The sequence below is a fragment of the Trichosurus vulpecula genome, chromosome 1 (genome assembly GCF_011100635.1).
Source record: "Trichosurus vulpecula isolate mTriVul1 chromosome 1, mTriVul1.pri, whole genome shotgun sequence".
Lineage (NCBI taxonomy): Eukaryota > Metazoa > Chordata > Mammalia > Diprotodontia > Phalangeridae > Trichosurus > Trichosurus vulpecula.
In genome coordinates this window covers 532075964-532322508 of record NC_050573.1, presented here as the reverse complement: position 1 = coordinate 532322508, position 246545 = coordinate 532075964, and the positions used below count along the sequence as shown (strand labels likewise).

Here is a 246545-nt window from a genome sequence, read left to right as displayed (position 1 = left end):
TATGTTCCAGACAAACAAGATCACTAACCATTCTCCCATCTTATCCTACTCTGTAACCTTGAAATCCTTCCTTTCAATGTCCATTTCAAATGCCACTTCCTCTCTGAGGCCTTCCCTGATCCCCCATACCTGTAAATGACCTTTTCTTCTTCAAATCTTTCATGCTGCTTTGATCTTTCCTATGCAATAATTATATTCTTAGTGTTTTAGTGAATTGTGCCCCTTCTTTTAGCTTCTAAATACCTTGGATATTGGAGGGCTGCATTGAGACTGAATAGCACCTAGGTTTTGAGCTTCGGTGACTGAGAGGATGGTGGTGCCTTGACAGTAATAGGGAAGTCTAGAAGGGGGAATGTTTTGAGGAAAAGATAATGAGCTCAGTTTGGGGTATGTCTGGTGGAGGATGTCTACAGGGCATCTAGTTCAAGTTATGCTATGAGTGGTTGAAGATGTGAGACTGGAAGTCAGAGGAGAGGTTAGGGCTATATCAGTAGATTTAAGAATCAACATAGAGATGGTAGTTAAACCTTGGCAACTGATGAGATCACCAAATGGAATCATATAGAGGGAAAAGAGGAGAGGGCCCAGGACAGAGCTCTATGGGACACCTATGGTTAGCAGGCATGACCTAAATGAAGATATAGCAAGAAGACTCAGGAGTGATCAGATATTCATTCATTTAATTAAACATTAAGTGCCTACTATATTCCAGGCACTGCGCTAAGCACTGGCAGTCCCTCAAGGAGTTTACAGTCTAATGGGGAGAGAACATGTAAACAAATGCAAAGCAAGCTATACAGGATAAATAGGAAATAATTAAAAGAGGAAAAGCACTGGAATTCAGAGGGGTTGGGCAAGGCTTCCTGTAGAAGAGTTTTTAGTTTGGACTTAAAGGAGCCAGGAAGGTCAGTCATTAGCATGGAGGAAGGAGAGTGTTCCGAGCATGGGGGACAGTTAGCTAGAGAAAATGCCTAGAGCTCAGAGATGGAGTGTCTTTGTGAACAGGAGGCCAGAGTCACTAGATTACAGAGTACCTGATGGGGAGTAAGATGTAAGGAAGACTGGAAAGGTAAACGAAGATATGTATATATATGTATGTATACGTATATATATATATATACACACACATATATATATATATGGCTTGTTTGTACAGTCACGTACATGTTGTCTCCGCTGTCATGTTGTGAACTCTGAGAGCAGACTGTCTTTTACCTTTGTATCCCCATCACTGAGCACAGTGCCTCAATATAGTAGGCACTTAATAAATGTTTGGCTGACTGAACCCTGGTAGAACATTGTAATTTTTCATCCTTATATCCGTAACAACTTGTGCTTTGCACATAGCAGGTATTAATAAATATAATTGAATTGAGTTTCAAAAGGAGGAATTATGAAATGGAATAGGGAGTGACAACAACATTCCTGGAATTACTTACCACTTAACAGCCAAGCTTAACCCCCTTGCTCCTTGTGTGACCTTGGGCCACTCATGGCTTCTCTGTCTTACTTTCTTGCTTATCAAAAAAGAAGTTGGACTCGATGTTCTTTCTCCTCTTTTCCGGCATGTGTGACTTAATCATGCCCTGGGCTAAGCTGAATACTTCAAATCATGGTTTCGTACGCACTGGGAACGGTTCTTCAGCATTCCCTTGGCATTACACAGATGAGCAGACGTGAGCAAATAAAGTCATCATAGGAGAAGAGAAATTTGGGAACAGCCCAGGAGCGAGGGTTTTACCTAGAAGGTGGCAGCTGGCACATTAGCCGAGGCAAATGGCAATACATAAAGTGGCGGGGTGGGGAGAATCAGCCTGGTGGAGCCGGGGAATTGGTAATCACAAAGACTTCCAACACTTGCCAGCCGTATGCTCCTGGGCAAATCGTTTAACTTGGCTGAACCCCCACTTCCTCATTATAAAATGGGGTCTATCACCTACCTCCCAGGGCTGCTGTGAGGATTAAATGAATTATGTATGTGAAGACTTTGGCAAATCTTAAAGCGTTCTATAACGTCTGCTATGATTATTACTGTTTGGAGGCTGCCCTGAGGTGGGGGGTAGGGGTGGAGAGTATTTCCGTTTCAAAATATGGACATACAAAATACTAGTCTAATTCCAAAGAAAAGAGTATAGTGACTAGGATACCAGTTATTCGATTAAGTTTCATATGAAGATGGGAAAAGCACTAGTCCTGAAATCAGAGAAGCTGGGATGGAGTATTGGCAACTGGGTAGTACAGTAGCTAGAGCTCCAAGCCTGGAATCAGGAAGGTCTAAGCTCAATCCAGCCTCAGACACTTACTAGCTGTGCCACCCTGGGCAAGTTACTTAACCCTGTTTGCCTCAGTTTCTTCACCTGTAAAATGTGCTGCAGAAGGAAAGAGCAAACCATTCCAGTATCTTTGCCAAGAAAATCCCAAATGGAGTCATGAAAGTCAGACACAACTGAAATGACTGAACAGCAATGTATACTAGCTAAGTGGTCTTAAGCTATTGATTTCACTACTCTGAGTCTCAATTTCACCTATAAAAGTCAGGAGATTTGGCTAGAGCAGGGGTGGGGAACCTATGGCCTCGAAATCATACTAGGTCCTCAAGTGCAGCCCTTTTACTGAATCCATACTTCATGAAACAAATCCCCTTAAAGAATTTGTTCTGTAAAACTTGGGTTCAGTCAAAAGGTCCCACCCAAGGACCTGAAGGCCACATGTGCCTTCGAAGCCATAGGCTCCCCATCCCTGGGCTAGAGAAAGGCAGAATCTCTTCTTGTATTGTGGACCCCTTTGGCAGTCTGGGGAAGCCTCTGGAGGGATCTCTTCTCAGAACAATGTTTTAATGAAAGGAATGCCAATTTTCATTTAGAGGTTACTGAAAATACAGATGTAATATTTTCCCCCATCCAAGTTCATGGATGTCCTGGAAATCTATTCACAGGTGCCATGGCATCTATCTGTGGACCCAGATTAAGAACCCCTGGGCTAATTACTGGGCCTATTTCTCAAAGAAATTTTTTTTAAAAAAAGGAAAGGAAAAGTATCTATATGTACAAAAATATAGCAGCTCTTTTGTGGTGGCAAGAATTGAAAATTGAGGAGATGTCCCATCAACTGGGGAATGCCTGAACAACTTGTGGTATATGATTATGATGGAATACTATTGTTCTATAAAAATGATGAGCAGAACGGTTTTAGAAAAACCTGGGAAGACTTATATGAACTAGATGTTCAAAATAAAGTTGAGCAGAACCAGAACCAGAACAGTAACAGCAACATTGTGCAATCATCAGCTCTTCTCAGCAATACAGTGATCTAAGACAATTCCAAAGGACCCACAATGAAAAATGCTATCCATTTTCAAAGAAAGATTTGATGGAGTCTGAATGCAGATTGAAGGATATTTTTTTCACTTTTTAATTTTTCTTGCTTTTTTTGCAACATGGGCTAATATGGAAATACATTTTACATGCTTTTACATGTATAACTGATATCACGTTTCTTGCCTTCACAATATGGGGGGGGTGGGGATAGTAAGGAGGGAGAAAATTCAGAAATAAAAAAAAATTTTAAGTGTTAAAAAAATGTAAAAACAAAACCAACAGTCCTGAGCAAGATAATCTCTAAAGTCCCTTCCAGCTCTGAATGTTATCACCTTGGCTTTCTTTTCATGCTGATGGGAAGGACAAGAAGAGAAGAGCCTCTACCCTGAGGCTTTAGAAGACACATCCTAGGATCTGAGAATTTAGAGCTGGTGAAAGGGACTTCATCAAATAGAGTCCCCAAGAGTTTTTTATTGTAACTACAATCCCCATCACCAATGTAGAGCACCTGAAGCCAAAGAAAATAGATATCAAATGCCTGAGTCATGAATACCCTTCATGGGCTTTATTTATTAATTTTTTACAATGAATAATCAAAGAATTGCACAAGTATATTTACAGTATGTTTCAGATCATGTGAGAATTCCTGACCCCAGATCTGCATGCCTCTCTCTGTGCTCCACAACCTTTCCAAGGCTGCACAGTCTGACAATGATTACCACCACCACCCCCCCCCAAGAACAATGACAAGGCCACCCACCAGCCTCTAAGGCTATCAAGAGGAAGAGGTGTATTCTGTAGGGGATATATACAGGCACTGCTGGGGAGTAGTCTGTAGAATCTAGTCCAGAATCACTAGGATCAGATTTTTTCTCCCATGAAATACTATCTTTCCATCAAATCTCAGCAGCAGGAAAGAACAGCATTTCTGAGTTCAAATGAAGAGCATACACTCCTCATCCGGTTGCAGGGAGGGACGTATGCCTGTGGATAAAGTGCGGACAAGTTTTGAAATGGAAAACCTGGCTGGGGTCCTATAGGGAACCCATCCCAAGTGTGTGATCTGGCATAATCACAGTTCTGGGCCATGAGGAGAGGAAGGGTCTTGGGGAATTTAAAGCCTTTAACGGTTGTTAGGACAGTTGCAGCGTCTGCTGTCTGGTTTGGAAAGGGAGGATTATTCCTGAGCTGCTACAGACAGGGAGACCTTCTAGCAGCTGCATGATGTGATTCATGGAAGATGCCATGCATCTCCACGTTAGGCTCTTTTGTTACACACACATACCAACACACACATACACGCATACATTTGCACTTTGGGACATAGTAAGCAAGGACTGGCAGTCTTCTAGTCCTAGGCACAAGTTTCTGGGATCTCAAATCCATTTGATGGAGAAGGACCGACTGAGGTTCAAATTAAGGCCACTCATGCTGAGAACCTGTGGGATAGGAGAGTTATTTCAGAGAGTCACATTTTCCAGTAAGTCTCCCTTTTTGACCATCCCCTGACCCCCATGGCAAGGTACAACTGATACGACACTGGATTCAGCAATAGTAAGCTATGGTCCTCCTTGGTCTTGTTGAGTAGTAATATCAGCTACCCACAACTACGGGATCTGTGGAGGATGCAGGGTATCAAAGGCACCAAGGAATGAATCTGGGAGATGGCACTTGGCTACTTTCTGTCCAACAATAAACATTTATTAAGCAACTACTATGTGCCAGGCACTGTGCTAAGTGCTAGGGATACAAAAAAAAAGTCAAAAGACAGTCCTTACCCCCAGGGAGCTACAATCTAATGCAGGAGACAACATACAATATTTAAAAAGCAAGCTATGTATAGGAAAAGTAGGAATAATTAATAGTGAAAGCACTGGAATTAAGAAGCGTTGGTAAAGGCTTCCTGTAGAGATAAGTAGTTGGATTTATAGGAAACCAGAAAGGTCAGTGGTCAGAACAGAAGAGGGAAAGCATCCCAGGGATGCGGGACAGTCAGAGTAAACATAGGAGCATTTACTTTGCACATATTTTGTATTAGATGTATAAATGTTATTTCTTCCAATATAGGCTGTCTCCTGAAAAACAGTGACTGTTTCATTTTTCTAATCAAGTCAAGAAACATTTATTAAGTGATTAATATGTGCCAGAATTGTACTTAGCGACAGGGAGACAAAGAAAGGCAAAAAAACAGTCCTTCACCCCAAAGAGCTTACAATCTAATGAAACCAACCATTTATATACATATATATGATCTACACAGAATACAGTTTTTGTGTCTGTATCCCCAGCACCTTGCACATAGAAGATAATAATGCATATTGAATGAGTGAATCAATGCTCTTTGCAGCACTAAGTTTTAAGACCAGAAATATGGCCCAATTCCCTAAACAGAAAGACAACTGATCTTCTTGAAGGGAAAAAAAAGCCAGGGGAGAAGAAACTCAGATCATGTAACAGTTGTTGTAACCCAGAAATAGTTTAGGTGATCAAGAAGCCGAAGGACTCCTGCGGGTGAGTTGGGAATATGTGTGCCCAGGATCAGAGCAGGAAAAGGGGAGGAAGGGGTACAAGGGTGAAAGGGATGGGGGAGCTAGGGGTGAGAAACTGACAGGACTATAAGAAAGAAAATTGGGATGAGTCAAGGAATAGATCTTACCTGGTTCTCCAGGTAGGAGAGAAAGGGATTTCTTGGCCATTGACGGTGACCACCTGAGGCTGTTTATGCACTCCGTAGACTGTCAGCCCATCCACAGCAAGGTAAATAGCTTCCAAATTACAGTGTAGGACCGTGGATGTGAAAACATTCTGTGAATGACAAGTGGCCGGACACTGAAACAAACATACCAGAGAGCTGAGGGGAGTGCCCACATTCTCTCCCTCTCATGTTGGAGGGCATGATGTGCCTAATTCTCTGTTTTACCACCCTTCCCTGCCTTGGATTGACAGCTTCCCTAGGGATGATGATTCCTGAGTGTCCAAAGATATTGGCCACTGTGGCTAGGACCTTTGCTTGGAACTTTTAATCAGGATATTTTCCAATATACCTTATTCTCTCCTCCTCCAATCCCTATCTTATAATTGTTTCAAGAAATTGAGCATAGGGTGCAGCTAGGTGGCGCAGTGAATAGGGCACCAGCCCCGGAGTCAGGAGTACCTGAGTTCGAATTTGACCTCAGACACTTGACACACCAGCTGTGTGACCTTGGGCAAGTCACTTAATCCCGATTGCCCTGCCCTCCCCCTGTAAAAAAAAAAATGAGCAAAAATACCACCTCATGAAGGCCTTCATGAGGCCTTCCTGATCATGCAGGTTGCAGATGCCTCCTTTCTTCCTGAATTATATCTTTTAAATAGATTTAATATATATTTATTTTGTACAGAAACACACAGATACATATTGTTTCCCAATATAGAATGCCAGCTCCCTGAGGAACAGTTTCATGTTGTCTTGGTATTTTTTGTATTTTCACAATATCAGGCACATCATAGGCATTTAATAAATGTTTGTTTTTAATTGATTAGTTAATTGAAGTCTCATCTTCTTGATAAAACCTCCCTTCTCTTTCTTTTCCTTTTCCCCTTCTCCAATTTTTATTGCCCAACTAAACAGAACAAAGACTTTGTTTCTTGTTCTAGATAATCAATATTTTTAGCACAAGGACTGTCTTTTACCAGCCATACAGTAGGTATTTTAAAAGTGATTTAATTTGACACTACCTGTGAGAACGTTAAACACCACATAGGAATAGTTGCCTCTCTCAAAGGTATCCAGGCTTCTCCCCATCGTCCCAGAAAAGTCCCCCCAGGCCAAGCCCTCCCTGAGACAGAGCAGCCACCAGAAGACAAAGGGTTTCCACTGCTCATCCAACTGGTGATATCTGGTTTCTGAGATTGACAAAGGGGGAAAGAAATCAACCTAGGGGACGTGTGCTGGGGTCCCCTAATTCTCAGGGCAGGATGAACATTAAGGTAATACTGCTCCTACATGAGCTGAGAATGTAGGAGGCTGATGATAATGGCTCTGCCACTTACAGCCTGTCTGACTTTAGGTGAGTAACTTAACCTTTCTGACCTTCATGATCCTCACCCATAAAATGAGAGGAGTGGACTAGATCAGTGGTGTCAGATTCAAATAGAAATGGAGGCCACTAAGCTGTCCAGCAAGGACCTCTACAGACTGCATAACTTAGTTTTAAAATGTAATGTTATTTATGTTTTATTGAATTTTATTTATTTTTGTTAAATATTTTTCCAGTACATTTTAATCTGGTTTGGGCAGCTCTTGAGAGTGTTGTGGCCCAAGTGTTTGATGTCTCTGAATTTGATAACCTATAAATTTCTTTCAGAAGGTATAAAATTCTCTGACTCTGATATGGAGACCACAGAAGGGGTGTAATACCTATGAGAGCAAGATTAGAGATCTGTGTATTAAGGAAAAGGTTGGATGAGTCTGAAAATTAATGTAGAGTTCTTATAAAAGGAAAGGGCCAGGTATTTTCATCTCTACTGATACAGATAGGGAAGGAAATGTATGTATAGCACAAATGAATACAAGCTAGAAAATAAGGAAGAATTTCTTGACTGTAAGAGATAATAAAATTACCGTGGAAGTCATGGAATCTCCTTCTCAGACTTTTATATGGAATAGATTTGTCATCTGTCCAGGACAAATCAAAGCAAGAAAAGGGACACAATGAACTGTCATGTTCCTGTCACTCAGGAGTGATGATAGGCGTTCTATCCCACAGGTGTCCATAACTCTGGAGGGGTGGGGGTAGGGAGGCAGGGAAGAGAATCTTAGGACTTCTCCAAGGTACCAGAAGCCTCCTGGTGGGGAGAACAGCACCTTCACGAATGTGTACATTATAGGGTTAAGAGGAGCTGCCAACTTCACTTTTTCTCCTTGGCTTTGCAGAGATGAGCCCTGAGCGGATACAGACAGAAATAGCTCCTTGAGGTATAACTGAGGATTTTTCAAAAGGGACCTCTCATAGGTTTCTCTGTCTCCCTCCGGATAATGCTCTCTCTCTCTCTCTCTCTCTCTCTCTCTCTCTCTCTCTCTCTCTCTCTCTCTCTCTCTCCCTCCTCTTCTCTCTCTCTCTCTCCTCTCTCTCTCTCTCTCTTCTCTCTCTCTCTTCCCTCCCTCTCTTTCTCTCCTCTCCTCCCTCTCTCTCTCTCTCTCTCTCTCTCTCTCTCGCCTCTCTCTCTTCTCTCTCTCTCTCTCTCTCCTCTCTCCTCTCTCTTCTCTCTCTCCCCTCTTTCTCCCCCCTTGTCTCTCTTTCTTTCTCTTCTCTGTCTCTCGTCTCTGTCTGTCTGTCTCTCTCTGTCCTCTCTATTTCTCTCTCCCCCCCTTCTCTCCTTTTTCTATCTCTCTCCCCTTCTATCTCTCTCTCCCCTTATCTCTGTTGATCTGTCTGTCTCTTATGTGTGACCACAAATATATGTTTGGAAAGAGGAATTTGTATATGTGTGGTTATATGAGGAAACCACTTTATAACTGTTTAGAAACCGTTCTGTTTTGGTTCTGCATTCTCCTGTATCCAACTCATTCCTCAAACAGCTGCCAGATTAATCTTAATTTAGTCACAGACACAGTCAAATTACTCTTGTGCTCCACACACTTCAGTGGTTCCCTATTGCCTACCTGGCACTCAAGGCCCTTCAGCAGGCCCTTTGCAACTCTGTCTTCGCAGTCTTATTTCACGACTCCCCTCCATTTGAGCTATACTCTAGTTAAAGCATACTACTAGCTGTCTCCCATCTCTGGGCCTTTGCCCATGTCATCGTCTATGCTTGGAATGTCTTTCCTCCCCACTTCCAGCTGACCTCTTCTATTGAAAGTCCACCTGTCTTTTAAGTAACAGATCAAATGCTATTCCCTCCCTGATCTTGCCAGTGAGTAATAATCCTCCTTCTCTCCTAGGACCCAATAATTGCACTTGGTTTGTATCTTTCTCATGTACTTCCTCATGTATTATTTTGCAATGCAGTTATTTGCATACGCATTGTGTCTCCCTGCCATATTGTGGGCAGGGACGACGTCTTCTTTAATCTTTCTATCTCCCACCATGGCCCAGCGTAGTGTTCTTCATGATGGGCCCTTAATTCATCTGCTGAAGTCGTTCAGTAACCAACACGTAAGTGAGCGAAGGTCCCTCCTTAAAAGAGAGCTAGGTAGCGTAGGAGATGGAGCACCATACTTGGATTTAGGAAGACTTGAGTTTGAATCCTGCCTCAGACACCTCCTAGATGGTGACCCTGAGCAAGTCACTTAATCTTTGTCACCCTCAGTTTCCAAATCTCTAGAATGGAGACAGTAATAGCCCCTATCTCACAGTATGTTAAGAGATCAAGTAAGATAATCTACACAAAGCCCTTCGCAAACCTTAATGCTCCATAGAAATGTTAGTCATTACTAATATTAATAAAGGCAAAATTAGGAATACCAATTAAGAAATAATTGAAGTTTAGGAAAGTATCACACCGTAGCAAATTATTTACATGTGCTTATGTCTTGTCATATTAAATATCCTTTTAAAATTATGTAATATGTAGTTAGTGAAACACTAAGTATTTACTTTATTTAATAGTAGGTATACTTTATTTAAAAAAAAACACAAGTAACTATCATCCCTTTAACTCTACTCTCGGTGTTTCTTGCCTGAAAACAGTCTAGGCAGCTTACCCACATTGTTACAGCCCCAAGATACACCCTACTTGTAGGTATTCAAATTGAAGGCAAATGAATGAATGAATAAATGAATGAATGACAAATTTAAGGCATGGCATCTTAGGAGGAAACAATCAGCCTCTACAAGGATGGATTTATAAACTCACACAGACTACAAAGTGACAGGAAATACCACTGTATGTGAGCCCATCTGCCATTTAATGACAATTATGAAACATTTGTGTGATACTCCACCATGTTGGTTTGAGGCCCTCTCTACCACTGAGAGCAAGTGAGACTATTAAGGCAGGAAGGGATACTAAACTTTCACTGTATCCTCTATTCATAAGTCTACTGTCCCCCTGATGGATGTCTGGGGAAGGGGCCTCTGAGTCCTGTGGAAAGTCTATTTCACACCAGCCTGGCTTGCCAGCCCCTTGGCCAAAGATTTAAATGCCTATCCAAGTCTTTCCATTTCAGCCACCACCATCTAACCCTGCTACTTACCGTATAATAGTCATACCACACCCCACTGGGGAAGTAGCCAACCACTGTATCTACACCTGGCTCCAGTACAGGGGTCACCAAGAGATTTCGTCCCCATAAGAACTGCTGATCCAGGGCGTAGGTGTTTGTGTCTTGTGGAAATCTGAAGGAAAAGTCATGCCCCCACATACCATATTATTTATTTATATGAACATATAATATTTATATAGATTTTTCTATGTACACACAAATGTGTATACATACACATACGTGCGTGTACAAATATGCATTTATGTCTTATATGTATATGTTACACATAGACACTTACTATGTATACTCTTGAAAGGATGATTTTCATACCTCAGCTGCCCTGCTGTCCTCCCCGCTAACTAATTCCTGTCAAGTACACGTTCCCATTATCTGTGAACAACAATAGTATTCCTCCCACACACCCCAACTCTAACCCACTTAAGTCACTTGAAAGTCCCAGAGACCATAAACCACCAGCATGCTGTCTTTGTACATCTTAGCCCTATCCTCACTCAAAGAAGAGAGGCCTGGCCACGGTGTCTCCCCCACGGTGGGCATGGTGAAAGAGGGTATAGAGGTAGGGCAGCAGGGCATATCGGGTCATTAGTGCTTCCTTCATTGCTGTTCGGGCCGGAGGGCTGAATACAGCTGGATCCTGGGCCTAAGGAAATAGAAGCAAAAAGATAGGCAGAAAGCCAGTTCAGCAGGACTGGCCCCACTTAGAAGTACACAGTTAAACTTTCGGGTTTCAACCTGACCATTCCTTCCTTCTTTCATTGATCTGTGACATGAACTCTGCTCTGCTTGAGCCTATCCACTTGCCACACCCCACAAATGACGTGGGCATTCCTACTTCTCCACCTTACTGGGCCCACAAGGGACACTCAGGGAAGGTCATCCATGCCCCGGATGATGCTGGAAGAGGTAAAGATACCAACAGATACAGGGGCAGCTCTGACCTCAATCAAGAGAATGATAATGGTTCAAATTTTTTTCTTCCTTTATACCTGCCATTCTCCTACCCCCACTCCTCTCCCTCAGGTCATATGGTAGAGTGAGGTGGTATCTGGTGGTGTCAGTACCTATGTGTAGGCACCAGATGGGGCAGAAGCTGTGGACCACAGCCAACAGAGACCTACCCTTGACTCTCAGTATACCTGGATAGGAGTAGGCATGCCATAAAACCATGGGAGAAAATTGAAATTGGAAAGGACCTTCGAGGCCGTTAAGTCTAAATTCTCATCTTATAGAAAAGGAAACTGAGGCCCAATAATGTTTACTTAGTAACTGAGGGAGGATTTGAAACCAGGTCTTCCTGCCCGCATGCTTCATTCATTACTCCATGCTGTTCAAAACCCAGCTCAAAACTCACCTCCTCCAGGAAGTCCACCCTGACAGTCCTGTACAACTCTGAACCTTCCTGTATGTCCCTTCCCCTATACACCTATATATTCAACAGGGTCAAAGCTAGCCACAATTTTAAAGCAAAAGTTAGTTCCTCCAAAACCACTCCCTTTCCCTTTCACCCATCCTCACCCCACAACAAAGCAGAAATGAATTAAGGAAAGGATCTAAAACTTACCATGGAATGACTAATAAGACTAAATGCATCACCTTTTCCAGGAGAGTTTCCATTTAAACAGAGAACAAAGCCCCAAGAGAAAGGAATGAATCAGTAACAGCAGAGTTTTCAGGCACCCGCAAGCTGGTATGGGGGTGGAAACCTTCTTAGTGACCCTGAAGTTGTACCTCCTCTGCCTACTGATCATGCTAGACCTGGTACTCAAAGTATTACTTGCTTCTTGGGCCTTTTCCTTGTTTACATCCAGTGCTCCTGTGCTCTCCATCTCTTCTGCTTCTACTCTAAGGTACCTCCTATAGGACTGGGCACACAATGGCCACTCGGAGCGTCACACTCATCCCCATCTGATTCTTGAACGAGGACCTAGGAGCCACTCAGGCCTCAATCAAGAAGGTCAAGGGGCTCAAAAATTTAGGGAAAAAATCTGAGGTCTAGTTCTAGTTCAGTCTCACTGACTTTTTTGTTGTTGTTTTGTTTAGAGGTAGCTAGGTGTTACAGTGAATAGAAAGCTGGGCCTGGAGTCAGGAAGATCTGAGTTCAAAACCAGCCTTAAATATGTATTAGCTGTATGACTCGGAGGAAGTTATCTAACTTCTGTCTGCCTTAGTTTCCTCAGCTATAAAATGGGGGTAATGATAGCATCTATCTCCTCCCGGTGTTGTGAGGATCATGAGATGATATTTATAAAGCACATAGTGCCTGGCACATAGTAAGTGTTTAATAAATAAATAGGTGCACATAGTAGGTGCACCTTTCTCCTCCCAGTACTGTTGTGAGGATTGTGAGATGATATTTATAAAGCACATAGTGCTTGGCACATAGTAAGCGTTTAAGAAATAAATAGGTGCACATAGTAGGTGCACCTATCCCTCCCAGTGTTGTTGTGAGGCTTGAGATGATATTTATAAAGCACATAGTGCCTGGCACATAGTAAGTGTTTAATAAATAAATAGGTGCACATAGTAGGTGGACCTATCCCCTCCCAGTGTTGTTGTGAGGATTGTGAGATGATATTTATAAAGCACATAGTGCTTGGCACATAGTAAGTGTTTAAGAAATAAATAGGTGCACATAGTAGGTGCACCTATCCCTTCCCAGTGTTGTTGTGAGGATTGTGAGATGATATTTATAAAGCACATAGTGCCTGGCACATAGTAAGTGTTTAAGAAATAAATAGGTGCACATAGTAGGTGCACTTATCTCCTCCCAGTGTTGTTGTGAGGATTGTGAGATGATATTTATAAAGCACATAGTGCCTGGTACGTAGTAGGTGCTTAATAAATGTTTATTTCCTTTCTTTTGTTTTGGTTTATATTCATTGACTTTATTTCCTCTCCTGTCTTTGACAATCTGCCTTACGACTTCATCAATCAAATGAACTTCCACCTTCAGCAATGAGCTCTTAATTATTAAGTACACTTGCCTTTTCCCAATGCTTATCTTTCTTGACCTCTCTGCAGGATTTAACAGTGGACACTGCTGACCATGCACTTCTCCTGGATGCTCCTTCCTCTCTGGGTTTTCATCTCTTGGTTCTCCCCCTACCTGTCTAACTCCTCTTTCTCAGCCTCCTTTGTTGGTTTATCATCCACCACAAACTCCCTTACTGTGGGTTGACCCTGAGGCTCTTGTCCTGGGCCTTCTTCTCCTGCTACACTCTTTCTTGGTGCTCACATAGGTTTAAGTATCATCTTTATTCTAATGACTTCCAGATCTATATTTCTAGCCTTATTCTCTCTCCTGAACTCTGGGCTTGTGTCCTACTAGATGTTTCAAGCCAGATGTCACATAGACATTTCAAACTCAACATATCCAAATTCGAACTCATTATCTTTCCCCATCAAACCCATCCATTCTTTCAAATTCTCTCGTTTCCATCAAAGGTGCCACCATTCTTCTGGTCACCTACATTTGCCCCTTCTGTGTCTTCCTTGATTCTTCATTCTCACTCCCATCCATATCCAACCAGTTATTGATGTGAGAAATGACTATTTCTCTCTTGCATTATTAACTAATTATTCAATCAGAACCAAAGTTTTTCCCCTTTTCCACTTCCTCATCCAGAAATCAACCAGTGTGGGAAATCTCTAAGACTTAACCAGCCAGATGGCTAAGATCTAATCAGAGAGTAAAGGAATTCTAAATTAGGCTAATGGGTGCAAGTCCTACCCATTGTGTTTGCTCAGACAGGTCTGTGAAATTTAGGTCCTCCCTTTTGTCAGACAGGTGATATGGAAAATTTATAAGTCTCTTTGACCAAGATTTGGGTGATCCAAGTCATGTACCCCAAGGCCCTCATTGTAATATAGTCCAGCCTCTCATTGTAATATTCATTCCATCATTAATTGTTAACCAATCAGAGTTGATTGCCATCCAAGGGCATAAAAACTGTGAGCCCGCTGCCATGAGAGGTCTTTGGTCTAAGAGAGACAGCCAAATAACCATCCTTTATCAAAACATGCTGGCATTACTAATAAATGATTAAATTGACCAGAAACTGTGTGTCTCAAATTTTTTAAATGCCACACCAAATCATGTTGTTTCTACTTCTACATCATCTCTTATATCACCCCCCTTCTCTCTACTCACACTATGGTTCAGGCTCTCTTCACCTTTCAATCGAACCATTGTAATAGACTTCCAATTAGATGCCTTTCCTCAAGTCTCTCTCCTCTCCAGCCCACCCCCTTACAGCTGCCAAAGTGATTTTTTTTCCCCTAAAGTGTGCGTCTCACCATGCCTCTCCCTCACTCAATAAATTCCCGTGGCTCCCTATTGCTTCTAGTATCAAGTATAATCTCCACTATTTGTCTTTTGAAATCCTTCATAACCTGGCTCCAATCTACTTTTCCAACTTTGTCATGTTACTCTCCCCTTCCGATACTCTACAGACCTGTGAAAATGTGCTTCGTGATGTTCCCCAGACATGACATTCCATCTCCGATCTCTGTTTCATGGGCTGTCCCTCATGCCCAGAATACACTCTTACACTCTCTCACTCTCTCCTCACCTCTTCTTCTTAGAATGCCTTCTTTCCTTCAATTTCCTTCAAAACTCTGCTCAAGAGCATCCTTCTACATTAAGCCTTTCTTGATTCCTCCAGTGACTCCCCTTCAAATCACCTCGTATCTATTTTAATTATATCTTACATATACCTGTTTCCCCTTGACAATAACACTGTACCTATTTTGTTTATATCTTGTCTGCACCTAAATATGTACCTATTGTCTTCCTTAGATAGACTATAAGTTCCTTGAGGGCAGGAGCTATTTTTGTTTTTGTCTTCAGATACTCAATACCTAGCACGTAGAGGGCACTTAATAAGTGCTTGCTGATTGATTAGTAGGGGCTCAATAAATACTTTTTTGTTGTTGATTGACTGAGAGGGTGTGAGGTATTAGAAAGAGTCATTCAAGCATTCCCTCTGAAATGCTATTTGTCAACCCTGAGCCCTTCCCAGAGTCACCTTCACATCTTTGGTATTGTGGTTTCGGGCAAAAGGATAAAAGGATCCAAGCTGCATCCATCGAGTACATAGTTCCTCAGTTGTAGTCCCAGAAAACCCACAGATATCGGCCCCAACCAGGGGAATCCCAAAGAGATTGAAGTTCAGCAGACCTGGGAATGCAGAGAATACGATAACACAGAGTCAAGACTAATGAAAACATCATTAGTATTTGGGTGGCTAGAGGGAAAAAATGAGAACTTTAATTATTTGGGACTCAGAAAACACTAGATTTGAATCTCACCTTGCTCTTACTGTATGACTCAGAGCAAATCACTGCTCCTTTCTGGGTCTCATTTTCCTCTTCAGTAAAACAGAGTATAAAGCTAGCTTCCCTTTTTCTCAGGAGCAGCAAGTAAAAATGAATGAGAAGCCCTTGGCATGTATTAGTCACAAAGAAACAGCTGCTTGGATTGTAGAGAAAGGAGAAAATCAAGGTGATTTCCAAGAGCAGCTCACAGACCTAGACACTGCTCTCCCTCTTGCTGTAATGAGAATTGGACGTGGTACTTTTAGTCATTCTGGGGAAGGATTTGTAGAACATAGAATGTCAGGGCTGGAAGAGGCCTGAAGTTCAAGGGCTCTGGAGTTGGCTGGATAGACTCTCGAGTGAGTCTTACCTGGGATTGACCAGTACATGTCCTTCCACTCACTTCTATTGTCCCCCAGCCAGTGCCCAGAGTAGCGGCCCTGACTGGGAAAGGTGGATCGGGAAATGACAAACGGGCGCTTCCCACGGATAGCAATCAAGGCACTGAAAGACAAGAAAGAGCCAGTCCACAAGCTGAGGTACTCAGAAATTTCAGGGACTGGAGAGTAACAGGAGGATCTATGTGTACCTAAACCCAGCACACTGTTCAGTCATAAAGATGAGTCAACTCAACATGCACCTACTGTGTGCCAGGCACTGTGGTAAGTGCAAGAAATAGAAAGAAAGGAAAAATCAGTCTATGCCCTCCAAAGGCTCACAATCTAAATGGGGGAGACAACGTGTAAACAATTATGTATGAGCAAGATACATATCTAAAGAAGGAATTAGCATTGAGATTGGTGGTGGGGATTAGGAAAGGCTTCTTGTAGAAAATAAAAAAAAAATTAAGGAATGATGTAGTCTTTTAGGAAGACATTGCAGCTTTGTTCCCTATGAACCCTCCTCTCCTCCCAAGACCTATAGGTCTTTTTTCTTAAAGAAGTGGTACCTGGGTAAACATAGGAAATGAGATGATTATGTGGAAATAGCCTTTGTACTAGTAATTTTATAGAAAGAATAGTGGCAGATTTCATCAAAAGAGCTAGCCTGCATTGGTTAGATCAGAAAAGAACTCTCCTGGGCACGTGGGGAAGACTATGTGGAAGGTAGGGATGGAGTCTCTGGGCCAGGGACACTGCACAACAGATGGTAACACCACTGGCTGGGAGGATGCATGTGGATGATGGTTAGGAGACATACCATCACAGAGGGAGTCTGTCTACAGCATACTCTAGTATCTATTGTAAGCAACCTTGGAACCCTCAAGAGAAGGTGAGAACAAGCAGGCTGAATCCAAACTTCACAGAACAAATCCCCATAAAAAAAGGATTTGCTCTGTAAAACTTGGACTCAAAGGGCCACACTTGAGGACCTAGAGGGCCACATGTGGCCTCGAGGCTGCAGGTTCCCCATCCTTGGCCTAGGAGAAAAAAGGTAATGTTATAGGATCACTGGAAGTCCTTTAGGGACTTGAGCTGTGGATACCTACAAGTGGCTAATAGGAGGAACCTTCCAAATTCCCAGTTCAGGCTTTGAAATAAAAAGAAAAAAATAAGTGTAATGGATAGGGCACTGGTCTTAGAATCAGAGAGCCCTGGGTTCAAATCCTGACTTAGATACTTAAAGCTGGGTGAGCCTAGCAATTTACTTAACCTCTCAGTTTCCTCATCCGTTAAAGGAAGGGGTTGGATTCAATGTCTCTAAGCTCCCAGGGGCCATTAGCTCTGAAGACACCTTTCCTACTCTACTGATGTTCTCTCTACCTTACAAACCACTCCTCCAGAGACCATGCCCTGGGGCAGCCAATCCACTCAGCTCTGAACTCCATGGGACCATGCTTGCTCATTCCAGCCACCCTCTACCCTTCCCCCCCACGCCCTTCTACCTCTTCTTAAAGACCCAGAACAAAATCAACACCACCATTGCCTCTGGAAGGGGGATTTCATCTGGCATTCTTATTGTTTGACCCCCAATCTCTGAGACTTCTGGATAAAAACACCCCCCCTAATAATAGTGATAATAATAGCTAGCATTTACATAGTCCTTTAAGGTTACCAAAGCACTTTGCAAATATTATCTCATTTTAGGAGTCATTGTTCTCCTGTGTTGCCTCTCTCATTAGATTCTAAGCTCCTCGAGAAAAAAAAAGGCTATTTCACTTTTGTATTTGTATATCCAGGGCTTAGCACAGTACCTGGCAAATAGCAAATATTAATAAATGATTTTTCATTCCTCCATTCGATAAGGGTTACATGAAACAGTAAAAGATTAAAAAACTAGATGGTCACTAAGGATCTTCCCACTTGTAAATTTTTTATGGAGGGCAGAGACCACCTATAGTTTCCTCTTTAGGGTCCTCACCTCAGTGCCAATGACAGGCTTAACAACATCGTGTAATATTGATGCTGATGAAGATGATAAGAATAATGACAATGATGTGTAATGGCAAGTAAAGTGGGACTTTTTGTTGTCTTTTGCTCTGAAGTGCTTCTCAGCACTAGGGCAATCAAGTGCCTTTGAGTCTTGCCTTTGTTTCAATCGAGAGTCTTTGATTGAATCAGGGGTCTTTGATGACCTGCTTAAGTCTTAGGTCACATGGGTTTGAGTCACATGGTTGTGACGCCCTCTGACCCTAACATACTCTGAGGTTAAGCATTTTGCTTCGGACTCACTCATTGGAAGACTGTTCCTGTGATTTGGCCAGACGAGACTCTGGGTAGCCGTTAAGGAGCCGCCCCCTCGGCTTTGAAAAACCCAGATGTTAGTGCTTCTCTCTCTGGTAACTATGCATGTAATGTCTTGGTCAGACAGCTAGAAGCCTGTCTGTTGATTTGTGTTATTTCACTCTGTTTTTATAATTTATGTTTGTGTTTTCTCTGAAGTTCAGGGTGTTGACTTTTTCCCCTGAACTAAGTGAATGATATATGTATATTTAGTGAAAGTAAGATAATTAACCCCTTAAAGTTGCTTTCCTTAGAAAAGCAAATCAAGGACCCTGTGCTCGTAGCCCTCCTGTGTGCTGGTGTTATTGGCCTTACACAGTCATAGTAAAGGCAAGTAGCATTGTTGTTACATGATGCTAGACCCACATGTGAGATAATTAAAAGGAGGATGTAACAGTGTTCATAATAACATCTTCCTAGTCTCCACTGCCATCATAACACCCCTTGCCTCTACCACAAAAAAAAAGCCAACCTAAAGTAAAACAACTGAAACTCCAAAGTTCTCACTTCTCTCTCTATCTCCAGGATACTTGTTTCCAGTTTATATTACTTGTTATCAACGATGTGAAAGAACAGGTTTCAATCAGTTGACAACCCCAGAGCCAATAGCTATACCACCATATCCCATCACCAGAGCACCATTTGATTGTCTCACCTGGCAGTGGCTTTAGCCTCCATCAGCCCATAGAGGTTGTGAAGGTTATAGTGGGAGGAGAGACTTTGCTTTGCAGAGGCACAGATTGTCTTGGAAAATAAAGATCCTCCCAGCACCGCTGCCAGAGAAACAGAAAAATAAAAATTGTTCACCAGCAAGAGACTTCTCAGCCAACCAAGGGCACTGCCCTGGAAAGGGCTGGAGAGGGAAGAGGAACTGGGCTCGTGAGTGGAAGTTCATGAGGGATAATGATCCCTCCCTCCCATCCCACCCTTACCAGGTTTGTAGGGTGGATTATCCAATTCTCCAGAGGTACAACCATCTACTGAACCATCCTTGAAGTTAGACGGTTCATTCATGTCCTAGACACAGAGATAGGCATTATGGACTCATAGGAAAGGCTACCCCAGCCTACCTAGGCAGGACTCTGGTAGCAGAGCCCAAATGGGAAGGTATCTTATACCCTGTCCTCAGAGCTCAGCCCGCAGGTGTATTCCTGCAACTCAGCTTTAGTTACACAGTTAGCTTCGCTCTCCAAGTGATCTTCTAGTATGCTCCTTTGACTTTGACCTCTTGAGGCTCTTTCTCAATGAAGAACATAGAGATGCTTGCAGCCAAGAAGGTATAAGGATATAAAGGTACAAAAACGTACAAGGCAAAAAGCTCTATAAACTGGTTACATCCTAGAAATTCAAAGCCACAGAGTGGCTATTATAAGGAGATTTTATTCATTTATTTTTAGATGAAGGATTTCAAGTTAGACAAGCAAAGGGCAAACAAACAGTATAAATCTTCCAAATTATTTGAGATATGCTCTTCCTCTGGCAGAAACACTGTTATTTAATAGTAACGAAGCATTAATAGCCTACCAGAGTCTGTGCAGTGTAGGGAAGAAGTCAGAATCCCTGCCCTATAACTCTTCTTTAGTCTTTAGGCCCTTACAGAGGGAAAAAAACTTACAATCCAGAGTCCATCAAAGGGAACTCTTGCATGGAATATATTCAGGTTCTCTAGCCACCACTGATGTGTCTCTGGGTTGGAGAAGTCAGGGAATGCAGTAAGACCGGGCCACACCTACCATATAGTCCAGGAAAGCAAGAGTAAATATCTTCTCCCAAACACCCACAGACCTCTACTCTTTAACCCACTTCCTCTTCTTTCCCAAGGCAGGGGTACTTAAGATGGGGTCTACGAACTTGTTTTTTAAAAATACTTTGATAATTGTATTTCAATATAATTGGTTACCTTTGCAATCCCATATATTTTATTTTATGCATTTAAAAAATTTCTTCTGAGAAGGGGTCCACAGATTTCACCAGGCTGCCCAAGGGGTCCATGACACAAAAACGATTAAAAACTCTTTGCTAGGCAGGGGTGGGGCATACTCTTTTGGTCTTGGAGAGCTTTGGGTGCCTTTAGGACATCTTATTCCACCAAACTTAGAACCCCAGAAGTAGAAAGGGGAAGAAGTATGGACGTTAAATTAGTTGCTATTATTTTGAGGGAAACAGCACCAAACCAGTCAAGGTTAATAGTGAAATCCTGATATCTAGGGCAGCTAAGTTTTATCCCCAACCTTTAGCCAATTTCTGGAGTGTTTTTAAGGTCACTGATCTCTTCTCTACCACTGGAGCCACACTCCAGGGCTCCACATAAATAGGATAGAGATGACAGAGAGTGACCACTTCATGGCCTCTGCATCTAAAGAAAAGGACTACAGAGTAATCCCACTGGAAACACTTATTTCCCTAATCGTGCCCAGAATGCTCCAGGTGTTTCCCATCAGTCTAGGGCTAGCCCATCCCTTGAGTGTTTAAATTAGTGTTCTGTACTGATCCAATGTAGCTTTTCTCTCACCTCTCCAATCAATGTCTGTCCGTGGGTGTTGTTAATGAAGATGCCTTTTTGCAAACCTTCATCATAAGGTGCATAAGTACCAGTAGCCTGAGTGCTGCTGATGGCAGGGTCCTGAAAAGACATTTGGGAACCATCAGTTACAATTTGGGGCAACATTTGGCAGAAATCTTGTCCCTAAAAAGAAATGTTATAATCAGTCTGGAAGTTATAGAGAGTCCACTGGCTAACTCTCCTTACCTAGAAAAGTACACAGCTCCCCAGATTTAGAAGAAGAATGAATTAAGTGGGGAACATTACATATGATATCTGCATTTTTCAATGTATTGTTTGGCCTTACTGCATTTTTTTTATTCTCTTGTTACTCTTTTTCCTTTTAAAATTCTTTTTTAAAAGGTATGGCCCTCTGGGAAGAGGTATGGAGTCAGGGGGGGGAAATAAAAAATATAAATAAAAACTTAGTTAAAAAAGAATGCAATTACTTAAGTGTCTTTATGACACTTAAAGATAGCTTTAAATATCTTTATCTGGACATTAAAGATATCTTTGTGTTTAAGCACTCCCTCCCACGAGGCTCATGGTGGAGGGGGATGCTGTGGAGCAATAGGAAAAATCCCTAGTTGCCCAAAGGGACTGAAGCAGAAGAGAATTCTAATCTAGAAATGGCCTACTTTAAATCAACTATGAGTTTCCAGCCCACGAATCCACTTAACACTGGGGTCATGAGAGCTGAGGGCTTGACCAGCTCATGGTTCCTTGTTTGGTGTTTGCTTCCTGTTACATGAGCCATTTAAGGCTTGGCTGGAACTCCAGTTGTGCAAGAGGAATATTGAGTGTTTTCCTTTTGGAAAGTAGCATGCTGGGGAAATCCCTAAACCACCCAAGCTAGCCTCAAGGGTGGAGCTTTGAGAGGAGGTGATCACAGGGGAAATGGAAAAGCAAGGAATGTGCTGTACTTCCCTTGGGCAAACCCATAAAAAGAAGCTGGTTACATCCTAGAGATTCAAATCCCAGGAGTGGCTGTATCTTAAGAGGATTTTACTTATTTATAATTGAAGGATTTCAAATTAGATAAGCAGAGGCTTGAAAAGAACCATGGAATTCAAGAGATAGAAAAGACCTTTGACATGTCTGTGCTATTTCCATTTACAAAAAAGTTAAGTGAATTTTCCCAAGATCACACAGCTAATTAGTGACAAAGCCTCTTGACTCTATGATCCCATGAAGCCAAGGACAATGCTACTTATATTTCTATCATGAAAGTGGGAGGGAGGGTGACTATTTCTACTTGTGGGTGACTGAGTTCTCTGAAGGTCAATTAAAGCTCCCCTTCACAAGAGAAATTTCCATGTGGCATTAAGACTGCCACAGTTGCTATTGGGAGTTATTATTGGGAGGTATCATGGTACAATTCTGGGGTCAGGAGATCTGATTATCAATGATGCCTATAACACTACTTGTATGGCCTCGGGTGAGTCATTTCTCCTTCCTGGGCCTCAGTATTCCTCATCTGTAAAATGAGAATGTTGGATGAAATGATCTCTCAGACCCTTTTAGTCAAGTAGTATAGTGGTTCTCATTTAGGTTCCTTATGGGTTCATGACAATGGTCTAAGATGTTTGTGCTAAGAATTCTTTAACTGTGTCTTAAGCAGTAAATAATAGCCCAATTTTGTTATAAATATATTTTTCCTCTGTGCCAATAAACATTTGCATGTTTGAAATATTATAGGTTTGTTTGTGCAGTGATTTGAAACCATCCTTATTATGGGCACAATTATTTTGGTATTCATACAATGGTTACATCAAACTCTAACTCAGACCACTTCTGATTAAGGGCAACAAGTTCTTGCAGTTTCTCAACCTGTCATCAAATTGTTTCCAAATCATCAGAAGGATTTAACATTGGAGTGCAAACTGATTCCCAACAGAGGGTCAAATGCCTGTGCATTCTATGAACTGTACCAGAGCAGCTCCCTCATACCTTTGTGTAAATGTGATCAACACATTATGAACATTTGCCTTCTTGAAGTGAAACTCTCAGGCTGTTTTAAAGACATGATCACTGGACATACACATTACAAGCCATTTCGAAAGTCATGGACCATCACAAATGTTCTGCAGAAATAAACCTTATATGGCTTTTCATTGCAATATTAAGGCTGTTGTTTTCCAAGTTAAAATCATTCTCCACTATTTGACTATTCTTCTATCTGATGAACTTTCAAATGAATTGGGTGGCAACACTTGTCAGTCATCTGACAGAGTTTCTGTGAGAGTGTAGCTGCTATGCCAGTAGTAAAAAAAAAAGATGAAAATCATGCCTGAAGAGATTTGTTCCTTACAAAGGCTAGTTTATACATAAACATTGTTTAAAAATGAAATAATTTATACAATTGGACTTTAGGCACATTTTAACATAGCACTTGTCATTAGCCATAAGAAAAATAAATATTTCATTTCATAACTAGCTATTCATTTTCAATCAGTTCTTCAGGTGCCTAAAATTTAAAAATGAATTTCCATGTCTCAACAAGTGTTTGTACGATTCTCCTGCCATCCACCACCTACTTATGTGAGCAAGCATTTTCACTTTATTTTAGTTTTAAATCAAAACAAATAAATTCAATGTGGACCCAGATTTAAGAATTTGTTTGCCTGGTTTTAACCCAAGCACTGCAAACCTTTGTTCAAATAAAAAAGCCCAAACAAAATCAAATTTACAAGTTGTAACTTATTTCATTAAAATGTTATTTACATTATAAAATAAAGATATTTAATAAAGTCTTGCAGGTAATAGTAAGCATTTTAAGGTCCTACTTGATTACTTCTTTTAATTCTTGCAAAATGTCCCACATAAAATATCTATAATTATTTTATAATTAGAGTTCTATAATTTTACAAGTTATCATAATTAAGGGTGGAATAAAATTTTATTTTCTATTATATAATACAAATTTTAATTTGGAGATTTTGAAGGCAAAAGTTATTGCTATATTTATTGGAAGCACTTAATGAATAAATCTAAAAGATTATGAGTAATACAATAAATTACCCTCAGATTTCATAACTTTTTTTAATGAAGTGTTCATGGAACAAAGAAAGTTGGGAAATATTTATTAATCACCTACTCTGTGCCAAGCACAGCTATAAGTCTATGATCCTATGATCCCTTTGAGCTCACAGTTAGGGAATTGATTTTGGCTTCATCCAAGAGTAGATGTGAACATGTTTCTTCCCTTAGCGCCAATGGCATTATGTTATTTTTCTCACAAGGCAGGAGTAGCCTCACTTCTCTTCTGACTCAAGCCCCCTGAGCTCCCTGGAGGGGGAGCAGCCCTAACCCTGCACAGAAGGTCAGAAGTCACCTTACCAGAATTAGGACATAGTATTGCCCATGCTTGTGAAGGTCCATCACTAGCTGGGGGAGTGTGCCAAAACGCTTTGGGTCAACTGTGAAATCCCGAGATCCTTCCATGTAGTCAATGTCATTCCACTGAGCATCCTGCCAGAAAAAAAGGATATGTTAGTAGACTGCAAACAAACCCACACCTGCTCCCCTTGGTCCCTCTTTGGATTGGATAAACCATCGTACTTCACCAGGGTATTTCTGAGCAGCTAGGTGGCAGAAGGGTTCCGGGCCTGGCATCAGGAAGACCTGAGTTCAAATCTGCACACAGACACTTACTAGCTGTGTGACCCTGGGCAAGTCACTTAAGCCTGTTTGCTTCATTTTCTTCATCAGCAAAATGAGCTGGAGAAGGAGATGGCAAACCACTCCAGTCTCTTTGCCAAGAAAACCCTAAATGGGGTCACAAACAATTGGATATGACTCCAAAACAGGGTATTCATTTTAAAAAATGATTTTATTTGTCCATACTCCTTGTTTATATAGTTGAGGAAATTAAGGCCCTGGGAGGATAAATGACTTATGAAAAGTTCCAGAGATCTTAAGCGACAGGGATGGAATCTGACGCCATGTCCTCTGTGTCCAGAGCCAGTTCCTTTCTGAATCTTCTGTCACATGAGTGATTGCTTTTGGCATGGTGGTAGGGGATGGAGCACATGAGCATTGGGACAAAGTGCCAAAAATGACACACAGAGAGTATGGGAAACATAAGAGTAATAAAATTAATATTGTAGTCAGAGTGATACTTGGCATCATTCCAAGTTTCCAACCTGGATAAACATATCCCTAGAGGATAAAGGAAATGTGATAAGGAACTAATGTAGAATATTTGATGGTCAACTATATTACCCTGTTGAAATAAGCAAAAGTTGTAGTAATACTAAAAATTTTATGAAACAAATAAAGTATTATTTATTAAAAAATAATTTTATTTCAATTAACAAGGCTTAATTTTCTATCCCTCCTAGCTCCCCTCCTAGCCCCCCCCCAAAAGAAAGAAAGAAAAAACCCATTAGGGCAGAGGCATCAAGGGGCCCCCTGTTCTACTTGTGTTTCACAGCACTGCACTAAGATATTCTTTTTTGGGGGGGGGAGGCAGGGCAATTGGGGTTAAGTGACTTGCCCAAGGTTACACAGCTAGTAAATGTCTAGTGTTTGAGGCTGGATTTGAACTCAGGCCCTCCTGAGTCCAGGGCTGGTGCTCTGCCACCTAGCTGCCCCTGCACTAGGATATTCTTGAAAAACATCCAGGTATATAGAAGGACCACCAACTCAGGTTTGTATAGAATGAAAATCATACCAACAATAACTTTGTCTTGATACAGGCTCTATGTCATAAAACCCTCAACACCAATTTTCCCACTTCTTCCCTTTTAGCAGGTGAACTCATCTCAAGCTTTACAGAACAAGAGGCCATCTGATATGAGAAGTTGACAGTGTGGTACCATAGAGAGAGCACTGGGCTGGGCAGGGTGGCATATGCCTATAGTCCTCGATACAGAGGATGGTATGGCTGGTGGATGCTTGAGTTCAGTTTTGAGCTGCAGAAAGGCTAAAGCCAATTGGCAGTCTGTATTAAGTCTGAGCAGTGAGGTGGCACAGTGGACAGAGCACCAGGGCCAGAGGCAGGAAGACTCATGTTCCTGAGTCCAAATCTGGCCTCAGACACTTACAAGCTGCATGACCCTGAACAAGTCACTTAACCCTGTTTGTCTCAGTGCCTCATCTGTAGGTTGAGCTGGAATGGCAAACCACTCCAGTATCTTTGCCAAGAAAACCCCACAAAATGGGGTCACAAGCAGTCAGACATGACTGAATAAAACAACTCAGTGACAACAACACTAGGTCTGGCATCAATATGGTGAGCCCTGTGTCAGGAATGGAAGGCCTCTAGGCTGCCTAGGGAGATGACCAGCCCAGGTCAGACAAAGGCACAGATAAAATCTTCCACATCAATCAGAATTGGGTTTGGGCCTGTTAATTGCCACTGGTCTTTCCATCCATGAGATCATAGGACCCAGTCTTGAAACAAAACAAAACACCAAAAACTGGCTCTGGAGTCAGAGTTCAAACAGAGTTTAAACACAACCTCTGATGCCTACGATGTGTTTGACCTTTGCTAAGTCACTTTACACCCCTCCCCCCTGCCTCAGTTTCTTCACCTGTAAAATGATGGGTTTGGATTAGATATCCTTGGGTTTTTTTCTGACTCTAGATCTATGATATTAATTTTCTTTCACTGTTCTAAACCTTCCAATGTCCTCATCCTTCGTTTTTCTTCCTTTCTTCCAGTCTTAGCTAAATTTATTCCTTCATCTGTAGTTGTGAGTCCATTGCCTCCATAACCTCACTCTGTTAATCACCCCCTCCTTCATGCATTTGAACCACTAAATCCAGGGGCCTTTTATAAGTCTTCATACTCCCTGACATCTATGCCACTTTCTGACATTGTGAGCCAATACAGTACAATAAAGAGACAGAGATAGATCCTGGACTTAGAGTCAGCGATCTTGGCTTGAATCCTGGCTTGGCTATTTACTACCTGGGCAACCTTGAGCAAATCATTTTCACTTTTCTGTGCCTCAGTTTCCTCATCTGTAAAATGAAGGAGAATGACTGACCAGATGACCCTGCTCTTTCTTGGTTCTCCTCCTACCTGTCCTCAAGGGATTTACATTCTATGAGGAAGGATACAACATATACATAGAGAAGTAAATACAGGATAATTTGATGAGAAAGAGTATTAACAACTAAGGGGATAAGGAAAGGCCCCATGGAGAAGGTGGTACAATGGATGAGTGTTGGGCATGGAGTCAGGAAGAGCTGGGCTCAAATCCATCCTCAGACACTCACTAGCAGCATGACCCTGGAGGAAAAGTCACTTAACTTCGGTCTGCCTCAAATTCCTCAAATGTAAAGCGGGACTAATAGTAGTACCTACTTCCCAGGGTCTTTGTGAGAAGTAAATGACATGATATTTGTAAAGGACTTAGCACAGTGCCTGGCACATCAGAGGCCCTTAATAAATCTTATTTTCCTTCTGTTGGGTCAATATTCATTTCCCACCCACTAAGCTTATTCCAAGGCTCTGACCTGGCCCCTCTTCTTTTCTCTTCTCTTCTCTCTCTCTCTTATGCTGTATCCCATTCTAAGGAGATGACGCTCAAATCTACATATCAGCCCTAATCTCCCACATGAACTCTAGTTTCATATCATCAACTGCTGCTTGGATATCTCCACATGGGCATCCCATTTATCTGCATCTCAAACTCAACCAGTCCGAAACGGAACAGATCATCTTTCCCACTAAATACACCTCCCTTTCACATTTCCTGGTTTCTGTTGGGTAATACCGTGATTTGTAGCTTCAGGGTCATCCCTGATTGCTCCCTTCCCCTCACTGACCTACATCCAATCAGTTGCTAGGTTATATAAATTCTACCTCCAGAAGAGCTCTTATTCTCCCTTCTCTCTTATCACCGGGCCATGATCCTGATGAATAGCACCTCATCTCCCTCACCCAGACAAGTGCAATAACCTCCCTGCCTTAAGTCTCTTTCTTCTTCTAAGTATCCCCCATGGGAGTCATCCTGGTGAATATCTAGCCTGGCTCTGGAGGAGAAAGTGAGGCTGGTCACCTTGCACAGCCACTGCAAGTCGTGTCATCATTTCCCTGATGTCATGGTCCTCTTCAAGAACAAAGGACAAACGCAACAATCCCCCATGGAGCTACCATAATGATTTTCCTAAAGTCCGACCATGTCACTTCTTTCTTCAATAAACTCTAGTGACCTTCTGTTGCTTCTAGGAGTCAATGTAAGTTCTGGTGTTTGGCTTTTAAAGCCATTTACAACCAGGCATATCTTTTCAATACAATATCATGCAATACTCCATTACTGAACTCTATCATCCAGTCTTTTGGCCTTCTTGCTCTTCCTCACGCACGACACATCTTCCACCTCTGAACCTTTGTACTGGCTGTCCTACATTCCTGAAATGAAATTCCCCATTACCTCTGCCTCTAAACATCTCTTTTTCCTTTAAAACTCTGCTCAAGACCCACTGTCTACATGAAGGTCCCTTCAGCTATTAATGATATCCCCTTGTATTTATTTTATATATACTTATATTTGTAGATATTATCTCTCCTAGTAGAATATAGTCTCCTTGAAGTCAGGGACTGTTTAGACTTTATCTTTGTAACCCCAGTGTCTATTATAGTCCCTGATACATAGTAGGTGCTTAAAAATATTTGTTAATCAATTAATTTTTATATATAATATATGCTTAATTAATATTTGCTTAATTGAAAGTTCTTGTTGCTGGCAAAAATAAATGACATCAGTACTAGATGTGAACTCATGGACGAATAGCACTTGTCCGCTAGTTAACTTTTGTTTATCAACAGGGGCAAAGGCCGTGCTAATGCACATTAATCACTGTTTGATGAAGGTAAGCAGCAACCAAGGCGAAACTTTAGAGAGACATGACTGAGTGACATTTGGGGAGAAAAAAGGGAAGAGTGACTTTTTTTCAGCATCATGGGAATGGAAGAAGAGTGAAATATGACAATGAATATAATTCCCTGAGTTCAGATGTTAAGGAAAACATGCAGCATTCGTAAAGGATGGGCTAATTACTTCCACCCTTTAGCTGGAACTGTGTAGGCTTAATAAAGTAATTAGATAAATCCAGGTTAAGTCTAAGTTAGGGAAGGATGATCAGGAGCTATTACTCCTGCCCCTTAAATGTAGGCATCCCCCCCAAGGACTTCTTCTCTTTTCACTCTCTGGTCTCTTCCTTGGTGATTTCATCCACCTCCTGTACTTTAATTAAAATTGCTAGGCAAATGAATTCCAAATTTAGAGCTCTACTCTCAACTTTTCTCCAGAGGTCCAAACCTATATTTCTTTTTTTAATAGGTTTTTTTATTTATAGTTTTTGTTTTTGCAATGCCTACGTTTCTCCCTCTATCTCGTCGCCTTCCTTTTCTCCATCCAGACAATTATCTTTTGTAAAAATGAATTTTTTTAAAAAGAAGAAAAGAAATTCAACAAAGCTATTCAACGCGTTAGGGGAAGAAGCCTGACGTTATGTGCTATGTTCCACACCTATGACCCCCCCCCCACTTCTACAAAGGAGTAGGGGAGGTGTCTTCTCATACCTCTTCTTTGGGGCCAAGCCTGGTCTCACAATTTTGCAGTACTGAGTTTTGTTCTGTAGTTGTTTGCCTGGCTTTGCTAACTTCATTTTTTATCACTCATATATTTCTCTCCATGCCAGTGCTGTATTTTAGCTGCCTATTGGGTATCTCCATTTGGATGCCCTGCCAGCACCTTAAGCTTAAAGTGAATTCACCATCTTTGCCCCAATTCTGTCCTCTCTTTCTAACTTGAATCCTAGAATTTTAGAGCCGTACAGTACATCAGCCGCCATCAAGTCCAACCCATTCCCAAAAGGATTTCTTACCATAACATACTTGACAAGTGGTTATCCTCTTCTTCAAGACCTACAAAGAAGATGATCCCACCACCTCCTGACGCAGTCCATTCTACTTTTGAACCACTCTCATTATTAGGAAGTTTTCCTTGACATCAAGCCTATATTTATTTTTCTGCTCCTGGTTCATCCCTCTTCTATATGGAGGCCTTTCAAATGCCTGAACATAGCTATTGTGGCCCCTTGAGTCTTCTCCAAACTAAACAGCCCTAGTCTCTTCAATTAATCCTCTTATGACAGGGACTCAAGGCCCTTACCCATCCTGGTTGTCCTCTTCTGGACACTTCTTATCAACAAACATATCAAGGGCTTATAAATGTCCTTGTTTTGATCGCACATGTATAACCTATATCTGATTGCTAGTACTGTCTTAGGGAGAGGGGAGGGGATGGAGAGATGGAATTTGGAACTCAAAACTTTTTTTAAAATGTTAAAAAAACTTGTTTAAATGTGTAATGGGGGGGAATAAAATATATATAAAATTATTAAAAATTAATGTCCTTGTTAAATTGAGATGCCCAGAGGTGACCAAAATATCCAGAGACGGTCTGGCCAGGACAGAGTACAGAGTATCTCCTTATACCTGAATGTTATGTCTTCCTTAGTGTAGCAAAAGGCTGCATTAGCTTTTTTTTGATTACCACATCATGATACTCATTGTGAGTTTGCAGCCTGCTAAAACCCCTATATATTTTTCAAGCAAATTGCTGTTTAAATATGCCTCTACATATACCTCTGATTTGTTTTTTACTCTAAATGTAAGACTTTACCTTCATCCCTACTTAATTTCATCTTATTCCATTCAGCCAAGTGCTCCAACTGTCAAGGCCTTTTGGATTCTGACTCTGCTATCCAACACATTACTTACATCTCTCAACTTTATATGCAGATTTGATAAGAGTGTCATCTGTTCTTTTATCTGGGTCATCGATAAAATGTTCCAGTTCCAAAACCATAAAGCTACATCACTGTCCCATCCACATCTCTCCATGTTTTCCATAATAAGAGTGTGGCATTCTCTCCCAAATCCTTTGCTAAAATATCTACAATCCTCTCATGACTTACTATTTTTAAATAGGATTAGGGACTAGACCTGTAATCTCGCTGGAATAGAAAACTCCCAGATGTGGGAATTTACTCTGCCAGGACAACTTATAATATTTACAACTTACTCTACAGTACAATATTTGTAATACTTACAACTTACTCTGCCAGTACATTCTCTGCAACTTATAGGCTTAGAGAGCTGCTACCTAGGTCAGGGCTGTCCAAAGTGCAGCCCACTGCAGTTTCTACTATGGGCTTGGAGATTGACATAAATGCTTTAACTAAAGCATTTTGTGTTGCTTTCTGTGATTGTAGTGGACACAGGCGGGCCGCGTGGGGGCGCACGGCCCGTGTTTTGGACAGCCCTGACCTAGGGCATTGGGAGGTTAATTGGCTTGACCCAAGATCATGCAGGCAGTATGTCTCAAAGGCAATACTAGAACTCAGTTCTTCCTGGCTGCTAGGCCAGCTCTCTATTCCTCCATGCCATGCTGCCTCTCGCCACTTTAGCAACTTTACCCAAAAAGGAACTGTGTTTATTCTGGCATGTCTCGTTCTTGACGAAGCCATGCTGGCTTTTTGTAAGCCCTGTTTCCTTTTTTAGAAGTTCACTAACCATCTTTTTAATGACCCATTCTCAAATTTTCCTTGGAACTGAAGTCCGGCTTCCTGGCCTATAGTTTGTAGGTTTTGCTCTATTCCCTTTTTTGAAAATTAGAACAGCATATGCCCTTCTCCAGTCCTGTGGTACCTCTCCATTTTCCAACATCTTTCAACAACCACTCACCAGGGCTTTATAATCACATTCGCCAGTTAGTTCATCACCTAAAAATTTAGTTCATATGGGCCAAGGGGCTAGCAACTGGGTGCTTTCTCACTATCTCCTTACTTAGGTCTCAACTTCTATTTAGCCCTTTTTTAGGTGTCATTTCCATTGCAAAGGATATCCTCATTAGCATAGCAAAATAAAAATTAAGCAGCTCCCCCTTCACACCAAATAGCCATCCTATCCACTCTTTCATCCTCTTCTTACCCTAATATAACTAAAATGAAGTTTTTTTTTTGTCATCTCTAGCCCCCCTTGCCAGCCTTAACTCATTCTGGGCTTTGGACTCCCAACATTCTTTCAACAGTACCATGAGATGTTCACATTCATCTTCTGTTGTCCACCTTGCTTCCAACTTCTGTACATACATTTTAAAAAATCTAAATTTGTTACTAAGTTCCCTATTTTTCCTCCTCGTTGGAATTATATTCCTTCATGCCTTCAGAATTTCATTCTCAAACATTCCCATTCTTCCTGAGCTGATTTCCCCTGTAGAAGTTTAATCTAAGTCAAAGTTCTTAACCTAGGATCCACAGACAGATTTTTTTTGGTGGGGGGAGAGTGTCTGTGAACTTGAATGAAAAAAAAATACATCTTTACTTTTACTATCCTCTTACCGAAATTTAGCACTTCCTTTTATTATTTAAAAACTTTATTCCAAGAAGATATCCATAGGCTTTGCCAGGCTGCCAAAAGGGCCCATGACATAAAAGGGTTACTTGGGACCTGATATTTTTCCCCGAACCTTTTGAAACCCACTTTTCCAAAATCTAAGACATATCCGTGACCATGCCTAGTTTCTATCTCCAGTGCAAGAAACTTCATCTCCCAACCCCAGGCATTTTCTCTGGCTGTCCCTTATGCCTAGAATTCCCTCTCTTTATTGCCACCTCCTGGCTTCCCTGGCTTCTCTTGAGGTCCAGCTAAAATCCCATCTTCTATGAGAAGCCTTTCCTGACCCCCCTTAATGCTAGTGCCTTCCCTCTGCTGACTATCACCAATTAGTCCCATCTCTATCTTGTTTATACATATTGTTTGCATGTAACCTCCCCCATTAGGCTGTGAGCTCCTTGAGAACAGGGGCTGTCTTTTGCCTTTTTTGTATCATCAGTGCATGGCACAGTGCCTGGCACCTACATCCTTACTGACTGACTGACTTTTCTCTTGCAAATTCTAGGAAAGAGTGGTCACTTCTCCACTGTGTTCCCATTATTTTTATCCCAGCACTCAGTTCCTCCTTGTTAGTAAGAATATGATTCAGTCCAGTAGTTTCCCCTTCTTGGTTCTTCTACCTTCTGAGGGATGAAAAAATATCATTAAGGCAAGTCAAAAAGTTAGTACTTATTATATAGTGTGTTCTCCGTTCATTCTGGTTTTGGACCAACAGAGAGTTTCAGCAAAGGTCTGGATAGTGGAATTTTCCCGTCAATGCCAGATTTGTGATCTGTTTCCCAAACATTTCATCTCGTTCCTCTTTCTGTCCTGGTATAACAGATGAGTCAATCTCAAATAGAAATAGTTCCCTGAAGCCACATATTGACACAGAAAACCACAAATCAACGTTATCTATGTTGTAGTATATTTTTATTTGTTTTGTTAAACATTTTCCAATTACATTTTAATCTGACTGCACCTTACTTTGGAGTTTTGTGGCCACATGGGTTTGACATTGCTGGTGTATACTCTAATGACAAAATTGTTACTGTTTTCACACCCACTGACTTTAACCTCAATTCTCTTCACTTTCATCCCCATTCTGGTTCCTAGATTTCCTCATATGAGTAAACTTTCACCCCCCACCACCCTTCCCTTTTATCTAGTCTAGCTCTTCTAAATAAAGTATACCAATCCAAAACCATATTTCAGTGATGAGCTCCATCCCACAGAGAGGGCTCAGTACTCCCTATGTTGCTTCCTTGTAGAAGGACCTTTCTTGCTAGTTACTGTACTTGAATGTCTCTGTTTCTGCTAATAGCATCACCACCCTCCCCAGTTATCCAGGCTCATTACTTTGGAACTATCTCTAATCTTTCCCTTTTTGCCGCCCTCCACACATCTAATCAGTTTGCCACTTCTTGTCATACATATCTCATAAAATCTCTTGGATCTAGTCCCTCTTTTCTACTACTACATAACTAACCCACTTCAGGCACTCATCTCTACTTGCCCAGACTATTGGAACAGCCTCCTAACTGGTCTCTTGTTGGCAATCTCTCTCTCACTGCAATCCAGTCTTCACCTTATTGCCTGAGCAACCTTTCTAATAGTCTGTTATGGGCATGTCACCCCTCTTCTCAAAAACCTTTTGTGGCTTCCCATTTTTTGCCGAACAAAATATAAAATCCTGATCCTGACATCCAAGGCCCTCTTCAATCTCCTTCCATCCTACCTGTCCAGTTTTTACTCATACTATTTTTATTTATATTATACTATTTATACTGTTTATTTCATACTATATCTCTCTTACTGTACCTTTTATTTAAGCCAAACTGGACTATCCTGTTTCTTGTTCTCACCCTGCCCGTGCTTTTGCATAGAACTCCCTCATGTCTGGAAAAGATTCTTCTTCAAATAATCAAGAAGCATTTATTAAGCGCCTACTATGTGCCATGCACTGTGTGAGTACAAGAGAGACACTGAGGATGCAAAGACAAAAATTAAACAGTCCCTGCATTCAAGGAACTTGCACTGTGTCAGAGAAGACAATATGTTCATACAAGATATATAACCAATAGAAATTAAGAATTGGGGGGAGGACCATAAGCAGCTGGGAAAATGAAATGTATCATGTAGCAAGTATTGCCTGAGCAAGGTTATAAAAGAAACAAGGGATTCTAAGTGGTTGAGGTAAGTAAGGTAAGAGTGCATTCTAGGCATGGGAGTTAGCCAGTGCAAAGAGACAGAAGACGCCTGAAGAGCAGCTTGGCTGGATTGTAGAGTACAGGGAGGGGAATCGCTTAGAATAAGATTGGAAAAGTATGCCGGAAACGAGCTAAAAGGGCTTTAAAAGCTAAACAAACAGAAAGACCAGCTACAACAACCTCCACCACTGGTGTGCTGGCAAATGTTTAACAACTGGCAGAATGAGGCATGTTCAAGTTTAATTTGCATTTATTCACATTTTCTCGATCACCTTCTTAAGCAGAGAGACAATCTGTGAGGTATAAATGCTCACACTAAAATTTTAACACTAGGCTCTCCTCTTGGAGCTGGCTCCAGCACACCCCTGATAACAACAAAAACTAAATGATATACAATTATATTAATCGGAATAGATAAGAGGAGCAAAAAAGGGTATCTCCCTCTCTTCTTTGCAGAAGTGGAGGACCACGGGCAAGAAATAAACTTCATAGACTGTCACCCTCAGCTGATTAGTCTCACTGACCTGTTTCTCTCACTCATTTCTCTCTTTCTTTTTCCTGTCTCTCTTTTTTTGCTCTCTTCTTGCTCCTGTTTCTTGTTCCTCTCTCTCCCTCTTTCTCTTTTGTTCCTCTCTCTCATTCTTCTCTCTTTCTTGTTCTCTCTTTTGCTCTCTTTCTAGTTTCTCTCTCTTTTCTCTCTCTTGTTCCTCTCTCACTCTCTTGTTCCCTCTCCCTCTCTTTTTTTCTTTCTTGTTCCTCTTTTCTCTCTCTCGTTCCTCCCTCAATCACTCTCTTGTTCCTTTCTCCCTCTCTCTAGTTCTCTCTCTTGTTACTTTCTCTCTCTCATTCTCTCTTTTTCTCTTTCTTGTTTCTCTCTCCCTCTCTTTTTCTTTCTCTTGTTCTCCCCTCTCTCATTCTCTTGTTCCCCTCACCCCCTCTTTTTCTCTCTCTTGTTCCTCTCTCTCATGTTCTCTCTTTCTCCTTTTCTCTTTCTTATCCATCTCTCTCCCTCTCTTTTCTCTCTTGTTCCTCTCATTCACTCTTTTGTTCTTCTCTCTTCCTCTCTATTTATCTCTTCCTTGTTCCTCTCTCTCTCTCTCCTTCTCTCTCTCTCACTCTCTCTCTCATTCTTCTTTCTTGTTCTCTCTTTTGCCCTCTTTCTAGTTCCTCTCTCTCTTTTCTCTCTCTTGTTCCTCTCTCACTCTCTTGTTCTCTCTCCCTCCTTTTTCTTTCTTGTTCCTCTCCCTCTTTTTTCTCTCTTGCTCCTCTCTCAATCACTCTCTTGTTCCTCTCTGCCTCTCTTTTTCTTTCTCTTGTTCTCCCCTGTCATTCCCTTTCTTGTTCCTCTCACCCCTTCTTTTTCTCTCTTGTTCTTCTCGCTCACATTCTCTCCTCCTTTTCTCTTTCTTATTCGTCTCTCTCCCTCTCTTTTCTCTCTTGTTCTTCTCTCATTCACTCTCTTGTTCTTCCCTCTTCCTCTGTATTTATCTCTTCCTTGTTCCTCTCTCACCTCCTCTTTTTCTCTCTCTTGTTCCTCTCTCTCCCTCTTTCTAGCTCTCTCTCTCATTACTTTTTCTCTCGTTCTCTCTTTTTCTCTTTCTTGTTCCACTTTCCCTCTCTTTTTCTTTCTCTTGTTTCCCCTCTCATTCTCTTTCTTGTTCTTCTCTCTCTCTTATTCTCTTTTCTTCTTCTTCTTCTTCTTCTTCTTCTTCTTCTTCTTCTTCTTCTTCTTCTTCTTCTTCTTCTTTTCTCTCTCTCTCTCTCTCTCTCTCTCTCTCTCTCTCTCTCTCTCTCTCTCTCCCTGTTACAAAGGATGATTCTCTCCTAGGTAGGGAATGGGGAAAGGATACTTTGGTAAATAAAAAATGATACTAAATCAATAAAGTTTTAAGGAATTAAATTTTTTAACATTTTAAAGCATCAGTAGGTCTCTACAGTTTGTTTTGCCTACAACAATCTGATCCCTTTGCTATCTCACCCTTCCCTACCCAATCCAAGATCAAATTCTTTGACTCTACATGTTACCGTTCTTTCCCTGCCCCCTTTCATTTACCTTCCTTTTTCTCAGCACAGATGACTAAAGTTCAGAATTCTACCCATCTTCCTCTCCTTACCTCATCCTTAACTTTGAATGAGATTCATCTGAAAATTCCTTTTACTAGAAATATCAATTACCTTTCCTACAACTACAATTGGAAGGATCCAATCTGAGTCTTGGGCTTTGTACATAAATGCTCTCTCTTTGTTCTCAATGACTCTCAAACAAAGTAAGCAATCAATAGCCTCGTTATTTCTTTACTCGGCACACTTAGAAATATGATTCCATATTTCCATCCTCCCTCATTCCTCCCTCCCCATCTATTTGTTTGTCTCCCCTATCTGTCAATGCCCTTCTTATCCTTTCCAAACCAACTCAGATGCTATGTCTTTCATGAAGCCTTCTCTGATTCCCCATCTCACCCAACAGGCAAAAGTGAGCTCTACTTCCTGAAATTTTTCATAGCATAGTTCCTGGATCTCCCTCACTTAATTTATCTTGTTTGTACTATGGTTATTCCTAAATGTGTTCTTTCTCCATTAGTTTGTCAGCTCCTTGAGGGCAGGACATGTATAACATCAATCTTGGTACCTTCGATAAACTAGCACAGTGAATTGCATATAGTAAGGACTTACTCTCTTCCTCTTTTTTAATTATGGACTCAATTCACTGTCCATACACAGTGTCTATCCAAGATAATGTGTACTTATGGATAGTTCTATGGCTAATACATGACACATCAGAATCTAGACAGTAGGCCTCTTCATCCACTTTGTTTTTCTTATGTGGATAGTTAGGCTAAATTCTTTTGAGGGATTATAGATCTCATTTGGGAAACTCTACAATGATCTGGAGCTTGATGCAATAAGCACAATGTTATCCACAAACAGATGCATATAGAGGACCTTACTATCTATACACAAGAATAAATTTCCAGGTATGTATGAAATTGGAGTAGAAAAATACATCTTTATTTTCACGAACCTGTAGCTGAAATTTAGCATTTCCTTCAACTATGAGTTTTAAAAAAAACCAACTTTCTGAGAGGGCATCCATAGGCATCACCAGACTTGGAGGAGTTAATGACGTAAAAAAGGTTAAGTACCACTGATTTGTAAGGAATCTCTCTTCCATTGGCCTCTTTATGGCATCCTTCATGATAGTGACAAATCCTTTTGCAAGCATACGCCTTCCTGTTTTCTGCTCCATTTGATCTTAGTGAAGCATCATATAAAGTTACTTTTGTTGCTACATCCTTTAAGGAGGTCTTATATGAGTATAATTGAATGGAAGAAATTTTATTTAGAGAAGAATCTTTAAGGTTGCATTTTTTTTGGCCAAATAAACAAGTACAGGGGGAATCTCAAATTTTCTGAACCTTTTAGGTCAATTGTTCTGATTGTTAAGATGTGGGCATATTTACAAAACATGCAAAGGGAGGTTATTTTAAGTAGTTGTTACTGCAAATATGATTAAAAATAAATTCAACTAACTAATAGCATGTCACTTTAGTTCTGTAATTTTAGGTCCTTTGTTCTTTCCTGAAGACAGCATATGAATTATAAAGCAGCACATAATGCAGAGACAGAAACAAAGAGGTTTACAAATTTTTCATATTTCTAGCTATTTTGACAAATATGTTAGAGTATTGAGGTCACCTCTGATGGCAAAATCAAAGCCAGCTATTAAATACCCAAAAAGCTACACATTGGGTGTGCTTGCCAAGGACCACCCTAGCTAAGTACAAACCAGTATGGCTGCTTCATGATGAATTCTTTGGCCATAACAATCCATAAAACAAAGAAAAAAATTTTTTTAAGTTCTTAGTGCTTTGTAGTCCTCTTCCACTTTTTCATAAACAATGGAAGACGTTTAGAAAAGAGTGCAAAGGATGCCAAGATTCACATAGGTTTTAGATAGACTGTCTATGTTTTTAAGGTAAGTTTTTATTAATATCTTTTGTTTTTGCATCACTATAATTTTCTAGAGAGCCATTCCATACAATACTATTTTTAAAGATGAGAGAGAAAAAGAAGGAAGGGAAAAAAGCAGCATAACTAACTGATCGATACATCAAAAAAAAATCTGAAAGCATGTGCAATATACAATGTTTATGGACCTCCCCCCTCTGCTAAGGCACAGTATCTTCTCATATCTCTTCAATAGGTTATCTATAAATATTGGCTTGGACTGCTGGCACTTTAAATATGAGATCTTTGTCCACAGCCAATGAATATACATGCTACTACAGGAATTGGATCACACCAATCCTGGCATTCTCACTATAATTAAAACCAGAACGCAAAGGGAAATTGCAACTCAATACAAGAATGGCTTACTGGAGAAGCAAATATAGGATTTGGAAGAGTTGCTTTTATCATACATCCAGAATCAACAAAAAAAACATTTCATGGAAAACTTGGGCCATTTTGTACCTCTTTGCTCATGATAAACATTTACCAAAAGAAAAAAGAAAAAACAAAACCACACCACACCACGAAGACGACTACAGTTTATGAACCTACATAATATTATTGGATCACTGAACATTTAATCAAGACCCTTCGCTTCAGAGTTGAGGAAACTGAGACCCAGGGAGCTTAAGCGATATACTTGAGCCCATAATGTGTTGATGAGAAATTCCACAGAGTGCAATAAGTTCCTCAAAATTAAATCAACATAAGTGGTCAGTTTTCAAGGGAAGAAATTCAAGCTATCAACAGCCATATTTTTAAAAATGTTCTAAATCACTAATAATTAGTGATATCCAAGTTAAAATAATTCTAAGGTACCACTTCACACCCATCATATTGGTTAAGATGACAGAAAAAGAAAATGATGAACTCTGGAGGGACTGTGGGAAAACAGGTACTTTAACTCAGTGTTGGTGGAGCTATGCACTGGTCCAACCATTCTGGAAAGAAATTTGGAACTAGGCCCCCAAAGCTATTAAATGGTGCATACCCTTTGACTCAGAAGTACCACTAATAGGTCTATAGCCCCAAAGAAACAAAAGAGAGAGGAAAAGGATCCATATGGAGAAAAATATTTATAGCAGCTTTTTTTGTGTAGATGGTAGAAAAGAATTGGAAACTGAAGGTATTTCTGTCAGCTGGGAAATGACTGAACGAGTTATAGTATATGAATGTGATGGAATACTAACACTATAGGAAATGATAAAAAAGATGGTTTTAGAAAAACCTGGAAAGATTTGTACAAAGACATGTAAAGTAAATTAAGCAGAACCAGAAGAAAAAATGATGTAACAATAATACTGTAAAATAGCCAACTGCGAAAGAATTAACTCTGATTAACACAATGTAACTCTGATTAACACAATGGGCAACCACAATTCCAAAGAACTCAGGATGAAACATGCTTTCTGCCTCCTGCTGATCAATTTAGATTGCAGATTGAAACATATTTTCTTCCCTTTCTTTTCCTTTTCTTTCTTTTTTTTTGATGATTAATGTAGGAATTTGTTTTTTGTGAGTATAGGTATTCATAATGGGTTTAAGGTTGCTTAGTGGGTGGGAAAGGGGAAGGGGAGAGAATTGAGAATTAAAAATAAAATAAAATTTTTTTAAATAAATAAATAAAAACAAAATTCAGTCAACAAATACTTTAATATTCTGAGATTCTACACAGAGGTGAATATAGAAGATAGCAGAGAATATATTAGAAAACATGTTTCAGGAATAAGAAACAAGAAGGGCTAAAGGCTTGTGAAAAATACAGAAGTCTCACACCTATGTATCATGAATACTTCCTGCAAGCAAACAGTTGGGAGGTGATGAACATTGAGAGCATCGAAGAACATCACAAAAAACGTAGCTTCATTATATTTTAACAGATCAGAAATGAGGCGGTGGCCATTTCCAAATCAGCTACCTGTGTACAGTCAGACCACTGACATGTAAGATCACGGATCAAAGCCAATACCAAATTAGGACAAGGAATAAAATGAAGAAATATGGTAAGATGATGAGCCAACTCCAGCCCTACTCTGACCCTCAGATCCTCCTCTGAACTCATAGGTTTTGCCTTTTATATGCTTGGCATTTACCATAAATTGCCTAATGCCCTCTCTTATATTGTATACACTTTTTATCTTATACACTTTTCACGTATATACCTCTTTCTTCACTAGTGTCCCACTCATCCATGAAATCTTCGTCATGGTATAGAAGTGAGCCTGGGTTATCAGAAGCTCTAGCATAGAGCCAGCAATAAAACATAGAACAATAGCTAACATTTATGTAGAGCCTTAAGGTTGCAACAGGCATTTCTCTCATTTCATTCTCATAGCAGTCCTGGGAGGTAGCTGCTATTTAACAGATGAAGAAGTGGAAGCAAACAGAGGTAAAGTGACTCGCTCCAGATCACACAGCTAGTAAATATCTGAGGCTAGATTTGAACTCAGATCTCCCTTACTCCAAGCCTAGCATTCTTTCCTATTCATACCACCTATAGATACCTGTTGTTCACATGCCAGACTAGCTACGTTTGTGAGATTCATCAATAAAAGCTTGGCACCAGCTCTAACACCCTGGCCTCACTTTCGAGCTGCTTTATAGTTCATGACCTCAATGTCCATTCCACTTTGGCCACTTTTTAGCGAGTCACCTCCAAGATCTCCAATTCTGAGTTTCCCCTCTTTGATCCCAATTTCCCCAGTCTTTCAGACTTCCCAGTCCCTCCGGCCTGCCAATCATTCCATTAGTCAGTAGGTATTTATTAAGTGTTTACAATGTGCTAGGCACTTTGTGAGGCACTTCAGATGCAAGAACAAAAATTAGCGAGATATTGCCTTCAAGGAGCTTACATTTTACCTCCTGGACTTGTTCTTCAATCTCACCATTACCACTGGTCCTTTTACTTCCACCCTGTTCTCTCGTTCTGCCATCTCTCCCTTCCTCTCTACTACTATTTCCTTTCTGGCTCCATTTTTTACTTCCTCCCTAGCCTATGCCCTACAGTTAATCATCTCAATGATGCCCTCATCACACCCTGGAAATCTGGCCAATGCTGGTTCCTGGATAACCCTCATCATCAACATTCCCCTTCTCCCAATTTTTTTAATATTCCTGGAGAAAGGTACAAACCATGTTGAGTGGTACACTCAGCCCTCGCTGTTGCTGTGACATCCTTCCCTTCATTTTTTGTTGACTTTCTAATATGTTCCCTGCACATAGAACCTACTCAAAAGCATGCCTGTACATTCCTAGTCCCCAACACTATGTTACCCAAACTGGACTAATCCCCATACACATGCTGTACCTTCAAGCCTCCATAATTTTGCTCACACTAGTCCCTACATCTGGAATGGACCTTGCCACTATCCCTGCCCATTGAAAAACCATCCATCCTTTAAGAATTAATATGAAACATATTAAGCATACCACTTCAATGAAGTCTCCCCTAATTCTCCTGCCCAGAAATGTTCCCTCCCTCTTTTGTACTCTTACAGCATTTGTTTCTACCTACCCCAAACAGTGATCATATCTTACTTTGTTTTCTACTTATCTGTATACATATTTTATCTGACCTATTACTATAGATGGTATCCAATGCAAATCCTAAGCTCCTTGAAGGGACAAACCATTTCTTATTTATCGTCACATCTGGTTTAACACTGTTACAGTGACTTACACATAGCAAATTCCCAATAAAAATATTCTCTGAAGGAAATTTATAGCTATCTCCATTTTATAGGTGGAGAAATGAAAGCTAGAGATTCCCCTAGATTTGGCTACAGTCACATACCTGGGAGAGCATCCATTTAATTCTCAGGCAGTTGTCAAATTGAAATATTATTACTGTTCATCTTAAGATGAGTATTTCTTGATTTTTCTCCTCCCTGTTCTTTCTTCCCCACAGAAGTACTGTGCATAGAACCTTGCCTGATTTGTTTGGATGCCTACTTGTTCTGCTCTGGCTATGTTGTGAACTTGGATTTACTACTCCTTCCGTCCCTTCCTTATTTCCTCATTCTATTTCTCTACCTCCATCTCTTCCCTGGGACCTTGAGACTAATTCCTTGTCCTTCCAACGTGGGTTTTAAACCAGGCTGAACTCTGGCAGTCTATACTCATGAGGCATCCAGCTTTCTTGGTGGAGTGAACTGAGTGATCTCCTGAGAAGGCAAATAACTTTGTTTTCATTCAGGTCAAGGAAGAAATTCTGGCTTCCATTCTCCATCACTAATGCAGGTCCCTTACATGGAAATTTTACTGCAGAGAAGTGAGACAGCATCCAGAGCTAGAAAGAGAGTAGAGGAATTGCACAGAATACCAGAAACCTTTTTGGAGTCACTGGGGATCAAAGATTTAGAGGTGACGGGGATCTTAGATGCCAACTAGACCAGCCCTGTCATTTTACAGATGAGAAAACTGAGGATTACAAAGGGTACGTGACTTGCCCAAGGTCACATAGGTAGTAGGGCTAAAATACAAACTCAGATCTTTCAACTCCAAATCCAGGCTGGAGGTCAGAAGCTTTACATTTACAATCACAGTGTGCTACAACTAAAAAGGGGATAGTTAGGTGGTGCAGTGGATAGAGCAGCAGGTCTGGAGTCAAGAAGACTTATCTTCCTGAATTCAAATCTAGCCTCAGACACTTACTAGCTGTGTGACCCTGGGCAAGTCGCTTCACCCTGTTAACCTCAGTTTCCTCATCTGTGAAATGGGCTGGAGAAGAAAATAGTAAACCACTTTGGTATCTCTGCCAAGAAAACCCCAAATGGGGTCCCAAAGAGTTGGACAGGACTGTTATGACTCGACAACAACAACAACAGAGCACTGGGGCGACCCCCTCCTCTTAAAGATAAGGAAACAGATCACAGCTAGACCCGAGGTCTCCTTACTCTCAGGCCAGTGTTTGCTTTCCATTAAACCATATCACTTTTTGAGACTGTCTGGTTTGTTCTTTCTGTTTCCTACTTGGCCGTCCTGTGGTAAAACCTCATTTCCACTAAGCCCTGGGAGCCCAGACTGGAGGGTCCCATGAAGCAGAACCAATTCACAGGGCTGACCTTACCTGTGGGATGAGATAGTTCCTCATGTCTTTCACCGTCTGCCATGTCTGGTTACTGCTACCATAACCCCAGCGGCAAAGATGGAAACCAAGTCCCCAGAAAGGTGGCATGGCGGGGAAGCCTGAAATGATGGCACTTTGTCAGTATGGTGAGGATGGCAACTAGAAGGGCTCCTGATGGAAGGGGAATAAAAATGTGACTCTGTGGTTCAAACCTTCCCTTAGTAAAATGGGCAGGTGAGCTCCCTTACGTACACCAATATAGTTATGTCAGCCCTTTTTGTGGGAGCAAAGAACCAGAAGCAAATTGGTATGGGAAGGTAATGGAAAATTGCTGTGTGTTGTAAGAAATGACTATGATGAATATGGAGAAGCATAGGAAGACTTATATGAACTGATATGAAGCAAAGTAAACAGAACCAGGAAAACGATATAAACAACTACAATGATCTACATGGAAAGAATAGCAACAACGAAACAATAAACTGGATATTCTCAGAAGACACTGACCAGACTTGTGCCCAAAGAAGAGACATAAGAAGGCACCTCCTCTCTGTGCTCCTCTCACCCCAGCTAGATTCCTCGCAGAGTAGGGGAACTATGGATCAGGAACACCAAATATAATGTCAAATTCTTTCTATATTTTTTTTGTTTTGCCGAACTATTTTCCCCCCTTTTTATCCTTTGATATAAGGGATTGTTCAGGGAGAGGAGGGGGAGGGAAGGATACATGAGAAATATAAATACAAAATAGCAATAAAATTTTATTTTAAAAAAACAGTCAGTCAATTGACATTGACTAAACACCTACTATGTGCCAGGTACTGTGCTATGCACTGGAGATACAAATACGAAAAAGAGAACCCTTCTCCCCAAGTATCTTACAATCTAATGAGGAAGGAAAAATACACAAAAGAAAGCTGAAAGGAAGAAGGAGAATGATGAAGAAGTGAAAGAAATCCCAAAGGAGCGCTGTCCCATGAGAAATGAGGAGACGGCCATCCAGGACCTCCTCCTTAATGGAAGCTTAGGAGTTCAAGTACCTTCCAACCAGAGGGGAAGAGGAGATGGAGGAGATGTGAGGACCAAGGCTGATGGGATCTATAAGGATGATGAGGTTCCCCAACGATGAGGTTCTTGGGGACATGGTGGAGAAATCAAAGAGGTCCAAAGGAATGGCAGCTAGAACTTTCCTGTCTTTGGGAGTTAGGGAGAATGAGATGTTATAAACAAACAGTAGATATTTTTTTTTTCTGAAAAAAATGGAAGGGAGGAAAATGGCCTTGGGAAATAGCAGCAGTCACATGACTAGGGTTAAGCCTTCCAATAGGTCTTCCCATCTAAGAGATCACCTGTTCCAGTGTTCCTACCTTCTCTCCTAGAGAGTGGAAGATTCCCTTCCACAATAAGAGGAAAGCAGTAAGAGCACACCTGAGAACAAGACTTCTCAGGGGAATACTCCAAAATGCTAGTGTTCCAGATTCCCTTTCAATTCCTGGGGCACATTAACTATGCAAGTGTCCTATTGGTTAAATTCTGCCTATGGAGCTTGCTAAGGGAGACAACATGGTACAGACAAAAGAGTGCTAGATCGAGAGTCATAGGATCTGGGTTCAAATCATGCCTATGTGACCTTGGACAAGTCATTTTGATTTCTCTGGGTCTCATTATTACAACTAGAAAATTAGGGAGTTGAGCTAGATAAACTTAGAGCTTTAAATCAATGACACAACACCAAGCTGCCCCACACTATACTGGCTCCTTGACCCTCATCATTCAGTCTCACCATCTCCAGACAGCATGTCCACACTGTCTCCTTCTCAGCCCTCCTTTCTCTTCTAATCACTACTATCCTAATCCTTTCTAGGCCTACTCCTATTCAGTTTATCTACTTCATAGATCATTATATCATAACCCCTGGAATTCCTGTTCTAATCTCAACAAATTGTTGTTCAGTTGTTTCAGTCACATCCAACGCTTCATGACCCCATTTGGGATTTTCTTCACAGACGTGCTGGAGTGGTTTGCCATTTCCTTCTCCAGCTCATTTTACAGAAGAGGAAACTGAGGCAAACAAGGTGAAGTGACTTGCCCAGGGTCACACAGCTAGTAAGTACCTGAGGCTGGATTTGAACTCAGGAAGATGAGTCTTCCTGACCTTAGGCCTGGCACTCTATCTACTAGGCCACCTAGGAGCCAATTCTTAACTAACTCCCTTATATCCTTGAACTTTTCAAGCAGTGTTTCCTCTATTTACTTGCTTTCACTCAAACCTGACAGCACACCTTCTCTTGGAAATCTCTTCATTGAAAACTGCTCTTCCTCACTCATAGGGCCAGGCCTTATCCTTGCTCTCTACTGAACATTCAGACCATTTTTCTACCACCATCTTTCAATGACTTTACATTTCTTGAGATTCATACAATGCACATGTACCACCTATCCCAATCCCTGTTTCTGTCCTCTTCTAATATTCAAGTCATTTGATTTTCCTCATTTCTTTCATGACCTACATGACGGGTCACAGTCTTCCTTTGTACCGTATGCCTTGGCATCATCTCAAGGACTTAAAAATCTTGAGTTAAAAAAAAATCTGCTACATAAGTGGAAGATAGTATATAGCTAGACAAAATGTTTGAAAGGAAAAGATCTGGGGATTTAACTAAAAGCAAGATCAACATGAGTCAGTTGTATGACATAGAAGACAAAAAAACAAAACAAAAAAAACTTTGGACCTAGATGGCATCAGGAGGGGCATAGTGTCATTTCACATAATAGCCTGTCCGTTTCTAGAGTACCATGTTCAGTTCTAGGTGCCACCATTTAAAAGGACATTCACAATCTGGACTGCATCCAGAGTAGGCCGGTAAGGATGGCAAAAAGATTCACGACATCGAAGGATTGGTAGAAAGAACCTGAGATGTTTAATCTGAAAAAGAAAAGATTTTCAGGGCATACGAGAGCTGTCCTCAGGTATGGCAATGCAGAAGGGAGATTACACACGTTTTGCTAGATCCCAATGAGCAGTTAGGAACAGTGTGTAGAAGTTATAAACAGACAGATTTCAGCTCAAAACTTCCTAAGAATTAGAACTGTCTAAAAGTGGAACGGACTGCCTTAGGAAGAAGCTGCCAGAAGAGTCAGCACAGCACGGTGTAGAGCGAGATGATCTTAGTTAGCAACACAAGGACCTGGCATAAAATGCAACCTTGATATACACTGGCTGGGTCATCCTTGGCAAGTTAGTCAACCTCTCAATGTCCCAGGTGCCGGTAGAAGAAATTTCCTCACTGTGAGTTCCCTACACCCATGAAATCATAGGTCCCATCTCATTCCATCTCATCCCATATTAGAGTTATAAAACAAAGTACTAAGTGAACCAGTGGGTAAAGTTCATTGTTGTGGTTGTTCAGCTGTTTTCAGTAATGTCTGACTCTTCATGGCCACATTTGGGGTCTTCTTGGCAAAGATATTGGAATGGTTTGCCATTTCCTTCTCCAGCTCATTTTACAGATGTGAAAACTGAGGCAAACAGGATTATGTGACTTGCCCAGGGTCACATAGTAAGTTTCTAAGGCCAGATTTAAATTCAAAAGGTGTGTCTTCCTGACTTGAAGCTGGGCACTCTATCCACTTCACAACCTAGCTGCCCATTACTGATCAGGTATGAAGGGGAAGGAAGAAAGGAGAGGAAAGATTGAGGAAGACTTCATGGAGGAGGCAGGATTCTAGATGGGCCTTGAAGGATGGCTAGGAACCCAGACAAAGACTCAAAGGATGGGTGAAGGCACACAGGAGGGCACAATGGTACATCTGGGGAACATGGAGACCATGTGGAGAGCAGTACTATGAGATGGGGTGGGAATGGTGTAGTGCCACCAAACTAAGGAGGATCCTGACAGCCGAGTTAAGTAACTAAAACCTAATTGTGTGCACTAGTGAGCCACAGCAGGTTTCTGGAAGAGAAATGCTGTGAACAGACCGATACATAATAAAGATTATTCCAGTGGCATGCGATGAGGAATAGCTAGGAAGGAAGAATGACTGGAGGCAAAAAAAGACTTGCTAAAGAACTGAGAATGCAACAACTGTGCTGCCCCCACTGAAAGGCAGTGGAATCTGGGTGCAGAAATAGACTCTCTCTATCTCTAGCTCCCCCTCACCCCCATACATACACACACATATATTATATATATGAATATGTGTATATATACTTTTATACACACACATGCATATGTATGTATTAGGCTCTATATTTGTGACTATTTGTGACCCCATTTTAGGATTTTCTTGGCAATGATACTGGAGTGGTTTGCCATTTCCTTCTCCAGCTCATTTCACAGAGAAGGAAACTGAGGCAGAGTTAAGTGACTTGCCCAGAGTCACACTGCTAGGAAGTATCTAGGACTGCATTTGAACTCGGGAAGATGAGTCTTCCTGATTTCAAGCCCAGTGCTCTATCCACTGCACCAACCTAGCTGGCCAAATGGCTATGTGCGTGTGTGCATGTGTGCGTGTGTACATATGTGAGTATGTAGAAATTTATTTTGCTTGACTATGCATATTTGTTAGAGCTGTTGTTATTGTTTTCCCAGAGGGGAGAGATGTGGGAGTGAGGAAAAAATAGATTTTTGTTACCTAAAATTTGCATTTCCCTTAACATCTACTATAATGTTCTAACAAATATTTGCTTAGCAGATGAATGATTGAATGGCTCCTCAGCTTCTCGTATCCCTCTATAACAGGGCAAAAGCTTATGTTGGGCAGAGGGAAGGCTGAGAGAACATTTTCACACAGGACTGTCCAAGGACACGCTCTCCAGACTCCCTATGCCCATCGCTGGGATTTGTCTTCCACGTAGAAAATCTGAGCCAAAGATGCCAGTCAGCCAGCTGTCATGCACTGCTCAAAGGGGTAGCCAAGGCATCCTCTAGCTGCCCTCAAGAAATAGGGAGGGAGGTGCTCTCTTTGGTAGCACACGTACTAAAATTGGAACAAATCCAAGAAGATTAGCACGGCCCCTGAGCAAGGATGACAGGCAAATTCTTGAAGTGGTCCATATAAAAAAAAAAAAACAAAAAGGAAAAGGGGGGAGGCTAGACTCATTGAAGGTCAGCCTTGTCGGAAAAGGGAATTGTGTTATTTACCTGAATCTCTCCTATATCTTCGATTCTCTTTTCCAATATGGCTGACCTTCAATGAGTCCATATGGAGTGTGACTGGTCCTTGGACAAGAGGGTAGTAGACAGAGAAGACTGGGTAAATATCCAAGAGGCCAGGCCACTGGGGAGCATTTCCAGAGCCACTGCCGCTACCTCACCTTGGAAAAGTTCAGAAAATATTGAGGCCACCGAGCAAATGCCAAATTTCCTTTTAAGATAGAAACAAAAGTTTATAAGGTGCTCCAAGGGTACTTTTTAAGCCCAGATCAGTGGGACAGACTTCTGTCCTTAAGGACTCATGAGAGATCCCTGCTAGCTTCTTTCCATGCACAATCTGAAAACTCGTCTGTAATCCACTTATTTACTGAAAGATAACTGAATTGCCTGCCCTCCCCTCTCATGCCTCCTGTCTTCACTATGGATTCCAGCCAGCTTGGCACTTCTACAGCAACAACCACCTTGACAGGGACAGGGAAGAGAGCAAGCAATAACAACTGTCTCACTGACGGAGAAAGATGAGGCAGCAGTGATGACTAGGAGAGAATGTGAGGAGGTGACTGCGTCATGATGGGTGGGACTGAGGGCAGACACCAAGGTCACTCACTCCAGGTGGGATTTTATGAAAAGCTGATGCCGAAGACCAGAGCAAAAGGGAGAAGTGGAGGAGAAACAGGTGGGGATACTCACCGATGACCTGCTGGTATTGCTGGACAACAGAGCTTGGATCTGGCCCCAAGAAGATGTAAAAATCCAGAATCCCCCCCACGGTCCTCCATGTCAGGGCGGGAGCAGGCTGCAGAACCACCTCTTGGGAAAGAAATAGAGAACAGAAGTTAGTATCATCCTACTGTGGTTCAGCTAGGTGGTACAGTAGATAGAGCTTGAGTCAGGAAGCCCTAAGTTCAAATCCAGCCATGGACACTTCTTAGCTGTGTGGCCCTGGCAAGTCACTTAACTCTGTTTGCCTCAGTTTCCTCATCTGTAAAATGAGCTGGAGAAGGAAATGGCAAACCACTCCTGTATCTTTGCCAAGAAAACCCCAAAGGGGGTCTCGAAGGATCAGTCACAACTGAACAACACTGAGATTCAGATGCCTTGAAAGTGTGGTGTTCCCTTCACCAAGGAAGGGGACTGGACCTATGTTTTCATTTGTATATGGAACTCTCTGGCTAGAAAATGCTTTCCACCCATGCAAGTTGGCACATTTTCTGCCACATATAGTCTAAATGGGTTTCCTAGAACATTGAGGGGTTAATTGATTTGGCCAGGGTCACACCACTAGTATGTGAAAGAGGTGACACTCGAATCCAGGTCTTCTCTCCACCAGGCCATGCCAACTGTCATCTCAAGGAGAGAAGCAATCAATCGATGATGGCTTTTGGGAAGGAAGCTGGAAGCTGCTGATGCTGCTGATTGGAGCAAGGTCATAGCAGTCATCCCTAGCAACTGCAGCCATGGGAGGAGAGGAGGCGGGAGAGGGGAGGGAGGGCCTTGAGTCCTTTTGCAGATCGACTGAAGGAACTGGGGAGGGTCCACTTAAGGGGATACAGGAGCAGCCTTCCAGCATCTGAAGGGTTACCACGTGGAAGAGAGATATAACTTGTTTGGTTTGGCCCCAGAGGACAGACCAGGAGCTCCTGTGGAAGCTTCAAAGAAGGAAACTTGGGCCTGATATCAGAACATCCTGTCAAGAAACAGGACTAGCCTCTGCCTTATCTATCAATTGTTATGTGACACAGTTAGAGAGAGACAATCAGTGGAAAAAGAACTGGCTTCGGAGTTAAAAGTTGGGTCCCTCAGCCAGTAGTCCTGGGTCCTGGCGTCTACTTCACCATACTCCCTTATTCGTCATCCAGAAGTCACTTAGTTTCTCCGGGCCTATCTATGAAATGGGAATAATAAGCCTTGCCTTTCTCACTCAAGAGGCCAATTCTGAGGATACTTAGGGTCCCCTAAGGAGCCAGGAGATCCAGGCTCAAATTCTGGCCCAGTCCTGAGCCAGAACCATACGATATGAGCACGTTACTTTCATCTCACTAAACCTGTTTCTTCACCTGTAAAATTGGTCTATTAACATTTGTATTCCCTATCTCGCAGGGTTATTACGAGGATCAGATGAGCTAGTGCAAGCAAAGCACTTTGTGCATCTTAACTGAATGTCAGCTGTTAACACGCCGTGTGTTTGTGGACCATACTTTTTTACTGGGTATGAGAGAGCCAGAGAACGTCAGAGTTGAGAAGGACATCAGATGTGGCGACCTTTTCACTCATAATAATGAACGACGGTGACAACTGACATTTACGTGGCACTTTGAAGTTTGCCGAGCGCTTTACAAATATCACTTCATTTGATCCTCATGACGACCTTTGAGGGGAGGGCTATTACTACACCCATTTTACAGGTAAGGAAACTGAGGCTGAGTGAGGTTAACTGACTTGCCCAGGGACACACAGCTAGGAAGTGTCTGAGGCAGAATCTGAACGCGGGTCTTCCCGACTCCAACTCTAGCACTGTGTCCACTGCCCCAACTAGCTGCTTAAATGCATTTATTCACTCAGCAAATATTTATTCAGAGACTTCTAAATGACAGGCACCATAGAGACGCAAGGACCAAAAATAAAAGAGTCCCTCCCCTCCAGGAGCTAATTGAGGGAAACTACATTTTACAGACATGGAGACTAGGACCCAGGGAGGTAAAGAGATTTGCCCAGTCACACAGCACATTAATAGAAACCTGGGCCTTCCACCTGTATATATAAATTTGGATAATAATAAGCTGTGTTGTTACAAGATTGATAGTCATTGTTAGATGGCTCCCCACCCACTGGTCAAGTCTTAGGTCAGGAGATCAGCAGCTCCTGCTCTGGGGTAGGCGGGGGCGCCATATTTCCCCTCCCAAAGGAAGAGGGGAGGCAAGAGGAAACTCACTCCCCTGGCCAGCAGTTAGACTGTTAGTTAGCTCATGAGAAAGCCTCAGGAGGGCCCAGCTGTGTGCAGAGCACATTGTGGGTTTCTATCTCCAAACCAGAAGCTGCCCTCTGAGGATACCGAGGCAGTGGGGGAAGGGGTTGGAGAGGTGCAGGGAGCCAGAGGAAGGGCACAAGGGAAAGTGGAATTTTAAGCAAATGATTCAGCAACTGTGTGTGTGTGTGGTTAAACTGCTCGAAAATTGCTAAAGAACCAGGCCCAAGTCAGGAAACAGATGTCTCACTCAGTTCTCAGGGCAGCCAGGCAGCCACCTTCTGGTCTTGGGCTATTTCTTTTGCCCCAAATTAGCCCTGAAAAATTGGCCCCTTCTCTGGTTATATCCAAGGCCAGAAGGCTTCTGCAATAAAGATCCCAGACCCTCTACATTCATCTAACCGAATCAAAAAGAAAGCTTTGGTTGTAACAACTAACCAACCTTTCTTTGGCATCCCCTACGAAGAATGTTCTCCCTCCTTTCTTTCCTGGATTCATTCATTCGATAAGCATTCTAATTGATTTTGCCTTTGTAACATCTCTCACATATAACCCTTCTCTCCTCTGACGCTGCCACCAACTTGGCACAAGCCCGCATCGTCTCGAGCTTGGACTGTTGCAATAGCCTGCTGGTGGGTCTCCACACCTCAAGTCTCTCCCCACTCCAGCCCACCTTTCCTCAGCTGTTAAATTAATCTTCCCAAAGTACTCATCTGACCATGTCACTCCAATACAAATGCCTCTGGTATTCAAAACCCTTTGCGAACTGGCCCCCTCCTGCCTTTCTAGTCTTCTCACACTTTAGACTCCCACAGACTCTTCAAACCAGTAACACCGGCCTCCCTCCTGCTCCTCAGATAAGACACTCCATCTCCAGACTCCAGGCAATTTTACTGGCTGTGCTCCATACATGGAAGACTCTCCTTTCTCATGTATCCCTCCTGGTTTCTTTCAAGCCCCAACTAAAATCATACCTTCTCTGAGAAGCTTTTCCCAATCCCCCTTAATTCTAGTACCTTCCCTCTGATATTAACTCCAAATTATCCGGAATTGATGGGCAGCTAGGTGGTGAAGCAGGTCTGGAGCAAGGAAGACCTGAGTTCAAATTCAGCCTCACACCCTAGCTATGTGACCCTGGGCAAGTCATTTAACCTTATTTACCTCAGTTTCCTCATCTGTAAATGAGCTGGAGAAGGAAACAGCAAACCACTCCAGTATCTTTGCCAAGAAAATCCCAAATGGGGTCACAGAGTCGGACGCGACTGAACAACAGCAACAAAATCCTGTTTTATCTCGTTTGTACGTAATTGTTTGCATGTTCTCTCCCCCATTAGGCTGTGAATTCCTTGAGAGCAGGGATTATCTTTTACCTCTTTGTATATCTATTGCTTAGGAAGGTGCCTGGCACACAGTAGGTGCTTAATAAATGCTTATGGATGAATTAGCAAAACGAGTCTAACCTCTGCCGTGTGATTCAATTTCTCTTCCATATGATCTAATCTCTCTTTCACATACGTCATCTTTTACTGCTGTTTCGCTTTCCAGTCATGTATACCTTAGCTCCATTGTCCAACTGTAAGCCTCTTGGGAGAAAGGAATCTGTTTTAGTCATTTTTGTATCGCCTGTGGCACCCAGCACAGGGCCTTGGACATAGCAGGCATACAGTAGATGCTCGCTGATCATTCTAATGGCATGGGAGCTGTTACGTCCTGAGGACTTCACCCAAGGAGATGCCCTAGAGCAGCAGAAGTCCCCACTTACCCATGGCATTGCTATTCAGGAGGAAAACACCGTGAGCAGATCCTGCCTCCTCCATATTCAGGTAGAAAGGGTGTACCCCATAAAGATTGTATGACTCCTGTGGATGAAATAAATGTGGTGAGAACACCTGCTTGCTTTTCCTTTACCAGGTCCCCAAAGTGATTAAAGGGCTTGGGAAGGAAAGTGGTAGGCCAAGAGCAAACAGAAGCATGCCCCTCAAAGCTCATTCCAGGCCCAGTTAGCCCAAATAGAGCTCCCATTTAAGATCTCTGACTCTACCACTGGACAGCAGGCAAAGGGAGAACATAGTTCAGTCCTGGGGCTAGTGATCGGAATAATTTCTCCCACAGGGAGGGGACATGGACGTAGAATTGCTTTCAGGACTTAGATTACAAAAAAGAGGATTACATTTAAAGGAGAGGAAGGCAATGGAAAGAAAAGGGTATAGGAATGGAGAAGGGAGGGAGCAGGGAGAAAAAGAAAAGCACTGGAGGAAAGTAGATATCCTGGATCTCAGGGAAGGAGTGTGGCTTCAACAACACATCCCTAACTCCCTGGGGGATGTTCCTTTATCTGGGCCTCAGGTTTTCTCATCCGTAAAATGAAGTTTGTTGTTCAATCATGTTTGACTCTTCATGACCCCATTTGGGGTTTTCTTGGCAAAGACACTGGAGTGGTTGGCCATTTCCTTCTCCAGCTCATTGTACAGATGTGAGGAAACTGAGGCAAACAAGGTGAAGTGACTTGCCCAGGGTCCACAGCTAGGAAGTATCTGAGGCTAGATTTGAACTCAGGAAGATGAATCTTCCTGACTCCAGACCTGGCACTCTACCCACTGCACCACCCAGCTGCCCCTATGAAGAGGGTATACTAAACAATTGCTAAGATTCCTTCCGGCTCCAAAATCCTGTGTCTGCATCAATGGGGAATATCAGATAATATCGTATGCGCAGAGATATTCTGATAAGCTTTTCCTATAATACTAATAACAGAACTACATAACTCTAAGGAATAGGACATGGGCCTGGAGAGGTAGGGATGTTAGCAAAGTATTCAAACTAGAAATCTCTAGAACCCAGGAAGGTTCTAGTATTGTACTTCTGACTGGAGTACCAGATGCCCTGGCTTTTAAAGGCTCAAGAGACTTTATTAGGGAAACCAGAAAGTTATTTACCAGAGGCTCCCCTCAGCTCCATTAGGCCACTAGAAAAAGGTACCCTCATCTTAGCTGTGAATTTCAGATGCTGAGTACACCCAAAGTACTCATTAAAAATAATTCCATCCACCAAGAGGTTAAGGGCTTAGCCATCTGATGGCTCTCTAGAAGGATGTGGGGAAGAGCCTCATAGACGGAATATATAACCCAAGGGAGGTGAGGGTGGGAGGTTAGGGGGAATGGAACAGGTATGAGGGTAGAAAATGGAAAATGGCTACCGTGGGTGGAACATCCCGGGCCCAAAAACTCAGGGTGGTCCAGTCGAAGTGGTGAAGAAGCCCACTGCGGTGCTCCCCCAGCCCATAGAGGAACTCAGATGGAAGAAGGGTGGAAATCTGGAGAAACTGGTCAGCAAAGATTAATGGAGCCACAGTTGTGTTCAACCTGGAGAAGAAAGGTATGAAAGGGTAGAGAAGGATGGAGAAGTGGGATGTGGAAGAGTGAAGTGAAGGAATGAGAAAGGGAGATAATGAAAAGGTAGAGAGGGAAAAGCAACAGATAGAATGTTGGGGAAAGGGTTTTGGAAAATAAAAAAATGTGGGAAGCACAGAAGGGAGATCATGGGGGGGAATGTGTGATGGATGGGGAGGAGGCGGAGGAAAGGAAAATGTGAATTTATCACTCCATAACACAGTATCTCAGTAAGCCTACTACATTTTCTGAAAGAAGAGTTGCCACATGTCTTTTACCAAAGTGTTTCACCAATGGCTGAATGCTAACTATATTTAGTAAACACTTCACCAACCACTGAAAAACCAGCAGCCATCACTACTGGGTTTCCAAACCATGACTCAGCAATGCTGGTAAGGTTTGGACTTTCATCTTTAGCTGATGGTAGGGTGGAGAAAGAAGTGTGTGTGTGTGTGTGTGTGTGTGTGTGTGTGTGTGTGTGTGTGTGTGTGCAGGTGGGGGTGGGTAGGTGGGCAGGTTTAACAAGGGTTGAGTATCAAGAAGGAAGAATGGGGTTGACCCTAAAGGTAGAAAGACTCAGTCCTAATCTCAAGTGGAGGTGTCAATTGTTTCCTCTGCTAATTAAAGTTTCTATGGAGGTGGTTTTTAGTTGGAACTGGGATAGCAGGAATGCCATTCTAATGAAGCTACGGGACACTCAGAGGGAAAGATGAGAAAGGGGAGAGGTGGGGCAAGGTGGGAAGAGACTTTCAGCTAGTCAAAGCAAAAGGAAATTAAGCATAGAAACTAGAGGGAGAAAAGTCAAGGGTTTTGTCTTCTGGGCTGATATTTCTGGCTCTATTGATGTGGTATGTTTCTGACTGGGAGCACAACTTCTCTTCAGACCCCGGCTCCTCTACCAGATGAGATGTTGCCCAAAATCTATCTTCTCAGGCAGTGGACTTGGTTGGGATGAAGGAATTTTGGCCCCAAGTTAGCTTCCTGGAGAGAAGGCATTCAGAGAGGGTATTCCCTTGCTTAAACGCTACTGGAAGTAGTGTAGCAGAGGGGAAAGACCATTGGACTGGAAGTCAGCAGACTTGGCTCCAAGAACAGCTCTCCACTGATCAGCTGGGTTGATCAGCTTGAGCAAGCCATCTAATTTCTCTGGGTTTCAATTTCTTCTTTTGTAAAGTTAGGGGGTGGGACTACATAGCCCGTAAGTTCCTTCTAGCTCAAACAGTCTATGATTTTTTGATCTCTAAGGTCTCTTTCTGCTGAGATTAATAATAAATAATAGCTAACATCTCTACAATTTTTTAAGGTTTGCAAAGTACATTACTTATATTATCTCATTTGATCATTTGATCCTCAGAACAACTCTGTGAGCTCGGTGCTTTGTTATTCCCAATTTATAGATGAGAAACTCTTATAGGTTAAATGACTTGCCCAGAGTCACACAGCTAGTATGCGTCTGAGGTAGGATTTCAACTCAGATTTTCCTGATTCCAAGTCCAATACTCAATCTACTACACCACTTGGCTGCCTCTCTCCAAGGTATAACATCTCTCCAAAATTGTAGGAAAGCAATTAGCCCTCAAGATAGTAAAAGGCCTGCAGTGAACTCAGTCCATTGACTGCAAACAAAAGAAATCTTCCACAAGTAAACAAAGGTCAAGGAGAAATGGTGAGAGACATCTTCTCTAATCCAAGGTTCTAGATGTCTCTAACCTTACAGGTCATTCAGTACTCTAGAGCAATGGTGTCATATTTGAATAGAAACAGATCCCCGCAGGCTGCATGGTGACTTAGAAAACCACAGATTAACATTATCTATGTCTTATTGTATTTTTACTTATTTTTGTTAAACATTTTCCACTTGCATTTTAATATGATTCGAATTTGCACCTAAAATTCTCTAGCACTCTAGACTGCTCTAGAGTGCAGCATGCTAGCTGGACCAACGTAAGGCTGGGCCTTAAAATGAGTCAAAGTCTGATGATAAACTAACCCACTCCTTTCAGAGGCATCTTCAGGAAACGGCAGATCAGGGCTGCAGGCCTTTATGAAAATGGTGGAAGGAGAACATATGCAAACACTCTCAAATGGAGAAAGAGAAAAAACAGAGGGAAGTCTCACAGTACAACTCCTGACCCCCGACGTTTCACCAAAATCCCAAAGGGATCCCTGGAGAAATCAAGGCTGTAGAGGGGATGCTCTGCTTTTTTCATGGCTGGTGGAACTTCCAGAGGTACCTCGTATCTGGAGTTGTTGGGATCAGTCAGCTGTGACAAAGAGAATGATGGCAGAAGTGACCATGTGGCATTTGGACAGGACACGCATCCCCACGTGCAGAAGGTAGAAAAGGGGCCCAGTGAGAGGCTGCTTGCGGTGGAGCAGGGGGGTAGGGAGAGAAGGGAATCTGTTGAGTCTCCCTGTGAGGCAAACAGATGACTTGCCACCCCACCCCCACCTTTTCCCTTTTCCCTACACCACCATCTCATTTCTCCTATCTCTCAGGAACAGTCTTCCTGACCTCCTCATCTGAAAGTTGCCAGTCACACTGGCACAGTGAAGTGGGAGGTAGCTGAGACCAAGAGAAAATTGTCAAAGGCATATATTCTGGGCAAAAGCTTGGAGACAGGCTAATTTCCAATTTCAGGTCCCACCTTTGACACACACTGGCTGTATGGGCACAGGCGAATAAGTCACTGAACCCTGCGATAACCCCAGACAGCTACCTCTAAGAGGACAAGACCAGTGGCTGATCAACATAAGGGAGGCACATTTCTAGACTAGGTGTTCCCTACCCTGATGATATCATGGATCAAGACCTTTGTAGTTGGCTTCCTCATGAGGAAGGCTTGGGTTCAAGCTGCCTCTGACACACACTGGCTGTATGAGACCCTGGGCAAGTCAGGGTATCTCAGTGCCACCAGGCAACACTTCAAGACCATAATTTGTATAAGTTGACAAGCTTGCTAGAGGGAATTTCCACAGTTGGAGCTCCTTGTTGTTATTCAGTCATATCTGACTCTTCGTGACCTCATGGACCATACTGTCCATGGGGTTTTCTTGGCAAAAGAAGTGGTTCGCCATTTCCTTTTCCAGTGGATTAAGACAAACAGAGGTTAAGTGACTTGTCCAGGTTGCCACAGCTAGTAAACATCTAAGGCCAGATTTGAACTTAGGTCTTTCTGACTCTAGGCTCAGTGCTTTACTCACTGAGCTACCTAGCTACCTCCTTACAGCAGGAAAATTATAGGTCCATACCACAGTCCCCTCCATTTCTGGGTTGAGGGTCGAAAGAGGGAGAAAAGAAACTAGGAAAGATGGAGGCAGATTTCTATGCATTTTTATATCAAACCTAAAGTTAAACTTATTTTGAAGTAAGGAACACTTCCTGTAATAGATCTGCAAAGAAGCTCCAGGTGACGCCAGGGTCACACAGTGGAAAGAACTGGACTTGGAGTGAAGAGGACCAAGGTTCAAATCTTTGCTCTGCTGCTTCGTGACCTGTGTGACTTTGTTGTTGTTCAGTCATGTCCAACTCCTTGTGGCCCCATTTGGGGTTTTCTTGGCAGAGATATGGGAGTGGTTTGCCACTTCCTTCTCTAGCTCATTTTACAGATGAGGAAACTGAGGCAAATGGGGTTGAGTAACTTGCCCATAAGTGTCTGAGGCTGGATTTGAACTCAGGAAGGTAACTCTAGGCCTGGCACTCTATCCACTGTGCCCCCTCGCTACACATGTGTGTTCTTGAGAAAGTCATTTAATCTTGCTAGGCCTCAGTTTCCACATTTTTAAGATGAGGGACTAGACTGAAATCCCTGGGCTGCCTTCTAGCCCTAAATCTATGATTCTACTATACTAGGAAGAAGAGAAGGACGTAATTCTCCCACCTTGATGTGTAGCCGGGTATCTGTCTCCAAATCCACCTGCAGCTGCAACTCTAGCACATCGTGAGGGTAATAGGTCTTCACTGACCTGGTCAGCACACCCAGGAAGCCTAGCTCAGTCCTGTTCAATGTCTTCAAGGTATAGCTGGGGAAATCAGGGGGGTAGAAGCACCAGGGTGGCCTTCCCTGGCTGCTGCTCTGAAGGAAGCAACAACCTCTCTTCTGGCAGAGTTCTGGGGTCACCACTGTGTCCCGTTCAGGGTAGCAGTCAAATCTCTGGGACTCAGGAACAGAGATACACTTCCCCGGAGGCTCCACAGGAAGTCTCCGCACACTAATGGCCCAGAAGGTGCCCCCCAACAGGCCAGCTCCCACTATCACAACAACCCCCAGCCACCGCCACCTGAGGAACAGGGTCTTCTTGGCAGCAGGGGAGCCAGGCTCATTTCCCTCCTCTTCCTCTTCTTCTTCCTCCTCACCATAAGGACCAGGGGCATGAGTCACACGGGTAGGCAACTTGCGGTATGATTTCATTGTCAGTTCTGAGGATGGAGAAGAAGCCTGGGGAGCAGGGAAATTGGGAAAAAACATAAAAGGAAAATATCTTAACTTCACAGAAGTGCAATCAACAGAAATAGAAAACCATGATTGTTTGGGGACACTGTGTATTTCCTGTTGGTGACCCAAAAGAATGCTACCCTTAAAAAACAGGAGCAGGGCTCTCTCAGGATTAGAGCACAGATTTGCCTGGAATCTAAATGCTCTGTTTCTCAATCTCCAGTCCTGGGACTCTCCTCTTCATAAAAGGCTAAAAAGTGCAATAGGCTCAAAGTATAAATGTATAGCCAGGAATAGCAAACCAGGGAAATCTGTTGTTATGTGTCCTGCAGACCCAAAACGCTGCACCTGGGATGGAGATAATCTAACTCCTTGCTATTATTGGGAATGTGGGAGAAGGGTAGGATGAAATTCATGGATTTCTAGCTAACCTAGAAAAATTCACTTTTAGCTGGAGTTTTGGACTTCTCCCTAATCAACAAATCTGGGCCAGGACAGGCTAGGCTGATAGTGGCTGGCCTATAACTTGGGCGGCTAGGTGGTACAGCACGCAGAGCACCAGCCCTGGAGTCTTTCTAACTGACTCAAATATGGCCTCAGACACTTACTAGCTGTGTGACCCTGGGCAAATCACGTAATCCTGTCTGCCTCAGTTTCTTTACCTGTAGGCGCCATATTATCCATGTCAAGAACTGATTTTTGAGACCCCCACTTTAGGGCAGTAGGATAAAGCTCTGGGCCTGGAGTCAGGAAGACTCATCTTCATGAGTTCAGATCTGACCTCAGACACTTACTAGCTGTGTGACCTTGGGTAAGTCATTTCACCCTGTTTGCCTCAGTTCCTCATCTATAAAATGACCTGGAGAAGGAAATGGCAAATCTCTGCCAAGAAAGCCTCCAATGGGATCATGAAGAATCATACAACTAAATACAGAATTCAACTAAATGACAAGGGCTATAACTTGGGGAAGACTTAGTTTTCTGATAAGCTGGTGAGACAGATCTGAGTCTTATATATGACTCCCATCCACCTCCATACTTTTCCAAGGCAAAAGGGCGGGCTTACTCATATATTTCCATGCATTCAATTCAGTGTAATCCAATTCCACAAATATTTATTAAGCAACTGCTGTGTCTAGGCACTGTCCTAAGTGCCAGAGACATGAAGCCAAAAAAACAAAAAAGAAATAATCCAGGGACTCACACCTAAGACAGCCCCTTTGTCATTTCCTTTTCCCCTTCAAGACTGCCTTTGATGTTTATTTGAACCTGGTTTTTCCTGAATAAAAATGGAGGATGGTTGGTGGGTGAGGAGAGAATATGTTGTGATTTGCACCAGGCTCCCACTGTTTGAAGGCTGCTTTATAGGGTGGAAAGAATATTCACTGTGGAGTCAGAAGATTTAGGTTCAAATTCTACCTCCAATAGTGCTTATGTAACCCAGGGAAACAACTGAGTCTCATGGCCTCGGTTTCCTTATCTGTAAAATGACGGGCCTGTATTTGATGACTTCTGAGACCTTAGGAGGGCCCCATCTCACCAGGGCTGCTGGGTGAATGTTATAAGGAAGATATGTTGTATAAACCAAATCTTCTACCCTTTTGCTAATGCCCGATAAGTTAGGGTCTAGACATACTCAGAGAATACTACTCAGGACCACCTCTGGACTTCTTAGTCCATCTGAGATTCTATCGCTTCCTCCTTTCTCCATAACTGGATTAAATGCCTATGCATATGACATCCGTATTAGTCATATGAGGTGCTACCCAGTGCTATTAGCTACCTGGGTGTGGCTACTTAGAGTTCATTTTGTTCCCCAATGACAAAGCCTTGCTCCCAGTGCCTTAGAGAGAGCTCTTTGAACCAGGCCCCTGACAAACTGGATGGCCTTGAGCCACTCCCAACATCAATGCCTTAGCCTCCTCTCTTTACGAAGGAGCCAAGAGGCTCTCTCACTGAGGGTATGATCAGGAAAACCTAGGCAAAAGTATCCCACCAGTTTGGGTAGTAACAGTACAAGGCAGCTAGGGAGGTGAATAGAGGATAAATCAAACATATATTGACACATCAAACAGCCCTGCTGGAAACTAAGTGATTCATTTAAAATGCTTGCTTTTATAATGAACACGGCTGCAAAAAAACTCACCTGAGAGGAAATTTTTGCAGAGAGAATTTCCTCTGGCAATAGTGGGAAGAGGCCCTGTGGAGAGAAGAGGTTATGTGAATAAATAAAATCATTTTCTTTGAGAACTTAACTTTGTACGCATTTCGCATTGACTAATCTGTGTTACGTGTTATGCTCTGCCTCCTGCTCCCTGACCCCTCCAGAACGCAGGATGCTTGAGGACAGGATTATTTCATGTTTGTCTTTCTATCTCTTACACCCTGTACCCTGCAGAGCCTGACAAATGGAAGGTACCGTTTGTTCTAGCTTAAGTTATTTCATCCTTATTTCATTCTTCACTCCTAAGTTATTTGATTCATTCATTAAACAACAAGTCTTTACTGATTGAATGAATCATGAATCACTTGTAGATGGAGAAGTCCACTTCCATCCTATCTATCCCCACTTCTACTCCCCAGATTTAGCTTGAAATGTAGGGTTAGGGACATCATGTATCATAGGCCCTTCTCTAACATACGGCCCTTCCCAAACCACAACCACAACCTCCTTTGATCCACGGGAGAGGGAAAACATCCTGTGAATAACCATTTGGCCTGTCTGACAAGTTGGGACTTAACCATCATCAAAATGGGCAGTATGGTTTCAACAGCGATTCCCAAACGGAATGATAACCTGGCAAACCCTGAAAGGACGCTGTGGAAAGAGACACACCGTCCTCTCTCGGATGGCCACAAAGAAAAATCTCTAAAGAATAAAGCGGATAAATATCTTCTTCTCCTGGGGCCCTGTCTGACCTTTGGACATCCAGTTCAAAGGGAAGATACCTAGGAAGAAAGGAACGCTAGCCAAGGTTCTCGACTGAGAAAAAATGGGGATTGGTGAAGAGGAGGGGAAAATAATTATAACCAACATTTATGGAGCATTTCAAGGTTTGTAAAACACTTTATATATGTTTCATCTGATCCTTAGAACCACCCTGAAAGTAGGTGATATTATTATCCCCTTTCTACAGATGAGGAAACTGAGGCTGAGAGAGGTCAAATAACTTACCCAGGGTCACGAAGCTAGGAAGTTAGGCAGGATTCAAACTCAGGCCTTCCTGACTCCACATCTAGTACTTTATCCACTAAGCCTCCTAGCTGCCTTTTTACTCCTTAGGAAAGAAAATCCACTTTGGAATCCACAGGTAAGGTTTTTGTGTATTTATTTATTTTGGGGCATTTGTTGTTATTAAGGTTTTTTTTTTAAGCAACCATCTCAAGAAGAACAGAATGAACCACAATGAGGAAACAAATCAGAGCAAGTCGGATCTACAGAATTGTGGAATTGCATGGAGTTGAAAAACTATAAAAACTAGAAAAAGAACAAATTAAACATGCCAAATTACACACAAAATTTGAAATCTTAAAAAGTAAAGATGAGATAAATAAAATTGAGTGTGAGAAAACCATGGAATTAACAAATAAAACTAGGAGTTGGTTTTAGGAAAAAAACAACCATCTAGTCCTGGATTTGGCAAAATACAGCCAGAGGACAAATTCAGTCCTCTTGTCTGTTTTTATATGGTCTGTGAGCTAAGAATGTTGGGCTTTTTTACATTTTTAAATACCACAGCTTTATTTTTAAGATGCAAAAAGAAAAACCATTCTCAGTCCACAGGTGAATGAAAACAGGCAGCTGTCAGTAGTTTGCTTCCCCACCCCCACCCCTCACTCTAGTTGTTCTCTCATCCTAAAAAGGGGGGATCTGAGGCACCATGGAAGGAAGCAGCTCTACCCAAAGTCACAGAGCTAAGCAGCAGCAGAAAACAGGCACTACTAACCCGGGTTTGCTGAATCTCAGTGCTCCTTCTGGCATCTTTGTGGAGTCAGAGGATGATTCAAGTAATAGAGCTGGAAAGAACCCCTAAAAGAAATCCTCTGGCTTCAACTGTGGGTCTTGACTCCATATGACCCCATAAACTGATCCACAGTTTAAGAGGTGCTGAAGGGGTCATGAGTGGAAAGTTTAAGACACCCTGTTTCTAGTCTAAAATCCTTATGTACCAATGGAGAAACTGAGACCCCATGGAGGTTAAGTGGCTTTCTCAAGACTGTTGCTGTTCAGTCGTGTTTGACTCTTTATGACCCATTTGGGGTTTTCTTGGCAGAGAGACTGGAGGGGTTCACCATTTCCTTCTCTAGCTCATTTTTGCAGATGAGGAAACTGAGGCAAGCAGTATTGAAGACCAAATTTGAACTCAGGTCTTCCTGTCTCCAGGCCCAGCACTCGATCCATTATGCCACCTAGCTGCCCTTCTCAAGATCACCACAGTAGGAATTAGAAGAGTTTCAATTTGAAACCTGGTCCTCTGCCTCCAACGGGCAGCTAGGTGGCACAGTGGATAGAGCTTTGGGCCTGAAGTCAGGAAGACCTGAGTTTGAATCCTGTCTCAGACACTTTCTAGCTATGTGACCCTGGGTAAGTCATTTAACCCGTTCATTTCAGTTCCTTAATCTGTAAAATGAGCTGGAGAAGGAAATGGCAAACCACTCCAGTATCTTTTCCAAGAGAACCCCAAACGGGGTCACAAAGAGTCGAACACAACAAAAAAACGCCTCCACAATTCAACCTCTGACTCCAAAGTTAGCAGGCGCTCTTCTTCCCTTCGTTTTTGTTGATTCTTGACCTTGAGGTTCAATTCAATCAAGGGGAGGACAAAAATCTATCTCTTTCTCGCCCTTCTCCCTTCTTCTTTTTTGTCTCAGCTCCTTTTCTGAAAATAAGGCTATTCCTGCAGGACTCTGGTGTACGAGTCACAAAACCATAATAAGTTTTCATTGTTTTACTTGAAAGTTTATTCTGTCCTCATGTGTTTGCCAGCTTTGGCAAAAACTAAGTGGTGTTCCATGCTTGGAAATTCTACAGGCTCCATTGGGAATGAGCTTTAAAAACTTTCCAAGGCCAATTCAGTCAGTAAATGTGTGGCTAGTGTCTGAATGAACCATACTGTAAAACTCAATCTAATAGACATAAAGGACAAAGAAACTATAGATCTGTAATAGGCATTATTAAAAACAGGGGCTTTTAGCATGGAGTCTGCGGACTTTTAAAAAATATTTTTTGTTAGTGTATTTCAATATAATTGGACTCCTTCATAATCCTTGGTATTTCATTTTATGCATTTAAAAACATGGGGCAGCTAGGCAGGCATAGTGGATAGAGTGCCAGGCCTGGAGTCAGGAAGACTCGTTGTTGCTGTTCAGCATTTCAGTTGTGTTTGACTCTTCATGACTCTGTTTGGAGTTTTCTTGGAACAGATACTGTGGTGGTTTGCCATTTCCTTCTCCAGATGAGGAAACTGAGGCAGCTAGTAAGTGTCTGAGGTTGGATTTGAACTCAGAAAGATGAGTCTTCCTGACTCCAGGCCCGGCACTCTAGTCACCACACCACCTAGCTGCTAGAAGACTCATCCCCGTGAGTTCAGTTCTGGCCTCATACGATTGCTAGCTGTGTGACCCTGCGCAAGTCACTTAACCCTGGTTGCCTCAGTTTCCTTATCTGTAAAATGAGCTGGAGAAGGAAATGACAAACCACTCCAGTGTCTTTGCCAAGAAAACCGCAAATAGAGTCACAAAAGTCAGACTCCGCTGAAACAACTGAACAACAACATTTAAAAACATAATTCTGGGGCAACTAGGTGGTGCAACCGGCCCTGGAGTCAGAAGGACCTGAGTTCAAATCAGGTCTCAGACACTTGACACTTACTAGCTGCATGACCTTGGGCAAGTCACTTAACCTCAATTTCCTTGCCTTCCCCCCTCAAAAAAAACATAATTCTGTGAAGGGATCCACGGGCTTCACTAAACTGCCAAAGGGGTCGAAGACATGAAAAAAATTAAGAACCCCTGCATTAAAATAATAACTAACAGCTACAAAGCATTTTTATCATTTACAAAGCATTTTGATGTTGTGGTAATGTTATCCTATCCTATTTTACAGTTGAGGAAACTGAGATCCAGCTGGGTGAAGAGATTTGCCCATGGTCATATGGATCATAATAGAAGAGGTAACATCTGAACCCAGGTCCTCCAGCCTCCATCTGACACTCCAACCACCATGCCACACTGTTCCTCTAACTAGCAGCTCCTGACTTTGTGAGATTAAGTCACTTAACTTATCTGAGCCTCTGTTTTCTCACCCATAAAATAGGTATTGTAATGCTTAGACTATCTTCCTTTCAGAGCTGCTATGGATAAAGTGCTCCAAGTGCAGCAGAAATGCAAGTTATTGTTTCAGAGGGAAAACTGTTCCTAAGTAATGGAAAGAGGCTGAGGAGGTTGAGCTGGGCAGTCAAAGGTCCCTCCAAAGCACCTAAACACAAAACAGAACAAAACAAAATAAAAAGCGTCCTCAATTTTTTTCCCTTTCCGATGCTTTTCCAACTCCTTTATTCCCCAGAATGTGCTAAGTTTTGAGTCTGAGTGGAAAGGGATCGGGTAGGGACATGGGAAGAGAGGAAGGAGTCATTCAGTATTGCCTGGAAAACCTTGACTGGTTTAAACCAGAAAGTGACTTGAAAACAATTTTCATAGAAAAAAAAAGTTAGGGGTTGAGGTGGTAGACTGCAGTGGAAGAAAGCATACTAATTCTGGGAAAATAGCCCCAGTAGGAAACAGCTTAAAGTTTGTACTTCCTGGGGCTCTACGATCTGTGAGCTGGGATCTTTCTTTCTTTTCTTGATCTTCCCCTTCTCTTGGCTTTGGGGCTAATCAGTGGAGCTACAAGGGACCTTAGAAGTCCTCTAGTCCGACTTCGTCATTTTACATACAAGTAAATTTCAACCACGAAAGGCGAAGTGACTTTCCCAAGGGTCACACAGATAGTAAGTAGCAGAGACTGCTTTTGAACCTTCTGAATGCAAATCCAGCATTCTCTCGGCAAAACTGCCTCCTGTAAAAGGGGAATACTCTGAAATTTGGCTATAGGTATAGGGTGGCCCTGGGGCCTGGAATGCCAGGATCAGAAGTCTATCCTTTGCAGGGTGAGCAACAGGAGATGGAAGATTTTAAAATAGTAACAACTACCATTTTAACAGTGCGAGGTTCGCAATGCACTTCTACAAAAATTATCTCATTTGATCCTCACAACCCTGCGAGGTCAGTACTACTATTATCCCTTTTTACAGATAAGGAAACTGAGGCAGACAGGTTAAGTGTGCAGTGTCACATAGCTAGCAAGTAGCTGAGGTGGAATTTGAACGCAGGTCTTCCTGACTCCAAGTCCACCAATCTATCCACTGTGCCATCTAGAGGAGTGGCACGATTACAGAAATCTGCTAGAGGAAAAAAAATAGCCCCTTGTGGCCTTGCCCAACCTAGCTTGACCCAATAACATTAGCAGATGATAAAACTGCTCTATAAAGGGCCTCCTGAGGAACAGTTTAGGAAAGTGATTATGGCTAGAAAGTCTCATATCCTTTCAATCCTAACCTCTTAGAGGTCAGGAATGTGTGTTTTGTATGTTCTAAACTACGAGAACACATTTTATGTTCTCTATATGTATTTACTGGTGTAACTGTTGATGTCAGTTACAAATGGTTTGACAGAATCTCAGAGCTTCCCTGAGCTAATACATCTTTGAATCCACGTATATGTGTGTGTGTGTATATATGTATGTATGTGAATATATATATATAATGTGTATACATACAAGATGTATAGTTAATATTTACATAGATATAGTTCCATATATGTATAGATATTTATGCATCTTTGAATATATGTATGTATATGTATATCTATACATAAATAAGATTATATATCATATATACCTATCTTTGCATCTATATAGTTGCATATATGTATATATGCATTTTTGAATATGTGTATATGTATATATATATATTTGTATGCAGATATATATTTGTGTGTATGGACATATCTTTGTGTGTGTGTTTGCCCAGTGGAGTCTTGAAAGACCAATAGGCACCTAAAATTCCCTTGGAAACACCTAGATACATGTTGCCATGTGTACCATGTGGGATGTTTACATGTCACAACTGCTAGCTCACTTGTATTTCTTTTTATTTTTAATTCAAAATACAAAGAATTGTTGATTCATTAAAATAGCTTCTTTCATTGAAGAGGGCAATTTAGAAATGCACAGGAGGGTTCTTCATGTAAAATGCTGAACTAAGGAGACTTTATAATTCTGCACTTGGCTCTTTTAATAACTAACTATGACTTTAAGCAAGTCACAGAATAACAGAATCTGAGCGTGGGGAAGGATCTCAAACACCATCTAGTTCTATCCAAATCTAAATGAGAGAATTCCCAGATCAGTGGTTATCCAACTTCCCTTTGAAAACTTCCAGAGAAGGGGCACTCTCAAGGTATCCCAGTCGACTTTTATCCAGCCCTAAATAATACGAAATTTTTTTTCTTTCTAGCAAGCCCAAAGACATAGACAGATGATAGATAGATAGATGGATGGATGGATGAATAGATAGACAGACACAGACCGACAAACAGATGGGTGATATACATACATATATATATACTTATTGTATGTATATATATACATACATATATATGTACATATGTATGTATGTGTAAAATCTACCTTATCTCTCTAACTCTGTCCCCACTATTCCTAGTTCTGTCATCTGAGGTCAAGCAATGTGAGCCTAATTCTCTTCTGCATGAAAGCCCTTCAAATACCTGAAGGTAGTGATAATGACACCCCACTCCCATTTCCAACCCCTAAATCTTGTCTTCTTTGGACTAAACATTCCTAGTTCTTTCATAGGGGTAAGAATACTTGGCGGGTGGGGGTGGTTGGGAAGAATACTTGAAAACAGGAAGACCTGAGTTCAAATGCTCATTCAAACACTTAGTGACTAAGAGACCTTAGACAAGACACTTAACCACTATGTGCCTCAGTTTCTTCATTTGTAAAATGAGGATAATAGCATCTACAAGGGGTTTTTGTGAAGACCAAATTTTATATATATGTATATCTATGCATGTGCGCATATACATGTGTATATACATATGTGTATAAATATATTATATATGTAGATCTATATGTACATACATTTATGTATTTTGGCCTAAATTTCAACATGTTGTGTATACACATAGGTAGGTGTAGATAATATTTTGAAAACCTTAAAGATGTATATATGTATATGCATGTGTGTATAGTGCATGTGTGTGTATGTATATGTATGTTCACATACACATATATGTCGCCCATTATGTTTTTTCATCCCTCCACCATACTGGTTACCCTCTTCTGCAAGCTTTCCTTGTCAATGTCTCTCCTAAAATGTCATACCCAGAACTGAATGCAATGGATCAGATATGATCTGACCTGGGCAAAGAACAATGGCATTTTCACCGTCCTTAGTGGAATGGAATGCGCTAGAAAATTATTTATTAAGCACAGTTCTGAGCAGTGGGGAGACAAAGAGAAAATGGAGCCAAGTCCTGCCCTCGTGGATGTCATATTCTAATTGAACAAGACAATACATAAAGGGGGACTCACGTACACATTCAGATCATGGTGGTTAGCAAGGCCAGGTTGTTCTTAGACTCTGACAGAGAAAGCAGCAGGGCAATTAGTAGAGGGATGGATGAGGGGGTCAGATTTAGCCAACAGTTGATGCCTTGTGCCTGACGGGAACTGGACAATGGGGAGACGAAGGATAGATTGGGGAAGAGAGACATCCATCCATGGCTCTACTCAACAGTGGCAGGTGGTTCTGGTTCATCTTTAATGTTCCAGACAATATGTCTTTCTTAGAGCAGCCTGGTATTGAATTAGCTTTTTTGGGGGGTGGGGGGGTGGGGAGGGACTTGTAGACATGAACTGTTGCCCTTTCCTCTCCAGTCCTCACCCAGGTGATTTTTTTAACTCCTTACTTTCCCACAATTTACATAATCTTTATTCCATTCAATTTAACACACTCTTGTTAAACATCTACTAAGTGCAGAGCTGCCATCATAGGTCCTGGGGAAATGCAAAGTTTTAATGAGGCACAGTTCCCACCCTAGTGCTGCTTGAAGTCCTGCATGGGTAAATGACACATACACCAATAACTATAACATCTAAGTGAATAAGAAAGAGCTGGGCAAGTGAAGCATTGTGAAAAGATGAGGATTAGGTAGGAAAGTTTAGAAAAAATAAGTTTTTCAAGCTTCTAACAGAGGGATAATTTAACTCAATACGAATTTATTAAGTATCTATAATATACAGAACACTGTGTTACATGCTGGGAAAAACACAAAGCTCATATAAGACAGGGTTCCTGCCTTCACTGAATTTATGGACTACTAGGCAGTATGATACAAGCACAGATGTGTAAAATATTTATTACATGCTATATTCATTAGGGAGGTAAAAATAATCATGGTTGATATTTATATAACACTTTAAGGTTTGGAAAAATGTTGAAGACATATTATATCATTTGATCCTCATAACCCTCTTGTGAAGGTACATACTGTAGGTAATATTATTCCTGTTTCATAGATGAGAAAACTGAGGCTGAGAGGTTAGGTGAATTGCCAGTGGTCACATAAGTGGATACGCATCAGTGGTGGAGTTTCAGCTATGGTCTTCATGAGTCCAAGTCCAGTATTCCTGCCACTACCACAGAGAAAAAATGTGGATTATTGGTTAGTGGGGGGAGGAGAGGGAGAGATGGATGGGGATCAAGGAAGATATTGCAATTGGGCTGGGCTTTGGATGATGAATATATATATCTAGCAGACAAAGAAAAGAAGGAAAGATATTTCAGGCACAAGGAATAGCATGAGCAAAAGCCCAGAGCCAGCAAAGTATGTATAGGCCAACGTAGTCGGAGCACGGTGATCAGTATTATGACATAAGCCTGGAAAGATAGGGCAGCAGCCCGCTGTGGAAAGTCTTGAACACCTGGCTAAGAAATTGAACAGTATCTAGTAGGCAACAGGGATTAATCCACTGAAGATATCTGAGTAAAGGAAATGGTATTTATGCATAAGGAAGACTACCCTTCCAACAGTGTGGAAGGTGGGCATGGGGTGTAGGAGGAGAGAGGGACATTGTGGAGGTAGGAAGAGCTTTCTTTATATCTAAATCTCCATCTGTTAAAAAGATGAAAACAATGTCTACCACCAGCCAAGAGGAATAGTGTTATAAATTAAATGTAACATCATCATTATTATCATCATCATCATCATCTGAACCACTGAGGACCCAGGTTTATCTTCATGCCATGATAAGGTAATCAAAGTAGGAATCTCCTTCAAAGATTTATGATCCTATTATTCCATAAATGCATGAATGGTTGGACAGTCAATAAATATTTATTAAGTGCCTCCTATGTGCCAGACACTGTGCTAAACTGTGGGAATACAAAGAATGGTAAAAGATAGCCTCTGATCTCAAGGAGTTCACAGTTCAATAGGGAGACATCATATGATAAACAACTATTGACAAACAAGATTCTATACAGGATAAATTAGAGACAACCTCCAGACAGAAAGCACTAGAATAAAAGGGGATCAGGAAAGGTTTCCTGGGAGCAGCTAGGTGAGTACAGTACCGGCCCTGGAGTCAGGAGGACCTGAGTTCAAATCCAGCCTGGGACATGTGACACACTACCTGTGTGACCTTGGGCAAGTCACTTAACCCCAATTGCCCTGCCTTCCCCTCTCCAAAAAAATTAAAGGAAAGGCTTCTTGCAGAATGTGTGATTTTAGCTGGGATTTGAAGGAAGTCAAGGAAGCCAGGAGATAGAGAGAAGGAAGGAAAGCATTCCAGGCTTGGGGGGTGGAGGTGGAGGTGGTGGTACAGGAGGCAGTCAGTGAAAATGTCCAGAGGTGGGAAATGGAGTGTATTGAAGAAGTCAGTGTCCTTTGGATCTCAGAGTACATGGGGGATGGAGGTGCAAGGTGTAAGAAGACTCCAAAGGTAAGTATGGACAGGTTATGAAGGGATTTGAACAACAAAGAGATAATTTTATGTGTGATCCTGGAGGCAAGTAGGGGAGTGACATGTTCAGAACTGTGTTTTAGGAAGATCACTTTGAAGCCTGAGTAGAAGACGGACTGGAGTAGGGAGAGACTTGTGGCAGGCAGACGTTGTAACAGTCCATGTATGAGGTAAGGAAGATGGAACAGGACGGGAAGTACTGTCAGAGGAGACTTCACAAAGGCAAAATTGATAGGCCTTGACAACAGATTGGATTGGGAGGGGGATATGAGAGAATGAGAAGATGGGAATGATACTTAGGTTGCAAGCCTAGGTGACTGGGAGGGTGATGCTACCCTCAACAGTAACAGGGAAGTTAAGAAAAGGGGAAGGTTTTGCAGGGGAAAGATAATGAGTTCAGTTTAGAACATGGTGAGTTTAAGATGTCTATAGGACATCCACTTCAGAGACGTTCAATAGGCAGTTAGATATGTGAGACTGGAGAGAGTTTTAGATTGGATAAATAGATCTGAGAATTATCATCATGGAGACAATAACTGAATCTATGGGAGCTGATGAAATCACCAAATGAAATAGTATATAGAGAGAAAAGGCCTAGTATATTGTCCTGTGGGGCACCCAAGGATAAATGGTATGATGTGGATGCAGATCCAGCAAAGGTGACCGAGAGGAATAGTCAGGAGATAGACAGGAGGAGAACCAAGAAAAAGTAGTGTCACGAAAACCCAGAGAGAAGACAGTATCAAGTAGGAGAGGGTGATGGGTATTGTCAAAGGCTGAAGAGAGGTCAAGAAGGGTAAGAACTGAAAAAAGGCCACCAGATTCATCAATTAAAAGATATTTGGTAAGTTTGGAGGGAGTACAGTTTCAATTGAATGGTTGTTGTCCCTTGTTCTCAAAGAGGACCCAAATGACATCACTATGTTAGTCAAGTTTCAGTGTGTCCGACTGTGGCTGTTCAGACCTATACAAACTCAGAATGCTCTACCACAGGTCGGGCACAAATAGTCCATGTGAACATTTGGGGTGGATTCTCTAAATTTGACATTTTTTTGTGTGTTTTGACTGCAGGGTGGGATCTTTGCCTGCCTCGGTAATCAGGCCAGGGCTGAGGTAAGCAGACAATTTCTAGGACACCTTTTCTAGCCCCTTCCTCACACCAGGAGGTGAGCAGAGTGATCCTTAAAAGGCTGCTCAAACACTCCGGGACTACTGAATCTCGCTGCTGCTTCTAGTGAAAAGATAACCCTATGGCCTGGGCCGCCTTCGTAGAGGGTTGTGACTACAGCTTCCAGTGTATCTCCACCCGCTGCTTCATCACTTACCCGTCACCACAGGACTTTGAGACAGGTAAAATGGTATGGGTGATGTTTTTTGATTCATGCTTAAATTGGATTTAAGTGAGGCAGAGTTGTACAAAGTAGTCAGCCTCACTCTCTCCTTCAGAGTCATCACAGTGGCAGGACAAAGCGAAGAAAACTGGCGGTGGCTCAAGATGCACTGGATGACCTTGGTGTCTAACCAAGCTCTAAGAGTTCCACAGCCCCTGCTTCAGCAGCCTTCACGGCCGTTGGAATAAACTGTTCTCATCCACTGGGGAAGTCTTCACATGCTGGGGCAGACCACCCCCCCCAACTCACCAAAGGTTTGAGACCCCTCGGTTACCCTCAACCTGGTTTAGCCCAACTGTCCAAATAGTTTACAGGGTGTGGCTGCTGTGCATACTACAGCTTCTTGGAGCCACAGGAGAGAGTTAGGTGGAACACGTAGACACCAAAGGTGGAAAGCAGCCCTGAAAACGACTCGGCAGTCCTCACACCTGAGGTACTAGTCTTAATAAAACCATGCTGTAGAGTTAAGGAGAGAATTAGAGAAAAGGAAGTGGAAACCCGTACTGTAGATGGCCCTCTGGAGGAGTTTTGCCATAAAAGGGAAGAGAGATATGGGATAATATCCAGTGGGGATGGATGGATTTTTTTTTTGAGGATAAAGGAGACATGGGCATGTTTGTAGGCAGTAGAGAAGCAGCCTGTAGACAGGGAGAGACTGAAAATTAGTGAGAGTAGGGACGATGGAGGAGGCAATCTGCTGGAAAAGACTGGATGGAAAGGGATACCTTGTGCATATAAAGGAATTTGCCTTGAGAAGAAGAAGAATCTCAAATGTTTGGTTAATTTCTGCTAAGACCTAACAGTCATCCTTCCCTCTACATCTATTTCTCCTGACTTACTTTCCCTTCTTTTCTAACTTTTCCACTTCTCGCTTCTTTTAATTTCCCCCTCCTCTTCTTCTTCCACTTTTCCTCTTGGGGCTCATCATTCTTTTTTTTTTTAAATCAGTTTAATTAATGCCCTTTGTTTTTATGTCACAGTCATTTCTGGAAATAGTCCCCTCCCCCCTACACAAATCAAGCCTCCCTTGTAACAAAGAAAAACAGTTAAGCAAAAACATTGGATCCAGTGACCCACTTCTGACAATATATGCGACATTCTGCTCTAATGATACTCATTATTAGTAAACAAACAAACAAAGACCTCCCAACTAAAAACTGAATTAGTGGTTTTCTTTCCTAGCTTTCTTCTGGACTTTCCATTATCTAGTACCTAATCTTCCTCATGTAAAGATCTAGTAATGATATTCCTTTGCCCAAAACCCTTCAATGTCTCCCAACGGCACTGTGAGTCAAGTTCAAACGTCTTAGCTTAGTATTCTCTGAAGTCCTTTGCAGTCTAGGGCCGCCCAGATCTTTTTGCGCCTTTTTATCTCATGCTCCTCCGTACTCCTCTCCATGTACTTCATATTCCAACCAAACTGGACTATAGTTTCTGCTGTAGACCCAATGTTCTAGCCTCCTAGTCTTGGCTTCTGCTAGTCCTTTGTTTCTAAGATGTCACTCAGTTCTCCCCCATCTTTCCCTCGGCTAAATTCTTACCCATTCTTTGTAGCCTGACTGAACCACCACCTCCATATGAAACTTTTAGACAGCTATATGGATTTCCTTCTATGTCTTGCTTACCTAATCTACTTCACTGACCAACACTTTCATTTTTAGCCTTTTTATTCTAACTATTCTCATTCTAAAAAAATAATTATTGCTTTACAAAGTAACTTGAGATCTGATAATGTTAAACCTCTCTCTTGCCTACTTTCCCTTGGTATTTCCCTCAGTATTTAGGCACCTTTTTTTTTTGGTTCCTCCACATATGTTATTTTGTCTCATTATATAAAAGAGTCAACCAATCAACAAGCATTTGTATCATGTACTGAGAACTGTGTCAGAAAGGGTCCCTGCCTGGGATGACCTTACATTCCAGGACAGAAAACATGTACATGAGTACATGTTCATATATATATAAACAAAAAAACTATACAAGGTAAAACCAAGGCAATTAATTACATTAGCAGCTGTGGGGGGGGGGGGGGATTAAAAAAGGCCTCTGTAGGAGGCTACATCTGAGCTGACCTTTGAAGGAAGCTATTGATTCATTTGGTATAGTTGGGACTCGATTGGTGTGGATCATGATTCCTCAAAAGTGGCCTCATGTATTCAAAGTTATAATTGTGCAAAATATGGTTAAGATGACTAGCACAGCAGTCAACCCTTAGATTAACTTGGATAGTACGGCCAGGTCATAAACATTGACTTTCCCTTTATTTCAGTGAATGTTGTTTATAGTTAGGTCTATAGAAGTCTCAAATCCTGTGTGTGACTGGGTAGGCATGAGGGATTTTTTAATCACCCCTTAGTGACCTTTCACATTTGAATTTAAACATTTTAAGGTTCTTGAGGGCAGGAATCGTCTTTTGTCTCTTTTGTATGCCTCGCCCCCCACACTGTGCAGGGCACAGAGTAAGTGATTAATAAATAGATTAATTGATAGCATATTATAGTTACCTGTCCACCTACTACCCTCTTGGCTACTAGACTATAAACTTTATAAACATCACGGCTTGTAGTTTCAGCTCAACTCTTCATCACCCCATTTTTTGGTTTTGTTGTGGGGTTTTTTTTGGTAAATATACTGAAATGGTTTGCCATTTCCTTCTCTAACTCATTTTACAGATGAGGAACCTGAGGCAAACAGGGTTAAGTGACTTGTCCAGGGTCACACAGCTAGTCTGAGGCTGAATTTGAACTCAAGAAGAGGAGTCTCCCTGACTCCAGGCCTCACACTCTATCCACTGTGCCACCTTAAACTTATGTTTTACATTTTATTTATTCTATATTATAAACTTTTTAATTCTATGTCTTTTCTCCCCTCTGCCTAGTGAGCACTTAATAAACCTTTCATAGATTTAGAACAGTAACATAAGATGATTGAGTCCAACCCCTTCATCACAAAGAAATTAACTGAGTCACCCAACATCAAACAGGCAGTAAGTGTTCAAACTTGAGTTCTCTGACTCCAAATCCAGTGCTTCTCCCTGCTATCGCTTGACTCCCTAGGTCCATACATCTCTCCTCCCTCTCCACTGGAAGCCCCAGAGAAGTCAAGACAGAGGACCTAGCTTCAGATTCTGTCTCTGACCCATACCTTTGGGTAAGTCATTTAACTTCATGGGGCTTTCTTCATTTTCTCATCTGTAAAAGGACTAGGTGGCCTTTAAAGTCCCTTTGAGATGTAAACCTATGGTCCTAAGGAATTTTTTTCTTTTCATGTTTTTACTTATTTATAGCATTCAAAAAATTTTGAGTTCTAAATTCTCTCCCTCCCCCACTCTTTGAGAAGGCAAGCAATGTGATATCAATTATACATGTAAGGTCACACAAAACACATTTCCATATTAACTATGTTGCAAAAAAAAAAAAACCCAAACAAACCAACAACAAAAAGCAAGAAACAAAATGGAAAAAAATATGCGAGCTCAGAGAGGTGGATAACCTTTCTCATCAGGGGCTCTAGGAATCGTCCTGCATCATCCTAAGTACTGAGAGACAGCATGGCACAAAAACAAGGAGCTTGCCTCGAAGCCAGGAGCCCTCGGGTCCGAGCAGTCTCTGACACATACGGGCCGTGTGACCCTGGGCAAGTACCCTGGGCAAGCACCCTGGGCAGTCCTCTGACGCTGTGCGGATTGCAGGGAAGGCGCTAACCTCCAGTGGGCGAGTTTCCTCTGTCAGCAATTACCAGTACCAAAGGAGTGGCACGTTCAGTCCCTACCCCGGGTAGAGCGGAAACCGGAGTACCAAGGCCTGAATTCCAGAACTGACTGACGCTTGGACAGGTCACTCCCCCCACCCCCATCTCCTAGGGCTCAGTTTCCTCTTCTGTAAAATGGGCATGACAAGAAATGGGCGAGGAAAGCAACTTTGTGAACTATAAATCCCTATAGGAATGTTAAGTTTTTGTCGTTATAACTTTATTATTGTAATAATAATCATGTGCTCCGCCCAACGATTGGGGGGCAAATGGGGGGGAAGGCAGTAACCCCACGCGGTCCCTCCCTTCCAGAGGCTTACACTTGTCTCCCCCGCTCCGGGCTCGCCCTCCCTCCCTCTTCCCCCCCAGGACCGTCGTCCCGGGACAGGGAGAGCCTGGGCGGGCCTGGAGGGGGCGGGATGTGAATGAATGGGGCGGGAGGCGCGAGGCGGCCGCAAGGAGGGCGGTGCCCTCCCCCAACCCCCTTCCCCCCCGCCCCCATGGCCCGCCGCCCGGGTGAACGGGCTGAGGTGACGGGGGGGGGCGGGGAGGGAGGAGGCGAGGGGGCGTGGCCAGATGACGCGCGCTGACGCGCGATCCCGGAAGCGGAGTGTCAGATGCCGAGGACTGGGGGGGTTGTTGTTATTCCCGAAGTCGGAGGAGGAGGAGGAGGCAAAGTGGGAAGCGCGTCCCCGCGAGGAGTCGCCGGAGCCGGAGCCGCCGCCGCGCGTCCCCGCCGCCGCCGCCGCCCCCCGCCAGGCCCCGCCGCGTGCCCGCGCCCCAGGTAAGAAGGCGGCCGCCGGCGGTTGGGTCGGCAGAGCCGGGGGTAACGGACCCACCGCCGGACGGTTGGGCAGGGGGGGGCGGGGCGTTTGAGGATGGGACCCGCCCCGATTCGAGGCTGGCGGCGGCGGCGGCCGCCGCGGGGGCGTGGTGCCCCCTCCCCACTCTCCGGGGTCCGGGGTGGGGGGCGTCGTCGGTCCCCGACCCCCCCTGCCCGGTCCCCCACCCCTTTCCGCTTTGCTCGCGCTGCCCGCACGTGCTGCCCCCGTCCCGTCCCGCCCGGGCAGGGCCGGCGCCCCGGGAGCCGGGGGATCCTCCCCGGCCGCCCCTCCTTCCTTCCCCTGGACCGACTCCTTTCCCCCCTCCCTCTGTTACCCCCCAAATCGCTGAGTCATCCTTCTGGGGGAGACACGTGCCCGGAGCAGGGGGCGGAGGGGGAGACACGTGCTGACCGCCCCGCGGAGAGACCCGGGACCAGCACGTGGCGCCCCCGGACCGGGGCCGAGCGCACGGAGCGGGGTCAGAGGATCCCCTTCCAGCCCCCCGTCAGAAAGCCTCGGGGTCCTGCAGGGAAAGGGCCCGCTCTGCGCCCCAAGAGAGGAGAAGCCAGGCAGCAGGGTGCGGTTAGAAAGGGGACAGGAGAAAGCCCGGGCTCACCCCCACGCCAGAGTTAGGGGTGAAGACGGGGGAGGGGGCGGGAAGGAGCATGCAGGCGAACCGGCCGGCCGGAGGGTTACCGCGGCGCCCTGCGCTGTCCGAGGCTGTCAGCGGGAAGGTCTCCCCAGCTCCGGTGACAGCTGAGCTAACGCGGAGCGTCACCGCGCTGTTGGTGTTCGGCGCCTGTCGCTTCTGCCCCTGGACCCTTCCCACCTCCCGGCCCACCCAGCTGTACTAACATATGTGCGGCCGAGGTGCGGGTGGTCCGCAAGCACGGAAGGTCTGGGGCTGTCACCTTGTGGGATCTTCCCTGGCCTCGGGGGTGCTGGTTTGACACACAAACTCGCACAGTTTAGGACTCTGATGGCCGCTGACAAGGCTCAGCTCAGGAACCGTGTTCGTTTGAGTCCCGTCTGTTGTCACTCGAAGCCTTACTATCAGCAGCTGACCCAAGTACGGAACCGATCATCCCAGGCCACTGGCACATGGTCTCCATTACAGACCATCCTACATAGCTCTAACGTGTTAGGTTGTTAAATTGGTAGATGGTGACAAGTTGAACTTCAAAGGCCTCTCCCTTGTACTTGGAGATGCCCCAAGATAAGGTATGATAGCTTCATGTGCCCAATTAAAAAGCTCCCTGGATTCTGGGATGTCTCATTTAGTTTTTTATTTTCCAGTTTAGAAAGCCTAGGAAGGCAGTTCTATTTTTTTTAAGTGCTTAGAAACCTAGGTGGTATTTGGGGTTGTTGTTTTTTCCCCATTAATCATTTTAGACTACTAAAGAAAGAAGTTACTGACTTTTCTAAATGGGATCATGAAACCTGAGTGATCCATTAAGAAAATGGCTGGAGAGCCTAACCCTAGGTAATCTCGCTCGCTTGTGCTGAGAACCATTTGAAACCAATTTTGGTTAATGTTTACCCTTTTGGAATTTTAGTCTGGGTTATTTGCTCAGACAGAAAGGGGTGGATTGAAATGCAATATTCACATTAATACCCATTTGTACTTGGGCCTTCTATAAGCTAAAGAGTTAAAAAACATTAAAGTTTTTTTTCAAATTTCCCATTTTACAGATGGGGGTACTGAGGCATAAAAAGTGACTGCCTTCCCCTCCCAAGAGATCAGTGGCACAGGTGAGAAAAAGAGATTTCCAACAACGGGCCTTCTTCTTTAAAAAGTGCATTTTTTTAAACTAAGTGAGAGATTAGAGAGACATCTCAGATGACATCTCCAAAATTAAATACGTTCATTTAAGCCAAGGCTAAGAAACAAAGCCCTAAACCTCCCATTTTAGGTGCGATACTGGAATATCCCACGGCAGGGTCGTGTGTGGGAAAAGAGGTTCCTGTTGTAGGCAAGAGCCCCGGAGCCAGGCCAGCCTGGTGAAAACCGGAAATAGCCTCCATTACCTTTTCATCGTTCAGACTAACCCTCCCATCCCAGGTTAGCCCGGAGGCCGGATTTGCCCTGAGTGGGGCTAAATGAAAATTTTAGGATAGCTGCCTCCCCTTGTATTTCACCACGAAGCCCTTTGAGGTCGTGTGTGAGGTTGGGTGTACCCCACGCCCCCAGAGCACCGGCAGCCTCCAGCCTGGCTTAGTATTTAATTGATTTACCTTGCTGCTTCCGCACTGAGGGAGCCGGTTCAACTTGTACACCCTCTTCCCTTGGTAATGCTGAAAAAGCCTTCCTACCACAGTCACTTCCTACAGATGACTGGCATTGCTCCTATCCAATGGCATTATACAACATCAGCCAGAGGGAAAGGGAATTTAACCCTGCTCTTTCCAAAAGTCATGCTGTGATGGGGAACGAAGGAAGTTGGGAAGTATTGCTTCTGTTTTTTATTCATAAATATTTAAGAGTCTCAGTATTTACCCGGTGACTTGATTTGTGTGCTTGGAGCTTCCAGGCTTTGGTGTCTTCAGTTAGTATTTCTGGAGTGACTGCCTTTTAAGTTCATAGGAGATGTGACCTTTCTCTTTCCTATCTGCGGGATCTTTGAAAGGAAGACTGTCTTGTCCCTCTTAGAGTTTCTTCTTGAATGGGGTAGGTCTAAAAGGACAAAACCAATCGTGTTGCTCCTCCTTTGGTGTTACATATAGTACTCACTTTACACAAATAAGCTAACTTTTTATTTGCCCAAACTCCAGGGAAGGCTGAGTAATTTGACTTTGGAAGGACATGTATTGTGTGTACCTTGTATTTTTTATTTTATGATGTTGATTTATTTGCTTGCTATTTCATACTGATTTTGGCAGCCTAGACAGAAACTAGGATATCTACTCCTCAATAGGTTGGGAAGTTAGTTCCTCCTGTAAGCAGTGGATTTTTATGAGTGCAATGTAATTTGCCTTCTACGCTGTCCTTCCCTCCACCTTTGTCTGGTGTAGTCTGATTGTCTTCATGTCCCATTTTTTGGCTTTGTCTAGCCTCTGCTTTATTGGGATCATCTTAAAGGACATCCTGGTACGTGCAGATGTAGCTTAATGTCATAGCATGTTCAGCTTGTTTCAAAACTAGTGATATTTTTTTTTGGTAGACATGGTAAGAGAGAAAGACTGGACGGGTTTAAAAAACAAAACACAAAACAATTTTGAAACCCAAGCTTGACCTGTTCGATGGGGACTGGAGGGAGGTGGCATTTTGTGGAGCAGTGTGAATGCATGCTGTGCATGCAAATAGCTGGAGTACCACCTGCAACACATTGCCCCAGAAGGAAGAAACTTAGCCACTGTCATTTACAAGATCTATACCTCCTTGTCCATCTGCCATGTTCCCTTCCCTTTCCTCCTAAGATTAAATTATAAAAACTTTTCATCAACATTTTGGAGGGAGTTTATAAACTAAAACCAGAAATCCTCCCTAGAATGAAATTTGCCTTCCATACTTAAACACAGCACAGACTTTAAGGGAATCATTCCAAGTGTAGCATTGCTTGACTTTCAAGGTGGTTGCTAAAAATGGGAGTTGAGCAGAGATTATTTGGGGAAGGCAACATTTACTATGTGTCAGAATTGGCTAAATCCAATTTCTCTCTCTGACACTATTTGGGTCTTTGTCATGAGCCTTTTTCAAACCATAAAATTTTGTCTACTCTAATTCTCACCTTAACCATAACTTCTCTGGTAGTTCCTGCATTTGTACACAAACCCAGGCATAAAACTGATTATTTTCCAGATATTTACTTAAAAATCACATTGATAAAGTTCCTGAGTCTGAGGATTCCTGAAACCATCTTACTGGATTCAGGTTCTGGTCCATAAAGGAAATGGAAAGCTGGCCAGCTGGGAGAATTTTCTGCGTAGCTTCTCCTTGGAGCAGTAAACAGTGACTCACCCTTCTCTCTCTACTCCCCACCCTCCCTGTTCTCTGTTAATGGGAGTTATGGCTAAATACTTTTGCTTTCCATAATTCACAATGTCGTCATGTTTCCTCTTTATTACTGTTTTAGGAAATTAACAGTTGTCACTTGTCTTGGGGGATAGAGGACACTTGTAAAAAGGCATAAGGTGGAGGTTCATACGATCATAGATTTAGAGCTGGAAGGGACCTTAGAGGCCATGTAGTCCAACTCTGTCATTTTGCAAATGAGGAAGCTGAGGCGTAGACATGGAGGACGTTGTGATGGAGAACTTCTGTGTAGTAGTCAGAAACTAATATGGCATGCCTTGGGAACAGAAGAATAGTAGCATCAAAGTTAACTGTTACCCGACCCTTTATCTGCGTAAGATTGTATCTCTTCTGCGTACATGGTTAGTACATACCTGTGCGACATTCATTTCTGTTATGTGCTGGGAGATGGGATAGTCTGGAGGTCAGAGCCAGGTCAAATGAAATCGTTAAATGAAAGTACAGAGTGTAAGTGGTAGGATGGAGGTTCACCCTTGTGACAGCAGTGGCAGTGAGGCCTGCTTTTGGGTTCTACTGGAATGCCACAGCTGCTGACTGCAAATGCACTCCAAATTCAAGTAGACAGGCATTTCTTGTAGGAGGGCAGGCAGCCAAAGCCTAACCTCCAGGCTACAAATGAGCCTGTAGAGGTGTTATATGATAATGATGCTGGGGATAGACAAGGTAGAGCACGTCCCTAGCATCCGTGCTTGTGAGACGGAGGCAGAGGAGAAACTAATATGACTTCTTCGCTGTTGAAGAATCTTTTCTTCCCTCCTGTTCCAAAGAGTTAAAATAGTACCTTACTGCTTCCTTTACTTAGTAGTACCTTATCAAGTCTGTGGAACAAATTGGGGTTATTCCCAATCAGCTGGTATTTGTCGAATGTCTACTACATGCCTAGAGTTACGCTGTCATACACCTGTTACAGTGTCTAGATCTCAACTTTGTATCGCTTGCTAAAGTGAACTTTGCAAGAAAAGGGCATAACTCATCCGTACGGATTCCACGTCTTAGTTATCTCTAGCAAGTCACTGTTCTACACTTCGTCCGCTGCTTTGGCCTTCTTGATTGTCAGTGCTGTGTATGTATCACTCTTAGATCAGCACTTTATTCTTCAACTTCGGTACTTTGTTCCGTGCGGTGGAAGTCATCACATCTGATACCTGTAAGGATCAGAACTGCTTCTTCCTCCAGTAAAGGAGTTTAAAATGATGTGTAACAAGGGGGTTGGGGAAAGTGAAATTGAAACTCAAAATGTACAGCTTAATATTCTTCTAATATTGTGACATCGAAAATAAGATAGTTGTAAGCCTTAAGAGTACCTAGAACTTGCCTCTTCTCAGGAGGCCTCAGTATCTCACTGTATAACTTGAAGTATTAGACAGAGCCTATAAATGGGTGATCAATCACTTGGTTTTCTTTATGAGGAAAATTCCTAATTCTCTTTGAGCTCGGAAAGCAGAATCTTATCTGCCAGGGCAATCATCACAAAGAGGTGACGGCTGTGTTAGGATGCTTGTAGCCTACAGAGTTTTCCAATGTGACTGTCCCCAAAATAAGACTAAAAGGTCTCAGGAAAGGCTCTGTAGTAGTCATCCCTAGGCTGGCAGGATTGTGCACCTGAACTACTCTAGGGGAGTTGTCTCTAAGGGAAGGAAATTGCATTTCTATGATTTTCCTTTTTTTGTACATGAACACTCATCTTCAGTCTTGTCTTCTATCATATTTCTATCCTGGCCCCCAACTTTTCCTTCAGACCCTACTAAAAGACCCAGAAGAGCTTGTGGCCTTCCCATGAATCTCCCATTTATTTGAATTTTCATCACATAATAACCAGAGCTTGTGATTTCATCAAAGCCTGTTTACAAGATCAAAGACTATTTATGAGGTCCTTTTTCTTCCAAAGCAAATGAATTGTCCTGTTAATACTTATTGAATGTACAGTGACATTTAGGTACAGTTTCTGGTTTGAGGGTAAAAACTTAAGACTCCTTCGTGACCAATATGGAAAGATTATCCTTGTCCAGAAACTGGTAGACTTCAGTTAATACATTGTGGTAAACATATAAACCTTCACAAGGGATGCTTCTGCAGAAGCAGAGGGTAAATAAACCCTCTTAGTTATTAGCTAAGCAGAGAAGAGAGAAAATGACTTGCTAAATGCAGCAAGAATTAGAATTCTTACCCCAGCATGATGATTAGTTCTCTAAGATTCTCTGGCAATATCACTAAAATCCAAAAATGTTTTCACACATAAGTATGCCTATTCATGCTAAAATTTTGCCAGTGGATTTTAAGTCAGACATAATAATAGGAGGTTGATACTGCCAGTGAGAGCTTCAGTATCTGTGAACAGTGCTAATGCAGTACTCCCTTATTTTAAGCCAGTGGTAAAAAGGAAGACACTTGTTTAAAGCATGTTGGCAAATTACAGTACCCTGCAACGCTTGGTTTAAACTCTCGAAAATGTTGACTCTAGTCCCTTGTGGTTTGAGCCCTGATTAATGCTCTTGTTATGTACTTTCCTGACATGTGTGACCATTGGTATGGTACTTCCTAAATGCCAGTGGTTTCCAAGTACCATTTTAAGGATGTTTTTTCCCCTACTTCACTAATTCTACAAACAGAAAATTTATGAATCTCTATGACATATACAAAACACATCTCTCTGGTCGCCTTCCCTCTGTAGACAGATTATATGTTCTGCTGTTTGTATTATTTCAAGAAATTTCAGACCACTTTAATTGATTTTTAAAAAATTGTGTACCTTTAGATATGTATGCCTTAAGACCAAGTAACACAGAGTAGTATTGCCATACTTTCGTGATTTGCCATTTTGGCAGTGCCATCTCTACTGTACATGGTCCTTTGGTGGTCTGTCTGCCTCCTGGTAATAATCCTCTTTGCCCTTATAGAAACTGATGACTCAAGGCTTTTTGTCAGACCCCCAAATTGAAGTCTTCCTACCTAGTAGGACCTGCTTAGTTTGGCCTCCTTTTTCAAAATGTTTGAGAACTGGGGTGAGGAGTAAGAGGAGGACTTAAGTGAAAGGACTCCCAACCCAGGGACTGACAAGAATAACAATACAGGACTTCTTCAAGGCCCTATAATTGGAAAGAGTACACTCTGAATCCTTCAGTGAGGAGCTGTTGCAAGGCAAGCATGGGGAATCATGATCTGATTCTGGAGAGTTGGTGGGGAGGGGGCAGTTACCATGACCAAGAAAAATAGGCACTATCATACATTTAATACTTTTTTAAAAAAATGGTACCATTCTGACCTATTTCCCAGTATGAGTCTTACTGTCATATGTGTAAAATAGTTTTGTATGGAATTTTAAAAATGGTATATTTAGAAACTGAAATAAAGTAGAAGACACTTGGAGAGAATCTGAAATTGGCAAACCCTCCGACTTCTCCAAGTCAAGCAACCCATCTTTTCTACTTGCCATTCTGATCTGATACAGTATGATCCTAGATAAAAAATGATACTCAACTTTTTCTCAAATCCTCAATTTAGTAGTCTTGGCCTATCCAGAGTCAAGATAGTATAAGACATTAACCAAGATCTCTCCTTTAAAGCATAGTTGTTGAGCTGGGTGAATAACAGTATGATTGCTAGAAAGGCTAATAAGTATATTCTACTGCAGCAATAAAAGCCTCCCAGAAAGAGTCTGTGCTCCAGTTTGGTGATCGGTGGCCTGCCCTGTCCAAGGAGGTGGTGTCTTATCTGTCTTATTTTCTAAAAGTAAAATTTAGCATGGGGAAGAGACAAGCTTGCTGAGGAGATGTTTGTTTTAGACCAGGAATTTCTTAAACTGTTTTTGTGTCATGGACCCCTTTGGCAGTCTGGTGATGTCCATGGATCCCTTCTCAGAAGAATATTTTTAAATAATTGAAGGAAATGCTCAATTTCGGTTAGAGCCTAGCAAAAATAAAAATATAATTTTTTTTCCCCTCATTCAAGTTCACACCCTCTCCCGAAACCTGTCCACAGACTCCTTCGGAGTCCTTGGTTGTTAAGTCAATCAGTCGTCCTCACGGACCAAATGTCCATGGCGTTTTCTTGGCAAAGATACTACAGTGGTTTGCCATTCCTTTCTCCAGTGTATCTTTTTGTCACGTAATCAGAGGTTAAATAACTTGCCCAGGGTCACATGGCTAGGAAATGTCAGAATCTGGATTTGAACTCAGGTCTTCCTGACTCTAAGCCTAGTGCTCTATCCACTAATCCACCAGCTACCTCAGGGGTCTGTGGACCTAAGGTAAAAAACAAAACCAAACCCTGTCTTAGACTCTGATTCCCAGCCCATTCACGTGACCCTTCTCTACTCTCACCTCACTTTATCAGGGCTCCTGGTGATGACTTTGAGACTCTAGCTTCCTCTTTGTCTGTGGGCTTTGGGATCCAGATTTTTTTTTCTTCTCTTTTATTTTGTGTTCATATAGCTTGATTATTAAAGGATTTGGGTACTAGGAGTGTGAAGATAGGTTTGTTCATTGCATATACATACCTAAGAACCTGTCAGATTGAGCCCCACAGCTTTTGAGGTTGAATCACTGGTTGGCTATCCCATGTACAAAAGCAGCAAACATTTTAATAGGACACCATTCTGTGATATCACTGACACCTTGTGGCCAGAAGATAAGTTTTGGCTATTAAGGATGACAGTAGCAGTCATGTATTGGAATATGCTCATCTCTCCCTCTATTACAACCCCAACAGTTTCTCTTTGTTTTGCAGTTAATAAGTTGCTTTGAATGAAATCATCTGGGCATAGAGATTGGATGAAGTTCCAGTCTCCTCAGCGTTGATAGGTGCAAGCCCCTCATAAGAAGGCCAGTCCTTGGCTAAGGGGAGGGCCATAGTCCTGTCATAAGGTCATAGCTATAGAGCCATGAGTGACCTCAGCGGCCAGCTTGTCTAGCCTCCTCACCTTACAGATGAGGAAACTGAGGCCTAGAGAGGTTAAATGACTTGGCTTGAGTCATCAGAGTGAAAGGGAGATCTCCTGCATAGAGTGTATGTAGCCTCAACAGAAACCTGTGGAAGGCAAGTCAGCTTGTGGATGGAAAATTGACAGTGGGGACTAACCTATATTACTATTTCATTATACCTATATTATTTCTACTCCTTGTAACAAACATTTTGGTAATTAAATGTATTATTGGACCACATACTCATCATTTGATATTAGTGGATTGACCTTTTTTCTCAAGCTTCAAAGTAGCCAATCAAGTTTTCAGCTTTTTCATTGAAAACTCTAAAGTCCAGTGAGTGAAAATCAAAACACTTTTTTGTGTAGTCTGTGGATTTAAGTTGTGTTTCCCCCTTCTCCACTTTGACTTTCCTTTTCCGGTTTCCCTCTGCCAAGTGCAAGCAGTGGGGACTCAGCATGTGTATCCTTGTAGGGATGGGAGGGGTTTCTGGTTCTGTGGGAATGTGAGCTCTCAAACTCTGTAAACAGCTGGTGACTCATTGCATAGCTATGTCACAGACTGACTGCAGGGCCTTATGCTCTGATGCTGTGTGTGTGTGTGTGTGTGTGTGTGTGTGTTGGAATAGATACTGAAGACTATTCCTTTTCGACATGGAAAAGTTTTTCATCACTTTCCCAACTGCCAGGCTCCAGCAGGTCGGTCACTGGGACAATTTGAGCAGTGTGATTCCTGACTGTTTTCTCTGAAGCCATTTTGACTTCTGCTACCAGGTCGGAGGGGAAAAGTTCTCAGAAAAGCAGTTATATCGTGTCAAACTGATAAGAAGAGATTCAGAATCCCAGAACAGGTTTCTTCCTACCTGTCAATGATCATTCCACTACAGCCTCTCCCAGTCCACCCATTTGTAGGCATACAACTGTGTTTAAGAGTTGAGTCCTTTCTGACAATCTGAAAGTGGCCCTAAGATGCCCATCTGAACTTTTATTCCAGTCTGATTCTCTTCATTTTCCTAGTGAGTGTATGCCATTAGCATGCTTATAGAGAGTGCAGTCGTTTTTCATTAAGGGCTGTTCTGTTGGGGTTATTCTTGTAGGATTTCTTCTGAAGGTCTGATTGAACTACTTCCTTTTCCCTATTTCTTTCTAACTCCACAAAAGAGAGTCCTCTGGAGACAAGGTGCAGAAAGGACAGATGGAGAAAGAGTAGAATGCAAGATCAGAGGGCAGAGGGTCCCAGGTGCTGCTGCAGCCAAGGGATTCTGTGCCAGGGGCTCATTTATCACAGCTTGTCTCCTGGCAGCCTGTGCTGCAGGAACGAAAGTGAGACAGACGGAGGGAGATCAAAGCAGGCAGGGGAAATGGAAAATTACCCACCCTGTCTAGTCCATATCAAAAATAGAGATTTTAATGTGGCCCCATCTTTTGGAGTCAGAGGATCCTCTCCATCTCCGAGGTCTAGCTCTCTGATTCTCTTTCTTCCATCACATTTTGCCTAGCATTTGGGTGCAGGTGGGGAAGGTTAAGGGAGGGAGGTGGCAGCTTGTATATTAGTTGTTCATGCTCAGGCAAAGCAGCTTGCTATCAAGCCTAGTTCGTACCTTCCCTCTTGACCCCTTGGCCCTTCCGCCCCTTCCCCAGTTGTTTGGGGATATGAATAAGTTTGTTTACTGTCTGTCGACCTCGTGATGTCTTTGCACAGACATGACCCAAAGTCATTATTCCTTTTGGGCTTCTCTGTTTCCATGACTACCATCTCAGGGTTGGCTACTTTCCCAAGGTCACCATGGCAACTATCAGAGGGGAATCATGCTTGGGATGCTTTGGCTGGGTTTTTCATGAATGATTAGAATGTGTGACACAATGCAGACGTGAAAATGAGAAGGGAGGGTGGAGGGGACCGGTTGGTGGGTGGCTGGGGGGAGAACTCCCGCCAGTCTGTGTGCTCCCTCCATACCCTAGTGCTGCTGCTGCCCATCTCACTCTCCAGCTACAGGCTTCGAAATCCAGCTCATTGACTCCCTTGCTCATCAGGGACCACGGGGTAGTCTCAGCCGGAGTCCTTCCATGCTCTTCAGATCGTGGGGTCAGGATGTTGGGGGCAGCATAGGAGGAGGTGGTGATGTCACAACTGCAGTGCCCTTTCCAGCGGTAGGTACTCGATGGGCGGGTTCACCTGGCAGCATCGATGCTCTGGAGGCAGGGTACCAGGAGGAGGGGCCTGGGGCTAGGTTTGGGTTGCAAGTGTTCCAAACCAGAGTTCACTGTGAGAGGGCAAGGTGACAGCAAGGTTGTCATCTCACTGGAGGGACTCCCTTTGTGGTTGCAGTTAGGTCTCTGGGCTGACCGCTATAGACCTTGGGAAGGTGGGAAGTGATGTTTCTCAGGGTGTGGGTGTGTTGTAAAATATTGAGCGGTGCTGCTACTCAGGCAAGAGGTTTCAGGTATTCACCCATTACCATTCTATAAATTGTTGCTTCAGTTCTCAAAACATGCTGTCAATCTCCATTACAGCTGAAAATGTAGCTTCTAATTCCATGGAGTGAGGAATGTCTGTGGGTGGTGTTTCATCTGTAAAACAAGCCACTTTTCCTACAGGGCAGAACTAAAAGGAATATTGAAAACCTGACTACTGGCTATTGCAGTGAGAGGAGGGGATTGCTGGTGCTAAGATAGTTTCAAAACATGTTAACCACTGCATACAGGGCCTCCTGAACACCAACAGCAAAGTCTCCATGACTGAAAGTTTCACTGTAGCATCACTTTTGGGGTGGTGCCTTTAGAATAAAATGTCCTCTCTGGACCTGCTTTTGAGGAAGACAAGAACTGTGTGGCCTTCAAGACTGTGGGTCTTCTTTCGTCATGGTTAAAACAACGTTTATTTATAGTTAGATCGTCTTTGGAATGGAAAACATCACCCTCTGAGAGTAGGCATATCAGACGATCCTTCTGGTAATCTGAGCATCACTTAACCTGTATGTGGGTGGGCCCAGTAATGATCATCACTTAACCTGCATTGGGGGGGGGCCAGTCATGGTCAGCACTTAACTGCATCGGAGGGGTCCCAGTAATGATCATTACTTAACCTGTATTTGGGGGTGCCCACTAATGGTCATCACTTAACCTGTGTTTGCTTGTTTGTTTATTTTTCTTCCAGGTGCTTTTTCCAATCAGTTCTGTCCAGGTGACTGTGCCCAGGTTATGACGACTAATCCTAAACCAAACAAGGCATTAAAGGTAAGAAGGAATTCATTTAGGTGGTTTCAGGTAGATCCCAAGAAGCTTCCAGAAACTTGTGACAACTGGGTTCTACCAAGGGTCACTTGTATGGAATAATACCTTGCGTCCATAAGAATATGGATCTCTTTATTCCCGAATTCAGAGCACCTTTCATAGTAGCACATGAGTACAACACAGACAGACCCTACCCTCTTAACAAGGACCTGTGTTCAGGTGTTGTTGGATGAGAATTGGCAGTAGGAAATCCAGTGAGGGAGAAATGGTGAGAGCATCTAGGGGCACCTAATTTAGGAGGATGCTTTAGAATGAAAGCCTGAGGACTCCTTTTTTGGATCAAAAATCAGTAGTCTGAGACTTAGCTCTTTAAGGGCAGCCAGGGACTGTTCCATATTCTGTCTTTGTATCCCCAGAACCTAGCAGAGTGACTGGCACATAGTATATACTTAGCAAATGTTTCATTGATCTGTTCTTTGAGCACACACAACCTCTCAAATGCACTAGAAGAAACATCTGAAGCTTTTCCTCTGGAGCAGTAATGCTTAGAAACATGGAGAAAAGCAGGAGCATGGATTATGATTTATGGGCAAGATTTTTGTCTGCCACATCTGCCATCTAGCAGGTTTTTTTTGTTTGGGTTGGGTTTTTGTTTTGTTCTGTTGTTTTTTAGTATAGAGGCTTCTGGTAACAGTATGTGGATTTAATAGACTTCTTTTCTGGAAGTTGAAGGAGGTATTCTATTTTGCTGTGGGGTGTGTGACTTCTCAAATTGAGGTTTAAAGTTGATTTATTGCCTGTTCATGTTATGGAAGATTCTAAAGCAGCCTGTCATATACATGTTTCAAACTGACTGGCCAGGCCAGATTCTTAGCTTGCCTAGGTTATATACATGTTCTTCTTCATTAGTTTCTCAGTGATTAGTGAGTAACTCTGTGGTGTTCCCATACACATTCTTCATGAGAAACATGCTCTTCAGGGCCATCCCTCCAAATCACCACATGTTTTACCTTTGAGGAAGTATAGGGGACAACTCCACACATTGCCTTGTATAGCTTTGTAAAGCCTCCTAGGTAATGCTCTGGATTCCTCTGTAAAGCTCACTTTAGCAATCCCAGCTGTCTGCCTCCTTGCACTTGTAGTCAGCAAGATGAAGTCACCTAGGCTGCACACTCCCCATTTTCATGACTGTTAACCCAGGCCACTGATATCTCACCAGGTTAAGAAGGAGTCAGGAGAGAACGCCCCAGTGCTCAGTGATGATGAGCTGGTGTCGATGTCTGTGCGAGAGCTCAACCAGCACCTCCGGGGCCTTACCAAGGAGGAGGTAATCCGCCTGAAGCAGCGCCGGCGCACGCTCAAGAACCGAGGCTATGCCGCAAGCTGCCGCATCAAGCGGGTGACCCAGAAGGAGGAGCTGGAGCGGCAGCGGGTGGAGTTGCAGCAGGAAGTGGAGAAGCTGGCCCGAGAGAATAGCAGCATGAAGCTGGAGTTGGATGCCCTGCGCTCCAAATACGAAGCGTTGCAGACGTTTGCCCGCACCGTGGCCCGGGGACCCATTGCTCCCACCAAGGTCGCCACCACCAGTGTCATCACCATTGTCAAGTCAGCTGAGATTTCATCCACCTCGGTGCCCTTCTCAGCTGCATCCTAGTGCTCCAGGCAGCTACGGGTTAGAGGGTGGGCAGGGTGAGGGCGGGTAGGACTGACAGCCCTTTGAGAAGGGGATGGGGAAATATCTCTTGTGTTTGGTCAGAGTCTCCTCAGTCCTGTTGAGTCGATGTGTCTCCTCAAATACAGTGCAAATCACCTGCAAAGGGACCCTCAATGGCCGTTTCACAGTGGCCTTTGGTGGTTTATGATAGGAATCTGAGCTTGGATGTAGGATAAGGGAAAGACCTTTTGTTGAACTACCCCATTCAACTCCCATTTCCTGTTTCACCCTCCTTTCCCATTCCCAGACCTTTCTTTCCACCCCTTTGTGACTATAGCAGATCTTGTTATCGAGGAAAAGTTTATTTCTGGAGGTGCCTCTTGGACATTTGGCAGCCAGGAAATGTATGTGGGACCCCAAGATTCACCATAGAAGGGAGCATTACTCCAGCATATTCCTCTCGTCAGCCTATGGCAACACTGTTCAAGGGGACCTCTGCATCATCATCTTGCCCACCTGAAGAGGCGGCATCACATCTGTTTTGTGCTTAAAATGAAACTTAAGTGGTGACTCTGTAAACATGATCTATTTGATGTACCCGTTAGAGAAGGCTCTCAGTTTTTAGCTCACATTTTCAACAATTTAACCTATTTTTAACTTTCTTCCCCCCCAGTCTCTCCTCTCCCCTATGTTCCCCAGTCATGAGGAATAAATTTTCAGGTTCCTGACATGACTAAATGCCTGACTTCCCTCCCTGAGCAAGACCTGAACAGAAGGCATGTAGTGCAGCTTAATTCTTCCAGGTGTTCCACATTTAGAATGCACTCACAGCCCTCTTTTAGCAGTTAGCTTTGGATTCCCTGGTGCTCCAGTAAAGGAGGTGTGGAAAGTATTAGGTAGAAGTGTGTGTGTGCGCGCGCGCGTGCACGTGCGCTCATGCACACGTGTGCACAGGATTCCCCAGGGAAGGTATCGTAGCAGTATTATCAGGCAGAAACTGAGCAGTGGCAAGGGGCTGTCAGTTCCACAGAGGACTGATTGAGTACAAAGGTGTTATTTAAAGAGTAACAAAATGTTCAGGATGGTCTCAAGAGTATAACCAGAGCTTCAGCAGGAAGGAAGTAGCATGTGTGTTAGGGAAACCAGGACATCTAGACAGCCCCCTGTATGCAAACAGGGGCAACTGCTTTAGAGCACAGGGAGGCAAAAACAGCCTTCTTTTGTTCCAGTGGGGAGCCTTTCCCCATGGGACCAGCTGCCAAAACAGCAGGCAGGTTATTGGACGCTGTTCAAGAGGAGGGAAGCTTAGAGGAGGAACCAGTGTACGTGTTCATTGATTTAGAGCAGATCTGCAGGTAGGCATTTCAGAGCTGAGGGCAGCTTCCTTACCTAGTCTGTGTGAATAGTGTCTTGTGTTCTAGGGATCTGCTTGCGGTCAGCTCTTATCCATGTAAGTGAGAATACAGAGTCTCCGAAACATGGTAATTTTGAGGGACCCAGACGGGAAATAGCAAAAAGAAGGGTTTTTGTTGGGGAAAGGACTTGAAGAACATAAGCAAACCTTTTGTTCCAAGGAAAGGAGATGAGAAGGATGAAGGGTGTTGTGGGAGGGGAGGACAGAAAGGAACAGAAGCATCAGATCACTGATGCTCTGGCCTGTTATCTGGTGGCTGAGTGGCATCGTTTGGTGCCAGTAGAGATGCTGTCATGTACAGCACGCAGTGGTTCCTGTTGGAGATGAGACAGAAGTAGCCTTGTGTGGGCCAAGAGAGTGGTATGGGGAGTGGAAGGGGTCAAGGGTAAAGGTTATCTTGTGTCACTGGAAGAAATAGAAAATGAGCGTTACAGAAGAGACTAGAATGTGGTTTGAGGGAATTATTGTTGTCTTGGTTGACTAAAGAAGGTAGATTGTGCACTCCAGGGAGGAAGTGTGTTTTGAACTTGATTACTGAAAGTTTGAGGTTTACCAGGTGGATCCTTGAGAATCTAATTGTGCCCTTTTGCCGCTGCATAAAAGATGAGGGGAATCTGTGCAACCTTGGTGCTCAAACATCGTCTGAAGCCTTTAACTCGCTTTTTCTTTCCTGAGCAACTGAGCCATCAAAGATCTCACAGTAATGTTTTCCTGTGGCTCCTTCCCAATGGAGAGTAGTAAAAGCAACCTCAGAACACTTTCTGGATGACTCTATTAAACCTTTGGGAAGGTGTTTATTTAGCATTACTACTTCCAGATCTTCCACCTGCCCTACTAATAGATTGGTGTTGACTGTTAAGGTTGGGGAATGAAACTGAATTAGGGGCATGTTCCTGGTCAGGAAGCATATCCTGTAAAGTTCTCTGGATCAGCCAAGTGCCCTGGTCTACCAGGTGCAGTCTGGATTCTTTACTCTGTGTAGATGCCTATATGTTTGTCTATGGGATGGGAGGTGAGGAAGAGGAAGAGTGGAAGGTGACTCTATCAATTGGCTTTGAGAAAGCTTAAATACACCACAGCCCAAGAGCAACCCTGCACTTGGAGAAAGCTTTGTTGGGTTCATCAGAAAGAAACCTTCATCCCACCCCATTTCCCTCTTACTGTACTCCCCCAACCCCTAAACAAAACAAGCTGCAGAGGACCTTAAGGGTCCTTAACCACATAGGGAGGCTATCATAGGAGTGACACAGGCCCCAAGGGCTGACTCTTCATTCTGTGTCTTTGCCGTTGGAATAAAACAAGAAGTATCTGAACTTCTCCAGTGGCACTGCCATGTGGCTGAATAGTTTTCCATTTCCTGGAAGAGTGCCAAAGGGTTGGCCAAGCTGGGAGCCTGGTCTCTACCAGTAGGCACTTGGATTCTTCCAGAACAAGAGACCTGAGTGTTAATAAAGCTGTTGATACCATGGCCATGGTAGGTAATCCATATTGGATATCAATAAGGACCACGTGGAAATATTTAAACAGAGAGAGAAAAAAGTAAATAAATATATATATATATATATATATATAATTATATACACATTTTATCGTACAGATTTTTCGTAAGCAAAATTAATTTTTTTTCAAGTTTGATACTGTAAATCTTTATTAAAAATAATTGTCAGGTCAGGAGTCCCTGACCTGGCAATTTGACCCGGGGGTAGAGAATGGAAGTGTCTTCCCTTCTTTATCCCTAACTTCTACAAATGAGTCATAACCACAGACTCTGTGGAAGGAGGGATCTGTAGGCTGCTCTCCACACCCAGTTTTCCTTCTTCCATTCTGAGTAGGACTCTGGCTCTAAGGCCCATGCATTCTAAACTCTATTCTGCATGACATTCCTCTGAACCACTGCCCTAGGCTTGGGGGATGAGACCCCAACCAGGGCTATAACTCCCATCAGATGTCATGCCCTGGCATTTCATTTCCCAGGTATTCCAGCCAAATCCTCTCCCCAGCCCTGCAGTCGGCCCCACAGATAATCCCAAGCAACAGGATTTCCTGCCAACCCCCTTTTTCCAGGGTAGGTTTCATTCTGAAGTTCTGGTGTCCAAGGCTGGAGTGCTCCTGCTCTCCTTGCTTGTGATACACAGTAAAGGCAGGTGGGTTTTTAGTATTGTTACCTTTTTCACACATTGCTGATCCCCCTCTGGATGGGAGGGACGGTGTTGTGCATGGACGAGTCAACTTTTCCATTGAATTCTTGACCTATAAACCCCTTCCTAGAATGCAGGGTGGAGAGCCCGGGACGTTATATGCAAGAGTTAGAGTGGATCAGTGGCTGTGCTTGCCTGGTCACCTGAAGGAATTTTGGAAGTATGGGCAAACAGCTAATCAATACCTGAAGTCTGAAGCTGTAGGCTGAGTTAGGGAGCAATGCATATAGTGGAAGAGGAGGAGAAAGTAAGGCACCCCGGGGTGGGGTGGGCATGGGGTGGCCCAAGGGGATACTGCTAAGAGAGTTTGGTATCCCCTAAAGATGGTGTTGGGCATAGGCTGGCCTGGGAAAGAGGTGACACTTTTTCTCTCTCTTGCCCTCCCTTTCAAATCATTGAAACTTCATTGTCACAATTTTAATATTTTGGTTGGTTTTCTTTTTTAATTTAAGAAAAAAAGTCCATGACCTTTTTGTAACGTGGATTTGTTTTCCTTTTTCTCTTGTGCTTTAATCTTCTGGGACCTTTCCATAGAAGGCAATTCCTTTGCTTACTTTTCCCCCCCAATGATAGGGACAGTCTGTTTAAGTTTTTAGCACCAGCTCATTCTGTCCCCTGTGGTTATTCAGTAATTTCATTTCAATATTTATTTTTGTGCTGCTTTTTTATTATAATATAAATTATTGAGAATATACCAAGTAATGTGGATTCCTGTTTGTACGGCGTATAGCCCAGTGTTTGTGTCCATCACTTTTCTCTTCTGACAGCCACAACGTAATTTATTGCTGTACATTTAGCTGCTGTGACTGGTTTTGTACCTTTCCAATAAAGCATTTTTCTGGTTTTGGACCTGTCCTGGTGTTCAGTCATTGTTTTTGGACTTTGGATTGATATGTGCTTGTGGGCTGCAGCTGCTTCATATTAACCTGTTAAACATGTCCAGACCTCTAGCACACCTGCCGCATCACTCTCACCCCCAGGAGAGTAAGAAACACTGTCATCCCCAAGCACACACACATTAAAAAGGTGTCATAGCATGGATGTGACACTGAAACAGACCTTACAAAATACCTAGTTAATCACCCTCATTTCATAGATAATATTAGCTAGCATTTGCACAGTTTTTGGGTTTGGAAAGCACTTTTCATGTGTCATTTCAGTTGGTACTTAACAACAACCCCACGATATAGATGCTCTTATCTCCATTTTACAGATGGGGAAGCAGGCTGAGAACGGTTACATGACTTGCCCAGCTACTACGTGTCTGAAGCAGGATTTGAACGTAGGTTTTCCTGACTCCCAAGTCCAACACTACCTCCAGTGATACCGGCTCCCTACATGAGGGCAAACAGACCCATGGAGGTTAAGTGGCTTGCCACACAACTAGTAAGTGGCAGAGCTGGGGTTCAAACCTAGGTCCTCTGAATCCAATTCCAGTGCTCATTCTACTGCCCCATAACACTAGCAGAGCAAGGGCAAAACCTCATCATGCTACATCTGAAAATTTGCCATTCTGGTCTGAGAAAATCCTTTTCCAAACTATGCACGGCTATGTCCATATTTACACATTGGTAGAATCAGCATTGCATCCTGCCTGCAAAAGGAGAGACAGACATTGCATTCTTTCTCCAGTCACCTACCAATACTTTTCTATATTACAGTGTCCCAGATTGAGAACTGAAAGGGGCCTTAGAGGTCATCTAACTCCACCCACATTCCCTCCCTCCACCATAATGTTTACAGACTTCCAACTGAGGGGTGCTGGAAGGATGGTTAAGTGATTGGCCCACAGTGACACGTTTTCAAGCATCTGATGTGGGATGTGAACCCATGTTACACTGACTTCAAGTTCAGTACTTCATCTGCTGTACCATCCTGCCTCTCGATCCACGTCTCATTGGATGAAATTTGTTACTCTGTCTTCGTACAGTGGAAGCTTCTCATAGCTTGAAGCCAAATTCTAACCATCCCAGATTTTTATCGATGCCCTAGTTTGACAAAGGCTTTATTAGTCATATTTCCTAACGTAAGGGTGAGGTATAGGTTAGATGAAATGACCTCCCTTCCAAGTTTTGGGTTCTACGATTTGAGACTGATAGTCCATTGAATAGGACCTCCTCACGATAGGGGTTTTGTACATGTAGATAAGCCATGCCTGCCCATCCTGTGCACTCATCCGTATGCCCCCATAAATTTGCCATGGGGATCCATCCAACATGCCAGGAGGCTTCCTCATTTGGAGAATATGGGGGAAATCCATTTCCATTCCATTGAGAATAGATGTGATGATTCTGATTCACTGGCCCCCGTTTGAATATAAGCCTCTGAGGGCAGGAAATGTTTCCCTTTTGTTTGTGCATCTCTAGTATCTAGCACAGGGTCTGGCACATAGTAAGCCCTATATAAAAGAGACAATGGTGATGATGTAGTGACCGACAAGCTCTTCAGTGATAGGGTTTGTTTGGGAATTGAATTAACCAAGTAGGTTTGTGAAAGCCACTTAAAGTTTTCTGTCCTACTTCCAAAATCTTGAATTTAAAATCTGTTAGGGTCAGCATGTTAGGCCAGCAAAGAATGCTTTGTTGTCCGGGACTCTAAAGGTTTTGGAAGAAAGCTATCTCTTCTTAAGCTTCTGGCCAGAAGCCCGACCATCTGGTAAATTATTGTCACAGGAATCATCACATCCAAGGGAGCTGAGATAATATAGGTGAGCTAGTAGGCATTCCTAGGGAGGGAAATGTCCCAACACAACTTTTAAAAGACTTAGCTCCTGTAACTCCTCCCTCATGAGATCCAAAGCTAGAAGAAACAATTCTCAGCTGAGAACTACAGGACAAACCCAAACAAGCCCCTCCATGTGGACTTGGCCACTGAATGTTGGAGGTTTCCAAGTTAAAACTCCATCTTTAACCTCTGCCTAACCTTTGGAGTATGAATTTGGGAGACTGGTTTGTTAAGGAGTGACAAGACAACATGACCAAAAAATTGATAAGGCTTCAGCAGCCTGGGGAGGCTGTAGAAATAGCATCATAGGATATTCAAGCCCGAGTGGACCTTGGAAGGAATCTAATGCAGGGTCAAACTCAAGCAGAAACAGGGACCATTAAAAGGTACATGAGGATGCCTGTGGGCCACATACTGATAGACACCCACATATTAGCTGTTTTATAATATTTTTTTTTGTTAACTATTTCCCAATTACACTGAATCTGGTTTGGGCCACATTTGGGAGTATTGTGGACCATATATCGGCCACAGGCCCAGTGTTTGGCACCTCCGGTTGAGTTTAGAAACCCAAAAGAAACTTTAAGGAGGGAGAAACAGATTCAGCTAATGACTTACAAAGGTCCCATGTCTGTTAGTAGCAGGATTGGGTATCAGGCCATAGAATAACATTAAAGGTAAAAGGCCAACGCCCTCCTTTTATAGATGTGCAACCTCGGACTCAGTCCAGAACTCCTCACACTATCCCACAGTAACCAGGTTTGGATCATCACCTCGTCATTTATTTAGCCGTTATAAATCTGAGGGCATGAGACTTTTAAAAGGGCCTCACTTTCCGTTTCACCTAAAAGCAAGGAAAGGGTAGCTTGAGAAAATGAAAGACTATCCTAGGCCATACCCCATTTTGAGATAACCCTGTGTTGTTCAACATGCATGTGCTGTTGCAGATGTGCTGGGAGAGAAGCAGTGTGGTTCTATTTTAGACTATTCTAAATAATACTAATGGACATGTATTTATGACTCTAAAGTTTACAAAGTGATTTACACACATTATTTCATTTGAACCTGGCAACAGCCCTGTGAGGTAAGTGCTGTACCTCACGGAAACCAAGACTGAGACAGGTTAAGTGACTTGCCCAGGGTCATAAAGCCAGCAGTTTTCTGAAGTGGACTTTCAACCCAGGTCTTCCTGACTTTAAGCCCAGAACTCTCTCCACTTGTGCCAAGGGCAACGATTCAGGCTCACCATCTGAATAGAAGGATCTCACAGGAGTACAACGTCACCTTATTCTGGGCATGTTGCCTTTTCCAAAGCCAACATGCTTCATTTGCCTAATGCAGCTGGTCAAGCTTTGACAGCTGCGGCCTGCTTCCCCACTCCTTATCAGAAAATGGGTTTTATTGCATGGCCTCTAAGGAAAGGTTATTGCCTCACTTGAGGCAAATGGACTAGTCTCCATCCACAGGGTCAGAATTCGCAGCCTCTGACCCAACTCAGCTGTTTCACCAGCTAAGCTTGCCATGCTGCTGGGCAAAGTCCTGACCTCTTTGCCTTTAGGTTCCTAGTGAACTGTGGAAGACAATTGCAAGGGGGTTTGTGGTCTTCCTGGTCATCTGTTGCCATTCATGCCACCTCAGGATGAGGGGACAACAGTTCTTCCTTTCCTCAAAATTTTGTTGCTTGTGGCGGGGTCTCAGGTTGAGTCCATCTGGTGCCTGATCTGGATTGCTGACACCTAGGGTGTGGTGTCTCTCCTCTACCAAATAAACTTGCTGACCTTGTGTTTTGTTGAGACTAATCATAGAAGCAGAAACATGGGTGTGGTCCCAACAAAGTGGGGGTGGGGAGAGAGAAGGCAGACTCTCAGGTTTGCCAGCAACAGTGGAGACATTGAGATAAGAGAATGACTTTCCCAGCCAGCTAAGCAGAGGCTGGACTGGAAAAGTAGCTGGTGTATCTTATCACAAAGTCCTGCTGTTGGTACATGTGAGGGGTGGCCAGAGGTGGGGGCAGGGATTGGGAACAGGAGGGGTGTTTCAGGAACAGAGAACTAACTAGCCTGGGAGTCAGATTGCCTGGATTCCCACTCTCCAAAAGACCCCAGGGAATCAGCGTTCTTAGCACTGGAGACATTGACATTTCCTCTTCTTCTAACTCTGACTTGAAAACAGACACTGGCCTAAGGAACCTGAGAAGGAGCCCAGAGGACTCTCTCGCCTCAAGGTAGTCCCAGGGGTTCAGGTCCTAATCCAGTGACACGTCTGTCCACTATCATTTCCCCTCCCCTTCTAGCCATCTTAGCTCACTCGGGGTAACCTTGGGCACAATTATCTAGTAAGGAGAGTATTCAATTTTCCTTCTATTAAAAAGGGATGACCGTCCCTGCCCCCTGAATGACCTGGTAAGAATGAATGAGATCATCTCTGAAAAACAGTCACTTAACATAAAGAGTAGATGGTGGTGACATCAAGCTTCGAGTGCACCCCTGTGATGGCTGGGGGAAACTCAGGGCCAGCAGATGATCATTCCTGGGCTTCTCTCTCACACTCTTCAGCCCAGAGCAGACTTTCAGCTTGACACCCCCCCCTCCCCCCCCCTGTGAAGTTGAGCTAAACCAAGAGACTGACTACACAGAAATAGAAGCCAGACAGATCATTGGGGGCGGGGTTGGGGGTAGGGCCAAAAGAACCTTTATACATAAATAAAAGCAATTCACTCGGAGATTTGTGACATGTTGTGGTGTATTCTCCACGATCCTCTGACCCATGGCACAGCTGGCAAAGGAGGGTATCGTGTGGGTTACAGCCCACTCCCCCCATCCTCCCTCCTGGACAAGGAAGTACCTTGGAATTCCCAAGTTGGTCACTGAAGAGCGAGACTTCTCTAGTCCGCTGCTGTTCAAAGGTTGCTCAGTCTTTCGGACACAACTTTCAAAGCTTGTTCATTCCCAATTTCCCCATCACCTGCCAATCCCCTTCATCTAAGGGATGGAGAGGATTCTACTGTCAGTCTTTGGGGAGAGGAAGAGAAAGGCCACGGTTCATGTTTTGTTTGTTTTTAATCGTCCCTGAATGTCCGCCCAGGGGACAATCCTTTACCTCACTTTGCACATAGTAGGTACTTTGTAAAATACTTGTGGTGTTGATTTGATTTGAACTGAACTGACTGAACCCAAACAAGTTTCTCCCCCTTCCTCCATGCAGCCTGCACTTGTGTCTTTATACAGCCCCAAAGGGGAAGGCATGGGTTCCTAATTCGCCAGCAGCTCCGCTTCCAACCAGACCTAGACAGGGTTCACTCCTTGGAAGTCGACAGCTCTCCAGGAGGGAATCCCTTTCACCCATACATACTTCTATAGACTAGTTGGGACAGCCCTCCCACTCTTATTCCCTGCTTGTGAGGTCTGTGTCCCTGGTTCAGTCTGCTTCAGGATGGGGTCTTGTAGCAAGCAGTGTCGGGGATAGGGGGAGGGTCTTTGGTGGCACCTCTGACAGATTCCAGTCCAAAGCTCTTTGCTTGGCCAATGCAGCCCCTTAGGACAAGGCTGCAACTAGGGGGTAGAACTTTGAAAGTGTCATCCAGTCAAATGTCCACTGGCTTTCGGGTAATTGAGAAACAACACTGTCTGGCATGGGGGAAGCTGGGTAGGTCCTAGCATTACCCTAAACATAGGGTACCCCAAGGATTCTCCTCTTCTCTTCTGCTGCCACCTGTAATACTCCCAAGAAAGTGACCAAAGGGACCGACATCAGCTTCTCTGGATCAAAGGTAGAGTCTTGTACTCATATAGACAGCTCAACTCAGAGGTATCCTCAGTGCTCAGACTCTACATGCAAAATCAGAAGTCCCTTTGTGAAGGAGAATGAATTTTTTTCTGTCTTTGTATGTCCAACATTTAGCACAGTTCCTGGGACACACCTGATGCCTAATGATTGTTTATTGATCGACTGACTGTGGAAAGGAGGGTTCCTTCCTGGCGAGCCCTGATGAAGGCATTGACCCCAAACAGCCCAGCAAGGAAGTACATTATCAGTCACTGAAAGCATCTGGGCTGTGGGATTGGCAGTGAGAGGGTGGGGACAGTCTATCAGATATGAAAACACAGCAGAACCATAGATTCCATGGTCGCAGCAGTCTTGGAAAAAGATCTCTCCTGAGCAGTTTCATGTTCTTCCTCTCCCATAGTCAGGACCAGTCCTTAGAACTTAAGGGGTGGATTGGTAAGAGGGATGGTGGTGGGAGAATGCAATACCCCCTCCCCCACAGTCCACATGTACTTGGTGAGGTGTGTTGACTACTGTCCAAGAACAGCATCTCCAGCAAAAGTTAACGCCCAGGATCTGAAGCCCTTGCTCCATCAGAGGCTCCCCTATAGCTCATCTGAAAGGATTAACATCCTCTTCTCTATGTTTTTGTTCTTCTTGCCCCCAGGAAGCTGGGAAGTAGGGGTTGTGTTCCCATTTTGCCCCTGTATTTTGACCTCCTGCATAGATTGCTGAGTGTACTGCTGGTAAGTAGGCGAGAAGTTGTGGATGGCATCCTGGACGATGTCTTGAGGGCTTATGGTCTCCTTGAGCCCACTGGAAATACTCTGCATGGGAGCCACGGTCACTGAGGGCAAAAAGTTAGAATAAGTCCAAGGCTAATATGAGGGGGTAGAAATACCTTCCCATGGTCCTGAAGAACCTTCTCGCATTTAGAACTGGAAGAGGCTGCCTTGAGAAGTGCCAGGATTTAGAGGTGGCAGAAATCTAGAGCTGACCTCAGAGGCCACCTAGTCCCTCTCGTTTCTCAAATGAGGAAACTTGAGGCCCAGAGGGGTTAAAAGGCTTGTCCACTGTAAGGTAACACACTAAGCATTAATTTCAGCCCAGGTCCTCTAACCCCCGAGCAGTGATGATTCTATGTCATTCCATCTCATTAGAGATTGGATTGTCAGGTATGTAATAGCATGATTTCTTTGCAGGCACAGGTTGGACTGGATGGCTGCTGAGGGGTCCACTCTGATTACAAATTCTCTGATTCTGTCTCTAGGTCTGAAAAGGAGGAAGACCCACCCCCAATTCCCTGTCTCTCATCCAGCTCCCTGTCTGCACTTAAGGCCATCTCAGATGGCTGAATGCTTGTTTTACTCTTAAACATAATGATAACTAACATTATTTGTATAGAGCCCTAGAGCTTGTCGAGTGCCACACATAATCTCATTTGAGCCTCATAACAACCCAGTGAGGTAGGTACTACAAATATTACGCTCGTTTTATAGATAAGCAAACTGAGTCCTTGAGTGGTTCAAGGATTTGCCCATGGTCACACAGCTAGTGTCAGGGATAGCTAGCTCTTATTATCTGTAAAATGAAGATAGTAGTATTTGTCATCTCTATTTCACAAAGTTGTTGGGAGAACTATACAAATGCCACGTTTTTCCCCTGAGTCCAGTAGCTTAACAACAGACTCTATGATTCAGAAAGTAGCTTATAACTTCTTGAAAACTCTCTTGACTGCAATTTGAGTTCATTACCTCTTATTCGTACCCATGGGAGACAGAACAGCTGGTCTCTATCCTTTGGATCCAATCACTTTTTAAATGAGCCGTTCCCAAAGAGGCATTTCCCTAAGTGTGACCCAGGAGGACCCCATCCTGGCCCTCCCCATACCCAGGTGTTCTGTGAGTATGGTGTCTTAGTTATATTCCTGACTGTCTCTATACTTGTGGTCCTAGACCAAAGCAATCATTTGCTTGGGATTTTTAATAGAAAAAACTCCAAAACCAAAAACAGCATTACATTGGGGTCTAATCAGGCAACCCTATCCTATCCAGTAACTGTTTTCCTGCCCATTTGGGAGCACGCAGATATACTGTGGCTACCTGTAGAAAGGATCCACAAACACAAGGGGCATAAGAATTATTACTCAAGATCCTTGTCTAAGGCCATTCCAATTGGGAACAACCTCCTCTCGGCTTCCATTTCATTTTGACCATCAGGGACTACTTAGCCTTTGAGCTAGGTTCCTTCCCTGAATCTCTCTGCTAGGATTTGGTGAAAAAGAAAAAGAGGTTAGGGTTAGGGGGAAAAAGAAAATCAAAACCAAAACCACTGGATTTGGAGTCAAAAGATAGGGATAGGCAATAAACCTCTGAATTTGTCAACATGGGATTCCTGGGTGAGGAAACTCCCTTTACCAGTGCAGGCTGGCACCCTCTCCGCAACTTCCAGAGTTAGATAGAGCACTGAAAAGTTAGCTGATTTGTCCAGGTTCCCATAGCCAATATGTGTCAGAGGTGGCATTTGAACCCAGGTCTTCCTGGCTCAGAGGCCAGTCCCTATCACTGATAGCATAGTGTCTCAAAGAGTCAGAGGAACTGAGTTCAAATTCTGCTTCTGTGTGACCTTTGATAAGCTATTTAACCCTTTTGGGCTTCAGATGGCTTAATAGTAAAATGAAACTAGACTAGAGGACCTCTACTGTCCTTTCTAGGATGAGATCTATGCTGCAAATGAAGTTCTTGCTCTGCTTCCCATTTTCAGCTACTTGGACCAGCTGTGGAATTCACTGATGTCCAATCTCAACTCCATCCAGCCCCAGATATTTGGCTAGGGTTTTCCTGATAAGAAGACCAAAACCCCCAGAAAGCACCACTTCATCTGGTTCTTCCTAATGCCAAGCTTTGCATCCTGGTTCCTGAGCTTAATGGGACCTTATGGGATGCCGGTCATGCCCTCTACAAGGGGGAGGTCCCAATCCCACCCACTCGCCTTTGGAATAGTCTTTCTTTGAGGCCGAAGCCAAAGCAAGGTACCTGGTGAATTTTCCTTCTTCTCTGAATACACCTGGCATGTGAAGGCATAGCGTAAGGCAATAGAGGCAAAGAGCATCTCAATGCAGATGATGAAGTTCTGGTAGCCAGCAGCCACTGTCCCAGCCCCCACCTCATTCCCATCAATGATCTGCACCTCTGGGATCACCCCACACTTCTCCAGGATGGCCAGCAACATCCCTATGGGAGCAACATTTGAGATCCTCATTAGAGCCAAAGACAGGACAGGAGAAATAACATGACTGATGGGGAGACACCGCTACCCCAGGTACCGCCATGACAAAATATGAGGTTGGGTATGTCTCCCATAATAGAAAATGAACTCTATTCAATTCATTTGGCATGGTCTTTTTGGTACAGGGTAATAACTAGGAATTTTTGTGCCTGAGATAAGGGAGGGTTATGGGTGGGTGTGTGGTATGATGGGGAGTTCTCCTAGGATGTGGAAGAAAGTTCATCCTGAAACACTAGAATACGGAAGGTTTTTAACCTACTAAAGGAAGGGATACTGCTGGGGATGCAGGGGTAGGGTTGGGCCAGGATGTAGCTGCTAGATAGGAGAAATGTTTCTGGGATCAATGCTATTGGCACCCTCAAAAGTTCCGTACCCTGAGCAAAGCTCTGTTCTCGCCACTCTAGTGGTGGATCTGCCTATGCCCCACCCCTTCCAAGCAGGGACAGATATCTTTGCTCATACTATTCTGTATGTTTGAAAGGATCTATTTTCTTCACCTCTTTGCTGCTAGTTGAAATCCTTCCTATCTTTTTTATTTTTAATTAAACATTTTAATCGATGTCTTCTGATCACCTTTACTTATGAATAAATCCCTCTCTCTTTTCCTCCCCTCTCTCTAGTAAATCATACTTTATAACAAAAAATAAATAGAGAAGAAAAAAAGTAGTTTGGAACAACCAACCAATACATTTACCAAGTTTGATTGTATACAGACTATTTCACACCCATAGTTCCTTATCTCTGAAAAGAATGGATGGAGGTTAGTTTTCTTAACTTTACTCTAAGACCAGGCTTCTTAGTCTTTCTAGTTATACAGCATTCAGTTTCATTTTGGGGAGTGGGGTAGGGAGGGGATGTGTGGAGTTCTTTCCATTTACATTGCTGTAGTCATGGTGTATGTTTTCCTGGCTCTGCTTACATCACTTTGTATCAGTTCATATAAATCTTTCTATGCTTTTCTGTACTCATCATCATTTCTTACAGAATGGTAATATTCCATTGCATTCACATACCACAACTTGTTTAGCCATTCCCCCACTCAGCGGCCATCTATTTTGTTTCAGCTCTTTCCTACCACCAGAAGGTACTGCTAGGACTATTTTGGTGAAATATGGGCACTTTGATTTTGTCTTTAGCCTCCTTAGGGCGTACCTATAGCAGGAGGATATCTGGATCAACGGATATGTGATATCTTAGTAAATTTCTTAGGATAAGTCCAAACTGCTTTCCAGAATAGTTGGATCGAGTCACATCCCATACACCACCCATTATATCCATCTTTGGTCACCATTGCCAGCTTGCTGGGTGTGAAGTGAAAATCCTACCCATCTTTTAAGACTTAGTTCAAATGCCTCCTCTTCCTTAAAGCCTTCTTTAATTACTCCAGCCAAAAGTGACCTCTTCCTCATATCACTCATATATCTTATAGCACTCGTATAACTCATATCTTATATAACTTCTATCACTTGTATGACTCCTATATCTTATATCACTTGCATTACTCATCTTATGTCACTTCTGTCACAAATATATATAAAAACACTTGTATAACTCATATATCTTACATATCTTATATCACTTCTATCATCCATGTATCTTATATCACTCATATCTTATTCAATTATATCACTCATATATCTTATATCACTTAATACATCTTATGTCACTTCTATCACTCACGTATCTTCTATCACTTACATCACTCATATCTTATTCACTTACATCACTCATGTATCTTATATCACTCATATATCTTATATCACTTATATGCTTATGTCACTTTTATCACTCATGTATCTTACATCACTTTACTTACATCACTCATATATCTTATATCACTCATATACCTTATGTCCCTTATATATCTTATGTCACTTCTATCACTCACGTATCTTCTATCACTTACATCACTCATATCTTATTCACTTACATCACTCATGTATCTTATATCACTCATATATCTTATATCACTTATATGCTTATGTCACTTTTATCACTCATGTATCTTACATCACTTTACTTACATCACTCATATATCTTATATCACTCATATACCTTATGTCCCTTATATATCTTATGTCACTTCTATCACTCACGTATCTTCTATCACTTACATCACTCATATCTTATTCACTTACATCACTCATGTATCTTATATCACTCATATATCTTATATCACTTATATGCTTATGTCACTTTTATCACTCATGTATCTTACATCACTTTACTTACATCACTCATATATCTTATATCACTCATATACCTTATGTCCCTTATATATCTTATGTCACTTCTATCACTCACGTATCTTATATCACTAATATATCTTATATCACTCCTATATCTTGTATCACTTATATCACATATACCACTCACATATCTTACATCACTTTTGTCACTCATATCACTTATCAGTCACATATCTTACATTACTTCTATTACTCATATCTTGTGTCACTTCTATAACAAACATATATATATTTATCCATCACTTATATGACTCATATATCATATCCCTTATGTCACTCATATATCTAATATCACTTACATCACTCATGTATCATATCGTATCATTTCTATCACTCATGTATCTTATATCACCTCTATCACATATGCATATGTATCAACGACTCCTATATCTTATGTAACTTGTGTCACTCACATATCTTATGTATGTTTGTTGAACAAATGCAAGGGAGTTGATCTTCTCCATAATCTCACATTTATTCCAAGGCACTGATCTGGAACTTAGAAGTCAGCAGGAGGTATGCAGACCAGGGCAAAAGAAAGAGGTCATTCCAGCTCTCATAATGAAACGGGGCACCAATGGAACAGCGGCATTCCTGAGCATTTGGGAAGCTTTCTCATCTCACCAATGAGCTCGACATAATAAACTACTTGAGGGCAAGGCCTGTGCCCTTTATCCCCTCTGTATGGAACTAACATAGAGAGGCACAGTGGATAGAATGCTGGACCCGGAGTCAGGAAGACTCATCTTCCTGGGTTCAAATCTGGCCACTTACTAGCTATGTGACTTAATCCTGTTTGCCTCAGTTTCCTCGTCTGTAAAATAAACTGGAGAAGGAAATGGCAAACTAGTCTAGCACCTCTGCCAAGAAAACCCCAAAAGGGGTCATGAACAGTCGGATACAACTGAAAACGACTAAATAACAAAATGTACTAACAGCGTCCTGTACTTTGCCATGAGTCCCACCACCTTCGCTGTACCCGGCACAGTACTGTACTGTGGACATATCTGAAACTCAGACGATACATAGGGCAATGAGTCATGCCTAAATGGGTTCTCTTTGGAGAGGAGATCTGATTCCCTATATAAGATAAAAACAGAAATCTAAGCATATTTTGGAAAGGACAAGAAATGTCTTTGTTTACATGGCTACATAGCACCAAGCTGTGTTGCTCTGTGCATTTAAATCACTACGCTTTCCTCTGGACTTGTTTCTTCACCCATAAATGGAGAGGGATGGTGAAGATAAATAATTATAGATCTTTATAGAGTGCTTTGTATAGCACTTTTTTTCCTATGAGGTAGATAGTATAAGCATTATAAGTTCCATCTTACAGATGGAGAAACCAAAGCTCAGAAAAGTGAAGTGACTTGCTCCAAATCACAAGCTAGAAAATAGCAGAGCTGAGAGCTCTGACTTTAGAATTCAGGCTCTTTCCACCAGAGTCCATCCATCGCTTTCTTTTTTTAAAAATTATCTATTTTTTACATTTTAAAATTTTGAGTTCCAAATTCTCTTCCTCCCTCCCATCTGTCCCCCACCCATTGTGAAGGCAAGAAATGTAGCATCAATTATAAATGAAATCATGCAAAACATATTTCCATGTTAGCCATGTTGAAAAAAAACCCCAAAACCAGAAAAATTAAAAAGTGAAAAAAATTATGCTTCAATCTACACTCAGATTCCATCAGTTCTTTCTCTGGAGAGTCCCTTATCTTCTAAAAGGAATCCCTTCCAAGTCCTCCCACCACCCCCACTCCAATTCCCTGGCCAAGTGCTGGGCTTTTATAGCTATAGAGGGGTGTTTTTCTGGTGTCTCTCTCTTCAGGGTCCCATCCTTCCCTATGTAAAGAGGTCAGAGGAGAAAGGTCAGCAACCTTACTCACCTTGCCAGAAGGAGAGGAAGATGACGGCCTTGATGGTGAGAAACTTGAGGACGGGCTCAAAGGGTCGGAGAAGGTCACTAGTGGCAAAGTAGAAGAGGAAGAGGGCATAGAGGGCCAGGCTCACCGAGAAGTTGTAGACAATGGTCACGTAGAGATAGCCAGTGCGAGGACTACGGGCAAAGAGAGGGACATTCACAATTGTTGATATGTTGGCTCTTCCTGCCACGCAGATCCCCAATGATCCCCATCTTCCCAAACTCTGGTTTCAAGTTTTATTTCCCAGCATGGATTTGCTGTTCGGAATCTAGTTCTCCCACCCAGCTCAGAGACCCAGAGGCAGAGACAATAGAATGTCACGTCCAGAGAATAGCACATCAGGCCATTTTGGTTTAGATGTAGAGTTCTTGAAGGGGAAGTCCTAACATGAGACTCTCAACCTCCTAAATCCATACCTTTGTACATGCCCTCCCAACCCTACCAATCTGCGTTCTTCACCTCCTCCTTCAGAACCCCCTCCTCTAGGAAGCACCCCCGAGCAACTCCACCCAGACACATTCCCTCCTGACTCTTCCTCCTCTCCACAAGGAGGTGTTTAGTTTATATTATAATAATTCGCACCTGTTTACCAATGTTCTCACTATTCTTCCGTGTGACTTGCCTACTTGCCTTTATGTATATGCATTTTCTTTCTTCTTGGTTAGGGTATAAGGAAAAATATCTCGTTTTTTTGCATTTGTATCTCCGGTGCTTAGCACAGAAGTTGGTACACAGTAGGTATTTTGAAAATGCTTGGTTGAGGGTGGAGACCAAATCTTTTCTTTTTATATTTTCCCTGAGTTTCTAGAATAGTGTTTGGAAAGTCCACTTCTGAGTGTGTTGCCTCTTTCTCAAGAAGTTTCAATGGCTCCCTATTGCCTCTAGGATAAAATACCATTCCCTCTGGCATTTAAAGCAAAGTCCTTCACAATTTGTCTCCAACTAATCTCTTCAGCCTGATCTCACCTTACTGCTACCCCCTTGAAAATTCTACATTCAAATCAAAATGGTCTGTTTGTTATTTTCTCTCTCTCTCCTGTTTTTTTGAGGCAGTTCAGGTTAAGTGACTTGCCAGGGTCACACACAACTAGTAAGTGTCTGAGGCCAGATTTAAACTCAGGTCCTCCTGACTCCAGGGTCAGTGTTCTATCTACTGTACCACCTAGCTGTCCTTTTGCTATTCTCTTGACATAACCTTCTATTCTCTGTCTCCGTAGCATGGCTGCTATGCTCTCCTTCCTCAACTCTGCCTCAGAGAACCCCTATGTTCTTTCGAAGCATAACTCGGCTGCCATCCCCTCCCTCACCTTAAAAGGTGTCAACTGACACCCTTCTTCAGCTATTTGTGCTTCCTTCCTAAATGGCTTCATGTTTGCTATGGCATTCAAAGTCCTTCCCTGCCTGGCCCCATCGTAGCTTTCCTCCCTTTCTCACACACTGTGGTCCAGATATACTGGCCTTCATCCACCGCATTCCAGCTGTCGCCATGCCTTCATCCTGGCTGTCTCTCATGCCCAGGATGTGCCCCGACCCTCATCTCTGCCCCTTAGAATCCCACCTTTTACATGAAGTCTTTGCTAAGTTTCTGGTGACTTTCCCCATTGGTATTTTCCCATATTAGTGTATGTTGTCTTCTCTGTATGCTCCTCTAGGACAGGGTCTGTTTAATTTTTGGTGTTGTATTCCCAACACCAAGCCCAGTACTGGACAATACTGCTGGTTGGATTGAAACAAAATGAACTGAATTGGGGAAGCAGGGGGTGGTTGAAAGAGCACACTCTGGAGAGGATATCAGCTCAAATTCTGTCTCTGCCACTTACTACTGTGTGGCCTTGGGTAAGTCACTTGGTCACTCTGTGCCTCCATTTCCTAAAACGAGGGGTTTGGATTAGATGGCTTCTGACATCCCTTCCAGTTCTAAATCGATGATGCCATGAATTGGATTGGCAGCTAGGTGCCACAGTGGATAAAGCACTGGGCCTGGAGTCAGCAAGACCAGAGTTCAAATGTGGATTCATTCACTAGATGTGTGACCCTGGGCAAGTCACTTCACCCTATTTGCCTCAGTTTCCTTATCTGTAAAATGAGCCAGAGAAGAAAATAGCAAACCTCTCCACTATCTCTGCCAAGAAAATCCCAAATGGGGTCACCAAGAATCAGACTTGACTAAAATGACTGAACAACAATTAATTGAATGAAATGTCACTGCTAACCTAGGCAGCGCCCCAAGAGTTCTCATTCTAAATTGATGGCTGCCTCCGTTTCTGGCTCCCATCCTCAATCCCCCCTCACACAAAGCCCCAATCTGGGGTGCCAGCTCAGCCCTCTTGGCCCTCTCCCACCCTCCTGCTTCAACCTTCCATGCTCTTACTCAAAGTCTCCATCATTGTATTTGCCAACCCCCTGCAGGATAATGGTGATCAGAGCCATGATGGGCTTCACAATACAGAACTGGAGCGTGGCCTGTGAAAAGAAAGAGGGAACGTCAGCTGAAGGCAGCCTCGTGGTCCTGTAGGGCCAGCCCATACCCTCAGACTAAGCTCAGTTGGTCCCACGACTCACCTGTTTACAGAACCGAAGAAAACCGATGGAGTAGGACATCCCCTGCAGGCAGCAGGTTCCATAGAAACAGCTGGACCTAGAAACCAGAGTGAAATGAAACCCGCTGGAGTGGGTATGGGGGCTGCAGCTGGAGGACCACATCAGGAAAGAGGAAAAAGCAGGGCATAGTGCAGACAGGGTGGTTTGGGAGACTCAGACAGAAATCAACAAACCCCAAAAAAATGTCCACTGGTCTCCATCCGCTTTTATCTTATCTAGTCTCTTTCTTTCTGCCTTTCCCTCATAGTTTTAGAATAAGGGAGCACTGGTATCCTTCTAACATACTCAGCTTATCCATAAAACACGTACACAAACACGTGCACATGTGTACTATCCCAAATGGGCCAAATTCTGGTTCTGAGGGAGCGCTGGGACAGAATGGTGAGATAACTGTATTGGGAATCAGGAGAACTGGGTTCTAGTCACAGCTTTGACACCCAACCTTCTAGCCTCTATAAAATGAAGGTGTTAGAATGAATGAAACTGAAGGCCTCTTCAAGCTTTCACATTCTTTGAAATCTTAAGAAAAATAGAACTACAAGAAAGGAAAGATAGCACTATTCTTTTAGGTCTCTTGCCTGACACCCCTCCTTTCTTTGCAAAGATATTCCATATACCATCAGACATAACTGACCGGTTGGTTGGTTTTGCTGAAATTTCTTCCTCCTTTTTTTTTCTTTGCTGCCAGAGACAGTTCACTGGACAAGGGGAGGAGGGAGTGAAATATTCAGCACTGAAGGTAATATAAAAGCAAAAGACACCAGCAAAATATTTTTTGGAAACATTGCTTGATTTGGTTCAGGCTTCCTAGTTTGGACTCAGCTCATGGTTTGCTTGCTTTTTTCGCAGGACTCAGGACATCTGGGTCCATGCTGAAGCTGCCTGAGAATAGGGGCTGCTTCATTTTTATCTTTGCATGCCCAGTGCCTGGCACGCAAATAGGGGCTTAATACTTGTTGCTGCTGATCAATTAATGACTTACTTGATAGGCTTCCCTCGGATCTCAGCCATGATGGCACTCTCACCTCCTAGGTACTCGAAGCAGAGGCTCAGGAAACTGTATATGACAAATGCTGGCAAGGACGGACAGATGGAAAGAAAGACAGACAAGCAGTTGGAAGGAGAAATTACAAAATTCTGTATTTCTATCCTGCCTAATTCTTAGATACCCAGGCAGGCTCAGCTGTGAGAAACAGGCACAGTGTACCCCCAAACAAGAGATTCTTCAGCTCCTCTTAAAATGCTGCCACATGGGATGAGAATTATCCATGTTAGATGACACCCCGAGGGTCCTCCATCCTTCCCCTTTGTTCCTTTTTTTCTATGTCCCTCTTCAGTGGATTTTCTTCAACCAAACAGATTTCAGTTGACTATTTAAAATATAAAACTATTTTACCATAGGACGGCTAGGTGGCTCAGTAGATAGAACTCTGGGCTTCAAGTCAGGAAGACCTGAGTTCAAATCCAGCCTCAGACATATTAGCTATGTGACCCTGGGGAAGTCATTTAACCTGTTTGTCTTAATCCACTGGAGAAAGAAATGGCAAACCATCGCAGCCTCTTTGCCAAGAAGACCCCACAGATGGGTCCGCAGGGTCACAAAGGGTCAGACACGACTGACCAACAAGGTGCTCACAGAGCACAAACTACATAGGGACAGACTGCCCAAACCAGCGCCAAACCTTTCTTCCCTCGAGTTTGTCGTGCTTTCTGAACTCTCCTTTTTTCCAAAGGGGCCTGTGTCTTTTTAAATTTTCATCCGCTTTCCTTTCCTTCATGCCTTCCGTATGTATATAACCCAAAGATGACATTTCTAGCAGCCCTTTGGGAAATTGGCGTCTCTCTTGCGCCTCCTACAGGCAATTTAGTGCTAGAGCTTTGCCTGGAGGCACTGAGTGTCTGTCCATCGTCACACAATCAGTATGTGTGTGTCCCGCGTAAAATTTGAACTCAGCTCCTCCTGACTCCGGGGAGGACTAAGTTCTTAACAAGCGTTTATTGAATTCAATCAGGTCCTTTGTAATAAGAACCACCTGTGATCTATGCTGACTTAAGAATTGTGTGTGTGAGAGTGAGAAAGAATGAGTGTGTACAGACACCCGTTCTGGCCTGTAACGAAGGGGAAAAAAATCCAAAACATTTATTAAACACCTACTACCAGGGGCCAGGCACTATGTGAAGCGCTTTGCCAAATACGATCTCATTAGATCCTCACAACAAACCTGGGAGGTGGGGGCTATTATTATTCCTACTTTACAGATGGGGAAACTGAGGCAAAGTTTAAAGTGGCTTGCTCATGATCACATAGCTAGGTTTCTGAAGCTGGATTGGAACTCAGGCTTTCCTGACTCTTGGCCCAGCTCTCTATCCACTGTCTCTAGTAAGGATCCCTGCCTCTTTAAAAAAAAAAAGTCCCAATAGATCCAACCAAAAACAAAACCAAGTCCCAGAGGCACGCTGGCCATGGAAACAAAGCCAGGGAGCTGAGATGTTGCTGGAGGTCCGGGCTGGCTCAGTTCTGTATCTCTTGCAACTAGCAGAGAATCGGTCTTCCATAGTGGGAAAAATGTGGATTTAGGGTCAGAGGACATGGGTTTGGTGTTCAGCTGTGTGACCTGGGCCACTTGACTTCACCCCTCCAGACCTCTTAGCATCTTCCTTTATAAAATGAAGGGTTTGTAACAGATCATTTCTTTTTGGTGGTTAGATGTCAACTTTGGAAAGAGGCTTGCCGTAGTAGAGCGCTCCAGGGATCTGGAGGGCTCGTAACATTTTGTCAGTGATTTAGACAAAGATCTAAGTGTGCATGCTTCTCAAGCCTGTAGATGACATAAACAGAGGCAGGAAAGCTGATGTGTTCTGTGAGACAGTCAGGATCCAAAATGATCAGGCTAAGACACTGTGCTGAATCTAAGAAGATGATGTACGGTAGGGATAAATGTAAAGTCTCGCCCCTGGGGTTTAAAAATAAATCAGCTTTGTAAGGACAAGAGAGGGGGAGAATAGTTAGAGGACAGAGAAAAAAGATTTGGGAGTTTTAGTACAAACTGAGGTACCGTGGTATAGGCCCCAAGACCATAACAACATAGTGTCTGAAAAGGCTGACGCCCTCCTAGGTTGTGGTACAGGATGCCTAGTGTCCAGGACCGAGGGAGGTGACAATGCCCCTGAGCTCTGCCCTAGTAAAACTCAAAATTTTCAAAAATGTTATAAATAAATGGATGAATGAACAAATGAAAAGCTGGAGATGGATGTTTTGCATGACTTCACAGTCTGTTGGGTGGGGGAGGGGTAGGAAGGAGGAAGAGAATTTGGAACTCAAAATTTTTTTAATGGCATAACCAAATGAATGAATGGATGGATGCATAAGTGAGTGAATGAATGAATAGCTGGAGATCTTCCAGAAGACAGTGATAGCAAAAGGCCTCCCCCTCTGGACCATGCCATAGGAAAATTGACTGAAGGAACTGGGAATGTTTAAACCTGAGGAAGAGAAGATTTAGCTGGGATCTGGCTTCCGGCTTAAGGTTGACGAAGGGCTATCATACGGAAGAGGGACTGGACTCATCGTACCTAGTTAGTCCCAGAGGGTAGATCTAGGAGCAACAAGCGGAAGTCTGAAGACATGCAAGGAGAGCTTGACATGAGGAAGAACTTTCTTAACACCTATCCAAAGGGAGAATGAAGATTCTCTTCCTTCAGGATTCTTCGTTAGAAGTCATCTTTACTAGAGGCAACTCTATGGTGCAGTGGAGAGTGTGCTGGGTCTAGAGTCAGGAAGGCCTGAGTTCAAATCTGACCTCTGATACTAACTGCCCTGTGTGACCCTGGGGAACTTACTTAACAGCTGCCTGCCTCAGTTTCCCCAACTCTAATATGGTTATAATAACCTCACCTACCTCCTGGGGTTGTTCTGAGGTTCAAATGGGAGATGACATTTCTAAGGCATCTAAAGTGCCTGACATAAAGTAGGTGTTTAATAAAGGCTTGTTTCCTTCTTTCAGGGAAAGTCTGGATGCCTCCTTTTGGGGTATGTTGTAGAGATATTCTTTTTCACATATGACTGAAAAAGGTACGTAGCCTCTGCTAGGCGGTGAAGTAGAATGCCAGGCCTAGAGGCAGGAAGACCCGAGTTCAAATCCAGCCTCAGACACTTACTAGCTGTGTGACCTGGCCAAGTCACTTCCCCCTGTTTGCCTCAGTTTCCTCATCTGTAAAATGAGCTGGAGAAGGAAATGGCAAACCCCTCCAGTATCTTTGCTGAGAAAACCCCCCAAAGGGGTCACAAGTTGGACACAACTGAAAACAACTCAGCAACAACGATGAAAGATAGCCTCAGAACTCCCAATTTTAAGATTCTCTGGTTGTGCGATTTCATACCAGGATGCCTCAATATTTTGGTAACCTTCTCTCATCCCCTATTCGATATTAAAGGAAATAAATTCAAAGGCTTACCATATATAGGAATATAAGAAAATGAAGAGACCGATGTGAAAGGAAATAAATTCTAGCTTTTACCTTGTATTGCTGCATATAAAAATAGAGTTCCATTCAATATGAAAGGACGGGAATAACTTCTAGAGTTTGCCATGGATACGAATATAAGAAATAAAATAAAGAGATCAGGGAATTAATTTCAATAGGACAATATAGGTTTGTTTACCAAATGCTCCCTGGAACCTTCTTGACAAGCTTCTTGCACCCCTTGGGGGTACTCACTCCTCAGCCTGGGACCCCTTGTTCTATGCAACCTCTAAGGGCCCTCACAGTTCTGAAGCCTCGGTTTCCCCAAGCATCCCCAGGGCCCCTCTGGGCATCTCTTCCCGCACCCCGTCACAGGCTCACCTTCATAGCAGTCCCGCACCGAGTTGAAGTAGACGTAGTACTGGTGGCTTCCGAGGAGCAGGAGGCTGAGCCAGGAGTCAAAGGCGTAGATGGGGACGATGAAGAGGAGGCGGATGATGTAGCGCTGTTCGTTGGGCACTGTGTAGAACTTCAGGTGCAGGTAGATCTGATGGGAGCGCAAGAGCAAAGCAAGCGGAGCTACCTTCATGCCCAGGAAAGGTGCCCCACCCACAACCCGAGGGGTACAGGGAAGTCACTCTCCCCCCAATTCCACTCTGCCTTAAAGTACTGCATCCTTCCTCAGATTATCTGAGAGGGCTCTGAAAGTGAAGAGTGAACCTTGGAGAGAGGACCCGGGTTCGAATTCCCACTCTGACACTTACTACCTGTGTGACACCGGGCAAATCACTTAACCTCTCTGGGCCTCAGTTTCCTCATCTTTAGGATGAAGACGAGCGGGAGAGATGGACTAAGTGACTCCGAGGTCTGCTCCACAGCTCTGATCTTTCCTTTGCCTCTACAACAAAGGCTCACTTCTATTTCTTGGGAGGAGGAAGAAGTATTCATATAGCATCTACTATGTGCTAAACACTTTTACAAATATTATAAATATTATCACAACAACCCTAGAAGGCAGGTACTATTACTACCCTCATTTTACAAATGAGGAAACTTTTACAAACTAAAGTGAAGTGACTTGCCCAGGGTCACGCAGCCAGTAAGTATCGGAGGCTGGATTTGAACTTAGATCTTCATGACTCTAGGCACTCTATCCACTATGCCATCCATCTGCCTCGATGGAGCCATCACGCAAGGCTCCGGTCAAATGCCAACTCCTGCCTGAGGCTCTTCCTGATGCCCAAAATTGTTAGGGCCCCAGCAAATTACTTTATATTTACTTGAAATGTATTTTATATTTACTCATCTGGATCGGTACATCTTTTAAAGCTTCATGAGGGGAAGGAAGCTTTTTTTGTCCCTACATCCCCAGGAGTAGCACAATTCTTGCATATATTAGATGCTGAATAAGTGGTAGATAAACTGAATTGAATCACGCCCTACCTTGTATTATACTTATCTGTGTACCTGCCATATTGTCCCCCAACCCAGTGGAATGCACACTTCTTAAGAGTAAAGGACAAAATATCTTTGCATTCCCAGTGACTAACAGTGTTTTCCACCCAGCCCCTTCATGTGAGCTTTCTTGATCCCTCTCTACTAAAATTACCTTGTATTTTTCTGGAATATATCTTGCATATACTTCAACCTTAGGTTTATATGTTGTCTTCCTGCTAGAATGCAAAATTTCTCAAGGACAGTTGCTGGGTTTCATTTTTGTCCTTGTATTTCTAGCACCTGGCAGAGTGCGTGACACACAGTAGGCACCTAATAAATATTTGCTGATTGAATCATTTATTAATAAATGTCTGATAACTGAAATGGATGAAAGTTGCCTTCCACCCTTAAGATGTAGATACCTCTGGAAGGGCAAATACACAAAGACTTATGAGTCACTTTGCACCTTTCACTTATCCATTCCTTTCAGAGGAGTGACTTTTAAAAGGGAAAGGATAGAGAGAAAAGTCACTGACCACCTGCAGATGCCAAGTTCTCTAATCACCTAGTTACTCATTCATACAAAAGAGATCTGTGGCTGAACAAAATTCACAAGCAGATAATAGCCCACTTAGCCAGACTGAAGACTAGTTGAAAGAGGTGCCATTAACCACTGACCATTTGTGAGGAGATCTCCAGGGGCATACTCCAAGGATCTGTGCTGTTTAACATTTTTTATCAGGACCTTGAATAAGAGCACATCCTTATGAACTGTGCATGGGACACAAAGCCAAGAGGGACGGCCAATATGCCGAATGAGAGAGTCACAATCTGAAAAGATCTTGACAGGCTAGAATTCTGAATAACATCTGATGAGATGGAATAGGGATAAATGTCAAGTCTTATACTCGGGCTCAAGAAATAGACTTTACAAGTACAAAATGGGGAAGATGGGGCGGGGAGGGGAACAGCGGTTTGTCTAAAAACTATTTGAGGCCTCTAGTGGAAGAGACACTTGATATGAGCCAACATTGTGATGTAGCCACCCAAAAAAAGCTAATGAAATTTTGGGTCACATTAATAGCCCAATAGAAAAAGGAGATAAGATTCCCAGCATACTCTGTACTGATAAAATTATATTCTGGAGCATAATGGGGCTGTATCTCATCACATGTTTAGGTTCTAAAGATCAAAGGGATATGAAAGCTGTTCATAGCCAGAATTGTCCTCCAAAATCTCTTAAATTGAGTGGTTTTCATTCTTTCTCATCAGAATATTGCCCATCCTCAGTAGGAGATTTAAGCAGTTCACAGAGGCTGAGAGCCTTTTCTTGAAACATAAACCTGATGGGCACAGGCTTACGGTTCGTGTCTTGTAGTGGTAAGTTTTATGCCTTCTGCCACTTTTAATTACCTTAACACACAATTACTTTCTTATTCAATTGGAACGTAACTTATGGGGAGAATCTCATCCCTCACAAGCCAAGAACCACACCAGGGAGGAGGAAGAGGAGAGCAAAGGGTCAAAGTCGGGGAGAGAACATTGACATTCTGTCATAAAAGTCCCCTGGCCTTCATGTCTCTGATTGACGGAAAGGAGACTGGCTCTCTCTCCTTACAAGCAGGACCTCGTTCTCCAGTGTTGGCGTGGGACATTTAAGAACATATAAGCCACAGTGCCCTGAAGTGTTCCATACATCTCAGGGATGTCAGGGCTCTGCTGTGGTCCCAGGTCTAACATCGATTTCCCCGGTGAACCTACTTAGGGGTTCTCTAGGCAGGTGTGGGCTTCAGCGGCCATATCTGTTAAGTAGGGATGATTCCTGGGTATTTCATAGAGATGTTGTGAAAGTACTTTGCGGAGCACCTGAAGGCTGTAGAAATACAAAGGCTTACAGTAATTTTCAGAGCCTAGGTTACTGAATGCTGAATGGTCAGACACATCTCTTTGCTCCATTAAAGGATAGGGAGGCAGGGGAATGGCCAGGCAGGAACTAAAGTCACCACAAGAGCTTTCCATAAAGCTTGCCTCGTCATAGAGGAGATCGGCTACTCTCCATCCTAGGACTGATCCACCTATGCCTGGGGGAAGGGCAGTTGAGGAGCGGCAGATGGCCCTCCCCAGAGCTCGGGCAAAGTCCTTTCCACTTTGTGCTATCGTGCTTGTGGCAGCTGGAGCCTTTCCTGTTCCTGTGACACCCTCCCTCCCAACCCCACCCCCCACAACAGGGCTCAGCTCCAGCAGCAGGTGCTCAGTACCGGGCTCGCCCCATTTCCCTCATGCTCCTGGCTCTGGGGTTTCAGAGTTCCCGAGCAGGTGGGAAGCAGAGACAAGAGAAGCTGGCTGTCGCTTTCACAGGGTGGTAACCACCACCTGCACTGAAGACCTGACACAGCACGGGTCTATGCCTTTTATCCTTCAATTAGGAAAAACTCATCCTTCAAACTTCCCCTCTTTGTGCCTCTAGGCAAATTACTGGGGTCTGTGCCTCAGTTTGTGAAATAATACTTGCAATGCCTGCCTCACAGGACTCTTGGCCATAAAACAGTATAAAATTATCAGCTATTACTATTTTATTCCTCCTATTATCTGCTACCTTAGTCCACGCCCTCATCGCTTCTCACCTGGATTATGCCAACAGGTTCCTGTTTATAATTTCTCCCTATCCAGAGCCCCACAGCCAGATCCATCTTACTAAGCATGGCTTTGTACTTTTCTTTCTCCCCACGGTACACACAGTGCTACTTCTCCCCACCTCCAGACTCCTGGCTCTGTACTGTCTACACCAGAATAATGCCTTAGCTTGTTTTTTTTTTTTTGGAGGGGGGAAGGCATAGCAATTGAGGTTAAGTGACTTGCCCAAGGTCACACAGCTAGTAAGCGTGTCAAGTGTCTGAGGCTGGATTTGTACTCAGGTCCTCCTGACTCCAGGGCTGGTGCTCTCTACTCACTGTGCCACCTAGCTGCCCCTCCTTAGCTTGTCTTTAATAAACTTAGTCCTCACTACTGTCCTACATGAATTTTCTTTTAGAATCAAATTGGTCAATTCATTATGCCCTGAATACACCATGAAACAAGAAGCATTTATCATGTGTCTACTACATGCCAGGTCCTGCACTATCAAGAATACAGAAATTAGAGAAGAAAAGCAGTCCTTGCGCTCATGGAACTGACATTCCCTTGTCTGCGCAGGTGCACTGTGGTCACCTTTGCTCCTCCTGTTCCTCCATCCCAGAATGGTCTCCGCTCTCTTCCCTACTTTTCCGAATCATACCCTTCCCTCAAGATCGTGTTTAAGCACTGCCTCCTGCTTGGGAGACACAGAGAGAGCTGGTACTCAGTGGGTGAAGAGACTCCCTCGGCCAGCAGAGGCTGGACCTTCCCTGTGGCTTCCGGGGCTGAGAAATGAAGCATCATAGAGCCAGGGTACGTCAGAAACAAGACTCGAACCCAGCTCTTCCAGCTCTCTGATAAGAATAAATTGTATTTCTATAGCACTTCCTGCGTGCCAGGCGCTTTACAAGGATCTCACTGGGTCTTCATAACAACTTACAGCACTGTGCCAAGTGCCTTACAATCATTTTATCCTCACAACAACCCTACCTACCTACCTGGGAGGTCAGGTCCTACTATTATCCCCTCTTTACAAATGAGGAAACTAAGGCAAACAGAGGTAAAGCGATTTGCCCAGAGTCACACAGCTAGTAAGTGTCTGAGGCTGGACTTGAACCCAGATCTTCTGGATGCCAAGGTCACACTCCTCTGCTGTCCCAACCCAACTTCTTTTGTTATTAGACTATATTACTCTATAATGTCACTTATCTTTGCACATGCCCTTGTCTCCTCTATCCTGAAAAACCCCTCCCTTGACCCTTCCATCCCCACTACTGTCCAATATCTCCTCTGCCCTTTGTTCCTAAACCACTGGAAAAGGTGGTCACCATTATGTGAGTCCACCTTCTCTCCTCTCCCTGTCTTCTTAACCCTTTACAATCTGGCTTCTGATCTTATCATTCCACCAGCACTGCTCTCTCCAACGTTACTAGTTGCCAGATCCAACGGCCTTTTCTCAGTGCTCATTCTCCTTGACCTCTGCAGCCTGTACCACTGTCCATCGCTCTCTCCTCCTCCACACTCTCTTCTCTCTCAGCTTTCAGGACACCACTGTCTCCTGGTTCTTCTCCTACCTACATCCTCCTACCTAGTCTCAGTTTCCTTTGCTGGATCGTCATCCAGCTCATGTCCTGAGGTGTCCCTCGGGCTTCTGTCCTGGGTCCTCTCTATACTCCTTCACTGGCTGATCTCATCAGCTCCCATGACTGTGATTACCATCTCTATGCTGATGATCCTCAAATCTACCCATCCTGCCCTTCTCTCTGTGGACCTCCAATCTCACATCTCCAACCGCCTTTGAGACAGCTCAAGCTGGATGTTGAGCAGACATCTAAAACTCAGTATGTCTAAAACAGAACTCATCATCTTTCTCCCTAAACTTTACCTCCCCCCACCCCCATAGAAGCAACACCATTCTCCCAGTCTCCAGGCTGCAAAACCTAGAAACCATCCTGGGCCTCTCACTCTCTCTCAGCCCCTATATCCAACCTGCCAAGGCCTGTTGATCTTACCTTTTCAGCATCTGACCTGTGATACAATCACGCCTCTGGTGCAGGCCCCCATCCCCTCATACCTGGTTTACTTCAAAAGCCTGGCTCGTGGGTCTGCCCACCTCCAGTCTCCCCCCATTCCAATTCATTCTCCATTCAGCCACTAAAATAAGTTCCCTAAAAACACAGGCCTGATGATCATGTTACCCCCCTGACCCAAACTCCAGAGGCTTCCTATTGCCTCCGGGAACAAATACAATATGCTTTGTTTGGCATTCCTAACATTTCCCTTTCCTACCTTTCCAGTCTTCTTACACCTTACTCAATGATACTTACTCTTCGATCCAGGGACACCAGCCTCCTCGCTGCTCCATGAACAAGACATTCCGGGTATTTTCCCTGGCTATCCCCTCCTTCCTGGAACATTTCTCCTTCTTCCGCTCCAAGTACTAAAATCCCTGGGTTCCTTTACATCCTAACTAAAATGCCACCTTCTGTGGGAAGCCTTCTCCAGTCTCTCCTAATTCCAGTGTTTTCCCTCTGTTAATTATTTCCCATGCAATCTGTACGTAGTTGGCTTGGTATATATTTGTTTTCTTGTTTTCTCTTTCATTAGACTGCAAGGTCCTTGGGGGCAGGTTCTGCCTTTTTGTGGCTCCCCAGAGCTTGGCACAGTGCCTGGCACACAGCAGGCACTTAATAAGTGTTAATTGATTGATCGGTTGATAAACACTCCATCTCCTCTCCTAAAATATATGTTTCTAGAGAGTAGGGATTTTGTAGACCCAACACATAACACATGCCTCGCATAGCATAGGGAATGAAAAGCACTTCATGTCAGTGTGTGATGTAATGGAAAAATGGATTTGGAGCCAGAACACCTAAGGATGTGTGTGGCCCTGGACAAGTCATTTCACTTATCTAGGCTTTCATTTCCTTATCTATAAAATGAAGGGTTGCAGGGGTGGGAAACCTACGGCCTCAAAGCCACGTGTGGCCTTCTAGGTCCTCAGGTGCAGCCTTTCGACTGAGTCCAAGTTTTATAAAACAAATCTCTTTGTTAAGGGGATCTGTTCTGTGAAGTTTGGATTTAGTCAAAGGACACACTTGAGGATCTAGAGGGCTACACGTGGCCTTGAGCCCGCAGGTTCCCCACCCCTGGATAAGATCCAGCTCTAAACCAATGATCTTACAATCCCAACCAAACGCTATCCAGCACTTGCTTTTAGTTTGGAGTTCAAGAGACAGATGTGGGGAGCATGGAAAATGAGTGACGCTTTCATGCTGGTTGTTCACAGGAGGATATAGGTTTTACATGGAAGATATATTTACACAGAGGACGTGTAGAGTGCTTTCCAGGTCTAGGGAGATCTGGAAAGACAGGGGAGAGCCTTACCTGGTGGCAGGTCAGCACCAAGGCTGACCACACAAACAATCCTGAGATGCCCTGGGCAAGGGGAGTGGTGAGGAAGAGCTGTTTGGAGCCCTGGGAGCTGTTCCAGGCCCTGCTCAGATGAGAGCCATCTCCGCTGGTGGAGAAGCCTGTGTCAACAAATGGGAGGATGCTGGTATGTATCAACCCCTCAGCCATTTGGGAGGTTAGCGTAGTACTTTGGATGGTAGAGTTCTCTCCCACAGGTAGCACGGTGTTGTTGTCCATCTATTGAGGAAGGAAAGGGGACAAAGGTAAGGAAGGGTATGGCAGCAGGAAGAAGGGGAGGAGGAAGGGCACTAAACGCAGCTTAGAGAGCAGAGGGATGAGTGGACTTGGGCCCCTGTCAGGGAAGATCACCAAAAAGTGAAGGCCAAGGGAGATTCATGAAGAATGAAGGAAAAGAAAAGAGAGGGGGGTGGGAAACCTAAGCCAATTCAGAGTGAATTCACTGATGAGTAGCCAGCTAGGGCCTCTGCAACCCTATCCCTCCTCCTAATTTCAGTCCAGACCTTGAACGTGGATTCTGCCCGGTGTAAAAGTCTTTTAGACGCCAACTCTCCCACCTCATTTCCAAGGCAGGATGAACCAGAGGCTGGCCAGGGCTGCCAGAAGAACTAGAATTTGCATGCTTCTAGGAATTGACGGGCCCAAACACCCTCCCCAGTGTGTGATGATTGCCTCCCTGCTAAGAGTGTGACACCTGTTCTGTTGGCAGTACAAAACCCGGCCCAAAATACCAAATGTCAAGTTGAGTCCAGACATTCAGATCCTGGAAACAGAAACATCTGAAAAGCTTGTCCTAAGGAGGGGGCTTGATGTCATAGATAGAAAGCTAATCTCTGAGCCAAGAAGGCCTGGGTTCAAGATCCCTCTCTAACACACACCGTAAGACTCTGGGCAAGTCACTTAGCCTCTGGGTACCCCCAGTCACATGTCTTAAGCAACTATAAAGTTGCAGAGAATGTGCCAGTCTACATGGGTAAGAGGAAGGGTGGGTAGAGTGTTGGACTGGGAGTCAGTCAGACCTGAGTTCAAATCCTACCTCAGACACTTAGCTAGCTGTGGGACCCCCAGTCTCCTTATCTCTAAAATAGGATTAACAATAGCACCCCCCTTTACAGGAGCACAGGGAGGATTCAATGAGATAATTGCATTGTGACATAAATCCTGGCTATCATTATCATTATTAATCATGCTCGTGATACTTGCAGGTCCAGTTTAAACAAACACTTAGTAAGTTTATAGTAGGTTGTTTTCCAGCTAGGAGGTTCCTTTAATCTCTCAGAATTCCAAGAAACCTTTCTTTATTCCTGTCTCTATACCCCCCCGCCCCCACCCCCAAATAGGAGCTACCTTCCTGAGGGCACTGTGCCGGCCCCTCTCTGGTACAGTTATCACAGAGGCTGAATTCGGAGTGACTGAAGGCAGATTGATCTCACCTGTGGTGCTTATGATTTGTGTGCTCTTATGCAAGTCTCTTTGGCTCAGTTTTCTATTTATTTATTTATTTTGGAGGGGAGAAGGGAAGGCAATTGGGGTTAAGTGACTTGCCCAAGGTCACACAGCTAGCATGTCAAGTGTCTGAGGCCCGATTTGAACTCAGGTCCTCCTGACTCCAGGGCCGGTGCTCTATTCACTGTGCCACCTAGCTGCCCCTGGCTCAGTTTTCTGACATGTGTAGAACTAGGGGTCTGGATCAGTGGGCTCTCCAGGATCACATATAAATAACAACAGCAAAAATAAATGAATAAACGTGTCAGATCCAATCCTAGAGCAAGGGGAGACCTGAGAGACCATCAAGTCCAACGTCTACACTTTATGTAGGAGGAAACCGAGGCCCGGGGGGATTGAGTGAATTAGCAAAGGTCACAAAGGTAGAAAAGCATTAGGAACAGGACGTGAAGCCTCCTCCCAGCCAGCATGCTTTTTTTCACCAAACTTCCCCCATCACATCTCTCTACTAGATTAGAAGCTCCCTGAGGGCCAGGACTGAGGGCAGGCTGAATTCACCCTTACTGAAGTGGACAGGAGGGGGGTGTGGAGACAATTCATAGAATAATCAGATCATCGATCCAGAGCTGGAAAGGGCGTACCCCAGGTCTAAGTGGGGCATCTGTGTCTCACCAGTACTTCCGGTGCCCTGTAATCAGTGGGTGCATAACAGGTGCTTGTCATGTTGAATAACGTCATTTCAGGGTTCGTTGTCTACTTTAGACCTTTGCCCATAACATAATAATGATAGCCGACGTTTTTGTAGTACTTTTAAAGTCTACAAAGAGGAAGAGTGGACAAAGAGGTGGCCTTGGACTCGAGACAACCTGGGTTCAAGTCCCACTTCTGACACCCACCGGCTGTATGACCCAGGGGAAGTCAATTCATTTCTTCGTGCCCCAGGCAATCCTTTAAAACTGTAACTTACAATTACAGTGCCAATTTATTTTGGTAGAAGGAATTTCCTCATTGGGTGTTTTCCTCCCGAATGGGATCACAAGTCCATTTCCTATTTCTTAAATTTTCTATGTCTGTCTGTCTGTCTCCTTCTCTCCTCATACATACACACACATATATGTATATATATAGACACATTCACGTATATGTACACAATATACAGACGTATATATGTGTTGTTACATTTGATGGTCATAATAGCCCGTGAGGTAGGCAGAGCATGAATTATTAGCCATGCCCCAAGGGGGAAGGCACCCCACTCACAGGAGATTGAGGGTTACCAGGCAGTGGGCACTTATGTTTGTTCAAGTAAATAGTTGAGCCTCCCAGGAACCTGAGAGAACTAAGCCTATTCGCCCTCCCCAGATGCCTCCCACCTGGCTCTCCTCCAGTCCCAGCCCAATATCGGGCACACACCACCCTGTGTATTAGCAGCCTGCAGGCGGATGGGAGATCCCGGCAACTAATGAGGGAGAGCACCTGCCTCGAGAGTCCCCAGCAAGAGCAGCGATGAGCGGGAGATGGACCCAGCTCCCCATCCAGCCATTGCTAAGACTCTCAGACCGGCCACTTGAGACTCCCTGGGGCTTTGCCCTCCCACCTCCCAACAAAGCTACTTTCTCTAAAAGGGACTTTCTCTCACCCGCTCCCAGGCCACCTTGCTAGCGTTTAACCCTTCCAGCTGGATATGCAGTGGAGGGATGTGTGTGAGGAGGGGCTGATGTTAGAAAGAGATATCCTAAGAATAGCACCCAGACTCCTGGGAATCCTAACTACGGTCAACGGGAACAAAAACAAGTGACCCAATCACTTAATTCAGAGTCTGTCTAGAAATTAAATCAGCACCCCCACCCCCCCACGCCAGAAACCCCTCCCTCCTTTCCTTTGGCCCTCCCAATTTTAGTGCCTGCTTCAACCCGGCTCTTACCTTACCCAATAGAAAGTGCCAAGAGCGTCACCTCGGCCCCTCGGTTACTGGACTGGGGAACACTTGCATCTCGGGGTCCCAGGTCAGGGTGAGCGCCGGCATTCACGTGCCAGCGGAGACAGCTCTGTGCCTCGCTCAGGAAGTGTAGACAGGCCCCAGGTGAGACTTGAAAATGCTGCCCTCCCCAGGTGCCTGCACCTAGAGTGGGGGAGGGAGGGGAGACGAGATCAGTCGAGAGGGTAGGGTTACCAGGAAGTCACCTGCTCGTCTCACCACTCAGTACCAGGAGCCCCACCTCTAAACCCCAGAGAGCGTCAGGATGCGCCTCCCAGAGCGAAGGAAACCTCCTTATGGCTGTTTGCTTCCTCTGTCCCTTCTTTCCCTTGACACAGTACCCTCTTCTCCGTTTGTTTAGCCCGGAGCTGACTTCCAGGAACCTGCCTAGTGAGATCTCCTCTTCGGCCTGCAGATGGCAGCTGCTTCCCGGGCAGATGTCCGAAGGATTCCCCTGACCCTCGTCCCCCTGTCCTCAGTGAGAGCCTCTGTGGGCGGATTTCACCTGTATCTCGGTGGAAGGCGTGGATGGGGTGTGGGTGTGGAGAGGCAGTTTATGGGATCATAGCCCCAGAATTGGTAGGGCATGGAAGGAGCTTTGTACAAATTAAAAGGAGGAGGAGAGAGGGATTCAGAGAAGAGAGACAGAGAGGAGAGAGAGAGAGAGAGAGAGAGAGAGAGAGAGAGAGAGAGAGAGAGAGAGAGAAACAGAAGAGACAGAGAAAGAGGCGGAGATGGAAGGATGAGAGGCTGATAGACTTGAAGACAGAGAACGAGAAGAGAGACAAAGAAAAGAGAAAGAGACAAGACAGAGAGAGAAGAGGAAGAAGGAAGGAGAAGAAAAGAAGAAGAAAGGAGTAAAGTTGAGGGGGGTTTAATGGGAACTGGAAACTTTTAAGGAAGATCTAAGATCTTTTAAGGAAGACAGTATGATGCTGTGGAGAGAGCCACTGGCTCTTGAATCGAGGGACCTGTGTTCAAACATCACCTTTGATGTTGACTACCTATGTGACCTTGGGCAAATTACATAATCTCTTTGTGCCTCGGTGTCCTCATTTGTAAAATGAAAAGGTTGGCCTCTGAGGTCCCTTCCTGCTATAGATCAATGGCCCTATGATTCTAAATTGAAAGCATAAGCTCTAGAAAGAGAAGGAACCTTAGAGAGCTAGACAAGAAGGGACCTCAGAGGCCATCTGACCCAACCTCCTCATTTTGCAGATGAGAGACAAAGTTAAGTGACTTGTCTAAGGTCACATAGATGTTTACATGGGATATGTTTTACATCTTTATCTTTTGATTTTCAGCACAATTCTGAGGGGCAAGCATGATTTTACAGATGAGGAAATACAGGCTAAGTATCCTGTCCTTGAAATCCAGACCATTTTTTTTCTCCCTATATTACACTGCTTCCCTTCCAAGTAGTAAGCGGCAAGCAGCAAAACCAATATTCAAACTCGGGCCCTCTGATTCCCAATCTTTTGTCACACCGTCTATCTTAAATGCCCCCAACACTGGAGCAGGGTTCTAAGTAGCTAGAGGTGACAAGGAAAGACACATCCACAACACAGTCCTACGAGCTCAGGTTGGGAGAGACCTGGGCATAGCCTTAAAACTAGGTTTCCCACATCTGTCTATTTGTTGGCACTAAGTCTTCCCCTGGGTTTCCTCTGGGGTAGTCTAGGATTTGGAAAGTGGGGACAGGTGGGGATTGGAGAAGGTTTGCTGGGGGAACTGATTTTTATTTTTACTGACCTAATTCATCACGTTCCCAATAAACTTCACATCTCTCTAGTGCCTTGTAGCTAAAGCACTCTGCAGATATGAGCTCATCCCCCAACACCCTTGGGAGGGGCCTAGCTACATCTATTTTATTTTCCAAGTGGGGAAACTCAGGCACAGCAGCCCTGTGGGGCTAGGCCTGAACAACAGGTCTTTTGGCTACTGGTTGAGGGCCACCCTCCCTCTGATGAGGTAGACAAACAGCAAAGTGAATCCAGTGCTTTCTACAAATGATGCCCACATCTTAGGGACTCAGTATCTTCTAGGCATTGAGGCCTTCTTAAGTTAAACTGGTCTGTCTAGGTTGTTGATGAAAGAAAATAGCCCAGAGATGTGTTGATATCACTTTTAGAGATAAGGATAAGTATTAATCAGAGGAGACAGAGCTGTTCCCTTTGGCCCATTGGAGGGACCCCACCCCTTGGCAAAGCACAGCCCAGTTCTCCAACATGCTAGGACACGAAGCAAGGATGTAATGTTTACTAATGGGGCAGTGTGCCCAAAGTCATCCCCAGTGGATGCTATTCAGGCCTCCAAACCAGCCTCAGACAAACTCCTAGGAGGCCAAGCGAGGGACTCTCAGGATCTTGACTTTGCTCGGCTCTGTTTGCTTTCTTTTGCAACCACCCCAACCCTCCTCCCCCTCCACCAGCTTCCAGACCAGGGTCAATTCAGTTCAATTTAATATACATTTATAAAACACCTACTATGTGCCAGGAACTATACTGGGAATAGAAAAAGAGGCAAAAAGCAGTCCCTGCCCTCAAGGAGTTTACAATCTATCACAGGGGAGACAAGTGCATAGTGGCATAGTGGCATAGTGTAGAGAATGCTAGATTTGGAGACAGTGGGCCAGGATTCAAATCTTCCAACTGCTACAATGCCTCCTATAGTGGAAAGAATGGTGGATTTGAAAGCAGATGGTTTGGGTTCAAATCTTGCCACTATCATTTATTAGCCATGTCAGCTTGAACAAGTCACATAACTTCTGAGTCTCAATTTCCCCATCTGTAAAATCAGAGGGTTAAACTAGATGACCTCCATGGTCCCTTCCAGCTCTACATTTGTGATCCTATAACATCCTTAATGGGGAAATCACTGGTCAAGGTCCCAGACCCCTGAAATATATACATACACACACACACACACACACACACACACACACAGACCAGCCGCCCATGCTGCTACATTTCCCTCTCCCCAAATGCATTTAGTGGCATGCTTACCTTCTGTAAGGTGGGTGCCACCCCCGCTCCACCCTATACACTGGGAAGGATGCTGTATCTAGTCAGAAGACCTGGGTCTAAATCCCAGCTCCGTCCTGTTGTTTATTCAATGAGCCACCTGTGACCCAGCGAATCATGTTCATTTCTGTAAGCCTCAGGTTCCTTATCTGTAAAATGGGAATTTCATACTACCTACGTCCCAGGGTTCTTATGAGAAAAGTGTTTTGTGCTGTGTGAAATGTGAGCTCTCCTTTGGGAGGTGTTGTTTTAATGTGGTTGCGTTCACATATTGTGGTGGAGGGGGGTGGTGGTGGTGGTGGTGATGGTGGTAGAGGGGAGGTCGGGATAAAATGATAGTTTGATTTATGCCCCCACCCCCTTGGTTAGGGATTCATAATCCAGTGGTGAAATTGGATATTCAGAAAATCCACTGTTTTTCTTAATCCATAGAGCCAGCCAGGCAAATATTGGAGGTTTCCTATTTTTTTCTGGCTCTTACCACTCCTGCCCCCAAGCCCGTTAGGGTGTAACAACTGTGGGAAATCCTGAAACATTCTCTGCTTAGATGGAAAAAAAACCTTCCAATTCAGGAGGGAAAAGTTCTGAGTTTCGGGATGACAGTGCCAGGGCAGATTTCAGTCTGCAGAGCAATCCATGCTAGATAACTGCAGAGGACTATGGGTACTCAAACAGAATTTAACCACCTAAGCTGAAGAGACAGAGCATTTCCCACTAGACGTGTTGCTGATCCCAAGAACTCAGAATAGGTCAGATGCACTGGAGGTTAGAGCCCAGAAATATTCAGCACCAGGGATCAATTCTACAAAGCAGGCCAGAGAAATTCCCACAATGCCAGGATTTCTAGAGCTGTCAAGGGCTAGGTTCCTGGGCCATCTCCACTACCACTTACTGAGAGTCACTATCCCAATCCTGATTTAGTGTAGGCCCACCCCAGGAACACCTCCAGCATTGAGCTGCTCTCTGAAGACAATAACTCCTCCATCTCTGCCATCATCCCTTCCATCCCCCTGCTTCTCCAGGACAAGCAAGGCATCCTTGACTACTAACCAGGCTCCATACCTCCAACTATGCCTTACTTGCTAGATATAATGGTTGTTTCTCAAGTCTCATCTTTCTTGGTAGCTTCACCTGAGTATTCTCTCCTGTCTGGGTTTTCATGACATTGCCCTTTCCTGGAAAAGAGGCAGGTTACTGAAGACCTTAATGTTGTTGAGGATTTTAATTTTAACTTTAAATGCCAGGTTGAGAAGTCTGTAATTTGTCCTAGGGAGCCATTAAAGGTTTTTTGAGTAGAAGAGGAAAGGCCCGTCATAGGAAGATTATTTAGGTGGCTCTGTGGAGGACAGGCTGGAGAGGACAGAGAGAGTGGAATCAGGGATACTAAGCCTGTGACTTCCTCCTCTTTCTTAAAGCTCTTCCCTTCCTTAGGGCCCATGATAATAAGCTTGTCCTGGTTCTCTTCCTATTTCACTAACTTCCTCTTTTTGCTTCCTCCATTGAATCCCCTGTGAACAATTCTCAAATCTCAGTCCTCTACCTTGAGCTCTTTTCTCTATGCATTCTTCCTCAAAAACTCATCTGGTCTCAAAGCTCCAATTAGCATTCCTTCTGCTGATGACCCTTTAATTTACTTCTCTGAGATACCTCACTTGCCTTCCCGTCCTCCTTTTTTGTCTCCTGTGTTTTCAGTTGCCCCTAGGACATCTTTCCATGTATATCTCCTTGTAACGTCAAGTGTGTTGGCCTGGCAGCCTGGTAGATTAGAATATACTGTCAATTAAGCTAAGGTGACATGTTTGATTCCCACATAGACCAATTAGCTGTGTTTTGTTCTATGGTCTCAGTGTGTACCCTGGATCCCAGACAGCTGGCTCACAGAGGCTTTGATGTTGGTCCCACAAGGGAAATCCAATGAGTGTAGATGAGTCAGTTCAAATCCATCCCCAGTACCGGAAAAACTCCTCTGAGTGTGTGTTGTACTGATGGTAGCTAGACAGACTGTGTCATCTTTACATAAAAGGTATTTTATTATTGTTGTTAATAATATTGCTGTTACTACTCCTCTAACTGGTTGGCCGTATTTAAAGGGTGGAGCCCATGAGTCTTACTCACTTTTTATCCCACCCAGTGAATTGAGATTGTTCAGTTCCTATTCACTGATGGGGTTGATGACTGGAGGTAGAGCGGAAGTACTCTGATTAGATGTTAATTAGGACTTCCCAACAATAAGATGTCAGGCACTGGGTCATGTTACCAAATAAAGCCAAGGAATCATTAGTTCTGAAGACCTGTGGAGACCAGTAGGATGGCCTGTGTGAAATGGCTTTAAATTAACCCCCTTCAGTCATTTTTCAATTAATTTTTTTTCAATTAACAAGCATTTATTTTCTCTTTCTCTCTCTACCCCCTCCCCATTGAGAAAGAAGAAAAAAAAAAGGAACATGACAAAACTCTTTGACAAATATGCATAATAAAGCAGAAGGAATTCCCACTGGGGACCATGTCCCAAAGTGTCTGTTCCATTCTGCATCCTGAATCCGTCACTTCTACCCTATTCGGTTTCAGTGGCGCTTCCTTCCTCCCTCCTTCCTCTGAAGGGAAGAGATCAAGTTTGAGGGTTGGGAGCAGCAGCCCAGGACTTCAGGCTTTTCCTTTTTTGTGTCATTTGTCATTACTGATGCCCAAGAGCTCTGTTCTATTGTAGGCCCCCTCCTCCATGAAGTCTTCCCTGAGTAGCCCCACCTGACTGCAGTCACTTTTCACGCCAGCATCTCCAGCACACTGTAGTCAGTGAGCTGAAGCCTTTCTGGGGTTGTATTACCTTAGGATAACTTACTGGATTTCATGACATTCCTTACTCCTCTTAAAGTGTTATATATAGGATCCCTTTTTTAAAAAATGTAATGAATTAAAATTAATTTGACTCTTTTTTTAAGCCTCTCCAATCATTCCTCCTTTTCTGGCCTTCTAACTAGGTGTTCACCAAAGTTCAGTTTTTGATTGTCTCCCCCCTCCTTTTCTGCTCGTCCTTGTGCCCCTCCATCCTCACCCTTCTTCCTTTCTTCCTTTCCCCCTTTCTCTTGTGCTCTTTCCCCTCCCTCCTTCCTCCCTCCTCTTTCCTCATCTTCCACCATTCTTCCCATCTTCCAGGATGTAACCTTGGCTTATATTCATCTCTTTGCTTGCCCTGACCCCACATATCCAATCGGTTACTGACTCTTGCCCTGTCTACCTTCACAACATTTCTCACATCTGATCCCTTTTCTCTGCTCTCACAGCTACCATCTTAGTTTGGGCCTTCATCACCTCTTGCCTAGATTATTGCAATGGTGACCTAATTGGTCTCCTTGCCTCCAGTGTCTCCCCTACTTCAGTTCATCTTACACACTGCTACCACAGTGATTTTCCTTGAGCTCAGATCTGAACATGACACTCCCCTACTCAATCACATCCAGTGACTAACTTTTCTGTTTAGTTTTTAAAGCCCTTCATAACCCGACCCCAGCCTGTCTTTCCAGCCTCACTGGAAATTACTCCTTTCTTCTTCACTCTATGATCCAGCCAAACTGGCCTTCTCTCTGGTCCTTATGATGACACTCCTTCCCTGTTCCTTGGCATCGGCCATCCCTCATGCCTGGAATGCACCCCCTCCTCATAGATTCTCTCCTTTTAAGACACAGCTCAGGTATTATCTTCTTATGAAGCTTTTCCTGATACAAACTACTTTGTATTTACTTTATTCTATATATACTTATTTATGTATAAAGTTTTATTTCCTCTCCATTATAATGTAGGTTCTTTGTGAGTAAGGCTTATTTCATTCTGTGTCTTTGTATCTCTACGTCTTAGCACCTAGCACACAGCAGGTGCTTAATAAATTCTTGCTTCGTTTATCATGGAATGGCAATTCCAAGCATCAAATAAGGTCATGAGGTTATAGATGTGGAAGGAGCCTCAGAGACCATCTAGTTCAAGTCCCCACATTTTACAAAAAAAGACATTGAAGTCCAGAGATATGAAACTACTTGCCCAAGTTTACCCAAGTAGTAAATGACAGAGCCAAGTTTTGGCCTCAAGGTCTCTGTATCAACATCTAGTGTTGACTGGTTGATTTGGAGTATTTTTCTGTATACCCTCTAAATTGCTTGTATGTAAGTACCATGGTGTGGTAGTTATAAAAGAAGAGGGAAGAAGTGACCATTCCATCTTAGAATCCATGATAGAGAATTGAAGAGGAAACCCAGACATTCACTGTCCAATACCTAGCCTACATTTTCTGAGAGCAAATTTCAAAGAGCCCAGAGAAAAGTATCAGAAGCCAGCCCAGGAGGGATGGAAAATTCTGAAGAGTGAAGTCTAACAGTATAAATGCAAATGATTCAGTTGGAAATAAAAGAGGAGCTTTCTAAAGCGACCATTGTGGATACACAAGAAACTCACTGACTGAAGTAGATTTTAAGAGAACCCACATGCATAGAAGACGGGAACAAAAGGATGGATAACGAGAGGGTGAATGCCAAAGAGTGGCATGGTCCTCTTGAAATAGTATCAGGAGTCCTAAAGATTAGACTGAGCTGAGGCTGGTGAAGGAAGCCAGAGGCGACAAAAATAGTTTTTAAAGAAAGCCATGCTGGGGTCAAAAGGAACATCAGCCAAGGAAGAGATGGGTCTGAAGCTTAATGCAGATGGAACGATGATAACAGAGGGTATTTTATCTACCAAGCTAAATGATCCTTGAACTGAGGGGGACAGAACAACAAAGGTTAACAGGGAACTGAAACTCAAGGTAAATGAAGGGGTGGAAAAAGGAGGAGTGTCCTAAGGACCAATGTGGATGCATAATTTAACTCACCGACAGGCTTAGAGAAAGATGCGTAGGATGGCAGGTGACAAGGGCAGGTAACAGAGGATGAATTCCAAAGTGTGTTAGTCATATAAAAATGGTGTCCAAAGCACTAAAGCTCAGACTGAGCTGAGACTAGGGAGGGAAGAGGAGAAAAGATGGAATGGAACCAGTGCTCTGAGGGGGGGTGGGGACAACAAGCACTCACTAAGTGCCTACTATGTGCCTGGCACTGTGCTAAGAACTTTATAAAGGTTATCTCACTTCATCCCCACAACAACCCTGTAAAGTAGGAGCTATTATCTCCTTATGACAGCTGAGGAAACTGAGCACCCGGAGGTTAAATGACTTGTTGCACAGCTAGTAAGGCTACTTTTGAGGCCACATTTGGACTCAGGAGAATGGGTTTTTCTGACTCCAGAACTGACATTCTATCCATCTTGCCACCCAGCTGCCCCAGCCTCAGTTTACACATCTACAAAAAGGCGATAATGAAAATACCTAGGTTATAAACTTGTTGTGAGGACCAAATGAGATAATAATACCTAAAGTCTTTTGCAAACCTCAAGGTGCCGTGTAAATGATAGCCATTGTTTTAATTTGAATGACTTCAGAGTTATGATCCATTCAGTAGTTTCAGAACACGGATGAGGAAGTGTGTTTCTCACCTCTTGGAAGAGAGGTGAAGGGCTAGAAGATCTTACATTTATAAACATAGCCAATGCATTTCTTTGCTTTGGTTTATTATACTTAACAGCTGGTTATGAGGGGAGCTTCTTTTTTTTTAAAGGCTGGTTCTCCCTCTCTTGCCTAGGCTATAAATGTAGGGGCTACTCAGGGGCCCTATCCCACTATTGATAAGCAGAGAAGCTTGTACCTGCTCTTTCCTACCTGGGCTGGTTTACTCTTCCCTGTTGCAAACCCAGTGATGCACATATTCATGCCAAACAGTGCAGAGGAAAGACTGGTAGAACCTACTATATCTCTTAACTCCCAAGTTCAAGTGATCTAGCAGCGTTAGTCTCCTTGGTAGCTGGCTTTATGGGAATGTTCCTCCGTCTCTCATGGGGGTATGGAGTTGTCGGTAATGGGAGAGGTGAAAAGAAAAGAAAGGAACGTTACATCATGGACCATTAAAAAGGCACAAGAGAGCAGAAGGATGTACAGAAAGGGATGCATAAGCAGGGTAGTTTTGTTATTATTGTGTTAAAATTGAATATACATTAAAAACTATGTAACAGAAATTCAGTTTCATATACAATCAGCTTTTCTTTTTTTATTGACATGTTCATGGTAAGTTTATACTAAAAGAAGATAGAAGAAAGAACAGAAAAGGAAGGGGAAGGGAACAAGTATTTATTAAGCACCTACTGTGTGCCAGGCACTGTGTTTATGAATGTATCATTTGATCCTCAGAACAACCCTGGGAGGTGCTATTATTATCTTTATTTTATAATTGAGTAAAATGAGGTAGAAGTTAAGCAGCTTGCCCCAGTCCTGTTAGTGCCTGATACTGGATTTGAACTCAGATCTTCCTGACTCAATAACCCACTGAGTTTCCAACTGCTTAGGTTTAACTTAAAAAAAGGCAAATGCCTAGATTTTCAAGTTGTTGAGCTTGATTTCAAGTCCTGGCAAAATTCTATAAAGTATTATTATTAAAGGGATGGTTTTTTAATATCTTTTTTTAATTTTTAATTTACAATATTCAGTTCTACATAATTTTGAGTTCCAGATTTTTCCCCCCTCCCTCCTCCCTCCCCAAGATGGCATGGAACCTGATATATCGTCTACATATAACTTCTCATTGAACTTATTTACACTCTAGTCAATTTGTGAAGAAGAATTATGACCAATGGAATGAATCATGAGAAAGAAGAAACAGAACAAAAAAAAAACCCAAAACCAAAAACAAAAGAGAGGGAAAAAAAAGGTGAGCATAAAGTGTGCCTGCATTCATACTTCATAGTTCTTTCTCTGGATGTAGATAGCATTCTCCATCGTGATTTTTTTTTGAACACTAGAAAGGGAAGTGGTAATTACCAACAGCCAGTATGACATCATGAAAAACTGAGCATGCCAGACTAAGTTCAGCCTCTTTTTTTTGGTAGATCAGATGGGAGAGCCTGAATCATAAAAGGCAAGAGCTCTGGGCCCAGAATCAGGAGAGCCCTGCATCTGGGTGGCACGTCTGACATACCACATGCCATGCCTTCAAAGACCAGTTACTTAATCTGAGTCTTGGTTTCCTCAGCTTTAAAATAGTGATAATACTTGTAGCAAATAGTGTGCTGGGGCCTGCGCTGACCTGCTGTAGAGAGCCAGAATTGATGGTTAAGTTCTCAGTGGGAGCATCTACACACACCTAAGAAATCAGCACTCTCCATAGATAAATGGAGACTAGATTCATAATTTTGTGGGTGGTCTAGGCAGAGAAAGTATTAATATTGCATTATTAAACCTAAAAGCTTGTTTGCCTACGTTGTCCTCCAACCGCCTTCTTTCCCCACCCCCAGCCTGACTGTTAACCATTTCCCAGCACACCCCTGTAGTGTTCTATAAACTTGGCTTGAGCTCAGCTGGGGAGCAGTAGAAGACTCAGGGAAGGACATCTAGGAGCCTAATTAATACTAACATGAATATGAAGCATTTCCATAGAGTTTTAAGGTTTACAAAGTGCATCGTTCAGACGTAGCCCGTGTTTTGTGAGCCCTGGCAAGTGGTTTGACCTTTGCCTCAGTTTCTCCATCAGTAAAAAGGAAATACTGGCAGCAGCCACCTGCCAGGGTTGTAGTGAGGACCGAATGAGATATCTGTAAAGTGCTTATCAGTACAGAGCCTGACCCGCAGAAGGTGTTGTATAAAGGTTAGTTATTATTAATTATTATTCTATCCATCATTTCATTTGAACCTCACAACACCCCTGTCTGAAGTACGTGCCTCAGGGGCTTGCTGTGAGTAATAAAAGAAGCAAAGCGCTTTGGAAACCTGTCTATGTAAATGCCAGCTTTTAAAACTTTTAATCAGATAATGTCATAGAGATGTTATACCTGGATCTCAACAAAGCATTAGAAAAACTCCCTCTTCCTACATGGGTTAGATGATAAATGCAATTAGGTGGAGCAAAGAGCAAGCATTTTTATAGTGCTTTAAAGTGTGCAAAGTCCATCTAATTGATTCCTCATAACAGCCCTGTGACACACATGCTATTACTAACCCCATTTTATAGAGGAAGAAACTGGGGTCAAGAGGGGGCAAATGGCTTATCCAGGGTCACACAGCTAAATAAGTGGCTAAGGCAGGATTTGAACTCAGGTCTTCCTAGCTTAGAAGTTCCAACACTCTATGCCTTCAGAAGAAGACTTCTTAAATCCCATCTCAAGCACAAGAATGGTGATGATTAACTTTGCAATTCCCAGAGGATCTCAGAGCTTAGAACCAGCCTCAGAGACTGGTCCAACGCAGCTCATATCTGAACTGGATTTCCCTCCATATAAAAACATTCCCAATGAGTGGGCATCCATCCAGCCTTTGCCCAAAGACTCCTATTGAGGGGGAATCTACTATTTCCCAAGGTCAAACATTCTACCTTCTGATATCTCTAATTGTTGGGAAGCTTGTCCTTACTCTGAGCACAGATGTGCCTCTTTGTAGCTCATCCTACTTCCGCTCTTTGAGGACAAGCAGAACGAATCGACTCTCTTCTGCATGTCAGACAGTCCTTCAGATATTTTAAGATAACTGTCACGTCCTCCTCCCTAAGTCTGCAAGCTAAAGATCTCTGTTAACCAGTCCTAAGGTGAAATGGTCTCCAATATTGTGTCTTGGTCGCCCTCCTCTGGACACTCCAGTTTATCAATGTTCTTCCTAAAAATGTCCCAACCTTACCCCCTACCTCCTCCCACTCTCAGTGAACTGAACACAGGGCAAAATACAATGGTATCTCACCACCCCTATTCTATAGGACTTGTGTACACTTATCTCTACTGAGAAGATGGTGTTTTCTTGACAGAGAAGGGAATATTACATTTGATGCGAACAGTATTCCTGTCACTATTAAATTTCAACTTCCTAGATTTGGCTTGTCATTTCTGTCTAATTACATCTTTTCAGAATTATCTATCACCTTCAAATGTGATTAGCTTGACAAAAATGTTTCCATTCATAGTTTTTATTAAATGTTAAACAGTACAATGTCCTTCAGCCATTCTATTAGAGTCCTGCTGTTGAGGTTTAGGGGTGTTGGGACCCCAAAACAGCAACACGAAGGTCCTGCCTGAATGAATTCAACTCAAGCCTTCTTTCAGCCAAAGACAAGATTTGTTAAAACAAATCCACCATATTGGCCACACTCTTAAGGAATCTGAACATTGGCTAGACGTTTAAGAAATCTGAGCATTTGTGATACTTGTATTGACAAGCGGGCCAGATTGAATACGAGCACCTTCATGGAAGCTGAGATGGGTCTTATATACAGAAAGACTGTGGGAGGGATCTAGGATTGGCCAAGTAGTCTGGTGTGATTGGAGGAGGGGTCTAGGTAGGATCTTGACACTTATGGCCAGTAGGCTGGGGTGACTAGAGGTCAGAGTTTAGATAGGATCAAGGGTGGGAAGTAGCCAGAGGCAATTCAGAGGTAACAGACCAGGGAGGCCTAGGCTATGTTAAGGGTAACAGAGAATTGGGCATAGCAATAAGGAAAGGCCAGTTGAGGGGGTTATAGCCTTAAGCAAACACCAGATCAAGTGGGAAATTTCAAGGAGAGAGTTCAAAGGGGTTTCCAGAGCCTGTACCCAGTACCAGTACCTGGTCACTGCCTCCACCTCATCTTCAAAGATCTAAGATAAGTCCTAGGAATTTGAGCTGTTATTTTAGAGGTTAAATGACTTGCCCAGGGTCAGAAAGATCTGAGGTTGGGCTTGAACCCAAATCTCTCTTTATTCCAAGTCTAGGGCTTCATCTCAGCCAAAGATGTTATATTAATTAAGTCTGTCAATGTCTTTCCTAAAAACATAGTGTTTGGGACTGAAATGAGTACTCTCGGAATAGACTGACTAGGGCAAAGTTTGGGGGAGGGGGGGGACAACCACTTCCCTCATTCTAAACACTAATACAAAAACTCAAGTATTAAGCACCTAATGTATGCAAAACGCTATACTAGGTATGAGGATACAAAGACAAAAGCAAAAGAAAAGAAAAACAAATTTAAAAAGCAGGCCCTGCCCCAAGGTACTTCTATAAAGTATAGAAGAGGCGTAAACCCGCACTAAGACTTTTGGGACACGCTGCATTGAACCCGTAGGTTCCCAAAGTGGGCAATATCACCCCCTGGGGGACCCTGGAATCTTGGGGAGGGGGATGTTAGTAGCCTCTGGTGCAACTGGGGGAAATTGAGTAAAAATAAGGGGGTGGTGGAAGCATAAGAAAAGGTAAGAAAACTTTGAAAAACCATTCATACATGTTTCATCTGTTGTATTCCAGAGTTAAAGTCGTAGTGATGACATTATTTTCCAAATAAACACACTAAATGCAAGTTATAACCGATTAGTGGTGAAGTCCACCCACAGGTCTTAACAAGCAAGTGTTGGCAGGCAAGAGTATTGCATATTGTCAGGAAGTCCGGCATGTACCAGAAGGAATATGTGCACGTAATGACTTGTTTACAATATGATACTATACAGTTACATGATGCTTATTGCATCATCAAAATGCAAGAAAACCCCCACAAATTTATAATAAATTATCAAATTTAAAATGTCATTTTAAAAATATGTATATTTTACATTTTTTTGAAATGGTGTAAATTTAAAAAAAACATTAAGGTGTTAAAGAAAGTAGATTTCCAGGGGGATACTGAGTAATTTTTTAAGGGGGACAGTAGGCCAAATAAATTTGTGAACCCCTGAACTAGAGTTTATTTTGTATTGGAGATGGGGGAAGGCTTTTACTACTGACTTACGGGGTGGGAGTGAGGTGGTATTGCATGTATTTGAGATGGTGTAGAAAAAGTAGAAAGGTCATTTTGGAATGCAATTTGAAAACTATTTTCTGGTTTGCTTAAAAAAATCAGTTGACATCTACCGATTGTCTCTGTGTGCAGAACTTTGAAGTAGGCATTGTAGGCTTTCTAAGAGAAGGATCAAAGAAAATGCTGCTTGAGGTTGGTAGGGTTAGGATAAGGGTTTACAGAAAGAAGGCTCAACCATTCAGCTCTTTTTTTGTTTCTTTTCTGTCTGCCAAGAAGAATGATCTATGGATTGGAAAAGACAGAACAACATAGTCAATGAGGAGTTGAAACTCAAGATAAGTAAGGAGATAAGAAGAGAGTACTTGGCTTCTTCCTTCAATGAGTTCCAAGTCATCAGTCTTGAATGGATCTAATGCTATGTACTGAAAAGACTAACTGATGTGACTGTAGAGCCGCGACCACCACCACCTTGAGGTATTTGTTGCTCAGTCATTTTCAGTCAGGTCTGACTCTTTGTGACCCCATTTGAGGTTTTCTTGGCAAAGACAGTGGAGTGGTTTGCCATTTCCTTCTCCAGCTCATCTTTTACAGATGAGGAAACTGAGGCAAACAGAGGGAACCCAGCTAGTAAGCGTCTGAAGCCAGTTTGAACTCAGGAAGATGAATCTTCCTGACTCTAGGCCCTGTGCTCTATTCACTGAGCCAATCTTGAATGATACTGTATTTGAAAGTGTGAATAATAAACAACTTTAGCAAAGTTGCAGGATATAAAGTAAACCCACATAAATCATCTGCATTTCTATATATTCCTAACAAAGCCCAACAGCAAGAGACAGAAAGAGAACTTCCATTTAAAGTTACTGTAGACATTATACAATATTTGGGAGTCTGCCTGCCAAAACAAACCCAGTGACTATATGAACACAATTACAAAACACTTTTCACACAAATAAAGTCAGATCTAAATAACTGGAAAAACATCAGTTGCTCATGGGTAGGCCAAGCTAATATAATAAAAAATTCTACCTAAATTAATTTACCTATTCAGTGCCATACCAATCAAAATACCAAAAAATTATTTTATAGAGCTAGAAAAAATAATATCAAAATTCATCTGGAAGAACAAAAGGTCTAGAATATCAAGGGAATTAATGAAAAGAAATCCTAGGAAAAGTAGCTTAGCCAAACCAGATCATAAATTGTATTATAAAGCAGCAATCATCAAAACCTCTTGGTACTGGCTAAGAAACAGAGGAGCAGATCAGTGGAATCGGTTGGGTACACAAGACACAGTAGTCAATGATTATAGCAATCTATTGTTTGATAAACCCAAAGACCCCAGCTTCTGGGATAAAAACTTACTGTTTGACAACAACTGCTGGGAAAACTGGAAAACGGTATGGCAGAAACTGAGCATAGACCAACATCTGACACTGTATACCAGAAAAAAGTCCAAATGGGTAAGCAATCTAGGTAAAGGCTAGTACTATAAACAAATTAGGGGAGCAAAGAATACTTTATCTGTCAGACTTATGGAGAATGGAGGAATTTATGACCAAATAAGAGATAGAGAACATTATGAAATGCAAAATAGACAATTTTGATTACATTAAATTGAAAAGTTTTTGCACAAACAAAGCCAATGCAACCAAGATTAGGAGGGAAGCAGAAAACTGGGAAAGAATTTTTACAACTAGTATCTCTGATAAATATCTCATTTCTAAAATATATAGAGAACTGAGTCAAATTTACAAGAATACAAGTCATTCCCCAATAGATAAATGGTCAAAGGATATGAATAGGCAGTTTTCAGAGGAAGAAATTAAAGCTATCTGTAGTCATATGAAAAAATGCTCTAAATCACTATTGATTAGAGAGATGCAAATCAAAACTCTGAGGTATCACATCACACCTATCAGATTGGCTAACATGACAAAATAGGAAAATGATAAATGTTGGAAAAGATGAGGGAAAGTTGGAACTAATTCATTGTTAGTGGAGCTGTGAGCTGATCCAACCATTCTGGAGAGCAATTTGGAACTGTGCCCAAAGGACTATAAAAATGTGCATACCCTTTGACCCAGCAATACCACTATATCCTAAAGATATCATAGAAAGGGGAAAAGGACCCACATGTACAAATATACTTATAGCAGCTCTTTTTGTGGTGGCCCAAGTACTGGAAATCGAGGGATGCCCATCGATTGGGGAATGGCTGAACAAGTTGTAGTACATGAATGTAATGGAATACTATTATGCTATAAGAAATGCGAACAGGTAGACTTCAGAAAAACCTGGAAAGAATTATATGAACTGATGGTGAGTGAAGTGAGCAGAACCAAAAGTAACAGCCACAGTGTTTGAGGACTGATTTTGATAGACTTAGCCCTTCTCAGCAATGCGAAGACCTAAAACTTTTCCAAAGGACTCATGATGGAAAATGCCATCCACATCCAGAGAACTATGGAGTCAGAATGCAGAGTGAAGCAGACTATTTTCTCTTTTGTTTTGTTTTGTTTTCTTTCTCATGGTTTCTCTCATTCGTTATAATTCTTCTATGCAATATGACTAATGTGAAAATGTGTTTAACAGAAATGTATGTGTTAAGCCCATATCAAATTGCATGCCATCTTGGGGAGGGAGGGGGAGAAAATTTAAAACTTATGGGAGTGAATATTGAAAACTGAAAATAAATAAACAAACAAGCAAATAAATAAATGAATGAATGAATAAATAAATAAGAAAGTGTGGAGAATGGGAGAGATGCTGCAAGACAAGGGAAGGGTAGATGTCTTGGGTTCGTTTTTTTTTTTTTAGGAAGAAAGTAGGTGACATAGTGTATAGAGTGCTGGGCCTGGAGTCAGAAAGACTCATCTTCCTGAGTTCAAATCTAGCCTCAGACACTTACTAGTTGTGTGACCTTGGGCAAGTCACTTAACTCTCTTTGCCTCAGTTTCCTCATCTGTAAAATGAGCCGAAGAAGGAAATGGCCAACCATTCCAGTATCTTTGCCAAGAAAACTCCAAATGGGGTCACAGGATCAGAAAGGACTGGAAATTGACTGAACAAAAGAATAGAGTCTATAAACAATAGTTTGAGAGTTTGACTTCTACTTCCAGCAAAATTTTAGAAGATGGTAGCGAATGAATGGTGTGTGAACATCCAAAAAAAGGAAGTAATTATCATTAAGATGACTCTATCAAAAAACAGGTCATGCCAGACTAACCTCATTGCCTTTTTAAAACAGAGTCACTAGACTGGTAGATCAGGGGAATGTGGCTGATTGGGTTTCCTAAGATTTCAGCAAAGCATTTCACAAGAGCTCTCCTGCTCTCTTTGTGGACAAGATGGATCGATAGGGAGTAGGTGATTACAGGCACAATGACTCAGAACTGGTTGAAAGACTAGATTTGAGTAGTAAGTCACTAATGATTCCCTTTCAAATTATAGATAAAGTAGTGTAGTAGATGGAGGCTAATTTTAATATAGACTCCATCAAGAGAAGCACAGTGTCTGTCTAGTAGGAGGGAGGTGGCTCTCTCTCTAAAGTTTAGAACCTAAACTTTGCCCTCATCAAACCACACCTGGAATACTGAGTTCAGTTCCAGACACTGGCAGACTTTTGAGGGAGGGAGTTAGGGGTTATCCAGGCCAGTGATTTCATCATCATAGAAAAGTGCCCTCCAATGATACAGATCAACAAACTAATTATAGACTGAGGAGTGGCTGAGAGACCCTGTGAAGCTGTGACTGACTTGTCCAGGATCTCAGATAGCAAGTAGCAATGGCGCAACTCGAGTTCGGGTGTTCCTTACTCCAAGGCAGGTCCTTTATCCACCATATGCTACTTTAGAGCACTGGACTAGCAAAATAACACCTTTATAAACTAAACAATCTTCAGATAAGGGCGATCACTATGGTTAGGGGCTTAGAGCTATATGGAGCAGTAGAGAGAGAAAGTGCTAGACCTGGAAGACCTGAGTTCAAATCCAGCCTCAGACACTTACTAGCTGGGTGACCCTGGGCAAGTCACTTAACCTGTATGTGCCTCAGTTTCCTCAACCATAAAATGGGGATAATAACAGCACTACCTCCGACAGTTGTTGTAAGGATCAAATGAAATAATATTTACAAAGAGCTTAGCACAAGGCCTAGCACACAGGTATTATATAAATGCTTATTTCCTTCCCTCTGCCCTAGCCTCATCCCCAGTCCAGAGCACAGGGAACTTTGCTGGAGAAATTGTGCATATTTAGCCAGAAGAAGAAAAGTCTTGGAGGGAACATGATGGTTGCTTTCTAATATTTGAAGGGCTGTCTTCTGAAAGAGGGAATAGACTTGCTCTAATTGTCCCCTGAGGGCATGACTAGAAATAGTGGGTAGAAAAGACAGAGAAGCAGATTTCTGCTGAATTTCAAGAAAAATTTCCTCACAACAAGAGGGATCTCAGAGTGGAAGGGGCGTTGCAATGCCAAGCAGGGTGGGACATTTTGCCTCTGTGTTTTGTTTAGGAGTGCTTCAGCACAAGGCAGTCAAGTACCTTTGATGAGTCTTGCCTTTCAAATGTAATGGCGAGCAAAGTGGACCTTTTGTTGTATTTTGTCTTGGAGTGCTTCTCAGCACCAAGGCAATCAACTGCCTTTAAGGAGTCTTGCCTTCGTTTGAATCAAGAGTTTTTGACTGAAAACAATGTATATGATGTGGTTGCTAGTGATTAAAGATCTATCCCACACCCTTTTTGCTAAGTAGGAGCTGAGCCCTCAGGGCCCTGAACAGGGTATATGAGCTCTGAGGTTGGTGGCTTTTTTTTTGCTTTTGGGGGTACACTCATTGGAAGAGTGTTGGTGATTTGGCCAGATGAGACTCTGGGTAGTTGTAGGACGCCCCCCCCCCCCCACTCCAGCTTTGAAAACCCAGATGTGGGTGCCTCTCTCTCTCTGGTAACTATGCATGTAATGTCCTGGTCAGACAGCTAGAGGCCTGTCTGTTGACTTCTGTGTGTTATTTGCTCTGTTTATATAATTTCTGCTTGTAATTTCTGTTTGTGTTTTTCCTGAAGTTCAGGGTGCTGACTTTTTCTCCTTAACTAAGTGAATGATATATGTATGTTTAATTAAAGTGAGATTGTTAACCCCTTAAAGTTGCTTTCCTTAGAAAAGCAGATCAAAGAACCTATACTATTAGCTCTCCTGTGTGCTCTTGTTGTTGGCCTTTCACCTTCACAGCAGCTGCTAACAACACTGTTGTCACAGGTGCTAGATGGGCTTCTTTACTATTTGGTTGTTTCAAGCAAAGACTTCAAGCTCACTTGTCCAGAATGTTGTAGAGCAGATCTGCACAACCTGCAGCCCTCCTTAAGCTTGCAGCATGCCAAAGGATTCTTGGGTAGCCCTTGAAAAATATAAAGGAAAACATCCTTTGTATGTAGAGGAAATCCTTTGGCTTGCTGAAAGCTGCCCGTAGGCCACGAGTTGTGCAGGCCTGTTGTAGAGGGGTTAAGGTTTGAACTATATGCTCTCCGACATCCCTTTCAACTCTGAGGTCCTGGGTAAGACCAGGACTTAGAATCAGGATATCTAGAAATCTAACTCTGGCCAGCTGTAATTAGGCACTTTTCCGTATGTCTTTTTTCATATGCTTTTCTTCTATATAACAAGAACAGCAACAAAGATGCGAATAGCTAGCATTTATACAGCACTTCACAAATGTGCACATTTGATTCACAAAACAATCCGGGGGGCCTGGGAGGTAGAAGCTATTATGATCCCCATTTTTTGAGGGGGAGGGTGGGGGAATTGGAGTTAAATGACTTGCCCAGCTAGTAAGTGTGTCAAGTGTCTGAGGCCGCATTTGAACTCAGGTCCTCCTGACTCCAAGGTGGGTGCTGTACTCACTGCGCCACCCAGCTGCCCCGTTTTTAATAGATGAGAAAACTGAGGCAGACAGCTTTGTAGGCTTCCTCGAGGGAGGCACACTGTCCATCAGGAAGGAGGTGGTTGTTCCTCTAAAACAGACCTGCACAGCTTGGCAGCGGGTAGGGGCCAAAATTAAAATGGGCTAAATTTCTTCAGGCTGCAGATAGGTTTTTAGCAGCTCACTTTCCAGGTAAAGGTAACTAGATACAGATTGACAATGGTTGGTTACCGGGCGTTATGTGACAAACAGGAGAGAGTGCGCAGTGGCAACCCACCTGCCAAATCATACAACCCGTACAATAGTGATTAGTGGGAGGCGGGTTCAACGGGCATGAACAACACCCTCGGTACATCTTTACTTTCTTTTACATCCTCTGCGTTTTTCGAGGGCAGCCTGAAATCCTTTGGCGGGCTGCAAGCAGCCTGTGGGCCACATGTGGTGCAGGCCTGCTCTAAAAGACTATTCCATGGTCACACCAGCTATTAAGCGGGTGAGGAAGGATTTGAACTCAGGTTTTCCTGACTCAAAGACCAGTGCTTTTCCACTGTGTCATTTGTTCCGTCTCTGAAATTCTAAGCTCCTTGGGGGCATGGCCCTTTCTTAATTATTTCTGTCTGCCTACACAGCAGTATTCTTCCCCTCCACCTCAATTGTCTCCTTCTTCCGAGCTCATACTAACCACCTACCTGACCTGTGTCCTTAAGAACCATATACTTCCTTGTATTTTTATCTTATTGTTTCATTCAAGTCCCTTTGACAAGTTTTATAAGCTGTATGTACACTGTTGAGCGCAAGCCTTGGCCCATAGCAGTGTTTAAAAAAAATATTTGTTCACTCGGGCCATATGAAGGGAGTCTATTAGAGGTCATATAATTCCAACCCCTTCATTTTACAAACACGGAAACTAAGGCCCAGACCAATAGTAATCACATATGAGCTACAGTCCCAACTCCAAATCTAGCCCTTATCTGATCTCCAGCTAGGAACCAGAGGTCACCGTGATTCATCATTCACCCAGGGTCCCCACGGTTGTTTTCTACATTCTATTATTTTATTATCCTGCATGAGTGGAAGCAGTTCCGGCAAACAGGAAGGCTGTGTTCATTATGGTCACTAGATATTCTGTTCTACAGGGAGACCTTTTAAAACCAGACAGAAGCCTCTCAAAGATCTGCCATCCCAGACTGAAGCTGGTGAGGGCAGCACAGCGCTGAACTGCTCCAGCCACTGTGGACTTCCATTCCAAAAGGGAACAACCGCTGTTGTAAAACTTAATTAACGGTTTATAACAATACTAATTAAAAAGGAAAACCTCTGGGTCAGGCGGAGCCAGAATTCCTGCCTTTGTCACATAATTAGAAGCCAGCTGTGTCAGGAGGCTGGTCAGTTCAGGGCAGCTAATGACCCATCTGTCTGAGATCTGCACATGTATTTGGGGAGTCAGAAGGGAAAGAGCAGGGGGATTGGGCATTTACAGAGGTCGTAGCCCATGGCACAGGCAACTGGAATTGGGTATTGGGCTGGGCATCAGGCAGTTTCATCCCAAAGCACAGCCCTGGTCAGTTTGGCCTGGGCCAATGTAGACCAATTACTGGGAGCTGTCCTGTAGGGATTTTAGTGTCCTGGCAAAAGGATCTAGGTCATCTTTGAAACTGATTCTTCACAGGGCAGCTGGGTGGTGCAGTGAGTAGAGCACTGGCCCTGGAGTCAGGAGGACCTGGGTTCAAATCCTGCCTCAGGTACTTATTAGCCGTGTGACTCTGGGGAAATTACTTAAATGCTTTCAGTCTCAGTTTCCTCACCTATAAAATGAGGATAATAAAAGCATTGATGTCGTAAGGTTGTGAGGATCAAATGAAATAGCATATGTAAATAACTTTGCAACAAAATACATAAATGCTAGCTCTTATTTTTATATATGTGGGGTTTTTTCATCTAACAGAGTTTGAGTGTTTCAAGTAGATTTATAGCTGTGTGAGGTAAATAAAATGTGAAGACTTCACAGGGAAGATATGTAAAAATAAATAAATAAATAAACAAATAAACAAACAAACAAATAAATAAATAAATATGCTAAGAAATGTTTAAAAATCAAGAAATAGGGAAGTGGAAAAATTCTGAGGCTGTGAGAGTCTGATGGCTCAGCCTCTGGGAAAGTTTACCCTGAAACTTTTTGTTCTTTCTTCTGGTTCTGGTTTAAAGATTTGCTCAGTAAGGATAGGGTCACTGTGACCTGTTTTCCTTTACTGTAAAAGTACTGTAAGAGAATGGAGAGGGTTTCCCCCTCCCCTTATCCTATTCTCCTTCTTTAGATTTATAGATGTCACCTCAGTTGTAATCATTAACTAAGGGAATGGGAATTGGAGTTTCTGTGCCTCGATTTCCCGGTTCTTTGTCTAGCTTTAGTGCTCAGATTGTAAGCCCACCTCCCAGCCAATGGTGAGAAGGGTCAGAGGTAGGCAGGAATTCTCTTGTGTTAGGTATAATTATGGGTGCCTAGCTCCTTATAAAGCGCCTCCTTTGCTGGTTCTGCTCTGTGCTAGTAGAGGATGCCCAATTCTCGAGAACTGAATAAAATTTATTTCTGTTCCCACCCTGAGATGGCTCCTTATTATAAATTTAATTGGTGAGGGTCTTTCATCCCACACAATAGCTATATTTAGGGATAAAAAAAATTTAGATTGCTTGCCTAGAGACACTTAAATGAGACTTCATTTATAACTGTGTGTTAAGCTCTTACTATGGATTTAACTCCCTAACATCTTTTTCCCTAGTTAGGTGACCTGGTAGTCAGGAAGACTTACATTCAAATCCTGCCTGAGGCTTACTAGCTAGATGACCCTAGGCAAGTCACTTAACCTCTGTTTGCCTTAGTTTCCTTAACTGTGAAATGAGGATGATAGTAAGAACACTCGCACCTTCGGGTTGTTATGAGGCTGCAAACTGGAACTATACACCGACAGTAGGGTTACAACAGTAAAATGAAAAACAATCCACGTCCTTGAAGAGCTCACATTCTGCTGGAATTTAGCGCCTCAAGAGGGAGGATTGCCTTAGAATTATAGCTCCTAAGCTGGAAGGGACCTCAATGGCCATCTAGTAGGGTGCCCTCATTTTACAGATGAGGAAACCCAAGGTTAAATTACTTGCCTAAGGTCACATAGGATCTGTGTCAGGATTTGAACTGGGCTCTCCCTAACACCAGGTCCTACAATCTATCCATTACCACCTGGTAGCAGTTCAAGCTGAGGCTAGTCTTTGGTAAAGTGGTAACTTCTAGCAGAGTTCTTTCCCCCATCTCTCCACCCCCACCCCTACCCCTAACCTGAGCTCCCAGGGTGCACTGCTCTCTCCTGCTAAGGAACAGTCATCTCATAAGTGCATTTACACTTCTGTATTAGGAACTTAATATCGTTACCTCTTTCACTGCAGTATTTGAATTTTCAAAAGATGACCCCAGGGAGAGGGCAATGCTTAACTCAAAAGAAATGAATTCTGGCAAGGCTTAATTAAGACTTCAAAGACACATCTGCCCAAGAGCTATATTTGGGCAGGGGGGCTTCTAGCATGCTTCCAGTCATCACAGTGGGACAGCTACCTACTCCACATACCCATGAGACCAGGCCTAGGGAGGTGTGTCTTGAGCCACGGGTACAAATGAATGAGTTGGAGTCAATCAAGCTTGAAAGCCCACTCTCAAATCTGTCCTCCCTCTATCTCCAGCAGTCCACATCCCCTTCTTCATTGAGTTAGCCTAAAAACAGCAGCAGGGACCCCTTCCACAAGGTCAGAGATTTAGAGCTGAAAGGGACCTTTCAGGGCAAGTACAACACTCTCATTTTACAGCAAAGGAGACTGAGGCCCACAGAGATTCCATTTCCCAGCCTCACACAGCTAGTGAGTGTCCTGAGACAGGATTCAAACCCAGACCCCCCCCCCCCCCCCCATCTGAAGTTCAGCACTGTTCAGTATTGTGCTGGTGAGGAGCTGTAGAGCTTGGGACAGACTGAATTGGATGGAGAAATTCCCTAGACTCTGCTAATATTTTTAGCTGGGTGAAATCTGGTTAAAAATGAACGTCAGAGGCAGCTTTGAACAGAAAGATAGTCAGAAGTACATCAGGGTAAAGCAGCAGCCAAAGAGAAAAGCACAGGATCACAGGATCAATCCCGATCGTGACTTACATAGTAATGGTAATATGTGACCCTTAATTTTTTTGTTTAGAGCACTACCACTTTTTCTCTAGCTAGGTGACATGGTAGATGTTCCTTCCAAGTCCCTAAGACTTGCATTGAGATCCTGTATCTGACGCCTATTAGTGGGAAGATCTGGAGCAATTAAATTCTTTGGGCCTCAGTTTCCTCCTCTGTAATAAGGGAATTACACTTACCTTTACAGGTTGTTGGGAGGCTCAAATGAGCTAATAATGTAAACCTTATAATAAGATAATAATAATGTAAGCCTTAAAATGCTCATAATCAGGGGTTCTTAACTTGGTGTCTGTGAACTTTTTTTAAATTGATAATTATATTTCAATATGATTGATTTTCTTTGTAACTCTACGTATGTATGCACACATTTAAAATATTATTCTGGGAAGGGGTCCATATACTTTATCAGACTGCCAGAGGGGTCCATGACACAAACAGGGTTAAGAACCTCTGACAAAAATGTTATTGTTTATTATTATTATCATCTGTCTTTTGCCTGAGACACTTTGCCAATCCAGGAGCCTGGGTCAGACAACAATGGAGGGGTTCTCCAGACATGGAGTCAAAGGCAGATTGACGAACCTACTTTATCCCTGGACCAGTTCTAGCCACAGATAAAATTAAATTCTTCCTTGGACCCTAAGCTCAGGCAAAATTCTCTTTCCCTGAGAAAAAAAGTCATTCCCTGTCATACTTTCTCTCCCAAGGGATCTGACCCCAAATTTGGGAGAATTATCTACCAATCGGCCATGGCCATGGGGTGTGGTGAGCTGAGAGGTCCCATGCGACATGGCATTTCTCCTTTCTCCTCCTCCCATCCAACTTCCCAGTTTGGTAATGCAGCCACCAGAAGAGTGGAAAAAAGAGGAGGCCGTGCCAAGAACCACTCACAATGAACAAAGTAAATTGGGTTTGGGAAAGTGAGGGGACTGGAAAATGGTGCCCCTGGGGACGGAGCAGGTGAGAGTCTAACCATTCAGAGAGCACCACAAGAAAGAATGAAACCCTAGACACTCTCTTGCAGAAGGGCCATTTTCCCCAGGCAGGCTGTCTGGAAACGAACTGAAAATCAGAGCAGGTAAAGATGAATGCTACAGGTCCCACACCCACTCATGGGGGAGGGCGCCACTGAGAGCCTTTGGTCAGATTTCATCCAAATTGGACCCAGTGGTCTAACAAAGCCCCTCCTTGGGCACAGAGACAAAGGATCAGCCCCTTTTATTCAGAAATTCAGCCATCTACTTTAAGGTCCTTCCGGCTTCCAGTCCTTGAACCAATCTCTCAGGAGATGGTTGCAGATACACTTGAGACAATTATTTGATGTTTTTTCCTGACCCCCAATCAACTAGTGCCCAAGAGGGATTTTTGGCTCACCCAGCTCTAAGGTGTTCATGACATTGTCCAGTCCTTTCTAAATAGCCAAACAATATCTACCTTGACCATTCATAGTTGTACATTTCACTGGCTGACCCAGCAACACTGCCTTTTAACTATTCTAGTTACTTTATTTTTATCACATCTTCTAAAGTCACTTTAAACCTCTGCACTTGTCCAACAAGAATTCACCAAAATAGCCCTTTTTTTGCTACTTTTGAAAATTGGCTCCCGGCCTCCAGTCTTCTTAGACCTTGTGCCATCTTAACATGGTTAATTGCCCAGATAAAGGGACTTAGCTGGTAAGATATGAGTTATTTTCTCTTTAAAAAAAAAACCACAACCAAACCCTCCAGCCTCCTGTGGCTCTTGGAGCTACTCCCAAGCCCTCCAGAAATGCTTCCCTGGGCAGCCCTGAAGACTGTTTCCTGTTCTGGGACTTTTTTGTCACTGGGCATTGAACTTTTCAGTTCCAGTGTGGGGCATCTGTGAGGCTAAAGTCAGGGTGTGAAGCTTGGGATTGGATGAATATGAATACCCAAACTACCCTGTCTTCCCCTTGGCTACCTGATCTTCAAAACCCTAAAGCTGAGTCAACAAGGATTTCATGTTTACAATAAGCATTTTTTAAGCCCCTGCTCATCCCATTAGAGTGTGAATGCCTGGAAAGAAGAGACTGGTTTTGGTCTTTTGGGTTATCCCCACTGCTTAGCACAGCACCTGGCAAATGGATGTTAAATCACACACAGATTGACTGACTTCCAGGCACTGAGCTAAGTGACAGGGATACAAAGAAATTCAAAAACCAGTCCCTACTCTCAAGGAGCTCAGGCTAAAGAGATGGTGTCTTCCACTTCATTGGTACCTAGGCTGGTCACAGGAACTGTGCAGTTACTGTGTGTTAGCCAATCAATAGCTGCCTGTTGATGGATCAATCTGATAATGATTGGGATCTATCTTTGCCCCTTTAGAACAAGCGGAGAGGTTTCCCACAGTCTTTCCAAGGATTATAAAGTTAGAGCTGACAGGACCTTTACAGGTCATCTAGCCCAACCTCCTAATTTTACAGAGAAGGAAACTGAGTCCCAAAGACAGTAATGTGCCCAATGTCACCTAGGCAATAATTAGCAGAGCTAGTATTTCAACCCAGGTCTTCCGATTCCAAATCCAGGATTCTTTCCACTGCACTTAAAAGTTAAGGTTTGGAAGTCAGGTTATTTACCTAATTTGGAGACCAATGTTCTCCTGCTCAGGGCTACGTGCCAGGTTTGCCCTAAGCTTTGGCTGACAGAAGCAGGGCTAGATCTGGAGTCAGAGGACTTGGGTTCAAATACTGATTTTGCCATGTTGCTTGTCCCAGGACCTATTCCATCTGTTCCTATATAGATAAGTCATAGCACCATCGTGGAACTGGACAGAAAAGCAATATGTATATGCTTATGGACGTTTAAGGTCTCATCTGAGGAAACGGAAAAAATCCTCACCAGCACATACAGCTAGAACAGCCCTGGGGGTGGGGTGGGAACTAAATCTCCAACTATTTGTCCAGGGCTTGGGACAAACAGGCCCTAGTACGCTCCAACTATTTCAGGTTTCCTTGCATTCCTTTTACAAGCAAACCTTGGGCCTTCCTGTCCTGCTCAATTTCCATATACCCGGCCCTCAAGATGTGGCTCTTTTATCATGGGGGACAAAAGATAAATAAAACCAGTGACCAATGTGCCTCCCGGTTGCAGGTACATACTGTCTCCCTTTTGTCTGGGGACATCTCTTTCTTTAGGCCCTATTCTTTCTCCACTCTCTTCCATTTTTTTTTTTTGTCTTTACCTCTCCTACAATCTTCCTATTTCTTTCCCAAGTGAACTCTTTCTCTCTTTCTGTCTCAGTGCTCAGCTCTCGGCATTCCCTAATCCACACCCCCTGTCCTTAAAAGCCTGTGGGGCAGCTTTGCTCAAGAAGCCAGTTGCTAGTTTTCTAGAAGGTGGCTGCCCCTGGACTTGTTCTTACTTGCATGTTTTATTAAAACTTTTGCTCTGGGTATAGATGACTGGGAGATGGGAGAGGTACCTTTCTGACCTGTCCAATCTGGAAGGTCAATGGGCTTGGAGAAACTTCTCTGTAAACAGAGTAGGAATGAATAGGCTAGTTCCCAAGCTTGGCTTGGGGCACAGTGAGGGAGACCTGGCATGTAGACACAGCTGGCCCATCTGGAGTTGTGGATCGTGGGGTTGTGATTTTTCTCAGTTCAGATTTGGGTAAAGACTCTCCAAGGAGCTCTCTATCCTCCTCCCCACCACCCCATCTCACTTTATTCAAACAGAATAATAGTGAGGCAGGCAACCACACCCACCCAGTTAACTCAAAAGCAATCCCCTTTTCTAGCATGTCCCTCCCTGGTGGTAACTCACCTTACTGGTTAGTTTCTGGCTCCAGCCTGATTGCCTCTTCCAGCTCCTCGAGGGTTAATGCCAGACCCTACAGTACTGCTGAAGGCATTCAGGGGAGAGGAATCCTAATCAGATTCACCCAGCCTCCACTTGAAGCGCCAGGTTCCCAATCAAGCCATCCTGGCCCGATTTCTCCCTAGGGGCAGCCCTAGTCCCCTGCCCAATGGCTTCTGCTCTATACAGGGCTCCCAATAGTGCATCTGCTTCTTCCCTAAGCACCAAACTCCTCCCAGCCTTGTACCTATTGAGTTTACAGGTACATCCAGCTCCACCCTGCCTAACCCTAAGTCCCTCCTCCCTTTTCCATACTCCTCTGAACTTTCTTCTTTCCTTCCCTTCCCAGTCCCCTCACGCCTGTGCTTTAGCACCTGCAACTCGTCAAATTTACCCAGAGCCCACTGCATTCTCTACTATATAAATTTCTCCTCCTTTCTCACGCTATTTGAAGACCACTTGTCCTTAACACGCTGCCTTTTAAAAATCAACGATAAAATAGAACCTTGTCAATGATTTATAAAGGGGTTAGGAGGCGTGTTATTTCTTTACCCATGCTAACAAACTTGCCCTGTGCCCTCTAACGTGGGCATGATTCCCTGTTTTCTGCCAGGGGCCATTGTTAGCTCAAGTGTCTTTTCTTCTGGAACCTTTTGTTTCTTTCTATATGCTCCTCTACCATCCCTCCCCCAATTCCTTTCTATTTTCTTCCCATTCCAGAACATCACATTTCTCCACTCCTTTAAAAACACAACTTAATAATAATAATAATGACAGCTCACATTTATTCAGTGCTTACTAAGTGCCAAGCACTACCGCTAGCTAAACACTTCACGATTATAATTTTCTTTGCTCCTCACAACAACCCTGGGAGGTAGATGCTATTATCCCTTTTACAGATGAGGAGGCTGAGGGAAGCCAAGGGTAAATGGCTTGCCCAAGGTCACCCAACTAGAGGTGTCTGAGACTGGATTTGAACCAAGGTCTTCCTGACTCTAGGCTCTAAACATTGAACCATCTAGCTGCTTTCGCTTTGCCCCGGCAGAGGCAAGACTGTCCCCCACCCCACAATGGACACCTGGGTTTTGTTTTTTGCTGCTATTCACTGCAATATTTCAAAGGGAGACATAGTTCAGATTCACTCCTTTCCATCAGAGTCCTGGTAACATAAAATAGCAAAATCCTCATAAAAAAGTTAAAAAATTATGCTGCTTTCTGAAAAGTTCTCATACTTCTCAAACTCATTGAATGCCCTCTACCTTTTCACAATCTCTCTGGAATTTATGAATCCTCATTTTAGACCGAAACTATCCTTCATCCACACACAGACGGGGTTTGTCCTCTATTTTTCTTACTGTGATGCCAAACTATAAAACCAAGATGACAGAAAACCTTTCTGTAGTCATCTTCCACATCATTCAGGTTTTTTTTCATTTCATTCCCATCGATCCGGTCCATCATTCTCGTCACTTATCTGGTCACTGTTCTTCTGATTTCCAATTTCACTGTGACGTTCCAAACAAATAACAAAAGCCAACACACTCTCAGCCTACCTCCCTGTGTTTTCTATTTTATTCCATGGGTTATTTGTCATAATTTGTTCAGGTGTTCCCAAGGTTCTTCCAAACACCCAGAGAAGATGCTTGAAAGCCCATCACAGGCTACGAGTGAACATTTGTTTTTCTTTGTGAGCCCCCAGACCACCAAGAGTCAGTTCCCTGAACCCTTATCCCCAAAGTCCTTTTTTTAGAAAGGGTGAACTGGAGCAGCTGGGTCTGCCTAATAGGAGTTCTGGTTAGCAATTCAGCATGAAACGGTGGTTGACGAATCACACCCTGTTTGTCCAAGGGCATTGCCTATAAAAAGTCAACCTGAATCTACCAGCAGTGCTATAGGGGACAGAAAATTAGCCCAATCCTCATTATTTACTCTTGGCTATAAACCTGCTAAAAGTTGTAATTACAGTTTGATCACTGGATAAGCACCATATGCAGCTTTTCCTGCTAAAGGAATAACGATTTCTAAAAAGCAGACAGCTCCTTCCTGTGGAACCCGCCAGGTTTATAGATCTCTTTATTGGTGCATGTATCTCACCTTCTGAATTATAGCAGCTGTGAGCTGAGCACTGATGGAAGTCGGGGGCCAGGTGCCTTTTGCACACCAGTCACATGCCCTGATTTAGAAGGCTGAGTCTAGCAATAAGGCATTGGCTGAACGGACTGAAGCATTTAGCATCAGGTTTTGCTTTTGTTTTTAACAGCGACTATCCAGCTCTAGGTGGCTGTAAATAGACACGGCTTACAGAGAAGGCAATAAGAACACCCCGGTTTCGGGTCCACATCCACGAGAAGGGTCAGAATCATGGAGGTGCAACTATCTTTCGAGAGCTCTTATTTGGTCAGTTTCCTTGATTCATGGTTACAGCTTTAAAATCTAAAAAGGACAACAGGCTTAGCAACCTGTTCATTTAGGTACCAATTAAGAACCTGGAAAATTAAAGACAGCAAACCCTGCCTAATCTCTTTCTCTCTGACACACATTCCACCCGTGTTTCAGTCTCTTCATTTGTTACACAGAAATCAAGGTTCTATGGTAAAAAGCAAAAGAACCACAACAACAAATCAAATGTCAGAAATCATAGACTGATATGCCAACAAGAGAGATAATTAGCTTTACTTGGTTCCCATCTGCAGCAAATTTGCCATTATTTTTCCCCTGGACCAATGGTTTAAAGTGCTCCTCCTTATCACATCATAGAAGAGTTTATAAAACAAAGACAATCCCAGGACAATTTTGGAAGCCTTTAGTCTGAGAAAAAATTATTTTCACGTATTGCTTTGTGAGTTTAAGACAGAACTGAGGTCAGATACTTCTAACCAGTATTGTTAAAAAATTATTAATACCTTTTGTTTATCACATTCATTTATGAGTATCTTCCTTCTTACCTCCTCGGGGAACCCTGCCCTTGTGGCAAAAATTTCAAGAGAAAGAAACCAGTTCCGCAAGACCAAAATATCCATTGTAGCTGGCACTATATGCAATATCCTATACCTCCAGTTTCCTATCTCTGCAATGAAAGGTATGAGGTACATTTTCTCAATTCTCTAAAGTAAAGCTCCTTACCCGTCTATTTCAAGGAATATAGTCTTAAGTTTTATTTCCTATGAACAGAAGATAGTGGTTTGAAGTCAGTCTAAGTGCATTTATTCCGTTTGCACCAAGCCTGGGTTTTGACTGAAAAGCAAATTGCTGTCACTCACATTTTCAATTTGCATGAAGATCCAATTTACTGGTTTTCAACTTCTTGCTGTTGGGCACAACCATTCTATATCACTACTTTCTCTACCAACAGAGAAAGGGTCTGGGAGTCCTAGGTTTTTCTGTAAGGTTCAGTGAGGAAAAGGAATAAGGACAATGAAATACCAGAGGTAGCCAAGTCCAGTGGAGAGGGTTCAGGCTCTGGATTCAATAAGACCTGGGTTCAAACCCTACGGTGGGTCACTTTATCTCAAAGGACTTCAGTTTCCTTATCTGTCAAGTAAGGGATGCTGGACCAAAAGGCCTCTGAGCTTCCTTCTGGGCCTATGACCATTGGATCCTGTTTGACGCTTGCTGCATAGAATTGCCATTCTTAGTTAGAACACTTAATTTTGGATTTTCTTCAGAGGCTACAAAAAGAAGAGCCCTAGGAAAAGGGAAAGAGAAAAACTGGAACCTAAAAATTATAATTTTTGTGTAATGCTAAGACTAACTTCCAAAGATTTATTTGAACAATGTGAGTCACATACTTATGAATCCTTACCAAACAAGTGTTCATACATCTGGGGTACTTTTAATTACACATTCATAGTTATGGAATGTAGGGGCTTGTACAATTGAGATTTTTACTATATAAGAAGGGTGATAAAGTGGGTAAAATGAACATTCACTACTACATGGCTTTGTTTTCTCTTTGCAAATTCCTCCTGCAACTGATGCTATACACAGAACACAGGAGATCCCATCCAGCAGGATGATTCCCTATTATGATTCTCAAATGCATGCAACTCTGTGGCCCCCAATGGAAAACCCCTCCCCCACCTCCCCACCCCCAATATTAGTATCAAAACCAAACTGAGTTTGTCCTGAGATGTGAAAACAATTCTCTCTCAGCTGCATGGGCTATAAGCCATAAGAAAATGAAAGGTGCCTTCAGAGGAAGGGATATGACTTCTTGATTCAAGAGCTCTCCCCAGGAATATCCAGCGGGCAGGCAGGGCCTTGTCTCACCACACCTGGCAGCTCCGAATCACTTCCTTCAGGGCTCTCACCCCTTCCACACTTTTTTCCTTCAAGGCCAAAGCCAGGAGAATAGGTCTGTTTCCTGCTTCTTGAGACACGAACGTCACTAGGTTCTTTGCAAAGACATGGATGAGGGGCTGGAGAGGCAAAGGAAGGAGAAGGGTCACACAGAGAGTCACTTTAGTGGTGAGAAGTTGTGCCTTTTTCTTCAATACCTTCATTAAGCATCCCTGATTTAGAAACAGAGACAGGTTTCCTGCACCACCATTAAATTACCATACATTAAATCTGACGTGACAGTGATTCAGCATCAGCGAAGACACACCCAGAACAACCAGTCGCAGACTGATAAAGCAGCATCATTAAGTATATTTTCCTTATGCCTTCCAATTCCCAGGTTCTCTGCTTATCTTTAGTCTGGGAAGGCTAAGGAAAAGGCAAGTCTGTAAATCTCTGATCATCTTTCCAGACTGGAACAAGCCCAGCTAGCCATTCCTTAAGTCACAATACTAGGAAAAGGTTCAGACTAAAGGAAAGAAAAGAAACAAGTTATGACGCCACTACGTTTATTCTTCTGTCAAACAGAAGGCCGAATGAGTGACCAAAGCATTTACTGAGAATGCAGGGCACATGCCCATTCAAAGAAGACGCTTGGAAATAACCCTTAAGTCATCACCGTAGTGATGCATCAATATTTCAGACATTCAGCAGCCCTAAAGGCATCTTAAAACCTACTAAGTGATTTCTCCCACATCTTTGGTATCCCCATTGACTAGTTTACCTCATCTTGCCCGAGGAGCACTCTAGTAGTGATTGTAGGCTTGCAGATATCATTGGCTACCGTACTAGGCTCCAGAGAGACCAGGGTACCCATTTTTCCATACTGGGTCACCACCACAAAGATGTGACTGCTGAAAGCTGTGCAGACAACCTGGGTCGGGACACCACAAACCACTTCAACCTTCTGTTTTGAGGTCACAATCGGTCTGGCTTCCATGGTGGGGTTGTTTAAGTGATAGCTAAAATAAATAAAGGAAAGAAACACATCAACACATAAGCACTGCTGTCTGACACAATGCCACTGCATACCCATAAGAGCTGAAAAATGAACCTTATTTGGTGATGACAATGTAAGTACACAATAAGCGAAGAGACACAAATAGGCCCGTTTAAAAGCTGACACACCGGAAACAGGGAACTTTTGACCCTGTAAATTTTTCAAAAAGACCATCTTAATTGGGTGTCTATAATATATGTACATAGGCGCACAATGCAAAGAAAGCAAAACGTAGAAAGGTAAGGTGATTTGCATCATTAGAGGCTGTCTGCAGCAGGAGCGGCATGGCATGGGCATGGCATGGGACGTATTTAACTTCCCCTTCAGAGACCTGTATGTTTCCACCCCTCTGAAAATTCAGTTGATGAAATTTATTACTTTTGCGGTTTCCTACTGATCTTAATTGTGCTCATTTAAATCTTGGGAGGCCTTTAGACATTTAAGGGCTATTTGTTTTGAATGAAAACACCCCAGATACTTGTGCTTAACAGCCAGGGCATAAATAAAACCTGTTTTTTACCCTAGGACTGAGATTACAATTTACCGATTAAAATTTTCAAATTTCATTTTTTTTTCAAAGCAGTAGGACTAACATTTTAAAATCTCCAACACCTACTGAGCTTTCTAACCCAGAGGTCAAACTAGCATTTATTAAGTGCCTACTATGTGCCAGATGTCATGATAAAGGTGGGGGAGGGAAGTGGGGGGACCATGAACCCCACAGTCTATAATAGTTAAGAAAGAAGCACTGAGGGATCAGCATGTGGATGAGAATGGGATATAGGGGTGCTGTACCCAAGCTCCAGGGACGTAGAAAGGGAGAGTGAAAAGACACGAAGGTCACTAGGGCACAGAAGAGGAAGAAGGGCCACTCAGGTGTGGAAGGGAGGACAGGTGCTGCTGAGGGGGAAAGAGGGGTACCTGGGCCCGGAGGGGGGCAAAGAAGCCATAAGGAGCACAAGGGCTGCAATCGGGAAAGGAGCTGGGTGGGCACAAAGCAGGGAAAGTGGGTACATGTAGTCCCGGAGGGGAAAGAACAGGCTGCACAGAGGGATGGGGAGGGGTACTGGGGGTTGGTGGGCCTGTTGGATGAAAGGATTTGGAGGGGGGCACAGAGGAAGGAAGGGGGCATGAGAGGAAAAAAGGGTACGGGGTTATGGAGGGAGAAAAGGGGTGGAGGGGGCATGGAGGGGAGGGAGCATATGAGTACACAGAAAGGAAGGGTGTCTGTGCACCTAGAGGGAGAAGGGGGATGGAGATGGGCACTGAGGAAGAGGGAGCACGAGGGTTGGAGTAGGAAAGGGCACGTGGGCACAGAGAAGGGGGCACTGGGGCAGAGGAGGGAAGGGGGCAGAAAGGTGAGAGGCGGGCATGTGGGCACAGAGAGGAGGGAAGGGAGCTTGTGAGCACAGGGGGCATGTGGGCATGAGGGGCTGGGGGAAAGAAAAGGGGCACGCGGGCACGGAGGAGACGGGGCAGAGAGGAGGGAGGGGAGCTTGTGGGCACGGGGGGCCTGGGGGAAAGATGAAAGGGGGCCCGCGGGCACGGAGGTAGGAGCCAAAGAAAAGGGGGCAGGGGGCATGGAGGTGTGGGCACAATACGGGGAAGGGGCCACGCGGGGCCGTGGGGAAAGCCCACGCGGGCCGGAAAGCCCCTGGGAGGGGCCGTGGGGCAGTGCGCAGGGCCACTGGGGCACGGGCTACCCGCGTGGGGACGCAGAGACTCTTTAGCGGCCGCGCATCCGGAAAGCCCGACGGGCTGCAGTGCTACGCGAGGCCGGGGCTTCCGGGCCTGCAGCCCCAGCTTCTTCTGCCCCCACACCCGCGGGGCTAGGACGCGCCCAGCCGGACAACCGGGCCCCGCCTCGGCCCCACGGCCGGCCCGGGCCAGCTGAGTCAGCGGCGCCATGGCCCCGGCTGGCGAGGAGGGGGAGTGAGGGGGGGCAGCGAGAGGAGCCAGACGCGCTTCCCCTCCCCGCGCGGCCCGGCCTTACCTCTCCATTGCGCGCCCACGTGTGGAGCCGAGCGCCGGCCGCGTTTCCTGGGCACGCGCCGGGGGTGCAGTTCTGCCTGTGACCAGTGGGGGCGGAAGAGCGCAATCGCCAAGCCACTGGCTGCTGAGGGGCCTTTGTCCCCAGCCTTCATCCCAAGGGATGGAGAGGGATGCTCCGGGAAAGTACAATGCCACCTTCGCATCGGGAGCCCTGAACCTCTTCTGTGTCATGGACCTCTTTGAGAGTCTGGTGAAGCCTTCCCAGAAGAGTGTCTTTTAGGGCAGCTAATGTCAATGCACCATCTAAAATGCATTCCTCTGGACCCTTGACTGCTCAGCCTTTTGAAATCCTGTCCCTGTAATATTATTCCTGAAGATACTTCCAGTGAAAGTATATAAGACGACTGGATATCTCAGTCCTTTTATTCATTTGGAAACGGAGTACCTTCCGAAAGAGATCCCAAAATGAAAACTCCCAGGAATATTGCAGCCAAATTGCAGAGCTCCCAGGTCAAGGAGAAAATATTGCAAGCAGCCAGAAAAAAACAACAACTCAAATATCATGAAGCCACAGTCATGATAACATAAGATCTAGCATCTTCTACATTAAAATATCAGAGGGCTTGGAATATGATATTCCAGAAGGCAGAGGAGCTAGGATTACAACCAAAAATCACTTACCCAGAAAGACTTAATATAATCCTTCAGGGGAAAAATGGATAGTTAATGAAATATAGGACTTTCAAGGATTCCTGATAAATAGCTGACCAGAGCTGAATAAAAAATTTGATTTTCAAATACAAGACCCGGGGAGGCAGAACCAAGATGGCGCAGTAAAGGCAGGGACTCACCTAAGCTCTCCCCCAAAACCCTCCAAATACCTTTAAAAAATGACTCTAAACAAATTCTAGAGCAGCAGAACCCACAAAAAGACGGAGTGAACAAATTACTAGCCTAAGACAACTTGGAAGGTTGGCAGGAAAGCTCTGAGGTACCAGGGTGAGAGAGGAGTGCAGGCCCTGCCAGAGCAGGCCAGGTGCCAGCAAACCTAAAGCAGGCCTCAGGGGCTGAATCACTGACAGTAGTGACAGTTTCCAGACCTCTCAGCCCATAGACACCAAAGGCAACTTGGAAGGTCTGCAGGAAGGGTCTGTTGCACCTGGGTGAGAGTGGAGCACAGTCCAGCACTGGCTGCGCCAGCACAGCTCCGGCCCCAGCAAACCAGGAGCAGGTCTTGGGAGTGACTGAATCAGCAGTGGTGACTTCTTCCAGAGCTCTCAGCCCAGAGATGGTAAGCGAGTGGAACGACTGGTCAGAAGGAGATTACAGGGGTCTTTTTGCTAGCACTGAGGCAGGACCCTGTTGCTTTGCCCATACTTGGATCCAGGTCACAGTCCTGGGTGGCAGTCCTGGGGCAAGAGGGAACAGTGGCATAGCAGAGCTTGTGGCAGCAGTGGAGAGCCGGACCCTTCTCACAGTTTCAAAGCAGAAAAAGAGTGCTTATGGTTGCTCTCTAGAATACAGGCCAGGAGAATAGTAAACATCTCTCCTTAGATCAGACCTGCGCAACATTCAGTCCAAGGGCCACTTAAGCCCACCAAAGGATTTCAGGCAACCTGTGAAAAATGTAGAGCATCTAAAACAAGCCTGCACAACATACCACCCATGGGCCATGTGTTGTGCAGGCCTACCTTAGATCATACCACTGTGGAAGGACTGAAAACTTACGGGTCTCTAGAAGTATTTCTGAAAAGAGCTACACAAAATCCCTGGAACTTGGGACGATGCGCCCTCTACCCTAGAAGCAGAGCCCTACAAACAGTTAAAAATTGAGTAATAGGCTGGGAAAATGAGCAAACAGCTGAAAAAATCTGACTATAGAAAGTTACAATTATGATGAAGAAGGTCAAAACACTCAGAAGAAGACAACAAAGTCAAAGCTCCTACATTCAAAGCCTCCAAGAAAAATATGAATTGGTCTCAGGCCATGGAAGAGCTCAAAAAGGATTTTAAAAATAAAGTAAGAGAGGCAGAGGAAAAACTGGGAAGAGAAATGAGAGTAATGCAAGAAAATCATGAAAAACAAGTCAATAATTTGGTAAAGGAGACACACAAAAAAATACTGAAGAAAATAACACCCTAAAAAACAGAATTGACTGAATGGAAAAGGAGGTCCTATGGCTCACTGAAGAAAATAATTCCTTAAAAATTAGAATGGAGCAAGTGGAAGCTAATGACTTTATGAGAAATCAAGAAACAATAAGACAAAACCAAAAGAATGAAAAAATGGAAGACAATGTGAAATAGTTCACTGGAAAAACAACTGACCTGGTAAATAGATCCAGGAGAGAATATTTAAAAATCAGTGGACTACCCAAAAGCTATGATCACAAAAAGAGCCTAGACATCATCTTTCAAGAAATTATCAAGGAAAACTGCCCTGATATTCTAGAACCAGAAGGTATCATAGAAATTGAAAGAATCCACTGATCACCTCCTGAAAGAGACCCCAAAATGAAAACCACTAGGAATATCATAGCCAAATTCCGGAGTTCCCAGGTCAAGGAGAAAATATTGCAAACAGCCAGAAAGAAACAATTCAAGTATGATGGAGCTACAGTCAGGATAATTCAAATACATGACCCAAGAGAAGCATAAAAACGTAAACAAGAAAGAGAAATCATAGGGGATTCAATAAAGTTAAACTGCTTACATTCCTATGCAGAAAGATGATACTTATAACTCCTAAGAACTTTATCATTATTAGGGAAATTAGAAGGAATATACATAGACAGTGGGCATGGGTATGAGTTGACTATGATGAGATGATATCTAAAAAAAATAAAGGGGCAAGAAATGGAGATAAGTATGATGGAATGATATCTAAAAAAAATTAAGGGGTGAGAAAGAGGGATTGGCTAGGAAAGGGGGGAAGAAGAAATAGGGGTAATTTATCTCACATAAAAGAGGCATCAAAGAACTTTTACAGTGGAGGGGAAAATGGGGTGGTGGCAGGCAATGCTTGAACTTTACTCTCCTTGGAATTGGCTCAAAGAGGGAATAACATGCGCACTCAATTGGGCATAGAAATCTACCTTACTCTAGAGGGAATTAGAAAGGGAAAGGGATAAGAGAAGGGGGAGAGCTGATAGAAGAGAGGGCAGATTGGGGGAGCAAAACATTTTTGAGAAAGGACAGGGTGAAAGGAGAGAGAGAAGGATGAAGGGGGAAAATAGAGGTACAGAGTAATCATAACTGTGTGAAAAATTTACAGCAAATTTCTTTGATAAAGGTCTTATTTCTCAAATATATAGAGAACTGAGTCAAATTTATAAGAATATAAGTCCTTCCCCAATTGATAAATGGTCAAAGGATACAAACAGGCAATTTTCAGCTGAAGAAATAAAAGCTATCTATAGTTATATGAAAAAATCCTCTAAATCACTAATGATTAGAGAAGTGTAGATTAAAACAATTCTGAGGTACTACTTCAGACCTATTAGATTCATTAATGTGACAGAAAAGGAAAATGACAAATGTTGGAGGAGTTGGGAGAAAATTGAGACACTAAGGCACTGTTGGAGTTGTGAAGTTGTCCAACCATTCTGAAGAACAATTAGGAACTATGCCCAAAAGGCTATAAAATCGTGCACACCTTTCTACTGACCTTGGCAGTATACTTTCCAGGGATGTCCACATAGATAATGAGATTGACACATGCATTCCCAGAGCTAGCTCATTGACTGGGAGGCTCCAAAAGAAAATGTGGGAGAGAATTAGGTACTAGGCTGCCTACCAAACTGAAAATTCTAAAGAGCTGCTGTGCTGACTTCATTTTTGTATGCTTATGAAACCTGGATAGTCTACCAGCACCATACCAGAAAATTGAACCACTTCCATTTAAATTATTTTAGGAAGATTCTGAATATTACCTGGCAAGACAAGGTACTAGACACTGAAGTTCTTTCTTAAGCTGAACTGCCAAACACTCAAACTCTACTGCAGAGAGTGCAGCTCCAATGGCCACATTGTTTGAATGCCAAATGTACATTTACTTAAAAGACTATTTTAAAGAGAGCTCCAATAAGGCACTCACATAAAGGTCATAAGCAGTGATACAAGGACACTCTTAAGGTCTCTGAAGAACTTTAGTTTTGATTGGGAGACATGGGCGACACTGGCACAGGATCATCCACCATGGTGTACCCATATCAAAAGAAGGTGCTAGGCTCTATGAGCAAAAGCAGAATCACAGTAGCACAAAGTAAACACTAGATGTGCAAATCTAGAGTTATCTTCCCCCCAAATATTCAAATGGACTATTTATGTCTGACCTGGGGTAGAGCTTTTCAAGCTCTTATTGGATGACATAGTGATATCATTTTGGTCCTCTTCAACTGTGAAAGATGAAAAACAACCCTTTGACCCAACAATACCGCTACTTGGTCTGTATTCCAAGGAGTTTTTTTTTTTAAAGGAAAAGGATCCATATGTACAAAAACATTTGTGGTAGCTCTTTTTGAGGTGGCAAAGCATTGGAAATTGAAGGGCTGAACAAGTTGTGATATATGATTGTGATGGAATACTATTGTACTGTAAGATATGACCGGCAAAATGATTTCAGAAAAACCTGGGAAAACTTACATGAACTGATGCAAAGCAAAGTGAGCAGAAATAGGAGAACATTGTACACAGTAACAGAGTGTATGATGATCAACTGTGGATGACTTAATTATTCTCAGCAATACAATGATCCAAGACAATTTCAAAGGACTTATAATGAAAAATGCTATCCACCTCCAGGGAAAGAAATGATGGAGTCTGAATGCAGATCGAAGCATACTTTAAAAAGAACACCAACAACTTTATTTTTCTTGGGTTCATTTTTTGGTCTGTGTTTTCTTTCACAACATGATGAATGTAGAAATACATTTTGCATGACTGCACACGTATAACCTATGTCAAATTGTTTGCTTTCTGAAGAAGGGGTGCCGGGAGGGAGAGAAAGAATTTGGAACTCAAAAATTTTTTTAAAACAAATGTTAAAAATTGTTTTTATGCATAATTAAAAAAATTTTAAAAAGAAATGGAGTCATTTTATGGTTTTGCAGAACATCAGGTATAAAAGAATAATAGCAAGATGGTAACTTGCCTCTGGATGCTTTCTATCTTAACTTCATCGGAAAAGATAAGAACAAGAAGATAGTATTAATAGCAGTAGTAATGGAAGTAATAGTGTAGTGAGAAGGCGTTGGTTCCCCAAGCAATTGATTTCTCCCACCCTCCAGCCCAGTTAGTGAAATCATGGGACACTGGTTAACAGAGATGAGCTATTAATATATCTACACCTGGTTACCCCTTGAAAAAGTATGAAAATTTCTTCCTGATGGAATGAGAGGAGTAACTTGCTGGCTAAAAATTGGCCGTGCCTTGCTCCCAGTGGCCCTTAAAAAGCAAGTTTACTGGCTCTTAAGGGCAGTTGGGTGGTGCAACGGATGGAGGGCTGAACCTGAGATCAAATCTGTCTTCAGATACTTACTAGCACTTTGATACAAACAATAGCACCAGCCTCAGACACTTACTGGCTGTGTGACCCTGGGCAAGTCACTTGACTCTGTTTGCCTTAGTTTCCTCATCTGTAAAATGATCTGGAGGAGGAAATGACAAATCACTCCAGGATCTTTGTCAAGAAAACTCCAAAAAGGGTCACAAAGAGTTGGACACCACTGAAAAATTACTAAACCACAACACTGGCTCTGATATATAGTTCAGGAAGAAAGCAGTTTTGTGGGATTGATCTGTACTTCCTCTAGAGGGCCATGGTGGGGAGGGGATTTCTCTTTCTTTTTTCCGCATTAGCCATGATGAGAGGTACTCACCCACTAGAGACAACCATATCCAAAAGAGTCAGAAAGAGTAGAGAGATCAGACAAGTAGCTTCAAGGTGTGTAACTGCTGGCAATAGAGAAGAGTGCTAACCGTAGATTCAAGGGAAAATTAGTCTTTGTTTTTGCAATTCTAATTGCAGAAAGGAGCAGTCACTGGGAGGTCATTTGAACAGATGCTGCACCCAGTAGGAAGCACCATAAAGACACAAACAAAGGGGAAAGGACACTGGAGGCCTGCAATAGAAGAGATATATTACTTAGCTTGGCCACATCAGTACCAGTGTGCTTTAAGTATGTGCCCACTCATTCCAATGATGCTATGTAAATATGTGGGAGAGCGTGTCCCAGGTTTATGGGGGAATTATTTATAGGGCTTGTGGTTATTATGCCCTCTTAGTATATGCCTTTGCTTTGTCCTAATTGTGTTTATTATCAAAAAGTAAATGCACCAATAAGGGCTCATGGATTTTAGTTTTAGGGGTGCAGATCCACAGATCTAATTTGCAAACTTTGAATTCCAAGTTGGGGAGGTAGCCATGGAGGGGTGTGTGTATGTGGGTGCCATAAAGCAGGAGTAGTAATAAAGATGGACACTTCTCTGCCCAAAAGGAGGAAAAGGATTGATAGAAGTTCTTAAAGTACATGATAAACAAGTTAAAAATTAAAGGAACACTTCTGGAACAAATATTTTACAGAGAAAAAGGAAAAAAGGCTGACCATAGATAGATGCCACTGGACTTCTCAAATGAAACCAAAAGTGTTGTATGTGACCCCCAAATGGAGACTATTAAACAGTTCCGTGAGTAGAACTAAAAGGACTTCCATGGACATCATCCACATGAATCCGGCTAATAATATGTGGACAAAGAAGTGTCAAGTAACAAAGCTGAGTCATGTGGTTTTGTTTAAAGAAATGTAGGACTTTAGCATAGTAATCTAAGACCAGGTCATTACTATTAGAAATTGAAGAAAGGTCTTTCTTAAGGAGACTAGACTTACAGATGGACATAGATTTTGCAATAAAACGGCAGAAACTGCAATATGCCATTGTAGATTGCAACTATTGACAATTAAATATGAATGAGTGAAAAAGTATTTATTAAATGCTAATTATGTGCCAAGTCCTGTCCTAAGCACAATAAGAAAGAATACAAATACAAAAAGCAAAAACAGTCTTTGTTTTCAAGTTACTTGAACAAGAGCATATCCAAGGTGCTTATAAAATGTGCAAAAGCAAGAGGTATAGACATGGGAAGGAAAGAACAAGTTGACCTAGGGAGTTACTGAGTTCATAGGTGGAGCCATAAGGAATAAATTGACACACCCCTTCCAGGAACAATGACAGCTGATTTCATCATAATTCCAGAGCTTGAAAGGGGTAGGGGTGGTGTTAGAGGAAAGAGCATAGCTGTTCATGGTAAAGTTAAGGAGGACCTAGAGAGATGCAATCAATTTGCCAGAATTATCACTTAAAAGCTTCTTTTAAATTTTGTTTTGTTTTTATTTTGAACATAAATACCAAAAAGAATATTTCAATACACATATCCGGACACAAAAAGAGATTAAAAAACTATGAATCTCCATTTCATACCACTTTAAAAAAAAAGGGATATAATTCCACACGCTATGTTCAAAATTATCATGCTCATCTGTGCTTCCTTCTATTCCCTTTTGTGAATTAAAAAAATGTTTTTGGGGGGCATCACTATAGAATTTTAGCAGTACATGAACTCCTTCCATTTGCTCAAATAAAATTACCTTTCTAGGTGTAGTAGCAATTTAGATTTGATGTACTAGGTTTCTCTGGATTCTTGTGTTTGTATTTCAAGGTTCCTACTCAGCTCTGGTCTTTTCATCTTAAATGCTTGGAAGTCCTTTTTTTCCATTAAAAATCTGTTCCCCACCCTTAACCCCATAGGATTATACTCAGCCTTTCAGGGTAAGTTATTCTTGGTTGTGAGAGAATTGTGTGAACCAAATTGACTCCATTTTGTAAAAAATTGACACCATTTTGAGATTTAAGTTTCATGTTTTTGTAAATTTCACCAGCTTGCTAATCATGGGAATTAAGCGACATCCTGTGTCACATCTGGGCAAGTCTACCTGCTTACTCAACCCCCTCTCAACTCCTGAAACTCTTTCAACCCCCTCCTAATTAGTAAAATACCTAATCTTTCCTCCAATTAGAAATTAGATTAGGGGCTGCTAGGTGGCATGGTGAGTAGAGCACCGGCCCTGGAGTCAGGTAGGACCTGAGTTCAAATCCATCCTCAGACACTTGACACACTTATTAGCTGTGTGACCTTGGGCAAGTCACTTAACCCCAATTGCCCTGCCAAAAAGCAAACAAAAAAAAATTAGATTACCTAATCTTGTATCCAGGTTTGTATCCTGTTAATTGTTTTCTTTTAATGCATAAAAATCTGTCTCCCCCTGTATTTGGGGTACAAAGCCAAGCTGAGGAGGCCTGGTTCTGGTTTGTTATGCAGTTGGCATGCATTGATTAATAAGTACATATGCTCAGAAGTTCAAACCTTTGTTTCCTTAGTTATTTCAGATTTCACTTGTCACAGTTTTTGGCAAGCTAAGCCAGGTTGATGAGGTCAGACTCTCCCTCAGTTTCAAATTCTTCCAAGCTAAGGTAAGCCCTTACATTGTTGGAACAGGTATTTCCCAGGAAGTCCCTTTGAGGGAATAGGTAAGCCTCCACTTAAGTTAGAGAAGAGGGTAGTATGTGTCACAAATAACCATATTGTCCAGTGACTGACAAACTGGCAGTAGAAGCTATTGAATTATGTCAAATTTGGTTTAAAACTGCAAGAGATTCAGTTTATAACCTATTTTGGCCTCAGTTTGGCACTTTAGATTATTAAAGAAATATATAAAAATTTAAATGGGCCTGATGTGGTTTGGGGTTGCTGGGAGCCCTGGAATGTCAGCGTGCATGGCAGCTTTGCGCCTGGAAAGAGTTTAAGCACTCAAACTGTCTTCCAGTCAACTGGCAGGGTTTATTGTGCAGGTCAGATTCCTAGTGAATCTGCAGCTTGATGAGAGTGAGACTGATACTTATATACAAAAAAAGGGACAGTGAAAAGATCTGGATGGGATTAAGGAGCCTGAGGTAGGCCTGATGCAATAGTGAAAGGAATAAAGTGGTCTGGGGTGGGTCAAGAGCAAGGAAAGCACCGTCAAGTATCTAGGTGGGCTGGAATGGGCCAGATGCCTTGGATGAGCCCCCAGTGATCTGAGATGCTGAAATGTACGGGAAAATTCAAGGACTGGGTTGCTTTCAAAGACACAGTCTTTTCCTTTTAGGGGTCCAAGTCCCATCACCCCATCAGGTCCCAAATTTGGCTTGAAGAAGGAACTTTAAATTATTACAAGTTTTAGAAAATTATACACCTTAACCTTTTCTGTCTTATCATATTGTCTATATTTTTATGACTTTGTAAAATGTTCAGAAAATCTTTGTTTTGTGTTGTGTTTAGTGTTATTTGTAGATTTTGCTACCTCGGAAGATTTCTAAGGGGAAAATGTAGCCGGCCAGAAAGACTGCTGAAAAGCTACAGCCAAAGAGTTTAGAATGCTAAGGAAAATTAATGAAGTTTCAAAGTTTCATATCTGAAACAGTTCTCCCAGCCTTCCTTTCCCTACTCTGATGCTAAACTTTCTGTCCCAGTAAGCAAGACCAACTCACATTTTAGGCTTTCAGTGAGGGATTAGGTTAAAAAAACAAACAAAGAAAAAACCCCTGCAAGATGCTTTCTTTCTGTCACTTCAGCCCTGGCTAGGTAGGAGTGAAAGTTACAAAGAGTTATCACTGTTTCTTGGAGATTGATAGAACTATTGTTTTTGTGCAAGGAAGAAAAACAGTTTCACTGATTAGAAAAAAATATACATATCTGTTGCTTAAGAACTGCCCAACTCTTTCCTGACCACAAAAGACAAAAGCTTATTTAGATCAGGAAGCAACTGAAGCATGGAAAGAGAAATTTATAACAAAGAGGAGCTCTTGAGGAAAAACTGACAAACCCCACCCCCAGTCATGTGGGACCACTTATCCCACCCCTACAACCTCCAGGACCCAGACTCAGTTCTTCATAATGGGGATAGATATTCACCAAGTTGGGAGGGGTGGAGGAGGTGGTCAGGAACTAGGAATATCTTTTGGAAAGGCTGAAGTAGAAATTTCAAAACCTTTTATAACAGAATTAATTGTTCAGATAAATTAGAAGTAAGGTCAACAAAGGACCCAAGATGGTAACAGTATTGCGCTGGCCACTCTCATCAAGCTCCTCTCTAGACCCTTCCTTCCATCACCCCAGACTACTTGGCCAAGCCTAGTTCCCTCCCACAGTGTTTCCGTACATAAGATCCATCTTGTTTGCATGAAAGTGTTCAGATACAATTAGCATTAGCGATACAAATGTTCAGATTCCTTAAGAGTCTGGCCAATCTTTAAGAAATCTTGTTTTTCTCTGCCTGAAAGAAGGCTTGGGTCAAATTCATTCGGGCAGGACCCATGTGTTGCTATTTTGGGGTCCCGGAAGCCCTAAGCCTCAACAGTAGTAAAGTGTGTTCTATTAATTGTGGCATCAAACGCAAAAAAAATTGCTGGAAAAATGCAGGGAATCTTTACTTACGCTGTGGTCGCAGAAATTTATTTTTATTAGCTGTGTGATCTTAAACAAGTTACCTTATTTCCATTTATCTCAGTTTCCTGAGAAAGATATTAATGGTGTCCACCTCCCAGGATTGTTGTGAGGATCAAATGACATACTGATTATGAAGTGCTTTACACAGTGCTGGGAATATGGGAAGCAGTATATAAATGTTAACTATTGCTATTATCTCTTTAATTGAATATAATTGCTCCCTACTGGATAACTCTATGCCAGGTTTTTAGATGTGATTAGCCTAAGATACCAAAGGTGATAAAATGGATGATTTTTTATGTAAGATAATTTGGAAATACATTCAGCTGAATTGAAATCACCTGACCTGTAATTAGTTTTGTTTCATGTTTTAAATATATGATTATTGTGTTTTAAAAAAGTTTTCTTATATTGTCAAATTTGAGAAACAATTGTCAGAGATGCTCTTAGAGCATCTTTTTGAATCTGGATGCTGTTAGATTACAAATTGAGCTGTTAAAAGAATGTGATAAAAATAGATATTTGAAAACTGTTAAATATTTAATGGGGTATATTTTGTTTTAAAATAGATAATAATAATTTGCTATTAGGGGAAAACAGTTGCACAGACCAATTAAGATATTCTTATCTGTGAGGTCCTTTGAGACTTTGTATTTAGGCTGGATCATAATATCTTATCAGCCCTGCTGGCCGCATGTTGTAAAATTCTAAAATACTGAAGCTTGAGAACATAGAACTAAAAAAAGAGGATCCCTTCTCCCCTTCCTTGTCAAAGCCGCAGGCTGGGCACAGGGAAGTGTCTCTAATTTTGCATATCTTATGTTTCTTTCCAGCTACTGCAATTCTGTTTCGGTAACAGGGCACTGGTCTTCTTTGATGCAGGTAAACTATTCTGGGCAGTCCTATGCCGGTGTCTTCCATGTTAAGAGTGTCCTCGTATTACTTCTTACCACGATGTGAGTGGCTGCTTTGTGTGAGTTTTCCGTAAAATAGTCTTTTAGGCAAAGGTACATTTGGCATTACAACCCGGCCAGCCTTTTGGAGTTGCTTTCTCTGCAGCAGAGTTTGAATGCTTGGCATTTAGCTCGAGAGGGTACCTCAGTGTCCTATACCTTGTCTTGCCAGGTGATCTTAAGAATCTATCTAAGATAGTTTTTCTTGGAGTTAATTGTTAGCTCAAGCGGCAGAAAATCGATCCATATTCTGTTGTATCTCAGAGGATACACTGAATGCACAATCATCTGTGAACAAAAAAATCACACATCATCTTTCCTCCAATTTAGTCTTGGCTTGTAGCCTTTTCAAATTAAATAATTTACCACCAGTGCAGTAGCTGACCTTGATGCTATATTTGTCCTCACTGAAAGCATCTGACAACATTGTTGAAAACATCATGCTAAAAAACATGGGGACAAGCATATAACCCTGCTTCATTCCACTGGTGACTGGGAAAGCATGAGAGCATTGTCCATTACCCGCCCTCCCCCATGCATCAAAAGGAGAATTGAGAAATTGTGTGAACCAAACTGACTCTGTCTTGTAAAACTGACTCCATTTTGAGACTTAAGTTTCATTTTCCTGTAAATTCCACCTGCTTGCCAATCCTGAGAATTGAGGGACATCCTGTTTCACATGCAAGAAAGTCCATCTACTACCTCTCCATACTCTCAACTCAGAAAGTCCATAATCTTTCTTCCACTTAGAAATCAGATTACCTAATCTCGTATACTGGTTTATATCCTGTTAACTGTTTTCTTTTAATGCACAAAAATCAGTCTCCCTCTGCATTTGGGGTATATTGCCAAGCTGAGGAGGCCCAGTACTGATTTGTTATGTAACTGGCATATATCGCTTAATAAATTGATATGCTCAGAAGCTCGAACCTTTGTTATTTCAGTTATTTCAGATTTCACCTGTCATAGTTGTAAGCCTATGTCTGTTGCTTTTGGAATATTATATTCTAAGATATTTTCTAGTTTTTAGTAGTAACTGTCAGGTCTTTTTTAAAAAAAATACTGACTGTGGTCTCTCATGCTTGAACGACTTCTTTCTGGATGCTTGCTTGAACTCAATTTCCTTAATAATCTAAAAGATAATAAATCTACATGTTACATATACACATTCCAAAGGGTCTTTGAAAATTCAACAAATAAACCATACTAGAATCAAAGTATTATCACAGATACAATTCTTGTCCATCAGCTTAATGCATGGATGATGGAGCTGCTGTGAATTCATCCAACCCTTCAAGAAAGCAATTAGAATTATGTAAAGAGAATAAAATATCCATTCCCTTTGACCCAGATATTCTGTCAGGCAGATACCCCCAACAAGAGGAAAAACCCAAATACACCAAAATATTTATAATAGTGCTTTTAAGTAGAGAAATGGAAATAAATTAGATATTCATTGATTAGGAAATAGTTACGCAAATTGTGGTACAAGAATATAATGGAATATTACTGTGAAGTAAGAAATGGTGACAATAATGAATACAGAGAAGCATTGGAAGTCTTATGAACTGATACAAAGTGAAACAAACAGAACTAGGAAAATAATTTGTACAATAACAATTAAGTGGACAGGGGAAAAATCCAAGCTGAATCTGTATAACTATTTACCTAAGCTTGGCTTCAAAGAGAAGATATAAGAATGCACTACCCTCTTTTCTTTGTAGAGCAGGGAGACTTTGGGCATGAAATACTGCATATAACATCAGACTTTTTCAATATGTGGTTTAGTTTTGATGAACATTTCTCCCTTCTTTTTTATTCTTTGTTATGAGGGATGTCTCTCCAGGAGGGATATCTTGGGAAATGTAAGTGATATAAAAGCAATATATATTAATAAAATTTATTTTTAAAAGCAGTTGCCTGAATTGCTGAATATAACATCAACCCATAAAAATTAGGAATGATATTGTTAATAGATGTTGCCATATTGGATACTAATAATCTCCAAACTATGAAAACCTCTGAGACAGAAAGAGAGAGAGAGACCTAGTGGAAGTAATAAAAACTGTATAGCAATAAGATGAATTCTATATTATCTCTGCCATCCTGTCTGCTACTGGAGTTGTCCCAAAGATGCTTTCAGTGAGCTTGCAAAAGATGAGCTTACATTCCAACATTGTTATTTAATTACAAAAGCAATAATTTTATCCACCTGTGAAATAGGCTGCTGAACATTAAACATGAAAGTAGAATAGTAGAATTGCAACTTGTCCAGAGACCATTTACACCTGAACTGAATCTGGTAGAAGATAAGAATAAGAGAACAATAATAATGATTTAACACCCGATCCAGTACCCTCTAAAGAGGGTAATTAGTAATTAGTAATCCTAACACAGATCTGTCAGATATGTGTGTGTGTGTGTGTGTGTGTGTGTGTGTGTGTGTGTGTGTGTGTGTGGCAAGGGGGCAGGGGAATTGGGAGGCTGATCAAAGGAGATCATTTTCTCTTTCTTTGGTTTCTCATGTTCCTACCTGAACTTTTCTCTTGGAAAATCTCTAAAGGTAACAGGTATAGTTCTGGTCTTGGTTTCCCCAAATGTGGACTTTAGGGTCCCAGTTCCTATATAGGTACTGAAGGTAGTAATCCAAATTAGGCATAGAACAACACTTTTTCTGCCCCACAGAAAACACAGAAGATTCAAATGACCAAAGGAACCCACAAAGGCACATAAACACAAAGCACTCAAATAGCTTCCTCAGAAGGAAACTGAATTTGGGGTTGTCATTGGTGTAATTTTTATCTCAACAATTATTTATTTAATATTTTAGTTTTCAGCATTGATTTCCACAAGATTTTGAGTTACAAATTTTCTCCCCATTCCTACCGTCCCCCCCACTCCAAGATGGTATATATTCTGATTGCCCCATTCCCCAGTCAGTCCTCCCTTCTGTCCCCTTTCCCCTTACTTTCTTGTAGGGCAGGATAGATTTCTATGCTTCATTCCCTATATATCTTATTTCTCAGTTGCATGCAAAAACTTTTTTTTGAGCATCTGCTTTTAAAGCTTTGAGTTCCAAATTCTCTCCCCTCTTCCCTTCACATCCACCCTCCCTAAGAAGGCAAGCCATTCAACATAGGCCGCACATGTATCATTATGTAAAACACTTCCACAATACTCATATTGTGAAAGACTAACTATATTTCCCTCCATCCTATCCTGTCCCTCTTTATTCAGTTTCCTCCCTTGACCCTGTCCTTTTTCAAAAGTGTTTGCTTTTGATTACCTCCTCCTCCTATCTGCCCTCCCTTCTATCATCCCCACTTTTTTGTCCCCTTCCCCCTACTTTCCTGTGGGGTAAGATACCCAGTTGGGTGTGTATGTTATTCCGTCATCAGATCAAATCCGACGAGAGCAAGATTCACTCATTCCCCCTCACCTGCCCCCTTTTCCCTTCCAACAAAACTAATTTTTCTTGCCACTTTTATGTGAGATAATTTACCCCATTCTATCTCTCCCTTTCTCCTTCTATCAATATATTTCTCTCTCATCCCTTAATTTAATTTAATTTTTTTTAGATATCATCCCTTCATAGGCACCCTGTGCCTTCTGTCTCTATATATGTATATTCCCTTCAACTACCCTAATACTGAGAAAGGTCTCACACATCATCTTTCCATGTAGGAATGTAAACAAAACAGTTCAACTTTAGTAAGTCCCTTATGATTTCTCTTTCTTGTTTACCTTTTCATGCTTCTCTTGATTTTTGTGTTTGAGAGTCAAATTTTCTATTCACTCTGGTCTTTTCCCTGAGAAAGCTTGAAAGTACTCTATTTTATTGAAAATCCATATTTTGCCTTGCAGCATTATACTCAGTTTTGCTGGGTAGGTGATTCTTGGTTTTAATCCTAGCCCCATTGACCTCCGGAATATCATATTCCAAGTCCTTTGATCCCTTAATGCAGAAGCTGCTAGATCTTGTATTATCCTGATTGTTTTTCCACAATACTCAAATGGTTTCTTTCTGGCTGCTTGCAATATTTTCTCCTTGACCTGGGAACTCTGGAATTTGGTGACAATATTCCTAGAAGTTTTCTTTTTGGGATCTTTTTCAGGAGGTGATTGGTGGATTCTTTCAATTTCTATTTTACCCTCTGGCTCTAGAATATCAGGGCAGTTTTCCTTGATAATTTCTTGAAAGATAATATCTAGTCTCTATTTTTGATCATGGCTTTCAGGTAGTCCAATAATTTTTAAATTATCTCTCCTGGATCTATTCTCTAAGTCAGTGGTTTTTCCAATGAGATATTTCACATTGTCTTCCATTTTTTCATTCCTTTGGTTCTGTTTTATAATATCTTGATTTCTCATAAAGTCACTGGCTTCTACTTGTGCCAGTCTAGTTTTTAAGATGGTATTTTCTTCAGTGGTCTTTTGGACCTCCTTTTCCATTTGGGTAATTCTGCCTTTCAAGGCATTCTTCTCATCATTGGCTTTTTGGAGCTCTTTTGAAATTTGGGTTAGTCTATTTTTTAAGGTGTTATTTTCTTCAGTATTTTTTGGGATCTCCTTTAGCAAGTCATTGGCTTGTTTTTCATGGTTTTCTTGCATCACTCTCATTTTTCTTCCCAGTTTTTCCTCTACTTCCCTTACTTGCTTTTCCAAATCCTTTTTGAGCTCTTCTATGGCCTCAGATCACTTCATATTTTTCTTGGAGGCTTTTGATGTAGGCTCTTTGACTTTGTTGACTTCTTCTGGTTGTATGTTTTGATCTTCTTTGTCACCAAAAAAAAGATTCTAGAGTCTGAGTCTGAGTCTGTGTCCTTTTTCCTGCCTGGCCATGTTCCCAGGCAACTACTTGACTTTTGAGCTTTTTGTCAGGGTATGGCTGCTTGTACAGTAGAGAGTGCTTTATCCCAAGCTTTAGGGGCTGTGCTGTTGTTTTCAGAGCTACTTCTACTCCACTGTCACTTCAAGCTCTGCCACAGCTGTGCTCTTCCTCCCCCAAGAACTGCCAACCAGGATTGCGACCCAGATCCAAGCAGGGCCTGCACTCCCACTCTGGTCTGCCACTTGATTTCTCCCACTGTGTGAGCCAGGGACTCTGGAAGCAGCTGATGCTGGAGCTCCACTGCTGTACCACCTCCGCCACCTCCAGGGCTGGTGGCCGGACAGCTCTCTAACCCAATCTAGCTGTTTACCCACTAACCTGCTTCCTGGTCTTTGGTGTTTGTGGTTTGAGAAGTCTAGTAACTGCCACAGCTCAATGATTCATGGCCCTAAGGTCTGCTCTGGTCGATTCCCGGTCTGGTCTGTCCCGGAGCACCCCACACTGGGCTGCGCTCCACTCCCAGCACCATGCAATAGACCTTTCCCAACAACCATCCAGGCCGTCCTGGGCTGGAGACCTGCTTCCCTCTGCTATTTTGTGGGTTCTGCAGCTCTAGAATTTGTTCAGAGCCACTTTTTTTACAGGTGTTTCGAGGGATTTGGGGGAGAGCTTCAGCAAGTCCCTGCTTTCCGGCTGCTATCTTGGCTTCACCCCCCACCATTGGTGTAATTGTTGGACTTTCTGGTGAGTCCCTTTTCCTGATTCCTACTGTCTCTTCAAAACTCAAAGTAAGACCCTGGTTTGGATTCCCCAGTAATGCAAACATACTTTAGGGGCTACTGAATTAGCAATCCTCTTCCCTTAGGAGCTGCTGCATTTGAACCACTCACTATTATAATAGATGTCAAGAAGTGGCAAGGTCCAGCTCTCTTCTTCCCACCCGTCGACATATAGTGGCTTTGTTGTCTAAGAAGGTCAAGAATGATATGGATGATTCTCTTCTTTCCCCAAGAGGGTCACTATTCAGAAAACTCCCCTTCTCTCTAGGAATTTTGATGCCCAAATTCTTGAACTTGGAGTCACCCACAAGGCATCTCCCAAGGTTGGTACAGCTCAGGAAATTTCCCTTCTCTGGATAGAAGGCTACACTATCACGGAAATCCAAGTTTTTCCTTCCCCACTTTGTATATAGGAAGTCTGTATCTAGGAACACTGTCCAAGAACATTCCTTTTGGGTAGCTAGGTAGCACAGCGAATACAGAAATCAGGATGATTGGAGTTCCAATCTAGCCTGAGACACTTAGTAGCTATGTGACCCTGGGCAAGTGATCTCTGCCTCAGTTTCCCCAATTATAAAATGGGGATAGTAGTACATACCTCACAGGATTGTTATGAGGATCAAATGAGGTAATATTTGTAGAGTGCTTAGCATAGTACCTGGCTTGATAAATATTTTGGATTGATGTGAGCCCCTTGGTAAAAAAAATCCTCATTGATTCTTCATTATATTACATACCCAAAAACAACCCCAATGACCTCATTACCAAATTCTTTCAAAATCAAAATGTTGCTGTGGTGGAGAGCATACACAGGAGGACAACCAAGATGATGAGGGGTCTTGTATCTATGTCATATGGAGATTATTGGAAGGAACTGGGGGATGTTTAGCCTAGAGAAGATTGAGAAGGAGGGAGACGTAATTGCCATTTTCAAGTGTTTGAAGGGCTTCATGTGTTAAGAGAGACTAGATTTAGTCTGCTTGGCCCCAAATGGCACAGCTAAGAGTAATGGGTAGAAGTTGCAAAGAAGCAAAAGTAGATTCAACTCAGGAAAGACTTCTTAACAGTCAGAGCTGTTCAAAAGTAGAAGAGGCTCCATCTGGTGTAGGGTTTATCCCTCTTTGGAAGTCTTCAGGAAGAGGTTGGATGACCACCTGTGAGGTAAGGGATAGTATGACTTTCCTTTTGTTTGTGATTTGGAGTAGGCTGCCCACTGGGGTCCTTTCCAACTCTCGAATTCTGTGATTCTATGATTTTGTGACTCAATTTTAAAAAAATTATTAAGCACCTACTGTGTACCAGAAGTATACAAGCCATTGGGGATACAAACACAAAAGTGAAAAACTCCCAGTCCTCAAGGAATTAGTGGTACAAATTGTGGGGAATGACTGGATAGAAAATCAATACAGTTAAGTATAATACAGGATAGAGAATGTGTGTGTATGTATTTATATATGTGTACGTATATGTATATATGAATGTATGTGTGTTCATGTATACATACATACATGCATGCATGCATACATACATACATACATACATACACAAGCTATATCTCCTTGTATGCGCTAAGCTTTGGACATATCAAGACAAAAATGAAAAGTCTTTCCCTCAAGGAATTTAAATTTGTTTTAAAAATTCTATTTTATTTTATTATCAGTTCCAGATTCTTTCCCTTTTACTTCCCCTCTAGCACCAATTGAGAAGGCAAGAAAAACAAAACCCTTTACATACATACATGTATAAGTATATATATACATATATTATATACATATAATATGTATATATATATACATATACGTATTATACATATATAGATAGATAGAATAAAGCAAAATTAATTACTGAATTAGCCATGTCTAAAAAGAGAAAAAAAGAAAAAAAATTTAATTTGCTCTCTGAGTTTGTTAAGCTTTCTTTCTGGAGATGGATCACATGTTTCATCATGAGTCCTTTGGAATTTTGGTCGATCAGAGTTACTAAATCTTTCAAAGTTATTTTTCTTTACAATATTACTGTTATTGTGTAAATTGTTGTCCTGTTTCTGCTGAAAAAAATGATTAATTGGGCCCCTATTTTATTCCAATCAGTATTAATCAGTTCAGTGTGATTCCATAGGGGGAATGATTGTAAGCAATTAATAGTGATGTACTCATCTAGTAATATACATTTGGTCACTCTAGTCAACTAATATTAGTACGATAATGTATATTAATGTATATTTCACATATATCATATAGGAATAACATAGGGATAATTAGATAAGATAGATTCATTCTTATACTAGGTCTCAAACTTGAAAACTATGATTTTATTGTTCGTCACTTATTTAACAGTTATAAGGTTCACTTGAGTGACCACAAGAATGTTGACCGAGGTATTTCCATTGCTTTGCTGCAATCACTGTGGCCAAACTTAGCTTGGGTGGGATGCTTTGGTATGATATGGAAAGTCCCCAAACTTATTTTTGTATCTCTAGACCACTCTCTCTTGCCAAACATGAGGAGGAACCCATCTTATGATCACTTAGTCAGCGGAGATGACCTTTGCCCATTCTGCTGATACATCATTTCTGGCCTTCCTGGAGGATCAAAGTCAAGGTCTAGCATTTTCTTCGGGGCCTGGGAGGGCAGAGCCAGGAGCCCTGGCTGGAAGTTGTAGAGAGGCAGATTTCAGCTTGATAAAAGAAAAAAAAACAACAAAATTGTCCTAACGATGAGAACTATGGAAAGGTGGATGGAGCACTGAGGAAAAAATAGATATGGAGAAACTGGATATCCTCAGGTCTTTCCCCTGCCATCCTTCAGCTGGGTGTGACTATAGGTCATTTCCAGGCCAGCTCCTGCAGCCCCTGGTAACTGACTCTACAGAAGCTTCATCCCTGAGCCTCTATAGTTACTAAACACCCAGAAAAGGACCCTCTCATCACCCAAATCTTTGGCATTGTCAACCGGTTTGATTTCAGAAACAGATATGGCTTTATCAGTGGAAATGACATGTTAAAGAGGCATGAACAGGAAAAAAAGTCAAAGTCTACCAACCAAATAGATTTTGTATTTTACTTTGCCTCTTCTGTATGTCTGGGTATCAAGCCCTATAAAAAGTAAGGCCCTGGGGACATCTCAGATCATGAGGAAGAGCTGAGGTCTGCTTCATTACAGGGGGCCGTGGACCCTTTAATAAACTGGTAGTGGCTTGGACCTCTGCCTCAGTGGTTTTCTTACAGATTGGACAATGTCACACCCCATATTGCTCAATTAAATCTGAATTAGTTCATAAAAGTCTTCCCAGGTTTTTCTAAAACCACCGCCTTCATCATTTCATATAAAACAATAGAATTCCATAATATTGAGTCTTTACCAGGAAACCTTTCCCAACCCCTCTTAATTCTTGTGCCTTCCTCTTATTATTTCCTGTTTATCCTACTTTTTGTATATATTTCCTTGCATATTGTCTCCCTTATCAGATAGTAAGTTCCCTGAGGACAGGGACTATCTTTGGCCTCTTTTTGTCTTCCCAGAACCTAGCACAGTGCCTGGAACATAGTAGGCACTTGACAAATGTTTATTGATTAATTGACTGACATGTATATACCATAACTTGTTCAGCCATTCCCCAATTATTAGGTATCCCTTCAGTATCCAATTCATTAACACCACAAAAAAACTGCTATATTTTTATACATAGGTCCTTTTCCTCTTTTTTTTTTGATATCTTTGAGGTATATAGATCTAGTAACAGTATCGTGGGGTCAAAGAGTATACACAGTTTAATAGCTTTGGGAGCATAGAATTTACACAGTCTTTTTTAAAAAAAGAGAGTTCCATATGTTTAATTTTTGTATCACCTTCATTTCCAAATATTTCCATTCCCATTCTCATCCCCAGAGAGGTTACATGCTCGTAATGAAAGAAGGTGAAGGGAGGGTGGGGATGAATGGGAAAGTAGTTCCACAAAACTAATCTAAGCATCAATTGAGTCTGACAGTATGTAAGATATAAAGAACTTAGATTCCATGAAGGGAAACATGGACACAGATAAGTGCATGTAAGACATATACAAGGTAAATTACAAGGGTGTGTGTGTGTGTTGAGATGGAGCACTAAGGGTTGGAAGGAATCAGGAAAGGCCTCATTTAGAACAGGGCATTTGAACTGAGATTTGAAGGAAATTAGGAATTTTAAGAGACTGAGGTAAGGAGGTAGTGCATTCCAGGCCAGGCATGAAGGCAACCTGCACACAGAGGCATGAGATTGACTGTAGTGTAAGAAAAAAAGAGCATGTAAGTCAATTTTCCTGAAATGTACAGTGTGTGAAGGGGAAAACACATACTAAATCAGGAAAGGTCAGCTGGAGCCATAGTGTGTAAGTGTCAAATGAGGTTTTTGTATTTTATCATGGAGGCAATAGGGAATCATGGAGATTTTGGGGCAGGGTTGTGAGATGGTAAGATTTGAGTTTTAGAAATATCACTTTGGTAGTGGGGTGGAAAATAGATTGGAGGCAAGAAGACCAATTAGGAGTCTGTTGTCACAGATGATTGGGGGGTGGTGGTGGTAAATAAGAGTGAAGAACCAAAGATTACTCCTAGGTTGTAAATCTGGATGACTGGAAGGATGGTAGTAACCTCTACAGAAACAGGGAAGTTGGAAAGAAGGGTGTGCTTTGAGACAAAGAGAATGAGTTTTGTTTGGGATATATTGAGTTTGAGATGCCTACAAAACATTCTGGAATGGTGATGCAGGACCAGAACTCAGGAGAGGGACAAGGGTTGGATCTGAGAGTGTCTGCATAGAGATGGAAAGATGGCAAAGATGATAAAAGATGGAAATAATCACTGTCAGATGGGTTATGGGAACTTAGGCACACCTTTTAGAGGTGTGAAATTGTCAAAAATTGTGGAAAACAATTAGAATTATGGGAGAAAATTACTAAACTGTTCATATTCTTTGATCCATATGCCTCAAAGAAGTGAACAACAAAAAAGAAAGGCCCCATATATACAAAATATTTATATTCTGGAAAGTAACGCTTTTGTGGTAGCAAAAAGGTAGAAACAAAGTGGGTCCCCATTAATTCGGCAATAGTTGAATAAACTGTCATATGTGAATGTAATGGAATATTATTGTGCTATAAGAAGCAATGAATATGAAGAATTCAGAGAAACATGGAAAAAGTTGTATGGACTGATACAGAAAAGTAAACAGAACCAGGAAAACAAAACATAAAATGATTAAAATAATATAAATAAAAATAACACAAAAAGGCAATTGAACTTAGAACAGATGCGACCACCAATAAGGAATCCAGAAGTTAGATAATCATACACGTCAAATGTGACAGATGCGGGTGCCGTATTGATCACCTGTTTTGACTCTCTTTGGTAGAAGGAAGGATTCTGATGGGACAGGGTACTGGTGGTGTTGGAAGGTATGTAGGGAAATCATTATGATGTGGAAAAAACAGTGAAAGAAGAAAAAGAAAGAAAGAGGAAGGGGGTTAAAGTTAGATCCCACTACTTTGGGAATTAATTGGTAATCTACTTTGGGTTCTGTTCCCATTGGATGGAATCTTTGTGATAATGAATTTGAGTAGACTTACTCACTGTTGACACATTTGGGCCCTTGGTAATTTAAACATTTCAGGGGCTTCAGGTGTGTGAACTTCAAAGACTTTACACTCCTAAAAGGCCTTGACTCTCTTTTAAATTACCTTCTACATGTCTTAAATCTGTAAATTGCTCCCATGGGACATTTAATCTATTCACCAACTTGCAGTGAAAACTGCCCACAGAGCAAGGAAAAAGAAATCATCCATTCTTTCCAAAGAATAGTGATTTCCCAGCCGTGACCAAAATATGAAGTCTGACATTCGAAGATAGAACAGTGAAGGTTAGGCTAAGGTAAAGTGCAGATCCAAGCAGATCATTCCTCACCAGTAACTCTTATTTCTTTCTTTGGTTTCTCCTGTCCATACCAGCCAGGTGGGTGAAGTGGATGGAGCACTGGGCTGGGTATCAGGAAGATTCAACTTCATAAGTTCACATCCAGCCTTAGACTCTTACTAGCTGTATGACCCTGGGCAAGTCACTTCACCCTGTTTGCCTCAGTACCTCATCTGTAAAATGAGCTGGAGGAGGAAATGGCAAAGCACTCCTATATCTTTGCCAAGAAAACCCCAAAATAAGGTCACAAAGAATCAGAAACTACTGAACAACAACAACAAACTCTCTTATCAGGTTCTAGGTTTTCCAATTCATTTGTAAGGATGTGACTGAAAACCCTACTGTCCAGAGCAAATGATTTAACAAATGTTACTGAAGGTAAAGGAAGCATGTTCAGACCTCAGTTGTATCAATGATAATGGGGAGTAACATGAATGATTGAAACACGTAAGCTTTAGAGGAATTTTATTATTTGTAAAAAATAAGTTTCATTGATATCTCTTATTTTTATTTACATAATAGTCATTTTCAGATAAGGAAAGGGGGAAGGGAAGGAAATAAACCTGTATTAAGTGCTTACTATGTGCCAGGCATTGGGCAGGGGTGGGGAACCTGTACCCTTGACTTTAACCTGTAGCTCTCTAGGTCCTTGGGTGCAGCCTTTTGACCAAGTCCAAGTTTTACAGAATAAATCGTTTTATTAAGGCGATTTGATCTGTGAAGTTTAGATTCAGTCAAAGGGCCACACTTGAGGACCTAGAGGGCCACATGTGGCCTCGAGGCCAAAGGTTTCCCACCTCTGGAAGCTCTTTATAAATATTCTCTCATTTGATATATGGAATCCTCCCTTGGAAAAACACAGTAAAGCAAAATTCCGACAACATAGTGATTATTTCTGACAGCTAACGTAACATTTCATTGTAATATCCCAACCTCCCTACCTAAAGGAGAGTGTTACATTTTACCATCTGTTCTGATGGACCAGGAATGGTCACTGTGATTACTTAGAGTTTAACTTCTTTTAGGGTTCTTGTTTACTTGAGAATCGTCACCGTGTTCATCCCTCTCTTGGTTCTGCTTTCTCCATTCTGTATCAGTTCATACAAGTTCGCATGTTTCTCTACATCCTTCATATTTGTTGTTTCTTATTGTGCAATAGTACTCCATTTTATTCAATACCAACAATTTATTGACCACACCCCCCTTAAGGTATACCCATTTTGTCTTCAGGTTTTTACTACCACAAAAAATATAGCTACGAATATTTATGGTTTTGGATATGTTGGCATTTTTTCTATCTTTGAAAGCTAACTTTAAACAACAGTTCCAACACTCTCCACCACCAAATGTGTGTGTTTGTGTGTGTGTGTGTGTGTGTATGTATGTATGTATTTAACCCACCACTGAGATGCAGACCAGCAACTCATCCATAATTTAAAGAATTGTTTGGGATCCTAAGAGGTTAAGTGACTTGCCCAAGGTCACTCAGTCAGTGTGTATCAGAGATGGGTCTGGAACCTGGGTCATTCTAACTCCATGGTTGGTTTTCTGACTACTCTATAATGCCTCCTCTCTGGATTTTTGACAATGGGTGAAATCAACTAGTTTGAGTTTTGTGACCTTATTTCCTTCGGAGGAATAGAGAAAAAAGTGAAGAGAAATAAGCAGTCAGAGGGCAGTTAGGTGGTGCTGTGGATAGAGTGCCAGGCCTGGAGTTGGGAAGGCTCATCTTCTTGAGTTCAAATCTGCCCTCAGGCATTTACTAGCTGTGTGACCCTGGGCAAGTCACTTCACCCTGTTTACCTCAGTTTCCTCATCTGTAAAATGAGTTGGAGAGGGAAATGGAAAACTACTCCAATAACTGTCAAGAAAACCTCAAATGGGGTCATGAAGAGTTAAACACGACTGAAAAATGACTAATAAGCAGTCAGAAGGAAGTAGAAGAACCAAGGGACCCAAAAAAATCACCTAACTGGATAATCAGCCATGACATCATCAAGGTATGACTGTCATTACTGTTTCTACTGTCAGTTGAAACGCTCAGTTTTCATAGCGCCTGTCTCTCGTGGCCTAAACACAGTTGAACAGGGACCTGGAGACTGACACAAAAAATTATAAATATCAGAGACAGCAATGTAACTGATCTACCTGCTTTCCATAATTTCCCTTGCTGTGCCTGGTAATTATCAAAATTCCTTCCCACTGATGCCTCGGCTGTGAAGTTATAATGCTGAATCTGAGACAGCACAATCACATCCGTGGTAATAGACTGTAATGATGTGAAAACCAGATCATGACTCCCCGGTAATATTCATTGTGCTGTGTTGTGACAAGAACTTATAAACAGACAAAGATAGCTACGATGATAGCAAAGGGAACTTGAATTATTACTGGCAAAGCTAATTACTTTTCTACAAATTTCTCCTTGGAGTGACTTACGGCAGAGCCAAGAAGCTTTGCTCTCTGTGTCAGGAGAACTTGATTTTAGTTGCAGAATAAAACTTGTTCTTTGAGCTGGGGTAAGATTCTGAGGAGGCAGTGGAGCACATTGGGGGCAAACCCCTCTAGAGTCATGAGATCTGAATTCAAATCCTATTCCTTATAATTACTTCCTTTGTGGGCCTTTTAGCCTTCCTGGGTCTTGAGCTCTTTGTGAAGGAATTGACTTCTGAGGTTCCTTCCAGCTCTAGATCTTTGATCTTACTATATTCAATTCAGTGTACATTTATTAAGTGCCTACTGTGTGCCAGCTGTGAGGCAGCTAGGTGGTGTTGTGAATAGAGTCCAGGGCCTGGAATCAGGAGGACCTGAATTCAAATGTGACCTCAGACACTTACTAGCTGTGTAACTCTGGGCAAGTCACAACACCCTGTTTGCCTTGGTTATTCTCATCTGTAAAATGAGCTGGAGAAGGACAGGGAAAACTGCTCCAGCATCTTTGCCAAGAAAACCCTAAGTGGGATCACAGTCGGACATGACTGAAACAACTGGACAACAACCATGTGCCAGGTGGTAAGGATACAGACAAAAATGAAGCAGTTTCTGACCCCACGGAGCTTACAATTTTGAATCGAGGAGTAGGGAAGAATATAACATTTACACAGATAAGTAAATACAAAGTAAGTAAAAATTAACTGGGGCCAGAGAATAGGAACAATTCAGAGGCCTGTATCTGAAAGGCCCAATCCGTTTCTATATTTATTATCTACCTCCTAAGTTCAAGGCCCAGTGTGAAGCCACTGGAGTTAGAAAGACAAAAGTCTAATCTTGTGGTGCCTTTGTTTACAAAGCAGTTAGCAAAGCAGACTAGTGGTCTCAAACAATAAATAGTTGTAAAGCTCCTTGAATGGACCCCAGGATATAAATATAAATAATTCCAATTAAAGTTCTTTGTAAGACAAAAATTATATTTAGCATATACCCAGTTATCTGTAGAAAAATAGAGCCGGCAAATTATTTTTCGACAATATATCAAATTAAGGGGGAAACAAAACAACAACCCAAGCTAAGAAATGTGTTTACCTCTGTGGTTTCCGGAGAAAAAGATTAAAAGCAACCAATTTAAAACTACATGTATTTTTATTACAAAACAAAATTCAGAGTCGTCTTTGCAAAATTCAAATCTTTCCCGAGGGAAATTAATGAATACTATTAAAATCGAATCCAGTTTATAAGGATCCAGGGAGAGGTTCATTTGGGAAGGGAATAAATAATCTTTACACGGAGCATTTGCAACACACCTGTAGTGTTCTCCTCCTAGGCTCGGGTAGGAAAAGAATCACCTTTCTATAGGTTCTAATAACATTTCCACATTATTTTATGGTCTCCCCAACACATACTCTTCCATCCAGTGACACTTACTTCCCGGCAATTCACACAAGGCACTCCATCTCTTGGCTCTGGGGAGTTTTCTCTCTCTGTCCCCCATGCCTTGAAATGCTTGAAAAGGCCAAGGTTCTCCACTGCATCCTGGGCCATCTCCAGTAGTCCTGTTCTATATCTGGCCACTGGACCCAGATGGCTCTGGAGGAGAAAGTGAGGCTGGTAACTTTGCACAGCCCTGCCTCACTTAAATCCAAATCACTTGAGTGTCATGGCATCACCTCTTTCATGTCATGGTCCTCTTCAAGAATGAGGGACAAACAGCAGCAACCCCCATACCTGGAATGGTCTCCCTCCTCAATCCTGCCTGCTGGCTTTCTTCAAATCCTAAATAAAATCCCATCTTCTACAGGAAGCTTTTCTTAAATCCCTCCTGGTTCTAGTGCCATCCTTGTAGTAATTATTTCCTATTTTGCCCAGGACACAGCTCATTTGTCCATACCTGTTTGCTTGTTGTCTCCCTCATTAGTTTGTTAGCTCCTCGAGGGCAGGGACTGTCTTTTGTCTCTTTTTGTATCCCCAGAACCTAGCACACTACCTGGCACATAATAGGCACTTAATGAATGTTGATTGATTTTTCCAGTTCTATAGTAGGTGTGAGGCCTGCGTCCTAGAAATGACCTATTTTCTCCACTTTATATTAATGAGAATTTTAAAAAAGATTTAATGCTATATATTAGATGCATGAAATACAAACTTCAGTTTGACACGTACTAATCATGTCAGAGAATCTGAAGTTTAATATGTCATTCTATTTTTTGAGAAATGTAATTAAGCCTAAGTATTACCAGCTTTCTCTTCCTAGGGTAAGGTCTTTTGTTCTGGTTTGGAACATTTGAAACAAAAGCACTCATGTTGTAGTATTTGTTTAGTCTTAGAATAAATGAAACTTTAATCCAGGGACATTTTCCTAAAACCTTTTATCTCTCTCTCTCTCTCTCTCTGTCTCTGTCTCTCTCTCTCTGTGTCTCTCTCTCTGTCTCTCTTTGTCTCTGTCTCTATCTCTCTCTCCCCCTTTCTCTCTCCCTCTCCCTCCCTCTCTTCTTCTTCTTCTTCTTCTTCTTCTTCTTCTTCTTCTTCTTCTTCTTCTTCTCTCTCTCTCTCTGTCTCTCTCTGTTTCTCTCTCTCTGTCTCTCTCTCTCCCTCTCTCTGTTTTTCTTTCTTTCTTTGTCTCTGTTTCTGTCTCGCTTGGTCTCTCTGTCCCTGAGTGTCTCTGTCTCTGTTTCTGTCTCTACTAAAAACTGTATTTCCCCTAGTAAAGAAATACTTTGATTTTTCAAGCTTGTACATTTCACATTTCAACAAGGGAAGCTCAAGGGAGCTCGGTAGCCGTTTGTAGGGTGCATCCAAAGAATAGTGGATTTGTAGTCAGAGGACCTGGGTTTGAATTCTGCCTCTGCTGCCATCTGTGTGACCTCTGACAAGTTACAAAATCAGGCGCTAGAGTGTACAATTGCAACCATGAGTGATAGGGGATAGAGGGGATAGAGTGCTGGGCCGGGAGGCAGGAAGACCTGAGTTCAGATGTGACCCTAGACACTTACTCACTGGCTCTGTGACTCTGGTTAAGCCCCCTCTGTCTTAGTCTCCTCCATTGTGAAATGGTAGGCGCTTCTACCTCCCAGGACTGCTTTGAGGAACAACTGCAATGATATCTACTAAGTGCTTCGTACAGTGCCTGGCACATAGTAGGCACCTAATAAATACTTGTTTCTTTCTTTCACGCAAAATCTGAGGTAGGATTTGAACTCGGGTCCTTTTGCCTCCAAGTTCAGCCCTCTAAACACCAAGCCACCCAGCTGCCTTATATTTAGGCTTTGGAAGTGACCTTTTAAAGATCATCTTATCTGGTCCTCTCATTTTTTGCATGAGGACACCGAGGCCTAGAGATGATAGTGGAGTGTCCAAAGACTGAGAGAAGGAGGATTGGAATAGTCAAGGAAGGTTTCACGGAGGAATTAGGGATTGGGTAGGATTTGGCTAGGTAGAAAAAGTGGGAGAGGGCATTATTCCATTTGGCGGAAACAGTATGAACAGAAGCCGGAATGTTTCAAGAAATGATGAATGAGAAAATGTCATTAGTGGATCAAGAGTCAGGAAGACCTGAGTTCAAGTCTTTTCTCTGACACATACAGGGTGTATGATCTTGGACAAGCCACTCATCTCAGGGTTCCCTAAGATGAAAAGTGAGACAATAGTTGCTCATGTATGTTGGTAAACTGAGTTCCCTCACCAGGAGTTCCTTACATCCCAATGTCCCAGGGTCTACACCCACAGGGGCCATGTCCTGGATTCTCTACTGTTTTGCCAAAAGGCAGTGTCCCAGGGTCTCCCCCCTGTCCCAGAGTCTTGTGTGTCAAGGTCAGAATTCTCCCCCCAGGATTCCCTGCCCTACCAATGGAATTTTTCTTAAAAAGTTAATTTGAGGCAGGTGTAGCGTGGTACATATTTAACAGCCAGCTCTCTGAAAACTTCGTGGCATGCTCTTTAGTTTGATATACCATGATAACATTTTCTCCATCACTTTGTTAAGTCTAGTGAATTAAAACAAACAATAAATCAAGTCCTGCTTTATGGCATTTGCTGATTTCTGAGGTGTAAAACAGTCACACTGAAAATTTAACAATTGACTAGAGCCAGTATGAGCTGGCTCTACCATACCCCTGATTAGAGGGCACTTTTTATGCTTTGTGCCTTAGGTACATTTTATGGTGGGCAGGTAGGTGGTGCATCGGATAAAGCACTGGGCCTGGAGTGAGGAAGATCCTGAATTCAAATTTAGCCTCAGACACTAGCTGTGTGACCCTGGGCAAGTCATTTAGCCCCTATTTGCCTCAGTTCCTCATCTATAAAATGGGGAGAAGGAAACAGCAAACCACTCCAGTATCTTTGCCATGGGTTTTGTCCATGGGATCAAGCAAAGTCAGACACAACTAAACAGCAACAACCTTTTATGGTGCTTGGTCTGGGAATCAAAAAATGCCAATTACGGCTTTGACTGTTGAAAAGCTAGTTGAAAAAAATTCCCATGTAAGATACTAGGCCTTTAAGCAAACTGTTCAACAGCCGGTGCTGGAGACCCCCGAGGCTTCCCCCCAGTTCTTTGTAGGGGAGCAGACAATTCAACAACCCATGAGGTAGATGCTTGATCTTTCTCTGGAATAGATAATAGTTTCCCCCCTAAGTAAATCTATTGCATTTTCATCTCTGGTAATAAGAGACTTGGCAGCCTTGTATATTATCTAGGTGGGGAGCCTTTGGGAAAGAGGCAAGGGAAGGGGAAGAGAATGATACCTGGGGAGGAATCCAGGAGCTCAAAAGGAGATTGATAGTGATAAAGCCATCTGAGAGTGATTCGAGCTCACGAGTCCCTCATGGGCCTAGCTTTAATAGAGCCTTTCTTTTAAAGAAAAGAAGTAAATCTAGTAAGCTAAACCTGTGGAGTCAATTGGGAATGGCTGTATTTCTTTTATGTTCCTGATTTTTGAGACTTTGCTGATTTTAATGAGTCCCAGTTTCATCCAATTGGCAGGGGGTTCTCAAATGGTTCTGTGGAGGTGCCTTGTCTGTTTGGCCCATTGGTGTCTGTTTTATTCCCTGGAGGAGAGAGTAAGGAAGGATAGGGAAAGGAGGAGGAGGAGGAGAAGGAAAAGGAAGAGGAGGATGAGGAAGAGGAGGAGGAAGAGGAGGAAGAGGAGGAGGAGGAGCAGAAAAAGGGGAGGGGCTACGAAGGGGAGGGTGAGAAGGAAGAGGGGAAGGGAGGAGGAGGGAAAATTGGCCATAACCTAGATTCAAGCCTCATCTCAAAAAACATCTATATGACCCTGGCCAAATCCTTTAACCTTTCAGTGCCCCGCCCACCCCCACTTGTTTCATTACGGGAAGTTCCCTAGTGAAATCAGAAATCTCATCCAAGAAAAAGAAGGTTATACGATAACTGCAGCCCAGCCGAGCTACCCCCTCACTGGCTCCCATCTAACCCTGCGTCTCGGGCACACTTGAGGGCCTTATTCACACTGCTTGTTCCAGGTGGATAACTGCTAGTTGGATTTCTGAATCTAAGTAAGGACACCAGATAATTACTACATAAATCAGTGCCTAAGGGCTGGTGAAACTATAGAGCCTAGGGAGGTGCTCTTTAGCAGGGATGATCTGGGAGGAAGTGGGATTCGAAGTGGGTCTTGATATATTGGTGCTATTTTATTGGGTTTTCTTGGTAGGGAAAGAAGGTTTTGGGCTTTGGGGCTCAGGTTTTTAGGCTGAATCTGGATTTCACTTGTGCAGAATTTTGTGCTGAGAATACCTCTGGAGGGCAGCAAAGGCCCACAAAACGCTCTCTGAGCCAAGGCTGGCGGAATAAGGTAGGTAGGGAGGAAGAGCCATCTTATTATCACCGTTCCTTGAAGTCTGATAAACCCTTCAAAGCTTTCCAGAGCTGGGAAAGACCTGAGTCTTTTTCTTGCTTCCCACCATCCTTCAAAGGCTCCTCTGCCGAACTGAGATAATCAGTCACTGTCAGGGCGACCTGACGTTCAGAATCAAGCTTGTCCCCCAGCTGCTTTGATTCGGGCCAAGGCCCTTAGGTTTTCCTAGGCACTGAGCCTTTGCTGCTAACTTTCATACTACTTTGTGTCTGGCCAGAGAATAGGGAGGTCCTTTCGAAATCTTGCCATAGGACAATGTCTCCACTTTTGTAACAAGAGAAACTTGGACTTGAACAGATGTCCTCTTGAGAATCTCCTGCTTACCAACCCATGGAGAATTTCTGAGTCTGTAGCCCAAGATGGCTAGCCAGTGTTTTCTTTTGAATTCCAGTTCTACTTCTCTCTCTTCCTCCTCCTTCCCTCCTCCCCTTCTCTCTCTCTTTCCCCCTTTCCTTCTCATTCCCTTCTGTTTCTCTTTCCTCCTCCTCTCCCCTTCTCCATTTCTTCTTTCTCTTCTTCTTCTTCCTCCTCCCCCTCCTCCTCCTCCTCTCTCCCTCCCCCCCTTCCTTCCCCTCCCCTCTTCTCCCCTCTCCACTCCACTCCACTCTTCTCCTCTCCTCTCCTTTCCTCTCCTTTCCTCTCCCTCCTCTCTGTTTCTCTCTCCTTCCTCCTCCTCTCTCCCCCTCCCCACTTCTTTCTCATCTTCCTCCTGTTTCTCTTCTTCATTTTCCCTCTCTCTGTATCTCTCTCTCTTTCCTCACTCTCCTGTTTCTTGTCTTCTTCTTTATTTTCTCTCTCCCTTTTTCCTTCACTTCTCTATTTCTTTCACACACTCTCCAACCTTATCCAATCAGCCACCAAACCTCATTGATTTATCCTTTGTAAGTTATCTCCCATCTATCCCTTAGCTATGGCCTTGATCACCCTATTTCAATGCAACTTAACTGGTCTCCTTGCCTCTCAGTCTCCCACCCTTTGGCTCTAGTTTTTGGAGTGCCATAATCTTCCCAGCCCACTGCTTTCATTATGTCGGTGTGTCTCAGACACCTTCGAGGACTTTCCATTGCTTATAATGTCCGAGCAAACTCCTCAGCCTCCCATTCCAGGCCCTTCCTAACTTGGCCCTGATCTGAGCTCTAGTTCTTACTATTCCCTCCCACGAATCCTCTGAATCTTTTATCAGGCTGGTCTGCTCAGTCTCCCCCAGACAAGTCTTGCATTTTCTCACCTCTTTGGCCTTCCTCCCTTCCCCCCACCCCTATCTCCCCAATGCTCTCCCTTCTCCTTTCTACATTTGTCTAACAACATGTAACTGAGCTGATGGCTCTGCGGATGGCAAACCTCACTTAAAGTGATGCATGTCACAAACCAACCAGTGTGACCCAGAGGATGGTCTTTTTCTACTGTGACTATTACCACAGCTTCCTATGTGCCCATTTAGTTTAAAGGCAATAGGTTGAGCCGTTTTTTCCTTATGAGACATGGATCTTGACAGTCTCTTCCAGTGTAGCAAATTTCTTTGGAATTTGTTAAACTTATAGAAGCATTGTAAGTAGCCTGGTGTAGGGGAGAAAGATCAGGCCTGAGTCAGGAAAATCAGAGCTTACTGACATACAGTCTGTATGACCTTGGACACATTAATTAACCTCTTGGTACTCATCTAGGTGACTCTCTAAGGGAGGGGCTTAAGCTCTTTTGCATCATGAACCTCTGACAATCTGATGAAGCCTATAGACTCCTTTTCAGAATAGTTTTAAAAGCACAAGATGAAATACATGGGATTACAAAGGAAATCACTTATATGAAAATGTTCAGTTGTGCTCGACTCGTCATGACACCATTTGGGGTTTTCTTGGCAAAGTTACTGAAGTAGTTTGCCACTTCCTTCTCCAGCTCATTTTACAGATGAGGAAACTGAGGCAAACAGGGTTAAGTGACTTGCCTAGGGTCACATAACCGTAAGTGTCTGAGGCCAGATTTGAACTTAAGAAGATGAGTCTTTCCGACTTCAGGTAGGTTCGGCACTCTATCCTCTGTGCCACCCTAGCTGTCATATTAAAATACAGTTATAAACAAACAACAACAAAACAATCCACCTATATTTAAGAATCCCTGATTCTTAATTCAATGTTACAAAAAAGGTGCTCTCTGAATTGGTAGAGGAAGGAGAGGGAGGAGATCCCAAATGCCTATCCTAATTAAATCATAGGACATATTTATGTGTGCAACACAGCTATGTACATACAATATATGTATATGTATATATGTGTACATATATTTTATTATGTACATGTACACACACACACAGTGAGTGTAAGGCTTAGTGCAGTTTGGGACACTCTGTGTGTGTGTGTTTATTTCAAAACTTTAATAACCTGGCTTTGCATGGCAGACTGAAAATACAAGTTGAATTTAAAATTTAGACAGATAGGTAGATAAGCAGATAGTTAGAGATAGAGACAGACAGACAGAGACAGATAGAGGCAGACAGACAGAAACAGACAGAGATGGACAAAGACACACAGACAGATAGAAGCAGACAGATATAGAGACAGACAGATGATAGACATAGAAAGATAGAGACAGAAACAGACAGCTAGATAGACAGAGATGGATAGACAGAGACAGAGAGATAAAGACAGACAGACAGAAATAGAGACAGATGGATAGATAGAGACACCCAGAGACAGATAGAGACAGACAGACAGAGACAGACAGGTAGAGACAGAGACAGATAGCTAGATAGACAGAGACACAGACAGAGGCAGAGATAGATAAATAGATAGACAGACAGATAGAGATGGATAGACAGAGACAAACAGATACATAGAGAAAGACAGACAGAAATAGAGACAGATGGACAGATAGAGACACGCAGAGAGAAATTGAAGACAGATAGAAACAGAGATAGAGACAGAGACAGACAAATGATAACACAGAAATATAGAGACAGACAGATAAAGCGTTTATTAAGAGCCTTTAAATGCCAGGCACTATGCTAAGCTCTGGGAATACAAATAGAATCAAGCAAGACTGTCTCTGCCTTCAAGGAGATTACACTTTTAAAGGAGAAAGATAACTTTTGCAAGAGTGTTGGAAAATGAAGGCTGTCCCCTCCAGAGCACTGTTTGGAGCTCATGGTCCAGAGGTGAAGTGGTGCTTCCAGGGGGTGGAGTCCAAGATTGCTGTGGGAAAGGCTGGGATGATACCTGGAGTGCAGGGGGCCTGGTTTGGGGCTGGTAGTCCTTAACTGGTATTCCAGATTTTAATATACAAATTTTGTTAAGATCTGACAAATCTTTCAAGGTGAATGTAGAAGAAACAAAAGGAAGTGTGAAATGTCAAGTTGTAATCGATACTTTATGAACCTTCAGTCCCTTTCATCTGGGTTTCATCTGACAGTTTACAAATACTTACACAGAATGATGCACTTCTGTAAAGTGACATAGCAGAAAGGGCTGGGAATCAGGAGAGCTGAGTTCTAGTCCCTGCTCTGCCTTTAGGAATGAAAATAGATGAATTCAGGCATTTTCATCAAATGTCTGTTATGTGCCAGGTATTAGAATAGGCACTGGGGACACCAGTACAAAAATGAGACACTCTCGTTTGCTAGTGGTATGACCTTGGCCAAGTCATTCAACCTTGGTTTTCTCATCCATAAGATGAAGGGGTTGGAATAGCTCATTCCCTAAACCCCTTCCATCTCACCTGTGTGATTTCTGTGGGAGTCTAGAGGCAGAAACTGATTTCTGAAACCATGGACTCATACTTTCTTTTCAAAGAGTCCCTCTTTTCTCTCTGGGTGTCCCTGGGCCTCCCCTCATTTCCTGGGCACTTATATCGCTATTAGCTAGCTAAGGATGCCTCCCAAGGTCATCATAACAACCCTGTCAGGTAGAGACCATTGCTATCATGTTTTACAAATCAGGAAACTAAAACACAGAAAGGTCAGGTGACTGGCCTAGGGTCATACAGTTAGTGTCTGAGGCATCTGAACTTGGGTCTCCCTGACTCTAAGTCTTGTGCTCCATCCATTGTGCCAACTTAACTGCCCTATTTACTCATAAGTCCTGTCCTGCTTCTAATTGTAAGGAATCCTAAAGCCATTCTCTGCTGTTCCATGGTGGTAGACTGTTCCTTTATGCCCATCCCAGGTTGAACCTCATACACGCCTACCAAAGAGGCCATACAACAGTGGTTCCCAACCTTTTCCCAGGCTCTGAAACTCATTGGAAGGTAAGAAATGAGCATTTATTGAGTGCCTACCTTGTGCTAAGCACTTTTACAAATGTTATCCCACGAGAACCCTGTGAGGTAGGTGCTAGTATTATAACCGTTTTACAGATAAAGAAACTGAGGCAGAGGTTGACTTGCTTAGGGTCAAACAACTAACAAGTGTCCAAGGCTGGATTTGAACTCAGGTCCTCCTGACCCCAGGCCCTGTGTTTTATGTACTATGCTACCTAGCTATCTTTTTCTAGCTGCCACACCTGCTAACCTTCCAGAGAGTGCCGGGATGTAACGGCATTCTCCACCTTCCCTGGTCTCCCAACCTCACCAACAGCAGTGTGCTGCATCCTCACCTCCTTGACTTCCGAATTACCAGATTCCCTAGTCTGTCATCTCATAAGGTTATTGATCTGTAGCTGAAAGGGATTTGGGAGGTCATCTAGTCCAATTGCTTCATCTTACAGATGAGGAAACTGAGGCCGAGGAGATGGTGTCTTGACCAAGATCACGGTTGGTAAGCACCAGAGGCAGCATTTGAATCCATGTCTTCCAACTCCCTAGCTAGTGCTCTTCCCTTGGTACCTCTCTTGACAGCTCCTAGTTCTAATCGCAGTATATGTACATAAAGATACATGTAAACAGACACACACTCACGCATTCCAGCCCCCTCTCACCATCTGTAATGGCAACCACACTGGCACACTTAGCACAGGTTCTTTGATCTGCTTTCATAGGAAAGATTGCTCAAAAAGGGGTTAACGATCCTACGTTTAATTACACTCAGTTCAGGGGAAGCGTCAGCACCCTGAATGTCAGAGAAAACACGAGCAGAGAAATTAACGCAAAGACCAACAGACAGGGCTCTAACTGCCTGATCAAAGCAATATTTCCACACACTTTACCTGCATCACTGGATTGCGAGAGCTTTTACATTTGAGTAGTTGGGGACCTCTGAACATATGGCTACTCGGAGTCTCAACCAGGAAATCATAAGATCCTTCTCATACATGAATCCCCAAAGCAAAATACCAACTCAGAGTATATACACACTTGTCAAAGCCAGAAGACATCACAACTCTCGTGACTCAGTGCCTAATCAACTTAGTACCAAAAGGTGTGAAAGCCTTCCTACAAGCAAGCCTCCCCTAAGCAAGCTTCCCTCCCGCAATGGGCTCTGTGACTCAGGATGCATCGCAGCTGTGAGCTGGGCCAGAGCACAAAGCAGGTCACATTGGCCTGTAAATGGGGAAGATCTTCCTATTCCATTAACGTTACACCATCGCAGTTTCACCTCTGCTCCTCATTCTCCCCCCTTTCCCTCTGGACAAAAAAAAAGAAGCAAAAGGGAATGAGGAAATCCAATATATTGTAATACATCAAGGAGGACTTCCCTTTCCCCCCAGATGTTAGCACCTTCTTTTGTGAGAATACCTTTCACCTACTGATATATTTTTTGTATGGACCTAGTTATTTACATGAATGTGGGCATCTTGAGGACAGCAACTGTTTTTTCCTGTTTTTTTGTATCCCTAATGCTCAGGTCAGAACCTGCGACATAGGCTGGCCTCATATACTCAATAAGGACAGAAATTTGAAACAAAGGATTGGAGGTACAAGAGGATAACCTTGCAGCAAGCCCAAGATTAAAAAATCCTTGTTGACTGACTGCCACAACACTAAGGGGTTCTCATGCAATAAAACAGGGTTAGAGATTTAAAATCTAAAAGATGAAAGTGTTGATATTAAATCCAATTTCTCCTTGGACTTAATACTAAAGTTGGCCCAGGACTGGAGATGACAGTGACCCAAAGCCAGAGAAATTATATAACTGTGGTATGGATCCAAAGCTATAACTGGAAAATTTTGCACCTGGAAGAAGGGAATAAAAATTTATTAGGCACCTACTATGTACAAGAGCTGTCCTAAGCAATTTATAAATATTATTTCTTTCGAACTTGGAGAATCTAGCTGGCAGAGAGCGGGGGAAAGGGGTGCAACCACCCTGAGGTGGCTGAGTTGCAGCCACCACAGAAGAGGGAATTTGCACATAGGAACAACATAGGAACAACAATTCCCTAAAATTTCATTCCCCTGGGCCAAAATTCTGTGACCCTGCCCTAGTTACCACTCACTATTTCATTCACTAGTGAACCAATTAATGCACTACGGTTTGTAGTCTCCTCTTCTATCACAAGTGCAAGCTAAACGCGCTTGTCTGTTTCATATCAGAGAGGTAGCACTGTGCCATTGGATCACATGTTGGGTTAGAAGTTGTAAGATCAAGGGGTCTTGGTCTGGTTCTGCTGTTGTTTATTCGTTTTTCAGTTGTGTCTGACTCTTTGTGACTCCTTTTGGGGTTTTCTCGGCAAAGATACTGGAGTGGTTTGTCATTTCCTTCTCCAGCTCATTTTACAGATGAAGAAACTGAGGCAAACAGGGTTAAGTGACTTGCCCTGGGTCGCACAGATAGTAAGTAAATGTCTGAGGCCAGATTTGAACTCAGTAAGATGAGTTTTCTTGATTCCAGGGCTGATGTTCTATCCACTGCACTCCCTAGCTGGCTAGGGTGTGTCTCTGCATCTCCCCCTAGTGCCTAGCATGGTCATGACCCTTCAGTTCTGGGCCCTGCTCTCAGCACCTCAGCTGAGGACTCCCACTGAAAGCCAGCAAATTCCATCAATGAATATTCCAGGAGAAAGGGAAAGATGGTGATTCAATACTCAGCAGAGAGCAGCAGACATATTGCAATGCTCAGGTGCTAGCCCAATAGGATGCCCAGGTCCAGCAGAGAACGTGATCCAGGAGTGGGAGCAGGCCCAGGAAGAGCAGCATGATGGCAGCGCCAGAAGATGTTGGTGGCCCTGAAGCATTAAATCATGTGTAAGCCACCTGTATTCCCTATGCATGGGCATCCCTCCACATGGGTTCCCTATTTGTGTCCTATCTTTCCACTGCTGGTATATGTATTTGTGGGAGAGTGTCCCTCAGTTTTATGGGGAAAACGTTCTATAGCTGCTTCTCTTTGATATTTCATTAAATGCCTTGCAGCATAGTAGAGTGGATAGGGTACTGGTCTTGGAATCACGAAGTTAAAAGCTGGGCTAAAATCCTTACTCTGACACTTACTGCCTTGGACGAGTCACTTGGCCTCTTTGTGCCGTAGTTTTGTTATCGCTAAAATGAAGAGATTGGATTCAATGACATCTAAGGTCCTTTCCAGCTCTAAATCTATGATCCAATGATGCCTCTGGATGACTAGTAAAAATAAAAGTTTTGATGGGAGCTTGTGAGCCATGATTTTAATTGAATACGAACCCCCAGAATACTTTGAATGTAGGGATTATGGGGGGGGACCCACATACAAGAGGAGGCACCTTCAGATGCATTCAAGCATATTCCTAAATCCCATGACATTGGGTCATCTCTTCTAACCATCACCTGCCGGGGATGGTACAGACTTGGATTCCTGCTCAGAATGGGAGGTTGGGCCTCTAGGGCCATTTCCATCTCTCAGATTCTGATTCTAATCGCCTGCTGTTAAATTTCTGCATTTGGGCTCTCAGGCTGGTTTCAGACACTTTGTTTCCTTGACGCGTTCTGTGCCTGCCTCTTTTTAAGAAGCACAGATACGTGTGTCTGTTTGTAGCTGTGACTAATACTGCTGATGCAGTAAGTAGCCTTCAGAAACGCCATCCCTCTGGAGTGGATGTCCAAAGGTGGGGCCACCATTTTTAGAGGCCTTGGCTATGCCTGCCTTCTCAAGGAAAGGGTCTCAACAACAGGAGCAGGGAGACATCCTCTGACTTGTCATCAGCCCCCAGAGGTCCAGGGAGGGAAGGAGATGTGGGGGTGGCGGTGTGTGCTTTGCTGCTCAGATGTCTGTCCAGGTCCTCTGCAGGTTCTTTGTTTTCTATGCAATGCATGTTCCCATGCTATCATTTTTTCAGTTGCTTTTGGCAGGGGATAATCATTTAAGGCCCTTTTGTCCTTTGTCAGCTAATAGGGGAAAGGGTCAGGTTGGTTTTTCCTAGTCTATGATGGCAGAGAGATCCTCTCTGTATTCTTTGCCTCTTATCCAAATGACACTTCTGATTATCTGTTGGCCCTGTGCATACCAGGGCAGTAAGGAAGACAGAGCTAGCAGCAGCATAAACTCAAAGACAGACACAGAGAGAGAGAAGATCTCTTCTCGGATTCTTATAAACCCAACCTTCGGGTGAATGCCACTCTTATCCAAGGTGGTTTATTTCTTAAATGAAGGTAAACTGAAAATCTTGAATGGGAGAAGGGGAATGACTATCCTTGGTAGGTCCCTGACATCAGATTGGGAAACATCTGCACAATGATAGCCTTACCCAGAAACCCCAGGGTTGCTGTAACGAAATTCAGGGACTTTGCAAAGCAGGCTGGCCTTGGCTGGAAATGATCTGCTTTCTTGATGGGTCAGTCGAGCACTGAACCAAAATGAGTGTGAGAGGATGCATTGGTATGTATGTATGTGTCAGGAAGGAGAAAGGGTGATGGGATGTGACGTGATCACTTTACATATCTCCTTGGAAATCAGGTTTGAACTCACCACTGGGGAAAACAAGAACATCTTCCCATTTTCTCTCCTGCACATGAAAGGTTGCTGCCCCTCCTCCTCCAGTCACTCCATCACCCCACTTCCTACAGCTCTCTCTCTTTTCCTTAGTGATCTGCGTCCTGTTTCCTCTCTAGGCTGTACCTCAGGAAATGATCTTCCTTTTTTTTTCCGTTTGTTTCTCAGTTCCTTGAGAGAAAGCTTTCAGGGAGCAGCTTGGCTTGAAATCAGAGAAGGCAGCACTGGAGGATCAGGTTTAAACTGGTTAAGCCCAATGAACCCTCCCACCCAACCATCCCAGCCTGTGCCAGGCCTTTTAATCTCGTTCAGGCTTCAGGATAATTTGTTTAGCTGTGCTGATCAGCTGAAGGTTAATTCAATTGGACTTGGGTTATTTATTTGTGGCGGGATTCGCTAAGTGTCATTGTTAGATACATGAGGTCTTTATTATGGCCATGAGATGGCTTCATTAGTGTGATGGTCACTCCAGCGAGACCCCTTCTTTGCCTTCTCTTGGGGTCATTAGCTACAGACACCTTCCTCAGTAAGCAGCTGACTTCTTCGTCTTCTGGGTGTGGCACCTAGATGCTTGAGGGTCATTGTGAGTCCCAGATGGGTCCTTCTCTACTTTTAGTGCAGCTGAAGGGAGAAAATCTCCCCCATGAGGCCGTCTTCCATCTATTCTGTATGTATCCTGGAGGTATCCAGTCATTTGCATGATGTGAACCTTATTAGAATATATGCTCCTTCAAAGCAAGGGCTGTTTTTGGACCCCTGATGCTTAGTTCACTGCCTCGTAGGGGAGACAGTGGGATGGAATGAGAAGAGCTTTGATTGAGGGTTGAGAATACTTAGGTTCTTGCCCTAGCTCTCCCTCTACGTAGCTATGTGGCTTTGGACAAGATATTTTCCCCCTCTGGGTTTCAATGCTCTTATCTGAAAGCTGAAAGGACTGGACTAGGTAAAAAAAAATTTTTTTTGAGGCTGTCATGGTTAAGTGACTTGCCCAGGGTCACATAGCTGGTAAGTGTCTGTGGCTGGATTTGAATTTAGGTCCTCCTGATTCCAGCCAGTTCCCTATCTACCATGCCACCTACCTACCCCTGGGATAGTTAATCTTGGAGTCCCCTTCAGGTTCTAGCATTCTATAATTCAAATTGTCAAATAACAATAGGGAGCCATTGTGGCACAAGAGAGACGATGCTGGGTTTGTAGCCAGAGGAACTGAGTTCAAGTCCCACTTTTGACATGCATCATCTATATTATGTTGTGTGAGTCATTTAACTCTTTTTGTTTTCTTATCTATAAAATAAGGGGTTTAGACTAGATGAACTTTAAGGTCTAGATCTATGATAAGGATGGAAGACCTATTTCCACAGAATCATTGCCCCAAAGGGGAGTCATTGAGTCATTTTTTAAAGCCGTGCTCAACTCTTTGTGACCTCATTTGGGGTTTTCTTGGCAAAGATACCGGAGTGGTTTGCCATTTCCTTCTCCAGTTCATTTTACAGATGAGGAAACTGAGGCAAACTTGGTTAAGTGACTTGCCTAGGGTCACACAGCTAATAAGTGTCTGAGGCCAGATTTGAACTCATGAAGATGAGTCTTCCTGACACCAGGCCCAGAACTTTATCCTACTGCCCTAAAGTGGGGGAGGGGGTCTCAAAAATCAGTTGGGCTTTTTGAATTCTTGACAAGGATAATATAGCACTTACAGAGCTAACTTCTTTCTGTACAACCCATCTCCAGTTTCTATCCTTCTGCGTAGCCTTTCATGTTGGAAATGGCCCTTTTCTTCAGCTTTACCAGTTCTTATTCCTACTGCCCATTGGGATATACTCTAAAAATAATAAGCAGTATTTGTATAGCATTTTATAGTCACGGAGTGTCTTACATTCATTATTTCATTATGTACTCACAATGACTTTTCTAGCTGGTTACTGTATTATCATCCCCTTTTTACAGATGAGAAAACTGAGGCTGAGAGATAGCAGTAGCCTGCCCAAGGTCACACAGCTAGAACGTGGAAGCTAGGACTAGAATCCAAATTTGATTTCAGGTCAGGTGCTCTGCCTACCATGCGACAAATCACCTTCAGCTAGAGCATGGATGTGTGAGGAGAGGGACAAGGCATCCATTTTCTTTTACCCAGTACAATTCCACAACTCTGAGGCTGGCGAATATGATGAGGAGTGGGGCCGGGGGGAGGAGATTCTGCTCGGCCTTCTTGTCACCGCAGCGTGTGAGCTCAATGAAAACAGGGACCTCTTCCTTCTGCATGTTCAGCAGTAAGCCGGAGGTGCTTTATAGTGTTAATAAAGCTAGAAAGGTTGGAGGGGCAGGATGCAATTTCAAAATTTTCCCCTTGCACTAAATTCAGAGCAGGCAGAGGCAGAGCAGTGAATGGAAAAAAGAAACAGAAAACCACTTGTTAATACTTATGAGTGCTCAATAGACCCAGGCGCTGGGGAAAAGCTTAACGTTCCAGTGTTCTGGAATAATCACATCCCAGAATGTTTGAGCTCGAAGGGGGTCTTAGAGATCATGTGGTCCAACCCTGCCATTTTATGGGAGCAGAAATAGAGTTATAGAGAGGAGAAGGTTAAAGTCCCTGTGGATAGCTGGCACAACCAGGACCAGAATCCAGCTCTAGTCATGTCTGGATTGAGAACAGGCCCTCATTAACTTTTATTTCGGAGAGAGGGTGATGGTTAGGAGAAACTCATTGTTCTGCCACTGAGTAGAACAGGACAAGAAGTGGATTATTGGATCCCATTAAAACCATAACCATCACAGAGCACAATCACAGGCAGATCCTATCAAAACTGGAAAGCCTTCAAAAATATGAGCCAGGTGATAGACAGTCTATCATTCAAGGATTAGCCTAGACATTTTGGAAAGATACATTACCAAAAAACCAGATACCAAGTGATAAATTTTGGGGCCATAGCAACTCAGGGAAACACACTAAGGCCAGTGAGCTTGACTTCAAATCTTGGGAAAATTCTAGAATGAAAAATTAAAGAAATAGTGAGTACCTAGAAAGGCAAATTGTGATTATAAAGACCCAGAATGTCTTCATCAAGAACAGATCATATCAGACTAATCTCATTTTGACTTTTTTTTTTACAAAACTAGTAGATGAAGGGAATGCTATACATATAGCTTGCCTAGACTTTTTTCCTTTTAAATTAATTTATTTATTTCTAGGTTACAACATTCAGTTCCACAAGCTTTTGAGTTCCAAATTTTCTCCCCCTTGCTGTCTTCCTCCTGCCCCCCTTGAAAATGACATGCAATCCAATATAGGCTCTACATATACATTCACATTAAACATGTTTTCACATTAGTCATGTTGCAAAGTATTATAGCCAATGGAATGAACCACAAGAAAGAAGAAACAAAACAAAAAAAGAGAGAGCAAATAGTTTACTTCAATCAGCAAAACTTTTGATAAATATACTTGTGGAGAAGGTTGAAAGATATAGATTAGAGGATAATATAATTAGATATATTCTGAGCTGAATGCATGCCTAGTCTCAATAAGTACTTGTTAATATGTGTCAATATGGCAGGTCTCCACTGGAGTACCCCAAGGGCCTGGCTTGGCCCTGTGCTGTTTAACATTGTTATCAATGACTTGGAAAAGGCGAAAATGGTATTCTCTTCAAATTTGCAGATAACACAAAGATGGGAGAGATAGCTGTCACACTGGACCACAGATAGGATGCAAAAGGATCTTGAAGGGCTAGAGCATTGGACTGAATCTAAGAAGGTAAAATAAGTAGAGATAAAAGTTGGGTTCAAAAAATCAATGTCACAAGTATGAGACGGTGGGTAGCATGGTTAAGTATGAATTGCTCTGACACAAATATGAGGGGTTTAGTGGATTGCAAGCTTAATATATGTCAGCCATTGATATGGTAAATGCCAAAAATGCTAAATCTTGGACTTCATTAAGAGGGGCATAACTTCTAGGAAAAGAGAGGTGGTAATCCCACCTTATTCTTATCTGATCATATCTGAAATATTGTGTTGAGTTCTGTTCTGCATGTTGTAGTTTTTTAAAAGGGCACTGGGGATCTGGAGACTGTCCAGAAGAGGGCAGGCAACCAGCAGGGCGAAGTTTCTTGAGTTCATGTAATGTGAAGAAACTGGGCCTGTTTAGACCGGAGAAGAGAAGACTCAGAGGACGCGGTAGTTATATTGGAGTATTTGAAGGTTGTCACAAGAAGGAGGGATTAAACCTGTTCCCTCTAGCCCAATAAGGCAGAACCAGGAGAAATGGGTGAAAACTCTAAAGAGGACGATTTAGGCTTAATGTTAAGAAAAATTGGCTAATAATTAGAGCTGTCCACAAGGGAAATGGGCTTCCTCAAGAGGTGGTGGGTTCTGTCTCCTTGGAGTCTTCAAGCGGATTCTGGAAGACTACTCATTAGATGTTTAGAGATTCTTTTGGTCTATGGGTTGGACTAAATGGCTTCTGAGATCCTGTACAGCTCTCAAATCCTGTGCTTCTATGTAAGGACTACTATCTGTGTGGGTGGAGAGAGAACCCATGCTGATGAAATCAAGGGTCTTTTCAAGTATTCAGATAAAATCGAAGGGTTATCAATGCAACACACAATTTATTAGCACGTGAAATATTTAGGTATGCAGAAGTCAGGAACTTTGAAACCTGCCTATTTCCTTTATTCCTCCATGTGAGACGTGGGTACATACTTAGAATGGCTTTTATTTTTTCCTTCAGAAGATGAATCTTGTGTACCCGCAAATGCGGTCGGAAGGAAGGAATTGGAATTCAGCTCGAATATAAAGGTTAATGCCAAAGTTAATGAATGCTGCTCTCCAAATACTATACTGTCAGCATGAGAGTGTTGTTTAGTACAGAGCACAGGACAGACCCCCTGATCCATCAGACCCGGGGTCAGAGCTCCCAGAGTTAGGTGGGTGTTGAAATTTTGGATTCCTCTTTTGCATGTGGAAAATAATTAATGTTAGCTCTGTTACTAAGCCCTCGGGGGCAAGCCTGGGAATGGTGATTACCAATTCTTCCACCCTGTAATCAGACACAGTTTTCTTTCAAAAGCTGAAACTCTCTGCAGTTCATCCCGTGGCATCTTTGTGATGGCCCGGCCACTATTAGCATGGACCCTGGGTGGTGGCAGCTCACTGTCCCCATGATTAATGACAGAATCCGTCATCAGATCCTCCTCAGCTGGCCATCACTTACAATTACCTTCTGGAGGATGGGCTGAGTGTCCTCGAGGAGAAGGCACGTGCTTACCTGACTGGTAAGATGATGAGGTTTCAGGAATGAAGAATGAGGACATGACTATAACATAGCTAACAAGGTTAAGGTGGACAAATGGACATTCTTTTGAGAGATATATGCTTCACTACATGGAAAAGCATCTGGCTTCGACTTCCTGGGCTTCCTTGGAGGATGCTGTGAATGGTGTGCAGAGGAAATGTTTTGTAAAAACAACAGTAGGGGCAGCTAGGTGGTGCAGTGAGTAGAGCACCGGCCCTGAAGTCAGGAGGACCTAAGTTCAAATCCAGCCTCAGACAGTTGATGCACTTAACTAACTGTGTGACCTTGGGCAAGTCACTTAACCCCAATTGCTCTTCCCCCCCCAAAAAAACAGTAATAAAAAAGGCTATCACTTGTATAGTGTTTTAAGGGTTGCAAAGCACTTTACGAATATTATCTTATTTGATCCTCTCAAACCCCTTGTGAGGTATGTGCTATTATTATCCCCACTTTACAGGTAAGAAAACAGGCAAAGAGAATTTAGGTGACTTGCCCAAGGTCACACAGCTATTAAATGTGTGAGGGTGGATTTAAACTCAGATCTTCCTGACTAGGTGGCAGGTAGGTGACAAAATGGACAGAGAACTGGGCCTGGAATAAGAAGCCGTCTTATACCCAGGTCTTCCTGGCTCTGAGGTCAGCCCCCTATCCATTATACCTTGGTGCTTTTCATGGGGAAAATACACCCCATAAATAGAGAAACTGCCGGTATAATTTTCTTTCCCACTTTATTCAGGGAGAAATCACAGAATTTTAGGTTAGAGGTAGAAAAGAGACAGTGTGTTATAGTAGATTAAAAGCTGGCCTTGGGGTTAGGAAAATCTGGGTTCTAGCCCCACCTTGCACACGTATTAGCTGTTTCATCATGCACGAATCACTTAAATGCCTCAGTGTGCTGGGAAACTCTCTATACGTTGCAGATAACTTCTGATCTACATCAAAGTAGGAAGTTTCCACATGTGGAGTTAATAATATTAGCAAATACTGGCCAACATTTATATCGCACTGACTATGTGCCAGGCACTGGGCTGTGCTCTTTAGAGTTAGTATCTCATCTGATCCCCACAACAACCCTGGGAAGTAGGTACTGTTATTATCCCCATTTTACAGCTGAGGAAACTAAGGTAAACAGAGGTTTAAGTGACTCACCCAGAGTCACAGAGCTCGTGTCTGAGGTCAGATTTGAAATCAGGTCTTCTTGATTCCCGGTGGAGTATTTGTCGGTTGGACCACCTCTCCTTATACCAATGAAATCACAGGTCTGGATACCCCTCTGCCCCCCATAAAAATATAGGTGGAAGGAACCTTGGAGATCATCTTGTCCCGATCCCTTATTTTACAGAGGAGGAAATTGCAGTCGCTTGCCCCAGCTAGTTAGTGGCCCGACTGGGACTAGAGGTCTAGGTTTCCTGACCCCTCCTTGGCACCCTTCCATATTGAACAGAGAGGTCGACTTTATATGTCAACTCAAAAAAATAGTAAGGAAATCAAAAGTCAGAGCAGGATTAGAGCCCATGATGGAAATTACATCCCCTTCTTCCTTGGTTATTCTGTAGACAAGATAGCAGAGGGTATATTCTATGTAAACTAAGGTCTTGAATATGCTAATGCATAATGGGAAAGGAAGGACATTAAGGAGTTAAACTGGTGGGCACAGCAAAAGAATGATTGCAAAGACCAATTTGAGTCTCCTCTGAGGGAAGGACAGAACAAGGAATAAAAAGAATGAGTCAGAGGAACAGTAGGTAGGATGGGTCATTGAAGAGGTGGGTAGCATAAGTGGCTGCCAAGAGAAACCAGAGGAGGGTAGTGGGGGACAGGAGTGTGCTGCTGCTGAGATGGGGAGAGGTAGTAGCTCCTTGGAGATCATCTGCCCTGAATGCAAGGGAAGACCTACTGAAGCCAGATAGAAGGGAGTCTGTTTCAGAGACACCATTTTTGCTCGGACTGGAAGGAGCATGTCTGGATAGTGAAGAAAGGAGAGGAAAAACAATGTAGCACTGGGAAGGGAAATCAGGTTTCTTAAAGAAGGGGGTGGGGAGCTAGGTGGTGCAGTGGATAGAGTGCTAGGCCTGGAGTCAGGAAGATTCATCTTCTGAGTTCAGATCTGGTCTCAGACACTTAATAGTTGTGTGACCCTAAGCAAGTCTCCTGTTCACCCTGTTTGACTCAGTTTCCTCATCTGTAAAATGAAATGGAGAAGGAAATAGCAAACTACTCCAGCATTTCTACCCAGAAAACTCCAAACAGGGTCACAAAGAGGTGGACATGACTGAAAAATGACTGAACAACAAGGATGAGATGGGGAGGCCCTGTGCCATGAAGGGGTTCAGTCAGGTGACTGAACAAAGGGATTCAATTCTGAGAGTCTCCAAGGCCTATATTAGGTGATAACAAGGTGGGAATCTGCAGCTATGCTGAGTACCCATAGTTTTATGGGCCCATATAGTACTTGTGCCCTGATTGTTCTTACGCCTGTAGCAAAGTACGCAGTCTTTGCAACCCAAACTGGCTTGAGCTGATGACTCACTGCTCAAGAGAGGACTTGAGAAAACGAGACAAACGCCTTATTGCTGAGGCTGTACCTCAAGATCTACGTTCTCAAGTCACAGCCTGAAAAGGCTTTACACTTGGAATCAGTAGACTGGGCTCCTGGACCTAGTCTTGCAACCAACTAGCTGTATGACTTTGGATAAATCGCTTTCCTTGTCTAGACCTCAGTTTCCTCATCTGAAGGAGTTGGACCAGATGTGGTCTAAGGTCTCTTCTAATAAAATCCTGCCATTCAGTTCACTAAACATTTATTCCATGCCCACTCTATGCTAGACACTGTTGAGTCCTCAGGTAGTGGAAGAGACAGTGAAGACAGGCAGCCCAAGCCTGGTGTTTGACTACCTATCTTAAGTTTCCAGACTTCTAGTACTTCAAAGGGTCACTGCCATGCCTGAGTAGAGGTGTGCTGTCTTGTTAGAGGGGAATCTATCTCCTTTAAGCATTGCCCAGAGAAGTTTTGTGTTGCTAGTAAAGGAGCTTTTCTTCACTTCTTTTGATGGACGTGGTCCCCATCAGACCATATCATAACTGAGGTCTTTTATTAGGTTCTGGGCCCTACAGTTTAGGAAGAATATTGATAAGCTGGAGAATGTCCAGGGAAAGTCAACCATATTGGGGAAAGGTCTCAAGTCCACGAGGAGCCATTTAAAGAATTTTGGAGATGTTTACCCTGGAGAAGAAAAAATTGAGAGAGTGTTTGACAGCTCTTGTTCAAGTATTTGAAAGACTTTGTAGAAGAGAGATGATTAAATTTATTCTGTTTGGCTCCAGTGGGCAGAACAAAGAGGACTAAGCAGAAGGTACAAAGATGCCCAAGTCTCCTCCATCCTTAAGAAAACCTTCACTAGACCCTAAGCCCCTCAGCTATCATCCTCTATCTTTCCTGTCTTTCTCAACCCAAGCAATTTATTCCTTGCTTCCACTTCCCCTTCTCTCACTCACCCCTCAGCCCTTTGCAACCTGGCTTTTGACCCTATCACTTAATTGAAACTATTCTTTCCAAAGTTGATCTTTGAATTCCCAAAGCTGATCATCTTTTCTCAGCACTCATCCTTCTTGATTCATCTTCTCTTCACTGGACTCTGTTTACCACCCTTTCCTCCTCTTTGGGTTTTTGTGACATTGTTCTCTCATGGTTCTCCTTCTACCTGTCTGCCAGTTCCTTCTCACTTATTGGATCATCATCCATAAAATTCCGCCCCTTAACTGTATGTGTTCCCTAAGGTTCTGTTCTTGATCCTCTTCTCTTCTCCCTCTATAGTCACTCTTTTGGTAACCTCATCAGTTCCCGTGGGTTTAACCATCATCTCTATCCAGATGACTCCCTGGTCCATATATCCAGCCCAAGGCTCTCTCCTGAGCTTCAGGCCCACATCACCAAATGCCTTTTGGGCATTTCAAACTGGACGCCCTAACATATGTTGTGTTGTTGGAGGCAAACTTACAAGTCCAAAACAGAATTCACCATTTCCTGTCAGACCATTCCCCTCTTCCAGGCTTCCCTCTTTCTGTAGAAGCTACCACCACCCTTTGTAGCATCCTAGGTTTATAACCTTGGCATTATCCCAAACTCCTCATTCTCTCTAGCCTGTTGCCAAACCTTGACATTTTTGTCATCACAACATCTCATCCAACCCCTTATCTCTGCTTGCACAGTTCAGGCCCTCATCATCTCTCATCCCGATTATTGTAAAAGCTTCTTAATTGGTTTCCCTTCATCAAATCTCTCATCACTCCAGTCCATGCTACACACTGCTGCTAAAGTAATGTTCCCCTACTCAACTCTAGTGGTTTCATATTGCTTCTAGGACCAAAAATAAATTTTTCTGTTTAGCTGTGGAAGCCCTTCAGGATCTAGATTCAGCCTGCTTTTCCAGCCTTATTGGCTATCGCTTCCATTCCTATAGTCTGTTACCCAACTAAACTGTTCTTCTTTCTGTTCCCCACATATGACACTCCATCTACCATCTCTTTGCTTTTATACTGGCTCTCTAACATGCCTGGAATGCACTCTATCCTTACCTCTGCCTCAAAGAAAGCAGGCAAGACAACCTTGCTGAGGCAGCAAGGCACCCTGGGGAGGGGTCAATGTGTGTCATTTGCCAGGCGTGTCAACCTATCACCACCAACTCCTACCCCAATGGAAATAGTCCATGACCCTGAACCCAGAACCTTAGGACCCTTAGACCACTGGTCTTATTTCCAGCTCTAATTACCCAGCTGTTATTGAGGATAGCAATCACTGTGGAGAAGAGATTCACCTTCCTTGCCACCACCACCACCAACCGAACAACTGCCACTGACTGTCAGGTAAGCCTGAGAGCCCTGGGAATGGCAACACCTCCCAGACCACCAGTCCTACTTCCAGCCCAGTGTTGGCAACTATCATACAGGGAAGCAAACTCCATGGATATATAGCCTGGCAATTACTTCTATGGGTGTTGCAATCACAGCTATGGGAGACCCAGAAAAGGAAGTTCTTGCCACTAAAGTCCTTGGCATTGTCACATAGTCCAACATCAGAAACTGACATACTTGGATCACTAGAAATGGCATTAAGGGATAAACATTACCATCTGCTTTGCTGCTGTACCGAAGGACCATGGGATCTTTCCATGTGACTTATAGCTGAAATTTTCTGTATATGTTATCTCCTGCATTAGAATGAGTCCCAAAGATCAGGGCCTGCCTTATCTTCCTATTTGTATCCCCAGCTTTACACGTATTTTGTGCTTAATATTAATAGTGCTTTTCATTCATTTGTTGGTTCATTCATTCATTTATAAATATATAAAAATATAATATGTATATAAATAATATATAAAATAATATATTACTAAATTACAAATAAATATTTATTATTAACACTGTTTCCTGTCTGAAACTCCCAACTGCTGGTGCCTTTCTTCCCAAACTACCTTGTATATGTTTGCATTTATTCATTTTATATGCATATACGGGTATATATTTATACATTCCCACACAGACACACCTGTTTCGTCTGTTAAGGTCCTTGTAAGAAGGGGCTGTGCCATTCTCTGTATCTATATCCCTGGCACCTAGCACATTGCCTGGCACAGAGTATACGTTTAATTAGTACTTCATTACCATGCTGCCTCCCTCATCGTTCTACCCTCCACTTAACAATACTGCTGGTATGGTTCGTTTGATCGTATTGGTTTGAATTTGCTTCTTGCCAGATCCTAGAGGCAGTGTGTAGTAGTGGTTAGTAAGAATCAGTAAGAAAAGATCTGATTTCAAATCCTGCTTCTGACTGGCTGTGTGACTCTGGACAGTAACTCAACCCATTGCCTGTGTGGCTCTTTAGGGTTATAAATTGCACAGCAGTGACTAGCATATGTGGATGGAGCAGATTTCCTCACTGGTATTTCCCTATACTGATAAAATTGCAAGTCTAGAACAACAACTACAAACAAACAACAAGACCATTCACTACCTGTGTGACTATAGGCAGGTTGCTTCATCTCTGCTGAACTCAGTTTCCTCAGCTCTAAAATGAAGGGACTGGACTTGTTGCTCTCTGAGGTACCTTCCTACTTCTATGGTCCTGTTGTTGCTGTTTAGTCATTTCCTAGTCACATCCAACTCTTCGTGACTCCATTTGGGGTTTTCTTGGCAAAGATACTAGAGTGGTTTGCCATTTCCTTATCCATTTTATATTATTATTATCTTTTATTATCTATTAATTATCTATTATTATAGATGAGGAAACTGAGGTAAACAGGGTGAAGTGACTGGCCCAGGGTCACACAGCTAGTAAGTATCTGAGTTCAGATTTGAACTTAAGTCTTCCTGACTCCAGCAACCAACTAGCTGCCCAACCAACAAGCAATCCCTGCTCACAAGGAGTTCATACTCTAATGGGAGAGATAACAAGGACACATACGTGCACATATACAGGATAAATATCAAGAGAACAAACCCAAAGTGGTTAGACACAAAGTAGTTTGGAGATTGCTTCCCTGTATGATAGCTGCAAGCATCGGGCTGGAAGTAGGACCAGTGGTCTGGGAGGTGTTGCCGTTCCCAGGGCTCTTGGGCTTACCCGGCAGTGGTGGGTGTTCAGGAAGTTAGGGCCCTTGGAGTTGGGCTCAGGAAGGTGCTTCTTGAGCTGTGTCTTGAAGGAAGAGGTAGAATTGAGGAAGGAGTGCATTCTGGACCTCAGGGATTGCCAGTACAAAGGCCCCAAGGTGAGAGATGGAATGCCATGTGTGAGATACAGAGAGGAGGCCAGTTTGGTTGGTTGTAGTTGGGAGTGATGCTTTTTGAGGCTGGGAAAGGTGGGGTCAAGACTAGGGCTTTCAAAGCCAAATAGACGAGTTGGTACTTGATTCTGGAGGCATAGAAAGCCGCTCCAGGGGCAGCTAGGTGGCTTAGTGAATAGAGCACTGGCCCTGGATTCGGGAGGACCTGAGTTCAAATCCAGTCTCAGACATCTGACACTTAATAGCTGTGTGACCTTGTGTTTCAACAATCCGGCTAGCAGCTGTTATGGGGGTCAAAAACTGACACAAGCCCAACAACAAGCATGCTACCAGCACACTGCAAAAGCCCAGGCTCTTTTGATCTGCTTTACTAAGGAAAGCAACGTTAAGGGGTTAACAAACTTACTTTAATACGGCATACAAATACCATTCACTTAGTTCAGGGGAAAAAGCCAGCACCCTGAACTTCAGAGCAAAATACAAACAAATTACAAGCATCGACAGGCCGACCAAATATAATTCATAGTTACCAACATCTAGGTTCAGCCTGGGAGTTCATAACAAGGGCTGGCCCAGAGTCACGTACACCACCATGGCTGTGGGTAAGAGCTCTGAAAAAGAGAAAGCCAACCCCTGGTTTTATATCTTTTTCAGGGTCAAGGGTGAGTCACACATGCGACTCACCCACATGACCTAAAATGGTCACAAAGAGGCAACTTAAACCCACGTGGTCTAAAAGCCTTGGATGTCCCAAACATGTCACTCAAACTCATGTAAACTAGGCCCTCCCCCGAGGCAAGGAGGTCACCAAGGACTCCCAATCTAAACAAGGAAACAAAGGCCAAACTCTTCAAGGGCACTTGGTTGAACTGAGTGCTAAGAGCCCATTTTGATTGCCAACACACCTTGGGCAAGTCCCTTAACCCCAACTGCCTTGCATTCCCCCCTCCAAAAAAAGACAAAAAAAAAAGAAAGCCACTTCAGTGGGGGACACAAGATGGTTAAGAGTACACTCTCCTTGTCTCACTTCTCTACTCATTTACATTCCTAGTCCTCTGGGTCCTAGGAATTTCAGACTTTCTCTTGCCTTTCCCTGAAGGAACAAGTTACTCTTTCAGCACCTCCAATCCCTGTCTTGCCTTCGACCTGCACATCAGCCAAAATGCCATTCCCCTAAGAATCTGCTTCATCAAATATTCCTCTTTCTCATCACCATAATTTTTCATTTGTAGGTTAAGCTGCACCTGGGGTTCCCGGAGATCTGCTAACCTCATTATAACTAGCTGAACTTTTAAGATGTGTCATCTTTTCTTTTTACCTCTTTCCGTTTAAGTTATGCTACAGGGTCTGAAATAGAGCAAGGGCATAGGTCATTCAAATTGGAAAGGTCACTTGGCTAACTGCAAAGGGTAAAATATATAATCTGCCTGCTCTAGACGAATAATAACTGGTATTTAGCTAGTACTTTGAAGTTTGCAAAGCACTTGGAAAACATTTTGTCACATGAGCCTCTTAACCATCCCATGAGGGAGGTCCCAGAGGTATTTCCATTTTACAGATAAGGACACTGAGCCTCCATGATCATACAGAGAAGAGGCACCAGAAGTGGGATTGGAAGTCAGGTCCTCCTGACTTCACTTCCAGCACACAAACCACTCCATTAATGGCTTTGTAGATAAAGACAGCTTGTCTATGGGATCAGGCTGATCCAGAAGGCAATTGACTCTTTGTCCAATAATCAGTGATAAAACGTTCACTTTTTGAGCTGAGGGAGGGAATAGGAGTGGTGTGCCATCTTTTGAAATTGGCGTAATCCTCGTTCAAAAGTCCACTGGTGTAGGACTCTCTCCTTCTGGTGGAGATAAATGTCTTGCCCTATGTAAATGGTGGGATGGAGTTGGTGAGAGGCAACAGGTTCAGTTCTCAGCCAGTCCCCCTTTCAGGGGGCCCTTCAGAGTGGGAGTCCCCCTTCTGAATTCTCCAAGTAAGGGTATTTTTTGAGCTTAGCTTTGAGTTAGCTTCCAGCTTCAAGAGAGAAAAATGGAAGAGGCCAACCTCACTTCAGCTTCCTGAAGGAAAAGACTGGGAAGACATGAGATGAGCTGAGAGTCTCCATCATGTCCCTCTTCCCAGCTTGAGTGAGATCAAGGACTCTCTCTCTTGGTTGAGCTGAGTTATGTTGCTCCCAATGGAAGAGCTGCTTCACTCTGTATTGTCTGGTATATGGATACCTTCTCTGATTTCTGTTCTGCTACGATTTGGATAAATGGGCTTCTTTGCTATTTGCCATATGTCTTCATTGTGGAGCTGGTATTAGGTGGGAAAGGGGTCATATAGAACTTGGGGTCCTCCTTCCCCCGGTGACAAATGGGTTAGATGGAATGCATTCATGTCCCCTCAACTAACAATATTTAAAGGAGTAAATAGATAAACTTCTACTCTTTCTGAGAGTAAGTTTTGGCCTCTGGCCCCAACTTCCTGCTTCCTCTCTTGGCAGAAATGAAAGTTTCCCTTGGAGAAGGATGTGGGGAAGAGAGGCCTATTCTGTCTCCCTTTAAGCCATACAAATACAAGGATAAGTCCCTCATTATACATGGAGCCTCACTACACATGAGGGACCCACCACTATATCCCTCTACTTTTTTGATCTGTGTGGTAAGATGGAAAGAACCATTGGACTTGGAATCAGAAAACAAAGGTTCAAATGCTGGATCTGCCATTTACTTGCCAAGGGGAAAATTTAGGTTCCATGTCAGGAAACAAACAACAAAACATGATGGGTTCCCCTGGAGAGGAGTGAGCTCCTTCTCACTGGAGGTCTCCCAACAAAGGCCAGATGATGACTTGTCTGGTACAATGAAGAGAGGATCCCTATTCAGTTAAGGCCTAGACTGCATGATGTCAGTGATTCTGTGACTAGCTATGTGTGTGTGGACCAGTCCTAACCTTTCTTATTTTTCCTCATCAGTAAAATGGGGCAGCTAGTTGGCACAGTGGATGGAGCACTGGGCCTGGAGTCAGAAAGACTCATCTCCCTTAGTTCAAATCTGGCCTCAGATACTTACCTGGGCAAGTCACTTAACCCTGTTTGCCTCAGTTTCCTCATCTGTAAAATGAACTGGAGAAGGAAATGGCAAACCACTTTAACATCTTTTCCAAGAAAACTTCAAATGGAATCATGAAGAGTCAGAAAAGACTGAATGATAAAAAAATAGGGTTAACAAATACTTGTGTTACATACCCATTGGATTGTTGTGAGGGAAGTACTTTGGAAAGAAATAAAGCATTATGGAAATATGAATTATTATTATTATTACAGGGGTTTTCCCAGCCCTCTTTGTAGACAGAGGCTATCTATAAAGATGTTCAAAGGATTGACTGAATCTCTTCTCTGTGTCTCTCTTTTATTTTTCATGAAGAGAGGGACGATCCATTTCCTTTAAGAGGTGAGAGCAGGGAACCTTGAGGTTCATCGTCATCAGGAAAGCCAATTCTTCTTAGCTCTAGAGTCAGCCTGGTGTAATGCACAGAATGTTGGACTGGGGAGATGGGAAGATTTGAGTTTGAATTCTTCCTCTGATGCTAGCCGTTTTGCCCTAGGGAAGTCACTTAATTTCTCTGTACCTCAATTTCCTTGGCTGTAAAATGATGGGGAGGGCCGGTCCTCCTATGAAATGAGAACAGTTGCAGGCAAGTACTCTTAGTACCCTTAAGGTTCCCAGGTCTGACTCCTGTTCTGCACACAGTTACCCTGATGGTTTACAATACTGTGCTCACGATGCCAAGGTCACGGTATTGATTCTGAGGTGGGCCGTTAGCTTTGGGTGAGGAGGATTGGCTTAGTGGAAATTACACTGAACTGGATGTATCCAAAGACTGAAAATTGCCTGACTTTTCAGAGTCTCAGTTCCCTCAGCTGTAAAATGGGAAAAAATAATATTTTTGTTACTTACTTTGCAGGGTTGTGATAAGGGAAGTATTTTGTTATGCCCTCCATATTTCCTCTGGCTTTTGGCCAAAGCAGAATTGTAGTAGCTCAAAAGAAGTGTGAGAAGAGCAAATGTAGAGCCATCTCCACTCCAAATGTTCATCTGGGCTATTTGTGCCCAACCTGTCGTAGAGCCTTCCAACCTCATATTGGTCTGATCAGCCACATTGGACGCACTGTACCTTGACCCCAACATAGCCGTGTCATTTTGGTCCTCTTTAAGAACAAAAGACAACAACCAACCAAGAAACCAACTTACCGGAGTGGATGGGAGGATCAAATCGGATAATTATGTAAAACTCCTAAAGTTAGAGTTGGAAGGGATTGTAGAGGTCATCAAATCCAACGCTGTTATTTTATTTTTCATTTATTTTAATGCCTTGTTTGTATGGATACATTTTCTATTTGCATCATAGTTACTTGGTGGAGCGGTGGTGGGGATACCGTCTCCTTCCCAGACTGAATCCTTTCTTGTGATAAAGAAAACCAATTAGGCAAAAACATCTGATCCTGAAACAATGGTGATTGCATCTGACAGGGCGTGGGACATTTTGTCTTTGTAGTCCCCCATCTCCCTGCCAAGAGCAGAAAGGGGTGTTTCATTATTTATATTCTGGGACCTTTGCTGTTTTTTAGTTACTCAGTTTTATTTCCTTTGGGTAGTATCATCATTTACATTCTTGTAGTCAGTTTCGCGGTCCTGCTTTTCCCCCTCTGCCTCAGTTCAGACAAGCCTTCCCACGTTTATCTGAATTCCTCCTATCATCTTTCTTGCTGTGTAATGATATTCCATCATATTCACATATCATGCGGGTGGGGTTTTTCCAGCCATCTCCCCAGTCAATAGGTACCAGTTTCCAGTTTTTTGAAGCCACAAAGAAGGTAGCTATGAGTATTGTGGTCCTTTGTTATTGACTTTGACTTCCTTGGGGTATAAGGCCCTGACAGTGGGGTTGTCGGGTCAAAGCCAAACCAGTCGTGTTCCAGATGAGGGAACTAAGACCCAGAGAATTTATGTGATTTGCTTAAGGGAACACAAATAGTAAGCAACAAGACCAAAGTCTAGAAAGGTAAAATAACTTATTCAAGAGGACACAGCTTAGGTCCTCTAAGTCCTAATTCTAGGTATGCTAACTCTAGCATACTGTTCCCTATTCCATGCTGCGCCACATCAGCAAGTCAGTCAACAGGCATTTTTATTTTATTTTTAAATAGGATTTTTTTCCAATTACATGTAAAGACAATTTTCAACATTTGTTTTTTATGAGATTTGAGTTCCAAACTCTTCTTCCCCGACCCCCCCCAAAACAATAAGCAATCTGATGTAGTTAGCAAGCATTTTAAAGCACCTAATATGTGCCAAGCACTGTTCTAAGTTCTGGGGATTACAAAGAAAGATGATAACATAGTCTCTACCCTTAAGGAGCTCACATAATAGGATGGGAGCTGTTAATCTGTGGGGTCCCCATAATCTGACCAGTCACTTTAACATTTAAGCCATATGTCACAAAGGAAGGAGAACCATGGCACAGTGGAAAAAGGGCTTGGCTCTCAAGGGTTAAAATCTTGGTTTAGACACTTCTCCTGTGTGACTTAACGTCACTTAACACTCCTAGGTCTCTGCTTCCTCTTCTATAAAATGAGAGGGTTGGATTAGATGAGCTTTAGGGCTCTATTTTTAAGAAAGAGGCAGTTGGTGACACAGTGGATAGAGTCCTGGGTTTGGAGTCAGGAAGATCTGAGTTTAAATCTGGCCTTAGATACATCCTAGCTGTGTGACCCTGGGCAAGTCATTTAACCTCTGTCTGCCTCAGTTTCCATTATTGTAAAATGAGTTAATATTAATAGCATCTACCTTACAGGGTTTTTGTATCACATGAGATGATATTTGTAAAAAAAGAAGTGCTTAGCACAGTAGCTGGCACTTAGTAGGTACTATATTAGATTGTAAACTTTTTGAGGGACCGCCTTTCTTTTTCTTATTTGTAGCTTTAGCACTTAGCACAGTGCCCAGCACATAGTACACACTTTTCTAGGGAGGTTTGTTTAGTTTTCAGTTGTGCCTGATTCCTCATGAATCCATTTGGGGTTTTTTTTTTATCAAAGATGCTGGAGTGGTTTGCCATTGCCTTCTCCAGTTCATTTTACAGATGAGGAAACTGAGGCAAACAGGGTTAAGTGACTTGCTTAGGGTGACACAGCTAATAAGTGTCTGAGGCTGGATTTGAACTCAGAAAGATGAGTCTTCCCAACTCCAGGCCTGGCACTCTATTCACTGTGTCACCTAGCATTTAATAGATGTTTATCGTACAGTATTATTCCCTTTCCCTTCTTTTCCCTTCTTTCCAACCCAAATCTATGATCCTATGACCTTGTCATTGACCCTGGAGTTTGGCCTCAGGCCTGATTCTTGATGAATGCCCTAACCATTCGATAATCCTAAGACTGGCCAGGCAGTGGGGTGTGGATAGGATCTGTGTAATCTGACTGTTGGAGCAGCAGTTAAAATAGGAGACTTTGCTGATCCTGGGAATGGTAGCATGAATACGGAAATACCCAGGGCAGAATTGAAGGATATTCTGAGAGGTGTGAACATGTCTATCCATCACAGAGCCTAAGCTCACTTAAAAAGGATGAAAGAAGCCTGTACAACACCAAGAGACCCTGACACAGGGAATGAGTAAACAGCACCCTGGGAGAGCAGAGGGAGATTATAGCACTTTCTCATTCCACATGTGTTTGGCATATCAAATAGTACCATGTTGTCAAAGCTTTTCCACCTGACTTTGGCTGCTGCAGAGCCAATGATGTTCTCAGGCTGGGCACAGCCCAGCTGCACTTCGCCTCTAACTGAAGCTCTTAGGGAAAAGAAAGACTTAAGCTTTTCCTCCAGATTATTTTATTTCTTCTCCAAAAAGAGTACCTGGATTGGAAAGTCAGCTCCTTGGGCTGTTTCTCTCCTCCTCCCCCAATCCAAAAAAAAAATTCAGGCAGGTGGTCTAGTGGATAGACCACTGGGCTTAGAGTCAGGAAAACCTGAGTTTGAATCCATCTTCAGTCACTTATTAGCTGTGTGACCCTGGACAAGTTATTGACCCTCTGTCTACCTCAGTTTCTGCCATCTGTAAAATGGAGATAATTATAGCATCTACCTTACGGGGTCATTATGAAGGTCAAGTGAGATAACACATGACTTTGCAAACCCCAAAGAGCTATCACGCTAGTCAATCAATCAATAAACATTTATAAGCACCTACTGTTTGCCAGGCACTGTACCAAGTGCTAGGGATACAAAAAGAAGCAAAAGATAGTCCCTGCCCTCAAGGAGCTTGTAATCTAATGGTAATTATTACACTAGTAATTAAATACCAGTAATTATTATTATCACCCTCATTATTATTAGAAGGCTAAGGGTAGCAGTATTCAGCCTGTTCAGTGGGTTGGTATTTTGACGGTAATATTGCAACACTATTAATTTCAGGGGGATTTTCATCTTTAAAGTGCCTTACAAATATTGATCCCTCAAAATTAATTAAAATGTTTTAATCTCTAAATGTCTCTTGGCTGTTCTACACCTCTTCTACATTAAACAGGAGGAAAACAGCAATGCTGAAATAGCTTCTTGAGATGTAATGGGTACTCCAAGTCTCAGATCTTATCTTCCATGGCTTGTGCGTGGGGAACTGTTTACAACGTGGTGTGACAGAAATCAGGAATTTGGAAAGATGGGAAAGAGAAGTGGGATTGGTTGGGTTCCAGATCTCACTCCTCTCTGTCCCTTCACCCTGAAGCTCAGAAGGCTGATGGTGGAAAGACAGAGGCTAATGGAGGAGTTGGACACTAGAATGGATCTACCAATATCTTAGGATTTAAAAATCTAGCCATATGTCTATTTTGTATAAGGAAGGGGAGAAATCGGAGAAAAGCCAACAAAAAACAAAAGCCAGTTCTATAACTTCGGCGGGTACATGGTGCCGTTGTTCCAAGGGCATCTCAGTAATTAATACTGAGCCCACATTTCTATAGCGCTTTAACATTTTCTAATAACCATACGAAGAAGGTAGTACTAGTGTTATTGTTCAATGTCTGACTTTTTGTGACCTGTGGACCATACTGTCCGTAGGGGTTTCTTGGCAAAGATACTGGGATGGTTTGCCATTTCCTTCTCCAGTGGATTGAACCAAATAAAGGTTAAGTGACTAGCCCAGCGTCACACAGCTAGTGTGTGTCTCAGGCTAGATTTGAACTCGAGTTTTTGTGAATCCAGGCCCAGTGCTCTATCCACTGAGCCACCTAGCTATCTCCTAGGTAACACCTGAGGTTGAGTGACTTACCTAAGTTCACACAGCTGATGAATGTCTCAGGCCAGATTTGAACTCAGGTCTTCCTGACTCCAGGCCCAGTGAGCCATCTAGCTGCCCCATTTTCAGATGAGGAAACTGAGGCTCATGGAATTTAAGTGACTTACCCTGGGTCACACAAATAGTAAGTATTGGAGCCCGTGCCCTAAGCCAGTTCTCTCTTGTATCTAAGACCAATGCCCTTCCTACTATGACACACTTCTAGCTTGTCTTCTTTAGCTTGGATGTCATGAGTTTATAACCCCTGGTATTTTTTCATTTGTAATTTAATTAATTCTTTCAATATATAGAATGAGACTCTTTCAGAAGGTTTCCACGAGTTTTGGCTGATCTAAGGGTCACCATTTGGTACTATAATCTACAAACCGACATCTGTCACCGGGGTCAGCAGATATCTGCTTATTTATTTTTTAGGGATGGGGATATGATAATGTATTATTTATTTTTAAAAATTGTGTTTTAATGTAAAGATGCTTTCCAACAAATATACAAATACCCTCTTTAAAAAGTCAATGTCCCTCTCTCTCCTCCAAACAATTTACTGTTTGGATGCTGTGTGATACCATGGAAAGGGTGTTAGTTCTGAAGTCAGAGGACTGGATTTAGAAACCTCATTCTCCCATATACTACCTGTATGACCTTAAGCAAGTCACCTAACCTCTGTGGGCCAAGACTCATAGGATCTTAGATTTAGAGCTAGCTATACAGATTGCTTGCTGTCTTGGGGAAGGAGGAGGGAGGGAGAGGAGAAAAAAATTGGGACTCAAAATCTTACAAAAGTGAATGTTGAAAACTAAAATAAATAACTTAATTTAAGAAAACAAATTCCCTCAAAGAAAGAAAAGAAAAAGATTTAGAGCTAGAAGGTACCTATGAAGTCATCTAGCTTTAGGATAGCCATGGTAAATGTTCACTAACTGGAAGCCCAGGGTCTCAGGTGGAGGCTTGGAATTGGACGGGAGGTCAGAACACAGATGCATGGCTAAGAAGTAATAGATGTGTCCCAAAGCCCCATGATGACTCTTATGTCCAAAGGTTGCTGTCCAAGGTAGTAAGGTCTCTATAGCATGGTGGTGATAACTGCTTAGCTTGCTATCTTTATTATGAAAGGCACGACCCTCTGGGCTGTTATTTTTAAGTAGACCTCTCACCATTTTCTTCAAAGCAGACTTCAACCTGGGCTCCCATTCTTGCAGAGCTTGCTTTCTTTGCTGTTAGCAGCTCCCTTCCCCCTCACCAAATACACAGCACGTTATTGTGTTGCCAGCTCATAATTTCTTCCACAAGAGTTAGGTTTGAAATTAAGAGAAACCTGGAGGGGCTGAAAACCCTGCTGGAGGCCCACACAGCCATGACACAGTTTCAGCTGGAAATGAATCAATATTTGTGTTACCACTTCTAATTGAGTTCATCCCATCCTCCTGTGGGATCTGATTAGGACAAGAGCCAGAAAACTTTTAAGGGAGAAGAGCTATTTTTTGTTTATATTTTTAGAATATAACTTTTTGGAAAGCTGCATTTTAGTTATATATATGCACACACACATATACATATATCTTTTTTTTCAATTGATGCCAGAGAAATTTTACACCAAGTTCATTCACATTTTAGTTGTTTCACTTCCCACAAGTTCAAATCCCAGTTCAAATTGTGGTACCATGGGCAATTCACAATGCCTCTGTGCCTCAGTTTCCTCATCGGCAAAATGGAGTTAATGAATCCTGTACCATGAGCCTCACATGGCTGTTGTGAGGAAAGTGCTTTGTAAACCTTAACCTTCTATCTGAACACAAGACACTAATTTTACCAAAACCCTAGAAACACTAACCATTTATTTATTTCCTGAAGGGTCATATGTTTAAATACCAAAGGAACCTTAGAAAGGATTGACTCCAATCCCTTCATCTTACAAAAAAAGGAAACTGAGGCTCATGAAAATCAAGTGGCTTTCTCAAGGTCACTCAATAAATTATAGAGTCAGGATTTGAATTCAGATTCCATGACACCAAGTTAAGTACTTTTTTCACTGCTTCCCAAGCTCTTGTCTTATTACACTTGTATGGAGCAGAAACTGAAGGGCAGGACCTAGGAACTTCTTTGGTCTTCTCTCATCAGTGCGCAAGAGATCAAAGCTAAGACTTAAGCTGTACAATCTTAGAGGAGTCACTTTAAAGTTCTGGGCCTCAGTGTCTCCATCTGTAAAATGAGACGAATTGGAACTAGATGATCTTTCAAGTCATTTAAAACTAGGGAGCTTCTGATCTCTTGATGAATTAATCGGATGATCAAATTGTGACCTTAGATGACAGTAAGTGAGGGAAAAGAGGAGGACAGAGTGGCAGCACCAAACACCAAATGTCGGGGTGGGGGATATAGGGGATTGTCAGGTGGGCTCAATGACTGAAAGGAGGCCACGTAGAGGACCCTGACAGAGGCTCTGAGCCTTGGGTAGTTCATATAGGAGAGGGGAGTGCAAGACTTCTAGTCTTGAGCTCTATTGGTGTCCAGGGCTAAGTATTCATTTTTTTTAGTAGTTAATACATTTGTGTGATGCTAATGAAATAAACACTAGAAATATGCTCTTCAACTGATGCTTGCTAACAATTGGATTAGGAGAACCACTACTCTGCTTCAGTTTACTGCTTGGAATTTGTTGTCTGGCCAGGACACAGACTGATTAGCACATGACGTATCCTCTCAGGATCCCAGAATCATGGAATCTCAGAACTGGATGGGACCTTGGTGACCCTCTAGTTCAGTTCTTACCTAGGACACAATTCTCTGTCTGCTATGCCCACCTTCAGTCCTCTAGTCTTTGGTTGGAGACCTCCAGTGAGGGGAGATACACTGCCTCCTGAGGCAACCATTCCACTTTTGGAGAGTCCTAATTGTTCAAAGAACTTTCCTTCTGCCAACTTTAAAATGTGGTATAGAGGCCAGGACATAATACTATACATATAGTCTGACCAAGAGAGGGTATAATGGGTCCATAACCTCTCTGTCTGACTTAGCCTCATACCAAGCCCTTTGAAGGCACGTTTGTAAATCAACAGCTTTTCACTGTTGCGTGAGTTGTTCACTACTTCTGGTCTTCCATCATCCTATACAATAGTGTTCTTTTTCTTTTTCACCTTCTTTTCTCTTTCCTTCCTTCCTTCCTTCCTACCTTCCTACCTTCCTTTCTTCCTTCTTTCTTATCATTCCTTCATTTTTGTTTCTTTCCTTCTTTCCTCCCATCCTCTTTCCCTCTCTCCCTTTTGTTTTTTCTTTGTTTCTTTTTTCCTTCCTTTTTTCTCTTTTTCTTTCTTTTTGTTCCTTCCTTTTTGTTTCCTTCTTTGTCTCTCTTTTCTTCCTTCTTTTCTCTTTTTTGTTCCTTCTTTCTTTTTCCTGTTTCCTTCCTTCTTCTCTTTCTTCCTTCTTTCTTATCATTCCTTCATTTTTGTTTCTTTCCTTCTTTCTCCTTCTTTCCTTCCTTCTTTGCCTCTTTTTTCCTTCTTATTTGTCTCTTTTCTTCCATTTTTCTTTCTTTCTTTCCTTCCTTCCTTCCTTCGTTCCTTTCTTTCTTCCTTCCTTCCTTCTTCCCTGCCTCTCTCCCTCACTCCCTTCCTTTCTTCCTCCCTCCCTCCCTCTCCTTCTCTCTCTCTCTCTCTCTCTCTCTCTCTCTCTCTCTCTCTCTCTCTCTCCCCCTCTCTCTCTCTCCTCTCTCTCTCTTTTTTAACAGACTGAATCATCTTGTCTCTCCCAGGCTAGAGGTCCAGGGGTTACTCATGGGCCTGATCTTACCACCAATTAGCATGGGCTCTTTGATCTGCTCTGGGGTAGCCCAGCACTCCTGAGGCAATCTGGTGACAGAAAATGCTGGGCGCACTCCACATTGATGCCATACTTAGTGTGGACACACAATTGGCACAGCTCACTGCAGCTAAGAATTCTTGAGCTCAAAATATCTGAAAGCCTCAGCCTTCCTGGCAGCACAGACTATAAGCGTGCACCATTGCACCAGGTCACAATAAGCTTTTTCAAATGTTCTTGCATTCTAAACTGGTAAGACCTTTGGCTTTATTATTTATTTGCTTGGCAATATGAGGTATTTGCTCCAAATGCTTAGAAATGAGAAGAGCTTTGGTATGTTGGACACTCTTTTTGCCCAAGGGTAAGGGAACAATTTTGTCAGGAATCTTTTACTATTCTTGATAACACAAACCCCCTATTGCACCCACATCTCAACATTGCAAGGTACCCATTTATGACATCATCTTCACTTCTTGTCTCTGTAAGTGAGCTCCGATGGGGAGCTGTGTGGGCTTTATCTGTGGTTTACCCAAACTCAGCTCATTCCTTTCTTTCCTACATTAAGACTGCCTACAGGGCCACTTAACCCATCAGCATCCTCTGATTATATTCACTAAAGAGATGATTTTAATTACTTTCTTTTGTCCTGGATCCCATAGCATTATCATTCTTTAGGAATGGATGTCAAATGGGAATCTTCTTTCTTCCATAGTAGAGGCATATTGTGGGTTTGGTTCTGGACCACCAAAAAGCAAATATTGCAGTAAAGTGAGCTACATGCATTTTTTTGGTTTTCCAGTGCATATAAAAGTTATGTTTACACTATGCTATAGTCTAGTAAATGTGCAATGGTATTGTGTTAAAAAGCCAATGTTACATACCTTAATTAAATATACTTTGTTGCTAAAAAAAATGCTAACCATTATCTGAGCCCTCAGAAAATTGTAATCCTTTTGTTGGTGGAGGGTTTTGCCTCAGTGTTGATGGCCACTGACTGATCAGGGTGATGGTTGCTGAAGGATGGGGTGGTCATGGTGATTTCTTAAAATAAGACAACGAAGTTTGCCACATTGATCACAGATTACCATAACAGATATAATAATAATGAAAAAGTTTGAAATGTTGTGAGAATTACCAACATTCAATACAGAGACATGATGTGAGCACACGCTATTGGAAAAATGGCGCCGATAGACTTGCTCAATGCATGGTTGCCACGAATCTTCAATTTGTAAAAAGCCACACTATCTGTAAAGCCCAATAAAGCAAAGTATACCAGTATAATAATCAGGGACCTGGAAAGGAACAGAATCTTCATTCAGGGGGAGGAATAGCTATAATGTTCTTAGGTATGTGAAACTCAGTTGCCCTTGCTTTTAGAAGATGAAAGAATGTGGGTGTTTGAAGTCAGTTTTGACCCTTAAAGCTATGAATTTGAGGACAAATGGTTGGTATATTTCCCAAGATGGATGAGAGGATAAAATCACCACGTTTCACCCCTCTGCTCAAGAATCTCCAGTGGTTCCCTATTACCTTTAGGATAAAATACTAATTCCTCTGTTTGGCATTTCAAGCCATATAAAACCTTTCACAATCTAGCTCAGCCTACTTTTTCAGGCTTATTTTACGTTATTCCCCTTCATGCACCCTATGTCCAAACTGGCCTATTTGATGATTCTCATGTGTTCCATCTCCCACCTTCATGCCTTTGCCTAAGCTGTTCCCCCAAGCCTGGAATTCTTTCCCTTTACACCTCTGCCTCTTGGCATGCCTAGCTCCCTTTAAGGCTCAGCTCAGGTGCCACCTTCTACAACAGGCCTTTTTTGGACACTCTCCCTCCCCATGCACAACTGCTAGGTGACACAGTGGATAGAGCACTGGGCCTGGAGGCAGGAAGACCTGAGTTCAAATTCAGCCCCAGGCATTTATATAATCCTGGGTTAGTCATTTCAACTCTAAAATGGGGACAGTAATAGCATCTGCTCCCAGGGTTACTGTTAGGGTTAATCACTATAATATTTGTAAAGCATTAGCATAATGCCTGGCACATAGTAGGTATTTAATAAATGCTTGTTTCCTTCCTTCCCCACCCTAGCTGCTGGTATCCTATCCCTTAAACGTTTTGTATTTATTAGATATACACTTCTGAATTTCCATATTTACTTATCAGTGCTCATGTTGCTTCCGCCTATGGAATGTAAGCTCTTTGAGGGCAGGGTCTTTGTATCCTCAGCACCTAACATGGTGTCTTGCACGTAGCAAGCACTAATTGTTTGATAAATTGAATTGAATTTCCCTTAACAAGATATAGGGATTGGATCTTAGCTTTTCTCAGCTTTTGTTTTGTTTTCATCAAGCAGAAGAACTCTAGTCCCTGCTTACTGACTTGGTCCTCATAGCCTCACTCATGACTAATTTCTGAGAAATGAGACGCTTTATATTATGGAATTAATTTGCACTTAGAGTTCAAGACAACTAATAAGTCGCTACTATTTATATATTGATTTATGATTGTAAAGTACATGACCAATAACACATTTTATCCTTACAACAACCCTGGAAGGCAAGTACTACTAGGAAACTGAGGCAGAGAGATGTTAAGTGACTTGCCCACAACTCACAGTTGGGTTTTGAGGCAGGATTTGAACTTAGGTCTTCCTAACTCCAGTTCCAGTGCTCCATCTATCCACTGTGCCACCTCTCTGATACAAAAGTGGGTTCTATACAGTGTTAACTGCGGAGTCCAATGTGGGATTATCATTTAATCAGTCATCAACAAACATTTATTAAGAACCTGCCATGAGCCAGGCATTAGAAAAAAGGGAAACTTTTGAAAAAGTCTCCTGTTCTCAAGGAACTTACATTCCAACTAGGGAGACAATATGTATATAACTAAGTGTATACAAAATAAATACAGTGAATTTTCCAGGAGGAGGAGCAGATGGGATGGGGGAGAATAAGACAGGATTCATGTAGAGGAGGATCCCACATGAGCAGAACTTTGAAAGCAACATTGGATTCTAAAAGGGTTGAGGCAAGGTGGGAGTATATTCCAGGCATGGAGTGGGGGTGGGGGACAGTATGAAGGTGTGGAGATGGAAGATGGTTGGTTGGCTGTTGTCCTTTGTTCTCAACAAGGACCAAAATGACATCGCTGTGCTAGAGTCAAGTTTCAGTGTGTTGGCCTGTGGCTGATCCGACCAATACGGGAATGCTCCACCCCAGGTCAGGCACAAATAGTCCATGTGAACATTTGGGGTGGATTCTCTAAATTTGCGTGTCCTGGGTTTCCTTTGAGTTGTTTCAATTCTGCTTTGCTCATAGAACACAGCGCCTTCTCTGATGAGGGCACGCCATGCTGAGTGGTCCTGTGCCAATGTCTCCCATGTCACACAATCAATTCCAAAGTTCTTAAGAAACTCCTTGAGAGTGTCCTTGTATCACGTCTTCTGACAACCATGTGAATGCTTATTCTGTGTGAGTTCTCCATGAAATAGTCTTTTTGGCAAGTGTACATTTTGCATTTTGAACAACGTGGCCAGTCCATCAGAATTGTGCTTTCTGAAGCAGAGTTTGAATGCTTGGCAGTTTAGTTCGAGTAAGGATCTCAGTGTCTGATACCTTATGCTGCCAGGTGATCTTCAGAATCTTCCTAAGGCAATTCAAATGGAAGCAATTCAGTTTCCTGGCATGGCATTGGTAGACTGTCCAGGTTTCACAGGCATGCAACAATGAGGTCAGCACAATGGCTCTGGAGACCTTCAGTTAAGTAGTCAATCTAATACCTCTTCTCTCCCATACTTTCCTTCTGAGCCTCCCAAACACTGAGCTAGCTCTAGCAATGTGTGCTTCAACCTCATTATCAATGTGTACCTCCCTGGAAAGTATACTACCAAGGTAGATGAACTTATCTACAGCCTTCAAAACTCCTCCATTTGCTGTAACTGATGGTTCCATGTATGGATGGTGTGATGGTGGCTGATGGAACACCTGTATTTTCTGGTGTTAATTGTTAGGCCAAAATTAGCACAAGCAGTGGAGAATTGATCTATACTTTGTTGCGTCTCAGCTTCAGAGGCTGCACTGAATGCACAATCATCTGCAAACAGAAAATCATGGACCAACCCTCCCTCCACTTTGGTCTTGGCTTGTAGCCTTTTCAAGTTGAAGAATTTACCATCAGTGAGGCAGCTGACCTTGAAGCAGAAGATAAAGTAGTATGAGGAACAAGAGAGGGCCAGTTTGGTTGTGGAAAGGAAGCAATAGATATAAAGTTTGGAAATGTAGGTTGCTTTTGAAGGGTTTTAAAAGCAAAACAGAAGACCTCATACCTGATCTTAGAGGCAATAGGGAGCCACTGAAATTCATTAAATAGGGGAGTGATGTGGTCAGACTTTCAGTTTAGGAAAATCATTTTGTCATTGAGGGAAGGTAACACAGTTTTAACTGTGTTGAACTTGAGATGTCTACACATCATCAAACGAGATATCCAGTAGACAGTTGGAAATGTGGGTTAGATATATAGATCTGAGAATCATTTGCATAGTAAACCTATTGCAGTTGTGGTCACCAAGTATAGAGAGAGGAAAGAAGAGGGTCCAGGGTAGATTATTGCAAATGAGGCTTAATTTGGGGATGCAAGGGAGAAGAAAGAAACAAAATTATATCCCCAGAGTCATCAGAGAAATGTAGAATTTCGAAATGGAAGGTGTCCAGGAGGTTATATAGTCTAATCTCCTACCCACTGCCAGAAACCAGTCCCTGATAATTAGTAAGCCTCTGCTCAAATACCTCCAGTGATGGAACTTTGAAGAAGGGGCCTTCTATTATTGGACTGCCCTAATAGTTAGGAAACTCTTAGAAATCTGCTAAGAACTGGATCCAAATCCGTCTCTTGTAACATCCATCCATGTATTGGTTTCAGCTCTCAATTCTGAAACAATGCAGACAAAGTCTACTTCCTTTTCTGCATCACAACCCTTTACATATTTGAAAACATCTAGATGAATTCCCACATTGGTCATGCCCAATTTATTTTGATTGCCTAGTATATTTTGTTACAAAGGGCTTGTTTATCTTTTTCAGGAAGGTGGAGGGGGAGGGAGAGAAAAATAAATGCTTGTTAATTGAAAAAAAGAAAATGCATTTAAAAAAAGAAAACATCTGCTAGATCTTCCCTTAGCCTCCTTCTCTCTTAATATATTTGTAGGATTTTGTGGAAATCATATTTTTTTGGTAAGTAGTATTTTGTTTTTTTTCTAATTACATATAAAGATAGTTTTCAACATTCATTTTTTGTAAGATTTTGAGTTTCAAATTTTTTCTCCCTTCCTCCCATCTCCTCTCCTCAAGATGTCAAGCAATCTGATATAGGTTATACATGTGCAATCATGTAGACATGTTTCCACATTAGTCAGGTTGTGAAATAAGAAACAGAACAAAAGGGAAAAGCTGTAAAAAACAAAAAACAAAAAGAAAGTAAAATTAGTATGCTTCGATCTGTATTCAGCCTCCAAAGTTCTTTCTTTGGATATGGATAGCATTTTCCGTCATGAGTCTTTTGGAATTATCTTGGATCATTGTATTGCTAAGAAGAGCTAAGTCAATCATAGTTGATCATAACACAATGTTGCTATTACTGTTTACAACGTCCTCCTAGTTCTTCTCACATCACTCGGCATCAGTTCATGTAAGTCTTTCCAGGTTTTTCTGAAATCTGCCTGCTCTTCATTTTTTATAGCACAAAGGTATTTCAGTACATTTGTATACCAAGCTTGTTCAGCCATTCCCCAATTGATGGATATCCCCTCTATTTCCAATTCTTGGCCACCACGAAAAGAGCTGCTATAAATATCTTTGTACATGTAGGTCCTTTTCCCTTTTTTATAATCTCTTTGGGATACAGACTTAGTAGTGGTATTGCTGGATCAAAAGGTATGCACAGTCTGACTGCCCTTTGGACACAGTTCCAAATTACTTTCCAGAATGGTTGGATCAGTTCACAACTCTACCAACAATGCATTCATCCCAATTTTTGCACATCTTCCTTTTCTATCATATCAACCAATCTGATAGGTGTGATGTGGTACCACATAGTTGCTTTAATTTGCATTTCTCTAATCAATAGTGATTTTGAGCCTTTTTATATGACTATAGGTAGCTTTAATTTCTTCATCTGAAAACTGCCTGTTCATATTCTTTGACCATTTATCAATTGGGGAATGATGTATATTCTCATAAATTTGATTCAGTTCTCTATGTATTTGAGAAATGAGGCCTTTATTAGAAATACTTACTGTAAAAATTGTTTCCAATATTTCCACTTTTCTTCTAACCTTGGTTGCATTGGTTTTGTTTGTGTAAAAACCTTTTAACTGAATGTAATAAGAATTATGCATTTTGTATTTCATAATGTTCCCTATTTCTTGTTTGGTCATAGATTCTTCCCTTATCCATAGATCTGACAGGTATATCATTCCTTGCTCTCTTAATTTGCTTATAGTATCATCCTTTATGTCTAAATCATGTATCCATTTTGACCTTATCGTGGCGGTAGGAGATGTTGGTCTATGCCTAGTTTCTATCATACTATTTTCCAGTTTTCCCAGTTTTTCTTTTTTTCTTTTTTTTTTTTACTGATCAAACAATTTTTTATTCAAAGACCACAGACACAGCAAGCTGGTTGGGGTGGGCTGGAGCTGAGAGACTTCTCTCTGCGGACAGCCCAGCAGGTGGTTAGAGAATCTTCAAAAAGGAAGCAACAAAAATAGACCAGCCAAGGTCTCCCAGGTCCCTGCTTTGAACCTGGCTGGGGAGAATGGTGGGGGTGGGGTGAGGAGGCATGAGGAGGCCCCTCCAGCTCCTCTCTAGGCTTCCAAGAACTTCCCTAGAAACCAGAGATTGAGGATCTTGAGCTGCTCATCCAGGTCCATCCTCCCCATCGATGCTCAGCAGGTCCCCTTGGCCTCCTGGTCCTCCCCAAAGATCACCTTTACCTTGTTGCTCTTGGTAGGAGTGATAGGCTAAAGATACTCACTGGAGATACTGACTACCTTCTTTCAAATGCCTTTCAAATACACAGAGCAAGTACTTCCTGTGACACTTTGGATGATGCCTGTCTGTCCAATCACCTGGCTATCTAAGTAGGTGTCTTGCACCTTAACCTGAATCTCTGTGGTCACCCAGTCACTGGAGTTCTGCTCCATACCAGAGCCTGGTGTATGAGAATTGTAACCACCTGGGGATGGTGCCCCAGGAGTCATTGGACTATAGATAGGACTGGACGAGGGCTAGGACTAGCCTGGTAAGCCACGGGCAAGCCCAGAAGTTTTTCTCAAACAATAAGTTCTTATCCCAGAAGCCAGAGTCTTTGGGTTTATCAAACAGATTACTATAATAATTTGCTATTGTGTCTTGTATACCTAATCTAATCTATTCCACTCTATTTCTTAGCCAGTATCAAATGGTTTTGGTGATTGCTGCTCTATAATATAGTTTTTGAACTAGTATGGCTAGATCACCTTCCTTTGCATTTTTTTTGGAGGAGGAAGGCAATTGGGGTTAAGTGACTTGCCCAAGGTCACACAGCTAGTAAGCGTGTCAAGTGTCTGAGGTCGGATTTGAACTCAGGTACTCCTGACTCCAGGGCTGGTGCCACCTAGCAGCCCCCTTCCTTTGTATTTTTTCATTAATTCCCTTGATATTCTTGACCTTTTGTTCTTCAATAAGGAAAGATGAATCTTGTTATTTTTTCTAGTTTTATAAAATAACTTTTGGTAGTTTGATTGGCTCTGCCCCCAAATGTAAATTTCAGAAATCATATTTAAAACTGAGACGTTGCTTTTTACACAAGAGAGAGGATACCTATCTGGAAAGTTATATCATTAATAAATTCTTGTCAAAGTTCTGGATAACATTGTTATCAAAGACCCACATGTGTTTAATGATAAATATACTTTCAGTAGAACCATAACCAGGGAGATGTAACTGGGGCTTTGTATCGAACCACTGTAACTTAAAGGGAACTGACTTAAGGGCTACTTCTTGCACATCATAGAAGCAGCTAAGTTTGGCATCTAATTAATGAGAATAATTAGTTAAAATGGGATATAAAGGTGGTATACTTCCTCCCAATCATCCAACCTGAAGTGCTCTTCTCCTTTGAATGCTTGTCACTTCCAGAAAAAGCCCTACCATTTACTATCCCAAGTTTACCTGGGGTCTCTGTCTTACTTTTAAGGAATGACATCCCAGATCTCATCATAGAAGAAACAATTAAAGAAGAATAGGAAGAGATAGCATTCACATCTGTGGAGGAAGGGAGAATTTGTAACAACTCAAGAGATAGAGAAAAACATAAAAGACAAAATAGACAATTACGCTTAAATAAAATTTAAAAGTTTTTGTACAAAAAAAATCAATGAAGAAGAGAACTTTTAATGGGAAAAATATTTTCATTAAGTATCACTGATAAAAGTCTGATATTTGGGACATAAAGGGAATTAAAACAAATCTCTAAAACCGAGAACCTTTCCCCAATAGGTGCAGTGAAAGAATATGAAGTTTTCAGAAGAATAATTGCAAACTATAAACGACCACATGAGAACATGCTCTAAATTACCAATAGTAAAAGAAATGCAGACTAAAACAACTCTGAGGTTTTTCCCTCATATGCTATAAATTGGCAAAGGTGCCAAAAATAGGAAGAGTCAACATTAGTGGAGTTATGGGAAGACAGGTATGCTAATATATAGTAGAGTTGTGAATTGCTCTAATAGTCTAGATATCCATTTGGAATTATACAAGATGAATCACTACCCCTTTGACACAGCAATCCCACTATTGGACAAATACTGTGAGAAGATTCATGACAGAAAAAAGTCCTGTACATACCAAAATATTCACAGCAGCATTCTTTGCAGTAGCAAAAATCTGGAAACCAAGTAGAGGGCCACTGACTGAGGTGATATCTCAAAACAAAACTAAATTAAGTTTGATAGAGTATGAATATGATGAAACATTATTACTCAATAAAAATGATGTATGTGGAGTGTTTAGAGAAATGTGGGAAGATTTGTATGCATTGATTCAATGAAAGGAGCAGAACCAAACAATAATAATCCACGTTGATTAGAACAACGGAAATGAAAAACAAGCTCAACTCTGAGTAATTGAAAAAGCAATAATGTTCCCAGAACACAGATCATAAAGAACATCATCACCGTCCTCACAGCAGAGAAGCAGGGGACATGGAAACAGAACGCTGCAATCATTGTCAAATGTACTTACATCATTGTCTGTTTTTGCCGAATTGTTTTCCTCTGTTAAAGGAGAGGGTTCAGTCTGGAGAGAGGAGAGAGAGAGAATTTCCAGAAATGACTGTGTTATCAAAACAGAAAGGCAATAATAAAACATATTTTTTTCAAAAGTTGATTCAAGGTCACACTCTGAACTCCTTGGTCCTAGTGCATCTTCCCTGGGTACCAAAATTGCTAGTTGTGGTGGGACATGAAAGAGACTCACTGGAAAGGTTGGGTGGGCTTCTGCACCTCTGTTTTGGACCAATGGACCATGTATTTGCTGTGTTGTTCAGTTGTTTCAGCCACGTTTGACTCTTTCTGACCCCATTTGGGGTTTTCTTGGCAAAAACACTGGAGCACTTTGCCATTTCCTTTTCCACCTTATTTGACAGAGGAAGAAACTGAGGCAAAGAGGGTGAAGTGACTTGCGCAGGGTCATACAGCTAGTGAGTGTCTGAGACCAGATTTTGAACTCAAGAAGATGAGTCCTCCTTGACTCCAGGCCGAGCATTCTATCCACTGTACCACCTGCCTGCCCCTGTGCTACAGAGGTTCAACAACTGTCTGATAAAGATAACAGGCTGATTTAGATTGGAAGGAACCTTAGAGATCTAGTTCAGCCTCCCACCTAATATGGTAATCCCTTCTCCAATCAATCAAAAGCATTTATTAAGCACCTACTATATACCAGAATCTGTGCTAGGCTCTTAGAGCCATAACTACAGTAAACGAAATGATTCCTCTTCACAAAAGGTTACATTCTAATGGGGAAGATAACAAGTACCTATGTTGTGCAAGCATATATGAAATAAATAAAAAAATAACAAATGCTGTTAAATACAAACTAGATAAATACATGGGAGTTTGGAAGGGAGGACACTGGCAGTTGGATCAGGAAAGGCTTGATGTTTGATTTGTGTCTTGAAGGAAGAGTAGGATTCTATGAGGTGGAGATTTGGGAGGAATGCATTTCAAACCTAGGGGATAGCCATTTTGAAGGCATGGAAATGGGAAATGGGAGTGCCAGGTGTGAGGAAGAGAGAGAAGGCCAGTTTGGCAGGCTCATGGATTTTTCTGCCCTATGCTTGCTGAATGCTTCCACCAACAAGGAACTCATGTCCATGCAAGGCAGCCTGTTCCATTATTAGACAGCTCTGATTGTCAGGAAGCAGCTCTTCCTTCAGCTGAAATCTGCCTCTTTAGCATGCACCCATCGTTACCAGTTCTGCCTTGAAGCTACGGAGAATCAGTCTAATGCCTCTTCCATATGACAGCTCTTAAGATAACTGAAGACAGAGAACATCCTCTCCCTTCCCCCAAGTCTTGTCTTCTCCAGGCTAAAGATCCTTGGTTATTTAAATTGGTCCTCATAAGACATGGTTTCCAGACCCTTCTCCCTCCTGGTCACCCTCCCTTGGGAGCACTTTGGCTTGCCAATGTTCCTCTTAAAATGGGCACTTAGAGCTGAACACAATACTTTAGATGTGGTCTGAGTGATGTGGAGTACAGTGGGACTATTACTTCCCTCGCTCTGGACATTATACTTCTATTAATGCAACCTAAGATCCCATTAGCTTTTTTAGCAGTCACATCACACTGTTGACTCATTGAGCTTGTGATCAGCTAAAACTTTCAGGTTTTTTTGTCACATGGACTGTTAAACCAGGTTTCCCTTATTCTGCTTTTCTCCTTCTGCCATCTCACATAGATGCTTTTTTTTCTTGTCTCATTGATTTTATCCCCTCCCCCACCCCGCCCCGGATGTAAAATTGCATTTTATTTTTATTGATATCTTGGTTTCTTTTAAATTTCAATTTTATTTTAGAATATGTACCTCTTCCTTTCCTACCTAACAATCCATTTTTAGAGAGTTTAAAAGAGACAGATTTTAAAGAGGAGAAAAAAACCAGTCCAGGAAAACCAGGCAACACAGCAACTCAATCTCATAGTGTATATATTGTTTCATAGTTATAGTTCCCCATCTCTGAAAAGAAAAACAGACAGATCTTAGTTCATCTCCAGCATTAACCTCTGTTTATTATGCTTACTTCTTCCTTCCTTCCTCCCTCCCTTGCCCCCTCCCTTCCTTCCTTCCTCCCTCCCTTCCTCCCTCCCTTCCCCCCTCCCTTCCTTCCTTCCTTCCTCCCTCCCTTCCTCCCTCCCTTCCTTCCTTCCTTCCTCCCTCCCTTCCTCCCTCCCTTCCTCCCTCCCTTCCTCCCTCCCTCCCTTCCTCCCTTCCTCCCTCCCTCCCTACCTCCCTTCCTACCTTCCTTCCCCCCTTCCTCCCTTCCTTCCCCCCTCCCTCCCTTCCCCCCTTCCTCCCTTCCTCCCTCCCTTCCTCCCTCCCTTCCCCCCTCCCTTCCTCCCTCCCTCCCTCCCTCCCTTCCTGTGTTTTTCTCTCTCTGGCTCTCTCTGTGTCTCCCCGCACCCCACCTTGGTCTGGCAGCCTCTGTTTCTCTCGTCATTGACATTACTGTAGTCATTATATGTATCACTTTCCCAGCTCTGCCACTCCATTCTGCATCAGTTCATACAAGTATTCTCTGAATCCTTCACATTCATCAGTTCTGTAGCATAGAAATATTACAGTATATTCATGTGCTACAATTTGTTTAGCTATCTGCCATTTAATGAGCATCTACTTTCTTTCCCATCCTTTGCTACCATAAAATGTTGGAGCTGCAGAGGATCTAATGAACTATTTTATTCAACCCCCAACTCATCCAGCTGAGGAAACTGAGGCTTAGATCTGTTTTACTTAACCCTAGAGAGTAAGAGGCAGAGTGGCGGAGCAGAAAGGCGCAGCAGAAAGACAAATATGAATTTGGAGTCAGAGTATCGAGGTTAAAATTGTGCCTTTGTCACTCACCACCTGGGTTACCTTAGACAAGTCACTTAATATCTTTGAGCTCAGTCTTTTCATTTGCAAAATGAAGGAATTGAACTATATGACCTTGAAAATCTATGATCCAAAGAAGCTATGGAGAGACAGATTTAAGGTCAATATAAAGAAAAACCTTATTAAAAATGAGACCTCTACAAAAGTGAAATGAGGGGCAGATAGGTGATGCAGTGGATAGAGCACCAGGCCTGGAGTCAGGAAGACCTGAGTTCAAATGTGGCCTCAGGCACTTACTGGCTGTGTGACCCTAGGCAAGTCACTTAACTCTGTTTGCCTCAGTTGCCTCATCTATAAAATGAACTGGAGAAGGAAATGGCAAACCACTCTTTGCCAAGAAAATCCTAAATGAGATGACTGAACAACCAAAAAAAAGTGAAATCAATTTCTTTGGGAGGTAGTGAGTTACCCATCACTTGTAGATTTTTCAAAGGAAATTAGATGATTGCTTATTGAGATTTCTCTCAGAAAGTGAAGGCTATTCCTACTGAGGTATAGGCTGATCTAGAATCAAAGGATTTTGAACTGGAAGAGAACTCAGGGACCATCTAGTCTGCTCCTTATTTTATATTCAAGGACAGTGAGGCTCAGAGAATTTAAGTAGCTTGCTAAAGATTAGGGCATTAGGGGAAGAATTGGGTTATGAACCCAGGTCTTCTGACTCCAAATAATGCTTTCCACATACTACTCTGAAGCAAAATGCTGCTTAAGTCCTCTCCTGCAAGATGTTGGCACTCCTGCTTTCCTTGGTACTAGCGACATATATACATAGTTGTGAAGACCTTGACTCAGCTCCCTTTTTGTGTCAGGGACCTACCTGATACCTCTGAAGGACCTTTGCCTCAGAGGTTGTGGTCTTATAAGTGATTCCATAAGCTCATGGAAGAGCTGAGATGGTTGCTTGACTCCCATTCTGGTTTTCTTTGTATTGCCACCAATGGCCCTCCCTACCTCCCCAAATCTCTCTCTGTCTCTGTCTCTGTGTCTGTCTTTTGCCCCTTCCCCCACCCCAGCAGAAAATGCTTTGGATCCATTGACTTTTGGTTATGGTCCCAGAATGCACCAGATGACACTTTGTTGTAGTTATCCTATCAAAAAAGTATTTATCAGGGATTATTGTGTGACTGGTGCTAGGTTATGCACTGTGGGAGATGTGGCAAAAGTAATGAGCTTTTTATAGAATCTGGATGATTAATGTATAATCTAGACAAGACCATCAATCAACTCAGGGCTGGAGCTAGGATTAGCACGCTGCTCCCAGCTCTTAGTTCTGAGTTCCTCACCTCTAATATTCCACCAGTTACTAAGTGCCATTGGTTCTATTTCTTCCACCTTTCACCCTTTTCTATCCCCACCGTTCTTGCTGACTACCAACCTTCATTCCCATCTGTCTAGATTATAATATCTCAGTCCTTCCCCCATCAGAATAGAGTCTCCTTTAGAGTAAGGACTGTCCTTTGTCCTTCTTTGCTTCCCCAATGCTCAGCACAGTGCTTAATCAATATTTTTTGACTTGATTCTATTTCCTATTGCCAGCTGAGTACAATTCAGTCTCCTTACCTTGGTGTTCAAAGCCCTCCACAATCTGGAGCTACTCTGCTTTTCCAGTCTTTCCTCATCCTACTCCCCTTCTCCCATACCGTGCTCTAGCCAAACTGGACTACTCTCTGACCCACAAATATGCCCTGCATGCTCCTGCTTCAAGCCTTCTCCTCTGTCTTCCTCCTTCCTCTCTGCTGGCTGAATTCCAGTCTATCCTTTAAAGGGAAATCAAATACCACCTCCTCCAGGAAACCTTCCTGATCATCTTAGGCTGTGATGATCTCTCTTCTATTGGCCAGCACACAACACTTTGTTTGCACCTTTCTAATGAATTTATCATGCATTATTGTGTATTGTAATCATTTGTCTATGTATCATATCTCTTAGTAAACTGGAAGCCCCATGAAGGAAGGTACTGTGTCTTATCTAACCTTTGCATCTTCTCCAGCACCTAAGACAACATTTAACAAAGTATGTGCTTAATAATTAACATGCACATCGTGCTTTAAAGTTTGCAAAGTTCTTTTATATATATTATCTCATTTGATAAATGTCTGCTTAATTGAATCTAACTGAAGTTATATCCTAGGGCAGAACATCATTGGGAGGGTGTCTTAGGGATAAAAAGGAAAAAGAAAGGAGAAACGTGATCAGGCTGCTCAGAGTTTCCCAGGCTTCTTGGCTACCCGGTTGTACCTTTACGGGGTAGAGTGTCTGACACTTTAGGGTGGTCCAATCCTGACCTTAGTCTTGTAAAGACTAGGAAATGGCCAGGTGGGGATTTGTCATATTTCATACAACACTAAGATTTTCTGAACTTGGTAGGGACTGACAATGTTAATGGCCTTTGGGGAAGGAAATAGAAGAGATGAAGGGAATGGTGCCTGGCTTCTCCCCCTGACACCCTTCTTTTTGTTAGTGAACTTTGGAAAAACCATCAAGTCTGTCAGAGCAGGAACAGGTCAGACTCCTAGAGGGGAGCATTGATACCCTCCATGCCTTCCTTTCCGGTCTCTCTTATTTTGGCACTTCACAGTGGTTTGGGAGTAATGCACTCACCTTCTCTGTCTGTAGTGGCAGGCATCTAGCTAATTCCCAGACTGGAGAAATGACCCATCAGAACCTTGTGTGCCTGCCCATTTAAGTGTGTTCAGCTCTGGGACTGACAAATCATGGTGGTGGGGATGAGTCTTGAGATTAAAAGATTTTTTTTTAAAGTAAGTCATCCAGTGTTTAAGTGTTTGTGTGAAAAATAAAGATTTCAAAGATGAGAAAATGTTCAGAGAACTCTGACATGAAGCACAAGACAAGAAAAGGCTTTTCCATCTTCATTTGTCCCGGAACTTAAACACGGTTACAACCCACCTGTCAGACGTCTTTCTCGTGCACGGGGATAGTAGGTGGCATTTCATCCGATCAAGTCCTTTCAACTAGATGACAGCTGCTTTCGGAAAAGGCTGCCCCTTAGCCCCAAACTGATTTTCTGTTTCAGTCAACCTGGCCCTTGCACAAACACATAAGTTCTCCAGGAATAGCAAGGGAGACAGTTAAGGCAGGTACTCCATCCATCATCTTAGATTCATGAACTGATTGAGCTGACTTGGATGCTGGGTATGGGTCCAGAGGTGGAAGCTTCAAGTTTTGGGGGGTGAAATATTTATTGGGTCAGGATTATTCCCCTTTTGCCTAAATCCATGCCCATCAACCACTGACTCTAAAAAAAATATTGCTGCTTTAAAAATATAGTATTATTATCTTATAATATCCCACCCTCTTCATCCCAGCTGGAATTTAATCTCTTCCTTGTGAGAAGATTAAGATTAATCCTGTATCACTTTCTTATCGATCCTATTTACAAGTAACTGATTTTGTCCTGTAAATGCTTTTGTCTTGTAACTGGTTAAGTCATGGTTCTTTGTCTCTAAACTTAGTTCAGAGTTCAGCTGGCCTGTAATGGGTTAAGTTGAAAAATCCATCTATTCTTACCTCAAGGAGTTTTACTAACCTTGGAGAATGTGTATGAATAGAAAGGGTATCAAGATTGATATCTTTACACCACCAAGCTATCCTTCAAGGATGCCTGGTTTGCTGTCCAAAAGTCTGGGCCACAATCTTGAACCTGGGACTCAAAGAGCACTTCTTAGTCTCATGAGAGAAAGGAGGAGTGTTGTTGCTGGCCCCCATTACCAAGCTTCCAACCGATCATGCTGCCCTCAATCCCATGATGTCTTCTACCCTGCTCTGTTCTTTGTTCTGTACTCTCCAAAAACGTATATAAGGGAACTATCCTTTTGCTTGGGCTCTTCAGCATTAATGGAGGTGTGCCATTGACCTGTTTATTGACAGGTAGCATGCCCCTGCTAATGAATGTTATCTGGCTCAGAGATCTGCCTCAATTTACCCTTTTTGTAAAATCTCAATCAAGACACTTGTAATGAGGAAGTACAATTAACAAAATAAACCAAAAGTAGTCTTTGTTGTTGTTGTTGTTGTGTCATGTCTTACTCTCTGTGATGCCCCCCCCCCAGAATAAAGCACACCAGGCTCTCCTATCCTCCACTATTTCCTAATATCCGTGCAAGCTCATGTTCATTGCTTCCAACACTAGTCATTAACCACTGTTTACTTTGCCTTGTTACTTACTGTGTGTCACTAAGCCAGATAGTTAACCTCTCTGCGCCTCAGTTTCCTCATTTGTAAAATGAGGGAGTTAGGCAAAATTTCCGACTTGAAATCTATTATCCTATTATATGAATTTGATTTTCTTGTAGGCCAGATATCTCTAATGGATAGCATGAATACATGAATCCCATCCAGGCAGCCCACCTCAGCAAGGCGAGAATTAAATCCTGGGGTGGCCATTGGTAGTCCAGCATCATGGCAAGCAGAGGGCTGAGCATCAGAACTTTGGAATGGAGATAGCAAAGCGGTGGTCCTAGGCTCCAACCAAAGGGCTGGAAAGAGAGAGTCCCCACACCAATAGAAGCAATAGAAATGAAAGAAGTAGGATTTCAGGCTGGGTGGGATACACAAGAGTAAACAGACAGGAAGAGAAGCTGGTATGAGCATACCAAGAGCCAGGGGAGCAGGAAAGCCAATATCTAATCTGGCCAGCATGTTGTTTTAGTCTGTGCTTGAGGGTAGTATCCTAACTGAGCTGGTCTATGGGTCAACTCTATACACTTCCTCCCTTTTTTTCTTAAGCCAATTTAGTGGTTGGTGGGTGTGGGTTTAGGTAAAAGAAATAATCTTGTTGCTCTTGTTCAGTTATTTCAGTTGTGTCTGACTCTTCTTGACCCTATTTAGGGTTTTCTTAGCAAAGATACTGGAGTAGTTTGCCATTTCCTTCTCCAGCTCATTTTACAGAGGAGGAAACTGAGACAAAAGGGGTTAAGCGACTTGCCCAGCAGCTAATAAGTGTCTAAACCCAGATCTGAACTCAAGAAGGTGAGTCTTCCTGACTCCAGGCCCAGCACTCTAACCACTGCACTACCTAGCTGCCCTAAATAATCTTGACTCGATAAATAACGTGAAACTGCCACCTCTGGACCCACACTCAGCATTAAACTCAACTCAGTCAACTCAAGGATCGGATGCTGAGGCCTGCACAGCTCATGTGTTGCTGACACCGAGGGAAATGAACAAGATGTAAATGGATAAATGCAAATCCATTACTGTCTTTGGAAAAATTGATGGTGGGCTAGTTAGGAGCATCCTTTTAGCGTGATCTATCAGTTAGCAAGTCCTTATCAAAAAAGAGTCTATGCTTAGGTACCATGAAGGATGAAATGAAGTCTGAAATATGGTCTTTGTCATACAAGAAAGTATAGCCTACTTGAGAAAATAGGATAAATACGGAAAACCTCGATAATGTAAAGAAATTCATGCTTAAGTGCCTGAATCTATTTAATTAAATCCAACATGCATTGATTAAGCTCCAGTGTGTGCCAGGTGCTGTGATAGGTGACAAAAGAAAAAAATAAAATTCTTCTTGACCTCAAGGAGCTTACATTCTGTTGGGGAGCAGGAGAAATAAATAGCACGCATGCGGATAAATAAGCATAAAATATATGTACAACACTTGGCTCAGACCCACTCAGCCCCAGAGTGACATAGACTGGTTTAATCCTGGGCCTGACTCAAAATATATCTCTGGTTTAGGCTCATTATATCCCCACCCAGAATTTATTCTAGGAAATCTCTGAATCTATGTTTTGATGTGTGGGACAAGCACACACGTATCATAGAAGTTCAGACGATGCAGAGAGCCCTGTGGGCTGAAGATGGGATCTGTGTTGGGTCTTAAAGGGTGGATGAGATTCAAAAGGAGAGCCATTGCAGGTGAGGGGAATGCTGTGAGCAAACGTACAGAGATATAAGTAAGTGTTGTTTGGGGCATCCTATGTAGAACAGTCTGGCTGAATCTGAGGATGGAGGGAGTATTGTGCTGGGTGGGCTGGAAAGATTGGTTAGGGTCTTACTGTGAAGAAAGCTTTTGGATGCTAGAATAAGAAGATTGCAAAGACATACAAAGGATCCAACTCCTACATTTTATAGGCAAGGAAATTGAGGTCCAGAGGTGTTCTATGCCCAATGTCCCAAGGACAGTCAGTGTCTGGACTCGAACCCAGGTCCTCTGGCTTTGAATCCATTGTTCTTTCCATTCTGCCTCTCCGAAATAATCTTCCCTCCCTTCTGTCCCTAATGGGGCTATAGTATTGTAGAACCTGCTACTCGACCATTGTTTCGAAATCTGCAGATCCCCATCATGGCGTTGTCGTTGATTTTAAGAACCACAAAGGTTAGCCCCCTGCCAATCTATTTCCTTCTAATTCTGTTTTACTCTGTGTGAAATGTGCTGTATTGTGAAACACAAATACCAAAGTTGAAAAAATTAAATTATATGCCTACATAAATGTGAATTATGTAATGGGGTTAGCATAGTGGATCATTATAGAATATTGCTAACTCCTTAGTAGTTACAATAAACCTTTTCCCAGAGTTATGTAAAACAAAACAAAAACACACAACACACTCTCAGAGTGGCACAATGGAAAGTGTGCTTAACTTGGGATTCCTAGGACCTGAGTTCAAATTCTGGCTCTGCCATTTACTTCCTGTGTGACCTCAGGCGAGTCACGTAAACTCTCTGTTCTTCAATTTCCTTATTTGTAAACTGAGGGTGTGTAGACAAGATCACCTCTACAATCTCTCCCGACTCTAAATTTATGATTCTTTGATAATGCATTATCAATAATATTCACAATGGGTCTGCCTCATAAATCTGTGTTTTGGAAATGTTCCAGACAGGCGAAAGAATCTAGGACGTCAAGCTTATTAGGTCTGGAAATCTTTCTCAAATGGGAGACAGTCTTAAAACATCCTAAGTAAGATTGTCAGTTGGCTCTCGCTGGCATCCCCTCGCGTTTCTGCGGTAGAGAGGACTTGGCATTCCTGATTCTCATAGACACTAATGTCTCCTGACTGGTTATTTGATCCAGTGTGAAATCTCTTTAGACTCTGGGTCTGATAACCACTTGGAGATTTGTGTGCTGCGGTGAGCTTCGAGGTCCTGAATCTCAGTATGGTTTATTCGTCTCATTATTTTGTTTAACGGGCTGTTACTTCTGTCTCTAGCAGCGTGGAGCAAAAAATAACTTTTTTTCCTCTTAAAAAAGGGAGATTGGAGGGCGGGGGAAAGATAATTCAGTGGTTATAGGGAAAGTTGGAATTCTGAATTATGGTTTCCCAAAGGCAGATCCTTATCCCTGATGAAAAGAAAGACTAAAGCTAAAGCTGAAATACTTAATAAAGTATAGCAGCATGAAACAGATGGATAAATCCTCAGGGTTCCCAGCCTGTTACCAACGGAGTGCGTTACACTGGAGGTCAAAGCAAGAGGCAGGTCTTTCTCCATAGCCAATGACAACTTTTCACAACTCTCTAATAAGGTTTTCTCTCCTTTCGCTTCCTTTTGATTTCTTTTTATATTAGGCTTTCTCTTCTATTTTCCTGTTTTCCCAGACCCCTCAGATCCTCACTTCCTCTTCTTGCCAGGAACACAATGAATCAAGGAGGCTAAAAGAGTGAGCTTCCCTGCCAGGTAACTATATAAGCCTCATCTTTTTTTTTT

The 246545-nt window shown here is 42.8% G+C and overlaps 4 protein-coding genes and 1 non-coding gene across 11 annotated transcripts; 2 read left to right on the top strand and 3 right to left on the bottom strand.

Annotated features, from left to right (window-relative positions):
* Positions 1 to 3852: 3852 nt before the first annotated feature.
* On the bottom strand, positions 3853 to 80107 carry LOC118833896 (lysosomal alpha-glucosidase-like). Of its 4 annotated transcripts, none has more exons than XM_036741312.1 (21): positions 80027 to 80107; positions 61885 to 61938; positions 59184 to 59741; positions 57421 to 57566; positions 55110 to 55275; positions 53676 to 53772; positions 49639 to 49758; positions 43793 to 43911; positions 24445 to 24576; positions 21076 to 21186; positions 20179 to 20292; positions 19496 to 19580; positions 19219 to 19336; positions 16211 to 16344; positions 15552 to 15703; positions 11016 to 11164; positions 10495 to 10636; positions 8147 to 8241; positions 7035 to 7205; positions 5974 to 6122; positions 3853 to 4756 (listed from the first exon to the last, which is right to left on the bottom strand). In XM_036741312.1, the coding sequence occupies exons 3-19, from the start codon at positions 59712 to 59714 to the stop codon at positions 7178 to 7180; spliced, it is 2439 nt and encodes an 812-aa protein (XP_036597207.1). In that variant the 5' UTR covers positions 59715 to 59741; positions 61885 to 61938; positions 80027 to 80107; the 3' UTR covers positions 3853 to 4756; positions 5974 to 6122; positions 7035 to 7177. The 4 variants fall into 4 exon arrangements, with proteins under 4 accessions (XP_036597207.1, XP_036597208.1, XP_036597209.1 ...); XM_036741313.1 differs by lacking the exon at positions 80027 to 80107 and adding an exon at positions 78647 to 78801; XM_036741314.1 differs by lacking the exon at positions 80027 to 80107 and adding an exon at positions 78703 to 78801.
* Positions 48749 to 48855, top strand: LOC118835034. The gene has a single exon (XR_005009398.1). It is a non-coding gene; the product is annotated as a U6 spliceosomal RNA (small nuclear RNA).
* On the top strand, positions 77725 to 96091 carry MAFK (MAF bZIP transcription factor K). 3 transcript variants are annotated; one of them, XM_036741317.1, is made up of 3 exons: positions 77725 to 77751; positions 89900 to 89979; positions 91196 to 96091. In XM_036741317.1, the coding sequence occupies exons 2-3, from the start codon at positions 89944 to 89946 to the stop codon at positions 91628 to 91630; spliced, it is 471 nt and encodes a 156-aa protein (XP_036597212.1). In that variant the 5' UTR covers positions 77725 to 77751; positions 89900 to 89943; the 3' UTR covers positions 91631 to 96091. The 3 variants fall into 3 exon arrangements, with proteins under 3 accessions (XP_036597212.1, XP_036597213.1, XP_036597211.1); XM_036741318.1 differs by lacking the exon at positions 77725 to 77751 and adding an exon at positions 79524 to 79543; XM_036741316.1 differs by lacking the exon at positions 77725 to 77751 and adding an exon at positions 88700 to 88893.
* A 4621-nt stretch (positions 96092 to 100712) lies between these two features.
* On the bottom strand, positions 100713 to 154948 carry TMEM184A (transmembrane protein 184A). 2 transcript variants are annotated; one of them, XM_036749588.1, is made up of 10 exons: positions 154908 to 154948; positions 127108 to 127305; positions 123693 to 123956; positions 116637 to 116802; positions 112774 to 112864; positions 111753 to 111828; positions 111562 to 111653; positions 109155 to 109324; positions 104767 to 104964; positions 100713 to 102578 (listed from the first exon to the last, which is right to left on the bottom strand). In XM_036749588.1, exons 3-10 carry the CDS (start codon positions 123954 to 123956, stop codon positions 102337 to 102339), a joined length of 1299 nt encoding a protein of 432 aa, XP_036605483.1. In that variant the 5' UTR covers positions 127108 to 127305; positions 154908 to 154948; the 3' UTR covers positions 100713 to 102336. The 2 variants fall into 2 exon arrangements, with proteins under 2 accessions (XP_036605483.1, XP_036605492.1); XM_036749597.1 differs by having other exon boundaries at positions 127113 to 127305.
* A 2640-nt stretch (positions 154949 to 157588) lies between these two features.
* PSMG3 (proteasome assembly chaperone 3) lies at positions 157589 to 162313 on the bottom strand. The gene is made up of 3 exons (XM_036750824.1): positions 162272 to 162313; positions 160003 to 160240; positions 157589 to 159358 (listed from the first exon to the last, which is right to left on the bottom strand). The coding sequence occupies exons 1-3, from the start codon at positions 162277 to 162279 to the stop codon at positions 159206 to 159208; spliced, it is 399 nt and encodes a 132-aa protein (XP_036606719.1). The 5' UTR covers positions 162280 to 162313; the 3' UTR covers positions 157589 to 159205.
* Positions 162314 to 246545: the final 84232 nt, after the last annotated feature.

Excerpts from the sequence above, each read along its gene's own strand:
- LOC118833896 (XM_036741312.1), bottom strand. The coding sequence starts at position 59,714 with ATGAAATCATACCGCAAGTTGCCTACCCGTGTGACTCATGCCCCTGGT. Across the intron at positions 55,276-57,420 it reads CGGGGGTCAGGAGTTGTACT|GTTGAACACAACTGTGGCTC; the intron begins GTGAGACTTCCC and ends TTTCTTCTCCAG. Across the intron at positions 43,912-49,638 it reads GCAATACCAGCAGGTCATCG|GCTTCCCCGCCATGCCACCT; the intron begins GTGAGTATCCCC and ends CCATCATTTCAG.
- MAFK (XM_036741317.1), top strand. The coding sequence starts at position 89,944 with ATGACGACTAATCCTAAACCAAACAAGGCATTAAAG. Across the intron at positions 89,980-91,195 it reads AACCAAACAAGGCATTAAAG|GTTAAGAAGGAGTCAGGAGA; the intron begins GTAAGAAGGAAT and ends ATATCTCACCAG.
- TMEM184A (XM_036749588.1), bottom strand. The coding sequence starts at position 123,956 with ATGGACAACAACACCGTGCTACCTGTGGGAGAGAACTCTACCATCCAA. Across the intron at positions 116,803-123,692 it reads TGGTGCTGACCTGCCACCAG|ATCTACCTGCACCTGAAGTT; the intron begins GTAAGGCTCTCC and ends CGCTCCCATCAG. Across the intron at positions 111,654-111,752 it reads TTCTTCGGTTCTGTAAACAG|GCCACGCTCCAGTTCTGTAT; the intron begins GTGAGTCGTGGG and ends TTCTTTTCACAG.
- PSMG3 (XM_036750824.1), bottom strand. Across the intron at positions 159,359-160,002 it reads TGCTCCTCGGGCAAGATGAG|CCCCTCATCCATGTCTTTGC; the intron begins GTAAACTAGTCA and ends TTGCCTCTCCAG.